At 35.5% G+C, this 288358-nt stretch overlaps 13 protein-coding genes and 1 long non-coding RNA gene across 28 annotated transcripts; 7 read left to right on the top strand and 7 right to left on the bottom strand.

The window, feature by feature from the left end:
- The first annotated feature begins 5919 nt into the window (after nucleotides 1-5919).
- LOC130050449 (uncharacterized) lies at nucleotides 5920-13953 on the top strand. 7 transcript variants are annotated; one of them, XM_056150564.1, is made up of 4 exons: nucleotides 5954-6247; nucleotides 7102-9413; nucleotides 12150-12229; nucleotides 13584-13953. In XM_056150564.1, exons 3-4 carry the CDS (start codon nucleotides 12160-12162, stop codon nucleotides 13811-13813), a joined length of 300 nt encoding a protein of 99 aa, XP_056006539.1. In that variant the 5' UTR covers nucleotides 5954-6247; nucleotides 7102-9413; nucleotides 12150-12159; the 3' UTR covers nucleotides 13814-13953. The 7 variants fall into 7 exon arrangements, with proteins under 7 accessions (XP_056006542.1, XP_056006539.1, XP_056006536.1 ...); XM_056150561.1 differs by lacking the exon at nucleotides 5954-6247 and adding an exon at nucleotides 9473-9751 and having other exon boundaries at nucleotides 9084-9180; XM_056150567.1 differs by lacking the exon at nucleotides 7102-9413 and having other exon boundaries at nucleotides 5920-6247.
- Nucleotides 13954-38302: 24349 nt separating this feature from the next.
- On the bottom strand, nucleotides 38303-71482 carry LOC125659570 (glycerophosphodiester phosphodiesterase domain-containing protein 5-like). 2 transcript variants are annotated; one of them, XM_048891282.2, is made up of 15 exons: nucleotides 71435-71479; nucleotides 64671-64822; nucleotides 64017-64120; nucleotides 60489-60582; nucleotides 59109-59267; nucleotides 57974-58067; nucleotides 56109-56254; nucleotides 55918-56000; nucleotides 54878-55028; nucleotides 52936-53157; nucleotides 50252-50400; nucleotides 48636-48783; nucleotides 47471-47553; nucleotides 47092-47141; nucleotides 42725-42831 (listed from the first exon to the last, which is right to left on the bottom strand). In XM_048891282.2, the coding sequence occupies exons 2-14, from the start codon at nucleotides 64785-64787 to the stop codon at nucleotides 47093-47095; spliced, it is 1599 nt and encodes a 532-aa protein (XP_048747239.1). In that variant the 5' UTR covers nucleotides 64788-64822; nucleotides 71435-71479; the 3' UTR covers nucleotides 42725-42831; nucleotide 47092. The 2 variants fall into 2 exon arrangements, with proteins under 2 accessions (XP_048747237.2, XP_048747239.1); XM_048891280.2 differs by lacking the exon at nucleotides 47092-47141 and having other exon boundaries at nucleotides 38303-42831; nucleotides 71435-71482.
- A 3798-nt stretch (nucleotides 71483-75280) lies between these two features.
- Nucleotides 75281-79468, top strand: LOC125659569 (zinc finger protein 271-like). Its single transcript, XM_048891279.2, has 2 exons — nucleotides 75281-75699; nucleotides 76842-79468. The coding sequence occupies exon 2, from the start codon at nucleotides 76853-76855 to the stop codon at nucleotides 79220-79222; it is 2370 nt and encodes a 789-aa protein (XP_048747236.2). The 5' UTR covers nucleotides 75281-75699; nucleotides 76842-76852; the 3' UTR covers nucleotides 79223-79468.
- Nucleotides 79469-83466: 3998 nt separating this feature from the next.
- On the top strand, nucleotides 83467-87262 carry LOC125659573 (uncharacterized). Its single transcript, XM_048891288.2, has 6 exons — nucleotides 83467-83710; nucleotides 84043-84227; nucleotides 84319-84427; nucleotides 85085-85149; nucleotides 85287-85361; nucleotides 86111-87262. Exons 2-6 carry the CDS (start codon nucleotides 84086-84088, stop codon nucleotides 86419-86421), a joined length of 702 nt encoding a protein of 233 aa, XP_048747245.2. The 5' UTR covers nucleotides 83467-83710; nucleotides 84043-84085; the 3' UTR covers nucleotides 86422-87262.
- On the bottom strand, nucleotides 86948-95258 carry LOC125659574 (uncharacterized). 2 transcript variants are annotated; one of them, XM_048891291.2, is made up of 7 exons: nucleotides 94812-95258; nucleotides 92522-92705; nucleotides 89470-89497; nucleotides 88736-88878; nucleotides 88257-88402; nucleotides 87393-87471; nucleotides 86948-87159 (listed from the first exon to the last, which is right to left on the bottom strand). In XM_048891291.2, exons 2-7 carry the CDS (start codon nucleotides 92703-92705, stop codon nucleotides 87053-87055), a joined length of 687 nt encoding a protein of 228 aa, XP_048747248.2. In that variant the 5' UTR covers nucleotides 94812-95258; the 3' UTR covers nucleotides 86948-87052. The 2 variants fall into 2 exon arrangements, with proteins under 2 accessions (XP_048747248.2, XP_048747246.2); XM_048891289.2 differs by having other exon boundaries at nucleotides 88736-88881; nucleotides 94812-94948.
- A 3167-nt stretch (nucleotides 95259-98425) lies between these two features.
- LOC125658524 (trichohyalin-like) lies at nucleotides 98426-152577 on the bottom strand. 2 transcript variants are annotated; one of them, XM_056150560.1, is made up of 32 exons: nucleotides 152450-152577; nucleotides 150012-150151; nucleotides 142176-142358; nucleotides 141871-142087; nucleotides 138019-138128; nucleotides 136800-136871; nucleotides 134082-134219; nucleotides 133871-133959; nucleotides 131998-132075; nucleotides 131466-131709; nucleotides 130406-130486; nucleotides 129951-130061; nucleotides 128822-129046; nucleotides 127777-127862; nucleotides 126732-126891; nucleotides 126536-126605; nucleotides 123734-123925; nucleotides 121208-121320; nucleotides 118588-118685; nucleotides 116298-116390; nucleotides 116052-116160; nucleotides 115126-115272; nucleotides 114640-114741; nucleotides 113806-113931; nucleotides 112505-112558; nucleotides 112244-112413; nucleotides 111894-111981; nucleotides 107182-107345; nucleotides 105467-105556; nucleotides 105063-105080; nucleotides 104259-104307; nucleotides 99377-99515 (listed from the first exon to the last, which is right to left on the bottom strand). In XM_056150560.1, the coding sequence occupies exons 2-31, from the start codon at nucleotides 150138-150140 to the stop codon at nucleotides 104268-104270; spliced, it is 3597 nt and encodes a 1198-aa protein (XP_056006535.1). In that variant the 5' UTR covers nucleotides 150141-150151; nucleotides 152450-152577; the 3' UTR covers nucleotides 99377-99515; nucleotides 104259-104267. The 2 variants fall into 2 exon arrangements, with proteins under 2 accessions (XP_056006534.1, XP_056006535.1); XM_056150559.1 differs by lacking the exon at nucleotides 104259-104307 and having other exon boundaries at nucleotides 98426-99515.
- Nucleotides 152578-152596: 19 nt separating this feature from the next.
- Nucleotides 152597-189350, top strand: LOC125657736 (trichohyalin-like). 4 transcript variants are annotated; one of them, XM_056150554.1, is made up of 23 exons: nucleotides 152597-152892; nucleotides 154861-155094; nucleotides 155583-155836; nucleotides 156564-156648; nucleotides 157913-158053; nucleotides 158586-158675; nucleotides 158901-158975; nucleotides 162206-162289; nucleotides 162416-162632; nucleotides 162822-162970; nucleotides 163963-164061; nucleotides 166292-166436; nucleotides 170548-170615; nucleotides 174797-174906; nucleotides 179654-179743; nucleotides 181020-181143; nucleotides 181595-181804; nucleotides 182503-182678; nucleotides 182925-182996; nucleotides 183700-183850; nucleotides 185001-185091; nucleotides 185235-185348; nucleotides 186367-189350. In XM_056150554.1, exons 2-23 carry the CDS (start codon nucleotides 154900-154902, stop codon nucleotides 186528-186530), a joined length of 2904 nt encoding a protein of 967 aa, XP_056006529.1. In that variant the 5' UTR covers nucleotides 152597-152892; nucleotides 154861-154899; the 3' UTR covers nucleotides 186531-189350. The 4 variants fall into 4 exon arrangements, with proteins under 4 accessions (XP_056006529.1, XP_056006530.1, XP_056006532.1 ...); XM_056150555.1 differs by having other exon boundaries at nucleotides 152620-152892; nucleotides 154864-155094; XM_056150557.1 differs by having other exon boundaries at nucleotides 152783-152892; nucleotides 154885-155094.
- LOC125661787 (uncharacterized) lies at nucleotides 177170-179518 on the bottom strand. Its single transcript, XR_008798882.1, has 3 exons — nucleotides 179157-179518; nucleotides 177632-177716; nucleotides 177170-177499 (listed from the first exon to the last, which is right to left on the bottom strand). It is a non-coding gene; the product is annotated as an uncharacterized LOC125661787 (long non-coding RNA).
- A 1428-nt stretch (nucleotides 189351-190778) lies between the features above and the next one.
- Nucleotides 190779-196692, bottom strand: LOC125657738 (V-type proton ATPase subunit e 2-like). 2 transcript variants are annotated; one of them, XM_048888483.2, is made up of 4 exons: nucleotides 196537-196692; nucleotides 194850-194897; nucleotides 192422-192533; nucleotides 190779-191426 (listed from the first exon to the last, which is right to left on the bottom strand). In XM_048888483.2, the coding sequence occupies exons 1-4, from the start codon at nucleotides 196647-196649 to the stop codon at nucleotides 191424-191426; spliced, it is 276 nt and encodes a 91-aa protein (XP_048744440.1). In that variant the 5' UTR covers nucleotides 196650-196692; the 3' UTR covers nucleotides 190779-191423. The 2 variants fall into 2 exon arrangements, with proteins under 2 accessions (XP_048744440.1, XP_048744443.1); XM_048888486.2 differs by lacking the exon at nucleotides 190779-191426 and adding an exon at nucleotides 191628-191747.
- Nucleotides 196693-196902: 210 nt separating this feature from the next.
- LOC125657737 (pyridine nucleotide-disulfide oxidoreductase domain-containing protein 2-like) lies at nucleotides 196903-224696 on the top strand. The gene is made up of 16 exons (XM_056150558.1): nucleotides 196903-197065; nucleotides 199170-199189; nucleotides 201453-201546; nucleotides 201880-201953; nucleotides 205597-205743; nucleotides 206339-206492; nucleotides 207151-207212; nucleotides 211583-211680; nucleotides 213703-213844; nucleotides 213925-214056; nucleotides 214892-214964; nucleotides 215170-215326; nucleotides 217682-217833; nucleotides 218427-218533; nucleotides 220719-220839; nucleotides 224518-224696. Exons 1-16 carry the CDS (start codon nucleotides 196951-196953, stop codon nucleotides 224586-224588), a joined length of 1719 nt encoding a protein of 572 aa, XP_056006533.1. The 5' UTR covers nucleotides 196903-196950; the 3' UTR covers nucleotides 224589-224696.
- A 1609-nt stretch (nucleotides 224697-226305) lies between these two features.
- LOC125659801 (uncharacterized) lies at nucleotides 226306-230133 on the top strand. The gene is made up of 4 exons (XM_048891579.2): nucleotides 226306-226700; nucleotides 227034-227135; nucleotides 227277-227336; nucleotides 229975-230133. The coding sequence occupies exons 1-4, from the start codon at nucleotides 226353-226355 to the stop codon at nucleotides 230044-230046; spliced, it is 582 nt and encodes a 193-aa protein (XP_048747536.1). The 5' UTR covers nucleotides 226306-226352; the 3' UTR covers nucleotides 230047-230133.
- A 1540-nt stretch (nucleotides 230134-231673) lies between these two features.
- LOC125659687 (ATP-dependent DNA helicase DDX11-like) lies at nucleotides 231674-246410 on the bottom strand. Its single transcript, XM_048891429.2, has 9 exons — nucleotides 246329-246410; nucleotides 245043-245230; nucleotides 241004-241071; nucleotides 239774-240495; nucleotides 239051-239303; nucleotides 236759-237716; nucleotides 236340-236418; nucleotides 235957-236081; nucleotides 231674-232147 (listed from the first exon to the last, which is right to left on the bottom strand). Exons 1-9 carry the CDS (start codon nucleotides 246399-246401, stop codon nucleotides 231848-231850), a joined length of 2766 nt encoding a protein of 921 aa, XP_048747386.2. The 5' UTR covers nucleotides 246402-246410; the 3' UTR covers nucleotides 231674-231847.
- A 5396-nt stretch (nucleotides 246411-251806) lies between these two features.
- LOC125659848 (probable splicing factor YJU2B) lies at nucleotides 251807-262903 on the bottom strand. The gene is made up of 7 exons (XM_048891636.2): nucleotides 262807-262903; nucleotides 259393-259526; nucleotides 258919-259093; nucleotides 257808-257892; nucleotides 257200-257372; nucleotides 254943-255081; nucleotides 251807-252344 (listed from the first exon to the last, which is right to left on the bottom strand). The coding sequence occupies exons 1-7, from the start codon at nucleotides 262807-262809 to the stop codon at nucleotides 251887-251889; spliced, it is 1167 nt and encodes a 388-aa protein (XP_048747593.2). The 5' UTR covers nucleotides 262810-262903; the 3' UTR covers nucleotides 251807-251886.
- Nucleotides 262904-265815: 2912 nt separating this feature from the next.
- LOC125658816 (uncharacterized) lies at nucleotides 265816-286899 on the top strand. Of its 2 annotated transcripts, XM_056150552.1 has the most exons (14): nucleotides 265817-265898; nucleotides 267424-267628; nucleotides 270794-270873; nucleotides 273248-273358; nucleotides 275262-275471; nucleotides 279334-279449; nucleotides 279585-279705; nucleotides 280131-280356; nucleotides 281274-281338; nucleotides 282660-282797; nucleotides 283310-283555; nucleotides 284154-284260; nucleotides 284380-284518; nucleotides 286356-286899. In XM_056150552.1, the coding sequence occupies exons 1-14, from the start codon at nucleotides 265856-265858 to the stop codon at nucleotides 286505-286507; spliced, it is 1959 nt and encodes a 652-aa protein (XP_056006527.1). In that variant the 5' UTR covers nucleotides 265817-265855; the 3' UTR covers nucleotides 286508-286899. The 2 variants fall into 2 exon arrangements, with proteins under 2 accessions (XP_056006528.1, XP_056006527.1); XM_056150553.1 differs by lacking the exons at nucleotides 284154-284260; nucleotides 284380-284518; nucleotides 286356-286899 and adding an exon at nucleotides 284031-284083 and having other exon boundaries at nucleotides 265816-265898.
- The last annotated feature ends 1459 nt before the right edge of the window (nucleotides 286900-288358 follow it).

The raw sequence follows: 288358 nt of genomic DNA, 5'->3' as shown, positions 1-288358 counted from the left end.
CGTGAGAAAAAACTTAATCATTGTAACAGAAACTCAATGGTTCAGGCAAGCCATGAGGCCCATGGGCCCATTTCTTGGTACAGCACGAAAGATCTCAATAAACTGTACAACTTTTGTTATATATGTCTAAACAAAATATTTACGAGTATAACGTTATGCGACATTTATCACTGTTAAGGCGAGTCATAAGGCCCGTGGGCCTTTTTCTTGATATCGTTTGAAAGATCTTGCAAAACTGAACAACTTTTGTTCTACATGTCTTATCAAAAGATTTTCGAGAAAAAAGTTAGTAATTGTGACACTGATGAAACTGTTCAGGCGAGCCATGAGGCCCGTTGGCCTTTTTCATGATGTTGTTCGAAAGATCTTGCAAAACTGAACAACTTTTGTTCAAGATGTCTTATTAAAAGTTTCTTGACAAAAATGTTATAGATTGCAACAATAACCCAACTGTTCAGGTGAGCCATGAGACCCGCAGGCCTATTTATTAACATCGTTAGTTAACGCTTGCGAAACTGAACAACTTTTGTTCAACATGTCTTGTCAAAAGTTTCTCGAGAAAAAAGTTATTAATGTTATTAATTGTGATACAAATTCGACTGTTCAGGCGAGCCATGACGCCCGCAGGCCTATTTTTTTATATCATTAGATAGATCTTGCAAACCTGAACAACTTTTATTCTACATGTCTTATCAAAAGTTTCGTGAGAAAAAAGTTAATCATTGTAACAGAAACTCAATGGTTCAGGCGAGCCATGAGGCCTATGGGGCCCATTTCTTGATATGACACGAAAGATCTCAATAAACTGTACAACTTTTGTTATATATGTGTAAGCAAAATATTTACGAGTAAAAAGTTATGATTTAAAACGTGGAGAAAAATGAGACACTTTTTTAAACTCCATTTTCGACCCCTACCGAGCTTCCATACTAGGCACTTCCGGAAATTTTTAAAACCCAGGTGCACAACTACAACATGTCGTCTAACATCACTGAAAATTTCAGCACTCTAGCTTTTATCGTTTTTGTCTGGACAAAATGGTCATCTGAAAATCGATAAAAGGGGGATAACTTCCAACCGGAAGTGATTTTTCAAAAATTGAAACGGCGGTACAAACTTCAAATGGCAACGCATCAATCCTGAAAATTTCAAGCAAATTGATCCATCCATCTCCGAGAAATCTTCTGCACAAAAATCGGTAAGGAGAAAAAAAAAGAATAATAATAATAAGAAAAGTGAAAAATCAACAATAGAATAATAGAAGGGTCTTCCGCTGAAGACGGAAGACCCTAATAATAAGAAAAGTGAAAAATCAACAATAGAATAATAGAAGGTTCTTCCGCTGAAGACGGAAGACCCTAATAAGAAACAGAGTAAAAACAATATGTTCCCAAACTTTGTTTGGGGAACATAATAATAATAATTTATTAAGTAAGAATGAGCAAAGTAGACGAACAAGACGTAATTCCAAAATAGGAAGAATGGAAGGAGAAGAGTAGCTAGCAAGGCCAGCTGTCTCGCTTCCCCGAATAGTAAGCTGCATGGCTTTTTATAGCAAATTAAACAATAGAAACTGTCATTAAAGTTATTGGCCAAAAGACAAAGTGGGTGTGATGAAATACAGCTCCCACTCTCTAGCAATCGAGCCCCATTGCTCAAACAGAGCTAAAGACATAGGTTTGGGACTTTAAACGAATAAAAAATTTAAACCGCTACATATATTTTAGCCACTTCCAATCTGATTAAAATCAGATCCTTTGATCCGCCCACCTTGTGTAGCGATCTACGTGAGCGGATCAAAGGATCTGATTTTGATCAGATTTACCTTAGCCGACCCCAGAGATCATGGTGTGAGCTAACTTGAATCTACGTTTCATCTAGACGCTCGCATACTATTTTCACATTCCTTTATATTTCTATGTAAAAATAAACTTTGTGCGACTCCGTCTTGCTCCCATGTCTCAAGCTTTAAACAAAATTGACCTACATTAGATAAAGATGTTTCACAAATTGTAACCTTGTTGATCTTAAAGAGGTTTACTCCTGATATTCGGAGTAATGTCAATTTTTGGGGGAAGTGTATTTTTGATTTCTACATTGAAGGAGAATTAGGAAATTAAAAAGAAACACTGGGGTCGCATCGCTTGTTATTGAGCTACAGTGTTCTAAACATGACCTCTTTGGGCTTAAAATTTATTCAATTAAACTTGATTTGTCTGTTGATGTCAACACAACATAAATAACACAAATCAATCATTGCATGAAATGGATACATTTATAATCATGTCTTCTAACACTACAGATTTTTTTTTTTTAAAGTTCATTGGAGAAAAAATGACCTTTTTGCACTAAATATACGGGAAAAAAATCTTGATATTAAATAAAGGACATATTACGAATAATGTCAGTTTCTAAAATTTCACATAATTTTCTAGGTCTTGTCTTAAAATCTAAAAAGGAACTTTAAAAAATGGGGGTTAGACACAAAATATTTAAATAATTCGCAAAAATACTGAATTTTAATACAAAATTTCGAGTGAATTAATTTAAACTTTTTTTTAAGAATTAGTGTTCTGTTTGGAAAAATATATCGACCAAATTGATAAATTACTAGATTTAAACTTGTTCCAAATCTCAACTACTTGTATCATAAATTATAAAACTGAAACAGAACCTGTAATATCACGAAGATTTAGAACTTTTTGATTAATCAATCCTTCCACCACAAAATATAGTCCCTGCAAAACCCTTTCAAAATTTGAATTGACACATTTTTTTCATTGGATTGGGTTTAGTAATATATGTGTACTATGTTTGCAGCAATGGGATCGGTATTGAACCAGTAAATTCTTAGTTGTAGCATCCTGTGCAGTTGTGCTCAAAAACTCAGGAGCTAACTTCAAAGAATATTCCTATGCATTCCAACATGAAGTTGTTATGTTTTTAATTAATATATAAATTAACACAGACATGTAGAGGAATAGTTAATCGATTAACACAGACACATAAAGGAATAGTTAATAGATTAACACAGACATGTAGAAAAATAGTTAATAGATTAACACAGACATGTGGAAAAATAGTTAATAAATTAACACAGACATGTAGAGGAATAGTTAATAGATTAACAAAGACATATAGAGGAATAGTTAATAGGTTAATACAGACATGTACAGGAATAGTTAATAGAGTAACACAGACATGTAGAGGAATAGTTAATAGATTAACAAAGACATATAGAGGAATAGTTAATAGATTAACACAGACATGTAGAGGAATAGTTAATAGATTAATACAGACATGTAGAGGAATAGTTAATAGATTAACACAGACATGTAGAGGAATAGTTAATAGATTGACACAGACATGTAGAGGAGTAGTTAATAGATTAACAGACATGTAGAGGAATAGTTAATAGATTAATACAGACATGTACAGGAATAGTTAATAGATTAATGCAGACATGTACAGGAATAGTTAATAGATTAACCCAGATATATAGAGGAATAGTTAATAGATTAACAGACATGTAGAGGAATAGTTAATAGATTAACACAGACATGTAGAGGAATAGTTAATAGATTAACAAAGACATATAGAGGAATAGTTAATAGATTAATACAGACATGTACAGGAATAGTTAATAGATTAATGCAGACATGTAGAGGAATAGTTAATATATTAATACAGACATGTAGAGGAATAGTTAATAGATTAACACAGACATGTAGAGGAATAGTTAATAGATTAACACAGACATGTTGAGGAATAGTTAATAGATTGACACAGACATGTAGAGGAATAGTTAATAGATTAACACAGACATGTAGAAAAATAGTTAATAAATTAACACAGACATGTACAGGAATAGTTAATAGATTAATACAGACATGTAGAGGAATAATTAATAAATTAACATAGACATCTAGAGGAATAGTTAATAGATTAACATAGACACGTAGAGGAATAATCAATAGATTGACACAGACATCAAGAGGAATAGTTAATAGATTAACACAGACATGTAGAGGAATAGTTAATATATTAATACAGACATGTAGAGGAATAGTTAATAGATTAACACAGACATGTAGAGGAATAGTTAATAGATTAACACAGACATGTAGAGGAATAGTTAATAGATTATGCAACAGACATGTAGAGGACTAGTTAATAGATTAATACAGACATGTAGAGGAATAGTTAATAGATTAATGCAGACATGTAGAGGAATAGTTAATAGATTAATACAGACATGTAGAGGAATAATTAATACATTAACACAGACATGTAGAGGAATAGTTAATAGATTAATACAGACATGTAGAGGAATTGTTAATAGATTGACACAGACATGTAGAGGAATAGTTAATAGATTAATAAAGACATGTAGAGGAATAGTTAATAGATTAACACAGACATGTAGAAAAATAGTTAATAAATTAACACAGACATGTAGAGGAATAGTTAATAGATTAACACAAACATGTAGAGGAATAGTTAATAGATTAACACAGACATGTAGGGGAATAGTTAATAGATTAACAGACATGTAGAGGAATAGTTAATAGATTAATACAGACATATAGAGAAATAGTTAATAGAGTAACACAGACATATAGAGGAATAGTTAATATATTAATACAGGCATGTAGAGGAATAGTTAATAGATTAATACAGACATGTAGAGGAATAGTTAATAGATTAACACAGACATGTAGAGGAATAGTTAATAGATTAACACAGACATGTAGAGGAATAGTTAATAGATTAACAAAGACATATAGAGGAATAGTTAATAGATTAATACAAACATGTAGAGGAATAGTTAATAGATTAACACAGACATGTAGAGGAATAGTTAATAGATTAACACAAACATGTACAGGAATAGTTAATAGATTAACAAAGACATGTAGAGGAATAGTTAATAGATTAACACAGATATGTAGAGGAATAGTTAATATATTAACACAGACATGTAGAGAAATAGTTAATAGATTAACAGACATGTAGAGGAATAGTTAATAGATTAACAACGACATGTAGAGGAATAGTTAATAGATTAACAGACATGTAGAGGAATAGTTAATAGATTAACACAAACATGTAGAGGAATAGTTAATAGATTAACACAGACATGTAGAGGAATAGTTAATAGATTAATACAGACATGTAGAGGAATAGTTAATAGATTAACACAGACATGTAGAGGAATAGTTAATAGATTAACACAGACATGTAGAGGAATAGTTAATAGATTAACACAGACATGTAAAGGAATAGTTAATAGATTAACACAGACATGTAGAGGAATAGTTAATAGATTAACACAGACATGTAGAGGAATAATTAATAGATTAACACAGACATGTAGAAGAATAGTTAATAGATTAACACAGACATGTAGAGGAATAGTTAATAGATTAACAACGACATGTAGAGGAATAGTTAATAGATTAACACAGACATGTAGAGGAATAGTTAATAGATTAACACAGACATGTAGAGGAATAGTTAATAGATTAACACAGACATGTAGAGGAATAGTTAATAGATTAACACAGACATGTAGAGGAATAGTTAATAGATTAACACAGACATGTAGAGGAATAGTTAATAGATTAACACAGACATGTAGAGGAATAGTTAATAGATTAACAGACATGTAGAAGAATAGTTAATAGATTAATACAGACATGTAGGGGAATAGTTGATAAACGAACACAGACAATAAAATGTATTTTATCGCTTGTTGATTGATTACTCAGACAAAAGGACAATGTCAGGATCCTCAAAGTCGAAGAGACATTGTTGTTTTTTAAGAGGAGTAAGAACTGTTAATGATATTATGTCACAGTGCCTGGAAGTCACGTGACAAATACATCGTGTACGCATAACACAAACGATAGAAATATCACATCTCATTTACAATCACACAATTGTATGCTTGTCAGTGACATGTATAAAAGTGATTGGTGAACGCAATCACTTCGTTGTCGTGTGCGTTTTCTTTTCCCCACTAAGTCGAGTTTAATCATGTTATCGTGAGCGCAGACAAATTGCCTATCGCTGGGGTTTGATAGCCATGATATGTAACTATCTAAGGCGCTCACACCCCCTACAGTTCTGTAATATATAAAGCACCTATTGGAAATGATACCACAGCAACTCCTTACCGCCCATTAATATTCCCTGAAATCACAGATGTCAGGAAAGCCATTCTAAACAGGATTTGAAATACTAGGTAAGCTCAATATTAAAGCACTTATTGTTACGAAAAGTAAAATACCATAATATATTTGAGCATAAAAAGTATGATGAAACTCTAATACAAATCCGATATGAGCATGGCGTTATAGTTGTTTTCCTGTCTTGTTCTCTTTGATTAGTAAGATAGAAATATGTTTTCATAATATAGTTTAATACCCATTCGTTCTCTAGGTGTGGTGTGAACGGTTCTGATTACTTTGTTCCTGTCTGTTAATTAAACAAATGATAATTAATAAATTGCTTGTTACTTTCACTAACGCTGTGCATCTATTATAAAACAACAGTTCACAATTTGATTTACAACTAGTTTCTTCTCGAAGGAATCTTCCAAATTAATATACGCAGTGACCCAGTTCTGGGGAAGGGGGGGGGGGGGACAAAATTTGTAAAAACATAATGTACACTATATATCAATAGTTTCTGTGAGGGATTCTTAGAAAACCTACATCTAAAAAAAATCTGCTAAAAAAATTATATGGGAAATTCACTGATTTCTTTAACAAAGGAATGAAATTAATCGTAGCAATTTGACTAACTTTAAAACAGATACTATAACTGAATCATCGGGAATATAATCATGAGGGTCACTTAATCTAAATAGCCGCTTGGGATACGCTTGTATTTCTGGGGAACTACAATGTTTGATACTTTTAAACACATTTTATTAGTTATTAAGGTCGGCGAATTTATGATGTTTTTGATAGAAATCCTCCCAGACTAAGCTAATTTTCAATAATAATCTAATATTTATTGTAGGAAATCTCCGTAATTCTCGCGAGCAGGGAGGTATCTTATCACAAAATCAGTAATTTCTGCTATTTCTTCTAGTTACAGAATCGATTCTATATCTTTTCTATTTGAAATCGTCCTGTACGAGTTGAGGAGATACATGCCGAGGCGTTGGGTTCCGTATCGTGGGGGACCTGCCACGTTCACTCGATAAGACATACGTAGCTATAGATACTCAATATGAGTCATTGTGATTGGACAACTGAATATCAGAGTGTTACGTAACGCGTAAACACAGAGACAAACAAGGATTTTCCAGTTCGTTATTTAACTGTATTCACAATCCAGGAGATCAGAAACTAACGTTCAGCTCTCACATTTTGGCGAACTGGGCGAGATTAAAATCCAGAGGAAGCGAGATCCCAACTTTGATGTGAATATCAAAACTTCACCAAAATGAAGACTGACTAATTATGTGTTTTAAGTCGTAAATATTTATTTTGAATGATAATAAAAACGAAAATATTGCTTCTACTGATAAGATAGAATTGTGGTTTAAGTTTCCCCGTGCCTGGTGTTAACTGAAGAATATCAAAACAAGCGAGAGAATCTAAAGAATAAACCAAAACATAGAAAATGATTTACAAACACTTTGCGAGGAATTTTTCCACCTCATTTCTCGTGGAGACGACCAAGTGGAATCTCCATTATCTGTAATGCACACTCATCAAAAGGGAACTTCCGTGTTCTCCCAGGGCAAATGGCGAAGAAAATATTGCTAAGAAACTTTAACAAAACAATCAAAACAGAATTTTCCCTAACAAAATCATTAGAACCTAAGAAATGACCCCGATATCTTGTCGGGTGGTCGAGGTTTTCATTTCATTTCCTCCAATGATTTCTATCTGGATGAAAAATTACAAATTCAAACGGCGATTTTGAACAATAGTGTGACGTTTTAGTACACGTGGTATAAAAAATCCAATCTATTGGAATCGCTGCACTGTCATCTAAACTCTTAGGATTCTACACTACTCGTATTTGATAGTAGCTGTAGGCAACTTGCCACAGGTCCCATTATTGTGTAGTTAGAGTTTCAAAACGAACGACACCGTTTAGTTTTCATGGATGTATGGTTGATATGTCTCTGCTCATACAAACCAAAAAATGGCTGCATGGATTGATTATATAGATATGTTTTGTTTTTGTTTGGTAATGAATGATATGTACAAATATAAAACCTGATATATCAGTAATACTTTCGCTTGCATTCTAATATTTGCCTTTTGTATATGTTCTAAATATGTTGAAATATTCACACAACCCCATCACACATTATCATCACCATTGTTTTATCATTATTTTGTATGTACATGTAAATGACGAATCGCATATGTATGTTATTGCCATAACCATAACACGATTCTGATTTATTAATGTAAAATAGGTGACGGATTTATATAAGTGCTAGCACTTGTTTCCGAATCCTGTTAATTTTGCATCTGTTTGTATGTTTCATGTAATGCTTCATTTAAAAAATATAGTTTAAACCAAATATAAAATTCCCAAAAGTTAAAACAAAAAATAAGGGACTTATAAATTTTCTATGATATTCAAAAGATAAGATAAATTATCCATCCCATTAAAACTCCATATAAATTTTCCACGCGTTTTGGGACTTTTTGAGAATTGAGAAATCATGGAAATAAATTACATTCCACCCGGTAAATGGTATTCATTTTATAGATAAAAACATCAATCTAGTTTTCATTTTTAATTATTTTTGAAAACACAGTTTGTTTGTAGCAAGTGTCGTGAACAGACAGTACGTGCGCGAAACATTACAGGAACATCAAGCATGCCTGCAGCCCCTGTTAGCTCTGTCTCATCCACGAACGCTAACTTTTGGCCGACATTCGCCCCTGCCAAGCCAAGTGTAAATGAGCAATTTGTTGTATTTTGCACATCATTTTGAGAACGCCAGTCTGATTTGATTTATGAGGTCTATTCCGGTAGCTATACGTTGGCACCAGATGTTCCAAGGCGTATATATACATTAACAGATTTTGCGTAATTAGATATTATGTAAGAAATTCAGTGTTTTGTATGCGATTTGTTGAAACAATAGATGTGATATGAAGAGAGTTGGTGGGGATCAAACATGAAATCGCTTTAAATGTACGCGTAGTTAGCTTAGATACCAGAATTTATATCAGACACCATTCAGTTAGAAATGTTTTATTTCAAGCAATCTTTTATTTAATGTCATTTATTCGATAGAAGGTTGGATAATGTGTATGATTATCATTCATACAGTTCTAAAACAACCCTGCCCATTTATCCACTGACTATACTTAATTTAAAAATCGTTATATTTCTTAACGTTAAGGGAAAACAAATGTATAATTCAGGTAAGTACTAAATAGAATTACATGAAACTAATTAGAATGCGTGACGTTCCATTTTTTAGGGAGTACCAACAGGATTATAAAACTTTGAAAACAAAAGAATACGGGTGCAGATGTAGCATTAATATACAAGATACAAATTAGAGGGTGCACGCACGTGCAACTTGTTGGTTTGGTCACTGTGGTGAGTTTTTACAAGTGTTGTTACCGCGCTAGCTGTTGTTGTTATTGATGTTGGCAGTTGTAGCGACCTTTGTGTAAGTTAGGATTCAGTAACACCTTCTCGGTTCAGAGGAGAAATCAGCCCACGAGAGGAGGCAGAGGAAAAGCGAGACTTAGTGGTAAGTAAATCTCTACCGGTGTAAGGCGAAATTCGTAACAAATTCGTAACAAAATTCTGCTGAAAATGAAAAAAAAAGAAAAAAGAAAAAAAGAATGGCAAAGTGGTTGGGTATTTTTTATGTTTTGGTTTTGGTTTTTTGTTTTTGTTTTGGGGTTGTTGTTTTTTTTTAATATTATTAAAAAGTATGTGGTTGCAATAAAATAAAGAATTTTTATGTATATGATAAATCAAATAATTTCAAAATATCCAACACATTCACGAACATCAACATTTAATAATGGGTTAGTGTATGTATTAGATTTCATAATAATGAATTCAAACATCAACATTTAATAATGGGTTAGTGTATGTATTAGATTTCATAATAATGAATTCAAACATCAATGATTCCAATGTTATTAGTTACAACTGTTTTGATTGGACAAAATTAAAGCTGAACGATAGTTTACACACCAATAAATCCGAAAACGCGATTTATTCATACACGCCTGAAAAAAATAACATAGTGAGGGGAAACTATTCAAATTTTTGCAATTGTTAACAAGTGAATGAATTGGAATTATAAGAATCAAACATTCTTTTTGACGAATTTATTATTCATTCAGTTTGTGAGTAAAATGTCCGGAGTTTACACATCGATAAATTCTTCAAAAAGAATGTTTAATCCTGTAGTATTCTATTAATTTCTAACTAGTATGAGTACAAGTAAGTAGAAAGAAGTTATACTTTTATTTGAAAGTCAGTTTGTGACGGCCTTGGGGTTATTTTTTAAGGGTGGATAGTTTAAGTGCGGGTAGCGTTCCACGGCTAATTTAAATGTTGTACCTCGGGTTTCCAAGGACATTGACTGGTACAAGTATGTACATGTACTTTGTCGGAAAATGCTGGTATCAGTACAAATCTTGAAGTATTGTGAACTGACGTAAAACGGGGAAGGGGGCTGCTTGATTCCTATCTCAAGAATAATACAAACATCAAATGTATCGGACCATATGGAAGAAAAAAACATTACCGGTACCTCCTAATTACGACTTCATATAAAGACACATATCGTCGTTTTTCAAAGGGGGGGGGGGGGTAATGTGCGTGATATAACATGTATATAATGTATAGGTTGCTATAATCGTAAACACAGCTAGAATGCCCATAGAATTTTTAATGCATCTACACTGAACCCTTGTCACTAATTACTTAACTACGGTTTTGTTCTAGTTTTTGTCTATACAGAATGTAGTTAATGGATTTGTAGTATTGTTACAGAGCGGCCCGACATTTCCTCTCTCAGATTAAGGTTACGCTGCTCCCAATCATCGCTGCGCGCTAACATCAGCAGTCTTTTATTTCTCTCGTTGCGTTCATGACAATGCTCTCTGTTGCCATCTCGCTATAATACTACTCAGTAACACTTATTATATACATCTGTTACGGTGTTTCTGATTGTCAAATTTCTCTGTTGTTAACCTAGCCATACCATCAGTAGGTTCAGATTTCAATTGATTTTCAGAGAATTTACGCTTCATAATTAATATATTCCTCTGAAACAAACGTTGTCTAAATATGCTACAATTTCGGGGGCGCTTATCGTGAGCAAACAAACACGGAATGGAACAAATGTCAGCAATATATTAATGTAGAAATATCAACGATAGGCGTACGAAATCGATTTCTGAATTTTAAAAGTTACACAATGATACTTGTATGGTAAGTAAAGGGGGGGCGTCATTACTACATGTATATACATGTACGGTAAGTAAAGGCGGGGGGTCATTACTAAATACATGTACGGTAAGTAAAGGCGGGGGGGGGGGGGTTTACTATATATATGTACGGTAAATAAGGGCGGGGGGGGGGCGTCATTACTATAGGGGTATGTACTGGTCTGCCTGAATGTTTCCAAAAGATAGTCATGGCGAATATTATAAACATGTCTGGGACGTTAACTACATGTACTACACACTTCTGTGCGCATATCGAACAGAAAACGAAATGGAATTTTTTTTTTTTTTTTTTTTTTTTGGACACAAAATAAGGAGGGCCTTTCTCGGCAAGCACCTGCAGACTGGATCTACTGAATGTTGCATCATACTTCAATGTGTTGGCATGTATACGTCAGAGATATGCAAAGATATAGATATAATTTGTTGTGAAATTAAATACACACAGCACGCGTTAGAAATAAACAGTATTGGCGGAGGTCCGTTGGTTACAGAGTCTGGGGTGAACCTGGCGAAATCTCCATTGATGAGAAGCTTCGCAGTTCTGCATGCCAAATATTGTATTTCTAATTTTGTTTCCGATTTCCGGAATTCAACAGAAAATGAATCCCAATCGCATCTCAGGAAACCATAATTTTAAGAAATCGTGGAAAATGAGGTTTTATTATATATATTTTTTAGATTAACAGTGATGGAATCTCTTATCGACAGTCTGAACCCAGAGAAATGGGGAGAGGTCTCGGCAGCTGACAGAGGAGATGGTAAGTATCGGGGTGGGGGGGGGGGGTGGGGGTGTTGGGGGGGTGTTACAATGTCGATATGTGCCAAATAACCTTGTGACATGGGGGGGGGGGGCGTAAATGTTGCTTTTCTGCCGAAGCAGAATGGAAGTGTAAATAGAGTGTGTAAAGTACTGAGGGAGAATGATAGTGTAATACAGACAGTTAGTGTAAAGTACTGGAGCGGAATGAGAGTGTAATACAGACAGTTAGTGTAAAGTACTGGAGCGGAATGATAGTGTAATACAGACAGTTAGTGTAAAGTACTGGAGCGGAATGAGAGTGTAATACAGACAGTTAGTGTAAAGTACTGGAGCGGAATGAGAGTGTAATACAGACAGTTAGTGTAAAGTACTGGAGCGGAATGAGAGTGTAATACAGACAGTTAGTGTAAAGTTCTGGAGCGGAATGAGAGTGTAATACAGACAGTTAGTGTAAAGTACTGGAGCGGAATGAGAGTGTAATACAGACAGTTAGTGTAAAGTACTGGAGCGGAATGAGGGTGTAATATAGACAGTTAGTGTAAAGTACTGGAGCGGAATGAGAGTGTAATACAGACAGTTAGTGTAAAGTACTGGAGCGGAATGAGAGTGTAATACAGACAGTTAGTGTAAAGTACTGGAGCGGAATGAGGGTGTAATACAGACAGTTAGTGTAAAGTACTGGAGCGGAATGAGAGTGTAATACAGACAGTTAGTGTAAAGTACTGGAGCGGAATGAGAGTGTAATACAGACAGTGTAAAGTACTGGAGCGGAATGAGAGTGTAATACAGACAGTGTAAAGTACTGGAGCGGAATGAGAGTGTAATACAGACAGTTAGTGTAAAGTACTGGAGCGGAATGAGAGTGTAATATAGACAGTTAGTGTAAAGTACTGGAGCGGAATGAGAGTGTAATACAGACAGTTAGTGTAAAGTACTGGAGCGGAATGAGAGTGTAATATAGACGGTTAGTGTAAAGTACTGGAGCGGAATGAGAGTGTAATATAGACGGTTAGTGTAAAGTACTGGAGCGGAATGAGAGTGTAATATGGACGGTTAGTGTAAAGTACTGGAGCGGAATGAGAGTGTAATATGGACGGTTGGGGCGGAATGAGAATGTAGGGCGATTACGCTTCGTACCCGAGATAGTGGGGTACATATTCAAATCTTTTTTATCACTCTCATATATGTTACTCTAACCAATCACACCCATCGTTTGAAAACTGACACATGCGCAGTATCATTACAATCTCTGAGAAGGGGAGAGGAGTGTTTGTTTGTTTGCTGTTACATATATATAAAGACAATTTGATTTTTGCTGCAAAGTAATTCTATTTCACTTTCCTTTCTGCCAGGTTTTGTGGAGTACTCCGTCAACAGAAATGCCAAACAGGTGGATGCCAACACCCTGGCTCTGATGATCGCAGATGACTCCGGCAATCCTAAAACCGTCACGCTTTGCTTCACACTACCCAACAAAAACCCGGTCAAAAGCGTCAGTCGTGCAGAAATAAAGCTGGATGCAGAAGGGACAAAGATCCTGGGAATTGACCTAGATGGCGATTGTGTAGTTCTGAAGAGTTAATCACGTGACTGTTGACACAAACTGCACTTCCTGTTTTGGCCGTATTTTCACCAGCCCTGTTGCTATCCTCTTTTTGTACATAAACATCATTGGATTGTACTAGTCTAGCAGACCTTGTGAATAAATTATTTTATCTATAATGAGATGAGTACTGCTAATATAAAGGATCATAACACATGAAACATAATGTTTCAATAACTTAAAATAAATGTTGAAAATGAATTTCATGCAGTGGCCAAATTTTTTTAAAGTGAGTCAACTGCCTGGAAAGTCAATTTTTATTTATTATGCATGTACTTTTCACCGACATAACGATCTCTGCCTGCCGCGACGCGGGACCTCGTTTTTCGAGGACCCGTGACTCTTCTAAATGCTGAGCGTTTGGTGAAAGTGCAGTCATTACCTATTTAATATTACGTCTTAGGTTTGGTGTAACCAAGACACAAGTGAGGCTCCTGATTATGAAACGAACGCGTTAGCACGTGTAAATGTATTATTATGAAAATGCATGTTTGTGTTATTTGTATCATGTGAGTAAACAATATGTGAATGGGGTAATCTGTATATTTGGAGAAGACAATTTTACAGATATTATTTCAAACTTCAATGTACCATTGGAAATAATTTCATATTACTCGTACCGCCGCGGTGGCCGAGAGGTTAGAGCGTTCGCCCCGCATGCGGAAAGGCCCGGGGTTCGAATCCCGGCCTAAGTCGTTAAAACAGGTAGTGACAGTTCCATCGCCAAACGCTCGGCATCAGGTGTGAATGTCACGGGTCCTCGGAGATGACCTTAAAAACGGATGACCGTGTCACAGTAGGTGTGGCACGCTGAAGAACCCTCTCTGTTCAATGGCCGTAAGCGCCGAGCATAGGCCTAAATTTGAAGCCCTTCACTGGTCTTGGTGACGTTCATATGTATGAAAAATTCTCGAGCAAGATACAATCAATCATATTCCTCGTATCATATGAAATAATCTAATATCACTCGTTCGTACCATTGGAAAGAATTTAACATCACTCGTACCATTGGAAAGAATCTCTCTCGTGCGCACCAGAATGTACCAAGAGTATCCTGAAAACAAAGAGCGAAACATGATAAAAGTTTTCATTAGTTGGCAACGTCCCTACAGAACGTCATCAGAGTGACCAAATAAAACGTCCCTAAAGCGGAGAGAACGTCATCAGTGACCGAATAAAACGTCCCTACAGCACGTCATCAGAATGACCGAATAAAACGTCCCTACAGCACGTCATCAGAATGACCAAATAAAACGTCACTACAGAACGTCATCAGAGTGACCGAATAAAACGTCCCTACAGAACGTCATCAGAGTGACCGAATAAAACGTCCCTACAGAACGTCATCAGAGTGACCGAATAAAACGTCCCTACAGCACGTCATCAGAGTGACCAAATAAAACGTCACTACAGAACGTCATCAGAATGACCGAATAAAACGTCACTACAGAATGTCATCAGAGTGACCGAATAAAACGTCCCTACAGCACGTCATCAGAATGACCAAATAAAATGTTACTACAGCACGTCATCAGATGTGACCGCATGAAACTGGCGATAGTTCGATCGAATCAATATTTTCAGATACTTGTGTTAATTACATGCAGTAATCATTTAATCATCGATATTAATGTCCTATGTCATTGGTTTTATAAAAGTATTTAACATGATCTTATAACGAATGATACTCTCTCTCTCTCTCTCTCTCTCTCTCTCTCTCTCTCTCTCTCTCTCTCTCTCTCTCTCACACACACACACACACACACACAGAGCTATGCATCGGCGGTATGTACATTGCGAAGGCGTATTTTTTTGTAGATATTGTTGCGACACGCTGACTAATTAAGAGAGAGAGAGTACTATTTACCGTTGTACTACAGACAGTGGTCAGTGAGATCTCCTGGCACGTATACATGTATTTCTGATCATATTAATATCGCTCAGCAGGCCGCTAAACGATCTAGAGTGAATTAAGTAATCAGGGAGTAATAAACAGGTCTGATTATTTTGGTCGTATCTTTAATAGATTTCATCTGCACGGTGGCAATGAGGTAACAGTAAACTGTGCAGTACCATTTGGGTATAATTGGACAATATGAATTCACTAGTATACATGTATATGATTATGTGTATGCGCTGTAAATTGGATAATAAATAAACTAAAAATTTAGGTATTCGCGGTAGATTTTGACACATATCTTAGGCATGAATGCACTATAAATTTGAGTATGAATATACTGTACATTTGGGTATGAATTTTCTATATATAATACCGAGCGAAGCTCGGACGGGCCTTCGCGAAGCAAGGCTCTAAAGGTAACACGTATGTAAAAGAAAAAAGTCAAAAGAAAAAGAGACAATCTCTATATACGTTCACTGAAATTTTCGTGATCCATATGGGCGTCTTCATTTATTTTTTCATTACCCGCTTCAACAGTTATTCGTGTTTTATTTTGAATGCCAATAATAGAAGACTCTGACGTGCAATTCTAATTTAAACACTCAGTTTGTTCAAAGTGAATAGTATAATTATCATTGTAACAGGTTTTAGTTTTAGTACATAAATACATATAAAACCGTAATACGACTAAATAGATGAACGAGTTCATGAGTTTCTTTGAATAAGAATATACGATAGAATTACGGTTACTTTTTTACCATTTTGAATTCATAGGTTAATTTTGTTTAGTTTTAACGGCCTTTTCCATTGCATACGGAATGTATTATTGTTGTTTATAATTGTTTGCTTTGAAAAAGAGAAAAAAATTGAGGCTAAATGTGACGTAACGATGCACAGTTTACGTCGCCTTGCGTTTTATTTCCCGCGTTCAATGAATAGGCGGATCCCGTAAAACTATTGTCCCCATATAAACCCCTTTAATACTTAGATGTTACTGGGTATTTAGCGTAAGGAAAATTTCATTCAAAATATATTTTTTTAAATGAATCATAATCTACCGTACTTAAAGGAATTATGATTACTACTTGGGACACTCCAATGACCATTACATGCTTCGCTCGGTCCAACGGTCACACCGTATACATATTATAAATGAATATCAATACACTAAACCTACAAAACTGGGTATGATTACACAATTTTTTAAGTTTAAATGCATCATAAATTTGAGTATGAATCCGAATAAAATCTGATCCTTTGATCCGCTCACGTAGATCTGAATGAACCCTATGGAGGGTTATGTCCGCATGACCTTTCGTTAAGTCAATAATGTTACTACGTGGATTTGTTTATCTCCAGTAGCTATCTCGTTCTATCTCGTCAAATTACGCACTTCCGCTTTCTCGCCCAATACACGCTGTCAGATTTTACACACGTTAAAGATGACTGTGTCCACGATAGGAGGCTATGCATCTGTCAAAACATGTGTATTCTCTGTGGTTTTTGTTTTATTCAACCTGTTAAAAATCCCGATAGAGAGAAACAATAAAAAAAATTCTTGGACAGAAAATCAAAATTGACCGACAAAAGAAAACAGTTGATTAGCAGCGCTCTAAACCTCGACATCGATACAGGTCACAGGTGTTTGTGGTCTGGATCATCCCACCGTTTGTGAGAGTCGGTGTATACACAAACGTCGGGATGATCCAGACTAAGGTGCTTGTGGACAGGACTTCCGGTACCCCCTTCTTCTATCTTTGAATGTTTCATTCTATGGAATTTCGGGTGTATTTTTTTTTATATAAAATATGTAACTTCAGAGTTTTTAATATTGCAATGAAAAACAGAAACGCATAGAAACCATTTGTTAAAATGTCATATCCCTGTCCATCAATTATGATCGATTTTATGTCCTGTCTGTCCCCGTATATCACCCTCAGTATCGCCAATATATCGACCTCCGTGTATCGCTAGTATAGTGTCCTATCTGTCCCCGTATATCACCCTCAGTATCGCCAATGTATCGACCTCCGTGTATCGCTAGTATAGTGTCCTGTCTGTCCCAGTATATCACCCTCAGTATCGCCAATATATCGACCTCAGTGTATCGCTAGTATAATGTCCTATCTGTCCCAGTATATCACCCTCAGTATCGCCAATATATCGACCTCCGTGTATCGCTAGTATAATGCCCTATCTGTCCCAGTATATCACCCTCAGTATCACCAATGTATCGACCTCCGTGTATCGCTAGTATAATGTCCTATCTGTCCCAGTATATCACCCTCAGTATCGCCAATATATCGACCTCCGTGTATCGCTAGTATAATGCCCTATATTTCCCGTATAACATCCCCAGTGTCCCCGGTATAATGCTATCAGTATTGCCAGTATATCGTCCTCAGTATCAACAGCATATTGCCCTCAATAACGACCTTTTTGCATCGTAAGTAAAAATGCAGGTATCTGTCCCAATATATCGCCCTCTACATCACCAGTACAACGACTTCAGAATTGACATCACATATATATCGCCCTCAGTATCGACAGTATATCGCCCCTGTGTACCGTCATAGCATAATGCACGATCTACCCCAGTATACCGTTCTCAGCATCGCTAGTATGTCGCCCTCTGTGTATAGCTAGTATAATGACCTATCTGTACTGGTATAACTTTCTGTGTGTCGCAAATTAAACGCTCAGTGTCGTCAGTATTTCGCCCTTTAGTATCGCAACTATATCGCCCTCGTTGTCGCTAGTATTTCGCCCTCTGCATCTCCAAAATAATACCCTATATGTGTCGCCAGTATAACACGCTTACTTTCGCCGGTATATCGCCCTCTATGTCGCCAGTATATCGCCCTCTATGTCGCCAGAATATCGTCCCCTATGTCGCCAGAATATCTCCCTCTTTCTCGCCAGTATATCGCCCTCTATGTCGCCAGTATATCGCCCTCTATGTCGTCAGTATATCGCCCTCTATGTCGCCAGAATATCGCCCTCTTTCTCGCCAGTATATCGCCCGCTGTGTCACTAGTTATAACGCAGCAGTATCATGTGACCTCTCTGGGTTTAAGGAGGTATGCTACACCAGAGAAATTTGATATGGATGAAAACTGGAGGATATATATATTTTGAAATTGAAAACTTTCAAATTTACTTTATTTAGTCAAAAATGCAGTTTTAGTAGAAAGGAATCTGAAAATATTGAAAATCCCTGCTGGACTCGAACACACGATCTACAGTTCAGAAATCGACGTGCTAACCTACTGAGCTACTCCGCTAGGCGATTTGGAAATTAATAGACAAATAATACTGATATTTATATTTTCATCTATGTTTGAAAAGGAAGTCAGTCATTATGACGATGTAGAGTACCTCCTTAAACTAATTATCTTATAAAAGGAGAAAACGACGTCTGGAGCAAGTGTTTTTGAACGGTTTTTCTATACTAATGGAAAAATCTGGATTGAATTACGCCTATCAGTGGATACCGATTAGGGTTCATTTGGACACTCCCCCCCCCCCCCCCCCCCCCCCCCCCCCCCCCCCCCCAACCCCTCTTCCCCAACTTGCTTTTATTCATTGTGAAGCGGCATAACTCTTGTTCTGGAATTGGAATAGCTGAAGATCTGTAAGTCTTTAGGAATTTATTGGTTTACACCAAAGTGTGGTACATCCCAATATTTACTCAGAGAGTTCCAGATCTGCAGCTATAGAACGGGGGGGGGGGGGGGTATAAAAATCACTACAGTGAAATACTGAAATTTCTCCATTGAATAAAAATTGATATAAGGGGGAGCATTTTTTTTTCACAGTGTAAAAATAACAACCGGGACTTGCCGCAATATTCATCCACTATAAATACCGGTAATATCATATTTGAACGTCAAAACAGGGATCGACTGCTAACAGTAAAAACCGAAGAAAATGCAATAACTAGAAAGTTCTATGTTTTTGTTGTTGGATATGTAGAATTTATTTCTCTCGTTATACAGGAGTTTTTAATTTTTCCACTCGTGCTTCATTCATTTACTCGTGCTTCATTCTTCCCGTCCCACTCGTAATATTAATTCTATATCCAACAACAAAAACATTGAATATCCTATATTTCATACTTTTAGCAAATATTTGATGGAAATTATAGATATATTTGTTTGCTTTGCCGCGTAATAAACAATAAACATATTCTATCCAACTGTACAATTTTATATCTTACAGCGGCATGCCAATATTGTACGTACGTAATGGTTTTGTTTTGTTTTGAACACATTTTATTGATGAAATCAAAATGATTGGGAACAAGTTCTAACAACTTACAAGTCCCTCTCCTAAAATATCACAATATGTCATGCAAGGTAATAATAAAGAGGTAAAATGTACAATGATTAAGCGAATCTACAAGTGCCCCCCAGAAGCTATCGACATTTTAACAACGTAAAAGGTGGGGTTTTTTTTTTTTACCGAGGCAGCTGCCTCGGTTGCCTCAATGGAAGCTACGCCACTGTTATCCAGTTTTCCGTTATTTCCATTAGATACGATCGCTAGATTTCTGATATACACGTGGCAGTCTATTTCGCCATATTCGCCTTATACTGAAATTGTTTTTGTTCTTCGTACCACTGGTATGCCGCTGTATCTTGCATTAGACACGTTGACCATTTCAAACACGTTCGTCACGTGACTGATGAAATACCTCTGGCCGTCTGATGATGTAAGACTTCACGTAATGATTTATTGGCGCTGACATTGATCCGCTGTTTTAAGCTACAGATATCTCCGTTTTTACCTTTCTCGTCTTTCGCCCAAATTGCTGACGATTTTCCCGCGATTCCTCAGAGTCGCATCCCATTCCTCCCCAGGGCTTTGTACAGCTAAGGTTGGATACGTTTTGCGCACAAGGTAAGGTTACTGACTTACAAACATTTAAAGTACACACCAATTCCCTTTATTACCAGTGCTGGGGAACGGTATAATTATACATTGATTTTGCCGTAAAATGAATTTCAATATTTAGAAATATATTAAAAACCCAGAGGCGTAGTTAGGCGTGCGCAAGTGTTTCCACATCATTTGCCCCCAAAATAAATACTGACGGAACATTATTTTAAAAACCGAATACATAAATGTGTGTTACATGTAGAGATAAAATTTAATATCATATTGTGTTTAAAAAACTGTCTATCTGAGATTTCTATTCGTTACGCACATGTGGAACTTGTTGAATAAAAATCAAAAAGGGGTAAATACTTTTTCTTTATCATTATATGATAAAATCAGTATCTCAAACATTAAAATTTTCACCATTTCACTGTAAAACTCTTTTTTCTGGAAACTCGCAATTACACTGTAGGTGTCAGCATTGCTGAAAATCCGCCAGCTTCCGAGGTCTCCCCCCCCCCCCCCCCTATAGAGTTGCCCTGGACCTACTGAGAACCTCAAGACGACCTCCAAAATCCCTACCTCTTTTGCTTCCACATTAAACAGTCCCTGACTACGCCCCTGAAATCGTAAATTAGCAAGATTACGATATATTTCCATGAAAGACGAGATCTGTGGCTCCAGTATAATTCCTATGACTTTATCCGACAAAAAACATCTGTAACGACTTATGCATTTTTGATAAGACGAATACTGCGAATGACTGTATCTGGGATTGAAGGCCTCACAAAGTAGCCACGACAAGGGACCTTCACTCGTACAATGTACGTCTTAACTGTCTTGTCTATTTAACTACTTGTAAGAACATTATATGTACAGAACAAGTGCTGTAGGAAAAAAGGTAAAACATTTGTTTTCAGTAACTGTTGTTATTCCGAAAACAGATCACTAATTGAAAACAATTCCTCATCCCAAGAACAAATATTTCAGTTCCTCGCATTCTCACAATCGTTTTTCAACAGCTTGGCACCAAGATAGCACGTGCATCCCATCACGTGGGGATATTTTTATTGACGCCTGATCTGTGATCTAGATTTATTGAACTTAATGTTGAAAAGTTAAACAATTAAAAGAAATTTATATGTTTGGCATTCAAAACAAGGAAAGAATCAATCTATTTCCTCACCAGGTATAATGTTGTACATATGTATCGTATAAACCGCCTGAACGGTTGTATTGTTTGAATGTTAACTTAGAAGCGGTGTCGCTTTTCTGAGTAAAGTGTTCAATAGTAGATAACGAATAAGTCATTTTGGTACTTTACATGTAACATATGATTTCGATTAACTGATGAACCCAGATTCCTTTAGAAATCTAAAATGTTTGTCAACACCGCAAAGAAAAGTTTTGGATGCGTGAACAATTTTAAGGGAAAAAAAACTTGACCCAATATCTAAGAGGGTAGCTGCAATAATGTAGCTCTCTCTAATTTTTTTTTTTTTTTTTTTTTTTTTTTTTTTTAGGGAGAGGGCTACAACTCCTTAGGATCTCCGTAATGGTGCAAATGCGGGAGTGATTCACTCCCGCAACATTTGCGCTCATTCTAAACATTTCCTGACTTTCTTTACTTAAATAAAATGATATTCTATGTTTCTTAGTCAATATATAAATTTACAACCTGCAACTTAAGATTTGTGAGGCTCTATTCTACCGTTTTCAACAATTTCGATAAATTCCAATTTCTCCATTCATATTTGTGCGCCATGTTTGATGTACTGAAGTTTCAACTTCCGATTGTCAAGTCATTTGCATATGCCATATAAGGTAGTATTTACATCAATGGACAAGTATGGAGGCGAAAGCTATTTCGTCGGTATTGAAAAGGTTTGAATTTAATATCAAGTTAAAAACCGAACAGCAGAGTGTAAATTATTTCTGCAACAATGTGATTTTCCTTTCTTTGTCGAAGTGGCTCGAGTAACTACATTTTCGCGCTGATTGTCAATGTTCAGGCTTTTCATTAGATCCACCTACGAGATCTCGCGATAACAAGCATGGCGGAACAGACGAAGAATTTTGCATGCTGTACATTATATTTAATGAAAAACACCTTTATTAGACATGCCCGAGCACAAAGTTGGTACTCCTTTTGGTGTAAACAACATTTGGGACTAATACACAGAGTTTATTATCGGTTATTCATAAAATTATTTTGCACCATTACGGAGATCCTATGGAATTGTAGCCCTATCCCGAAAACGTCAGAATTAAAAAAAAAATTGGATAGGGCTACATTATTGTAGCTACTAAGAGGGTAGAGCAACAAGAACGAAATTCTATTTGACAAAGCGATTGTTTAATAAACGCAAATCTTCCGTCGATAAAGAAAATCCTTTAGCAATGAGTAAAAATTACAAAAAGGTTACAAATGGATAACTTCATCAATAAACACAGAAAGGTTACAAATGTATGGATAACTGCATCAATAATTACAGAAAGGTTACAAATGTATGGATAACACTGCATCAATAAATACAGAAAGGTTACAAATGTATGGATAACTGCATCAATAATTACAGAAAGGTTACATATGTATGGATAACTGCATCAATAATTACAGAAAGGTTACAAATGTATGGATAACTGCATCAATAATTACAGAAAGGTTACAAATGTATGGATAACTGCATCAATAATTACAGAAAGGTTACATATGTATGGATAACTGCATCAATAATTACAGAAAGGTTACAAATGTATGGATAACTGCATCAATAATTACAGAAAGGTTACAAATGTATGGATAACACTGCATCAATAAATACAGAAAGGTTACAAATGTATGGATAACTGCATCAATAATTACAGAAAGGTTACAAATGTATGGATAATTACAGAGAGGTTACAAGTGCATGGATAACCGCATAAAAAAATATAGAAACGAAATATCCAGTAAACTCGGGTTTAAGCGCTTTACCAACCCTAAGGATTACTGGGAAATGTTTATGTAACGTATACAGACAGGCATAAAGCATATATACATAGAGCGGGCTAAAGAATATATTTGTTTCCTGTTACCCGACGTACTTAGACTCAAAGCTGTCGATCTTGATTTTTTAAAACCAAATTTCGAATATATCAGAATTTGTTTAAATTTAATTCCGACCCGGGTTAGCTTATATATTAAACAAAATATCAACTCCCAGTGGCATAGGAGCTAGCCTGAATACAATCCTCAACGGTAACATCATTCAGTAACTCGAGTACTTTCTTAGATATTCATGGTCAATAGCACGAAACTGGAACTGGAAGGCCATATCCGAAAGACCCGTGATTCTCTCTTCTAAATGCCGAGCTTTTGGAGAAGTTTTACAAGTCTTAGGTTTGGCACAGGGGACTTGAACTCACGACCTCCCCGTTACAAAGCGAACACTCTACCACTGCAAAGGATACTGCACTTTTGGTGCAGGGTCCGATTTCTTAACGTTTATGGTCAGACACTGACCTATACTTTATGCGTGATCAACTCTTGTTACTTAGTTCTTAGTTTAGATGCATTTCCTGCAGTGGTGTAAACCAAACTCCTAAAAAGGTGATTAGTGATAAAATGAAGAAAAAATTAATCTATCTACCTGATTTTTTTGTTTTTGCCATGGTGCATGTAACAGGAAATAAACAATATTTTTTGGCCTTACAGAGAAAGGGGGTGGGGATGGGGATATATAAGATTATCCTCAGTATCTATGCTGTCTATCAGTATGATATATTATGTTTTGTTACTATTTCATGTATAATTTGTTGTTGTATATACTTTATACCTATGAACTGTATGGTTCTTGGTCAATAAACAATACGATACAATATACCAGGTATGTGCTGATCGGATCTTAACTAGTATTCGAACTAATTTGTGTTGACATTGAAACACACGCGTAGAAAGATTTGATAAGTAGGCGGTCGACGACTTCAATACAGAATAGGGAACGCCTGCCCCAAATATTCTTCAAAGTGTGTCAATGTCCGCTCCGGGTGGGGGTGGGGGGGGGGGGGGTCTAGAGTTATCTTCACCTATCAAAGCCGTAAAACAGTAGTAGTACGACAGATTTATCAGATTAGTCAACCGAGAACTTTTTTTTTTTTTATCTGCAACCTCATCACCTCTACTTTATTTTACATCCTCCGCGCTAGTTATTGTGAAGTTAGTGTGATCAACACAGAAACAGCGCTGATGAAGCTGATCAGTGACATCGCTGGTGATCCTTTATCGCTACTTTCCTGATATAGTACTTGGGATTGATATCGAAGCTTGTTAATTAACTAATCCGCCAGTATGAAGGTGTATTAATGATGTAATACTGAAGCGTGCGGTAAGTAAACCTGGACGGGGTGCTAAAAACTCTCCTCGTGACAAGATTGATTAAGCACACATGCTGGTAAGAAGAACTATTTGTGTTGTAACTTAGCCAGAAACGCAGAAATAAAAAAATAAGTTCAAACTCTTGGTGTTTACATTGCATGTAACTAGCTTTCCAATAGAATTAATATTGGGTGGGCAATTAAGTTAAAATTACTATATATTCAAAGTCAGGGGCGGATCCAGGAATTGCGGTTACGGGGGTGCCACTTTATGAGGCAATGGGCCCAGGGCGAAGCCCCCTGAAGCTCCTGGATTTTACAGATTTTTTATAGGGCTTGAAATATGTCTCCTATTTAAGTCATTTGTACTATTTTCTATCATTTTAATAAGGTGAAATTAATCAAATGACCCAAATTTTAAGGGTTTTTGGAAAAAATTAAGTTCTCCCAATAAAGTAATTCAAGGAATAAAAAGATTTTGTCATTGATTTATCCGGAAGTGGAAGAAATTATTGCTTCTTTTATCGTTTAGTACATTTTCCGAAACAAGATACCGCGATTTACCTTAAATTTGAAAATTTTAAGGGGGGGGGGGGGGGGCGACGGCTGTGTCCCCTCTAAGTCCCCTATCATGTAGAAGTTATTGCCATTCACTCCGCAGTGTTGACATTTAAATAGTCATGGGTAAAATTAAACGTATTATCATCTAATCACAAAAAAGCAAACGTCTATACAAAGATAATCCGTTAGGATTCTTGACATTTTATTTCAATTATCATTTTTTAAAAAGACCAAACATAATATGCCTGAACAAACAGCTGAAGCGGATTCCGCTAAGTTTGACATGGAGACCAAACGGATTCTATCTGAAAGTGAGACGGAATCCAAACGGATCCTGGGAAGAAATGAGACGGAATCCAAACGGAGTTCATAAGGAACCAACAAATTCCAGGAACGGGGTTTTCTAAAATTAGTCTTCAGTCACCACTCCTATAGCATTTTCTGGGCGTCGTTCTAGCATGTTGAACTCTGTCCAGGTGGAGAATAGCTATAAGTCATAAATAGAACATATACCAGGGATTCTTACCGAAGAAAATGCCTGAGATTAGTCAGTATTAATCAAATCATAGGATTTCTTTCATTCAGGGGTCTCCATTTCGTCCGAGTTTTAAGAGAAATGATCATGGCCTGGACACAATCAAAAAGTGTATTCGTTTGGACTTTTAAAAAACATCGAGTACATGCAAACAAATGGCATGTCTTCCATAAATTATGTGTATAACTAATAAATCATGATAAATGTAGAAGTAACACACTCGATGTGTGTGTTATGAACGTGTGCACTATAAATGGAAGGAACTCTGAAAAATATAAGACTTTTAAAAGCATAGTATGTTAAGAATTGAGAGTAATAAACGTACGCTGTTTCATTGTATTTTATTCCTCGATAAAAACATTGACCTTTCAACTTAACATGAAACTTATATATAACAAATTGCATGTGTAGATTTCCAGGTCGTTTGTAGTACGTTGATATTACAACGGAGGAACGGAGTGTAAATGTCAGAGTAATCGCCCTTTTGCTTCCTTTTATTTCTCACCCCTAACCCCTCCCCATGATTTAAACAACCACCTCGACATTTATTTAGAAAGAAATTTCACTTTTGAGAATACAATTGTATATGAACTGCGACGCTTCACGGCAACAAACAGTGTACACCACGAAGCGCGTTATTTCTTATATATAATCTGAATCGGATTTGTTTGTCACCGGAAGTGACGAGAAACGAGACTTACAGCCCTTATTTCTGTCAGAATTCTCAGAATAGACGTACATTTTTGTACATATGTTCTATATTTATCAAGATTCATACGCACTTTGTTTACAAAAGCAGCTCATTCATGAGGAAATGACTATCATTACAATTTGCAAATATAACAAAGAAAAATATGTTTGAAATCTAAATATTTTTTCATAGCATGAGGTATTTCATAAATGAAGTTACAGTTACTAGATACTTAACCATCGAAAATTTATTTCTGTACAAGCTTGCGTTACAGGGTCAAAGAGTGTTGCACAATGCCTTGGACAATGGAATACATTTTTGTAGGCGATATTTTAGTCGTTTCTTGGCGTCATTTTTTTTTTCAGGCGTCATTTGCGTCTATAATTCCAACCCAATTTCGGAGCGTAAGGGAGGGTGCCAGTACTTTAAAAACCTTTCACTTTAGAACTCTAACATTAAAATCTTCTGAAGTGGAAAATAGGCTGAATTTCACTGTCCTCATTCACAGTGTGACTTCTTTCCCCCCCCCCCTTTTTTTTTGTTTCTTTTAGTTAGGTTTTTTTAATTGAAATTGTTGTTGTTATTTGGTTTTTTTCCGCTTGATAAACCTACAGTAAGTTTACATTGGAAATGTGAATATTAGTATACCTATTACTTATATAGAGAGAGTTCATATCAAAAGAACTTGTTTTCAATCTATTTTGTACTTTGATGTAATAAGTTATGTTCAAACGAAATAAACCCCTGTTTCAGGTTTTGAACGTAGCCGATACAGACGATAATGGATACCCTGATAGACCACCTGGACACAGAGAAGTGGACCGAGGTCAACTCTGATGACCGTGGAGAGGGTAGGACACGTGTGTTCATATTACAGAAGGCGTGATTACCATTCATTTCCTATGCTGTATCGTCATTCATTTTGTAGGATTCACCGAGTATGCCATACATCGGAAAGTCACACCAGTCGATGCGAACACCCTTAATATCATCGTGGCTGACGATGCCGGAAACTGCAAAACCGTGACCGTCAACAACACGAAAGAAAATAAAAATCCGGTTAAGAACGTAAGTCGCGCGGAGATGAAGCTGGACGAGGAAGGCAAGCGAGTGCTGGGTATTGATATCGACGGAGACTGTGTCATCTGTAAAAGTTAATCTTGATTATCATGTTGGATGTTAATTTATTTTCGCTCAACATATCCTTACAAGTTCCAACAAAATGCAGCCGGTGACTATATGTATATAAACTATCCTTTTATGAATTATATACCTTGTACAAATCACATCCGTGTTCGGCTTCTTTCTTTTGTTTGTTTTTGTGTTTTGGGGGTTGTTGTTTTGGTGTTTGTTTTTTTCTGTTTGTTTGTTGTTGTTTTGTTTTGTTTTTTTTAGTTTTTTTGTTGTTTTTTTTTGGTTGTTTTTTTTGGTTGTTTTTTGTTTTTTTAAATTCATTTGTTTTTTTTGTTTTTTTTTGGGGGGGGGGGGTTCTTTGGTTTTTTTGGGTTTTTTTTTCATTATTGACTTTCACATTAACACTAGAGGTTATAAGATGGAGTGCATCTTATCAGACTTTGAATGAGTTTCAACTTGAATAAATTCTTAACATCATTGGAAAAGCAAAAATAAGGAGGGAAATGTTCAAACCATAAAAACGGCACGCAATTTCCCAAATAGGAGTGAAACATCGTAAAGTATAGTTTTATTTTTTAAACAATATTTTACTAATTAACAACTTGTCTTATTAAAAATGAGTTTTATTTGTGAAATCATATTTGAGGAAGGAGGACACATTGTCATATAATGGCGGATTCTTTGTTTAAATTCTTTTTATAAAAGATGAACAGTTTTTGCACTCCAAAATGAAATCTTCAATTTGAATTACTTTGCTTAAAAGATGAATTTTGGCTATTTCATCCAAATCAGTCATATAAATTGCATTGTAGGTGCAACCATTAGGAAATTAAACTTTGCATGAAAGAACATTTTCTCCTTAAATAGCGTGTATAATCGCACCTTGACATTCAAGCGCAATCATTTAGTAAAATAATATTCAATGTCAAGTTCCATTTAATCCATGGTATCAGATGCCTTTCATATTTATGAACTGTTCACTTTTGCTCTCTGTGGGATTTCTAAAACACGCATGGGCCCCATCGTTCACCGGATCAGTCGTATCTCTAACACGTAGTACAATAGTATAAATGTTAAACTCTCAATACCATCTTAGCCCGGATAAACACATTTGAATTATTTCTTACACATTGACAAATTGTGTCCTGAAGAGAAAATTTCAGCGGCTATTTTGGTTCTACCCTGGTTCAGATCTTGCCCATCGAAACCTACAAACATATTCCAGAAACAACAGGGCGACGTTAGCACTCTTGGTGTGATAGTGTCCAGTGTGGTAAATACCCCACTTAATATAGATTGTGTCATCCTTATTAATGCAGAAGTTTGAAATCATACACTACCCCGTACAGTAATCTGTTTCTGCGAACGCATTCGTCTTGAAAATCACTAATAAATCTTCTGATGCTCAATCATTTATTTACAATCGACATTTGCAGAATTGGTGAAAGACACATTTTTAAAGTAGAGATGTTTCAAATCCAGACTTCTGTCATTCGGATACAATGTTGTGGTCTTAAACCGTTTATTTGTTGCATTACTACAGTAAAACATGGTTATTTTAAAAACTGGTTTCAAAACTAGTTTAAGATAAAGCATAAACCATTTTATATGCAACAAACTCGGGGTACCTGTAAAGTGCGAAACGAAATCGAAACGAAACGAAATCTACCGAAACGAAACGACATCTACCGAAACGAAACCCACCGAAACGAAACGAAACCTACCGAAACGAAACGAAACAGATTGTATACCCGAACTCTTTTAATTATAATAATTAAAAATGGTATCTTAGGCCCCTGTGAAAGTTACCACATATAAATAAAATTCGCCTCCCCTCTGATGTAGGCTTTCGGCTTGACTGTTACAAAGTTTTAAAAGTTGGAAAGGGGGGAGTAAGCACAAAGTACATATCCGTAGTTGATTAAATGCCATGTACAATTAGTTTCGGATCCATACATTTCAGAACCGAGGGTTACAGTCTCAGAGATCTGGGGAAACACACTATACGAGGGGTGGGGTCGCCGACGTTGGATCCGCCTTTGGGCATAGATACATTGTTTGAAGCTGGTGTCTGAGAAAATTGAAATCAGGAAGAGCTCTTAACCTCTTATTTTATCTCTATCTGCTGAGGTGCGAGTATACTTTCAATAATGGAAAAACTCTATACATTTGGGATGTTGCTAAGACGGGGAATTGAAAACGGGACGGAAAACGGATTTTTTTTTTAATGCAATAATATTAGGAGGAGGTCGGCATTTTGTAAACTGAAAAGGCTTATGAACAAGGGGATTTTAAGCAGAAATCACAAAGAGAACGGGAGGACATATTCAGAATCCACCGTTTGATATACTACATACAAATACACAATATCTACATGTATACATATATTTGTCTTTAGAGCAAAAAATACTGAAACATGTATTTATGCCCAAAATCGGATTCAACGCCGACGACCCCATCCCTCGTTTAGTGTGTTTCCCCAGACCTCTGACCTGTGAGACTGTAACCTTCCGTTCTGAAATTTATGGATCCGAAGCTAATTGCACATGGTATTTATGTACTTTGTGCTTACCCCCCCCCTTTCCAACTCTTAAAACTTTGTATCAGTCAAGCCGAAAGCCTACATCAAAGGGGAGGCGAATTTTATTTATATGTGTAAACTTTAACAGGGGCCTAAGATACCATTTTCAATTATTATAATTAAAAGAGTTCGATCATACAATCTGTTTCGTTTCGTTTCAGTAGGTTTCGTTTCGTTTCGGTGGGTTTCATTTCGTTTCGGTAGATTTCGTTTCGTTTCGGTAGATTTCGTTTCGTTTCGTTTCGATTTCGTTTCGCACTTTACAGGTACCCAACAAACTCGTCCTATTTTCTAGAGAGTTAAAACTATAATGAATGATTTGTTTTATGAATTCCACACGCCGCTAGTTAGCTGCAATAATGTAGCCCTATCCAATTTTTTTTTAAATTCTGACGTTTTCGGGATAGGGCTACAATTCCATAGGATCTCCGTAATGGTGCAAAATAATTTTATGAATAACCGATAATAAACTCTGTGTATTAGTCCCAAATGTTGTTTACACCAAAAGGAGTACCAACTTTGTGCTCGGGCATGTCTAATAAAGGTGTTTTTCATTAAATACAATGTACAGCATGCAAAATTCTTCGTCTGCTCCGCCATGCTTGTTATCGCGAGATCTCGTAGGTGGATCTAATGAAAAACCTAAGCATTGACAATCAGCGCGAAAATGTAATTACTCGAGCCACTTCGACAAAGAAAGGAAAATCATATTGTTGAAGAAAGAATTTACACTCTGCTGTTCGGTTTTTAACTTGATATTAAATTCAAACCTTTTCAATACCGACGAAATAGCTTTCGCCTCCATACTTTTCCATCGATGTAAATACTACCTTATATGGCATATGCAAATGACTTGACAATCGGAAGTTGAAACTTCAGTACATCAAACATGGCGCACAAATATGAATGGAGAAATTGGAATTTATCGAAATTGTTGAAAACGGTAGAATAGAGCCTCACAAATCTTAAGTTGCAGGTTGTAAATTTATATATTGACTAAGAAACATAGAATATCATTTTATTTACGTAAAGAAAGTCAGGAAATGTTTAGAATGAGCGCAAATGTTGCGGGAGTGAATCACTCCCGCATTTGCACCATTACGGAGATCCTAAGGAGTTGTAGCCCTCTCCTATAAAAAAAAATCAAAAAAAAAATCAGAGAGGGCTACATTATTGCAGCTAGCCGCTAGTGCTTTCAGGAACCCGTGTTTACCCTACTCCTGTATGGGATTTACGAGATTGGTCACTGTTCCTTATCTTCACATCTTAAACGCCTTTTCATCTATATAAATGGATGAAACAAAACTTTATAATGGCATGCAAAAGCATAAAATGGTAAGGCATTGTTCATATAAACTTTGGGCGAATTTGTTTAAACTTAGTTTAGCGTAGAGTTTCCAATCACGTGTTCAACCGTTGCTGCGACTAAGCCAGGTTTACGATAAATGAACGCTTTAAAAGTACAAAATTGAATGACAAAAACGAGTACAAATTAATTGAATGACAAAAAAAAGCAATAGTGTGTCCTTCATCAATTAACCATTCTTAGTCGTCAGCGAGGACGAGACTTTAAAAATTGTTCCTAATTCCAAGACATGTATAAAACACATGTATAGAAGAGGCACGCCGGTAATTGCAGCTGTTGTGGTAGCATTATGTCACGTGAAACAGTTACTATGACAATTTTATGGATATAAGCCATTAGATTTAACATTAGCGAACTTGAGCCATTAGATTTAACATTAGTGAACTTGAAACTCATCTTGATAATGGTTCTTCACAATTTGCACACTTCATTCTACAACAACCAGCGTACTCTCACCGTGACGTTGTCCGAGCGCGCATTATCACGACTACACCACACAGGAGCCCGCTTTGTATGGTTTGATGAACTATTCTGATTCAGGATAACAGGGCCGTAAATTAACCTTCAATTTGGAGGAGGCAGGAAATTAGGCGGGGGTCTGGGGCCCAGGCCCCCAGACGCTGAGCACATTTTGTGCACACTGAACACGTTTCGTGCAAAATCCTTGATTTTAGGGCCTTCTAAGATGTTACTTGACTAACTCATTCTAAAAGAAAGATTTGGAATGCTTTTTAAGGGAGGTATCATGTTCTTAGTTATTGGAAACAACATAAATTCTAATGAACTTTAAATTTATATTTTTTTTGGCTCAAAAGTAGCTGCCTCCTCCGCCTCCATGTAATTTACGGCCCTGGGATAAAATAACGAATGTTAGCTCAAATTTAAGTTAAAACAAGTTTGAAAAACAAATAAAAGTTTATGATGTACATTGTACCTATAGTAGGTATACAATTGTCCAAGATTGTCGGTTCTAATCAAAATCTCATGAATAACGAAATGACGTGTTAATTACGGTGCCCCCCCCCCCCCCCCCCCCCCCCACACACACACACACACTATATCACACACACTATATGGTAGGGTGGGGTCCACAGTCTGGGTGCAAAGTTTTACGTGAGAATACAACTCCATCCAGACACAACCTCACAGAGGGTAGACATTAAACAGAGTTAACACAACCTCACAGAGGGTAGACATTAAACAGAGTTAACACAACCTAACAGAGGGTAGACGCAGAACTGAGTTAGGAGTTTGTGTCTGGTGTCTGCTACTGCAGAAAACAAACAGCCGCCTCCTCCGTTGTGTCCAGGAGGTTGAGTTAGAATAGTCACTGTGGGCGGATACAGGAATTGTGGTTACGGAGGACGTCACTTTATGAGGCAGTGGGTCCAGAGCGAAGTCCTCGTGGGTATCCAGGGGGCGAAGCCCCGGAAGCTCATGGATTTTACAGATTTTATGGAGCTTGAAATATTTCTCCATTAAGTCATTTGTACTATTTTCTATCATTTTAATAAGGTGAAATTAATAAAATGACCCAAATTTTAAGGGGTTTTTGGGGAAAATTAAGTTCTCCCAATAAAGTAATTCAAGAAATCAAAGGATTTTGTCATTTATTTCTCCGGGAGTGGAAGCAATTATTGCTTCTTTATCGTTTAGCACATTTTCCGAAACAAGATACCTAGATTTACCTTAAGTTTAAAAAATTTAGGGGTGGGGGCGCCGGCTGCGCCCCCTCTAAATCCGCCACTGGTGGGCGGGGGTAAAACAATCAATTGGGGTTAATAGTGTATCACTCGATACCCCCCACAGACGCTCTTACATTAAGTAGCAACATTCCATTATCACCTGCATATGGTGTTTATCTCTCAACTGATTCGATACGCAAGGGCTTGTTCTGCTTATGGTCAGTTTTTGAATCGAGGCAAGCTACTGACAAACAAGTTGATGGTACAGGGGTTTCAACAGTCTCGATTGAAGTCAGCATTTCGCAAATTCTATGGTCGTTATAACGATCTAGTTCGTCAATACAACTTATCATTGGGTCAAATACTGTCTGACATGTTTCATATCGATTGTTAGGCCGTTCTTGGCACTGATTTTGACTACGGATAACTCCGTTTACCTGATCAGGATATAGGGCTCACGGCGGGTGTGACCGGTCGACAGGGGATGCTTACTCCTCCTAGGTACCTGATCCCACCTCTGGTGTATCCAGGGGTCTGTGTTTGCTACCAAGCTCTAAACGAAATTTTGCGAGCAATAATTCCATTACATTGATGCGAGCGTCAATTGAATTAATGTGTGCATCAAATAAATTAATATTATTATATACTTTCAATTTCATCACTTCTATTTTCTTTAAAAGTTTGCGGGCATATATCACACGATATATGCCCGGAAACATTCCGGCCCGCAAACATTACGTCACAATCAAATTTCTACGCCGTTAATTTTTAAATTTTTCGTGTTTTTCATCTTTTACTTAGTTAAACCGATAAAGTTATTGTTAAAAATAAAATTATTGTTAGTTTCTAAATGAAATTGAAAGTATATAATAAAAAGGTTATAGACTTTGTATGGGAAATATGACGACCTCGTTTTTTGTCGCGAACGGACCTCGCAAGCTCGGTCCGTCTACGCGCCAAAAAACTCGGTCGTCATATTTTCCCATACAAAGTCTATAACCTATAAATATTGCTCTCATCAATTGAATTAATGCGCGCATCTAATGAAATATTCCTAACAACTATTGAATTAATGCGCACATCAAATCACTTATTGCTCACATTTATTGAATTGGTGCGAGCATTCATTCAATTATTGCGCGCAATAATTGAATTTATGCGCACATCAGTTAAATTTAAGAGAGCATTAACTGGTTTGATGAGCGCATTAATTCAATAGTTGATAGCAATAATTGATTAAATCCGCGCATTAATTCAATTATTAGGGTCAATTAATCAGTTCAAGCTTACATTCTTATCTTCAATTCTATTATAAAAAACAGAGAGGGAACAATCAGTCAACTTATCTTACTTTGCATGTAAAAAATATTACGTAACATGAACGTTAAAAACTCAAAAATCAAATTCTTGATATCAGAAAATAAGGTTGATTTTTTTTATATAAAAAAATCGAATTCTTGATATCAAAAATTCAAATATCAAAAAAGATATCAATAAATAACTTGTTTTTCTGATATCAAGAATTTGATTTTTTGATATCATAAAATCATTTTTTGATATCAGGAATTCGAATTCTTGATATCAAAAAATGATTTGGATTTTTTGATATTAGAAAATAAGACTAATCGACTTATTATAATGAATGTTCCCTGTGATGCAATCTGAGAGCAAAATAGGAAACACAATATTCAATTAGGCTGGCCAGTATTCGATACCGCCCAAATTCCGGATGCAGAGAGTAACCCGAACTTGGATATGTCCAGAATTATCAAGAACCCTTATAAATTCTTTCTATCGTTAAAAAAATCTTCAAAGAATCTGAAACATCAACGAATTTTAGAAAGCAAATCGAGCACTGTAGACTGTACGGGTCAAGGGAGTATTCATTATTTATGTAAAGATTTTTCGCCATTTTCTTTTATTTTCTGATATCAGAAAATATATTTTGTGATATTAAGAAATCAGTTTGAATTCCTGATATCAAAAAATCATTTTTTGTTATATCAGAAAATCGATTTTTTGATATCAGAAAATGAGATATTTTGATATCAGGAATTCGAATTTTTAATATCAGAAAATGTCTTATATTTTTTATGACAAGAATGTGAATTTCTGATATCAAAAATTATATAAATGATATCAGAAAAATGATTTTTTGATATCAAATATTCGAATTTCTGATATCAAAAATCATTTTCTGATATCAAAATTATATTTTTTGATATAAAAAAAAAGATTTTTTGATATCAGCAAATATTTCAAAAATGATAAAACGGCGCCTCATAGTAAATTGACAAACCACATACCCACTTTGTAATATTTCCTCATAATTCCAATGTTATATGTTACAGTTGTTTTGATTGGACAAAAATAGAGCTAAATGAGAATTCACACATCAAGAAATCCCAAAACGCTATGAATACATACGCGATGTAAACAAATAACATATAGTGCGACGGAACTATTTTAATGATTTTACCTACATATTTGTATGTAAAACTTTCATCCCCTATTGTGGCCCCATCCTACTCCCGGAGGACACGATTTTAACAAACATATGAATCTGCACTATGTCAGGAAGCTTAAATATGAATTTCAGCTCTTCTGGCCCAGTGGTTCTCAAGAAGATCTTTAAATGACCCCATCGTATTTTTACATTTTTGTGATTATCTCCCCTTTGAAGGGAGATGGCCCTTCATTAAACAAAATTGAAAGCCCTTCACCCAAGGATGCATTTTGCCAAGTTTGATTGAAATTGGTCCAGTGATTCTGGAGAAGAAGTCGAAAATATATTTTTTTTTAAAAATTACAGACAGACGACGGACAACAGGCGATCAGAAAAGCTCACTTGTCAGAGCTTTCAGCTCAAATGAGCTAAAAATTAATATTATTTCGCATCGTCTTTGGAGTTTTAATTAACTTCCAAGTTTTTAATTCGTTTGACTTGTGTAGATTAGTGGTAATTATTTTATATAACAAAATGCTATTACATGTATATACACCTGTACACGATGAGCTAATAAACAATGAAAATTTTACAACCTAGACATGATTAGAAAACCATATTGTCTTACGCATGTTCACTCAAAGAAATAGTGAACTCTTTGTCGTAAAGATTTTTTCGAGTATTAGATTGCCCATACGCCATTAAAACCTTTCATTACAAGCTAGCAATTTCATGCAGTTTAGATTTGTTGACACCATGGCCCCCGGACACAAGGGGAGCTACAACACAAGTTGCAATCTTCCTAAAAGTGTCTTAAATCACGAGAACTCAAAAGTTCGATGTTTGACAAAAACCTAAATTCACAGTTTTCACCAAGACCCTCCCACCCGCCTTTAAAACTAAATATGATGAATGTTGAAACTAATCGATTAACAAGGAAAAACATACGATTATGAATAACATTCTTTATACCTTTTCTAATGGTTATTAACAAATGAAAGTGTACATATATGCATTAAAACTACACTGTATTTAAAAATGTTCATAAAAAAGTAACATTATGTGGTTTCCACTAAAGTGTAATCGATGTCGGATGACAGAAGATTTTATTCCCCCTCCCCCTGACTATTTGAATTTAGATCTTTATCCGACATCGACCTTATGATCTCGCTTCTTGCTTGCGTAACGCGTCCTCTGGTGAGTGAATGGTACATGTGACTAGGACATGAGCACGTCGATTCCGGTGTGTGGGTACAGTAAAGGTCCACGAGTAAGACTATCGCGAGTTACCTTTCTTTACCAATACCCCACCCTCTTATCATCTATTACAAGAGGATACTCACCAGTCTAAGGTCACAGGATACAAGGGTTCTGAACACATCACATAAAATGGGGTTTTGTTGTGTTTACGTGGGATTTTCTATTATTTGATCAAACAACATTGTAAATCGGTCATTAATATATGATATGCAACAATGTTTCTAAAGGATTTCAATTTTTGGGTAATATTCTCAAGATCTGTGAATGATGCAGAAATGAAGATGGTTTCACTGGAACATTTTGTGGTAAATATTGGCTTTTTAAAAGCAATATAAACAAGCTGTGTTTGTGAAACACAAATGCCCCCCCAATAATGGCCAATTCCAAAGATGGCCAAGGTCAGAAGGGCAAATATCTTGGTACCAGCAGAAAGATCTTGTCAAAAGAAATGCTCATGTATAATATAAAAGCTCTAATATTTACCATTTAGAAGTTATGACCAATGTAAAAAAAAAATAAAAGTTAAATGTCGAGGTCAAAAGGTTTAATACCAACGGAAAGATCTTGTCACAAGGAATACTCATGTGAAATATCAAAGCTCTATCACTTACTGTTCAAAAGTTATCAGCAAGGTTAAAGTTTTCAAAAAGTAGGTCAAACTCCAAGGTCAAGGTCACATGGTCAAAAATGTTGGTACCCAAGAAAAGGTCTTGTCACAAGGAATACTCATGTGAAATATCAAAGCTCTATCACTTACTGTTCAAAAGTTATTAGCAAGGTTAAAGTTTCAGACAGAATGACAGACAGGACAAAAACAATATGCCCCCCAATCTTCGATCTTGGGGGCATAAAAATTTACAAATAGTTTTCCAAAATTCTATAACATTTTATGGATATCATATGTCCTTAATGGGAGCCATACCCCGATTGTCTATACCTCACGCTCCTGACTGGCAATCTTTAGGCACTGTCGACAATTGTGTGTGATGAGCATTGACATACGTTCATGTCGGAGAAAATCTGCATAGTTAGCAATACACGATTCTCTTGTTATTGATCAAACAACAGTTGGTATTATTTTAAATAATTTATTTCTGTGGAAAATTGCAACAAATTCAACTTGGACAATGCAAAGTATGCGACTCTGTACAAAAATACAGCTATTAATAAAAAATACAGCCATTTCAAATAACTTAAAACAAAGTACAAAATATCAATTTTCAGGGCATTTTTAATACATTCCCATTAAAACAAGAGTCTACATCTAAAATAAATTATGCCAAGATAACAAAAAAGTTTCATAAAGACAAGGTCATATGAATCATTCTAAATGGCTCGCCCCACTCAACTCTCTTCTTGTTAATTTTTTCCTTTTTTATACATAGATTTATAACTCATGTGTTTGATCCAAGAAATCTCACTGTTGCAGTTTACTTTTAACTTGCATGACATTTTTTCTCTAAAAACACCCATTGTCTTTGAAATATAAAGAATTAAAATCAATAATTCCTCTTGTCACTGGAGTGTCTGTGCTTCTACATTATGAACAATATCACAACAAAAATGCTCTTCAATATCTCACATTTCTCAAGAAAGATATTAAGGGGGAAAAGTCTCTGTAATTTAGTGCGGATTTGGCGCTTCATACTGCAGCCCAAAGATATGTATCGATAATAATTTAGCCGTGTACTTAATGTAACAAAGTCCAATTTTGCCAAATGCGCTAAAAACAATGTACAACCAAATGCAATATATCATAGCAACTCCGGTTCCATATTCAAAGCTACTGCAACTATTAAAGTTAGAATAAAACAGCCTCAAACATTCCCACTCAGCACAGAAACCATATTCCTGGTTCCCACCATTTTTACACCGTCAAGGCTTTGCGCTTAGAGTACAAACCCCCAACAAACGTCACTACTTCCTAAATTGGACTTGAAATTTGATTGGTTCCGAGAGAGCAAGTAGAACCAATCAGCCATTGGGCGCTCTTATTTCGGGCATCCTGGCAATGACCCGTTTCACTCTATTACCTTTTTAAAACCTGGTTTGTTTTGCGAAACTGTGCAATTAAACAGATTTATGATCAAACCTCTGATTTTTTGTTGTTGACAGTTTGAGTTTTTAAGTAATGTTTCAGTCGTCACTTGATCTCCGTTGGTTTGCCAAACTAGTGACCTCTAAGTTAACAAGTTAAGACAATACACAACAACAGCTTGCAAGTTACGCTTCTGTCTATTGTGACATAGCCACTGCTTTATCCGCATTATGATCAGAACAAGCATTTCATTGGATGGTTTATTTTCATGAAATTACACAAGTCCAAGTCCGATTTTTTCAATAATAATGTTTGTGAAGGGTTTGTATGTGAAGAGCAGCCCATGACCGTGTGAAGTATGACGGTTCACACCCTACTCCAGGATCACACCCCAGGATCACACCCCTACTCCAGGATCACACCCCTACTCCAACCTTCAATAGCCAAGACAGCCATTTCTACTCCCATTAAAAATATTTTATCTCTGATTCAGAACAAATTGTTCATAAGTGAAATATGGCCCATAAAATCGGCACGGTCGACCATGTAGTCTTCAAACTCAATAAAATAAACAGTCCATATTTACTGCAACTCTTCAGTCATGTATGTATTCAATAATCAGTAACAGTAACTCTGCAAGAACTAAGTCTTCAATTTCTTGTGAAAGTGAAACATTTGAACAACCTGATTAAATACATATCTCTCACACAGCACACAAGCTATGTACTATTCGAGAAATCGGTATTTTAATCAGATTGACATTTGAATGACTGTTTTCTAAGAATGCAGAGATGTGTGTGGTTGCGCATTTCTATGGGTGTTTTACCTTTGTTTGGTACGTATAGATAAAGAAATGTGTTTGTGAATGATTCACAGCGTATGTGTGTGTGTTTCTGGGTATGATTCACCTTTTGTTTTGGTACTTTTATAGATCATGTACTAGATATTTCATTTGCATTTAAATAATTCTCTTACACAGTAAGAAAGTAACTCACGCAATGCATATTCTGCAGTAGATCAAATTATTTCCATTACTAACAGAAATAATACAAATATCAAAAAATAGTTTGGATAGAATAACCAGAAAAACACACCTGAAAATAACAAAAATATATATACTAATACAATGGATGTATAGCCAACAATAACCCCATACATTTCATACAGACGACAATAGGAAGTTTAGTTTCTAACTAGTGATATGAACCATAAGTGTATAACAAATTACTGCGATACAATAACTGATATCCGATTACTTCACTACAAAACAGAGAAAATTACATAAAGTATAACATACATGTCATATACAACCCGACAGGAAGTGTTCAACCCGACAGGAAGTGTTCAACCAGACAGGAAATGTACAACCCGACAGGAAATGTTCAAAGGAACATGATATATATGTCAATGGCTGCTAAGTTACAATGGAAGACACACACACCAAACGACTAAATTAAGTATTGCCTAGCTTTGCAGGGCAGCATAATGTATTCTGATAAACAGGGCTCTACATCAAGTTCTTTTTTCTACTTGTTCATTTGGACAAGTGGTCATAAAAGTTACTTGCATGTTCAAACTTTAAAACTTCTGCATTTAATTAAAGTATAAATAATATGTTTATTTGTGATTTTATTAACACATAATCACAGGAAACAAATCATGAAACAAAATTTTACCAAGCCGTCCTGGTTGATAAAAAATTAAAAATGATGGGGAAAAAAACCAACAAAATAAATAAGAAAAACTTTGAAAGATCCATGTTACAATATCAAAATTGAAAGTAGTACATTGTACAAATGTAGTGAACTTCATTCCCAGATGTGTTCGACAATCTCGCATTGACAATCAATAGCAGGATCGAGGGTATCTATTTACACACTGCTTCTGACTTCGAACTTTGATAAAAAGAATAACAATTGTTAATTTTTCTTTTCTGTTTTTTTTTAAGAAACTTTTTCATAGAATAATCCCTTGTCCAGTTGGACAGGTACCTAGCAATATTAACTTGTCCAGTAATCTTTTTCACGGGTACTGGACAAGCAGATCACAGATAACAGACAAGCGTTAATATCGAGCCCTGCTAAACAATGAAAATCAACTCAATATAAACTAAATAAGTGCATTGATTTGAAATAAATTTGATTCAAAAACTTATATTTGCAACCTTGTATGTTAATATGCCATTTTCAATGAAAAATAAGCCAACCTATATGTACTTATGGCAAAATAGCGACAATGCCGACTAACATATTCCTGAGTATATTATGACAAACACCATCACAGAAAAAAAGCTCTCCATTCAGCTCTCAGCTTCAAGAACAGCCACATAAAATAAATCAATACAACAGTCTGATACACCTTCCCCCCTACACACCAAATCACACAGAGAGTTTGATATCTCTACACACCAATTCACACAGAGAGTTTGATATCCCTACACACCGATTCACACTGAAGGTTTGATAACCCTACACACCGATTCACACTGAAAGTTTGATATCCCTACACACCGATTCACACTGAAAGTTTGATATCCCTACACCTTCCCCCCCTACAACACACTGCTCCATACTGAACACTTTCATTTTGTCTTCTCCTCTGGGTTGGGAGGTGTTTAACAACGTGATATGTGAGTAGAAACTGGAATTTTTATCAAACACCAAGGCATCACGCCTTGATGAGTGTGAAAATGTAGATATAAAAATACACAAAATTCTACACAGCAATAACAGGCTCTCTAAAACAAGAGCCACTTTAAAGTGCCAGGCACACAGAACAATAGTGTGACCTCATTTGTACTTGCGTCCTCTTATACTGCAATGCCCCTTGTGCCAAACAGAGCTTAAAAATAAAAGCACTTTTGTTTAACCACATTTCATTTTTGTTTTCTCTTCTGTAAAAAATCATTTTCATGAAACCAACTACTATTTTCTGGCATTAAGCAATATGCAAATCTTAATGAATTTACAATGAGCTCTACTCAAAGAAATGTGAAGCATTCAAACTAAACGTACTAAGTGACTGTCAAAGATCTCCCAAGAAAATGGACACAAATATGCAAAAAATGTATTGTGTCATATCTCTCTTAACATGAGCATGTGTAATTTGGTCAGATTAATTTCAATTATATTTTGCCTTTTTTGGTTTTGGAATAAAAAAGTTTTGATTTCACCACTGTCACTGGTTTAATTCATTAAAAAATAATTAATATGACAACAATTTTACTCTAAGATAAACAGTATCACCTGAATCGTCAGACAACTCGGTTTATCTCCACGTCAACATTTGTTTGATAGCCTGATGCCTTTTGGAATGATCGTACCATTTCTTGTCCGTCTGTCGACTGAACTGTGTAGTTACTCTCTATCCCATATTCCTTTGGGTTTTCCGAGTCCTCATCGAATAAGTCTGCTGCTACATCTCTCAGTATCAGTTTTTCTTTCATTTGTCGTCTGCTTTGTCGGTGTGAAGATCTAGAGGACTTGTGTGGGCCGTTACCATTCCCAGTCACTGAATTTATTGCAATTCGTTCAGGACTATATTCGGACCCAGACCATAGAATTCTGAGAAGAAAATAATCATCAATTAGTCAACAATTAACAAATCATGATCCTACGATTTTGTGCTATTTAATTTGACAATACAGACAACGTGCACACACAAATAAGCTATCCAGTAACTTTATATCTGTACCTTTACAATGAGATCAGTAAACATTAGGTCCACAGACCACAATGCTCATTAACATGTATTACTCCACTGGTATCAAATGTTAAACTTTCAAACCAGATGATATGACACTGCTGCAGCATCAGAATTAGTAGATCAATTCATATATGTTCATTACCGAGTAACAATATAGAAAATAGCTTTTTTGTTCCTGAGATTCTTCATATCTCATTATATGGCTCAATCCTGGGGGGGGGGGGCATATTTGAATTCCCTCAAAAAGAGATTTTTAATTAATTATATTTTACCCCTTCTTATCCATGAAGAAGGTGAGGAATTAAAGTATTCGACTTATGTAGAGATTCCATTATAATCCTCACCAGAGCAGCCACAGATGGTAGACTTTCAGGTACACCCCGGCATGGTTCAAATGCATCAACATAAGCCCAGGAGGAAACAACTAGATTTAAACTGAATCTAAATGAGGATGCTATCACTTTCATTTGACACACTGTATTCTTGCCGTTCCAGAGAAGCTTTAGATTTCCCTACTTATAACTGTGAAAGTTTCAGCCCCCACCCTATATTTGCCCTCATTCAACACCAAATGCCTACCATTTAAACAAAACTGAATCTACAATATAAGGTAATGTTTCTGCCAAAGTTTTGTAATTCTAGATCCAGTGGTTGAAGAGAAGAAGCCTTTTAACTAAGTCCATCTTATTTTCACTATACTGATCATCTTCCCTAAAGAGGCCCTTTATTTGAAAATAGTCTGTGCCAAGTTTGGTTGAAAATGGCCCATTGGTTTTGAAGAAGATTTTCCAATTATCTCTCCTTTGAAATGTGTATGGACTTTCATTTGAATAAACTTGAATGCCCTTCATAAACATTTTATGCCACATTTGGTTGAAATTGGCCCCTCAGTTTCTGAAAAGAAGGTAATTATGTTAAGAGTTAATGATGACAATGACAACAGACGATAAATTTTGATCAGAAAAACTTACCGGAGCTCAGGTGAGCTAAAAACCAGAGGGGCCCATCTAATCTCAGATATTTAGTGGTAACTGAATTAAACAAAGTGAACACCTTGGTGGACAATGCAATGCCCAAAGCCAGTGAACGTGAAAGTTAATGAGAGTCTAGTGAAATACAAAAGCATCTTGACAGTGTGAATTAAATCAGTAAAAAAGTTTTGATTGAATTGATAGAAAGTGGCTCAATGATCAAAAGAAAATCAAATCCTAGCATTGGCATATATTGGAATAAACCACATACTAGTACATGTAACATTGATATAAAATGGTATAAACAACATACTGGTATTTTTACTAACATTGGTGTATTTTAATATGACAACATACTAGTACTTATATACTATTGGTATATGATGGTATGCAAATTAATACAACACACACATGTACTAGTATTTGTATACTAGTATATGTTGAAATAAACCACATACCAGTATTGGAATATTTTCAAATAAACCACATAGTAGTATTGGCATAATGATGGTATAATCCTTGCTCCGGTATAATTATGTTAATACACACTATGTACTGCTATATGCAGGTATAAACCATGTACATATACATATTGGTACAAGACTCCACATTAATGCTTGCCCGGTACCATTCCTGGCCCTTAATTTTGATCGACAGGTAAACCTTGCTAGTTGACCGACAGGTAAACCTTGCTAGTTGACCGACAGGTAAACCTTGCTAGTACTTGTTAAACTGGACTAGTATTTTTTTTTTTCATAAGGCATAATGTGAGAAATGAAATTGGCCAATAAAATGATATAAAGTATTGGTCTGACGTTATCGCCTGCCCTTTACAAGCTTCAGCCCCTGCTTGCATCGTACCATCGTGTGGTAGCTGCAATGTACAGGGGTCAGTGCATTGAGAAGATTAGACGCATTCTACATTGTTAATGATTTTAACACCAATTCAACAAAAGCTTGCAGGGTGTAACGCAATAATGAGCTCTCAAAATAAAATAAACAAAGGTTAGATGAAATTTCAACAGCAAAAAATTTAAGTCAACAGCAAGTTAAAAAAAAAAAGACAAGAGGCTTATAAACCTTAATGGTTGCCCAGATATCAACGCAAAAACTTTAAAACAAGTAAATGTCAGGTGTTACAAGCAGACCTTAATGGTCGCCCAGATATCCATCCAAAAACCTTAAAACAAGTAAATGTACAGTTTTGCAAGCAGACCTTAATGGTCACCCAGATATACATCCAAAAACCTTAAAACAAGTAAATGTCAGGTGTTACAAGCTGATGGGACAAAGTCGAGTGCATCTTCAAGCCCGGAGAACAGAATAAGTACAAGATTTTGTGATCGATTATTACATGCATAGTTCGAATGTTTCTACAAGTTGTGCATTTTCTAAAGGCTATAGAAATTGTCTGGTTCCAGTTTCCTGACCTACCCTATTTTTTTGTCCTTGACACTATTTTTTTGTCCTTGACACTAATTTTTTTTAAACTTGAGATCAGGATCCAATTATCCTAATTTAATTATCTCCTCTTGATTACCCCAATATGTTGATGACGCTAGGAGATTTAAGACATCAAAAAATATGGACATGCAGTATCGTAGTTGTGAGTGACACTTACACAATATTTCAGCATCATACATGTAGGACCGTGCATGTTTTTATTAATCATGAAACACAAGTAATTCGGAAGGGGGTGGTGGGTGGGTGGGTGGGGGGGGGGTGGGGGTGTGTGACTCATATTCTTATGAAAAATCTTAAATTCTTTGTGGCCCCACCAAGACCCGAGGGTTTAACAAAATTGAATTTACACAACATGAGCATTCTTGCCTACTGACATATTGTACTACACTTATGGATATTTTGAAGAAATTTCCGAGTTATTCCAATGTCGGTCCTCTAGTTGGACTTCCTGACCCCTGGGTCATGTTTAAACAAACTACATTACAGAGGGATGCTCAGACAAACTACTATTGTTGTTCTTAAAATAAGAGTTCTGAAGAGATTTCTTAATATTTTAATGCCCTACCATGGCCTCACTCTGGCTCTGTGATCATAATTTAAACAAATTTGAATCTTTACCATATAAGCAAGTTTCTTACCCAGCTAATTAAGTAAGGTTTATCTATTTCAGTGGTCTTTAAGAACATTTGTTATAAAACCCCACCCTATTCAACTTTTCGGATTTTCCCTTGGATCCGGGGCAAAGATTTTACTTTTTTTTTGGCACCATTGTAATTTCAGATTTAGAATTTTCTATGCATATTAAGAAACAAGATGCAACAATCAATGGAATGATGGTGCCATGGCTGCTTTCTTGTATAGAATGCAATTTGAGTGACATTCTGATGACATCAGCTTTGTTTGGCATTGTTGTCATGACGATGTGATCGTAATTTCCAAAATTTGACATCAAATTGATGTTGATGTCCTTCAACAACATGATTCAGATTTTTATGTTCTGGTTGGAATTCAAATATTGTGATAATCATTCTATAGGCACTTTAGAGATTTTTACATCTGGGGATTGGACTGGACAGCGGATTTGTAACAATCTATATTCTCGTGTGTGAATTCAGATCGGTGGTAAAACAGCACCGCACAGATTTTGTGAACTTTGGTCACACTGACTGTAAGTTAGTAATTTTTTCATTGATGTATTTTACTGTAAATAAATTGTTAAATCTCTGAATTCTTTGTCATTCACAGGGTTATTCTTCAAAATCTATCAGAGAGAATTGGCTATATGGTCTGTTGTCAGAGCCCAGAAGCATGTTGAACTGTTCAAAATAGAATTTCTGTACTAATAGCCGTTCAGTGACAGAATGCTGTGCTTTGGGGTAGATAATCTATACTAAAGAGTTCCTCAGTAATTGTTCTTAGCTGCTGAGCAATAAAAGACTACAATAGACAAAATCTAGGTAACACTGTCTCCTAAATTTTGAATCCGGTAAGCATGGATAAGCATAAATGGTACAGTGAATTAATTCTACACAGCATTCCAAAAGTTGTTATTCATCTTTTAAAACAAAACTCCCAAGAATTCCAAGCCTCTACATTCACTGGGTACCCATTATCTAGCCGAGTGTAAGTCAGAAACAGTGCTATGTTAGGTGGTTAGTGACTTGGACAAGTCTGAAGGTCTACCTTAATACTTAATCATGTTTGGAGAGTAATTTGTCCCTCTTAGGCGCAGTCTACAAATCAAATGATTTTGGGTGATTGTTAATTGCACAACATGTATGATTTTAGTAAAAATATTAGTATGACGGACTTCAACAACAATCAACAGTTGCATGCTAAAAATATGACCTCCTTAAAGTCTGTATCATATTCAGACTATACTTTGTATGCATTTAACTTTTCAATATTTGCACAAAATTTCTTGCAGGTCAAGGTTTTATCACCAAGATTTCTGTTTTGTACCCAATTTCACCAAAGGCGGTGTATATTTCATTTGTACAAAAGAGTTCCAGCCAGTGTTTGTGCGGTCAGTTGTCTTTGAGTGGTCAGTAGTGAGACTTACCGTTGTACAATGAATGCAGTGATGACCAGAAGAGCTGACATGATGTCCACGGTCATCCACAGAATCAAATAATTTCTAGGTGACTGAAAACAAAATATCTGACATCTCAATTACACGCCACAATGTAAAATATCTGACATCTCAATTACACGCCACAATATAAAATATCTGACATCTCAATTACACGCCACGATGTAAATTATCTGACATCTCGATTACACGCCACGGTGTAAAATATCCCCATCAATCAAAAGTGAGGTGCATTCAGAGTGATAATTGCCCTTTGTTCCACCAAAGCCAGATATTTTAGAAAAAATATTGACAGTCAGCATGATAATTATAACAATGTTACATTTTTTGCTTACCATACCAAAATAGTTGTCAGGGTTTTAACAAATACATGTAGTGCATTCCAATTCGGTTTGCGCACTGCTTGTCAAAACCCCGCCTACTATTATTGTATGGCATACTCAAAATGTAACATTATCACATCATTCATTGGTTTTACATGCTGTTTGATATAAATGAAATCTTACATGCAACATAACTTTTATACATTAATTTATTGTAGGTAGACATTATACCCAGTAAAACTTAATCAATCAAAAGTCTTACAAAGTACTCAACTTAGTTAAATATAATCTTCAAAATTTTCAGTTTAAAATACTGTGGCAGTGGATTCCTATACACATGCAAGGTATTGATTATCATGTCATTTCGTGGGAGTTATCACTTGCAAAATAAAATTACTCGCTTCATATTTTTCTATTGCTAAAATACATGCAAGAACTATGGACTAACAGACCACACGCGAATTCATGTTCACGCGAATTGACATATACATATTAAAATAAGGACTCCACAGTCCTATATTTAGAACATATGTAATGATTGCCTTTTGATACCTCTGTAAAGCTGTTCTCATTGTTGCATACATAAGATAAAAGACATAAAACAGGATACAAGACAATCACATCTTTTATTTTTATTTTTTGTTCCCTTTCTCTACTTTGTGCCCAATAAACAGACTGTACTAAATCACAACAAATACAAATTTTCCTTATCAAAAACATACGATGAAATTTAAAAAATTTGAAGACTCGAATTTTCTTTTTCCAATGCCCGCAATACATATTTACATATTTAATGAGTAACTCCCACTTACCAGATGAAATATGGGTGTCTGTAGAGTGGACAATGATTGACAGTTGTTCGTGGATACGGACGACACTCCCATGCACCAGTACAGCGAGAACAACCAGTCCTCGTTCACAGTGTGAATGTTCACGCTGATGTTGTTGGCTTTGTACTCTCTGAGAAATCAAAAGCCATGTCAATTCTTCCACAAGTTCATTTCATCAGTAAGAATAAAACAAAACTTGGAACAGCAACAAACGTCAACATTATACATGTACAACAGCAGTAATTAGAATATTTTAGCAAATGAGTATTTTATTGGAAACAGTTTTTTTCCCCTATACTTCCCAATGTGATAGTAAATCTAGGTTCACATAACACAGTGTGGTATAAAGGTTTCTTTACGATAAATGGAAGGGTAATGTTAAGATTGATTGATTGTATATTGTTTAACGTCCCTCTTGAAAATCATATGGAGACTTCACCATTGCCGGCGAAGGGCTGCAAAATTTAGGCCTATGCTTGGCGCTTATGGACATTTAACAGGGAGGGATCTTTATTATGCCACATCTGCTGGGGCAGTTTTTGCAGTCTCATTCGAAGGACTGCCCCATTTAGTCGCCTCTTACGACAAGCCAGGGGTACTGAGGACCTATTCTAACCCGGATCTCCAAGGGAAGGGTAGTGTTCAGAAATCAGATAAGAAATAAATGTTTAGGATATTCGTATTTAATGGAAGCATGCGGTAAAACACAAACAACCTCGATATTTATCTCCTATAATGTAGGTCTTAATGTCAAGCTGGAAAGCTCAGTGCATTCATTGGGAAATAAAGGTATTGAAATAGGATATCATTTTTATTACTAACAAAACATTGGTTTTGCAAGTATTACTGAAAACATAAACTGTCGTACTTTTTTTTACTGTATTTTCATAATATGCATTAAAACTCTACTAAATTTTAACACATGACTCAAATATTTTAACAAGCCTTTCTGAAAATAATTTTCAGTCTTAAAAGTACAGTTCAATTCTCAGTCTGAAAAGAATCGCTGCGGTGGTCTAGAGGTTAGAGCGTTTGCTCCGCATGCGGAAGGCCGGGGTTCAAATCCCGGCCACGACAGACATAAGTCGTTAAAACAGGTAGTGACAGTTCCATCGCCAAATGCTCGGCATCAGGTGTGAATGTTGCGTGTCCTACGAGATGACCTCAAAAACAGATGTTCCATGTCACAGTAGGTGTGGCACACTAAAGAACCCTCACTGCTCAATGGCTGTAAACATCGAGCAAAGGCCTCAATTTGAAGCCCTTCACCAGTCTTGGTGACATCTCCATATGAGTGAAAATTTCTTGAGTGAGATGTTAAACAAGATACAACCAATCAATCAGTCTGACAAGTATTATTAATTCTGTCTTGTTGATTCTCAGTTTGAAAATTATTATTAGATTCTCCGTCTTACTGATTTACAGGTACTATCAGACTCGGTCTTGTTGACTTTCAGTCGTACAAGCATAATGGAATTCTCAGTCTTAAAAGCATTGTTATTTATCAGACATGAAATTCTCAGTCTTACAAATGCTGTTAAATTCCAATGCATTCACTTCATTACTGCTTGAAATAATTCACAGAGTGCAAGACTTACTGTATGTTATCAGATGACAAAACATTGAACATAACATTGACCATAGATATGTTGTTTCTATGCAGGTGACTGGAGGGGTAGTATCGGTTAGCAGCCACTGGGTGAAAGCCTTCAGGTGCCCCTTTTTCACTATCTGTCAACCACAGGACCTGTAATGTATAAAACTCAGTCAAGAAGCTGCCAATCAATGTGCATAAACTTGCAGAATATCAAAGTGCATCAGTCAACCACACAATCTCTCTATATCTCAATATAAAATACTATATCAAAATCCATCAGTCAACCACAGAATCTGTCAAAAAATCCATCAGTGAACCACAGAATCCATCAAAAAATCCATCAGCCCACTTTGTGACTTTTATTCTCACTATCTATAATCTACACTGTGTGACTGTTATTTTCACTATCTATAATCTACACTGTGTGACTGTTATTTTCTGTGTCTATAATCTACACTGTGTGACTGTTATTCTCACTATCTATAATCTACACTGTGTGACTGTTATTTTCACTGTCTATAATCTACACTGTGTGACTGTTATTTTCACTGTCTATAATCTACACTGTGTGACTGTTATTTTCTGTGTCTATAATCTACACTGTGTGACTGTTATTCTCACTATCTATAATCTACACTGTGTGACTGTTATTTTCTGTGTCTATAATCTACACTGTGTGACTGTTATTTTCACTATCTATAACCTACACTTTGTGACTGTTATTTTCACTATCTATAATCTACACTGTGTGACTGTTATTTTCTGTGTCTATAATCTACACTGTGTGACTGTTATTCTCACTATCTATAATCTACACTGTGTGACTGTTATTTTCTGTGTCTATAACCTACACTGTGTGACTGTTATTTTCACTATCTATAATCTACACTTTGTGACTGTTATTTTCACTATCTATAATCTACACTGTGTGACTGTTATTTTCTGTGTCTATAATCTACACTGTGTGACTGTTATTTTCTGTGTCTATAATCTACACTGTGTGACTGTTATTCTCACTATCTATAATCTTCACTGTGTGACTGTTATTTTCTGTGTCTATAATCTACACTGTGTGACTGTTATTTTCTGTGTCTATAATCTACACGGTGTGACTGTTATTTTCACTATCTATAATCTACACTGTGTGACTGTTATTCTCACTATCTATAATCTACACTGTGTGACTGTTATTTTCTGTGTCTATAATCTACACTGTGTGACTGTTATTCTCACTATCTATAATCTACACTGTGTGACTGTTATTTTCTGTGTCTATAATCTACACTGTGTGGCTGTTATTCTCACTATCTATAATCTACACTGTATGATTGTTATTTTCTGTGTCTATAATCTACACTGTGTGGCTGTTATTCTCACTATCTATAATCTACACTGTATGATTGTTATTTTCTGTGTCTATAATCTACACTGTGTGACTGTTATTTTCACTATCTATAATCTACACTGTGTGACTGTTATTTTCACTGTCTATAATCTACACTGTGTGACTGTTATTTTCTGTGTCTATAATCTACACTGTGTGACTGTTATTTTCACTATCTATAATCTACACTGTGTGACTGTTATTTTCTGTGTCTATAATCTACACTGTGTGACTGTTATTTTCTGTGTCTATAATCTACACTGTGTGACTGTTATTCTCACTGTCTATAATCTACACTGTGTGACTGTTATTTTCTGTGTCTATAATCTACACTGTGTGGCTGTTATTTTCACTGTCTATAATCTACACTGTGTGACTGTTATTCTCACTATCTATAATCTACACTGTGTGACTGTTATTTTCACTGTCTATAATCTACACTGTGTGACTGTTATTCTCACTATCTATAATCTACACTGTGTGACTGTTATTTTCTGTGTCTATAATCTACACTGTGTGACTGTTATTTTCTGTGTCTATAATCTACACTGTGTGACTGTTATTTTCACTGTCTATAATCTACACTGTGTGACTGTTATTTTCTGTGTCTATAATCTACACTGTGTGACTGTTATTTTCACTATCTATAATCTACACTGTGTGACTGTTATTTTCACTGTCTATAATCTACACTGTGTGACTGTTATTTTCACTGTCTATAATCTACACTGTGTGACTGTTATTTTCACTATCTATAATCTACACTGTGTGACTGTTATTTTCACTATCTATAATCTACACTGTGTGACTGTTATTTTCACTGTCTATAATCTACACTTTGTGACTGTTATTTTCTGTGTCTATAATCTACACTGTGTGACTGTTATTTTCACTGTCTATAATCTACACTGTGTGACTGTTATTTTCACTGTCTATAATCTACACTGTGTGACTGTTATTTTCACTGTCTATAATCTACACTGTGTGACTGTTATTTTCTGTATCTATAATCTACACTGTGTGACTGTTATTTTCACTGTCTATAATCTACACTGTGTGACTGTTATTTTCACTGTCTATAATCTACACTGTGTGACTGTTATTTTCACTGTCTATAATCTACACTGTGTGACTGTTATTTTCTGTGTCTATAATCTACACTGTGTGACTGTTATTTTCTGTGTCTATAATCTACACTGTGTGACTGTTATTCTCACTATCTATAATCTACACTGTGTGACTGTTATTTTCTGTGTCTATAACCTACTCTAGGACTTATTTGGAGTGGTGCTATAACTTACAGAGTCCGGCCTTAGTCCTCCCTGTAGTATGACCTCGATGGTGTTGTTTTCAGTCAGGGCCCTGTATGGGTGACCAGTAGGAGGATTCCGTATATCCAACATGAGTGTTTTATTTGTAGAACTAGTATACTCCACTAACTCCTGTAATGTTGGCACACTCTGGTTCCTATACAACCACTTCCTCTCCTCCGAAACTTGACCAACAGTATACATTGGATCGTGCTGTGAAGAATAATAAGCAATTAATAAAAAAAAAAAAACATCTGTAGATACCACTGTTACAACTTCAGTATTCATGGGCAAACCTGCCCCAAGACTATTAAAGATTTTCGGCTTGAATTAGTTTATGTATACCATGCTAAAATCATATAGTAATCAAACCGTCCAACACGAAATGTTCTGTAAAATTATATCAGTGTGTTGTCTTAAAATTACAATTTACAAGTATTTTGCCACAAGTCTAAGTCTGTTTTGTGATTGCAGGGCTAGATGTTATACATGAAACGCCCTTGGGCTACAATGCTCATAAGTTGCCTTTTATCCTAAAAGACAAAAATGAGACCCTTAATGTGGTTCATCCTACTGGTCAGTAAATCATGAGGATTCTTGCATACTACAGTGGAACCCCGTTATAACGTTCCCCCTTTATTATGTAAGTCCGTAAATTACGTTGGAATTTCAAAACACAAAATCATTTCTTAACAAACCTATATAAAATACACCTTGTTATTACGTTGTCCCAAGATGCCGGGACTCGGTATTACGTTGTAGAAATACCGAGCTAGTGGTCAGTATATCCTGAGGATTCTTGCATAGTATCAGCCTGACATATTGTAGCCTGAGCTAGTGGTCAGTTAATCCTGAGGATTCTTGCATACTATCGGCCTGACATATTGTAGCCTGTTGCTGTTTAGGTGTCCTTAATATACAATGTAAAATTCTGGACTCCTATAGTGGCTAAATTCTTTCCCCAATGGTCATGATTTCAATAAACATCAAACTATTAACCCTGTGGATGTTTGCTTTTAAATTTCAAAGAGATTCAGAGAAGATTTTGTCAAAATTTATCATAATACATGAACATTTTTACACAAAATGTTGGACCCCCTTATCAGTCAGGGGCAAACACCTTATCTGAGAGATAACCCATGTAAGTTATATTTTTGTCACAATGAGTTACCTCTCTTTGCTCCTGTTTTTCATCGAATATGTTATTCTTTTCTTCATAAAAACTCAAACAGGTTATATTTCGTTAACTTGTTTACATTATTTTATGTGACTCCCTCTCACTTCACGTCACATGTGCCACAGATTTCCATTGGTGCACCAAAACAAAAATGCATGTCTCTTTTATTTAAAACCTTGCCTAATTCAGGAAAAGTATTCAAAGTCTTTGGAAAAGTGGGGAAAATTGTTAATTTGTCAATAAAAATTTCACCCAAAAATTTAAATAACACCTCATGATAACAGTAAAATTCTACTGAGCTCCATCTGCTACATGCCGCCATTAACAATTGTCGATTGGAGTCTGCGCACATCTTTTTTAACATCCTTGAATCCCAGAATACAATTTGGCGGGAAATACAAAAAAATGAAGATTTCAGACGAAATCAATGACCACATAAGATAAAAATAATAATGATAAAGCGTTAATTCTAAAAATGTAAACGTTTGTGTAAAATAACTGTTTTACATGATTTTTCAAATTATGTATTTGCATTATGCCCCTGACGGCCTTATAGAACATGATTTAAACTATATAAAATATATATGTATATACGCACGACACAAGATCCACTGGTTAGACCACGCATGTATATCTAGTAATACATGTACACTACTCGATCCAACTAACAGACAGGAAAAAATCCACTTTAAAAAATTTACATTTCAATTGTCCTTAAACCTGCAAGCCGACAGGATCGATTTCTGCATCACTCACCTCCAAAAACCACAGCCCAGCATTAAGCTGTTTTATTTGTGACATGTTGAAAAAAGATGCATCTTGATTCACCAGACTTGGAAAGACTTGTTCAATATTTGTAGTTCTTTGAAATGTGGAATCATATAAAAGAAATGGAACACCATCCAAACTGTCAAAATAAAAGAGACCTATTACATCCAGGAACAGACACTAATTAATGGAAATTAACGAGCAGACACTAATTAATGGAAATTAATGAAGTGCCCAAGGACCAAAGTCCTCACCTGAGTTACAGAATTGAACCCATTATTGTGGTCATGCTCCGAGTAACTAACAGCCATGATATTTCATCACTTAGAATCCATACATGTACATTTATTGAAGGATGATTGCGTACTACTTTGAATCAAAAACATGTATAAACAAATGTCAAATGGAATCAAAGTATGTGACTGATTACTCAGTCAATATTCTGATCAAGCTCATGGGTACTCATGCCCTGCCATCCTCCCCCCCCCCCCCCCCCTTCTGGTTCTGTATCTGTTTTTCCAGAGTTAACAAATACGGAGAATCTTTGAAAGAAAAATGCGGGTGAAAATATCTCCTGTACTAGAATACACACAGTACAATACTGCTGAATATCAGAGTGGAGAAAATATCTCCTGTAACAGAATACATACACACAGTACATTATAGCTAGGTTATATTGACTGTAGCAACATTATAGCTAGGTTATATTGACTGCAGTATATCAACATTATAGCTAGGTTATACTGACTGCAGTATATCAACATTATAGCTAGGTTATATTGACTGCAGCAACATTATAGCTAGGTTATATTGACTGCAGTTTTGCATTATAACTAGGTTATATTGACTGCAGTTTTACTTTCGAAATTTAATCTGCAGCAAAAAGTAGACTGTATTCAGCATATCAACCAAAACTCGGATCTTGGAGGTCAATAATATAAAATGTATACTACATAGTGGTGACTTCAATAACAAAATACAACCTTGACATACTGAATTCTGATTGGCTGATCCCATAAAAAACATACCTAATTCGAACATCAGCTTCAAATCCCTCTACATTATACTGATTGGCTACATGGAATGATGCTAACGTGTTTTCTGGAGCAATCTGAAATGTTCACGTACATCGTTTAAAACTTATTTACAATTCCTCTGTACAATATAAAGGTCAGCTCTTCAGTACAACAAACAGTTATCTATAAATAGCAATGCTTACTGCTGAGGCGCCACGATGCGCGAGAAGTCGGGGTCGCGGTGGCAGCTCGGAGATCAGCACAACACACGGAGAATTGATGAATAACGGGGCTACATACAGACCAGTCATAACAGCCAGGTAAACCATCAGACACAACAACTGTCCATCTGTAAAATAACTCTCTACATATAGACCAGTCATAACAGTCAGGTACACCATCAGACACAACAACTGTCCATCTGTAAAATAACTCTCTACAGACAGACCTGTCATAACAGTCAGGTACACCATCAGACACAACAACTGTCCATCTGTAAAATAACTCTCTACAGACAGAACAGTCATAACAGTCAGGTAAACCATCAGACACAACAACTGTCCATCTGTAAAATAACTCTCTACATACAGACCAGTCATAACAGCCAGGTAAACCATCAGACACAACAACTGTCCATCTGTAAAATAACTCTCTACATACAGACCAGTCATAACAGCCAGGTAAACCATCAGACACAACAACTGTCCATCTGTAAAATAACTCTCTACAGACAGACCAGTCATAACAGTCAGGTACACCATCAGACACAACAACTGTCCATCTGTAAAATAACTCTCTACATACAGAACAGTCATAACAGTCAGGTAAACCATCAGACACAACAACTGTCCATCTGTAAAATAACTCTCTACATATAGACCAGTCATAACAGTCAGGTACACCATCAGACACAACAACTGTCCATCTGTAAAATAACTCTCTACAGACAGACCAGTCATAACAGTCAGGTAAACCATCAGACACAACAACTGTCCATCTGTAAAATAACTCTCTACATACAGAACAGTCATAACAGTCAGGTAAACCATCAGACACAACAACTGTCCATCTGTAAAATAACTCTCTACAGACAGACCAGTCATAACAGCCAGGTAAACCATCAGACACAACAACTGTCCATCTGTAAAATAACTCTCTACATACAGACCAGTCATAACAGCCAGGTAAACCATCAGACACAACAACTGTCCATCTGTAAAATAACTCTCTACATACAGACCAGTCATAACAGCCAGGTAAACCATCAGACACAACAACTGTCCATCTGTAAAATAACTCTCTACAGACAGACCAGTCATAACAGGTAAACCATCAGACACAACAACTGTCCATCTGAAAAACAAGTCTCTACATATAGACCAGTCATAACAGTCAGGTAAACCATCAGACACAACAACTGTTCTCAATCAATGGCTCCGGGGATATTCTTCACATCATATCAGGAACTTTATCATTTTTTAAAAAAGACTTTACATATTCTGTACTGATGTATCTATTTCCAGGGAGTCATAATTTCGCAGATTATAATTTTTTTATTTGGTTCGCGGGTATGAAATTCCGCTGAGTTTGCTTGTGGCTTAAATGAAATTAGATTACATACTTTAGTCCGCTGGTATGAAATTACCCAGATTTTATTAGACTGTGGACTTTAGCAGAAATAAATTCCGAGCTTAAAAATGTACGTTTACAGAAATCTAAATAGAAATTTGATACATATTCTATTCCTAACTGACTTCTATTCCAGATTATACAATACAAAACTAGAACTGTCCTTTCGAGACATGCTGATTACAACATCCCCCCCACCCAATCTTTGTTTACGGAGGGTATAATTAGTTATACCAGAGTCCATGGAACACCTATCTTACATGGCACACAAACGTCTTAAACTGGTAAAAATGCTAAGTGTTTCAATGATCAAAATATTGTACATAATGGAGAGGAACATTTTACCCTCATCGACTGAGGGACAGCCTTAAAAATTCCACATCCTCAACAATGTTCTCGCACATCTCATCCTAACACACACACTGCGATGGAAACTTACATGTAGATGACAACGTGAACCATTGCCTAGCAATCAACCAGGACATGAGAGTCATCACAGCTACAGCTCCTACCTGAAGGTACGGACCAAATATCTGAAAACAGAAACAACAAGACTTAGGAACTCGTACATTACGGTTTACTTCGGGTGTATATCATTAGGATTACCAGACAACTGCCCGATCCTCTTTTGACACGGTCCCTGGAATGGTAACTAGCCTGTGGAACATTTCCTTCCAAAACAATTACCCACACCTTGTGTGACAACCACACTGTCATACATTCCTCTCTACACTGACCCATACTAAATCTATTGATAACAAAACTGTGACCATTTCCAGTCTCTCCCGGACCCTTACCTAGAGTGACCCATTCCACAGTCTATGCAAAAGACATCGGACCGTCAGACCTGACTGATGTGCAGAGCCTCAGGTCCGATGCGTCATTTTTTACACTGGACCAGAATGTCCGATGTCTCAGTGTCCGGTTTTGAGCTTTATTATTTTGACGCGGAGTCATTGAAATGTTTGTTATGAGTAAAAAATATCACACAAATCCAAATACGTAAATGAATGTGATTAAACTGCATGGACCGTCTAAAGTATTATGCGGGAGGGATCCCTGGTATAGTAATACTAGTATAATAAATTAAGATTTCCTTGGTTTTACATTTTCACGTGTTTCACTTTTTTACATTAGGTTTTTCGGTCTGACAAAATTTGGTTCGGTCCGGTGTGTTCATTGATTACACAAGACCAAATGTCCTATGTGGTCCAAAACACTTTTGCATAGACTGCATTCCAGTCTCTCACTTCTCCTCACTGACCCTTACCTAGAGTGACCCATTCTTTTCTCCTCACTGACCCTTACCTGGACTGACCCATTCCTATCTCCTTGCTGACCCTTACCTGGACTGACCCATTCCTATCTCCTCACTGACCCTTACCTGGACTGACCCATTCCTATCTCCTTGCTGACCCTTACCTGGACTGACCCATTCCTATTTCCTCACTGAACCTTACCTGGACTGACCCATTCCTATCTCCTCACTGACCCTTACCTGGACTGACCCATTCCTATCTCCTCACTGACCCTTACCTAGAGTGACCCATTCCTTTCTCCTCACTGACCCTTACCTGGAGTGACAGCCAAACTATGGCCCATTCCTCCCTCCACATTTCATCAATGGTTACTACCAAAGAAATGAAAAATCCCAAGAAGAGTAGAATGAACACTGCATGCACCTTGTGAGTGTAGAGCTGGTGTCCTTGTAGTAAATGGCACAGGGATAAACACTGCAAATACGTAGCCAATGTTATCATCCAAAACATCAACATATTAATGGAAATTACCAAAACATCAACATATTAATGGAAATTATCAACAACTTCTATTCTTTAATAATTTCATTGTTTTCCTACTTTTTTAATGTGCTTCATCCCATCCCACTGGTTTTTTTTTTGGTTTTTTTTTTTTTTTTTGGTTGGTTTTTTTCCCCCTGTACTTTTTGCGTGTGTTTGGGAGGTGTGTGTGTGATTTGTTAAAATGGGGAGGGGAGGTCATTTCAGAAAAGAAAATTGCTTTAAAACTCAGTACAATACTCTAGAAAACCAAATTAATTCTTATAAATCTATTAACCTTATTCTTAATCTTCACACATAGTCATTTCTTATAAATCCATTAACCTTATTCTTAATTTTCACACATAGTCATTTCATACTAAAATATCCACCCATCTTTAAGTAACTCTTTTCATTGAATAGAACAACGGCCTATATTTGTCAAAATTCAATGAAAGAGATTTTCCCTTGAATATGGTGGGGTGGGGGGCACATAGTACATATACAGTAGTCCTCAATTCAAGATGATATTTGAAATAAATAGCATATTTACTATAATATTTGGCTGTAATTAAGTATCAGTTAAGGAAATTTTCTATTAAATTAGTTAAGTGTAAAAGACTGAAAAATAATATGATTGTGCAGTTATTTTAGTGACTGCATGATTTACTGTAAAAAAAAATTATTCGCAATGACTTTATTTCACAATTTATCAGTGATGAACTGGTTTGCAGTGACGTAATTTTCACGACCAAGATAATCTTAAATATACAAGAAATGTTAAAGGTCTGGTTTGCTGCGAGAAATATTCGCAATGAAGACGTTCTCACGAACCGTCCCCAAACTTCCACTGTAAGGGGAGTAAGGACTGCCACGATAAGCCCGCCCCCAAACTTCAAAAGGGGAGTAAGGACTGCCACGATAAGCCCGCCCCCAAACTTCCACTGTAAGGGGAATAAGGACTGTCACAATAAGCTCGTCCCAAACTTCCACTGTAAGGGGAGTAAGGACTGCCACGATAAGCCCGCCCCCAAACTTCCAATGTAAAGGGAGTAAAGACTGTCACAATAAGCCCGCCCCCAAACTTCCACTGTAACGGGAAGTAACTATGAAAATGTAGGCCATTACAGTTCAACTTTTATTTTAACAATCAAGACCCTCTCTACATTTACTTACCATTAAAATGAATAAATAGGAAAACACAACACAAACAACAATCAGGAAGATGGAGTAGACTGGAAGCCATTTTTTGGTTTGAGAATAAAAATACCTACAAAAAAAAAACCACATTGCATGAATCAGACAAATCCGAATGAAAGATTTCAAATACTTTTCAAAGTCTAAAGTCATTTATCAGTTGACTTTATTTCAGTAATTCATTGTCTAAAGTTTCTTTGGCTGTCTATAAATTTGTAATATACGGAGTAATAAGGAAAACATTCTAAACAAAACATTAGTTTACATGGATTAGGTGTTGTGTATAACAGACAGCATTAGCAGTTTCTTTGGAAATTGTGACAGAAATAGGCTAAACACATTGCCGAAATAGCCTAAACACATTGCCGAAATAGGCTAAACACATGGCAGAAATAGGCTAAACACATGGCAGAAATAGGCTAAACACATGGCAGAAAGGCAATGACAAATCTGTGTGTGTTGTCCTTCAGAGCAAGAATGTGAAAATAAATCAGCTCTTAAAAGCGAGTATAATTTCTACTACTTCTCACTATATACATCACAACAGGATATGATAGTCTTAGCCATCTTCTCAAGCCAAGAGTCTAAACCACTTACTATCAATTTAACCATTGGCAGATTTAATTCTATTTTCATCCTTTCCCTCTACTGCCTTCTAGTGGACATCAAGAGTTATTGCTCTTTACAAGTACCAGAGTAAAAGTTTGTCAATGTCAGTTAACACTAGGGGTGCAACGATACGCTTACCTCACGATACGATACGTATCATGATACAGACCTCACGATACGATACGTATCGCGATACACAGAAGATACTAAGAATAACCAATTACATTGATTTTTGGTATCATTTAATGTCTCTTTAAAGCTGCATATTTTTCTTCAAAAAAATTAGGACATCAACATGATCGGCACTTAACACAGATATTTGTGCAGTAACAATGTCACCTGCAGTTGAGAATACACGCTCACTGGGTACTGAAGTACCCTGAATGCACAAAAATGTTTTTGCCAGCCTAGCTAGGAGAGGAAATTTCTCTTCATGCTGAAGCCACCACAGCAGAGGAGCAATTTTTACAACGTAAATTTAGAACGAAAGCGGACGATTCATATAAATAAGGACCGAGAATACCGAACCGCGGTACAGTATGGCGTATCGAGAATCGAACCATAGCATAATATTACCGCGATATACCGTCTCACGATTCATCGTTGCACCCTTAGTTAACACATGTATCACAAAAATGGATGAACTTAAAGTAAAGGAAATAATAAATCATTTTAATGTTGATATTTACAAGATAGTCTGATAAAAAAGATTTCAATAATAAATCATATTAATGTTGATATTAACGAGATAATCTAATAAAAAGATTACAATAATAAATCGTTTTACTGTTGATATTTAAGAGATAAAAAGATTACAAGTAGTGCACTGTCTCCTGATCCCCTGTCATTGATTCTGCTGTGGTGAACACTTCACTGTATCTCCACTATATCAGATAAAATGGCTGTTTCACTTTACAAGGGGAGGGGGCAATGAGTTACGACACATTTAATTGATTTTGATGTAACAAATGTATTATATGCACCAGCTGTCTGACTCTAGATTTTCCCCTTAAAATATCATTATCAGCCTGTGTCTCTGTTTTCAATTATTCCTGCTTTGTTTTGATGTCGTTTTCAATTTTTCAGAGTCTGTTCTGTTTGTTCTAACACAGTCAAACACTGCATGCATATATACTTCCCTAGATCATAACAGCCACAACAATCACCTGAGTCACCCTGCTGTTGTTCAACTGCTGTGATTTTTAAAAGATTTTTTTTTCAATCTCTATTTCCATGAAAAAGTTTGACCCCATATTGTGGCCCCAACTAGTCCCAAAGGGCCAAGACATACCCAAACTTATTTCAACATGACCTTGCTGTTGTGGAACAGATCAAGGTCACAAGATCAAAGATCGCGGTATGAAATACAAGGACTTACCGTTAAGAAATCTATGTACAAAATACACAAGCTTTACCTAAAGTAATTCAGGAGACATTGAATAGGTTAGGCCTTCATAAAAGTAGGTCCAGGGATAGACATTAAGTTTTTATCTCACTTAAACTCCAACTTTTACTTGTCTGCCTCTCTCTCTCTCTCTCGTTCTCTCGCTTGGTGAATAGCTAAGTTTTTTCTTCTTTAGAATAGTTTTCCCTGTTCCAAGTTTTCCCTTTTCCCCCAGTGTAAGAGGTTAATGTGAGGTTAATGTGAATTATTCTATACGTCAAGTTGAACTATTGTAGGTGAATGAAATTGATGAAAAATGTCATTGACAGTTATAAATAAGAAAATTTCAATGGTCATTGTGGGGAAAATAGATCTTTTCACCGCAAAAGAACGAACAAGGGATGTAACATGAGGCAAAGTTTTGATGCATGTTGCATAATTTGAATCAAATGTTTAATGTATTATTTCAATTAAAAAAGGTTTCAGAAGTGTAACAAATCAGTTTTTATTCAATAACTCAATAAATTATACATGGATGCCAGGAATTCTGTAAATTATATTACCGGTAAGAAATACAAAGTACCAGCGTGATAGCGGGTGTAGCGCTGCATGAATATTTGACACGAGGTACATATCATAGTGCTGTCAATTAAATCTGAAAATTAGGATTGTCACGCTGCCTAAATTTCACGTTTTCTTTTTGATTCAGATTTATTTTTGACATTGCCTCTAATTTTATCGTCTTCTTTCTGAGCGTTTACCGTGCTAAAATACTCTAGAGAAACAGTTGTGAAGTTGCCATTTTCTCACAAACATGAAAAAGATAAGTCGTACGTCAAATAGTTTATGTTGTTCAGAACGACTTATTGATAGGATAAGATACAGTACGATCTTCGCTAGTAGTAGTAGTATTAAAAATAAACTGATGATTTAGTAATACGGAGTTGGACTTTAAGCTTAACACAATTATTATAATAATCACATTTTATACTGAAATAATCACTTGCCCCATCGCGTAAGTGTGTATTGAGTTTCACTAGTTCGAACTGGGTTTTCAATTGCCTTGGGCAATCGGACAACCGTTAGTGTCGATCCCTGCAGGTTAAACTCCAAGGTTAATATGAAAACCCTACCTAAAATAGTTCAGAAGATATTTTGATAGGTTAGATTTTCTTAAAAGTAGGTAAAACTCCAAGATCACAAGGTTAGAAACTTTGGTACCGAAAAACAAGAGGCCCACAGGCCTTATCGGTCACCTGAGTATTAAAAGTATCACTAGTCCCAAGGGCTACAAAATCTAAATAGGACTAAATCTGCCAATGGGCAGATGAGTGTATGTGAATCAGACACTTGGCTTGCAAAGATGAGTCTAGATTGACTTAAAAACATGGATCACCACCACCGATTCTGTAACCACTACACGGATAGTGTGGTGTCTCATCTATTCTGATCACTAAAGTCATCCTCATCACAAGTAAGCAAGAAAGATATACTGAAAAGATAGTGTTTCTCACCAGTTCAGATCACTGAAGTCGTTTCTCATCACAAATATACAATACAACAGGAATATACAAAACAGAAATGTCGCCGACAGCAGAGAGAAGATGACCAGGTCCCTCTGAAATCAGAACACATCAAATTATCTACACATGTATGGCTAGGAAAATAAAAACCAATGTACACATGCATGTTTAATGTTCATAAATTAAAGGGAAAAAAGACACTGGATCTTACACTTAAAAAATTTGTAAATGTAGCAGTTTATGAGAATGGTAAGGCCAAAATAAAAAAAATAGTGTGTTTCTGGTTTCCCAACCTTTCCTACCTTTTTGCTGTTGACCCTAAATATTTTATTGATGATATACAATGTATATAGATAAAATAAAAATCCGGAATTTTTATACCAGGATTTTCTTTTCCTTTTGCTTTTTGCATTCCATTTTCTCCGATTTACATTGGAACTACTACTGATCTTCAAATTTGTTTGACCCGAGAACGGATCTGTTACCCGAAGTCGCAATGTGTGAAAAATATTTGCAACGTACATTGTATACAGACCTGTATTGAAAGCATATCAAAAACTTCATAGATTTCAAATGAAATGTTTTGATAAACACATATATATTTTATTTTGGCCTAAATTGGGTGTTGAATCTCCTGTCCCTCACCTTTCTGCTGTCCCGGGTGGACTGCTTGTAGCGATGCCATCGACACCCCAAGCTACCTGTCATACACACCAAACAGTAGCGGTGCTGGTAGTACTGTAGTCTCACATGAGATACCATGTCTCCTTAACAAGTATGTCTTCATAACCAGGGGCCTGTAAAAGCGGGTTCAACTGTTATATCATGTGATATGTCTCAGCGTTTACACGCTATAGTAAAATGCTGAAGACTTGTATCACAGTGATTAGAGATGTTTACAAACCTGTATATAACAAGGATTAAAGGGCGAGATCAAAAGATCGATGTCGGATAAAAATCTAAATTCAAATAGTTAGGGGGAGGGGGGATTAAAACTCTCGTAAGTTTCTGTCATCCGACATATCGATTACACCACAGTGGAAAAAGAAAAAAGACAAGTGACTGTTAAAAACTATACATATATATTATATTTTAATGAACAATAGTTTTAATGTACACTTTCATTTGTGAATAAACAGTAGAAAAGGTATACAGTGTTATTTATATACTATATATATTCGTATGTTTTTACTTGTTACTCAATTAGCTTCAACATTCATCATAATTATTTAGTTTTAAGATGTGTACTCTGTAATTTCATGAACACGTGTATTGTATTCGTATATTTTGAAAATCACCATGATCACTGATATAAAACACTGTTATAACAGGAAGTTTTTTTTCTACTGTAATATTTGTAATTTATAATTAATGTCGACTGAAAATATATTGGTGGTAATAATATTTTTAGTGAAGAGCCATCCTAAATTTCTTTAAAATACATGTCAGATAAAAGTTAAAAATATCATCAATATTTTGCTTTAGATATATATGTATCAAATACTGAATTCTTTTTAAAAGCTATAGATATATACGCTCCTCCCCCTCCCATGTCAAAATGTTGGAATGGGTTATCTTTGAATCTAGAATATATTATTCATTTCTATGTAATAGTAGGAACACCATCAGTTTTCTTGTGTGTGTTATTTTTTAAAACTGTAAAAAGATTCACTTACATAAACATCTGAATTTCCTTTAAAACTCGAAATATGAAGCATAAGTATTCATGCATTATTGAACAGATTTTCTATTGTTTGTCATGATCAGTTATAGTGGGATATTTATAATATGTATAGATATACATGTGTGTTTTTCAAGGTATATTACATATGTTTATTCTTTGATTACATGATGTTTACCATGTGAAATTATCAGTAATTGAACACTACCTGACTTTAATATTTACATAATTTTATATTCCTATTAGATATATTGATCTATATATTAGGCACATGCTAGGCAATTGGTTGTATAGAGCATGTTGTAATAGTTTCTATTTGTTATTTCGCAGTTTTCTACCTTTCCCGGAGGTATTGTTTATCTGCCATGTAGAGAAATCAAGATACAATAGCCTTTCTTGTGCCAGAGCAACCTATAGGTTCAGATTCAAATGAATTTAAAATCTCGAAATCAGGGTTAACCTCAACCTCACATACTGGTTTCTTGGTATATACTACATTCTTAACAATGCCAAATGATGATGAACAAAATATTTATTACCATAAAAGCTCATATCACATGAGCTTTCAACACAAGTGAGCTAAAATTGAGTAATTTGAAAGAATCACCACAAGTTTTCAGAGTCAGCTAACAAATCTGCTTTTGCCTGAATCAACAGATCTGAAATAAGTTATTCTTCATGTTTTAAAACAATTAAGGTCAAAAGTACTTCAGAGTTTAAAATCGCAGTCGTATTTAGTTCTATCTCAAAACACAATTTATTATACTTTTAATAAACATCTGAAAGAGGTTGTATACCTGTATTTTAAAACTGAGTTGATGGTGAATTTATCGATCTGTGAAATGATGAGTGATTTTTATAGGTCAATTTCACAGGTCACCACAATTAATTGAAATAAAAATTTACCAACTACAGATTAAAAGGTCAATTGCTTCAATACTTTTCTACACAGTTTATTGAATGATTCTGGGAATACCTTTTCTTGTACTTTTCTACACAGTTTATCTAATGAATCAGGTAAATAAATACTCTTCATTGTTTCCCTTCATCAGCTTTCCTTTAAATTCTTGGAAACTAGCTATCTCCATCTCCAACTTTCACTTTCATATTCTCAACCTTTCAGCAATTCAAATGTGATAACATGCTTGGCTTTTATCAAAATTATAGATAATATGGTCACTAAACATGTGAACTGTACAATTTTGAGAAGTACAATTACGTGTTTAAGTTTTTAGGAATTTTAAGAAAATCAAGTTGTGACAGATGGACGGACAGACTGAGTGGAAACTATATAGCTAAGTCTCCTTCAACTCTGTCAGTAGGGGACTAACAAAGGTCCAAAGTACTCATGCACTGGTCACACTTGATTGCTCCATTGTGTTCTCCGTAAAACTCTTGCCCAGACTTGATACTCAGCCCGGTTTGTTCTCCGCATGCAGGCTCAGTACTTTATTTACTAAATATGATTCAGTGATTCATTTTGCCTTGCGTCCCGCGTATTTCATGCAATAAATTTGTCCAGAACACATTGACATGGGTCCACAGGACGCATTCATCACTCAGACATAAAATTCCAAATAAAAAGAGTGACCTAATTTCTTTCATATATTTCCACCATTTTCAGTTTGGGATTGGTATTCTAACAACAATAAATACTTGCATGTTACATCCGTTTAATGACAACGTGCATGTTACAATCTGATTAAAACCAGATCCTGAGATCCGCTCACTTAGATCGCTACACTAGGATCTGACGTAACCCCATATAGGGTCACGTCCGCATGACCTTTCGCTTGGAATATTCATGAGAACTATCAGCCAGTCAGATTGCGCCATACAGACAATGATGGCTATTTAGGCGGTTCCTGGCAATTCGTAAACAAATTGCTGTAATCTCTCTCCCACGAAGTTTATTCCACACTGTAAAGTTGTAAATTCTCGCATAACAAATTTTAAACTTTCGCAATAATCAGGGCTTTCAACAAATTTAAAAGTAGGACGCTGAAATGAAAAAGTAGAAGGCGATCCAATGCTCGGTGCCCTTACGGCTATGGGGTAAATGACGAAAAATCCTGCATTCTGGCGGTTTCCTGGCACTTAAATGCAGCTTTGAAATTGTCATTTTTTTGCCTGAAATTTTTACTTTTGCCATGAATTTATTGTTTCATATGTGAAATTTTCTGTTCATGCAAAGACTTAAAAAATTCAACATTGCAAAGTACTAATTTTCATGCAAAATGAAAAATAATGTGCATCAAGATAACTACATGTAATTATTTTTTGCAATGCTGTATCAATTAATTTTTAAGTGTCTTTGCTTGAACAGAAACTTTCACTTTTATTTCTACATTTGTACTGAAAGTTTATAAGACTGAATTGTTTTGTAAGAAAGTTTCTACATGCAGAAAGTATTGTTGAAATGAACTAAACTGCATGTTTTGCTCACCCCAATATTTTTTTAAATAAAACCCAAACAATCTTTATTACAAATTAATAAGTAACATTTAAATGACCTATAATTTTATTTTTCCATAAATTCAAGTTAACAGCTACAGATTTGTTGGTAACATAGCAAATTTGTGCTGAAAAATTCTACTTTCGTTTTTATTTAATACCACGTACATGGGTATTTGCAAATTAAAAAGAATAGCAAGTCTGAAATCTTTCCTGATTAAATTCTGTTTTCGCTTTAAAATTGTTGATTGATATTATACTCGTATCACTTTCACTTCTGGCCTTTTTAAAGCCGAAACTGAACAGGGTATTTGTTCTCTTCATTCCGTCAACATCATTGATTTTTACGTTTTATCTTTCGGAACTTCTCGTCTGTGTTGTCACGAATTGGGTCAATCCGGTGACGGGTGGTTTCGTCCCAATTACATATTCGCACCTAGTGGATTCGCACCTTTCCGACTATTGCAATTGACGTATTATTTTCTACACCAACAGACGACCAATCAGGTGCCAGTATTTACCTGAACTAAATTTAGCGCAAGTAAACACGTTTTTACATCCTAGTTGATACGGCCGCGATTTCTGAGTCTACTAAAGTTTGGAAGATGTTTAAAGTTTTATAAAAGTTTTTTTCATTGGACATACATTTTTGTCACTAAAGTAGCCGGCACCTAATGTTACTATCAGCGGCGGAAATCCGCCGGCTACCGGCTACTTTTGAAAGCCCTGAATAATGCCTAATCTATTCCGTTCATTCAAACAACAAAACGTACGATATGAAATATACCCAAATTAGATTAATTGTGAATTCAGATTTATGTATGAATAGGAACGGGTACGAATTGAATAGTTTTCAAGATGGTTTACTTAAATAACGCGAGGAATATAATGCCAGTCGACGTAAACGGTGCATTGTGACGTCGCATCTAGCTGCGATATGTTTTCTTTCAAACCAAACAATCGCAGCCATTTTCCTTGAATTGTGAACTCCATCGGGATTTTTTAGCGTTTGAATGAAAGAAAACCCGCAGAGAATACAGACGTTGTTTAAATCGCATGTTTTGACAGGTGTGCAGTCGTCTGTCAAACGTGCAGCCATTTTTTTATTTTTTTTATTTTGCATCTCTAACGTAAATAATGACGCAAAGGTTCATGGGAGAAAAATTATCATTGGTATAAATCGACAGGGTCAATTTGATTGGCTTAACGAAAGGTCATGCGGACGTGACCCATTATGGGGTTACGTCAGATCCTAGTGTAGCGATCCAAGTGAGCGGATCTCTGGATCTGGTTTTAATCAGATTGGATGTATCTAGACCTTAAGTAGAGTAAATTAATTAATTTTCTAAACCAAAAAGTTCATCGAAACAATAACAAGGACACCATTATTGTTCAACGGAAGATTCATCACACAACGAGGAACTATCCGAAGCTCAATAATTCCACGGTATCAAATGTCAATCTTGATGAGAGTAAAAATGTGCCACTCGAAAAGAAAAGTATTTGTAGAAAAAGGACTTGTGATTGGAAACAAGCAAAGAATAGGAGAGTTTATGCTTTGTCTAAGAACAGTTAGATCTCACAACAGTTGACGAGTCTGATCAATTCTAGTAATATTACAAATCGCATTTTCCTCTATAAACCAACCAATTTCAGCACTCGACACAATCCGTTCATATTGACTATGAATGGATTATGAACTAGTTTAGAGTACGCGATTGAGAGAGCGTAATGATTTGAAAAAATACAACATGTGTTACAAAGATCTTGCAAAGTCACACCTCGGATTAAGATTGTGAACTTACGTGGATTATCATCTCAATCTTGTGATCTCCTAGCTCTAAAATACAGTGCACCGTGTAATTAATGTCGATAAAAGGCAGGGTAAGACAAAGTGTGTGATTTCATGTCGATGTGTTGACGTACGTCACAATACGACTGTGACAGAGGTGGTTTTTAGGAGTTCGTTTTATGCAACAAAATATTTCATGATTTATAGAAGCAATGTAAACAAACGGTGATTTAGTAAATGAATATACTAACGCGATTCACAAAATTTGCCCCAAATCCAAATCCGTTCATATTGACCATTAACAGATCCAGTCTATGCGAAAGTTTTTTTGACAACACAGGACATTCAGTCCTGTGTAATCAATGAACACACCGGACCGAACCAAATTTTGTCAGACCGAAAAACCTAATGTATAAAAGTGAAACACGTGAAAATGCAAAACCAAGGTAATCTTATTTATTATACCAGTAATACTATATCAGGGATCCTTCCCGCATAATACTTTAGACGGTCCATGCGGTTTTAATCAAATTCATTTACGTATTTGGATTTGTGTGATAGTTTTTACTTATAACAAACATTTAAATGACTCCGCGTCAAAATAGTAAAGCTCAAAACCGGACAGTGAGCCATCGGACATATCGGTCCGGTATAAAAAATGACGCATTGGACCTTAGGCACTGCACATCGGTCAGGTCCGATGTCTTTCGCATAGAATGCAGCTCAAAAGTGCTGTTCAATTTTTAAATGTATTGTTCATCAATTAATGAACAGAATTCTTTGTTTTTCCTATTTGGGTCCCATTGTTTTTCTGAAGTTGGGTCCATAGGACCCATTAGAACAGCTTTAAAAATGAATCATTGATGATTATCACTAGGGACACTCCAATGTCAGAGTCCATGCAATGACCATTTCTTGTTTCGCTCAGTCAAACGGCAACACGGTTATATACATGTCATTGTTAATTAACTTAGCCTACATTACAAAAACTTTAACTTTTGTAAAATGTTCTTTTTACCATAAACTTGAGAAGAACTTTTTTCAAGATTCACCATGGGAGATCACTACGATGGTCTGCTGTTCAAACCCATCTTCTCAAATATAAATGTTTGGAAAATACGGCCTATTGATTAAATAATTTACTAAACCCTGTTCTATACTAGCAGTGCTACAATTGAATAGATAGCCTCGGTAACATATATTGTGTGTTATATAGCATACAGGGTATAGCATTGATTCAATAGTTTGAGGTAGAAGAGCTATGTTAATTTCACTTGACATTTAGGCGGAGCAATTACTGAATATAGAGATGACAAAGCCTTTCGAAAAATATTGTTGCTGTCGCCTATTTTTCTGTATTTTGTAATTCGTCGAGATGTAAATTTAATTCATATATACATCAAACATGTACTTATGTTCGTAGCAATTGATTAAGAAACAAATTTAGCGAATATCGTAAGAAAATTTTACATTTGTCCTCACCTTCAAATGACAGGTCTTCTACAATGGCCGCCATATTCGTTTCTCAATGCGTACGCGTTCGCATAATAAGAAACACAGCGCGCAGCGGCGCACCCTTACAGCGGATGGACTATCCCATGCACACTCACGAATATAAACTATTATAAAGAGAAATTGCTATCGTCAACATGGGGATAGAACAAAACCACTTAGGCTCCTTCTCAATTCAATGAATATACAGTTAACAAATGAATTCCATTGTCAAAAATGCATTAATAAACGACGCTTTACGCCAGCATGCTTTATGAAGCACGTTTAAGCGTTTCCGGCGTAAAGCGTTGCAGTTTATTCCCGCGTATATTTTCAAAAATTAAATTTATTTTTTTATATTTACATTCTGCTTGCTAATGTAATCTATAACCATTGAACAACTGTAACGAATTACTAAGCATGTAACCTATAACCTCTGAACAACTGTAACGAATTACTAAGAATGTAATCTAACCACTGAACAACTGTAACGAATTACTAAGCATGTAATCTATAACCACTGAACAACTGTAACGAATTACTAAGCATGTAATCTATAACCTCTGAACAACTGTAACGAATTACTGAGAATGTAATCTATAACCACTGAACAACTGTAACGAATTACTAAGCATGTAATCTATAACCACTGAACAACTGTAACGAATTACTAAGAATGTAATCTATAACCACTGAACAACTGTAACGAATTACTAAGCATGTAATCTAACCACTGAACAACTGTAACGAATTACTAAGAATGTAATCTATAACCACTGAACAACTGTAACGAATTACTAAGAATGTAATCTAACCACTGAACAACTGTAACGAATTACTAAGCATGTAATCTATCACCACTGAACAACTGTAACGAATTACTAAGCATGTAATCTATCACCACTGAACAACTGTAACGAATTACTGAGAATGTAATCTATAACCTCTGAACAACTGTAACGAATTACTAAGAATGTAATCTAACCACTGAACAACTGTAACGAATTACTAAGCATGTAATCTAACCACTGAACAACTGTAACGAATTACTAAGAATGTAATCTATAACCACTGAACAACTGTAACGAATTACTAAGAATGTAATCTATAACCTCTGAACAACTGTAACGAATTACTGAGAATGTAATCTATAACCTCTGAACAACTGTAACGAATTACTGAGAATGTAATCTATAACCACTGAACAACTGTAACGAATTACTAAGAATGTAATCTAACCACTGAACAACTGTAACGAATTACTAAGCATGTAATCTAACCACTGAACAACTGTAACGAATTACTAAGCATGTAATCTATAACCACTGAACAACTGTAACGAATTACTAAGCATGTAATCTATAACCTCTGAACAACTGTAACGAATTACTAAGCATGTAATCTATCACCACTGAACAACTGTAACGAATTACTAAAAATGTAATCTAACCACTGAACAACTGTAACGAATTACTTAGAATGTAATCTATAACCTCTGAACAACTGTACCGAACTACTAAGCATGTAATCTATAACCACTGAACAACTGTAACGAATTACTAAGCATGTAATCTATAACCACTGAACAACTGTAACGAATTACTAAAAATGTAATCTAACCACTGAACAACTGTAACGAATTACTTAGAATGTAATCTATAACCACTGAACATCTGTAACGAATTACTAAGCATGTAATCTATAACCTCTGAACAACTGTAACGAATTACTAAGAATGTAATTTAACCACTGAACAACTGTAACGAATTACTAAGAATGTAATCTATAACCACTGAACAACTGTAACGAATTACTAAGCATGTAATCTATAACCTCTGAACAACTGTAACGAATTACTGAGAATGTAATCTATAACCTCTGAACAACTGTAACGAATTACTAAGCATGTAATCTATAACCACTGAACAACTGTAACGAATTACTAAGCATGTAATCTATAACCTCTGAACAACTGTAACGAATTACTAAGAATGTAATCTATAACCTCTGAACAACTGTAACCGATTACTTAGAATGTAATCTATAACCACTGAACATCTGTAACGAATTACTAAGCATGTAATCTAACCACTGAACAACTGTAACGAATTACTAAGAATGTAATCTATAACCTCTGAACAACTGTAACGAATTACTAAGAATGTAATCTAACCACTGAACAACTGTAACGAATTACTAAGAATGTAATCTATAACCACTGAACAACTGTAACGAATTACTAAGCATGTAATCTATAACCTCTGAACAACTGTAACGAATTACTAAGCATGTAATCTATAACCACTGAACAACTGTAACGAATTACTAAGAATGTAATCTATCACCACTGAACAACTGTAACGAATTACTAAGAATGTAATCTATCACCAATGAACAACTGTAACGAACTACTAAGCATGTAATCTATAACCACTGAACAACTGTAACGAATTACTAAGAATGTAATCTATAACCACTGAATACCTGTAAGCGATTACTAAGAATGTAATCTATAACCACTGAACAACTGTAACGAATTACTAAGAATGTAATCTATAACCACTGAACAACTGTAACGAATTACTAAGAATGTAATCTATAACCTCTGAACAACTGTAACGAATTACTAAGCATGTAATCTATAACCACTGAACAACTGTAACGAATTACTAAGAATGTAATCTAACCACTGAACAACTGTAACGAATTACTAAGCATGTAATCTATAACCACTGAATACCTGTAAGCGATTACTAAGAATGTAATCTATAACCACTGAACAACTGTAACGAATTACTGAGCATGTAATCTATAACCTCTGAACAACTGTAACGAATTACTGAGAATGTAATCTATAACCTCTGAACAACTGTAACGAATTACTGAGAATGTAATCTATAACCTCTGAACAACTGTAACGAATTACTAAGCATGTAATCTATAACCACTGAACAACTGTAACGAATTACTAAGCATGTAATCTATAACCTCTGAACAACTGTAACGAATTACTAAGCATGTAATCTATAACCTCTGAACAACTGTAACCGATTACTAAGCATCGATACTAGTAAATGAGTTGCATGTTCTCTGTGCCTTCAAATTGTTTCGAATGAATCGAAAGTTTATCATCGGAATATTATTTGAGATAGTTTCATATTTGTATTGTTCAAACGTTTGGTGCATTCCCACTGAATATTTGGCGTCGAAAGAAACAAATACTCAGGGGTGGATCCAGACATTTTCAAAGGGGGGTTGGAAAGCAAAATGGTACCTTTTCTATCCATCAAAGGTAGACTTCCGACTACAAAATGGCCATGTGTATATATTTTGCTGAAAATGTCACTTTTGGTGGGGGTTACCCCCCCCCCCTCCCACTCAGATCCGCCACCGAGTCGTATATAGCTAGCATGTCCGGCTATGCTAAATCATAGTACATGACAAATACAACATTAAAACCCAACATTTTATTTATAATATTATAGATATAGAATATCCTGTCGTCCTGGAGAAGGGGTGGATCGTCCCGAAAATTTGACAATTTCATAATGTTCGTGCCGTTGGTCATTTTTAGTGCTTTACATGTCCTTATTTCTATATTCAGACTCGACACATTGGAAATTGAGTGGTGTTGTTTTTCAATTATATATATATATATATGTATGTGTGTGTGTGTGTGTATGTATGTATGTGTATATATATATATATAAAGCACTATATATATATATATATATAATGTTAGATATACGTTTTACTCCAGTGTCTGCCAATGTTTGCCTAAGTATGTAGTAATCCAGGAAGTTAAACTTTTGTTCGAACAAAGTTAAGTATAGACGGAAGCCAAACCTCCACAACACCGGCTAAATTTCCGTTTGACCAAAGATCAATCCTTGTAACGCGTCGCTGAAACCTAGCTTAAAGCTAACGTTCTCCATGTCCGCCTATTGTTCAGATTTCTGTGTTTGTCTCCTCTCTGGTGTGACTAAGACGGTTTTAAGGTAAGCCCTGATCAATTGGGCTGTAAGGTGATTAGCCACTATATCCACGCTGAGAAAAGGGACAGGTAGACTTCTCAAACCAACAGACGATAAGAAACCGCGTGCCACGTCGAGCCAATCAACAGCTGACAAAGAAGCAACACGATTTGATTGTCTGCCAAGCCTAAACTTGTACACTGGAGGTGGTTAACAGAGCAACGTTTGACGAGACGACAGCACAGGCCAAACTTCACAAACAGCTCCATCATCGGACACCAGGTTAGTTGTTGGGAAATTATTTCCAGTGAAGCTCTGTTTTAAGAAACTAAATTTAATCATTTGGTCTATATTTTGATGACTGTATACTCTAAGCAAGGTAAAGAGTTTAAACGCGTATACCTGTAGACTCTCAATACATGTAAACAGAAAACCACGTCAGGCGGAACGCTTGACAAGAATATGTACTTGGTCTACGAGCCATAAATCATCCGCGCAGGCTTCTAGGTCTGTCGTACAAACTACAGCAATTAGTTAGAAATCACGCCGTGTAAAAGTATGGCCCATTATGAAATTGTATAGTTTGGCCAAGTTTTGAATATTTAAGCGCGTGTAAACGTGCTTTTTACATATACTATAACATTGCTTTCTAGTGGAGGAGTGGTAGAATTCTTATGTGCATGAGGAATGTCGACCTGTGTACTGTGTATGATTATGAGCAGACGTTTAGAGTGCTTTAGTGCGCTGTGACCTCCGATAAGTGTATAAGCTGCTTATAAACGATTTCTGCTTCGTTGGAGTCGCTGGTAAATAAAAATGTGTCATCTGGTCTTTGGGCTAGATAAGCCCTCAGGTGGGATTATTAGACTTGTTCACCTGTCACTAGCAACCGACTTCCAGAAAAAATGAGAAAACACAAAAAATATGAAGGACAACTGTCAATGTATGTTTATATAGAGATCTGTCACAGATGTGCTGTAATCTGCGTAATTTAGCTGTTCACAGCTCTGCAGCGTCGCTGTCTGCATGAAATTACGTTTACACGTTTAAAATGACCTTGCTTTATCTGATATTAATTTAAATTTGAGTCTGTTAGGTCCTATAATTTTATATTTCAATAGAGTGCATATACAGAGAAAAAGTCGCTATCTCGTCGTCCGCGTCTTATCTGGCTGAACCCATCCGCGGGTCGGTGGCAACAAAAGCGATTTTGAGTTGTCAATTGAAAGCAATGAACTTAAATCATGGAACTATGATACGTATGTACATATACTAAAACCCACTGTCACTTTCCGACGGATGCAAGTGTACTCGTGACAACAAATTTATAAAATATCAAGGGACGGGGGTCAATAATGTACATGTATTGTCAAGAAAAAATGTATTCTAGTCTTGTATTTAAACTTTAAATACTATCTTTACAGAAATATCGCTGATGGACACGGAGTCACAGATAAAAGTTGAGCCATTAAGTCCGGAAGCGTTCCAATCAAACGGAGAAAAATGTTTATCTGTGTCGCCAGAGGGCGACACCAGACCTCACGGCTTCACAGACAGCACAAACTCTCTAACGTATCAAAATGTGTCCATGCCGGTATTTCCCAGCATGCCGTATGCTTCGTCATACTCGTATATGAGCAAAGCCCCGGAACAGCCCAAACGGGACAACCAGTATGAAAACCATGGCGCCATTGAAATGAATTCCAACGCCGCTTTTCCGCACAAACCAGCAATAGTGGGGAAGAAATCGCACCTCCCTAAGCGCTATAAGTGTGCTATGTGTGCCTACCGGACCCGCTACAAATCAGACCTAAACAGACACGTACGCAAACATGCAATTGCTACATTTAGTTGCGATATTTGTAATATGCCATTCAAAACGATTGGAAATGTAGAATTTCACAAACGAAAAGAGCATGTGCTATTAGTGGAAGAGCAGCCACCCAAAGAAATATTAAAACATGCTTGTAAAATGTGCACGTATGCAACCATGTATAGCTCGGATCTAACACGCCACGTCCGCAAACATTACATTGCTAAATTTCACTGCACATTGTGCAACAAGCCCTTCATGACGTCGGGGAGTTTAGTGCATCACAAAAGATCCGCACACGGTGTCCAAGACGTGGAAGTGGTGATGGGGCTGGAAGGAGTCGAGTCTGTGAAACAGACAGGTGGAGAAATCCACAGCGATCCCGAAATGAATGATGAAAAACAATCGGACATAAACGGAAACATGAACAGCTCGGAGCGTGAAGATTCCTTGGGAGAACAACAACGTATTGGATCCGGAGAGAAGAGTTTTCATATCGAGAATAATAAATGTGAAGAAGATGGCGATTCTGAGCCACAAGGAGGCTACAATTACGAAGACCCCGACCTAGAGACGACCGAAATGATGGCAATGGATAGCGACAGCGTTATGAGCAAATCAGACGAACAGACTAAACTGAACATCGAAGAAAACAAACATATATGTCCATACTGCGAAAAATCTTTTGGAAGGAAACTTGTTCTAGACCACCATCTGAAAAATGTTCACAAGATATACGGACGAAATGAGGAGGTAGGGGATTATGTTGAGTACCCAGACGATTACGATTTGGCCCTCGATATGTCCATTCAAGAGCTGGAGAACTCAACATCTGCCGATCAGACCTCGAAAACCATCAACGCCAGTAACGGTAACTTCCGCCACAAATGCCCATTCTGTGCGTATGCGACAAATTACAAAAGCACGTACGACCGTCACGTGAGGAAGCACGAGCTCGCTTGTCACATCTGCAATGTGTGTAGGATGCCATTTATCACGTTCGGTCATTTACAGCGCCACATTCGAGATAACCACCCAGACCATAACCAACAGATATCAGAAAAAGAAATAACGGTCGAAAAGCATAAATGTGCCTACTGCAGTTTTGAGGCAGAGAATCTGAATCAACTGCGAAAGCACAGCGACACGATTCACAATAGACAGATAATGCAGGAGATTCAAAGACCAAATAACGGCGGGTTCAAGGTCACGTCTCTCGTGAAGGCTGTAGACGAAAAAGACGATAAAAGTATGGGCGTACCCGAGCATCTGTCTGCTTGTTCCCATCATGACAAACACCCAACTCCCATGGAAGATGGCGTGTTGACGCAAGCTCCAAATACGGGAAGGTTTGCCAAACTGGTATCGGACTTCGATGATTTCGCTCAGAGACCATATGCTTGCTCTCTGTGCTTTTACAGGACAGCCGACATATCAGAACTAGTAAAACATGCAGAGAACCACTTGACCGGATGTAATGTAACACCTGTACCCGAGACCGCGCGGTTTACCATGGAAACTCTAAACAAATCATGTGCTGCATTAGGCATGACGGCAGGTATTTCCACATCAACTCACAACAGTAAAAACCTCGATACATCACAAGAGCAAATGTTCGAATCTGTAAGGATAAAAAGCGAGCCTTTTGGAGTTCAGATCAAAAAACGACCTCAGGGAACAGTTGGACAAACTATGTCACGTGCACAGCAAAGAAAACAGTTCTCGTTCTTGAAGCACAAAGAGTCCGGGTCTGTCGATCGCCTCATTCCGACATTTTCTGTCCACTATCGAAAAGACAAAACCAACATTACTCGCCCTTACCTGTGTTTACTGTGCAGAAAACGCTTCAGGCACCTGACGATCCTAAAGCAACATTTCATGCAAATGCACAACGAGGCAGTACCCACCAACAAGACATTTGAATGCAAACAATGTTCGCGACAATTTAATACTCCTATGGCGCTGCAGGAGCATTACGAGCAGAAGCACTGATCGCCTTTATAATTATCCTCTGGTCTGTTTGATTAGTCTTGGTGCTATACAGAATACGGTTGATTACATTCCATTTCATATGATAATTTTATCCATTGTTTTATTCTATATATATTTTTTTTTTTATCACAGAACAATTTATATCTACTTACAGTGATTGCTTTACATTCATGAAAATTCGATTGGATGTATGGTTTTTTTTTATATATATACTGAAGAAATAAATTCTCCTATTATTTCAATGTTCCCCCCTCTGTAGTTGTTTTAAAGGTAGTCGGCACAGCTCCATCAATCTGACTAGCGTGATTCCCGAGGCATGCGTTTGGAAGGCCTCGGAAACCAGGTTACTCCATCAAATGCGGATTTTTTTTGACAAGATTGGTTTAAGGACGTACTCTACATCGTCATAATGGCAGACTTCCTTTTAAAACATGGATGAAAATATAGATATCAGCAATATTTCTCATTCATTTCTAATTTTATTGCCTAAATGAGTAGGTTGGCGCGTCGACTGTTGAACTGTAGATCGGGGGTTCAAGTCGAGCATGGGTTTTTCAATTTTTTTTCTTCAGTTTACTTTCTACTAAAACAGCATTTTTTGACTAAAGAAAGTAAATAAAGTTCTCAATTTCAAAATATTGTTGGACATATCCTCCTCTTTTCATCCATATTAAATTTCTCTGGTATAGCATACATCCTTAATAGTTGAGTGCGATATTTCGGCATAAACTTCATCAGTGAAGGTATGAACCGTATTTGCAGTGTCTATCACAATGAGCGTAATTCGTAGAGACTATTCTTTCAAGGCGTTGTAATACACGCTGTTTTATGACGTAAACCCCACAAATTACCCATGATTCCTAAGGCTTACCCATGATTCCTAAGGCTTACTCGAGTCGTTTTACCATTGAACAGATATGAGACAACCGATAAGCCAATTGTGGGTCTCATTCGTACTCCACCAGGGCTGGTTGTGTTTAATTTTGCACCATTACATTGAATTTCAGAGTGCGGGAATGTTGCATGATATTTTAACAAATTGTATCTATTAAATGTAAGTGGAGTGTAGAAGATTCGAAAAGATCTTCAGGTATCCGCCTCTGAAATCTTTGGATTTTAACTGTACTTTAGCCTAGCGGGTCATACGTTGCATTAGACAAAATGTATACTACGTGCGCTCTTCCGAATAATCTACCGTTAAAATAAGAAATTCCCCACCATGGACTTAATTAGCAGACTTAAGTTACTTTGAACCCCGGGAGCTAAAACTAGAATTGAGCGCCTCCACAAGGCGGGACATATCCCCTTGTATTGAGTGTCTACAAGCTTCTTGCTATGAAGTACCGTATCGACGTTTAACGTCTTGACCCCCACAATCAACAGGCCTCTTCCTATCTAGATAACAAAGCTACAGGTGAAGTATCAAATCAATCAAGCAACACATGGTCTGTAGTGTCTGCAAGTGCAGTGTTTTACCCACACATAGGCGGTCCCGTCACCAGGGTTACGACTATATCTCCTCTCATAATGCATTGCGAGGGGATAATAAGCATACTGGTATTTTCTGTCAGAAGAACAAACTCTACTGAATCATTTTAGAAAAACTACATCTTGTGTATGAAATTGGACAAACAACACGAGGTTTTGTTTTCTTCATCTGTACTCTTACAATACGGATATGATGCAATGCCAAAGTTCTTGGGGGGGGGGGGGGGGGGGGGGGGGGCTTGTCAACATGACCCCCCACGATAGAAAGCACGCTAAACTGGACGATGTCAATCTTTTTAAAAGTCCATTCCCAACTAACAAAGGAGTATACATTATCCAAACGTGTACAGATATGCTGCACGTGACCCTGACCAATAACAACGGCCTATACCTTACCCATGCTTGTACAGATATGCTGCACGTGACCCTGATAAATGAACAGGTTTATTATAAATTGATTGAGTCGTATACTGGTCATCTAAGGATTATACATCATATGTATTTTCCGAATTAAAAACTCTTGTACTGAAGCGAAATATATGTGACAAGTGATCTCAATCTAGGGATACATGACCGGTGTACAACGGCATTTTAACAGGTTTCCATGCAGTAAAGCAAGTTTTTGAATAATCTGGTACAAGACTTTTCATTCTGTGGAAGTACTCTTGTCGAGAGTAGCCATATTTTAATCTTTGATTGTGTACTAATATTAGCTTTACGTTCTATGATGCTGCTCGGCTTGAAGAAAAATCGGAGGACCTTGTAGATGCCTCTTAGTCCCGGTATCTTACTAATGGTTTGACATAGTTTGATCACGCTGAATGGGAATCTTACATTGTGACCCAAACTTTTATACAAGGTTCAATTGAGGTTATATTTCATAGGTGAAGGCCATTCGGGAAATGTTACAAGATTCATATATTTTGATTGTTAATTATAGCTGATTTTGATTAGATACTGTATACCAATGTTTTCTCTTATATAGTGTTGCAAAAGTTCTTATATTTTCATTATAACCTCTGACGGAAAATTCATGTTCGATTTCACGATTCAAATACTAATACTCCATGTGACCTTCACAACTTACTCCGCGATCAAACAAAAGATCAGGGGCGCGTTTTACAATTAAAGGAACTTACGACTTACGACAAACTTTTCATACTGGAATTTTCCGGTTTATTGTAAGGTCATTCACTCCAAATGCAAAATATTTCTTTAAGTTGTTGAAAATTCAGCCTCAGAAAAGTTTTTGCTTCATTCACTTAAAGTAATAACTGTGTAATACAATTTAAGACTTACGACTTTGCCGTAAGTTGTTTTTTAAAACGGGCCCCAGCTTACTATTTTACACATTACAGAAATACTGATATCTCAGACTGTTATTACAGATCCCCTTACAATAATACTGATATCTTAGACTGTTATTACAGATCCCCTAAGCTTACTATTCTATACATTACAGAAATACTGATATCTCAGACTGTTATTACAGATCCCCTTACAATAATACTGATATCTTAGACTGTTATTACAGATCTCCTACGCTTACTATTTTACACATTACAGAAATACTGCTATCTCAGACTGTTATAACAGATCCCCACAGTACTGCAGGATTAAACAATCGACACTGCTAAATCTACACAGGTAGACTAAATGATTTCTTTATTCATTTCTGTTTTATTTCTGGAATAACTGTTTATCTAGGCGGAGTGGGCACGTATGCTGCTACGGTCAGCTGGCTTTGGTCGCAGGTGACCAGATAGATCTGTTGGTAAAGCACCTGACCAGACATCCAAAGAGTCCGAGCTCGAATCCTAGTCTAATCTGATGAGTTAGTTAGAGGACTGTAATGGACAGAGATTCTGGGTTGCACGTTAACGGGGGGGGGGGGGGGGGGGGGGGACATTGAGGAAGTCAGCCATATTTGACATTTCCAGTACATGCGCAGAAAGCTAAAGTACCTAACCAGAGATAGGGACACAAACATTTGACTGTCCGTTAAATTTTCCCAATTTCTTTTTATACATGCGTATACATTCAGGCGCGGTTCAGGCGCGGATCCAGAAATTTTTTCCGGGGTGGGGGTGGGGGGGGGGGAGTCGAACCTTTTATAATAACAGTCAATTCATTTTTCTTATAAATCGTTATATAATTATTGTAATTTTTTATCTTTGCAAATTCCAGGGGGGGGGGGGGGGGGTCCGGACCCCCCGACCCCCCCCCCCCTTAGATCCGCGCATGACATTGGCAATTGACGATTCTTGTATAAAAGGCGATGACTATGAATGCAGTGTTGAAGAACTGGTATTATCTTTTCAGTAATTCAAATATGAGAAAATAAACTACATTGACCGTAAAGAAAATTTTAAAATTCTCATGATAAACTAAGATTCCTACATGTGAATCCTGTATACAATAACAGGCGCGTAGCCAGAAAGAAAATGAATTGTACGCAAAGTACGTCAATAGGTATGACGACCGTCTTGAGGTCCTGGAAGCTCCTGAATGAAATCAATGTTTGTTTGTTTTTTTGTTTGTTTTTGTTTTTTTTTTTTGTTTTTTTTTCCCTTTTTGTTTTAGTACATAGCTGATAATTTGAAATTGAAAAAGGACGAAATTTGATTGAATGGGCATTATAATGTTGATTAAATTATAAATCAGAACTATATAACGCAAAGTTATTAAAAGGCACAAATATTTTAACGACAGATCTCTCTCTGCGTGTGTGTGTGTGTGTGTGTGTGTGTGTGTGTGTGTGTGTGTGTCTAAAAATGATGTGTACGCAATTGCGTACTTGCGTATAGGCAGCTACGCGCCTGAATGAAAACATCTATCATATATAAGAAAAATATATACGGTGTCTCTTACAAGGTACCGTATTTTCAAGCATTTCCTTGACCCAGACTAATCATGGATACAATGTAAACAATATGGCGAATTCAGGGAGATGTTCGTATGTAGACGATTAATTTCTTTCACATAAAAGAGAAAGTAAAGGTCAGTACACTTGAAATATTCTCCCTCATGAAATATGAAGTAGAGAGTCATAATACGACATTTAAGGACGGTAAAGATTACCACTTTAAATACCCCGAACAATGAAAGCATTGTGTTTCTGGCCAACAAACATGAATACACGAGATATGTTTCATAGGAGATTTAACAGTAAGACAATAAAGCATTAACTTGTAGAGTCAGTGTAACAAATCTTTAAGATGGAATCTTTTGTGTAGCAGCAACTATTACAATTAGGTGATTGTAAAGCAGTAGATACTGGTAAGCAGGCAAAGTGTTGGTGTATGTTGACAAGCACCGTACCTGTGTTACAGTGTCCAGGATCAGGCTTCTGTTCACGTAGGGCGTGGCTCAACAATGGTGCTCTATCAAAACATCAACGTGGGACAGCGAGTGGAGGTCAAGCTGGGTAACCTGGTATTCCGAGGAGTGGTCAAATACAAGGGGTCAGTCATCAATAGGCAGGGAGACTGGGTGGGCGTGGCACTGGAGCGAGCAAGTACGTTACATATCGCCATGCCAAACTTTGTTGTCTTCGGTAACCTAAGACTATCCACTTGATTTGTGTGTTGTTTTTTCCTGATTTGTAGTGGGAGAGAATGATGGCATGATACTAGGTAGAAGATACTTCCAATGTCTTCCAAACCACGGGATATTTGTCAGAGCGAACAGCATCAGATTTATTCCCCTGATTAGATGGTAAGTACAAGTATGGTTTACACAGTGATCAGCACACGGATGTACACGGGGGCGGATCCAGAACAATGTGAGAGGTGGGACTATTGTTCCAAACTGAAGCGGTATGATCAGTGTTGGTCAGTAGGGAGAATAGTTGCCAATTCAGAAAATCTCCCTTTGGAGAGTGCCCGTCCTAATGTTTTGTCAATTTCTAGTTAATTTTCCTTACCCCCTCCCCCCATCACCCGAAGGATTTCTATACATAAACATTTCCATCACAAACTTTCACGCTAATTATAGCTGTACTTACTTTCAGATTGCTAGACGTTGGGAACTGTGATGGGGGCGGGGGGGGGGGGGGTGCATTAATCACATCAAACTTGACAGACAAATAAAATGTCTAAAGATAAATCAAAGTATGATAAAACAAGTCTACAACAAGCCAGGTCCTCTGATAAGTTGTAAATATTACTATGTGTGTTGATGCCTCAGTGGTTATTTTATAAATAACCAGGGCACCGGAAACAAAAGAATTTTCGGATTTACATCTATGAGCAATATCTATACGAGACATCATTAACCGCTATACTTATATGTGTACTGTAGACAAAATTGTGTGTTCCAAACCATGCAGTTCTTAGTTATTATATAATCTTAATGATCCAGTTTTACTTTCAGCTTATACAATAGATACCACAAAGTGTCAGACAGATCGTATGTTGAAGAGCCACTTTTCAGCTCAAGTAAGTAAAAAAAAAAAACCTTTTAGAAATGAATTTTAATTCTCAAGATCAATATAAGTGCCTAATTTTCGAAATAGAAATCTTTTATCTGCAGAGAATAATTGTATAACAATCTTTAACCATTTTAATGGTGACAGCTGTCCCTAAGACGGATCCAGCACTCATCTCTAGTCAGTATCAGGACAGGGTCAGAGACAGCTTCGCCTTTGACGGTAAGTAGCTCCGGGGTGAGGCCAGGGGTGGATCCAGATAATGCGACTTTATATAATTAAACTTTTCCCATCCAGAAATAGGGTTGCAGTAGTCCCAAAGACAAAGTAACTTATATATATATATATATACATGCGCTGGATTATTTACAATGACTGTTTTACCATGCTTACCAAAATAGTGTGTTATATATAGGGCCAAGATGTACCTGTATATGGGAGAGAGCGTTCTAAGTTTTAAGAAATTGTGCCCAATCCCTTTGTAAAATCAGTTGCAATAAAATATGTTCAAACCAACTTTTTTTTTTACAAAAATAAAAAATTCCAATCGACAAGTAGAGGAGGGGGATGTAACACCCACTGAACTATCAGTTCAACTTAAATTAAACAATCTAAGTTAACTATCAGTTCAACTTAAATTAAACAATCTAAGTTAACTATCAGTTCAACTTAAATTAAACAATCTAAGTTAACTATCAGTTCAACTTAAATTAAACAATCTAAGTTAACTATCAGTTCAACTTAAATTAAACAATCTAAGTTAACTATCAGTTCAACTTAAATTAAACAATCTAAGTTAACTATCAGTTCAACTTAAATTAAACAATCTAAGTTAACTATCAGTTCAACTTAAATTACATGTAAACAATCTACGTTAGCTATCAGTTCAACATAAATTAAACAATCTAAGTTTAGTCATTCAGACTATATTTTTTAGGATGGGATATTATATGAATTCATTTTCTATTCAGATTCTCTGTTCAGTGCTAAGCGATTTCCATTACGTCATTCGGTCGGCAACCACATCCCCGCTGCAACGATGAAGCGCGCCAAAACTGCAATGGCGTCGTTTCGTTACTTAACCAGTCCGATCCACAGTGAATACGACATTGAGGAGGAATTCATCAGTACCCCCACTATCCCCAAGACTCATATGCCGTACTCAGCTCTCAGCCGACAAGTGAGACGGGGCTGGGAGGGCACACACTACGTCCGCGAGATGAGCGTGGGAACGGGACGAGACTCCATCAAGTACTCCACGTGGAACGATATCTCACCGTGATCACGTGACCATATAGCAAATGGGCTCTCTAGAGTAGAGACGTATGGCACAGGACGTCGTGTACATGTCAACATATAACGACATGTCATGGTAACAAAAATACACCATATATCTAAAAATAGGAAATGTTTCTTGTGTAGTTACTGTAAATATACCTCATATGTTGGGAAGTACACGGCGCCCTGTACCTATGTAGAGTTAGATAATTCTGTTAGTTCTTCGCAGACTGCTATGATGTATATATACAGATTAAGGATGTTATTTTATACTTATGAGACTATTTATTTGTAGTTACTAATAGTCTAGTCGTTTAACAATGCACATCTGTGATAGTACTGTGTACGTAAGCATCAGGTGGGATGACCTTTTATAAGGAATTTCAGTATTCACATCATCATTGTTTAGTGAAAATGTAACTTCAGTCAGTTTATTTCTAGTTATGAGTGATTTATAGGAGGTGTGATTTTAAATTTAAGAGGTGAAGAAAATTAAACAAAGGGAGATGAATTTAGAAGAAAACAAATGATCACATGCTGTATGTTTTATTCTGTTTCTCACGTGTGATTCTACATAATTCCTAAATAGAAATAATTAATTCCAGAAATTTTGATGTATAGTAGTGTACTAGTGTTTAGTGCGACATAGCGTCTTTCATCTCCTCGCGTGCAAAAAGGACGGCGGATCCAAGATTTTTCAAGCCAGAGCTGAGGGCCTGGACAATTCTCTGGTTAAGTAGCTCTGTAATCAGTAAAAAGCGTGTTAATTTCATTGTTAGGCATATTAAAAAATGTGTTGTATTTTCACATATCTGTCTGAAGAGCCATTAAAGGCAGTAAATGATTCTTGGATTTTTCTTCTTCATTGAAATATATATACATGTATATATATCTGTGTGTGTGTGTTTGATATATTTTTATATTATATGTTTGATGTTTGATATATATATATATATATATATATTTAATATATACCTTCATGCACCGGGGAGTGTACCATATTTCGTAAGCTGTCATTGATATCGTTGACAGCACTTCCAAGTGACGTCACTATCTGTATGGAGAAACGATACTAATTTAGAATTTTTTATTAATCAAATAAATCACATAAGTACATATAATACATAGTGGGTGTGTTCAGAGTAAACCCAATGGTACCATCACCGATTTGCCAATGGTAAATATTTAAGTCATTGGTACCATTAGATCCTTGTGTACTCTGAACGAGTTTGGGTTACAGATGGTGAGAAATCCAACAATGGTACCATTGATATACCACTAGCTGATCAATTAGTACGAAATGTCAAAGATGTACGCTCATGTCACCTTTTTGAATAATTTTGCACCAAGAAGATGCGTTTAGAAATATATTTTTAAGTCATATTAATTACTTTCTCCTGCAGATTATTTTCTCCATCTTCGATAGCCAAGAGTTTTCGGTCAATAAATGCGAAGCGGGGTGGACCAAAAACCCTTTGGCTAACGAAGATGTATTTTCTCTTGTAAAACATCATGAGTATCTAGGTTGTCTGCAGAAATGTTTACCATTGGTAAATTTTATTGGCAAACATTGGTATACCATTAGTGGCGGGTCTAGACGGGGGTTGCAAACACACTCGCCCTTTGGTTGAACAACGTCTCCATATAAGTGAAAAATTTCCGAGTGGATATACAGTCAATCAATTAGTTGAACATTTTTTTAAAAAGAGGGTTTTTTGTTGCCTTTTTAGAGTTTTCAGCGGAAGTGGGGGTACAAATTTGCCGCCCCCGCCTTTAAATTGTTCTGGATCCGCCGTTGATATAAATGATCTAAAGTTCTGTAAGTTGACGTCTACAAACCTGTTTAATGGCGTTCGTTTTGTGCTGGATGTAAGAGGCTACCTTCTCGTCTGCTTTACTGACCTCCAGATGGTGGACTGTAAGGAACTGGCCAATATCCCGTCTGACCTTCTCAACGTGAAAGTCCTGTTTGGCATGGTGATCCACTTGAATAATAAAAAGAAGAATTATCGACAAGCACGCATTTTTGACAAAATATATTGGTTGAGAATATCTCGATTTCGTACATCGCTTTGCATATTAATTAAACCTTCGATAAATGTTGGAATATCAGCTACGAACTGCAAACCGGATGAACGCGAATTAATTTCTATTCAAAACTGGTGAACAAGTTCTTTGTGAAATTGGAAATCGCAATACAATATGCATTCGCGTGAATTGGGTTTTACCGAGCATCTAAATTACATGTACATACCCCATTGTCAGTATAAAAAGGTACAGCCATTACTGTAACATTATAATAAAATTTCGCAACATGCCTATAAGTTTGAGTATATTTTCTGGAAACTTCAGATCATCTGAGAACACTCGCAATTCGTTGAAGAATTTCTCGGACTCGGACTTGATCTGTGAAATGATGCTGTTAGTAGACTCGAACATCGAATTTGCAGCTTTTGTGATACTGCTGTAAAAAGATAAATATACACGTAAAAGCACATGTTTTCGTTCTGGGGCGGTTTGAGGAGAAAAGGACAATTAAAATTAATTGTGGACATCAGGAAAATCAATACTAGACATTACAATAGAGAAAATACCAGCACGAGTAATTGCCCTTGACAACATTTTTTAAATAAATTTAATTATTTATACAATATACAAACTTTTCAGTATGAAATAGTTTACTAGATTTTTGTTTTGGTACCCAGTGAATGAAATACATATGTAGTTACAAAAGATATATTTCTATCACCCACAAAGGTTAAAAAATTAAAGATTTTGCCAGACCTATGACGTCACGGGAGGATAGAGTTACCTTAATGGTTGATTTGAATTCATGTGTATGTCATTAAGATGAAAACTAGACTCCCGTTGAAATGCGTGATTTTACAGAAGTAACTGACACATCATATTGAAACTATACTCGATCAATTGAAATATCTTGTTAAATGAATTTCATGCATTAAACTTGTACGAAATCAAACGAAGCTTATATACGTACATGTTTATATATAATCAACATACCAAGAAAGAAACAAGAGAAAAATGATAATACCTCTGCCTCCTCTCAATTTTTTTCAAATCTGTAAAAAAAACCAACATGGTTTCTTGTAGTTCTCAATAAAAAGAACAGACAAGTAATTTTAAAAGGTGATTGAATTAGCACGGGTGATGATGAGACGGAAGTGATGATTTACGATTAAATTAGCACGGTTGATGGTGAGACGGAAGTGATGATTTACCATTAAATTAGCACGGGTGATGGTGAGACGGAAGTGATGATTTACCATTAAATTAGCACGGGTGATGGTGAGACGGAAGTGATGATTTACGACTAAATTAGCACGGGTGGTGGTGAGACGGAAGTGATGATTTACGATTAAATTAGCACGAGTGATGGTGAGACGGAAGTGATGATTTACGATTAAATTAGCACGGGTGATGGTGAGACGGAAGTGATGATTTACGATTAAATTAGCACGGGTGATGGTGAGACGGAAGTGATGATTTACAATTAAATTAGCACGGGTGATGGTGAGACGGAAGTGATGGTTTACGATTAAATTTGTACGGGTGATGGTGAGACGGAAGTGATGATTTACCATTAAATTAGCACGGGTGATGGTGAGACAGAAGTGATGATTTAAGATTAAATTAGCACGGGTGATGGTGAGACGGAAGTGATGATTTACCATTAAATTAGCACGGGTGATGGTGAGACGGAATTGGTGATTTACGATTAAATTAGCACGAGTGATGGTGAGACGGAAGTGATGATTTACCATTAAATTAGCACGGGTGATGGTGAGACGGAAGTGATGATTTACGATTAAATTAGCACGGGTGATGGTGAGACGGAAGTGATGATTTACGATTATTTTAGCACGGGTAATGGTGAGACGGAAGTGATGAACTACGATTAAATTAGCACGGATGATGGTGAGACGGAAGTGATGCGGTAAATCAGTAAGGGTAGGATTTGGATGGAAGTAAGCGATCAATCATTGGCGATGAAGTTAAATCAGTATCTATAGACGGAAGTAATACATTAATGAGCAAGGAATTGTGGGATCTAGACGGAAGTTAGCGATCCATGAGAAAGACTTTGAGGGCATCGTCGGAAACCCACGGTTGGGCGCACAAAGTGACAGACCGTGGGTTTCTGACGATGCTTTGAGGGATTTAGACGGGAATTTAAAGTGGCCTAGACGGATGTGGTGTGAAATCTGTGAAGTAGGTGGGATCAGCATCCACAAGGGCCAGTGGTAAACTTCCGCCAGAGTTCGTTTGCACACAGAGAACTAAGGGTACATATATAAGTGGGATCTAGACGGAAGTAAGGGGATTAAATGGGCATGTTGAGGGTCTAAACGGAAGTGAGGCGATATAATCGAAGTGAGACATGCAAATCCGAAGTAAACATGAGCAGTAAAAGTGGACAGATTTCAGATGGAAATAATGATATAAAGTTAGTAATAAGAGGTTAATAGTGGATGGGATTTAGTAGGGTGTAAGTGGATGGGATTTAGTAGGGTGTAAGTGGATGAGATTTAGTAGTGTATAAGTGTATGAGATTAGTAGGGTGTAAGTGGATGGAATTTAGTAGGATGTAAGTGGATGAGATTAGTAGGGTGTAAGTGGATGAGATTTAGTAAGGTGTAATTGGATGAGATTTAGTTGAGTGTATGTGGATGAGATTTAGTAGGGTGTAAGTGAATGGGATTTAGTAGGGTGTAAGTGGATGGAAATTAGTAGGGTGTAAGTGGATGAGATTTAGTAGGGTGTAAGTGGATGAGATTTAGTAGGGTGTAAGTGGATGCAATTTAGTAGGGTGTAAGTGGATGAGATTTAGTAGTGTATAAGTGGATGAGATTTAGTAGGGTGTAAGTGGATGAGATTTAGTAGTGTATAAGTGGATGAGATTAGTAGGGTGTAAGTGGATGAGATTTAGTAGGGTGTAATTGGATGAGATTTAGTTGAGTGTATGTGGATGAGATTTAGTTGAATGTATGTGGATGAGATTTAGTGGGGTGTAAGTGGATGTGATTTAGTTGAGTGTATGTAAATGAGATCTAGTTGAGTGTATGTGGATGAGATTTAGTTGAATGTATGTGGATGAAATTTAGTGGGGTGTAAGTGGATGGGATTTAGTAGTGTATAAGTGGATGAGATTAGTAGGGTGTAAGTGGATGAGATCTAGTAGGGTGTAAGTGGATGAGATTTAGTTGAGTGTAAGTGGATGGGATTTAGTAGGGTGTAAGTGGATGAGATTTAGTTGAATGTATGTGGGTGAGATTTAGTGTGGTGTAAGTGGACGGGATTTAGTTGAGTGTATGTGAATGAGATTTAGTTGAGTGTATGTGGATGAGATTTAGTTGAATGTATGTGGATGAAATTTAGTGGGGTGTAAGTGGATGGGATTTAGTAGGGTGTAATTGGATGAGATTTAGTTGACTGTATGTGTATGAGATTTAGTGGGGTGTAAGTGGATGAGATTAGTATGGTGTAAGTGGATGATATTAGTATGGTGTAAGTGGATGAGATTAGTATGGTGTAACTGGATGAGATTTGGTACGGTGTAAGTGAGTAGTATTCAGTACATGATGTTATATAATTGGTGCTATGAAATCCCTTTACATAGATGAGATCTATATGTAAGTGATTATCAGATCATTATGATGGATGGGACCAAGACAGTGTAACTGACTATTAAAGCATTAGGAAGATGCGATCTAGACGAAAATGAGACGATACATCATTTAGATTCAGCGGGGTCTAGACGGAAATGAGACGACCAAATCATTCAGAATATATTCAGTGGGCGGAGTCTGGACGGAAATTAGACGACCAAATCATTTAGAATATATTCAATGGGCGGAGTCTGGACGGAAATGAGACAACCAAATAATCCAGAACAGATTCAGTGGGCGGAGTCTAGACGAAAATGTTTAAAACAGATTCATCATGATGACTGGGCGGTATTGAGACGGACGTGAGGTGAATCAATCAGTAAGTGGGAAATGAGATTATCAGGAGAAATCAACATTGTTCAAAGTGAAGCGATCAAAAGAACGGATAGATTATATGTGCGATACAGAGGGACTCACAATCGAAGGCTTGGTTAATGGCAGCTGGGAGGTGGTCCCCTGTATTTTGTATCAGTTGATTGACACTATCCAAGCCCGACTCCAAGGCATCATTAAATTCGTCCACCAAGCCGCTGAGATCCGCCGTCGGAGACAGACATTGACACTGCAGGATGGCCAAACTCAACACGGTTACCAACAGCATCTACGGTAGACCATCATCTGTTATTTCATCACCGTCGCAATTAAGATTCTTCTCATTCAACTGAACGAAATTGTTGTTAATTTCCACATACATATTTAGATTGTACCAGATAATATTCAATTATAAGAAATAAATTTCATTTTTGAAACATACATGAAGGTATGAAATGCACGTTACATAGATGTAGTGCGTCATGGAAAGTATGCCGGCGGGAAGCGTTGCTGTTCAAACTCTCGTGTATTTTCAAATTCTTATATTTACATTCTATTTTCATTTCTGTCTGAGAATTCCCGTCCGTTAAAGTAGTCGTACTATATCTATCAGGATTCCTACCCACATCATTCACAGGGAAGTAATGGTAAAGATATCGAAGACAAAAACATTAGAAATGTAAATATCACAATTTATAATTGTCAATACATGTAATCCATGCCTGAAAACAAAACATTTCTGCACCTCTAGCTACATTGGCCTATCATATCCTTGAATATCTATTACTTTCATCAACTGGTCACGGATCTAACGGTGTCGGACAGTTTTAGGCGTGAGAAAAAAGCGGGAGAAGATTGATTGATTGATGTTTTCCGCCACACTCAACAATTTTTCAGTTTTTATTGGTGGAAGAGAACCCAGATACAATGTACCTGAGAAGAGACCACCGATCTTTCGCAAGTAAACTGGGAAACTTTCTCACTTACCGGCGCGATCGGGATTCGAACCCGCGCCGACAGAGGTTTGAGAGCGATGCTCTAACCACTCGGCCACGGAGGCCCGCGGAAGAAGAAGAACCGAGCAAAAATTATAAGTCTCCAAACTTCGTTTGGAATACTTTAAAATTAATTATATATAATGGAAAAAAGAAACGCAAGTCTATTTTCGATAGTCATTATTTTCATGATTCATTTGTTTGGGTTTCTCAGTTATTCCATCATTACTGAACACATTTTGAAGATATTTGTTGTCCTATCACAGACAGCGTTTGCGTGGATAGCGTTATTTAAAACAAGGGCACCCTACGCCGTTTCTCGATCCAAATCCAAATCCGTGGCCGAGTGGTTAGAGCATCACGCTCAAAATCACACGTCCTCTCACCTCTGTCGGCGCGGGTTCGAATCTTGCTCGCGCCGGTAAGTGAGAAAGTTTCCCAGTTTATTTTCGGAAGGTCGGTGGTCTCTTCCCAGGTACATTGTATCTGGGTTTTCTATTCCATCCAATATGAACTGGGCGCCACCAGATAACTGAAAAATTGTTGAGTGTGGGGGGAAAACATCAAATCAACCAATCGATCCAAATCAGTAGCCTGTATGCCCACCCCTGGCTTCAGTCGCTGCTCTTACTCTCCATAACATCGACCCCATCAAGGTGTGTATTGTCCTTTGAGGGATATTTTCCCACTCCTCAATAAGGGCCTATGTGAGTTGAGCGATGTTATATGGGACGTTGACGCGCTTCCTAACCCTCCTGTCCAGCTCGTCCCACAAATGCTCGATTAATGACAATCTGGACTGTATGGTGGCCATTGAAGAACTGGGACGTTGTTTTGAGCTAGAGAGTCACGACAAACCCTGGCAACATGGGGCCTTGTATTGTCCTACTGCAGTGTAATATTACGGTGATGGGTAAGAGTAAGGGCTGGTGGTCTCACGATCTAATCCCGAGATGTTACTGCTGTAAGACTACCATGGATAACCACGAGAGGTGTTTTCACGCCTTGAGATATTCCTGCCCATACCATATCAGACCCTCCCCGAATCAGTAGCTTTCCGTTACGCAAGCGTCAGAATATCGTTCACCATGACGTATGTCACCAGTGAAGACATACACTGTTATGACGTGTCTGTAACATACCCGTATCTAGGTTAGTAGACTGATGTCATAGAGCTAGTGAGGACATGCACTATTATGACGTGTCTGTAACATACCCGTATCTAGGTTAGTAGACTGATGTCATAGAGCTAGTGAGGACATACACTGTTATGACGTGTCTGTAACATAATATATTTTAATCACGTGATCAAGGTCATGCTTATCCTTAATAAATAGAATATCTGTGTTCTAGAATCACTTAATCTATACATTATCCGAGACAGTTTTCTTCATACTCACATTTAGTGACACGGTGGGAATTATTCCGTGTAGTACACCACTCTTATCTCGTTGTACTTGCACTGCGCGTTATCAGATCGTCTACGTGCGTCTTCTTGGCGAACTGGTCACCATTGTTCACGGCAACAGGAGGCTATGGAACGCGAAATCAAAAGACCGCCAAAAAGTTGTAGCACTTTCTCTCGAATTTCATTTGCAAATGATTATCCTTTTCCAGAGACAATGTTTCAACTCTCGATTAAAAAAAAAAGAGCGCTACATTTATTTGGAGTTCTTTCATTTCGCCTTCCTAAGTCCCCCCTCTCTCTGTCTATAAATATCAGTCTTTTTTTCGAAGTAAAACTCTAAACACTTTGTAGAAATATTTCGACCATGTTACCGGTCTCTTCAGTCGTGTTTATCTCCATCATGACCGAAGTAGACCGGTAACACGGTCGTAATATTTCAAGGAAGTGTTTAGAGTTTACACACACACACACACACACACACACACACACACACACACACACACACATATATATATATATAGGTAAAAAATAAAAAAGATACACGAAGACGTTTAGTAAAGCTTTACCGATCATTGCGAAAAGTAACTAGTATCTATCTATATATATATCTTTATATACTACTCAAAATTTGATAAGGATCATAGATATTTTTATGTTTAAAAAATTAATAACTGCATAACTGGCAATATTGTGTCCAAGTGAAATAAAAAACGTCCTCAACAAACTTGCAAGTGCATTTCCTGCCATGGGAAATGCGTTGCTCATCACAGTTTATGCTTTTGCTACCATTGTACGATTTTCACTCAGGCATCGGTGTCTGATTCTTTCTAAAATTTCAAACTCACTTGAGTGTTTACACTACGTTTATCAACACAATGCCTCCTCAACATGTAAGGTGTCGCCTGACGACAGAACAACTGGGCAGCTGTATTGGAATGCTTGACGCTGGCTATTCACAACGTGACGTTGCAAATGCACTAAACGTCAGCCAGAGCGTTGTAAACAGGGCCAGGAACCGACAGCAAACTTTTGGTATAGCAGCACACCGACATGGGGGTGGTCGTCAGAGGTCGACAACCCAACGCCAAGACCATTTTGTGGTTCTTCAGGCACGACGCCATCCCTTCTGGACAGCAACCAGCCTACGTAACGACCTCCTGAACGCCTCGGGGGTGAATGTGTCCACTCAGACGATACGGAATCGGCTTCACAATGCAGGTCTCAACTCAAGAAGGGCATGTGTTCGAGTCCCTCTGACTGTTCGACACCGGCGGGAGCGATTGGACTGGGCTGAAGATCATGTCACTTGGACACAGAACGATTGGGTTCAAGTTCTGTTCACCGATGAGTCCAGGTACTGTTTGGACTTTACAGACAGGAGGCACCGAGTGTGGCGACGACAACATGAACGTTTCCATGATGCCAACATCAGTGAACATGACCGTTATGGTGGTGGTTCCATCATGGTCTGGGGTGGAATGAGCAGGGATGGAAGAACAGATCTTCATGTCCTGGAGAGAGGAACAATGACGGGGGTGCGGTACCGGGATGAGATCCTCGATGTTTACGTCAGACCTTACGCTGGTGCTGTTGGCCCTGAGTTCATCCTGATGGATGATAACGCCCGTCCTCATCGCGCCAGAGTGGTGGAGCAGTACCTTCAGCAGGAGACAATTGTCCGTATGGACTGGCCAGCGCGCTCGTCGGACTTGAACCCGATTGAGCATGTATGGAACATGCTGCAGGTTGCCCTTTCACGCCGTAGAGCACAACCCACGACTTTGGCAGAGCTCGGAAACGCCCTTGTGGAAGAGTGGAACAACCTTACCATTGGAAACATCCGGGTGCTTATTGACAGCATGGCTCGACGTTGTCAAGCCGTCATTGATGCAAGGGGAGGCCATACCCGGTATTGACACTTCATCGACTAAGTGTAATGATGGACTATCCCCAAAAACTGTGTAATTCTTTCTCTGGTTTGCTGTTAACTTTTTGTAATGAAATGCCTTTTGGTGTTGTTATCAGATTTCAAGCATTCCGTATTGATAAAAGTTCATGCCGTTCATGAATTTTCATTCATAACCTGAGTAAACATGTTTCTGAGTCAAATTTATGTCTTTTGTTATGTTAATGGTAAATCACACACATATAACCTAGTGATCCTTATCAAATTTTGAGTAGTATATATATATCTATATATATCCAAATTGTGTTTTTAAAAAATCACAGTGTCCGGTATAAAATATTAAAAGAAATAGAATAAACAGTACACAAAGTTAAAAATTTTAACACAAGCGCTTTAACTTTATAATCCTCAGGCGTTACATTTTAAAATAGTTTTGACGTCAGGCCATTTCAAAACTATTTTAAAATGTAACGCCTGAGGATTATAAAATGAAAGCGCTTGCGTTAAAATTTAAACTTTGGGTACTGTTTATTCTATTTCTTTTAATATATATATATAATTATAACAACAACATCGACTGTAATAAGATTTTTCAGGGAAATGTGATGAATCTTCCAAAGAGTAAAGTGACGAATTATCGGAGTAGGTTTTTTTGCAAACCAGTAAACCTGCAAGCTATGTTAATGAGTGAGGAGTGAGTCTTTCATATAATGAGTCTATGACTCAAACTTTATTGAGTCTATCACTCAGATTTTATGAGTCTATGACTCACACTTTAATGTGTCTATGACTCAGACTTTTTAAATGTGTCTATGACTCAGACTTAATGAGTCTATTACTCAGACTTAATGAGTCTATTACTCAGACTTCATGAGCCTATGATTCAGTCTTTAATGAGTCTGTGAATCAGTCTTAATGAGTCTATGACTCAGAATAATGACTCTACAACTCATCTACGAGTTCAAAAGCACTTCTCAAATTCCACAGACATTACAAGTGTTCCAGCATTACAGATCAGGAATCGATGGAATTCCATATCAGCCAGAAACTCTGAAGAAAAATGTTCATAAATCCAAACTTCTAGATAACCCGAGTACATGTAGTATCTAACAGTTTTATTTTAAAGAAACGTATACAATACGAAAAATGTGTAAATGAATCTCTTAAAATCACAAGAGCAATATAGAAATACATGTATAGGCACAAAAGGTTTGGACATTACGATGAATTAAAAAAAAAATTGTAAAATATCACAGTTTTAAATCAAACAATATATAAAATATATCCCATATTGCCCTCAACCAGGTTATCAGAGAGAATGTGATAAATACAGTCCCACAGAGCTGTGAGACGTGCAAAGGCCGATCCTTGTAGTACCCTGTTAACTCGGATGATTAAGACACAGAAATATGGCTACATTACTCTGCTGTTGCAGAGCAACTTCATGTGTATTCATCATAATGGTTCATATTAGAGTTCTTGATTTGTTCCTAGTGTTTTTGTCAAGTTCATATCACTTTATTAAAATTTTTGTTCCTATCAGTGTTTTTGTAAAGTTCAAATATATCTTATTTTGGTTCTGTTAGTGTTTTTGTATATTTCATATTATTTTTTTTAAATTTTGTTGCCATTAGTTTTTTGTTAAGTTTATTTTTTTTTTTACAAAATTTGTACCTATTAGTGTTTTTGTAAAGCTCATATCATTTTTTAAAATTTTGTTGCTATTAGTGTTTTTGTAAAGCTCATCTCATTTTTTTTTATTTTGTTGCTATTAGTGTTTTTGTAAAGCTCATATCATTTTTTTTATTTTGTTGCTATTAGTGTTTTGTCAAGTTCATATTAGTATTTTGGTATTGTTCCTATTCATATTCTTGTAAAATTCATATTACTAGTGTTTTTGTATTGTACCAATAAGTGATTCTGTAATTATAAAGTTCATATTCCAGTTTTTCTGTTCGGTTCCTATCAGTGTTTCTTGTATTGTTCATTGATTTTTTCTCTCGTTTTTTTCTTCTTCCTATATTTGTTTATAATACCGATATTACTGTAAACCCTTGTCTTTGTAAAAATGAAACATCCTCGCATAAAGGAGAAATATTGCTGCCACATTAATTAAAAGACTGTAGTTAAATCAAAGTATATTGGTCATAATTATATGAATAATACCCGGTGAATATAAAATCAAATGTGTAAATTGACTTACTCAGATAAACGTGCGCAAGACATAAATCAAGTAAAAAGTAAAAACCATCTCACTAAATTCGTATCCACCAATCAAAATAGAGAATACAACATGAATTAATACATCAATAATGTGTACGATGTAACTCTAAACGAAAACTACATTGACCATTCTGATAAAACATCAAAAAGAATAGCGGGTATTAACTAGGTGACAGGGATCGATGGAAGAGAATATCTCGTTAAAACACTTGTTAAGTATATTATAACTCGCCATCACTCTCGTTGTGGACTAGTTTCTGCAGAACCTTCTTCTTCTTCTTTCTTCCACCCTTCTTTTGTACTTTGGACTCTAGTGGAGGTAGTTTAGATGGTACGATGGTGTTATGCAGGGAACCAAAATCTTCCACTCGCCGTGCCTCTACCACTTCTCCTATAGGTTCAGGCCGTTTATCCAAATACGAGTATTCATCAGAGTCTGACTCTCTGTTCTCTTCCAGCTTCCTTAAGGATCTTCTTTGAGGGATATTGGGTAGAGGTCTAGAAAATGAGTCTGTGTCCTGGTCACTGAAACGTCGAGATTTCTTGGAGGAGTGCTTTCTCTGTGATCTGTAAGCAGCAAAACATAACCAATCATCAATTCTAACCACTGACATACAGCACTGAATTCAACCACTGACATAGAGCACTAAATTCAACCACTGAAATACAGCACTAAATTCAACCACTGACATACGGTACTGAATTCAACCACTGACATACAGCACAGAATTCAACCAGACATACAGCACTGAATTCAACCACTGACATACAGCACAGAATTCAACCACTGACATACAGCACTGAATTCAACCACTGACATACGGTACTGAATTCAACCACTGACATACAGCACTGAATTCAACCACTGATATACAACACTGAATTCAACCACTGACATACAGCACAGAATTCAACCACTGACATACAGTTCTCAATTCAACCATTGACATAAAGCACTGAATTCAACCACTGATATACAGCACTGAATTCAACCATAAACATACAGCCCATAATTCAACCACTGACATACAGCACTGAATTCAACCATTGACATACAGCACTGAATTCAACCACTGACATACAGCACTGAATTCAACCATAAACATACAGCCCATAATTCAACCACTGACATACGGTACTGAATTCAACCACTGACATACAGCACTGAATTCAACCATTGACATAAAGCACTGAATTCAACCACTGACATACAGCACAGAATTCAACCACTGACATACAGCACAGAATTCAACCACTGACATACAGCACTGAATTCAACCACTGACATACAGCACTGAATTCAACCATAAACATACAGCCCATAATTCAACCACTGACATACAGCACTGATCTCAACCACTGACATACAGTTCTCAATTCAACCATTGACATAAAGCACTAAATTCAACCACTGATATACAGCACCGAATTCAACCAATGACATACAGCACAGAATTCAACCACTGACATACAGCACAGAATTCAACCACTGATATACAGCACAGAATTCAACCACTGACATACAGCACTGATCTCAACCACTGACATACAGTTCTCAATTCAACCATTGACATAAAGCACTAAATTCAACCACTGACATACAGCACTGAATTCAACCAATGACATACAGCACAGAATTCAACCATTGACATACAGTTATCAATTCAACCATTGACATAAAGCACTAAATTCAACCACTGACATACAGCACTGAATTCAACCAATGATATACAGCACTGAATTCAACCATTGACATACAGTTCTCAATTCAACCATTGACATAAAGCACTAAATTCAACCACTGATATATAGCACTGAATTCAACCATTGACATACAGCACTAAATTCAACCACTGGCAACAGCACTGAATTCAACCATTGACATACAGCACTAAATTCAACCACTGGCATGCAGCACTGAATTCAACTACTGACATAGAGCACTGAATTCAACTACTGACATACAGCACTGAATTCAACTACTGACATAGATCACTGAATTCAACTACTGACATAGAGCACTGAATTCAACCATTGACATACAGCACTGAATTCAACTACTGACATACAGCACTAAATTCAACCACTGGCATACAGCACTGAATTCAACTACTGATATACAGCACTGAATTCAACTACTGACATACAGAACTTAATTCAACTACTAACATACAGCACTTAATTCAACCAATGACATACAGCACTGAAGTCAACTACTGATATATAGTACTCTGCAGTCTAACAAACTGAGCTTTAGTGTAATGTATATACAACATTTTGATTTCAACTTACTATTTTATCAGTTACATCAAAATTGTCTTACTGAAGCAAGCAATATGCAATCAGACTTTTAAAAAAAATTGTAAGCATACTTAAACAGCTGAATAAATGACAGGGAAATGAAAAATTACAGAGTTATAGAATATAACGACAATTTAAAAAGTAGGTGTAATTAATACAATTACACATAGTATATGAAGAAAAATGTGCATTGCGTTAATTCAGTGAATTTAAAAAAAATGATATGACACCCACCAGCCACTGTAGAACTAGTAGGTATAGGGGATATATTCTACATTTTCAGGTGTCACGTAATTATTAATTTTAATTCATGCATTGTACCGATACTAACGTACGTATTCACTCATACTGCGATGTACTTACATATTACACAATTATTGACATTTTTAGGTCTAAACGATGATTGAGCTACCTGAGAAGCAAATACAATATTCACCGAGCCTGAAGTGCGAGGTCAATATAATTGTACATCAAGTGTAGCTAAGCATCGTATTGACCAAGAAAATGTCAATACACATGTAATTGTTTTATCATTTGATTAAAATGAACATCCAAACTGGCTATTAGAGCCTATGAAATGATATCTGGCTATCAGAGCCTATGAAATGATATCTGGCTATTAGAGCCTATGAAATGATATCTGGCTATTAGAGCCTATGAAATGATATCTGGCTATTAGAGCCTATGAAATGATATCTGGTCAGAATTTGTTGTGTACAACTAGAGTGCAAGACCTAGTCAAATGTGATTATAATATAGAGATGTTTTTGTTTGTGTGATTAGAGATGCATGTTTTTGTTTTTCATATGACTGAATAAATTTAAAACATCAAAACTGACTTCGAGCTAGCCAGATGATACCTGATCAGCCATCTTTATCTACAGCTAGAGGAGAGCAATAACTGAAAGTGATTCGCGACACATGTTTTCATTGGATGACCAAACAAAAATAATTACCAATCATATCAATTTGAAAAATCCTAATTTATTTTCACCTCAAAGGCATATGAAGGTGAACATAATTAATATTCTATTGTTTCTAGTTTGTTGAATCTCAACCAATCGGAAGGCTTGGAATTATTCAATCATATATATTATATATTAAACATTGAAATACTTGTATATTTTATTCCAAAGTGTACTTTATTGATCACCTTATACATATACTATATTTATTATAAAGATAGTTCTCTTAAATATACATAATTTACAATAAATGTCAAAAAGTATCGCAATCCTAACAGACAAGGAGAAAAATTTACATCGATATTATATGGCCTAGTTCCATGATTTGCAGACTAGTGAACACTATTCTGAACAATGTTAATAACTTCCTTTGTGTGTAATTAATATCTATTGCTTTCATTTAAGTTTAGAACTCGCTAAACATGTTTCCATTCACATCAAAAACCGGTGGTCACATTAAAGACAGCTGTGTGATTGGTTATCAGGTTACAACTTTCACAACTCAAGAGTTAAAATGGCACGTTCAATGGTTACATGTATATACCTACATGTACGCCAAAAGATCCCCTAGATTTGAAAAAGAATGGTTTAACATGCAGCTTTGGAGATTTATTAGTTTTTCAAGTTTCAAATCAGCATTATCAAGGATGCTGCAAATCTAAGACACACACATACTTATGACAGAACATCAAAAATTTATAACTGGCTATAAATTTCTTAAGCAAGTCTAGAATTGATTGAATTATTTCATGGTGAATCTAAACACCCCAGTGTTCACCAATTTCCAGGGCATGATGAACCATCAAGAGCAAACTACATCAGGAAATAATAATTGAAGGAGAGGATTATATATGGGACTAATAATTCAAGAGTGGTACCTCCTGATCCCTTGTCATTTGAATTAGATTTCTGAGTTGGGAAAGAATTTCAACAAAAGCTCAATTAAAAACAGATCAAACCCCAAGCATGCAAAAAGTATTAGTATAAATAAGATGTGTTTAAGAAACACTATAATGCCCAAGAGTGTGAAACTTGGTAAATGACCTTGACCTCACACAGCTCTAACCTTGTGAAGTTTATATCTTGTTTGTTTGAAACTTATGATCAAGGTTAATAAAGCTGCAGACAGACAGAAAGAGATGAACCAAAAACAATACCATATAGCGCTTTTTTTCTGCAGGTGTAAACTAAGACAAGTTTTTTTTAGCTCATATGTATAAATATCATTTTAACAGAATATATTTTGGCAGAAATGGAGATCCAAAGCATGAAAATTGATATATAAGCAGTGTTGAGTTAAATCCTAATCTGTAAAAATTTCATTGTCGTCAGAAACGACCCACATAAAAAACCAGATACTTCACATTTACCCAAGCTAACGAGTCTTTTATATATTGACCTTTGACATGAAAACAAAGTATTTGCAATGCAGACAAATTCGGGAGCAAATTTAGAAACTGTAGATTCCTTATTGTACACGAATACTTAATAATATCGCGAAATGACTTGTATTTATCAAGTTGCGAGAACATAAATTCCCGCGAGTGATTCTTCTCGTGAAATTAACTGATAATAAATTCCTCGTGCATGTTTAGGAATTTACAGTATTGAAAATTTGGCAGCATGACACAAAACTGCTAAAATAAGCCAAAATGATCACCCTACAGGAAAACCCGCTATACGGTACCTTAAGACACGAAGCAATATGCCTCCATTTTTTGGACACATAAAAATAAAGTCAGGGAAGCAGGCAGTCTACCACCATGGTGTAGACATTGATTAACACATATTTCAGATAAAATGAGACCATTCTGTGCCATATTACACCCAACCCTCATTCTAAAACACAATTGCTTGTTAATCAGTTAATATTCAAGTACCCTAATTATACTGTAAAATGTTTTAAATGTCTACCGTGAAAGATGGATACATATAGCTGTCTGTGTGTCTACTTAAGACAGTATCACGACTCTTTCTGTAACGATTTTGTAGTGGACTTGTAAAATGGTCCCATTTTTCCTGATGGTAGTAAACAATAACATACTCTTTGGCTCTAGTCTTGTGACAAAGTATCTATAGCCCCAGACTGTAAACTAGAAAATTAATTCATCTACACAGATTGTGATTTATACTATCTAGTCACAAGCTATATACACACACTGCCTCTTTATAAAGTAAGATGCATAATTGGAGGTGTACTGATGGTCAAGCTTAAAGCAGACTGTCGACCACTTGCAGTTAATATGTAATATATTCGTAACATTAACATTTCCTCTAGTTAGCATGAAATGATTCAGCAGACTAGCTTGAGCTCTATTAATTATCAATCAAACAATACATGTATCTAGTTTTAGCCTGTGTTACGTGTGCACACTTCCACCTATAAGTGACGTAGCTATTCTGAATTTCATCCTCATAACTTGACTGTGCCAAACGTCCACATTTCTATAACATGGGTATAACTCAGTAGATCTAGAAGGGAACAGGGCTGTGGGGGTTGAAACCCCACCCACCCCCTTTCATTAGCGAATCTTCACAAATGTGTTATGTGTTTGGAGACTTTACAAATAACCCCACCCCCCTCTTTTTGTTTTCTTTCACATAAACAGCTACCATCTAGGGTTACAGCTTGATCCCCTTTTTTAAGATTTTAAGGGACCATCCCTGTAACTTTTATATCCATTGTAAATTTATCATTACAACACAGGTAAGCATGGGCTCTGATATAGCCATTCACTCAAGTTATCATGTAAATGCAATAAAGCAAAGACTAAATATATATCATGCTAGCATAGAAATATGATTACTACAGAACCAAAAACCAAGCTCCACTAAACTAATAATATACCTAGTGTTTTCTTCAACTCTGAAAGAAAAAAATAAAGCTCAATGTCATTTGATTTACACAATGATTGCCCTGTGATGAGGTGTTGTTGTGGTTTACACAATGATTGCCCTGTGATGAGGTGTTGTTCTGTGTGAGTGATTTACACAATGATTGCCCTGTGATGAGGTGTTGTTCTGTGTGTGTGGTTTACACAATGATTGCCCTGTGATGAGGTGTTGTTCTGTGTGTGTGGTTTACACAATGATTGCCCTGTGATGAGGTGTTGTTCTGTGTGTGTGTGGTTTACACAATGATTGTCCTGTGATGAGGTGTTGTTGTGGTTTACACAATGATTGCCCTGTGATGAGGTGTTATTCTGTGTGTAGATTACAAGTGAGATGATATTTTATTCCCTGACATTTTACCTGGAGGATAGGGAGGCCCTTCTGGAGATCTCCAGATTTTGACTGCTGCGGACTCTCTCCGTCAGGGTACTGTTCTTACGGGACAAAGGACTGCAAAAAAAAAAAAGTCACAATGTCATGTACTAAGCATAAAAACTTTATGATTCATCTATCATTATAGCTGAATTAGGAGGACTTGCACAAAGAAAATTGAAATTACTTTAAACTTTTTTACTTTCTCATCTTTAAAATTCCGAACTTAAATTAAAGAGGTTTGGAATTATTCCATGGTATTAATTCGCCAGTTTATTATGCACCATTATGTGCATATTCAATTTTACATCTATATACAAGTATTATTCAGTTTTTCTCTGCAACAAGAAATGTTTTGAAAACATATATGCCTCCTGTGTGGCAATATTAAAAATTAAAGGACAAACTTCAAATTTGGAATGTCTGTAATGATAGTAAAAAATATGGGTTATCTAATAGTCGGGGACAACCATAGTAAGTTTGATCTCTCAAGATACTGAACAGACATATCTAAATAACCTGTCAATTGATCATGACCTTTGACCTTCTGAGTTGAAAACCAACGAGGGTGATCTACTCTTTAAGGGGTACCAGTGTACCAAGTTTGATGTCTGTCATCAACGGGTTCACAAGATACTGAACAGACAATAATGCATTGTGTACATTTTCAAAAGTCCATATTAGTTTGACCCTTGAACTTTGACTTCCTGACCTAAAAATCAGTAGGGATTATCAATATTCCTATAACAAAAGTAATATTCCTTAGAATGTACCAGTATACCAAGACTGATCGATGTCTGTCAAGCAAACGGTTCTCAAGGTATTGAGTGGACAATATCTCTGCTTCAAAATGTGCAATTTTGTTGGTCAATATAAATGTCAGCAAATCTATGGTTGGTCAAGAGGAAAATCCCAAAATGTAAAGCTCCTAAAGTTGATATTGAGGTGAACTCACTCGGAGGTACACACCACAAAAGATCATTTGGACCAATCAGAGGGCTTCAAAATTACCGATTATTTAAAACATACATTACAGACATGGCAATGGCAACTGGATGTATGTAATTTGTAAGACATCTCAAAGATGATTTGAAAACATCACTAAAGCATCATATGTAAACAAGTCTTTTGAAGGAGAAATAGACTGTTTTCAGAATTACATCCTGTGGAGAATAAGACATCACTAGCTGTAAACGAAGTGCCATCAATTTAGACTAAATATATAAGGCACTCGTGGCCATAGCAGTACAGATTCTTTCATCTGCCAATGCCTGCAGTGACACATGACCTCGGTTATTAAGGTCTCATCCAGAAGACCTACAACTCTCGCTTCTAAATGCCTGCAGTGACACATGACCTCGGTTATTAAGGTCTCATCCAGAAGACCTACAACTCTCGCTTCTAAATGCTTGTGGCCACTACCAATGTTTTACTTCGTAGGTTTGATGCAAGAGAAGCATTCGAACCTATGACCTCCCAGCTGCAAAGCCAAATTTTGAATTACTGAGCCATTGCAACCATGACTGATACACTGAACTACTCTTATAAATATATTTTCACTGAATATTGGTGTCACTAAAATCAGAATGCATGATAATGCATTCAATACAAAAAATATCTGTGTAGAAGGTCTCGACATCAAAACTTCATGAAATCTAAAATGAAATGCATGTATATTTCTTGGACGATTTTATGAGACTTACGGTACATCTTGTTGAGCGGGTTTGAATGTAGGATCGAAAATTTCCTTCATGACTGTGTTGATTTCTGTGTCAGTTTTTTGTGGATAAAGAAGATGCAGGACGTCCACCAGCTCCCCCTGGTCAAAGGAACCGACACGAACCAGACCAGCAATAAATTTTAACTCCTAAAAAACCCAGAAATACACACTACAGTGCTGTCACAAAATACACGCTACAGTGCTGTCACAAAATACACGCTACAGTGCTGTCACAAAATACACGCTACAGTGCTGTCACAAAATACACACTACAGTGCTGTCACAAAATAGGTGATAAACCCATTATCAGGTGATCTTCACAGATCTTCACAGTGCTGTCACAAAATACACACTACAGTGCTGTCACAAAATACACGCTACAGTGCTGTCACAAAATACACGCTACAGTGCTGTCACAAAATACACGCTACAGTGCTGTCACAAAATACACGCTACAGTGCTGTCACAAAATACACACTACAGTGCTGTCACAAAATACACACTACAGTGCTGTCACAAAATAGGTGATAAACCCATTATCAGGTGATCTTCACAGAAATCTGAGTAGTACAATTCTACTTAGTAATTTTGATTATCAGCTATACACAGCAGGGTTAAGGTGTCCCGAGTAAAGTTAAAACAAACATCATAAAATGTACCTCGGTGCACTTCATACCATATGACGTCACAATATAGAAGTACGTCACGACGTACAGGTCTATAGTTGTATCGCGGGGAAAATGTCATAATAGTTTCTCGTTATTTATTGCCGTTATCTAGTGTTCAAGCTGTATGTGTTTAAATCTGTTTGTCAGATGATTTTTTCCCCAGTTTTCTTCGATAATATATAAGTCTCATATTTTTATATATAGTATGTGTACGAAAGATTGTGAAGTAATCTTTACATCACTTTGTGAGCTTGATATTGCCCCCGATGTTGTATAGTCATTTGGAATAAAGAAAACCAATGCATGTACATATCGACTCGGTACAGGTGAAAGATGACGATATTTTATTTCGATCAAGGCATATTCAGAAAGGTAACTAGTTGCAGATTTAGGATTTTGATACGAAAGGTACAATATTTTGCCTCGTTTAGATACGATTTGGATGTGAATGTGGAAAATGCCCAACATTTGAATTGAGATTATGGAAATTGCTATATTTAAGAGGATATTGTACCGATCTGTATCACTCTTAAAATTTACCATATCAATGTCGACATATCAAGCCCAAACTGCAAATGATTTGAGTGCATCTTTCACCTGTACCGAGGTGATAAACAGCTAAAAGTCTAGCGGATAAAAATAGCTCTACGTCACTTGTATGACGACGTAATAGTTAAGCAAAGGATTTCCCCACGTGATACGATGTTTGTTTATGTATTGACAAACGATTTTTACTAAAAATATGCGACGCTTTAAATAATTTTACTTTTACATGAATATGCTGTTATTACTTGTTGTTTTACTCAGGACACCTTAACCCTGCTGTGTAGTGACTATGGATGTACAGTAGTAAATATAAGAACTGGGTCCGGTTACACTACACTAACAGTACCACTGGGTGATGGTAAAGTTATATTGAAGCTCAGGTACAAAAAGGGTTGACATTGTGTGTTGCCAAGTGCCTTGTCAGATAACACTCTTCATAACTTGAGTATGTACATGCCACTGACTGCCATCTGCTCGTTAACATACTTTAATTGGCTTAATGATCTGACAAGTCGACATGATTATCTGACAAGTCGATATCATTTTCTGACAAGTAATTATGTCAGATGATTATGTTGTCTTGAGTGATAAGTATGTTGACTTTGTCAGATGTTTATAATGACTTGTTAGAAAATTATGATGAAATATGGATGGCACGCATTGTACATTTTCACTTAACACACAAACTAATCGGATGTCACTTTATCAGCCCACACATATGTCACTTCATCAGCCCACACTGATGTCAGTTTACCAGCCCACACTGATGTCAGTTTATATGACCACACTTATGTCAGTTTACCAGCCCATACTGATGTCAGTTTACCAGCCCATACTGATGTCAGTTTACCAACCCACACTGATGTCAGTTTATCAGCCCATACTGATGTCAGTTTATCAGCCCACACAAATATCAGTTTATCTGCCCATACTGATGTCAGTTTATCTGCCAACAATGATGTCAGTTTACCAGCCCACACTGATGTCAGTTTATATGACCACACTTATGTCAGTTTACCAGCCCACACTGATGTCAGTTTACCAGCCCATACTGATGTCAGTTTACCAACTCACACTGATGTCAGTTTATCAGCCCATACTGATGTCAGTTTATCAGCCCACACAAATATCAGTTTATCTGCCCATACTGATGTCAGTTTATCTGCCAACACTGATGTCAGTTTACCAGCCCACACTGATGTCAGTTTATATGACCACACTTATGTCAGTTTACCTGCCCATACTGATGTCAGTTTATCAGCCCACACAAATGTCAGTTTACCAGCCCATACTAATGTCAGTTTACCAGCCCATACTAATGTCAGTTTACCAGCCCATACTAATGTCAGTTTACCAGCCCATACTGATGTCAGTTGACCAGCCCACACTGATGTCAGTCTACCAGCCCACACTGATGTCAGTTGACCAGCCCACACTAATGTCAGTTTACCAGCCCATACTGATGTCAGTTTACCAGCCCATACTGATGTCAGTTTACCAGCCCATACTGATGTCAGTTTACCAGCCCATACTAATGTCAGTTGACCAGCCCACACTGATGTCAGTCTACCAGCCCACACTGATTTCAGTTTACCAGCCCACACTAATGTCAGTTTACCAGCCCATACGGATGTCAGTTTACTAGCCCATATGGATGTCAGTTTACCTGCACATACTTATGTCAGTTGACCCGCCCATACTGATGTCAATTTACCAGCCCATACTGATGTCAGTTTATCAGCCTATACTGATGTCAGTTTATCAGCCCATACTGATGTCAGTTTACCAGCTCACACTGATTGAATGTCAGTTTACCAGCCCATACGGATGTCAGTTTACCAGCCCATATGGATGTCAGTTTACCAGCCTATACTGATGTCAGTTTACCAGCCCACACTGATGTCAGGTTACCAGCCCATAATGATGTCAGTTTATCAGCCCACACAGATGTCATTTTATCAGCCCACACTGATGTCAGTTTGCCAGCCCACACTGATGTCAGTTTACCAGCCCATACTAATGTCAGTTTACCAGCCCACACAGATGTCAGTTTATCAGCCCATACTGATGTCAGTTTATCAGCCCATACTGATGTCATTTTATCAGCCCACACTGATTGAATGTCAGTTTACCAGCCCATACTGATGTCAGTTTACCAGCCTATACTGATGTCAGTTTATCAGCCTATACTGATTGGATATCACCTTGACATTCACACCGATCTGTTACCTCCATTTTATCCCACACTGAACTAAAATTACCTTAATACCCCACATCCCTCTGATATCACCTCATATTGATCTTATATTACTCTACCACCTTAGATGGATGTGACATCACCTCATCTTCCCCACATTGATCAATACATGTATTGCTTTATTCCCCCGCAGTGATCTAATATTAACCTACCACCTCATATCGATATTACCCCATCACCTAAGCACATTGACCTGATATTACCCTAGTTGCAGTTCTGGGACTCCCTGATGTTGGACTGGTCTAACATCCCAATACTGAGATGTCGGACTAGTCTAACATCCTAATATTGAGATGTCGGACTGGTCTGACATCCTAATATTGAGATGTCGGACTGGTCTGACATCCTAATATTGAGATGACGGACTGGTCTGACATCCTAATATTGAGATGTCGGACTGGTCTGACATCCTAATATTGAGATGTCGGACTGGTCTGACATCCTAATATTGAGATGTTGGACTGGTCTAAGATCCTAATATTGAGATGTCGGATGGTCTAACATCCTAATATTAAGACTGGAGAGCTACAGAACTACATCTAATATTACTTTACCATCCCACATCGATGTGATACTGTTATTTCTCACATCATCACCAGTGTCAGATCGAGACTGCCATGTGAGATTTTTCTGTCTCACATTATCACCAGTGTCAGAGCGACTTTGCCCATGTGAGACAGCCATGTGAGATTTTTCTGTTGTACACCACTGTGATGTCATTGATTGTGACATCATATATTTTCTATGATTTATGTTACACAATAAAGAAAAATATTTAATTGTATTGTTTTCCTTAGATTTTAATTTGATATAGCTTTCTGGTGAACAACTTTGGTTCTTTTTTTAGTTTACACTTAGAGTGTAAACCATTTTCGGGTATGCTCTTTCTGCCTGTCTAGTAATTAGTTTTTGCATTGAAGTTCAAACGAAGATTTTGATAATTTTGAATTTCCTCAAAGCTCCTCCATTTATGCACTAAACTGTGGGTAAAATGTGAGAAAAATAATCCTTCATTATTTACTCATGTGGGATAGGAAAATTCCACCTCTGGGACAAGATTCGCTATCTAGGACTCGGCAAAGCCACATCCTAGACTGTGAATCTTGTACCCTCAGTGGAATTTCCCTATCTCCCAGTCTACTGATGAAGGATTTTGTTAATCTCTCCCCACACTGACCTGATAACAGCCTACCCCCTCATAATGACAAGACATCCGACACTAACCTCTTGTTGGGTCTCCTTGGCTTTTCTGATCTCAAACTGCTGCTTCACATCCTCCAGGGTTTGAGCAATCTGTCTGTCCAAATTATTCCTACATATAAAAAAAGCAAGAATTATAGTTAAGAAAATCAAAGAATATATCTGAATTCATTGGTGTCTGCAGCTAAATATACAGCAGGTCTCTTACACACTGACAATGAAGCATTCTTCAACCTATATGAACAGTAAAAATTACTCGTATAGGAGACCCAGTGTGTTTGTATATGTGTCATTCGCAGGAATTGTTATCCAAATACAAATTCTTTTTTCATCAATCAGAAGTCAAGATTTGATAAATAACACAAACACTGCACCTGAATTTTTCCATCTCTATCAGATGTTTGTGAGCCAGCAATGCCTGTTTAATCTTCAGTGCTGTTTTGTTCTTGGACTTTGACAAAAGTTCCTCAATCTCCCTCTTGTGAGCTCGGTTCATTATTTCCTCTTTCTGCTCAATTTTTTCTTTCAGTCTCTTCCGTAATTCCTGTGGAAATCGTTTTCATTTTTGAGCAAGTCTCTCATATTGCATTGAACTGTTAAGTTTGTGGTCCTGATAATCCACGTGTCATGCTTACCTTCTCTTGCTTGCTTCTCTGACTCTCCAGTTTTTTATTGAGTTGCTCTTGATCCTACAGAATTAAATTTCTGACATTAATATAAAGTGCTGAAAAAACATCATTACTGTTCATGATTTGTACAAACAACTATTAACTGGATTAACGAAAGATATAACAACTTCATAAATAGAGAAAAATCACGAGCAACTTTGCTGATAAATACCGTATATTAAGTGCAGTTTTTAACACAACATAAATTTAGCAATTTTTCCATAAGAATTGATATATCATAGTTATATATTTAGTGAGAGCTAATTTTAGCAACTTTACAATTCCAGGAAAGATAACTATTACCTCTGATATAGAATAAATTGTTAGCGATATTCAATTTTAGCAATCTCATCACTTTCGCTAATAATACCGAAATTAAATCCCGCTAAAAATTCGACTCATACGGTATATGATTTACATCCCATCACAAATTTCCTAAGGGAATCTTAATTAGTAATCATTAGGAATACCAAACTAATCAATTATTCAAATGAATCAGCATACTCGTTGTTTGTTTCAATGACTGGTACCTCATATTGACTGAGGAGTATAGAAAACTTTAAATGACTGGTACCTCATATTGACTGAGGAGTATAGAAAACTTTAAATGACTGGTACCTCATATTGACTGAGGAGTATAGAAAACTTTAAATGACTGGTACCTCATATTGACTGAGGAGTATAGAAAACTTTAAAATATGAAGTTTTCAAGGACACTTCCATAACATCATATGTAAAACAGAATAAACAGGGCACTGACAGATTATTCATTTTATATTTCACATTGTATGAATTGATTCTGCATCATGTAATCCACTGACAATAAAATGTAATTTCTAACACATCTATTCATTTATATTTCCAATGTTTTTGCCTTTGATATCTTTATCAGTTGTAATGATAGCCATTATTTCCTCATGTCAGTTGTGAACAATGTGTATAGGAATCTTAATCAATATAGTATGTTTATTTCAACATCTGAGAATTCCAAAAGAAATGAAAGTAGAATGCACATACAAGAATTTTGAAAATACGTGAAGATATGCAAGATATGATACTGAACTGCAACACGTCACGGAAGCATGCTTTTCACGACGCACTAACGCGCTTCCTGATGAATGCTGGCGTGAAGAGTCACAGTTCATAGTCTCATGTATCTTCAAAAATAAAATTTATTTCTTAAATCTACTCACTATATATGGCATTCATGCCAGTGAGGATTTTGAAAATAATAACTTGATATATACTTAGATATTCTTTTTTCTAACCTGTTTGTGCCGGTCCAGAACCTTCTGACACTCTGGATCAGACAAAATACCCCGCTCACTTAGTTCATCTATCAGATTGGACTTTAAGTTATTGATGGCAGCCTGTTGTTCTTCTATAAGGGCCAGCTGAAAGGTAAACTTGCATGAATAAATTGTGATCTCAAGTTTCATTCTGAAACAAGTAACCTGTATATCTAAACCTACCCTGCTTTGCTAATCCATATTCTAAGTTATATTGCTTCATACAGACATATCTTCTGGTCTATATTACCCTAATAATATTACCTTATCTCCCAAGTTGATCGTCTCTATATATCTATCTCCCAAGTTTATTGACTCTATTGACCAATCTCCCAAGTTTATTGTCTCTATTGACCAATCTTCCAAGTTTATTGCCCTAATAAACATACCTCTTTGGCTTTGGCGACTTGTAGTGCTGCCAACATTGCCCTAATAAACATACCTCTTTGGCTTTGGCAACTTGTAGTGCTGCCAACATTACCCTAATAAACATACCTCTTTGGCTTTGGCGACTTGTAGTGCTGCCAACATTGCCCTAATAAACATACCTCTTTGGCTTTGACGACTTGTAGTGCTGCCAACATTGCCCTAATAAACATACCTCTTTGGCTTTGGCAACTTGTAGTGCTGCCAACATTGCCCTAATAAACATACCTCTTTGGCTTTGGCGACTTGTAGTGCTGCCAACATTGCCCTAATAAACATACCTCTTTGGCTTTGACGACTTGTAGTGCTGCCAACATTGCCCTAATAAACGTACCTCTTTGGCTTTGACGACTTGTAGTGCTGCCAACATTGCCCTAATAAACATACCTCTTTGGCTTTGGCGACCTGTAGTGCTGCTACCATTGCCCCTAGCTGTTCCTCTTGATCTTTCAGAGCTAGTGCTCTTTCTTTCAACATTTCTATTTTCACCTTTGAATTAGAAATATTATATGCTAAAGGTTGTCATCTACATGGAGAAAAATTTTTAGAATTCAGCAACCTGTATAATAATTCATTACTTTAAATTTAGTAAGAAATAAGTTTTGATGAATTTAAGGTATCCATTGTATAATAGTGGAGAAAATGTTACGGAGGCAAACACTACACTTGTATGTAGCATATTCTTTCTGAAACTTACTTGTTTAAATGAATTTAACTCTTGAAATACATCAGGTACCTTGTATGATTTTCAAATACCAAATGACAAGCATGGGATATACATTCAAAAAATTAATTTATCAAAATTACATAAAAGTTTTTATTGGACATATAGACAGATGTTCAGAAGAGATAGATTTTAAAACAAGGTCTTACATTCTCCAGTTCATCATCAATGTTGAGTTTTTGACCCTGGAGAACAGCCATTTTCTGGTTAAACTGGTTCCTCATTAACTCCAGTTTTTCTCTCTGGTTCTCAGGATCTGATTCTTCACCATTGTGTTCAATTTGTCTCATCTTTTTCTACATGATAATTAAATTTTCTACATAATAATATAATTTTCTACATGATAATTAAATTTTCTACATAATGATATCTTTTTCTACATGATAATTAAATTTTCTACATTATGATATAATTTTCTACGTGATAATTAAATTTTCTACATAATGATATAATTTTCTACATGATAATTAAATTTTCTACATGATAATATAATTTTCTACATGATAATAAAATTTAGAAGCGTTTGTAAAATCCTGACACTCACTACTATATACATGTACAACATTGAAGTGTGAGCAGGCCATAATTCATTGATTTAATACAACACTGCAGTGTGGGCAGGTCATACTTCACTGATCAAATATTACACTGGAATGTGGGCAGGTAATACTTCACTGATTTAATATTACATTGGAATGTGGGTGGGTCACACTTTAATGATTTAATATTACACGGGAGTGTGGGGAGGTCATACTTCACTGATTTAATATAACACGGGAGTGTGGGCAGGTCATACTTCACTGATTTAATATTACACTGAAATGTGGGCAGGTCATACTTCACTGATTTAAAATAACACTGGAGTGTGGGCAGGATATAACACGGGATTGTGGGCAGGCCATACTTCACTGATTTAATATTACACTGGGGTGTGGGCAGGTCATGCTTCACTGATTTAATATTACACTGGAGTGTGGGCAGGTCATATTTCACTGATTTGATATTACACAGGAATGTGGGCAGGTCATACTTCACTGATTTAATATAACACGGGAGCATGGTTTGTACAGTGTACCTCGTATTCTTGGGACTGTTTCTTCTCTAACTTCTCCATCTGAAGAGCTCGCTTTGCTGCCAGTTTATCCTCCAACATCCGCTTCTGCCTTAACTTGTTCAGCGTTAAACTGTTAACAGTTTTATAACAGAATTATTTTCATGCGAGCACATTAATATTCAGACATTCACTAATAACAAGGTCACATTTACTGAGGTACATGTTCTGTGTTTAGTCACATTTACTGAGGTACGCGTTCTGCCTGACCTGTTCTCTACTTTGACCATCTGTTTCTCGTGCTCCTTCAGGATTCTGTCCCGCTCCTCCTCGGACATGGACATTTGACCACTCAACAGCTTCCTGTTCCACAATGAAATTAAAATATCTTAGCATTTCTCCACTTAATCAAATATTACAGATTATCACAGTTCTTCATAAGTAGAAATGAATAAATGATGAGTATCGGAGCATAACTGTTATGGTAAGCGTGTCAAAAGATTGTACAATAAAGAGGTACACATTTTTTACAAACTCTGCTCAGCTGGACCTGCTAGGCCTGGGTTCCTCAAAATTTGGACTTAAACCTGAGATTTTACTCAAATTTTTACAGCTCAAATAGAAGAAAATTCAAACTTTGGTTTGAGGTTGTTTTTTTTAAGAGAAATCCAAGTCAGATCATACTCGTATATGTTTATCAGATGATGTCAAAAGGAAGACCTCAAACATCACGACAAATTGCGGAGCTGATCATATGATGTCAAAAGGAAGACCTCAAACATCACGACAAATCACAGAGCTAATCATATGATGTCAAAAGGAAGACCTCAATCATCACGACAAATCACAGAGCTAATCATATGATGTCAAAAGGAAGACCTCAAACATCACGACAAATCGCGGAGCTAATCATATGATGTCAAAAGGAAGACCTCAAACAGTGACATCACGACAAATCGTGGAGCTAATCATATGATGTCAAAAGGAAGACCTCAAACAGTGACATCACGACAAATCGCGGAGCTAATCATATGATGTCAAAAGGAAGACCTCAAACAGTAACATCACGACAAATCGCAGAGCTAATCATATGATGTCAAAAGGAAGACCTCAAACAGTGACATCACGACAAATCGCGGAGCTAATCATATGATGTCAAAAGGAAGACCTCAAACAGTGACATCACGAAAAATCGAGGAGCTAATTAAATTGTAGATTGATAAAGTAAGGACACAATACACGGTTCAACAGGGCAACACCTATTTCTGGCTATACTTAATGGCAGCTTTGGAATCATTTCATGTGTCTTCATTAAATTTTCCTTCATCAATGTGTGGCTCAGTACTCAGATTGTGGCTCTTCTATAGCAATGTCATCAGGGTTATGAATTGAAATTCATGTACTTTATCATGTACACAAAATCATCACAAAATTGATGGGTACATGCATGGCAGACAAAACCTAAATGAGAAACAGTATGGTAACCAGACTAATTAAGGGGACCAGCAAAGCTGAGCATCCCTAAAAAACCTGGCATATCTATATCATCTATATAAACATACAACATATTGTGTCAGCTTTGAGTACTTGTACCCACTAACTCACTTCCCTACCCACATTCACTCACTCATACCCCCACCCACTCACTCACATCCCCACCCACTCACACCCCCACCCACTCACTCACATCCCCACCCACTCACTCACATCCCCACCCACTCACATCCCCACCCACTCACATCCCCACCCACTCACATCCCCACCCACTCACATCCCCACCCACTCACTCACATCCCCACCCACTCACATCCCCACCCACTCACATCCCCACCCACTCACTCACATCCCCACCCACTCACTCACATCCCCACCCACTCACTCACATCCCCACCCACTCACATCCCCACCCACTCACTCACATCCCCACCCACTCACATCCCCACCCACTCACTCACATCCCCACCCACTCACATCCCCACCCACTCACTCACATCCCCACCCACTCACATCCCCACCCACTCACTCACATCCCCACCCACTCACTCACATCCCCACCCACTCACATCCCCACTCACTCACATCCCCACCCACTCACTCACATCCCCACCCACTCACATCCCCACCCACTCACTCACATCCCCACCCACTCACATCCCCACTCACTCACATCCCCACCCACTCACTCACATCCCCACCCACTCACTCACATCCCCACCCACTCACATCCCCACCCACTCACTCACATCCCCACCCACTCACATCCCCACCCACTCACTCACATCCCCAACAACTCACATCCCCACCCACCCACTCACATCCCCAACAACTCACATCCCCACCCACTCACTCACATCCCCAACAACTCACACACCTGGGACAGGTATCTATACACACCCCACCACTCACTCTCACATCTACAAACTACATCCCCACCCAGTCACACACCTGCCCCCCCCCCCCCCACTTCCCCCATACACACACCCCATCATTTACTCAAACAATTCCAATGATGAACTGATTCCTTTTTAAGTTAGTCATTGACCTCAGTAGATTTACGTACTTGACGACCTCATCCTCACGTTTCCGTATTTCCTCCTGTTCTACACGCTCCTGTTCTTTCCTCTGATTCCACTCCTCCTTGGACCGGGCAAGCTTTTCCTAAACAAAAAGCACAAGTCAAATTCTCACTTTTCATAAATAAAAAGCACAAAATTCTCACTCTTCCTAAACAAAAAGCACAAAAATTCCCACTTTTCCTAAACAAAAAGCACAGGACAAATTCTTCATAATCAACATTTTTTTTCACAAGAATCTTAAGTTTTGTGAAGTTGCTTTTCCCTATATTTTATAGAATTACACTGATTAGGAGCAGGTGGTTCTTACAATTGTGATTGATACACAAACTGACAAGATCCATACTATGCACAACATTTTAAAATTGAATTAAATAAAAACATAACTTATAAAGGATGTGTAGAGATTTTATAGATTAAAGCACCCTTCCAGTGTACACAGCATTTGACACAGCACAACATTCTGATTAAGTCAGTTTTGTCATACTTTTATTATGAAATAGACACACAAAGAGTTTGTACTAGTACTGTTAAACAATGTGTTATTATGTAGGACAGTGTGTTGATCTGTAGAACAATGTGTTAATCTATAAAACAATGGGTTATTCTGTAGAACAATGTGTTAATTTGTAGAACAATGTATTAATCTGTAAAACAATGTGTTAATCTGTAGAATAATGTGTTAATCTGTAGAACAATGTGTTAATTTGTAGAACAATGTGTTAATCTGTAGAATAGTGTGTTTATCTGTAGAACAATGTGTTAATCTGTAGAACAATGTGTTAATCTGTAGAACAATGGGTTATTCTGTAGAACAATGTGTTAATTTGTAGAACAATGTATTAATCTGTAGAACAATTTGTTAATCTGTAGAACAATGTGTTAATCTGTAGGACAAAGTGTTAATCCGTAGAATAGTGTGTTAATCTGTAGAATAATGTGTTAATCTGTAGAACAATGTGTTAATCTGTAGAACAATGGGTTAATCTGTAGAATAGTGTGTTAATCTGTAGAATAGTGTGTTAATCTGTAGAACAGTGTGTTAATCTGTAGAACAATGTGTTAATCTGTAGAACAATGTGTTAATCTATAAAACAATGTGTTAATTTGTAGAATAATGTGTTAATCTGTAGAATAGTGTGTTAATCTGTAGAACAATGTGTTAATCTGTAGAACAATGTGTTAATCTATAAAACAATGTGTTAATCTGTAGAACAATGTGTTAATCTGTAGAACAATGTGTTAATCTGTAGAACAATGCGTTAATCTGTAGAACAATGTGTTAATCTGTATGTAGAACAATATGTTAATCTGTAGAACAATGTGTTAATCTGTAGAACAATGTGTTAATCTATAAAACAATGTGTTAATCTGTAGAACAATGTGTTAATCTGTAGAACAATGCGTTAATCTGTAGAACAATGCGTTAATCTGTAGAACAATGTGTTAATCTGTATGTAGAACAATGCGTTAATCTGTAGAACAATGTGTTAATCTGTAGAATAGTGTGTTTATCTGTAGAACAATGTGTTAATCTGTAGAACAGTGTGTTAATCTGTAGAACAATGTGTTAATCTGTAGAACAATGTGTTAATCTATAAAACAATGTGTTAATTTGTAGAATAATGTGTTAATCTGTAGAATAGTGTGTTAATCTGTAGAACAATGTGTTAATCTGTAGAACAATGTGTTAATCTATAAAACAATGTGTTAATCTGTAGAACAATGTGTTAATCTGTAGAACAATGTGTTAATCTGTAGAACAATGCGTTAATCTGTAGAACAATGTGTTAATCTGTATGTAGAACAATATGTTAATCTGTAGAACAATGTGTTAATCTGTAGAACAATGTGTTAATCTATAAAACAATGTGTTAATCTGTAGAACAATGTGTTAATCTGTAGAACAATGCGTTAATCTGTAGAACAATGCATTAATCTGTAGAACAATGTGTTAATCTGTATGTAGAACAATGCGTTAATCTGTAGAACAATGTGTTAATCTGTAGAATAGTGTGTTTATCTGTAGAACAATGTGTTAATCTGTAGAACAATGTGTTAATCTGTAGAACAATGTGTTATTCTGTAGAATAGTGTGTTAATCTGTAGAACAATGTGTTATTCTGTAGAATAGTGTGTTAATCTGTAGAACAATGTGTTAATCTGTAGAACAGTGTGTTAATCTGTAGAACAATGTGTTAATCTGTAGAACAATTTGTTAATCTGTAGAACAGTGTGTTAATCTGTAGAACAATGTGTTAATCTGTAGAATAGTGTGTTAATCTGTAGAACAATGTGTTAATCTGTAGAACAATGTGTTAATCTGTAGAACAGTGTGATAATCTGTAGAACAATGCGTTAATCTGTAGAACAATGTGTTAATCTGTAGAACAATGCGTTAATCTGTAGAACAATGCGTTAATCTGTAGAACAATGCGTTAATCTGTAGAACAATGTGTTATTCTGTAGAACGATGCGTTATTCTGTAGAACAATGCGTTATTCTGTAGAACGATGCGTTATTCTGTAGAACGATGTGTTAATCTATAGAACAATGGGTTAATCTGTAGAACAATGCGTTATTCTGTGGAGAGGATGGAATTCTAACCTGTAAGTGAGCTATTTGTTTCTCCTGCGCCCGTTTCTGTTGAGCCTGTAAACGGGTCACCTCCTCTTCATGCTGACTCATCAGTTTATCATACTGGTCCATGGAGACATTATCTGTATCATGTTACAGTGTCAATCATTTCATCAGAAGACATTATCATGTTACAGAGTCAATCATTTCATCAGAAGACATTATCATGTTACAGTGCCAATCATTTCATCAGAAGACATTATCATGTTACAGTGTCAATCATTTCATCAGAAGACATTATCTGTATCATGTTACAGTGTCAATCATTTCATCAGAAGACATTATCATATTACAGTGTCAATCATTTCATCAGAAGATATTATCATGTTACAGTGCCAATCATTTCATCAGAAGACATTATCATGTTACAGTGTCAATCATTTCATCAGAAGACATTATCATGTTACAGAGTCAATCATTTCATCAGAAGACATTATCATGTTACAGTGTCAATCATTTCATCAGAAGACATTATCATGTTACAAGCGTCAATCATTTCATCAGAAGACATTATCATGTTACAGCGTCAATCATTTCATCAGAAGACATTATCATGTTACAGAGTCAATCATTTCATCAGAAGACATTATCATGTTACAGAGTCAATCATTTCATCAGAAGACATTATCATGTTACAGTGCCAATCATTTCATCAGAAGACATTATCATGTTACAGTGTCAATCATTTCATCAGAAGACATTATCATGTTACAGAGTCAATCATTTCATCAGAAGACATTATCATGTTACAGTGTCAATCATTTCATCAGAAGACATTATCATGTTACAGAGTCAATCATTTCATCAGAAGACATTATCATGTTACAGTGTCAATCATTTCATCAGAAGACATTATCATGTTACAGAGTCAATCATTTCATCAGAAGACATTATCATGTTACAGTGTCAATCATTTCATCAGAAGACATTATCATGTTACAGTGTCAATCATTTCATCAGAAGACATTATCATGTTACAGAGTCAATCATTTCATCACAAGACATTATCATGTTTCAGTGTCAATCATTTCATCAGAAGACATTATCATATTACAGTGTCAATCATTTCATCAGAAGATATTATCATGTTACAGTGCCAATCATTTCATCAGAAGACATTATCATGTTACAGAGTCAATCATTTCATCAGAAGACATTATCTGTATCATGTTACAGTGTCAATCATTTCATCAGAAGACATTATCTGTATCATGTTACAGTGTCAATCATTTCATCAGAAGACATTATCATATTACAGTGTCAATCATTTCATCAGAAGATATTATCATGTTACAGAGTCAATCATTTCATCAGAAGACATTATCTGTATCATGTTACAGTGTCAATCATTTCATCAGAAGACAGTATCTGTATCATGTTACAGTGTCAATCATTTCATCAGAAGACATTATCATGTTACAGAGTCAATCATTTCATCAGAAGACATTATCATGTTACAGAGTCAATCATTTCATCACAAGACATTATCATGTTACAGAGTCAATCATTTCATCAGAAGACATTATCTGTATCATGTTACAGTGCCAATCATTTCATCAGAAGACATTATCTGTATCATGTTACAGTGTCAATCATTTCATCAGAAGACATTATCATGTTACAGTGTCAATCATTTCATCAGAAGACATTATCTGTATCATGTTACAGTGCCAATCATTTCATCAGAAGACATTATCATGTTACAATGTCAATTATTTCATCAGAAGACATTATCTGTATCATGTTACAGTGTCAATCATTTCATCAGAAGACATTATCATGTTACAGTGCCAATCATTTCATCAGAAGACATTATCATCTTACAGAGTCAATCATTTCATCAGAAGACATTATCATGTTACAGAGTCAATCATTTCATCAGAAGACATTATCATCTTACAGTGTCAATCATTTCATCAGAAGACATTATCTGTATCATGTTACAGTGTCAATCATTTCATCAGAAGACATTATCATGTTACAGCGTCAATCATTTCATCAGAAGACATTATCATGTTACAGCGTCAATCATTTCATCAGAAGACATTATCATGTTACAGAGTCAATCATTTCATCAGAAGACATTATCATGTTACAGAGTCAATCATTTCATCAGAAGACATTATCATGTTACAGTGCCAATCATTTCATCAGAAGACATTATCATGTTACAGTGTCAATCATTTCATCAGAAGACATTATCATGTTTCAGTGTCAATCATTTCATCAGAAGACATTATCATGTTACAGTGTCAATCTTTTCATCAGAAGACATTATCATGTTTCAGCGTCAATCATTTCATCAGAGGACATTATCATATTACAGTGTCAATAATTTCATCAATAGATATTATAAAATTCTCAGCTTCAACGCTTTATGCAGATATTTATAGCTGTTTCACACAAAATTTTTCATTTACTTCTAAAGATTTTTTCCCCCTGTGTAAAAACTACATTTTTAGAAGAGAATTTAGCACAAGTTTGCTCACTACTTACTAATTTCTCCTATCTTTTTGACCACGTTCTTTTCAGCTTGAACCATCCCGTCCTTAGCATGATCTGTCAGTTGATCGTTGAGCTCACGGAGTTGTTCTGCATGATTTTCATCAATCTGACTCTCTTCTTGATTTCGCTCCTCTCGGTGCTTTGATTCCAGTCTGAGTTTTGTCTCAATGCACATCAGAGGATCTTTAAGACAATAAAGTTAACAGTTCAATATTTTCTCATGAGAAGTTGTACCTGACCATGTAATGATGACAACAATGTTATACCTATCTGTAATGATGTTATACCTATCTGTAATGATGTTATACCTATCTGTAATGATGTTATACCTATCTGTGATGATGTTATACCTATCTGTAATGATGTTATACCTATCTGTGATGATGTTATACCTATCTGTAATGATGACAACAATGTTATACCTATCTGTAATGATGTTATACCTATCTGTGATGATGTTATACCTATCTGTAATGATGTTATACCTATCTGTAATGATGACAACAATGTTATAACTATCTGTAATGATGACAACAATGTTACACCTATCTGTAATGATGATATACCTATCTGTAATGATGACAACAATGTTATAACTATCTGTAATGATGACAACAATGTTATACCTATCTGTGATGATGACAACAATGTTATACCTATCTGTAATGATGTTATACCTATCTGTGATGATGACAACAATGTTATAACTATCTGTAATGATGTTATACCTATCTGTAATGATGACAACAATGTTATACCTATCTGTAATGATGTTATACCTATCTGTGATGATGACAACAATGTTATACCTATCTGTAATGATGTTATACCTATCTGTAATGATGACAACAATGTTATACCTATCTGTAATGATGACAACAATGTTATATCTATCTGTAATGATGACAACAATGTTATATCTATCTGTAATGATGACAACAATGTTATACCTATCTGTAATGATGTTATACCTATCTGTGATGATGTTATACCTATCTGTAATGATGTTATACCTATCTGTAATGATGTTATACCTATCTGTGATGATGACAACAATGTTATACCTATCTGTAATGATGTTATACCTATCTGTAATGATGTTATACCTATCTGTAATGATGTTATACCTATCTGTGATGATGACAACAATGTTATAACTATCTGTAATGATGTTATACCTATCTGTAATGATGACAACAATGTTATACCTATCTGTAATGATGTTATAACTATCTGTAATGATGACAACAATGTTATACCTATCTGTAATGATGTTATACCTATCTGTAATGATGTTATACCTATCTGTAATGATGTTATACCTATCTGTGATGATGACAACAATGTTATACCTATCTGTAATGATGTTATACCTATCTGTAATGATGTTATACCTATCTGTAATGATGTTATACCTATCTGTGATGATGAAAACAATGTTATACCTATCTGTGATGATGACAACAATGTTATACCTATCTGTGATGATGACAACAATGTTATACCTATCTGTGATGATGTTATACCTATCTGTAATGATGACAACAATGTTATACCTATCTGTAATGATGTTATACCTATCTGTAATGATGACAACAATGTTATACCTATCTGTGATGATGACAACAATGTTATACCTATCTGTAATGATGACAACAATGTTATACCTATCTGTAATGATGTTATACCTATCTGTGATGATGACAACAATGTTATACCTATCTGTAATGATGATATACCTATCTGTAATGATGTTATACCTATCTGTAATGATGATATACCTATCTGTAATGATGACAACAATGTTATAACTATCTGTAATGATGACAATGTTATACCTATCTGTAATGATGATATACCTATCTGTAATGATGTTATACCTATCTGTAATGATGACAACAATGTTATAACTATCTGTAATGATGATATACCTATCTGTAATGATGACAACAATGTTATACCTATCTGTAATGATGATATACCTATCTGTAATGATGATATACCTATCTGTAATGATGTTATACCTATCTGTAATGATGACAACAATGTTACACCTATCTGTAATGATGTTATACCTATCTGTAATGATGACAACAATGTTATAACTATCTGTAATGATGACAACAATGTTATATCTATCTGTAATGATGACAACAATGTTATACCTATCTGTAATGATGTTATACCTATCTGTAATGATGTTATACCTATCTGTAATGATGACAACAATGTTATAACTATCTGTAATGATGACAACAATGTTATACCTATCTGTAATGATGATATACCTATCTGTAATGATGACAACAATGTTATAACTATCTGTAATGATTACAACAATGTTACACCTATCTGTAATGATGATATACCTATCTGTAATGATGACAACAATGTTATAACTATCTGTAATGATGACAACAATGTTATACCTATCTGTGATGATGACAACAATGTTATACCTATCTGTAATGATGTTATAACTATCTGTAATGATGACAACAATGTTATACCTATCTGTAATGATGTTATACCTATCTGTAATGATGACAACAATGTTATACCTATCTGTAATGATGACAACAATGTTACACCTATCTGTAATGATGACAACAATGTTATACCTATCTGTAATGATGTTATACCTATCTGTAATGATGACAACAATGTTATAACTATCTGTAATGATGACAATGTTATAACTATCTGTGATGATGACAACAATGCTAAACCTATCTGTAATGATGACAACAATGTTGTACCTATACCGGGTTAGGGTTAGGGTTAGGGTTATACCTATAGGTCCCTCTGTCTGGGTCTCAATGCTCTTCAGTACATTGTCCATCTCAGCCTTTTGTTCAGATTTCTAAAACAGAATGACATAGAACACCATTACAGATCACTATACCACAAATACAAAGAAAGAATTAGAGAATGTGAACACTAAACATTTGATGTATTTCCCTAAGGCAATCACATCAACAATCCTCACCAGCTGGTTCATCCTTTTACGCTTCATATCCCTGAGTTTTTTGGAAAGGGCAGCTTCCTGTTTCTGTCGATCTTTGTCCAGTCGTTCCTTCAGGGCTACCATGTCTGACTTTGCGGCTGAAATCAGCTCCGCGGCTTCATCTGAGGTCAACCCCCCTATTCTGTCATGAAAGAAACTTATCCATTTCATAAACTATAACTTACTTTGGGTATGGAAACTTCAAACATTCCATTCCTCTTAATTGACTGACATGAAAGATGTCACCGATATCATCCAGTATATTTTGTTCTAGAACAGACAACACTGAGCTGTTATATGGACAGTGTATTTTGTTATAGAACAGACAACACTGAGCTGTTATATGGACAGTGCAGTATATTTTGTTATAGAACAGACAACACTGAGCTGTTATATGGACAGTGTAGTATATTTTGTTATAGAACAGACAACACTGAGCTGTTATATGGACAGTGTAGTATATTTTGTTATAGAACAGACAACACCGAGCTGTTATATGGACAGTATATTTTGTTATAGAACAGACAACACTGAGCTGTTATATGGACAGTATATTTTGTTATAGAACAGACAACACCGAGCTGTTATATGGACAGTATATTTTGTTATAGAACAGACAACACTGAGCTGTTATATGGACAGTGTAGTATATTTTGTTATAGAACAGACAACACTGAGCTGTTATATGGACAGTATATTTTGTTATAGAACAGACAACACTGAGCTGTTATATGGACAGTATATTTTGTTATAGAACAGACAACACTGAGCTGTTATATGGACAGTATATTTTGTTATAGAACAGACAACACTGAGCTGTTATATGGACAGTGCACAAAATAATAGCATTTCAAATGACAAGTGAAAATTTGAAATCAACTACAAATTACTTAAATGCTCACGACAACATTATGGTATGCAGACCTTCATAAATATGTGCATAAAAACGAAATGGCAGCTGAATCCTATGAACCTTTCACATGTAAGCATGGAATATCATTTCATATAGAAGTGCTTTGAGACTCACTTTTTAGATTTTGCTTTGTTGATCAATTCTATCTGGTGACTGGCCATGGTGTTCAATATGTCGCTGGTATCATCCTCTTGTTGTTCCTTAATGAATACAGACAAAATCAATATACATGTACAAAGTGACCAATCACAGACAAAATCAATATACAAAGTGACCAATCACAAACAAAATCAATATACAAAGTGACCAATCACAAACAAAATCAATATACATGAACAAAGTGTCCAATCACAGACAAAATCAATATACAAAGTGACCAATCACAGACAAAATCAATATACAAAGTGACCAATCACAAACAAAATCAATATACAAAGTGACCAATCACAGACAAAATCAATATACATGTACAAATTGACCAATCACAAACAAAATCAATATACAAAGTGACCAATCACAGACAAAATCAATATACAAAGTGACCAATCACAAACAAAATCAATATACAAAGTGACCAATCACAGACAAAATCAATATATAAAGTGACCAATCACAGACAAAATCAATAAACAAAGTGACCAATCACAGACAAAATCAATATACAGAGTGACCAATCACAGACAGATGTAAAATAGTACACTTTTAGATTCACACCTTCAATTTGATATCTGCAACACAGACTACATCAAAAACATATCCTACAACTACCATCTTTAGCGATCCTATAAAGATGACACAGTGGTATCTGATCAATGCTTTAGTGTATCCTCGCGTGTTACGTTTTACTGTGATGTGCTGATGTTGTGGTTTAGAGATTACATTGTGATGTTGGAGATGCGACTACTGATTCTATATTACTTTACATAATTACGTAAAATGAGCAATCTTTGGTCACAAAAATCTTTTTTGTCTTGGCATTGTGTTGTATGATCAACAAAATACATAGAAATTTCTTGAAATATGGACTCTGGTTGAAAGCATGAAGAGGAAAACTTCACCTATCCCGTTTCCTTGCCCTCACCCATAAACCACATATATCTCAAGACAGTTTATACTATAGCACATTATAATGTGATAAAAACTCCAACAGTGAACTAACCTCAATTTTGACCAGGGCCTTTCTTTTCTCCAACTTCTCCTCTAAAATGAACCTCTGCCTCGCCACCTCTTCATCATACATCTTCTCCATCTGGCTCTGAACCTTGCGGTGTTCCTCCAGCAGCCACTCAGCTTTCTCACCCACTAGGTGGCCCTGCTGTATAACGTCCCCCAGCAAGTCCTGTTCTATCTCCTTCATCCCCATCCTTCTCCTCACAGCAAACTCCTGTCAAGACAAAATAACTTTTACACTAACCGACCAGGAAAACAAGCTCTGTGGAAGTTCCTAACAACTACTGTGGATTCTTAAATATATTCCAGGAATTTGTTATCACATAATTTCGTGAGAGGCATCACTCAAAAAATAAAATTACTCGTTCTAAATTTCCTGTTGCTAAAAATACATATAAGAACTCTTGATTAACAGACGACATGCTAATTAATGTTCACGCGATTTGACGTATATGAATCGTTTCACCAAATTAAGTACTCGAGTAAAATAAGGAATCTACAGTATGATGTGGCGTATGTACCTCTTCCTTGATTGATGTATTCTGAAATACTCGGATCTTTTTACTCTATATTGTATTTGCCCTTTTTGTCCTCATCACTATGGGTGAATTTTTGACTGGGTAACACCCGTTTTCTTACTTATCTCTTCTTAAACACAATTGTGTTGAGGAAAATTTAAAATGGAGTAGAATCATCTTATTGTTGAAGGGCAAAAATAACACAGGGCAAAAACAACCCTGTATGCAGTATATTTTATTATTATTGTAAACTAATTCTTTTACCTTGTCTGCTGTAATTTAAGTGAATGAATTAAAATTTTATAGACTTTGGTGAAATTCAAGATTTGATTGAGCCCACCGAGATTTGTGGCCACTGAGACTGAATTCCGTGCCTCTGACCTTGAGATTGAATTCCATGCCTCTGACCTTGAGATAGAATTCCGTGCCTCTGACCTTGAGATTGAATTCTGTGCCTCTGACCTTGAGATTGAATTCCGTGCTTCTGACCTTGAGATTGACTTCCGTGCCTCTGACCTTGAGATAGAATTCCGTGTTTCTGACCTTGAGATTGAATTCCGTGCCTCTGACCTTGAGATTGAGAACTGATTTGGGACTGACCTTTCTGAGGTTCTCTGTCTCCTCATCTTGTTCCAGTTTGAGGAGAAATTCCTGTTCATCAAGCTGTGTTTGGTGTTCCTGGTCCATCATGTTCAATAACTGTTGTCTCTCCTGTAAAGACACGGAACATTTCATCATATGTACAAAAACTAACATGGATCAACGAACATTTCATCACATTATGTACTAAAACTAATACAGATCAACTGACCATTTCATCATATCATGTACAAAAACTGACATGGATGAACGGATCATTTCATTATACATCATACAAAAACTATCTTGGATCAACAGATCGTTTTATTATATCACACACTGTCAAAAAATACATGGATCCATGCATCATTTCATCAAATGGCATGAAAACTGACACGGATCAGTGGATAATTTCAACACATCAACCAAAAGAATTCATTGAAGCATAGTATAACTATATATTATAAATAAGTTACATCATCCTCTAGGTCCGCTATATTGCTGACAAGCTTCTTCTTCTCGTCTCTCTGCTTCTGCAAGGTTCTTGACAGTTTGGCCTAAAATACAACAGGCAAAGTCATCATAATTGCTACTTTACGCTGGAAAAACTAATAAAAAACAGTTTTAATTAATATATCATATGAACTGGTCAAAAATCAGCTTGAAATTTTTTTTAATTCCCAATACGCCAGTTTTGAGATACGACCTCTTCTGTGTAGGAGGTGCATTTAGTAGAACTTTAAATGCCTAAGTGGGACAGAGTGGACCTACAGTCAACGAGGAAGATGATGAAATGTATTAAAAGCGGCTTCTCTTTAAATATGTAAGTGTAGGAAATACAAAATACTATCGAAAGAAATGTTTTACTAAAGTGGAAACATAAAAACAATGTCATATTTGCAAGTAATATCTTAGATATGGTACTTATGAGCAACGAAATAACGTGATATGATAAGAATTCTATGTATCTAATTACTCCCTAAATACTTATCACTTACTTGGTTTGTGTATATAAAGTCGAATTCAGGTGATCAAACAGCGAATGAGAAACTTACTGAGTACATTCACTTACACAGTGATGAATATTTGTCCCACTCCGACCCGCGTGTATGATCGGAATCGAGAAGATCGCAGTAAGTTATAGAATTACATTGTATATATTTATATAATCGGGATCAAGAAGATCGCAGTAAGTTATAGAATTACATTGTATATATTTATATAATCGGGATCAAGAAGATCGCAGTAAGTTATAGAATTACATTGTATATATTTATATAATCGGGATCAAGAAGATCGTAGTAAGTTATAGAATTACATTGTATATATTTATATAATCGGGATCAAGAAGATTGCAGTAAACTATAGAATTATATTGTATTTCATAGGGAAGAAAACAACAAATATTGAATAAAGACAAGATGAGAACATGAGTGATATCTGATGAATCTTATAAATTTGTACTTTCGCATTGTGGTAAAAAAAAAAAGAACCGTTTATAATTTGCTTTTTACCCCATTCAATCCACTGATATACCTTATTTTTAGCAGCCAGCTTCTTTCGGAGTTTTTTATTCTGCTTCTGAAATTCATCGTTGAGGTTGGAATCCAGCAGAAGTGTGCGCTGCTTCATGTTTTTGTCGGCTGTGTCGTAGACTTGGGGGTTAATGTCCCTGTTGTAGATTAATCCTCTGATGAGCATGGCCGTGGCCTGCAGTGAAGCACCAGTCCGCTGAGTCTCGATGTCAGTGTCTGTCTTTACTGTACACACTATGTCAAGGCTACAACCAGAACAAGCAATCTCTTACACGTCCTAAACATGCTCTTAACATTCACTTATTTTATTAAAATATTATTTTTCACAAAATGTTGCCATTAATTTTTTTACTCAAAATATTGTCATTTGTTACACAAAGTCCAAGAACATTTATGAAACTAAGTTGATGCTGGTGTCACAATCTGTTGCTATGAGACAGGACTAATCCTGAACTACAGGGCAGGGTCGAGTGAGTATTTTGTACAGAAGAGTGTGTTGTGTGTGAGTGACCTGAATCAGCGACTATTCTTACTTGTCCAGCTCCCTGAAGCGTTTTAGTTTGTCTTTCACCACCAGAACCTCCACAATAGAGTCCTCCTCGTTGACATTACTAAGGGAAAGAAAATAGACACACAATCAATATCAACTTTATAGACACTGCTTTTGTACAGTTAAAAACGCTTACAGCCAAGGATGAACAATTTTGATGCATAATATATGTAATTCATTATATCTAATTACTTCATGATTCATGTATGTTTTAAAACTACTGGGATTGAAAATCACTTTGCTGTGAGCATGAATTCATTTTAAGTGTGTTTTCTGTAACCATGTTTTACTTTAAACATGAATTCATTATAAGTGTGTTCAACATTAACTGTGTTTTACTGTAAGCATGAATTCATTTTAAGTGTGTTCACTGTAACTGTGTTTTACTGTAAGCATGGATTCATTATAAGTGTGTTCACTGTAACCGTGTTTTACTGCAAACATGAATTCATTATAAGTGTGTTCACTGTAACCATGTTTTACTGTAAAGCATGAATTCATTATAAGTGTGTTCACTGTAACTGTGTTCTACTGTAAGTGTGAATTCATTATAAGTGTGTTCACTGTAACCATGTTTTACTGTAAACATGAATTCATTATGCGTGTTCACTGTAACCATGTTTTACTGTAAAGCATGGATTCATTATAAGTGTGTTCACTGTAACCGTGTTTTACTGTAAACATGAATTCATTATAAGTGTGTTCACTGTAACCATGTTTTACTGTAAAGCATGGATTCATTATAAGTGTGTTCACTGTAACCGTGTTTTACTGTAAACATTAATTCTTTATAAGTGTGTTCACTGTAACCATGTTTTACTGTAAATATGAATTCATTATAAGTATGTTCAACATAACTGTGTTTTACTGTAAGTGTGAATTCATTATAAGTGTGTTCACTGTAACTGTGTTTTACTGTAAACATGAATTCATTATAAGTGTGTTCACTGTAACCATGTTTTACTATACCTGTGTTTTACAGAATCTGATATTTATAAATTGATTCCTTTGGCACACCAATTTGTGTGTTAACTAGAGATTTTTTTTTAGGGAAAAATAAATGTCTCCCCAGCTCCCCAACTGGAAGTGCTCCAAAAGAGACCTCCTTCCCTTAGTGTACTGCATGGTATGGAGGAGAAAGCATGAGCAGGAACATAGACATTATGAACACATAGGAGAAGAGTTCACAAACTAGTTTACACCCTCCACCCCTCAGATCTACTATAACTTTAAAGAAAACAATTGGATCCTTCTGTCCCGACAATATGCACATCTGTAAATGGCATTTAAGTATTGGAAAAAGTTTCAAGTCTATCGGATAAGCCATATAGGAGGAGAAGAGTTCATAAGCTATTTTAACATCCTCCATCCTTCTTAGATCCATTATAGCTTTAAGGAAAATAATTGGATCCCCCTGTCCCAAAAATATGCACATTTACAAATGGCAATGAAGCATTGTACAAAGTTTCAAGTCTATCAGATAAGTCATAATAGGAGAAGTGTTCACAAACTATTTTACATCCTCCACCCCTCTTAAATCCAATATAACTTTTAGGAAAGTAATTGGATCTTCCCATCCCGACAATATACACATCTACATATGGCAATGAAGTATTGTACAAAGTCTCAAGTCTAACCACCAAGCCATATAGAAGGAGAAGCATTCACAAGATTTTGTGACAGACAGACGGATGGATGGACAGAAAGTACAAAAACAATGTCTCCCCCTGGAAGAGGGGAGACATAATTCATAATTATATAAATTTTGAAATATGACTATCATAGTACATGTATTAAGACAATAAAACACTAATTCATGATTGCATCAAACAGTCCATAGCTGCACATTTTGTCACCTGAAGTCAGTGATGGTGTGCCCCGTCTTGTCAATATCTTTGTCTTCCATTAGCAATGTCTTCCGTCGTGTTGATATCCTCAGGTTCGCCTTCAAAAGATCATCGTAAATGATCATGGCACAATTTTCTGATTTCTAGCACTCCTAACAACTGATAGTCCTCTTATTCCATGACCGCTTATTTTACCGTGAAATTCGCGACCCATCATTACCTTAGTGAAGCTCTGATTTTCTACAGATCGCTTTCGTTTGATCATCAAAAATAAACAAACAGCTCCAATCACCAATCCAATGCCGAGAAAAAAAGCCACAAAAAACATCAGCGCTGTAAAGCCATGCTGGTAGATTATCTGTTTGGAAAATCAAATAGAAGTAGAATTGCATAAATTGACAATATGATCATTAAGGTTATCTATCCATAAAGCACGTAATTTCAACTTTGGATGATGAATCAATGATCAAAATATTAAAATGAACTTCTTGTGTACCATATTCAGTTGATTGTTGGGGTTAATCAAAGTACTGCAACCTCTTTTTGCAGTTTAAATTCGGGGGGCTTCATACAGTTATCTAGCTGCAGAACTGTAGCTCTCTGAAAAAAATATTGAGACATATCATATCACTGATCTGACCTAATATTTTTTCAGAGAGCTACAGTTCTGCAGCAAACAGTTGTCTTGCATCATATGTAAACAACAAGTGCTTATAGGTCATAATGGACTCTCTCTCAAGTTGATCATAATCCGATTTGCCCTAATTTTCTCACAATCAAATTGTTTTCCTGTCGTCATTCCTTATAATTGCCATACTCTACAAGTAAGAACCTCTGCTGCAAATGTACAAAGGTGAAAATAACACTGGGCGAAAATAAGCCTGTGTACAGTGTTACATGATAACACAGAATCCAGTAACTGTAGATTATTTATTTTACGTAAATACAGTGGAACCCCGTTATTACGTTCCCCCTTTATTACGTTAGTCCGCATATTACGTTGGAATTTCAAAGCACAAAACCATTTCTTAACAAACCTATATGAAATAGACCTCGTTATTACGTTGTCCTAAAATGCCGGGACTCGGTATTACGTTGTAAATATTCCGACAAAAACGTAATAAACCCCTAATTATTCAATAGTGATTCTCAAAATAATAAGCCATTCACACTTTGACTGCCTGAGGCAGTCACCACATAAATTTCCTGGTCTGTTTGGGGATTAGAGACGCTTGACTGATCACGCTTCGATAGATCTAGCGACATCAATACAGGTGAATACCCCGTATAGAAGCCAGTGATAAACAATTAAATAATGTTTATTTAGAAATTGTACTCTATGAAATTTACTTCATTTTTCATATTTTGATAATCAAAGAAATAATTTCTCAACCACCTGCGTGTTCAGCATAGTGTGATTACCTTCGCTATTAAAACTTTATTCACGGACAGCTTTGGTACCAAACAAGAAAGACAAAATTTATCGTAGCAATGTAACAACCGCTTGGGTAACTGCTTGGACATAGGTGACTAAAGGTGTTCAATTAAAAAAATTGTTCGTTGTTTGGACATGCAGCTTGGGTGTTCGTAAATCTCGTCCATACATACACCAATCTATCGGGCGATTTGTGCACGGCATTTACCTCAGTGAATATTTTAAAATCCCTTGATGCACACGTGATTTTAGTGCCATCATTTAGCGTTATAAATGAAATCTTCGTGCATCATTATATATTTTTTTTATGTGGATTGCGATTAAATTGTTCTTTGTGCATATTTATCGTTGGTGAGAAGTGTGCAAGTGTTGGGTATCGTGTGCGTTTTGTGTCTATAGTTTTGTTGTTTTTTGGGTGGGATTTTTTTTATTGTGTTGTGTATTGTGTAATTAGAGAACTTAATAAAAACGATGTTTTGTTATTTTTTAATACGAATGTTGAATACGAACCGGAACGAGTTATTGAGAGAAATTTACATGAACGCATTGTTTTAAAGTTGAACAAAATGGCGGTCCAAACGAATGCAGAAAAAGCAACGTTTATCAAAACATCCTTATGTATCCTACACCGAAATAAAGAAAGGGGATAAGAACATGAAGAATTACGGACATTAAAGATAAGATGTAAATAAAACAAAGTATCATAGTCTTTTAAACAAAGAAACAGTAAAGATATATTCACACACCCCTTCACGGAGTACCAACGGACGATATACAATTTCCAAATGATATTTTTAACGGATTTCACTGGGAACGTTTATTACGTTGCCCCAGGTATTACGTTATTTTATCGTGACAAAATGGAAAACGTAATAACGGGGTTCCACTGTACTTCATATGTCGAAATGACTCGTATTTGTTAAATCGCGTGAACATGAAATCACATATTGTCTGTTAATCAAGAGTACTAACATGCATTTTGTAAAAAGAAAATTTTAAAGTGACTAATTTTATTTCATGAGTGATGCCTCCCGCAAAATTATGAATATATAAATTCCTCTCGTATATTTAGGAATCTACAGTAAGTGTCGTGAACCTACAGCTGTCTGGAGTAACATTTGCCCATAAATTCCTTATCAAGTTAAATACACTGTGCTGGCCCCCCAATTCTAGTCCACTGGACAACTGTGTAAATAATATAAACTTGAATCAAATTCGGAAATTAAAATACAATCTCTGTCATTTCTTATCCATTCAGGTTTTATCAGATCACAATATGTTTTTACTGTTTCTTGTTTATCCTTCCCTTTGGATATTAAGGCAATGACCCGTCACATGAGCAAACCTGAAACCTCTTTGAGGAGAAATCGATATTGATTAAATGCGGACGGTTAACACCAACAATAACACAGACCAGACATTTACTGGTATCAGAGTTGATTACTCGGACTTGTGGATCACTTGAGTGTGCATTTTCATTCAGAGCTAAAAATCTTAGCTTACACTTTCTGCTACATTTCTGTTTCCATAGATACACATACTAAGACTGACAGGCCCTGCTGTAGAAGTCAAAACCTACAATTAAAGAAAAATTAGATATAAAGACAGACCACTCATAATTCTAAGATGAAATATTTTCAATAAAATGGTGTATGGGGTCATTACATTTCACTTTCATTTGACCCTCGATTTGTCAAGCACACATTTTAATTGCCCAAGCTGTGGGGTCACTGGAATTTTTCATCAAATTAAATAATTTCACAACTGAATTAAGTTCAACATATACAGCACTTCTAATGAATAAATTGTGAAATAAAATACAGTAAAGCATGCTTATAATGAACATACTTATCATGAATTTATGCATATTGCAAAGTAATATTTATTCCTCTATGAGGAGAAAATGCTGAAATTTTTATTGGGTATAATGAAGTTTGGTTATAACAAACTGTTTTTGCTGGTACTGGAGGGTTGCTATAACCATGTTTTACTGTATAATGATCTGTATAATGATGTTTGGTTATAACAAACTGTTTTTGCTGACACTGGAGGTCCGTTATAACTGTGTTTTACTGTATAATGAAGTTTGGTTATAATGAACTGTTTTTGCTGACCCTATAACCGTGTTTTACTGTATAATGAAGTTTGGTTATAATGAACTGTTTTTGCTGACCCTATAACCGTGTTTTACTGTATAATGAAGTTTGGTTATAATGAACTGTTTTTGCTGACCCTATAACCGTGTTTTACTGTAAAATGAAGTTTGGTTATAATGAACTGTTTTTGCTGACCCTATAACCATGTTTTACTGTATAATGAAGTTTGGATATAATGAACTGTTTTTGCTGACCCTATAACTGTGTTTTACTGTATAATGAAGTTTGGTTATAATGAACTGTTTTTGCTGACCCTATAACCGTGTTTTACTGTATAATGAAGTTTGGTTATAATGAACTGTTTTTGCTGACCCTATAACCGTGTTTTACTGTAAAATGAAGTTTGGTTATAATGAACTGTTTTTGCTGACCCTATAACCATGTTTTACTGTATAATGAAGTTTGGTTATAATGAACTGTTTTTGCTGACCCTATAACTGTGTTTTACTGTATAATGAAGTTTGGTTATAATGAACTGTTTTTGTTGATATTGGAGGTTTGCTATAACCGTGTTTTACTGTAGATGCAGAATTTCTTGTTAATGATGAGATTAAAACATTACTTACAGTGGACTGAAAATACAGCTGACTTGTATATACATTGTATCCTGAAAACAAATCTCCACCATTAGTTCCTGAGGGGTATGCAACGAATCGAAAGTATCTTTCCTCAGATGCTGTAAAATAAAGTAAGGAATGGAGTTGTTATAAATTGTCTATAACATTCAGCATACCGGTATTTTCACAACTATAATTTATATATTTCAAACATTAAGCAAATTCAACATAATGAATTTTGGGTGACATCCCATTTGAAAACTTTTCACTGATGTAAAGATGTCACCAGGGCTGTAGTAGTGAGGGTTCTTTATCATTCAAATGCCTGCCGTGGCACTGGACATCTGTTGTTAGGTGATTTTCTTTCATTAGAAGTTTTCAAGAGGTCCTGTGTCATGCTAGGAGTTCACATGATAACGAACCTTCACTGCTACAGTCTAGAACTCAAAATTTGTGTGCATTAACTTACCAAGTATAAGTCTGCATTCTCCATTTATCTGACCTGATAGTGACCTTGACCTTAGACATACTAACCTGCCAGTCCAGAACTGGCCTGATTGTGACCTTGACCTTGGACATACATGTACTAACCTGCCAGTCCAGACCTGGCCTGATAGTAACCTTGACCTTAGACATATCAACCTGCCAGTCCAGATCAGACCTGGTAGTGACCTTGACCTTAGATAGACCTGTTGACCAACAGAAATCATCTGCAAATGGATATATATCAGCCTACCAAGTTTTAAGTCTCTGAAGTAAAGTGTTCTCCAGTTATCGTATATCAGCCTACCAAGTTTAAGTAAAACGTTCTCCAGTTATCTCTTGTACAATGTGTGAGAGATCCACAGACATGTGTATACAATGTGTGAGAGATCCACTGACATGTGTGTACAATGTGTGTGAGACCCACTGACATGTGTGAGAGATCCACTGACATGTGTGAGAGATCCACTGACATGTGTGTACAATGTGTGAGAGATCCACTGACATGTGTGAGAGATCCACTGACATGTGTGTACAATGTGTGAGAGATCCACTGACATGTATACAATGTGTGAGAGATCCACTGACATGTGTGTACAATGTGTGAGAGATCCACTGACATGTGTGAGAGATCCACTGACATGTGTGTACAATGTGTGAGAGATCCACTGACATGTGTGTACAATGTGTGAGAGATCCACTGACATGTGTGAGAGATCCACTGACATGTGTGTACAATGTGTGAAAGATCCACTGACATGTGAGTACAATGTCTGAGAGATCCACTGACATGTGTGTATAATGTGTGAGAGATCCACTGACATGTATACAATGTGTGAGAGATCCACTGACATGTGTGTACAATGTGTGAGAGATCCACTGACATGTGTGAGAGATCCACTAACATGTGTGTACAATGTGTGAGAGATCCACTGACATGTGTGTACAATGTGTGAGAGATCCACTGACATGTGTGAGAGATCCACTGACATGTGAGTACAATGTGTGAAAGATCCACTGACATGTGAGTACAATGTCTGAGAGATCCACTGACATGTGTGTATAATGTGTGAGAGATCCACTGACATGTGAGTACAATGTCTGAGAGATCCACTGACAAGTGTATACAATGTGTGAGAGATCCACTGACGTGTGTGTACAATGTGTGAGAGATCCACTGACATGTGTGAGAGATCCACTGACATGTGAGTACAATGTCTGAGAGATCCACTGACATGTGTGTACAATGTGTGAGAGATCCACTGACATGTGTGTACAATGTGTGAGAGATCCACTGACATGTGTGAGATCCACTGACATGTGTGTACAATGTGTGAGAGATCCACTGACATGTGTGAAGCAATATGTCTCTTCTTAGAAGGGCAGTATAGTGATTATACTCATGGTTCCATATCCCTAGCTGAGACATTTCATCTAAATATTCCTGATCATCAAAGATCTATAACTTAATCCTACACTCGTTCCCTCCCTGAGACGTTTAACTTATAATTAACAATAGATACTTAAATTATCAAAGATTTATAACTTATAAACTGGCTCCCTCTCTTAAATGTTTAACTTAAACAATGATATTCCTACCAAAGATTTATAACTTATAAACTAGTTCCCTCCCTGAAATGTTTAACTCAAACAATGTTATCCCCACCAAAGATTTATAATATATACACTGGTTCCTCCCTGAGATGCTTGAAGGACACATCTCGTGTTTTCAAAGTATACAGAATTATATGCATTTTGTCTTCCTTATGCTTATAGAAATTAATTGTAATAGTTCGTTCACTGAAGTATTGAGATAATTTGCCACAATACGGACTTCAATCTAAGCCCCGATTTCAAAAAGCCTAGTTAATTAGATAGGTAGTCACGTGGTACAGTGACGTCATATGCGACCTTCGTCGATCAACTTGTTGTAATAGTAGTGTTAGATATTTTTAAAAACTCGGGTTTTAGGGGCCTAATTTATTTACCATGGATAACATTTATTTCGATGTTGACAAATTTCCCGAGTCTTATATCTTTTAGCCACCAGTGCATACAAATAGCGACCCAAATGTAGCGAGGAAAGCGAATATGAAATCTGCCTAAATTTGCGAGTAAATAATGCTTACATGGGATCACTGTCTAAACACTATTTGGTAATGCCATTTCTGTAAACAACTGTAATTAGCGTTGTTGCTTTTCTAAAACAAACAGTGCAATTATTTTAAAATTTATTTTTGGAGAAGTTAGATAGGCCTAAATTATAATACAATTATACAGCATTGACAACTAGGCCTACTGTCACGGGTGCATTTCGGGGGAAAAAATATAATAAAAATGTTCAAACTTATTGTGAAAATCACAATACCTTTAAATTATTTTATTCAAGCAATTTTATTAATCATTATATTTTGTTATCTACACGTTGTTACTTTGGAAGTGGGAGCGCGGCGTGCTGTTGTTGTAAACACGTACGCGTTCCTTAAAAAAAAATGAAAGCATTATAATTCAATTCAAAGTTGGGAAATATCATATTTTATTATTTATAATTGAAAGTTCTATTATCTTTTATCTTTAAATTTCGTTTTTAAAACTACCAGTTGGTAGACACTGCTAGCAAAGTTCTGTCTATATGTTGTTACAAGGTGAAGGTCAGTTGGTGCGAGTGTGTATTGAATTTGAGAGCAGAACGGAATGCATATGCGGTAGGCCTATATGTAACAGTGCGAAGCTTCGATAGAACCATTTTCTCGCAGTTTATATACGTCTTTGTCCAAGAGCTTGTTTGAAAAAGTACAGGGACAAATTCTACTGGGTTTTTTTTATGGCAAAGTCGTTGTGTCGACAAAAAATATTCACGTCTTGTCCCTCATACCTTCCTTCGAAAATTGAAAAAAACACAGTCCAAATCATCTCTACTGACAGCAAGTACACCCTTAAACGGCACAAAACAACCCAATGCAGTGTTATTTACAAGCCGTTAATGTGATAATTGTTTGTTTGTCAATTAAATCTAATCTGTTTATGAAATGGCTAACAACTATTTTCAAATCTTCTCGCTCGAGGTCGCATATTACGTCACAGATAATGGCGCGTAAAATATCGAAGAAAATATGCATATCGCAAGATTTGAATTTCATCGCTATCAAACTCGAAAACTACGCAAACTGTTTCTTTTAAAACACATGTAAAGTAGTTTTAGGCATGAAATTAATTAATTTTGCTGAAAAAATTAAAAAGTTTAAAAACATGCGATGTGTCCTTTAACTTAAATAATGTATCTTTATAACTTATAAACTGGTTCCCTCCCTGAGGTTAACTTCAGTGACAGTTCCCATCAGAGATAATCTAACTTTAGTATCCGTTCCTTTTCCATACCTAGGATGTTTCCGGGGTTCCACTTAAATAGTTTCGACGCAGAAAGTGAAGTGATCTCGGACGAAAATGTTGTGTTTACTTCCATCGTGGAGTAGTCTGCCAACATTCCGCTGCTGAAATCAAAGTCCACAGTCACATTGTAAGCAGTGACTGTGCTTGGGTTACTGATCACCATGGAAACGAGGACAGTGTCTGGGGATTTTGCCACATTGTATACCTGTCAACGAAGAAAGAAAAATAAGTACTCTGTAATGTGGTGATAAAGATTATCCCTTTTTTATATCAAGCTTTTCTTCATAAATTACCTCCCACGTCTGTGTGACCTTGAGTTGGGGAAGTGTGGATGTAGGAGAGGGGGTTCCTGTTGAGTTGTCCTGCCAAGTCGTGAATTCAGTCACAGATCCACCTTGTTCCATTGGAATAGTTACAAAGGCTGACGAGTTCACATAGCTATAGGTCAACGATGTGTCTTTTGCGTATGTGTGTACCTGCAAAATTATCATTCAACATCACTGTTTATTACTAGAAATGTGTGATTTTACCCGTATATCAGTATATCATGATAATTTGTCCTACAATACATATTGCGATATGGCAGAGAAATTTTAAACGGTATTTTTTTGACATATGTAAATTCTGGAAAAATTATGTTTATGTGTAATAGGTTTTAAAGGAATTTGATCTTGTAAAATTTTTGGAAAGCCGAGGTCACAGGTTGTGAGTCATTTGATTATTATTTGATCTGATTTTTAAGCTATTTGTTTTATTATAGTTACCTTTACAAAATAAATGTTTATAATAAACCGGATTTGGCTTTTTTTTTTTTTTGCACCTTAACACCAAAGCAGTAATAAAAATAACAAGAGAATTAAGGGAAAACAGAATATCCTAAAATATTGCGATATTATCATGATATTGTGAAAAGATTTCATGATAAATCATGATGCTAAATTTTTGGCAATACCCATCCCTATTTACTACCGTAGTAAATCTGCAGTGGCTGGTGTATGCAAAACCTAAGTTAACACAGAAATGGGCAATCTAATCACTATTAAATGATTAATGATGACCATGCAGTGCTCCCACTGGACCAAAATTCCCTTTCGCCACTTATTCGGGGTGCGGCGCGGCGCAAATAATCTCATGTTTTACAATTATTTCCATCATATTATTTTATTCATTACACTGATTTTAGCATTTTGAATCAGTTATAGTACTTAATCATATCCACCTACCATACCTAAACACTTCTTTCTGAATTATTAAGAAGCTGATTTGTTTTTTGATAAATTCTATTATGGAAATAAAAAATCAGATAATAAATCATATAAATATAAACTTCATGATGCTACACCCTTCAGTGAAAACATTGTGTACTTTGCTCGAAATACAGATGTTACAAAACATCAAGCCCAATTTAGAGTCGTATCTCAACCATTCCCTATTAAATTTTCGTTTTGGTATGGAAGATTTTGCAATTTGGACAGAATAAGATGACTGAGCAGGTGGGGTTGACTGTAAAGCCAAACAATGATATTTTTTTAATTCTAGACTGACTTGGGTCAGAAGCTACGAGTTTAGTGTCAAAATAGAATGGGGTGCATAGTCTTATGAGATTAACATTTTTATACTGTTGTGCACCGAACTTCAAAGAATTTTTTTTATTAAAATTGCTATGTCCATATCAATGGTGACCGACCGCATTGTTTATGAAATATCGAACTAAAATCAAACCCATCAAAATTAAAATTTTGTAATCAACAAGTTTGGCCGCAAAAAACAAACAATACATTATACACAATGATACAGCCAATTTAATTAACGGTCGGTTCTGTGGTTAAGAATTGACATTAATGTGAAGATGATAACACAATAATGAATAAGACTTCAAATGTTAAACAATTGACCACAGTAGGGTACACAGCTGTCCGATGTACTTTATATGGTACTGACTAAAACCCGGTCTCGGTCCCGGTCTTCGGTCTCGGTCCCGTGACTAAAACCCGGTCTTCGGTCCCGGTCCCAGATACTTTTATTCGATAAAAACAGAATATATCAGGATATCTGAGCCCCATTTCTCAATAACTTAGATATGACATCTCATGCCTGCATTCTGATAGTAAATTGATCATATTATTTTCTTCTTTCGTAAAATAATATGTGAAAACTCCGGGACCGGTGGGACCGAGATATAAAAACAATGCTAAAAGCCGGTCCCGGTCTTGACATTTTCCCTCAATAGCCGCTTTAATCTACCTTTTCATAAAAAGATAAGGTCGTGATACTCAATGGCATCACTTTGTATACATATATTTCTGATTTATTGTGTGTGTAGGATTTTTATTCCAATATTCTTTATATTTATGTCAGAATCGAACTCAATTACATGTACGTGACATTTTGTCTCAAATGATTGCGTTACACTACCATTTGATAAGAAGATAAGGATGTAGAAGGGAAATAATATATATGTACTTATCCTGGTGTATTTGTTTGTAAGTTACAGATAGTTTATTTTTTCATTTATTTTATTTCTTCTATTCCTGTCAAAATCAGTTTTCAAAGATTCATGTTTTGTAATTTCCGAACCCGATCTCTTTATATGGGTATATATTTTACATATATTTGTATATAACCAATTAGTAATAACTATAAAATATTTCTTCCTTTCTTATTTGATACTTGGTAGTCCTTTTTTCGGTTGTGGTTCTTTTAGATACAATGCTTTAAAACAATTTCACCTAATATATTTATAGTATCTATAAAAGTGTGTCATATATCTAGAGCACCTGCTCACCAAAAATGTCAGATTCTGTATACTTATACAGAAGATACCCTCTGACTTTAGATGCTCTTCAAATAATGTATGGTATGTTTTTACTGTAATGTTATGTGGTAACTATATTTATTGTGAATAGTTATATACGTATATGTACAAACATACATGTATTAATTATGCTGCACAAAAATCTTATATTTCAAAGTGCATAAATTTGACATAAACTGACAAATTTACAAACAATGAAATCTACATTTATAAATATGCAAGACATACATATAAATTTATTTAAGAAATACATTTCAGTTTTGAAAATACCAATAGGAGTACTGTTAGCGCTTCATGAAAAGTATGCCTGCGTGAAGCATTTCATACCCTCATGTATTTTTACTAACCATTCAAAAGTTATGGCTATAAGGTTAAAGATTTTCAAAAGTAGGTCAAATATGAAAGGCGAAGAATTGCATGTAATGAAAGGTCTTGTCACAAGGAGTACACATGTGAAATATGAAATCTCTATCAACATGCATTCAAAATTAAAATTATGCCCAAGGTTCAAGTTTTTGTTGACAAACAAACGGACGGACCAAAAACTATGTAAATGCACCCCGAATATCCGATTACGGGGGTATAACATTTGCTTTTCAAAAGCATCATTCTTGTATTCAGAATCTTTCTGGAAAGGGGCGGGGGAGGGGGTTGTTGACAATAGTGCACATTAATTTTGTTTCGCTTATCATCAACAATTATTCATCATGTTTCAATAATTATAATAAAATTTAAGGACAATATTTGGGGTTTTTTTTCCATTTCACTTATGAACATAATTTTTAAAGTACTTCATACATCGTACATTCTGGACTCATATTTCGTTGCATGTGCACTCTACTTTGTATTATTCTAATATTTACATATAGGCTTTTCTTCCCTGATTAAAACAACTAATATAAGTGACATCATAATTTAACAAATTAATGCAATTCTCACGATACACACGTAAATGAGAGAGAGAGAGAGAGAGAGAGAGAGAGAGAGAGAGAGAGAGAGAGAGAGAGAGAGAGAGCAGTAAACCGCTATACATGTACATATACATGTACATATACATGTACAGAGACCCGGTTCGTAATACACCAACATTGAATTTAAAATTTTTATCAATCGTGTGGTCAGGTGTTTGGCCTAAATGAAAAAAAAAAAGAATTAATTTTGTAAAAACTACATCCAACAGTAAATTACAAACAAATACACCAGGATAAGTACATAAATATTATTTCTCTTCTACACTCTTATCTTTTTATGAAAATGTAATGTAACGCGTTCATTTGGGAGGAAAAATAATCACGTAGTTGAGCTCGATTTTGACATACAAAGGAAAATTGGAATAAAACACAAACATACAATAAACCAGAAACATACATGTGCATACAAAGGAATGTCATTGAATAAGTAGATAAAAGCGGCTAATTAGGAAAAATAAAAAATAAAAATATCGAGACCGGGACCGGCTTTTAGCACTGTTTTTACTTCTCGGTCCCACCGGTCCCGGAGTTTTCACATTCTATTTTACGAAAGACGACAATAATATTATCAATCAACTATCAGAATGCAGGCATGATATGTCATATCTAAATTAACGAGAAATTGGGGCTAAAATATTCTGATGTATTCTGTTTTTATTGAATAAAAAAATATGGGACCGGGACCGAAGACCGGGTTTTAGTCACGGGACCGAGACCGAAGACCGGGACCGAGACCGGGTTTTAGTCAGTACCACTTTATACATAATCACCGACTTTTTTGCAGCCATACATTACCTGAGGCTATTATCTGGCCATCGTGACCAGTTCTGTGTGCACTGGAGCGACGCGAGATTTCCGGTCACATGCGTTGACTAAATAAACAAATTTTGACTGCAGAAACAAACAGGCGATAATGTGTCACTGACAAAGGAAAACAAAAGACAGATTTTAAAATACAATTTACAACAAAATGGGATTTTCGCCACTTTAATTTTTTTTTCGCCATTTTTTTCAAAAATTCGCCATTGGCGAAAATGGCGAAGCCCAGCTTGAGCACTGATGATGACAGGCAATTATGTGAGAAATTCTCAGAATGCATCCTGGACCACATACCAACAAGAGTACTGCAAACGGTACAATATATGCCCGCCAGACAGTGAAATTCAACAACTGGTACAATATACGCCCGCCATACAGTGAAATTCAACAACCGGTACAATATCCACCCGCCAGACAGTGAAATTCAACAACTGGTACAATATACCCCTGCCAGACAGTGAAATTCAACATCCAGTACAATATCCGCCCACCAGACAGTGAAATTCAACATCCAGTACAATATCCGCCCGCCAGACAGTGAAATTCAACAACCGGTACAATATACGCCCGCCAGACAGTGAAATTCAACCTGGAAGCATATTGTTCACTCTGAATTGATACAACACACATTCTGAATAGGAAAGCCTTATAGTGGGTCATGGTGCACCAATCCATCTGACATGTGAACTGATTATGTATTTCTCTGAAAGTAAGGTTGTGACAAAATATCGGTGCAATATCTACATGTATCTATGGTGATAAAAAGTCCAGGAAACCATTTGATCTATTTTTAGCCCTAAAGTAGGTCATGTTCCCCCAATTAAGTTGAAATGTGAACTGATTATGTATTTTTCTGAAAGAGAGGTTGTGACTAAATTTCAGAGCAATACCTGTGACCATACCAAAAACATCTGGGAAACTGACCTACTTCTACCCCTAAAATACTGTAGGTTGTAGTGCACCAATCCAGCTGAAATGTTAACTGCACTAGTCTTCCTCCAAGAGGAAGCCTCTGACTAAATATCAGGGCAATATCTGTATCCGTAATGAAAAAAAGCCCGGAAAACTGTCTGGCCTATTCATAGTCAAAAAGTAAGTCAAGGAGGAACCAATCCAGCTGAAATGCAAACTGAACTTGTATCAATTCCTCTGAGAGGAAGCCTTTGATTAAATATCAGGGCAATATCTGTATTCATAATGAAAAAAACCCCTAATGCAAAAAAGCCCGAAAAAAAAACCCGCAAACAGTTAGACCTATTTTTTCCAAAAAGTATGTCAAGGATGGACCAATCCAGCTGAAATGCAGACTGAACTTGTATTCCTCTGGGAGAAAGCCTTTGACTAAATATCAGGACAATATCTGTATCTGTAATGAAAAAAAGTCCGGAAAACTGTTTGACCTATTTTAGCTCAAAAGTAATTAGTTAAGAATGGACCCATCCAGCTGAAATGCACGCTGAACCAGTATTTCTCCATGTGGAAGCCTTTGACTAAATTTCAGGGCAATATCTGTATCCATAATGAAAAAAAGCCCCGAAAACTGTTTGACCTACTTTAAGTCCTAATGTAGGTCACAGATGGACGGACCAATCCAGCTGAAATGCAAATTGAACTTGTATTCCTCTAAAAGGAAGCTATGTGTAAATTTCAGGGCAATATCTGTATCTGTAACCAAAAAAAGTCCGGAAAACTGTTTGGCCTACTTATAGCCCTAAAGTAGGTCAAGGATGGCTCAATCCAGCTGAAATGCAAACTCACTCTTACAATTCTTGAGGGAGATATTGTGACCAAATTTCAAAGCTGTATATATATGCATCCGTTATGGAAAAAAGTCCGGAAAACATGAACCCGGACTAACGGACAGCCAGCCAACCAGCCATAACACAATATGTCCCATCTTATGACGGGTGTATAAAAATGAGTAACAAATTTAGAATCAAACTGTGATGTTTACAAATTTGAAAACACATGATATGGCATGTTCCTGCAATGCTTCACACAGCATATATTTCATAAAGCATGCTAATTTAGCATTTTTTATATCTATATACATTTGACTTTCAGCCAATTCTGACAATATTCATAGCCATTAAAGTAGATGTACTATATTCATCAAGATTCATATGCGCATTGTTCACAAATGATTGATTGATTGAATATTGTTTAACATCCCTCTCGTGAATCTTCCATTCATATGGAGATGTCACCACTGCCAGTGAATTAGGACTGCAAAATTTAAGCCTATGCTTGGTGCTTATGGCCCTTGAGCAGGGAGGGATCTTTATCGTGCCACACCTGCTGTGACACGGGACCTCGGTTTTTGTGGTCTCATCTGAAGGACTGCCCCATTTAGTCGCCTCTTAAGACAAGCAAGGGGTACTGAGGACCTATTCTAATCCGGATCCCCACGGGGCGTTCACAAATGCATCACATTCATGAGGAAATGGCTATTATTACAATTTGTGAAGATATAAAAGGCAGACATTGGAAATGTAAATATTATTCAGCGATACTCGATATAAATTAAGAGTCAGTTTAAGATAATAAACTATGATATCACACTATACTGAGGATATAAAGGATTTACATGTAGTTTTTGAAAAATTTACCAATTTTTGGGGTTTCCAACATAAATATTTTTGTACTTTTGCATTTAATTAACTGCATATATACAGTAAAACTCTGATATAGCGAATTTCTACGGACATTCTATAAAAATTCGTTATAAGCGTAATTCGCTATACGTTTATAGCGAATTCATAATTCAAATATAACGAATTCATTATAAAACTGATTTGTTCTACATGTATATCAGTTGTACAAAAAAGCGGCAATCGATATTCTTGTGTTTGTATTGTCTCTAAGAGAACTTAAGCCTATATAATTTCGAGAAGAAATATTTTTATACAAAAATACACACATTATTTATATATAATAATTTATCTTGATTGCTTATTAAGTCACGCAAGAACATGTCGAGAGAGAAATGTTAACAAAAGTATGCGCAATACATACATGTACAGTCTATTGCAGTTGTCATTTACTTGTTCCTTTAAACAAATAAAGGAGCTAGTGTACGATAAAATAAATGCAATCAAATTTCAAATTTGCTTAACGAGAATAGTAAACAATACCGACAATATATTTGCTACACGTATGTGTAAGTATTGTTTTGCGTTAGCAACCTTTTTTGAAAAAATACAAACAGAAATTTCGTAATAAGTGTGGATCCTTTATGGCAATGGAAACCCATTTTTAAAAATCGCAAGTTTAAAATGAAAAAAAGATATTCGTTATAAAAGATGATTTTTACGTTCATTTTTAATTCAAGGGGAATAGGAATTTACTTCATTATATCCGTAAATTTGCTATATCCGTGTTCGTTATAAACGCAGATTTTTACATAGAATATATAAAGAATTTACCGGGGAAACCGTTTTCACTTCGCTATATCCGTAATTTCGCTATATCCGTGTTCGCTATATTCGAGTTTTACAGTATGAATTTCAAAACAAACCACATACATCGTAGAGATAGATGAAATTGTCCACGGTGTCACTCTTACTCTCTCGATACACATCACTCAAACCAGACAGTGAAAAACTCCAAATCGAAACAAACAGGGAGAAATAGACAGCACAGCACAGCCACATCCTGTTCCCACCTGAAAATATCAATACAAAAAATACAAATTTTCTTCTTTATATTATTAATTTAATTTAAACAATATTTTATTATGTATGAAACATAAATGGATTAGGCAGCAGGCTTGCAGCCTATATAAGCCTTCTTTATATTATTAAGGAAAAACAAATCATTCCTCAAGGAGTATACAAAATTTATGTTACACTCAACAAGCAGTTTTGAGAAACGGAAAAACAGTTTTTAGTTTTAGTGAATTATAACTTTACAGAAGCGATCGAGTTCATGTAAATATACAAGTGATGATTTTTCATAAAATTCTTAAATATTCATACATAACTACATATATTGTATATAATTTTAATGAAAATGATATTCATGATAAAAAAAAAACCTATTCCTTTTCAGTTTTGTTGATTTAAAATTGAATTTTAAGGTTAGTCTGAAATTCATGTGTCGGCCATGTCTTACTTGCCCTGATTAATATTGTATTACTCTACATTATAAACACAACAAATTTTTTTGACTTTACTATTGTAAATAAAGATCTAATTAAAACAAGATGTTAGATTCTCTCACATAATTACTAGTATATGTTAAAAGATATACATCTAATTATGTAGATTTGATTGATTATAAACTTTCCATAAAATTCTTGCATTTCTTATAAAATATTCATCTCTGAGTGAGTTATTAGAATGCAAAAGCTTTGAAAAACACAGAAAATGAATCTACAAATCTAATTCACAAGGGATATTATACATACTGTAAAGAGGGAATATCTGCTTGGGTTTTATTTTTCCTATATTCGTAATTATATTAATAATAATTAAATTTTTTCCATACAAATTAAGCTATGTGACAGTCATCAATTAAATCAAGTGGCATTGCCAGATAAAATAAGTGGTGGGCATCAGGTAATAAATGTCATATTCTGCTGATTAAGTACCACTATCATCATCAGCCAGAATGAAAACTCAAAGACTACGGACAGAAAAGAGACAGGGACTCCAAGATACCCCTAAGCTAAAATTGACAATGTACGGAAAATATACTTTGATATTTTTCCCCCACTGCAGCAAAGCTCAAACTGAAATCGTCATTTGACTTTCTTAGCCCCAGATACATTCACACATTTTCTCTCATTAACGTTATGTACACAATCGATGATTTTTTAAAATTTGAACATTTGTTGTAGTTTTTTTTTTGTCTTTTAAAGAACTTCAGTTTCATGAGGTTGAAATTTTTCAATATGAAATTGGAGGTTAGTATTTCCTAAACAAAAGAAAGTTTTGAAATGTATCAAATTGTTGGGAAGACTATATTCAGTGATTTATTTCATGACAAGTAACCTTGAACTTTGACTTTTGCACTCCTTGCAAATGTAGATTACTATTGCTAAATGGCCCAGTTCGCCATTTTCCCTGAATCGAAAAAGGTCCATATACTTTTGACCTGATTCCCCAAGGGTATGGAAAGTTGGAAACAAATCTGCATTGTCTTCCCCAGCCATTATTAGCAAATTAGAGTTACATCCCTTGATAATACTAAAACTTCTACAGATTCCGTTAACTAAATTATTACTGGAATAATCAGCGACAATCGATGACAAAAATTCATAATCGATTGTCACTGTGTGTAGCCTTCAGCGACGATTTTCCGATAGTCAGCGACTATCGTAACAACACTTCTGGTGACCTACATTTTTCTTTTTCTAGTTTGTAAACATATTGTATTCTAAATGTCACACTTCAATTTGGATTAAAAGGCTATTGTAGAATTTTTTGCTTTTAATTTCTACTTTTATAGTATACACAATTATACTATGGATTTGCATAGTCTACTTTTAAAACACTCCCCGCGGAAAATCAAAGTTGATGATCATTTGTTTCATTTTTGTGGGGTTTTTTCCCATTGATTTTAACTCATTAATGCATACTTTACCTTATATCAAAATTTAATAAATCGATCTCTATTGTAGAAAACATTCCCCGCGGAAAATCAAAGTTGATGATCATATGTTTTGTTTTTGTGGGTTTTTTTCCCCATTGATTTTAACTCATTAATGCATACTTTACCTTATATCAAAATTTAAATAAATCTCTATCTTAGAAACGAATTAGGTTGGTCGTCCTTTTAATTGATATTCTTTCACTACCCTGGCAGTGGCACCTATCGGCTTCCATATTAGGTACAGTGTAATCACATACAAGTATATATATACGAATGTACCAGCCTTAAAATACTGTCTAGCCAAACTAACATGGATTAGAATATGTTTTAAAAAACAAATAATCATATTACTGCCTCAGGAATATACCTGTTATCAATAAATCGGTTGTTTATGATGAATTGTAATCGTTCATGACGAGCGCATTCATGTTTGGAATAGCAACGGAAGTAAATATACGAACTATAATCAAGAAATGGAGACGGGCTTTATACAATCCGAACATTTTCGAAACTTAACTTCCGTTCAGTTCACCTCTGTCTGTCGGTTTATCGAATAAAACTTATGAAACGTCTTTGTGAATTAACCATGTAAAAAATACATCCATATATATGCACATTTGCCAAATATAGAATGTAACCGGATATTTAAGATTTATCGACTGTATTCTTATTTTATTTTTTCTAACATCGCAACAAGTTATTTACAAATGGCGTCTAATTTTAAATGCAAAATATTGCTTTGGAAGTAAGAACCGAAGTTAGATTATATTGGATGTCAAAGCGATAAGTTGTGTGCTTCCAGGAAAATAGGTAATCTTCTACTTTTACTGCTGGGAAATTAAGAGATTAAAAGAAATGTTCGAGCACCTGCTAGCTGCTTGAAGTGATCCGGGGGTTCCGGTTTGAATCCCTCCCAGTTACATTCCCTGCTTAAAAGCTTGTATCTTGGGCTATCTTTAAATAATTTGATATGATATATAAATCTTTATTTCATTGAAAGATATATATTCTTTAAGAATTTCTGTGGAATTTATTGTCATCAGTTTGTTAACTGATCACTATCTCAAATGCTAGTCCGAAATATCTGACGTTTTCCTGGCACGGTAAATATCAAAATCATAAATAAGGAATAAATCAGAAAAACGTCAGAACCGGCGCCATTACATAAACTGGAAATTCACCGCCTCCAGCTGGAGGCGGCATTCTCGGACCGATTTTAAATACTTACAAGCCGAATTTAATGTTAAGCTCATAATTAATCAATAAAATGATGCTTCTTGTACTTACTAATATCGATTTTATTGGTTCTTTAATCACATTAGCAGCCTGATCATGAAAACATTTTAACAAACAGTCGAGCTGTTTTGAGTCATGCATGCGACTCGTTCGCTCAAATGACAGCGAAAATTCGGTTGACTACAATTGTGTGCTTATGTTATCGAATTTCGGAGTGATGTTTTCTTTTAATCGATATTAGTAAGTACAAGAAGCATCGTTTTATTGATTAATTATGAGTTTAACATTAAATTCGGCTTGCAAGTATTTAAAATCGGCCCGAGAATGCCGCCTCCAGATGGAGGCAGCGAATTTCCAGTTTACGTAATGGCACCGGTTCTGACGTTTTCCTGGCACAGTAAATATCAAAATCATAAAAAAGCCAGGAAAACGTTAGATATTTCAGACTATCTCGAATGCATGCAATGATGCACATTATTAAAAAGTATATCGCCATTTACAAACTGAACTACTTTTCTCTCCTCGTCCAGGGGTGTGCTTTTTCCTCTTTTCAGAGGAAATCCTCTGATTTGCTCAATTTTCAAAAAAAATGAAACACTGTGGATTTGATTTAAAGTGCATGGCACTGAAATGATATTTTTCCAGGAAGGGTGAGGTGTTTTCCTCCCTTTTTGACCAGTTTTCCTTTGATTTCTGAGGAATTCAGTCACATCCCTGCTCATCTCAGGCATTAGGATCGGTACACACAATATTATGAATTGAATTGTAATTTGTTATGTGAATGAATTGACTATGAATGAGTATGTACATGTATGTATATATGGTACATATGCTCCAATTTTTATGTTAGATTTTAATAAAGATGTAAATACTTTGGTATTCTATAGATAAAATGAAACAAAAATAAAATGCATTTAAAAAAAAAAATACACTTGTAGAGATATAAATTCAAAATACAGCCTGTCTTTTTGCACTTTCTTTCCAAAACGAGCTGAGTGCTGGCCATATGTGACTATAAAAATCTTATTGGCGTATCATATACTATTTTCCCAGCAATTCTCGGATCTGTGCATGTTTAACTTTAAACTTTAGTGCTTTACATAATGAATTTAATCTGAACATATCTTAAATTAGCTTAATTATTCGATGAAGTTTAATTATGTCAAAACTTACTGATGCCATTGTTTTCTGTCCAACCACGTTAAATTCAGAAGGCATGTCCATGCAATGTATATTATTTACTAGGCCAACAGAAGATGTTTGAGAGTTAAATTAATTAAGAATGAACTAAAAAGTTTGACCTATTTCTTTCATCTTGTATGAAATCAAATAGTTTACATAATTTACACAAGTTATTGCCATGATTATAGATACAGTAACCATCATGACCATGGTATTTTGGAAACAAACAAAAAATCAATTAGTACATATTTACCTTCAACAGAGCAATCATTTGATAAAGAGATCATGTAATATATGGGATCTTCATTTTATTGTTATGAAATGATCCAGTAAGTAAGCACATTATTATCTATGTAACAGCAGATGACAATAATTTGAAGGAAGAGTGAACAACCAACCATGGCATCCTCGGGGAATTACTACAACTTCTATCCCAGTGAAATGTGTGTGCCAGTCACTGTTGATTTAGTACAGGAGGATTTCTCAGTCGATTCGGCATGGATGGCAGGTGCTTTTTTTCTTGGATTATTTCTTGGTGCGCTTTTCACAGCAATATGTGTTCCTTTCTGTTTGAAAGATCTGGAGAAGAAAAAGGTAAGTTTTTTTTGTTTTTCATCCTTTTTATCTCTCAAATTCAACAAAACTATTCAAACATTTGAAGATATGTATATATTCTACAAATATCCATTATATATCATAGATTCTAAAAATTTATTTTATATATAATATTCATATTCAATAATCAGCATGATGAACAAAAGACATGTGGTATACTAATATTGTTCCAGAATTCGTATGATATCAGATTATCCAGATTTCAGGCCCAGGCCTACGCTATACAAAACTATTGATTCAGAGTCACTGGTATATCCAGATTCAATAATCAGCATGAACTAAAAACTTCAATCTATTGAATCTCTTAAATACAGATCACAAAACAATTTCATAGAAAAATGATTTAGAAAGATGTGAGAAGAATGAAAACAAGTCAGTTTTTGTGCCTTATAACTGATTAAAATCATTGGCCTGAACAGCAAAAAGAATTTTTTTATTACTTTCAAATCATTTATTAATTATTGCAGAGACAAGAAGATGAAGAAGCCATGTTAAAGGAAGCAGAAACTACCCAAACAACAGCATATCTGGTCAAGAAAAAATCTCCTGGAGACAAGACAGACCGCAGTCAGACTGGGAAGTCTGGCAGAGGTGGAAAGAAAGTCACAAAGAGGGAGATTGAGGGAGAATCTGGTGAGGAGGATGAGAGTCGACCTTTACTGGTCACACCAGCACTCTCAGGGACTGATGGACTGGGGAAAATCATGACAAACTTCCACAGGTAAGTGTCAGACTGGAACACGTCGTGACAAACTTCACAGGTAAGTGTCTGGGGCGCGTTTTACAAAAGAACTTATGACAATATGATCATTTTTACATTCTGGAATTTTCCAGTTTATTGTAAGATCATTCACTCCAAATGCAAAATACTTTGTTTTTAAAATGCTGAGAATTAAACCCCAAAAAAGTTTTACTTCATTCACTCAAAGTAATAACAGTGTAATACAATTTAAGATTTGCGACTTTGTCCTAAGTTGTTTTTTTAAACGGGCCCCGGATTCTCAACACCATGACAAACTTCACAGGTAAGTGTCAGATTCTCAACATTATGACAAACTTCCACAGGTAAATATTACATTTCTCAATGTCATGGCAAACTTTCACAGGTAAATATTACATTTCTCAATGTCATGACAAACTTCACAGGTAAATATTACATTTCTCAATGTCATGGCAAACTTTCACAGGTAAATACATGTATTACATTTCTCAATGTCATGACAAACTTCCACAGGTAAATATTGCGTTTCTCAATGTCATGACAAACTTCACAGGTAAGTGTCAGATACTCAACATTATGGCAAACTTTCACAGGTAAGTTTCAGACTGAACCAAGTCATGGCAATAAACTAATAAATACACATGACTGTACAGGATACACATAACTGCTGGTGTTGTGGGGGATCCATTGTTTTATCATTACAATGTTGTTTTTATTTTATCTCTAGTGAGGATGCTGAAAATGAGATGATGAAACAAGACCTCAAGAGAGTTGAAAGTTTAGCCTTAGCTCTACAGCTGGCAAAAGATCAGGCAAGTAGAAAATGATGAATAATGGATTGTTTTAGTTCAGTCATCGGTCATTGTAACATTGAACATGATGATATATTTGTTGTAACATTGAACATGATGATATATTTGTTGTAACATTGAACATGATGACATATTTGTTGCCCTTAGTTACATTTTGTGATCTTGTCAATTTTCATACCTTCTCTAAAATTGGGATAAACAGCAGTGATAAAAATGTTAGGAAAATTCTAATATTGGTTTTTATATGCCTGTCTTTAGACAGAACATATTATGGTACAACGATTTCAGTAAATCCGTCTGTCTGTCCGTCCATTCAGGGTTTTCTGTTTCAAATTTCATTTCTCCTTCACATATGAAGCTGAAACTTGCTATGTAACTTCTTTGTGAATCACTCTAGATCATGTTGAAATTTTGATGCATTTCAACCTCTCTTGCAGGAGTTTTGCTCTTTTATTTGAAAATTATTGTTATTTGGTGGGCACATAATTTGCCCGGTTAACTCCTACAATTTTTAAGTGAGGGCCTTCTTTTTTTTTTTACAGAGTGTTTATATGGGTATTGGAGATCTGTATGTGGCAAGGATTTTGATTTTCTTCAATTTTTGAGAAAATTACAGGTTGTTGAACTTAATCTGTTTTGGAGGAAATATTGCATAGAGAGTACATGATTTGTCTTTTATTTTCCCTTCCACAGTTTTCAAGTGAGAACCTTCTTATTTTACAGAGTATTTGTATGGGTGTGGAAGATGTGCATGTGGCAAGGATTTTGATTTTCTTCAAATTTTGAGAAAATTAAAGGTTGTTGAACTTAGTCCATTTTGAGGAAATATCATATTAAATAAAGGGCATGGTTTGTCCTTTTAACTCCTCTCACAGTTTAGAAGCTATGGTCTTTGTAAATAACTTGAAGATGTGCATAGTGCAAGGATTTTGATTCTTAACAATGTTTAATGTTCTTTGATGTTTTAAATATTTACAGGGTGTCAAATATGGGGAAATATTTTACAGACAAAAATCTTGGTTTGTCTATCTACCTCTCGTCACAGTTTTAAGCTAAGACCCTTTATTCATACAATGCAAAGAAAGTATGTCACAGTCTTTATGATGGCTCATACTACCTGAAGCAAAGTTCTACAAATTATGGCTGAAGAAAAACATCCCATGTAAGAATTTTCACAGGTGTATTATGTATCGTTTGCGGTACTCTTGTTTATCAGATGACTGCAGAATGTAGAATAAGGTTGTAAAATAAAATTTCTTTGTAGGTTCTGTATAACATGGTTAAAAAACAGCTGAAGAAACTGAAAGTCGGAGAACAGGCACGATCAATTATTGAGAGGAATTTGAAGGAGGATCTTTCAAACAGGAGGAAAATTCTGGAGGATGAGAGGAAGGAGGAGGAACAGGTAGGAGGAAATTTCTCTGTCAGCTGTCCCAAGGAGGCGACTCATATACAGCTGTCTCAAGACATCAGGACAAAATAATCACTAAATTAATCAGCTGTTCCTAGGAGGCAGCTCATATAAATCTGTCTCAAGGCATCAGGACAAATAATCGCTAAAATAATCAGCTGTTCCTAGGAGGCGGCTCATATACAGCTGTCTCAAGACATCGGGACAAAATAATCACTAAATTAATCAATTTTCAATGAAACGTATAACTTGGAAAGATCTTAGGATCAAAGGGATCTTATGTAGAATAACCTCAAATGTTTTTCATAAGAGATCATGGGTTAGTGAGATCATTTAATGGGTCTCTAGAACAAACCCAGGTGTGGAACTATTTGCTGGTTCTCTAATGTGCTGGTTCTCTAACACGCAACATGAAATTCAATCTAGAACAAAAACAATATCACAGAAGCTTAAAGAATGTCAGCGTTTTTACAGGATATGAACATATCATTCGGTTGTTTAAGGATTTTATTTGTTCATTTTATAGATTATCAGACAGTGTCATGTCAAAGACAAGGATACCTCTGTTATGGAGGATGAGCTGGAACGACTAGATGCAAAAACCAACCAGAAATTGGTACGTTATAAATACTTGGAAAAACTGTTCATAGACATTTGATGATATACTGTATTACATAAATGGGTCATGCCCAGTGTAATTATTTTTTAAAAATGCAGATGATGATAAAAGGTTTGAGTACTTTCCAGTGTATATTTATATGCATAATTAACAAGGCTTATATCTCATCCTCATCTTATTATTATTTTCGTTAATATTACATTTGTTACCTTTTTTGCACAGGCTCGCATTCATGAGGAGGAAGGTGACTTCATCAAAAAGGAGATCAGCAAGCAATCAGAACTCACAGATAAAGAGGTAGTACATCAGAAAACTATAAACTTCACACTAGTCATAGTACTACACACTAGTCATAGTACTACACACTAGTCATAGTACTACACACTATTCATAGTACTACACACTAGTCATAGTACTGCACTCTTATCATGCTGGATTATTCGCTGAAAGTAGTGCAGTGTATTCCGACACAGACTTATTTCATCTCTGTCTGTTAATTACAGTACATCTCTGTCTGTTAGTTACTGTACATCTCTGTCTGTTAGTTACTGTACATCTCTGTCTGTTAGTTACTGTACATCTCTGTCTGTTAGTTACTGTACATCTCTGTCTGTTAATTACTGTACATCTCTGTCTGTTAGTTACTGTACATCTCTGTCTGTTAATTACTGTACATCTCTGTCTGTTAGTTACTGTACATCTCTGTCTGTTAGTTACAGTACATCTCTGTCTGTTAGTGACTGTACATCTCTGTCTGTTAGTGACTGTACATCTCTGTCTGTTAGTTACTGTTAGTTACTGTACATCTCTGTCTGTTAGTCACTGTACATCTCTGTCTGTTAGTTACTGTACATCTCTGTCTGTTAATTACTGTTAGTTACTGTACATCTCTGTCTGTTAGTTACTGTTAGTGACTGTACATCTCTGTCTGTTAGTTACTGTACATCTCTGTTAGTGACTGTACATCTCTGTCTGTTAGTTACTGTTAGTTACTGTACATCTCTGTCTGTTAGTTACTGTACATCTCTGTCTGTTAGTTACTGTACATCTCTGTCTGTTAGTTACTGTACATCTCTGTCTGTTAGTTACTGTTAGTGACTGTACATCTCTGTCTGTTAGTGACTGTACATCTCTGTCTGTTAGTTACTGTTAGTTACTGTACATCTCTGTCTGTTAGTTACTGTACATCTCTGTCTGTTAGTTACTGTTAGTTACTGTACATCTCTGTCTGTTAGTTACTGTACACCTCTGTCTGTTAGTTACTGTTAGTTACTGTACATCTCTGTCTGTTAGTTACTGTTAGTTACTGTACGTCTCTGTCTGTTAGTTACTGTTAGTGACTGTACATCTCTGTCTGTTAGTTACTGTTAGTTACTGTACGTCTCTGTCTGTTAGTTACTGTACATCTCTGTCTGTTAGTTACTGTACATCTCTGTCTGTTAGTTACTGTACATCTCTGTCTGTTAGTTACTGTACATCTCTGTCTGTTAGTTACTGTACATCTCTGTCTGTTAGTTACTGTACATCTCTGTCTGTTAGTTACTGTACATCTCTGTCTGTTAGTTACTGTACGTCTCTGTCTGTTAGTTACTGTACATCTCTGTCTGTTAGTTACTGTACGTCTCTGTCTGTTAGTTACTGTACATATCTGTCTGTTAGTTACTGTACATCTCTGTCTGTTAGTTACTGTACATCTCTGTCTGTTAGTTACTGTACATCTCTGTCTGTTAGTTACTGTTAGTTACTGTACATCTCTGTCTGTTAGTTACTGTTAGTTACTGTACATCTCTGTCTGTTAGTTACTGTACATCTCCGTTAGTTACTGTACATCTCTGTCTGTTAGTTACTGTACAACCATTGAGTCATACATGTTAAAGATAGGCCCCAGAATCAGTCTGTGATGCCAAGCTATACATCACCAAACTATCATATATAAGGGATAGAGTTGGTAAAAAATCATTTTCATACCTTGTTAAAAAGATTTATAAACTTCTAATTCAAATTATAGCATTAATACTACCCGTTGCTTTTGTCGTACCGAGAACTCCCATCAATTTCTCCTCACTGAGATCTCCCATCAGTTTCTCCTCACTGAGGACTGCCATCAGTTTCTCCTCACTGAGGACTCCCATCAGTTTCTCCTCACTGAGATCTCCCCATCAGTTTCTCCTCACTGAGAACTCCCATCAGTTTCTCCTCACTGAGATCTCCCATCAGTTTCTCCTCATTGAGATCTCCCATCAGTTTCCTTCACTGAGATCTCCCATCAGTTTCTCCTCACTGAGATCTCCCATCAGTTTCTCCTCACTGAGATCTCCCATCAGTTTCTCCTCACTGAGAACTCCCCATCAGTTTCTCCTCACTGAGAACTCCCCATCAGTTTCTCCTCACTGAGAACTCCCATTAGTTTCTCCTCACTGAGAACTCCCATCAGTTTCTCCTCACTGAGAACTCCGATCAGTTTCTCCTCACTGACCATCAGTTTCTCCTCACTGAGAACTCCCATTAGTTTCTCCTCACTGAGAACTCCCATCAGTTTCTCCTCACTGAGAACTCCCATCAGTTTCTCCTCACTGAGATCTCCCATCAGTTTCTCCTCACTGAGAACTCCCATCAGTTTCTTCTCACTGAGATCTCCCATCAGTTTCTTCTTACTGAGAACTCCCATCAGTTTCTCCTCACTGAGATCTCCCATCAGTTTCTCCTCACTGAGAACTCCCATTAGTTTCTCCTCACTGAGAACTCCCATCAGTTTCTCCTCACTGAGAACTCCCCATCAGTTTCTCCTCACTGAGAACTCCCCATCAGTTTCTCCTCACTGAGAACTCCCCATCAGTTTCTCCTCACTGAGAACTCCCATCAGTTTCTCCTCACTGAGAACTCGCATCAGTTTCTTCTTACTGAGAACTCCCATTAGTTTCTCCTCACTGAGAACTCCCATCAGTTTCTCCTCACTGAGATCTCCCATCAGGTTCTCCTCACTGAGAACTCCCATCAGTTTCTCCTCACTGAGAACTCCCCATCAGTTTCTCCTCACTGAGATCTCCCCATCAGTTTCTCCTCACTGAGATCTCCAATCAGTTTCTCCTCACTGAGAACTCCCATCAGTTTCTCCTCACTGAGAACTCCCATCAATTTCTCCTCACTGAGATCCCCCATCAGTTTCTCCTCACTGAGATCTCCCATCAGTTTCTCCTCACTGAGAACTCCCATTAGTTTCTCCTCACTGAGAACTCCCATCAGTTTCTTCTTACTGAGGACTGCCATAAAGTATGTCCACAGCTGGACTCCTCATTTCAATTTGTCCATGGAGATCTACAAATAATTCAGCTGTACAAAGACTTTCCATCATTGTCTCCCTGAGCGCTCCCTTCAATTTTCCCCAGCAATGACTGCCAAAAAATTTGCCCCACTGAGAGCTTCCATTAACGCCGCCTTATTATGAGGGCTGTCATCAATTTAGCCCCACTGAGACCTCTCATCAATTTAACATCTCTGTGACTTCCCTTCTCTGATTCTCTTTACAGATCGATGCCTTGATGGAAAAGTTGTTATCAGAAATGTCAGAGGTTGACAGAAAACAAGCACTACAGTTGTTACGGCAACAAAGGGTATGAATGCATGGAAATCATTTATATATACTAATACAGATAATGCTTAGATATGTAGGAGCTAAATGACTTATGTCATGATATATAGAGTACATGCGTTATAAACATTAATGTTTTTATACCAAGGCACTTGAGGAGAGGTTGGCGAAGCGCAGACAGATTATAGCCATGAGAAAGCTTCAGGACCAACAGGAGACTGATGTTGTCATTCAGAATGTGGAGAGTCACGAAGATGCTCTCAAACAGCTGGTGCAGGACGGGAAACTCCAGGAGAAGAAAAAGAACCAGATTCTTAATGAGTACATGCAGGACCTCAACCGACTGACCAAAGCCAGAGATCTGGGTAAAGAAATTAGTATCATGTTAGGCTAGCTTTTCAAATATAAACTTTTAATTTTTATTTTCCTGTAAAATTCTGAAAGCATTTATCTATATTAGAAGGAGTGGGGGGGGGGGGGGGGGGGGGAGGGGGGTGTATATACCTTATGTCACCCGTTCTATAAACTTATACTCTGAGGATTTTTGTTTTCAGAATGTCAGAGACAACAGCTGGCTCTGGAGGAAAAACTTGCTAAGCGCCGGAGAAGGGAACTGCAGAAACTCTCGCAGGAACAGGAAAAGGAAGAGCAGTTCTTCTTACAGAACACGGAGAAATCCACAGACACAAAAGGCCTGGCAGATGTAAGGGTTTACTATAATGATAATCTTTATCTCTAAAGTCAGACATATAAACAACAATGAACATTAGCTATATACTAGCTATTTACTGACTTGCATGGTTGTTGGTGCTAGGGGGTTATTTTGTGGGAGAAAACCCACGTGTCCGAGCGGGCGACCACCATACCCTCTCACATACAACCACGGCTGATTACTAGGATAGAACTACTGTTTAGTCACACGTTTTCGTAGAGCAGATTTTTCCTGGTTTGAAATAAAATATTCATGATTGTGGGGGCTTGGTTTTGTGGTGAGGAATTCTTATTCTTTATTGTAGTTCAGTTTTATTTGTTCATGAAGGATTTAAATTTGTATGTGTGCCCTTTCTACAAAAACAGTAAAAGTTAAACCTGCTATGAATATCAATGTTAGTACGGTTTGATGAGCTACTGTAAATCTGGTTATTTTTGCTGTCAATTAATTTTTAGCGTTTTTGCGAGTCAGTTGGATTCTCAAAAATAAAACTACCGTAAAAAATCATAGATCCACCAATTCGATAGTCAGTTGTATTAAACTTTTGAAATAGAATAAATTGATTTTATTAAACATACACGTTCACGTTTTATCAACTATATCCTATACCGTAGATAGTTTGGGTATATTGTCATTACTTTTAAAAGATAGAAGAAGACATAACTAAATTTCGTAATTTAGTTTTCAGTGCATTCATGCCTAGCGAGGGTCTTTATCAACATATAAACAAATGTCTGCTGGGTTGACAGAACTGAATTAATGACATAAATTCGTACAATGGAATTTATATGTCGATTTATTTTTAGCTCCAGAAAAAATTCGCAAAAATAAGAAACACACAAATAAATGTACAGGGTTTTTTCTCAAATTCGCAAAAATAAATCGACGCCAAAATATCCAGATTTACGGTACTTCATTTTTTCAGCAGTATGACTTTTGTCTGCCTCATTATACTGATACTAATATCCATTCTTCTTCTACAGAACTATCTGGAATTAAAGGAGAAACACCAACTGGAAATGGATCAAAAAGAACTCCAACTGGACCAAGACGAATTACAGGCACTGGACAAAATCCGCATGGTGAGTGACAGTAGATAACAGCTGTAAGCTGCGATATTACGGGAGATTTCATTGGTCAAGGATAAGAACATATATAATGTTGACTTGTCAGTTAATATAAGTCAATACATCAATGAAGACAAAAATGAAAACAACATTGTTGTAAGTCACTGTAGGTGTGTATGGGAATGTGTGGATTTCTGTAGGAGTGGAGAGTTATTAGGTGTATATATAGGAGTGTGTGGATTTCTGTAGGAGTGGGGAGTTATTAGGTATATATGGGAGTGTGTGGATTTCTGTAGGAGTGGGGAGTCATTAGGTATATATAGGAGTATGTGGATTTCTGTAGGAGTGTGTGGATTTCTGTAGGAGTGGAGAGTTATTAGGTATATATGTGAGTGTGTGGATTTCTGTAGGAGTGGAGAGTTATTAGGTATATATGGGAGTGTGTGGATTTCTGTAGGAGTGGGGAGTTATTAGGTACATGTATATATGGGAGTGCGTGGATTTCTGTAGGAGTGGAGAGTCATTAGGTATATATGGGAGTGTGTGGATTTCTGTAGGAGTGGGGAGTTATTAGGTATAGATGTGAGTGTGTGGATTTCTGTAGGAGTGGAGAGTTATTAGGTATATATGGGAGTGTGTGGATTTCTGTAGGTGTGTGGAGTTATTAGGTATATATGGGAGTGTGGATTTCTGTAGGAGTGTGTGGATTTCTATAGGAGTGGGGAGTTATTAGGTATATATATGTAAGACTCCAAAGTGCAATGGGACTCCAAAGTGCGATGATCACGCCAAACCCTGATAGTCTTCGCCAAACCCCGATGGTGTGACACGCCAAAGTGCGATGGTCCACACTCATGCGCCAAAGTGCGATGATCTGACATGCCAAAGTGCGATGGTGTGACATGCCGAAATCCATTGGTTTTTGTAAACGACACAGTGTTGTGGTACAGACTGTAACCAACCATGTGTTGTTTCACTAAAATATCAGTGCAAAATCCATGCATAAAAAATAAGAAGTTCAACTTATTTCGTTACCATCTAGTTGTCGTGGTAATAAACACAAAATTTTCCAGCGCGAAATCGTGAAGAATGTTTTGCATTATCGCATATCCCCATGATTTTATTATGTGTACGTCACAAGTAATAAATGATCATGAATTAAAGAATGTTTTGGCGAAGTAGATAGTTCGACAACAAATGTATTTTGCCGTTCTCACTATCCTCAACAGTGTAAACCTTGCCGTTGCTGTCGTCCGTGTTGCATTTATTCGGTTTCATTTTGAAAGACGTTAAGAATGACGTCACAATGACATAACGTCACAAACGTTACTAAACTCCGCACCATCGGACTTTGACGTGACCATCGCACTTTGGCGTCCGTAACGTTAACAAACCATCGCACTTTGGCGCAGACCATCGCACTTTGGCATGACCATCGCACTTTGGAGTGACCATCGCACTTTAGAGTCTTACATATATGAGTGTGTGGATTTCTGTAGGAGTGGGGTGTTATTAGGTATATATGAGAACATATGGATTTCTGTAGGAGTGGGGAGTTATTAGGTATATATGGGAGTGTGTGGATTTCTGTAGGAGTGGAGAGTTATTAGGTATATATAGGAGTGTGTGGATTTCTGTAGGAGTGGGGAGTTATTAGGTATATATGGGAGTGTGTGGATTTCTGTAAGAGTGGAGAGTTATTAGGTATATATAGGAGTGTGTGGATTTCTGTAGGAGGGGAGAGTTATTAGGTATATATAGGAGTGTGTGGATTTCTGTAGGAGTGGAGAGTTATTAGGTATATATAGGAGTGTGTGGATTTCTGTAGGAGTGGAGAGTTATTAGGTATATATAGGAGTGTGTGGATTTCTGTAGGAGTGGGTGGATTTCTGTAGGAGTGGGGAGTCATTAGGTATATACAGAAGCGTCTTACTACAGCTGTCTGGATGCTTGCTCTAGTTGTAACGTTTCTGACTTTGATTGAATGTTTATAAGACTACATTCCTCACTTGTTTAGGCTACTTTGATTGGACGTTTATAAGACTACATTTCCCACTTGTTAAGGCTGCTTTGATTGGACGTTTATAAGACCACATTCCTCACTTGTTAAGGCTGCTTTGATTGGACGTTTATAAGACCACATTCCTCACTTGTTAAGGCTGCTTGGATTGGACGTTTATAAGACTAATTTCCCCTCTTGTTAAGGTGGCATTGATTGGACAGTCATAAGATTTTTGCATTACAGGAAGCAATGGAGGTGAAGGAAAAGGAGATTGAGAATCATAATGAAAAAGTGGTTACCACAATCACAGAAGTCGTAGGAGTGGATCACAAGTTTGATGTGGACAGACTGATCAAGGCACACAAGAAGAGGATGCAACAGTACGAAGGTAACTATTGTACATAATAATAATAATAAAAGTACACTTATATAGCACCTTATCTAAAAATACTCTAAAGCGCTGTACAACATACTAAAATTTACAATTGATAATTAAAAGAAAAACCATAGAATACACAACGAATAATCCTTACACATATAAGCATGAATGCAACATTATGTCATAATGGATAAAAAGTACAAATCAAGACAATTTAAAGTATAAAATATGATGCAAGCATACAACGTCCTAAATATATGAAAAACAAACAAGTCAAACCACGCAAAGGAATCTAAAACACAAATGTGCCCAAAGTTCATTAAATTCAACAGCACATAGCTATTTAAAGGTTATAGGATTGACAGAAAAGATGAGTTTTTAACAGACATTTAAAACATTCAAGATTTTTGGCGTTTCTGAGCTGGCTAGACATCCCCCACACCCCATACACATACACACATATACACACACACATGTTGTATAATCTCACCCCCACATGTCGTATAATCCCCCCCACAATTTGAACTAAAGACCTTCCAGTTTCTAAGCAAAGCTGAACCCTCTAACTATTGAGCTATCATGACGAGTTTATTAAAAATGTGAAATCACAGATAATTATAGACGAAGTTAAATAAATGATCATTACTAACTGTGATATCCCTTAATTGTTACAAAGGGGCCAACATATACTTTATCAATAGAATCGTACTGTACAGTACAACAATAGTGATAAGTCTATCATTACTTGTATCTTAACACTGTTACTGTACAATAGTGATAAGTCTATCATTACTTGTATCTTAACACTGTTACTGTACAGTACAATAGTGATAAGTCTATCATTACTTGTATCTTAACACTGTTACTGTACAGTACAACAATAGTGATAAGTCTATCATTACTTGTATCTTAACACTGTTACTGTACAGTACAACGATAGTGATAAGTCTATCATTACTTGTATCTTAACACTGTTACTGTACAATAGTGATAAGTCTATCATTACTTGTATCTTAACACTGTTACTGTACAGTACAATAGTGATAAGTCTATCATTACTTGTATCTTAACACTGTTACTGTACAGTACAATACAATAGTGATAAGTCTATCATTACTTGTATCTTAACACTGTTACTGTACAGTACAATAGTGATAAGTCTATCATTACTTGTATCTTAACACTGTTACTGTACAGTACAATAGTGATAAGTCTACCATTACTTGTATCTTAACACTGTTACTGTACAGTACAATAGAGATAAGTCTATCATTACTTGTATCTTAACACTGTTACTGTACAATACAATAGTGATAAGTCTATCATTACTTGTATCTTAACACTGTTACTGTACAGTACAACGATAGTGATAAGTCTATCATTACTTGTATCTTAACACTGTTACTGTACAGTACAATAGAGATAAGTCTATCATTACTTGTATCTTAACACTGTTACTGTACTGTACAATAGTGATAAGTCTATCATTACTTGTATCTTAACACTGTTACTGTACAATAGTGATAAGTCTATCATTACTTGTATCTTAACACTGTTACTGTACAATAGTGATAAGTCTATCATTACTTGTATCTTAACACTGTTACTGTACAGTACAATAGAGATAAGTCTATCATTACTTGTATCTTAACACTGTTACTGTACAATACAATAGTGATAAGTCTATCATTACTTGTATCTTAACACTGTTACTGTACAGTACAACGATAGTGATAAGTCTATCATTACTTGTATCTTAACACTGTTACTGTACTGTACAATAGTGATAAGTCTATCATTACTTGTATCTTAACACTGTTACTGTACAGTACAATAGTGATAAGTCTATCATTACTTGTATCTTAACACTGTTACTGTACAATAGAGATAAGTCTATCATTACTTGTATCTTAACACTGTTACTGTACTGTACAATAGTGATAAGTCTATCATTACTTGTATCTTAACACTGTTACTGTACAATAGAGATAAGTCTATCATTACTTGTATCTTAACACTGTTACTGTACTGTACAATAGTGATAAATCTATCATTACTTGTATCTTAACACTGTTACTGTACAATAGTGATAAGTCTATCATTACTTGTATCTTAACACTGTTACTGTACAGTACAACAATAGTGATAAGTCTATCATTACTTGTATCTTAACACTGTTACTGTACAGTACAATAGTGATAAGTCTATCATTACTTGTATCTTAACACTGTTACTGTACAATACAATAGTGATAAGTCTATCATTACTTGTATCTTAACACTGTTACTGTACAATAGTGATAAGTCTATCATTACTTGTATCTTAACACTATTACTGTACAGTACAATAGTGATAAGTCTACCATTACTTGTATCTTAACACTGTTACTGTACAGTACAATAGTGATAAGTCTACCATTACTTGTATCTTAACACTGTTACTGTACAGTACAATAGTGATAAGTCTACCATTACTTGTATCTTAACACTGTTACTGTACAGTATAACAATAGTGATAAGTCTATCATTACTTGTATCTTAACACTGTTACTGTACAGTACAATAGTGATAAGTCTACCATTACTTGTATCTTAACACTGTTACTGTACAGTACAATAGTGATAAGTCTACCATTACTTGTATCTTAACACTGTTACTGTACAGTACAATAGTGATAAGTCTACCATTACTTGTATCTTAACACTGTTACTGTACAGTATAACAATAGTGATAAGTCTATCATTACTTGTATCTTAACACTGTTACTGTACAGTACAATAGTGAAAAGTCTACCATTACTTGTATCTTAACACTGTTACTGTACAGTACAATAGTGATAAGTCTACCATTACTTGTATCTTAACACTGTTACTGTACAGTACAATAGTGATAAGTCTACCATTACTTGTATCTTAACACTGTTACTGTACAGTATAACAATAGTGATAAGTCTATCATTACTTGTATCTTAACACTGTTACTGTACAGTACAATAGTGATAAGTCTATCATTACTTGTATCTTAACACTGTTACTGTACAATAGTGATAAGTCTATCATTACTTGTATCTTAACACTGTTACTGTACAGTACAATAGTGATAAGTCTATCATTACTTGTATCTTAACACTGTTACTGTACAGTACAATAGTGATAAGTCTATCATTACTTGTATCTTAACACTGTTACTGTACAATACAATAGTGATAAGTCTACCATTACTTGTATCTTAACACTGTTACTGTACAGTACAATAGTGATAAGTCTACCATTACTTGTATCTTAACACTGTTACTGTACAGTACAATAGTGATAAGTCTACCATTACTTGTATCTTAACACTGTTACTGTACAGTATAACAATAGTGATAAGTCTATCATTACTTGTATCTTAACACTGTTACTGTACAGTACAATAGTGATAAGTCTACCATTACTTGTATCTTAACACTGTTACTGTACAGTACAATAGTGATAAGTCTACCATTACTTGTATCTTAACACTGTTACTGTACAGTACAATAGTGATAAGTCTACCATTACTTGTATCTTAACACTGTTACTGTACAGTATAACAATAGTGATAAGTCTATCATTACTTGTATCTTAACACTGTTACTGTACAGTACAATAGTGAAAAGTCTACCATTACTTGTATCTTAACACTGTTACTGTACAGTACAATAGTGATAAGTCTACCATTACTTGTATCTTAACACTGTTACTGTACAGTACAATAGTGATAAGTCTACCATTACTTGTATCTTAACACTGTTACTGTACAGTATAACAATAGTGATAAGTCTATCATTACTTGTATCTTAACACTGTTACTGTACAGTACAATAGTGATAAGTCTATCATTACTTGTATCTTAACACTGTTACTGTACAATAGTGATAAGTCTATCATTACTTGTATCTTAACACTGTTACTGTACAGTACAATAGTGATAAGTCTATCATTACTTGTATCTTAACACTGTTACTGTACAGTACAATAGTGATAAGTCTATCATTACTTGTATCTTAACACTGTTACTGTACAATACAACAATAGAGATAAGTCTATCATTACTTGTATCTTAACATTGTTATTGTATTATGGATTTTGTAAATACAGAGGACAGATTGGAAGAAAGGAACAAGTTTGCAGCGAGACTGAAAGAAAGACTAAATGACAGAATGGCAGTAAGTAATTAAAATGCTGCAAAATATTCTCTGATGAAAGGACAAGTGGTGAATGTACACTCTGAGGATTATCTGTATAACACTGGATGTTTCATCAGTCATTTTGTTATCTATAAACTTAAGTTATGTGTCCAACTTTTACCATCATTCTCTTTAATTCGTTGTCGATGCAAAATGTTCCCTATCACATACATAGGGAGAGGGCTAAAATAGACTGTGCCTGCTGCCCCACCCCATTTACTTATTTGTGAATGAAATATTGTTTGAATTTGATACCTTAGTGACCATTATTATACTCACCCGACGCTATATCTATGCAGTAGTAGTGTTAGTTTGTACATACTATCAGATAATTTATAAGTGTTAGTTTGTACATACTATCAGATGATTTATAAGTGTAAGTTTATGCATACTATCAGATAATTTATGAGTGTAAGTTTGTACATACTATCAGATAATTTATAAGTGTAAGTTTGTACATACTATCAGATAATTTATAAGTGTAAGTTTGTACATACTATCAGATAATTTATAAGTGTAAGTTTGTACATACTATCAGATAATTTATGAGTGTAAGTTTGTACATACTATCAGATAATTTATAAGTGTAAGTTTGTACATACTATCAGATAATTTATGAGTGTAAGTTTGTACATACTATCAGATAATTTATAAGTGTAAGTTTGTACATACTATCAGATAATTTATAAGTGTAAGTTTGTACATGTACATGCTATCAGATAATTTATAAGTGTAAGTTTATGCATACTATCAGATAATTTATAAGTGTAAGTTTGTACATACTATCAGATAATTTATGAGTGTAAGTTTGTACATACTATCAGATAATTTATAAGTGTAAGTTTGTACATGTACATGCTATCAGATAATTTATAAGTGTAAGTTTATGCATACTATCAGATAATTTATAAGTGTAAGTTTGTACATACTATCAGATAATTTATAAGTGTAAGTTTGTACATACTATCAGATAATTTATAAGTGTAAGTTTGTACATACTATCAGATAATTTATAAGTGTTAGTTTGTACATACTATCAGATAATTTATAAGTGTTAGTTTGTACATACTATCAGATAATTTATAAGTGTTAGTTTGTACATACTATCAGATAATTTATGAGTGTAAGTTTGTACATACTATCAGATAATTTATAAGTGTAAGTTTGTACATACTATCAGATAATTTATGAGTGTAAGTTTGTACATACTATCAGATAATTTATAAGTGTAAGTTTGTACATACTATCAGATAATTTATAAGTGTAAGTTTGTACATGTACATGCTATCAGATAATTTATAAGTGTAAGTTTATGCATACTATCAGATAATTTATAAGTGTAAGTTTGTACATACTATCAGATAATTTATGAGTGTAAGTTTGTACATACTATCAGATAATTTATAAGTGTAAGTTTGTACATGTACATGCTATCAGATAATTTATAAGTGTAAGTTTATGCATACTATCAGATAATTTATAAGTGTAAGTTTGTACATACTATCAGATAATTTATGAGTGTAAGTTTGTACATACTATCAGATAATTTATAAGTGTAAGTTTGTACATGTACATGCTATCAGATAATTTATAAGTGTAAGTTTATGCATACTATCAGATAATTTATAAGTGTAAGTTTGTACATACTATCAGATAATTTATAAGTGTAAGTTTGTACATACTATCAGATAATTTATAAGTGTAAGTTTGTACATGTACATACTATCAGATAATTTATAAGTGTAAGTTTATGCATACTATCAGATGATTTATAAGTGTAAGTTTGTAGATACTATCAGATAATTTATAAGTGTAAGTTTGTACATACTATCAGATAATTTATAAGTGTAAGTTTATGCATACTATCAGATAATTTATAAGTGTAAGTTTATGCATACTATCAGATGATTTATAAGTGTAATTTTATACATACTATCAGATAATTTATAAGTGTAAGTTTGTAGATACTATCAGATAATTTATAAGTGTAAGTTTATGCATACTATCAGATAATTTAAAAGTGTAAGTTTATGCATACTATCAGATAATTCATAAGTGTAAGTTTATGCATACTATCAGATAATTTATAAGTGTAAGTTTATGCATACTATCAGATAATTCATAAGTGAAAGTTTATGCATACTATCAGATAATTCACAAGTGTAAGTTTATGCATACTATCAGATAATTTATAAGTGTAACATAATAGCATTTATATCAGTAAATTTATATATACTATCAATATGTTTAAGTGAGTCAAACATACTATCTATAACTGCATTAAGCTTGCAAACATGGTCAGTACAATCTACTAATACATACTAGCTATAAGTGTATCTGTGTGTGTGTAATGTACTAGTAGACGCCGTCTTAGTACATACTATATATAAGTTTAACTGAGTACATACTATATATAAGTTTTACTGAGTACATACTATATAAGATAAGATAAGATAAGATCTTATCTTATATAGTATGTACTCAGTAAAACTTATATATAGTATGTACTCAGTTAAACTTATATATAGTATGTCCTCAGTTAAACTTATATATAGTATGTACTCAGTTAAACTTATATATAGTATGTACTCAGTAAAACTTATATATAGTATGTACTCAGTTAAACTTATATATAGTATGTACTCAGTTAAACTTATATATAGCATGTACTCAGTTAAACTTATATATAGAATGTACATACTATATATAAGTTTTACTGAGTACAACATACTATATATAAGTTTAACTGAGTACATACTATATATAAGTTTAACTGAGTACAACATACTATATATAAGTTTAACTGAGTACATACTATATATAAGTTTATCTGAGTACATACTATATATAAGTTAAATTGAGTACATACTATATATAAGTTTTACTGAGTACATACTATATATAAGTTTAACTGAGTACATACTATCTATATATAAGTTTAACTGAGTACATACTATATATAAGTTTAACTGAGTACATACTATCTATATATAAGTTTAACTGAGTACATACTATATATAAGTTTTACTGAGTACATACTATATATAAGTTTTACTGAGTACATACTATATATAAGTGTAACTGAGTACATACTATCTATAAGTTTAACTGAGTACAACATACTATATATAAGTTTAACTGAGTACATGCTATATATAAGTTTTACTGAGTACATACTATATATAAGTTTTACTGAGTACATACAATATATAAGTGCAACTGAGTACATACTATATGTAAGTTTTACTGAGTACAACATACTATATATAAGTGTATCTGAGTACATGCTATATATAAGTTTAACTGAGTACATGCTATATATAAGTTTAACTGAGTACATACTATATATAAGTTTTACTGAGTACATACTATATATAAGTTTTACTGAGGACATACTATATATAAGTTTAACTGAGTACATGCTATATATAAGTTTAACTGAGTACATACTATCTATAAGTTTAACTGAGTACATACTATATGTAAGTTTTACTGAGTACATACTATATATAAGTTTAACTGAGTATATGCTATCTATATATAAGTAGATTGATACTATATATAAGTCTTACTGAGTACATACTATATATAAGTCTTACTGAGTACATACTATATATAAGTTTTACTGAGTACATACTATATATAAGTTTTACTGAGAACATACTATATATAAGTTTTACTGAGTACATACTATATATAAGTTTTACTGAGTACATACTATATGTAAGTTTTACTGAGTACATACTATATATAAGTTTAACTGAGTATATGCTATCTATATATAAGTAGATTGATACTATATATAAGTCTTACTGAGTACATACTATCTATAAGTCTTACTGAGTACATACTATATATAAGTTTTACTGAGAACATACTATATATAAGTTTTACTGAGTACATACTATATATAAGTCTTGCTGAGTACATACTATCTATAAGTTTAACTGAGTACATACTATCTATATATAAATAGATTGATACTATATATAAGTTTAACTGAGTATATGCTATCTATATATAAGTAGATTGATACTATATATAAGTCTTGCTGAGTACATACTATCTATAAGTCTTACTGAGTACATACTATCTATAAGTCTTACTGAGTACATACTATCTATAAGTCTTACTGAGTACATACTATCTATTAACTACAGAAACTTGAGGAGGAGGAGGAAGCTCAACAGCAGGAACAGGATGCTCTCGTCGTCCAGCAGACGGCAACCGTCAACAAAGTCCTCACATCCAGTATGGAGCTCGCAGAAGAGTAAGCTGTAGTTATCTCATACCAAGCCATGCTAATATGTCTCAAAATATGTTGTATTTCAACAATATCTTCCTTTCATTTCGTTCATTTGGGCTTCTTTTTATGTGTATTGTGCTAATAACACTATTGTACGAATAACACAAGAAAAGAATTTCTTGTGAAATGAAAACAAAGCTTGATATCTACTTCATTATTGAGAAAAATATGATTGAATTTAAGTGGTAGTCTTTTGCCAACCATGCAATGCTCATGTGTCTCAAAATATGATGTATATCAACAATATATTCCTATCATTCATTTGGGCTTTGATTGATTTGTTGTTGTTTTTTTTTTACATATTATTAAGGTAGAGATTGATAGGTTGATGCTAAAAAAATTAACCATTGAATTTTTTAAATTTCGATATATGTTTATGATGAAGCTTTGATATAAAACATATTAAAAAATCAATGTTGGTAATCGACCTTGTTTTTGAGAAATATGGCAATTTTAATAGCACCTTCTTTAGTCTTTGCAAAGCGTAAAAAGTGAAGAAAAATAAGTAGAGAGCAATATACAAATAGAGCTATAACATTTTTATTGTAAAAAGGATCATAACTTGTCATATATGGTTTCAAACAACCTTTCACATAATTGTATATTACACATCAAGTTCAAGTTCAGCAATCATTGTTAACATGCAACAACATTACTTCAACAAAGCTACATTGGCCTATTACCTTCAAATAGTGCACAATATTTGCACACAGGGTCATACTTTTGCTTTAGCTGCAAAAAAATTACCCATCAAATTTCTTATTTTATTTCATTAAGTGGTTAGTCTACTAGTAAGTTAAATATAAGAAAAAAATTATACACCATAATGGGGTTCAATATGGAACTAGCAAAAAATTCCTAACCCCACCCCCCTTTTTACAAACTACACATTTTCGTAAGAAAAAGAATTATTAAAAGATGTTGTAAATAATCCATCAAAAAAAGCTTGCTAAAATTCGAAGATTCTTTGTAATACCTTTTTTAAATTAATAAATATAATACAGAAAGTATGTATTTCAAATTTTAGCTTATACTTTGTTGTAGTTCTCGTTGTTGACCTTTGTGCACTTACACTCAGAATATAAATTTATCATATGTCATCACATTTGATGATTAATATTAGAGTTTTCCCACATAAAAACCCCCACAAAAAATAGAAATACAATTTATATTTGTTAAAACAAATGTCTCCATTACATCCCAACCCCTTTAATATACTGCATGGTATGGAGGAGAAAGAATGAGCAGGAACATAGACATCATGAATTGCACTCGGCGCATTGAGAAGAAGGATTTAGCCAGCAGAGATAAACTACTGACTTTTTAATAACTTAAAATGTTTAAGCATTCGATCCCAAATTACCTCTGAGAATTGAAACACGACAATAAGAAGGTTTCTATAAGCTATTTCAGGAGCGGAGCGGAAACTGTAATCGGGGGGGGGGGGGGGGGGGGGGGGGGACTGTATGAGGCAGGGGTCTAAGAGTAATTCAATAAATCAAAATGTTTTGTCAGACATTTATTTCTCCGAGAGTGGAGGAAATTATTGCTTCTTTTATCGTATACATTTTTCTAAACAACATACCACGATTTACCTTAAACTTGAAAATTTTAGGGGGGCTCGCGCCGGTTGTATCTTGTTTAACGTCTATCTCTCTCTCTCGAGCATTTTCCCCTCATATGGAGACGTCACCAAGACTGGTAAAGGGCTTCAAATTTAGGCCTTTGCTCAGCGCTTACGGCCATTGAGCAGTGGGGGTTCTTTAGCGTGCCACACCTACTGTGACACTGGGAATCCGTTTCTAAGATCATATCCGAGGACCCGTGACATTCACATCTGATGCCGAGTGTTTGGCAATGGAACTTTCATTACCTGTTTTAACGGCTTAGGTCTGTCGCGGCCGGGATTCGAACCCCGGCCTTCTGCATGCGGGGCGAATGCTCTAACCTCTAGACCACCACCGAGGCTCGACCCATGGATCTCGAGGCCCATATCACCTATCTTGCTCTCACAAATATATATGTATCTTCATAAGTTTATGAGTCCTACTTGTAGTCTCACACTGAAACAAAAACTCGCTATTGGATAACTCAGAATGCATGCATACTGCATTATCTATTTGTAATTTCTCCAAGTTCACGGTATATATGCACTGAATGTGTTGGGGGGGGGGGGGGGGGGGGGGGGGGGGGGGGTGTTAGAAAATGAGAAATTCAAACACATTGATTAAAAGTTATAAAATTGGTATTTTATTTTCATTTAGAAATGTTTACTGATTTTGATATATCAAAAACTTAGAATAATCAACAATGACACTTCATCTACATTTATGCAATATTATTGTCTTTAAGAAAGACATATAATAGTATACATGAGTACATGTACTTGTTTTCAACTAAATTCACACTTTAGTATGTTGCACAATATATCTGGGCTCACAAATACATTATTGATTCTATCCGAGTCCCACATTGTGCAGAAGTTCTTGAATTTTCTCTGTAACCTGTAAAGTTGTGGGGTTCAGGGGATATGACATCATCAATGTAAATGAAGTACCTGTTAAAATATATTCTGTATATTCAAATATTGAAAAAAAAAAAGATGAATATGATTATTTAATATACTAAGAATAGCCTTTACAAATGTCTGGTGTTAAAATAAAAAATTATATCTTAGAAAATACTGTACCTTTCTTGCTGATTTTCAAGGCAAATTGCTGTTGAAGTTGTTGACTCGAAATCCATTTCAACTTGCACTTGTCCTTAGGATGATACTTAGGGAAAAAATCATCATAATTAATATTTGCACAGTCAGTAGTGATGAAACGATTATCGCCGATGATCGATTGTCGGTCATTCAGATACCTACGATGCTACTAATCGATTACAAAATATAAGTCGCCGACATCGCGTCGTTGACCAAACAAAATCCGGAAATCACTTCAACTTTGTTCAAATTTTATTTTCTGTATGTCAAACCCGATCAAAAATAAGCAAACAAAATGGCGGGAGATATGAAGGACAGTAACAACGACATTCAACAGTCAAATAAAGGAGCCTATCTCTGATGTCTTTGATACATTGAGATTATAGATAAATTCTGATTTATTTACCAGTGAACAAATGAAACAAAGAAGAATTCAAATGTTTCCATACATTTAATGGTTCTGTTACATCTCATTTGAGGGGGAAACACTTAAATGCCAATTCCGATTATAATCGATTATTAATCGAGTACATGTGTCCGATTATTGTCGATAATCGATTGTGGTTTTTGGTCCGATTGCCCATCACTAACAGTCAGTATTAATCATTAATTATACTGTGTCAGACAATGTCAATTTTAAAATTGTGTGTCTCAATGCATCTTCAGTGAACTTTAAAATACTGATATATTGAAAATTACATTTATTATGTTAATTTTTAAAATCTTGTCTGAAATCAGTATTACATATGTAACACTATGTTAAATGTGTGCAGTGCAGCAATGTGAACTCTTGCAGTAGTAGTACATCTGAATGATTGTTATTTACTTTATATTGTTATAGCTAACTTCTATTTAAACTGTACATACCCCATACCCCCCCCCCCCCCTTTAATGAGGTGAATAAACATCATGATTATCATATTGCAATATGAGATGACAAATATGTTTTCATACGATAAACTGTCAGTTCATTCTAATAATATCAAAACAAGTCAACTCTAGATTTATCAGACATGTCTCCTTTACCAAGTGTGGGTCAAGAGAAGGACATATATATCTTATGTTCATACAATACATACATTTGCCTATGAGGGGACTTGTGATTTTACAAAATATTAATATTTTAAATTGTAGACTTTCATGCTTGTGTGAAACATGAAACCCCAGATTTGAAATATATCTTAGGTCAATGAAATTTCAAGATACTATAAGTACTATCATGTATACCAAATAGAAATTTAGTGCAACACCCCCCCCCCCTCCAAAAAAAAACTTGTGGGAGGCTGAGAGCCCTATTTTTTTAAATGTGGCATATACATGATATTCATTTACAATTACATGAGCTTGTAGGAGTTATATTTTGGGCACATATGGAATATATAAATGCAAAGAAAATGAAACATCTCCAAGTTGTGTGTTTATAGATGTTATTATAAAATCACGTTGTGAAATAGCAGAGGAAAAGTGGGTTGAATACAAATTTAATTTGCCATATTTTTTCACTTACCAAACGAAATTATAATCTCGTTATCCACGTTGAATGCATCCATCGAATTTCTCTTCTCAGAAGAAACTTTGTTTAAACTCTCAATGACTACATAAACAGTATTGAAACTCGCAGCACTCGTACTCGGAGTCGGACATCACGATCACGCTACATCAACAACTTTGTAAAATTGTTTACGTAGCGCAGCTATGCATGGTCGTGAGGTAAAAAGTGCCATTCTGCACGAACGAAACATTTGGTCCACTATTATTACATTGACGTATTCCTAATCTAAACTATAGCCAACTGTCTCTATCTTTCGTCGAGACGACCCCCTCAATCATCGAGTCAGTCACAGCAACAACTTGTACTTTCGGAACCCCTTTATGTTTTTCAACTACTCTATGACGGCGTACGGAATTCCGGAAAATAAATTCACGTGAATATACACGATTTTTACTGATCACGTGGTTGCTATCCGTCTCTACCTTAATTGAATTAAATCTTTATATTTTTAGGGCAAAGGAGAAGATTTTAAGAGAACATGAACACAACCTGCAAGTCATCAACAACCAACTGCAAGTCAGTCGACTCAAGCAGCAGAAAAGGTGAGTACAACTGCGAGTCAGTCGACTTAAGCAGCAGAAAAGGTGAGTACAACTGCGAGTCAGTCGACTCAAGCAGCAGAAAAGGTCAGTCCAACTGCAAGTCAGTCGACTCAAGCAGCAGAAAAGGTCAGTCCAACTGCAAGTCAGTCGTCTCAAGCAGCAGAAAAGGTCAGTCCAACTGCAAGTCAGTCGACTCAAGCAGCAGAAAAGGTAAGTCCAACTATAAGTCAGTCAACTCAAGCAGCAGAAAAAGGGAGTCTAAATGCAAGTCAGTCGTCTCAAGCAGCAGAAGAGGTATGGGATCTCTTTTCATGTGTAGACAGCTTGTACTTATTGTTTATTTTGAAATATCTTTCATGGTAATTCGATCATCATGCATGGATCCAGGAATTTTTCATAGAGGGGCCCATCCTTATCATGCATGGTCGATCTAGGAATTTTTCTCAGAGGGGTCCATCCTGAATTTTCCAAAGGGGGGGTCAACTATAAAAGCTGTAAGATTTAAGGACAAGCTGGACACTGATCACTATATTGTAATATGTTACATCAGAAACTCCGAAATGTCATAAATAATGACGGTCATTGCTTTACTAGCCTACTTAACGACATTACATCTTGTAGTAGGCTATGACGTTACTGTTGTTTGTACATTGTGATGTCAAAACGATAAGGCTCTCAAACCCGAGCGAGAAAATCACTGAGGGCATGTTATTTGGAAAAAAAAATTTCTTCACGAATTTCTCCACCAATTCTCCTTACAACTTGAAAATAATTCAGAATGAATTTGATTTGTATAGTTCTTTAATATTTTTAGATATTGATAAGCATTCAAAGTACTGTTTAAGTATATACGTGTATGATGATAAAACACAGTTATATCTATAGTGCGAGAGCACAAGGTTAAATATTGCCGTAGTGTTGAGATGACATTAGCTTGTGTTATTCATATTCCCATGACATATTAAGTGCATGTAGTATTATAGTTTATCTAATGTGTCTTAAAAAAAATTCATTGCGACATTTTAATTCTCATCACATCAGATAAGTGTGTCTGTAACAATAGCGAAAACAGGATTTTATATAGGTAGTAACAGACAGCACGTGAATTATGATGTTCACACAATTTGACGTATACCAGTCATTTTGCGTAAAATAAGGAATTTACAGTATAATATCTTGTCATTACTTTGTCTTCTTTTTGTAATATGTTTGTAATGGTTTATGATTCTGTTACTCGATAAAAGTCATGTGACTTCCTTTCTATTTACTGTAACAGCCTGGAGAACAAGTTGGCAGAAAAGCGAGCACGAATGGCAGAGATCAGACGCAAAAAAGAGGAAACTCTGATGAACAAAGCGAAGGCAAATCTGGTGGAGCGGGGAAAATACCAACAGGAACTGGTGAGAAAAAAACTTTCGGCTCTGTTTTCTATCTGGAACTTGTAGATTATATTTGGATATGTATTAAAGACAACAAAATATTAAACTACTAAGCAAATATTTTGTGCTATGATTGATATATTTGTTGGATCTATCAGAAAAATATCATATTTGTGAACATCTGATCAGTACATGTATATACAAAAGTATTTATTTTCACCTTATTTTTACGTCAAGATCACAATCACACAAATTTACGCATAATGAATTTCTCACAAATAGAATGTAATTCACTGTATTGTGACAGGATGTAATTCGCTGTATTGTAACAGGATGTAATTCACTGTATCATGACAGGATGTAATTCGCTGTATCGTAAAAGGATGTAATTCGCTGTATCGTGATTTGCTTTGTCGTAACGGGATGTAATTTGCTGTATCGTAACGGGATGTAATTTGCTGTATCATAACAGGATGCAGAGCTCCAGCTGGAGGAGAAACGTCTTGAGGATGAGCGGCGGGCAGCGCTGGCTGCACTGAGGCGCAGAATGGCCGCTGAGACTCAGGAGGCCCTGAAAGAGCAGGAGAAACGACTAGGATTGTTGATTGGTCGACTGGAGGTCGGAACAGCACGAAGACAGGCTATACTCAGCAAGCAGGATGCAACATTACAAAATCTACAGGTATGTAATGAAAAAACACAACATTACAAAATCTACAGGTATGTCATCAGAATTCGAGGAAATTCTAACTGTGAAGGTAACCTGCACTTGGATGTACTGAGATTTCATGTAAATGAGCATACTTGAAGATTGACACAGAAAGCAAATGTAGATATTCTGTGAAATATTTTATAAAAAATATGAACAAAATAATAAGGAAACAACCAACAAGCCACCATCACTGGCATCAGGATGAGATAATAATAATAATAATAATAAGACCTTTATTTAACCAGGATTACATATTTAGCGATAACGCTAGTTTTCAATATGGTCCTGCATATAACATACATACAGACAGATATTAGTAAAATAAACACAGATTAAAAGAAGTAGAATACATATAAACTTAAGAAATAATTATGAATGTAAGATAAATAGAATACAAAATGAAGCTTAAAAAGTATGGTGATAATCTCTAAGATAATTTCTCTTAAAACACGCAACACTCAAGATCAAGAGTTTAAAGGTTGAAACCATCTGTTTAACTGTCTCTGTATTATAAACTCAGTGTGTGAGCTGAAGACTTTAAATCGGAAGACAGAGGTGAGTTATACTTACCAAGTTAATGCATGCATCAGTTTAAAAACCAGCACAGAGTTTTATCATATTCAGTTTGAATAACATATAACTAAGAGAACTTATAAAACTTTTGACAGGAGCAGCTCGAGAACAAACTGACCAGAGAAGGAAGTCGCCTGACAGGGGTAGATGTTATAATACAACAACATTCGTCTCAAGTGGATCAATTAAACGACCAACTACAGCGGGCTCGAGAACACCAGGAAAATCTTATCAAGGAGAAAATCATGGCTAAGAAACATCAAAAAGAAATGTCAGTTTAGTGTACTACTCTCAGTTAATTATCTGTTGACATAATCATCTACTCCTCTCTCTAAGAATAAAGAGGTCTCTGGATTATAGTTATAAGTCACCTGAAGTTAACATAAAGTTTCTCTGAGTAAATCTAATGCATATTTTGGCAAGTGTGGTTTTCTTTTTCTGTCCAGTGAAATCTTCAGGTATTCACTTGTTGAGATTATTAATGTGAGAATGATATTTTAAGTTTTGTTGTTTTCAGGGAACTAAGAGAGCAAATTCAGGACGATCGGGAAATTAACAAAAATTCTTCTATTCGAAGACGAGGAGCAGGGTAGGTTAATTTTATTGCAGAAATGATGCCATGTTTTTGCCTGAGACTGTAGAAACAAGTATACTGGTTATATATGTTAATTATCATATGCCCCCAGAATCAAAGAATTGGGGGCATATAGTTTTTGGTCTATCCATCTGTCTGTCTGTCATATCTTTCACACCATAAGAGGTCAAGCTTTCATACCGGGTATGTGTATTGTTTGTGGCAAGACCTTTTCTTTGACACCAAAACCTTTGACCTTGTGACCTTAACATTGACCTTTGACCTACTTTCACTTTTGTTGTAATCCGGGGGCATCAGTGTTTCACAAACACATCTTGTTTCCCTGTGTCTTGACACTGTTGAATTCATATAGTGTTATCTGAGGATTTTTTTATGACCACACTGGTTTTTAAATCTGTACTGACATTGATGATGTCGCAGTACACAAGTTCATGTCCTGTTGTTTGATCTGATGATCCGCACTAATCAATGAGACAGATGATCCGATTCTTCGAGTTACATACTAGTAGTATTTATATCATGTATTTACTTCATTGATAAATTAAGCCATATAAATTTGGGGGGGGGGGGATTTGTAATGGGAATAATGGAAAAGATCAATCCACAAAACTGAATATAAACTTCCCATCTTTCAACAATGGATTTACGTTCACACATACATGTAAGATATAACTTTGTGATTTTTTTTTTTTAACAGTAAAGCCAGTAATATCCTGAATACTGCATTCATGGAGCAGCGTCACAAGAAACAAAGAGAAGAGCTGGAGAGTGAGATGAAATTAGAGTTAGAGAAAAGCAAGGAGGAACTCAATCAACAGCTGGAGAATGAGCTACAAACAGAACTGGAGGTAAAGTTACGTCACTAAAGCTCACCAACAGCATTAAAATGAGCTTCAAACAGAACTGGAGGTAAAGTTACTCAAGTCACTAAAGCTCACCAACAGCATTAACATGAGCTACAAACAGAACCGGAGGTAAAGTTACTCAAGTCACTAAAGCTCACCAACAACAATAAAATGAGCTACAAACAGAACCGGAGGTAAAGTTACTCAAGTCACTAAAGCTCACCAACAGCATTAACATGAGCTACAAACAGAACCAAAGGTAAAGTTATGTCACTAAAGCTCACCAACAGCATTAAAATGAGCTACAAACAGAACTGGAGGTAAAGTTACTCAATGTCACTAAAGCTCACCAACAACAATAAAATGTGTTACTTCAGAACTTGGGTGGGAGATATTGAAAGTCATTAAAAACACTCAATGGAACTCAACTATATCAATTCAGTGAATTTCAGTTCAGTTTAATTAATGGCATACTGGTAAACCTGGGGGAAGTATTGAGAATCAAATAATTATAGTTATTTTAAGTGGACTGAAACTCAACTAGTCTTCTACTTACCTTACAAATTACCAACAACTCAAGAATCAGGTACTGTAGGAATAGAACTGGGAGTAAATTCAATGATCAACCAACTAAAATTCAGCTGTTACAGAATGGGAGAAAATGCAATGGACCAGACCAGGATTCAAAAAGCTAACTGGCCACTGGCAATTGAACCTGGCTGACTGCTACATTCCTCCCTCCTTGAATGTCTTCACATTTGAAGTCATCAACCCAGGATCTTAATCCCCTGGCAGACATTTTCACCTGTCAGTTCCAGGGCCTGGTCTATGGCACCAAATGTGAAAGGAAGGGAGAAAATGCAACGGACCAGACCGAAATCTGAACCCAGGCCCCCCGAATCTCTGGTCAAGTGCTCTATAAACTGAGCTTTATGGCCAACGACGATCAAATCCAGCTGTCCACTGCACAGCTAACAAACACTCTGAGCATTACTCTTGTAACTCAGATAGAAATGGACCAACAATTCACTGAATAAATACTAGAAATTGACAATCAATTTTAAAAAAGGAGGTGCTCAACCAACACTTGACCAGAGAATTAAACAAAAGAGACAATAATTAATAAATAAATGTCAATTACACTTCATTTCAGAACCAGAGACGAGAATTACTGACCCAGTTAACTGCAGCAAGCGGCATGTCTCGATCTGAAGTAGAAAGTACCATTAAATCGGCCGTTCAAGGTAATCTATGCTCAGTGCAGTCAAGGACAAGACCTCTGTCATTTACATAATTTTCCATATTCATTTAATCTTTTTATATGCTTAACTTGCTGGTAATACCTTTGTACATACAAATTTCTGAAATATGTCCTGTCATTAAACAGACACTGGTGGGAATGATAAGGCAGCCAAGAAGCTGGCGAAAGAGCTGAGGCATGGAATGGAGAGAGCGAAAACTGACATGAACTACGGCATGGATGAGGATTACCTAGCATCGCGTGAGTCACACATCTCTAGAGTGTGTCACATTTTTATCCCCGTATGACAAACTTGTGATTTGGGATATAGCGACTTGTCTGTACATTTGTGTTTTTGCTGTGTAATGGGAAAGGAATTAATGCATACGTCATTTCTTTTAAAGAGAGCAACAATTCAATTAAAGAGATCATTAATTTAATTGTCTCCTTTTAAGCATTAATTAAGAAATAGTTAAATGGGATGGAGTTTTTAAACAAAAATAACCTTTGCTCAAGAACTCAGAAAAGACATGTATGACAACTGCCTTACATAATGAAGATTTAAGTTTGTTCATTAAACTATGAGACCCGTAGACAGGGTGGGGCCACATCAGAAATTCAAAATAATATTCATGGAAGTCCTTTGAAATCTCCTTTAGATCAACAAGGGTATCCTTTGTCAAATTGATATGCAATCATCCTCATGTAGTATAGATTCCAGATTGTTCATGACCACTGGAGCCATAGTGGGGCCAGAATAGGGAGTGAAAGTTTTTTGTAGAAAGTGTACAATGTATTTGGAGATTCTTATAAAAAAATTCTTATAAGGAACACAACAGCACAATTTGTCAACCTGATATACATGTGCCAAGTACATAATTATATAGCTGTTCATTACTAAGAAAAGTTTATTTATCATGAACTTGTCAATTTTATTTTTCATCTATATTTTGGATAATCACTCTTTTATCATTTATGTATATATGAACTTTGTATTCTTTGTATGCCCTCTGGGCCCAAAATTGGAAATAAATTACTTACTTACTTACTTACTTATTTGTAAGTACCCCTATGGATTGTAGATTGATGTTTGTTCACAAAAAGGGTGCAATTTGTCCAGTCAAGTAAATATGCAAGCATATTTATGCTGTGTGTCGATAAGCATCAGTCAAATTAATTGACAACCAAGTGAAATCTCACTGAGACGAAGTGGGTCCATGTCGACTGACCTACATGAGCATGTAAAAGTCATTGACAATATATTGACAATTTGTTACAGGAGATGTTTACGGAATCGATGACCTTCAGCCCGTCCAAGGTCGTCCTGCTTCATCAGGGGGAAAGGTCAAAAAGGGAAAGAAGAAAAAACAGGGGCGTTCAGCTGTTGTTCCTGAACCAACCGAGGGGTGGACACACTATGATGACGACGATGATTTATTGTGAGGGGACTCGTGGAAGGCCTAGGTTCAGGAGGGTGATGATGATGATGGTGATGACGATGATGATAATGATGATGATGATGATGATGATGAGTTGTAAGGGGACGGTGACCTATTTAGAGGCTGTTAAGTTTAGACTCCTGACTATTTATAGTCTTCTGTATATTAACTCTGCTCATACAATTTATATGGATATACATTTGTTTGTATAATTAAGACACATTTTATATTGTTTACCATAATTAAGGCCAGAACTAATTAGACATACCATTTTATTTTGTGGATATGTGGGTATTGTAATGCTTTATTTTTTGGTCTAAATTAATTTTTATGTCCCCCCCCCCTACCCTTTGAAAAGAGGGGGGGGGGGGCATATTGTTTTGCACCTGTCAGTCGGTCTGTATACCAAGTCTTCTCCACTCAATATCTTAGTACATTTTATTGAGACTGCTCTTTTTATAAGGAATGGTCACTAAAGGGAAATGACCAATATTTTTAACCAACAAAATCAGTGTGTTTACTGTGAAAATATTCTACAAGATCTGGAGAATTTATGATTTATATAATTTCTTGGAAGTTGTAAAAATGACAGCTTTAGTAATCTGTCAGTCTGAGATTGGTCAGGCTATCAGCTGGAAGAGAACATTGTATTAGTTAAAACACAATTTTATTTTGTTATTTTTGTCATTACTTTAATTATATTAACACGAATGATAGAAGCACACTGTATATACTATATAACCTTGGTGTATTGATTTGAAATACTGCTTCATGAATTCACCAAGATCAACACTTTATGCTTTTTTTCTCGCTCATCTAAAAGACGGGCTCAGAATGTATCTAAATTATTAATTTTGCACAGGGTCTATCGTGAAGAAGCAGTGAGAAAGCGATAGGTTTTATGATAATTATTTATCTCCCAATTCATTACAATTAAGCTGATTAATAGATGGTCCTTGTTGTCCAGTTTAATGCATGGACTTCTTGCTTCCTAACATAATATCCCAATAGATACATTACTTGATATTTACGCTGTATAATTCACATTAGTTCCCTAATTATCAGCAAATCTTATCGTATTTTTGGATCATTGAGATTATTGTATTGTGATATTACATTGTGATTTGCATTTTTCATCATATCAATCACTGTTTGCAATCGATCATGACGTGATTAGAAATTCTTTGTCATCTAATATTGTATGATGAGGTCACTGGATTAATGTATCTATAGAACTGCTTGTGATTATTGAATGCGACATTGATATTGTCTCTGTGATTCTGTCTCTCTGTGATTGCATGTGTTATATTTCGGGATATTTGTGAATATTTTAATTTACTCGGCTGTTATGTTTCGGGATATTTGTGATTTTAACATGGGGCTGTCATATTTTGTGAATATTTTAACTGGGGCTGTCATATTTCGGGATATTTGTGAATATTTTAATTTACTCGGCTGTTATGTTTCGGGATATTTGTGATTTTAACATGGGGCTGTTATATTTTGGGATATTTGTGAATATTTTAACTGGGGATGTAAATTTTTGAGATATTTGTGAATATTTTAACTGGGGCTGTAATATTTTGGGATATTTGTGAATATTTTGACTGGGGGTGTAATATTTTGGGATATTTGTGAATATTTCAACTAGGGCTTTTATATTTTGGGGTATATTTGTGAATATTTTGCCTGGGTTTTTTATATTTTGGGGTATATTTGTGAATATTCTAACTGGGACTGTTATATTGTAAATATTATAACTATAGGGTTGTTATATTTTGGGGTATATTTGTGAAGATTATTTCTGGGGCTGTTTACACCCCTGTCCAGAACAGCAGCTTCAATGTCCTTCACTACACACAATTTCGTCTCCATTTCATAGTGAAGATTATTCCTGTTGTTGTAATGATTGGCATATCTGTTTTTGTTTTAATTTTTAGCGTTTTAGAACTGGAAACAATACAACTGACCTTCCTAGCTCTTCAATTTCTGGGTCAACAGAGTCATTCTGGCGTCCTGTTATAATCAGGGTCAGTCAGTTGTCTTCCACCATCAGTTAGAGACAGCAATGTGTCTTTTCAAAAACCTTTAATTTTGTCAATTCTTATTCAAACTCAGGTTAACATATGAGAATTACATTTTTTAAGGATGGACCCAATTCCCCTAATCATCGGGTCTTAAGAGCAGGGCTAGCTTGCTATGATCTAAATACACTATATATCGATCATCATACTTTTCTGTAAGTGATCCTTAGTAGCCATGGAACTTAAATCTCTTACCCCCAGGTCATTAATTTCACAATCCTTGGAGGGGGTCATACATGTATGCCTAATATGACTGACAGAATGTACATATGTATTTATATTACCGGTAATGATCAAAGAGGTTCATGACCTGAGGTTAAGGGACTTGTGTTATAGTCATTCTGAGGCGAGATAGGGACAACTCATATACAATTATACATGTATTTATTTTCAATATGCTCATTCATATAACATGATGTGCAAAAAAAGACGGCATCCACCTCATTTATGTATTTTTTATGTTTAATTATTGCTAATATTGATTTGAAATCCAAGATTACTACTAGGGGGATTAACTAACGTACAACATACTTCCCTGTGTCATTCAGTGGAACATCCACTTTCTGTGGTACCAGTCGACCATCAAGCCCGTCTATATGTAGCTCTCAATGCACCCAGATAATATTTAGCTGACTTGAACACATTATAATGCATTGCAACACTTTTTTATTTGGAAGGATTTTACAACTTTATTCATTTTGCATTATGTGATCTTTTTCAATAAACTATTCAAATAGTCATGTAGAGTTTGTGTTTCAATTTATATGATTTGTTATACAGCTATTTAATAAGATTTTACACAAGTATGGCTGATGAGAGAAATGTAGTTTTACATTTGATAAACTACTAGGTCCATCAGTTGATAACTATGATTCTATATTTCACATTTTAAACCACAGACTAAGTTCATTTCTTCAACTTATAATGTTCCACAATTCTTAACTACATGTATACTTAATGAATAAAACTTTGATTTACAAATATCAAATAAAGTTTACCTGATGAATAATTAAAAGTTTCATAATTTGTTACAACAATAATTTTAATGGATATAGTTTCTGACCATAAACTATAGTTTACACCTCTTCATAATTATTTGCCAATTAAAATTATTGTTCACTAATAACTCAGGTACATCTGAATTAATAACTATAGTTAACAGATGATTATTAATTAAACACATTTTACCTGATAATTAGTTATTAATTACAGTGTACGAGACTATATCATTTCACGACTGTATAATTAAAGTTAACGATTCAAAACTACTGTAGACTTTTTATTTCACGAGATGCAGAGTACTTAATTAAAATGGTGAAATGACTCGTGTATATATATCAAATCACAAGAACACAAATTGCTTGTCATCTGTTAATCAAAAGTTTTTAGTACATGCATTTTACAGGGATGTGACTGATTTCCTCAGAAACCAGAGTAAAACTGGTAAAAAAGGAGGAAAACACCCCACCCTACTTGAGAAAATATCATTTTCTGCCACTTTAAATCAATTCCAGAGAGTTAAATTTTTTCGAAAATCGAGCAAATCAGAGGATTTCCTGTAGATATTGTCAATAAGGAACTCCAGCATCTTTATAATATCAACTTCTGAACTTGTGTGTAAAATCAGAATGGTTTTTAACAAAGTAATTTTTTTTAATTACTGATCACAGGATATGAATACTTCCATGCTCCATTTTTATTGAAGAAACAGCTGTCTATGATGTCAAAAAGCCTGGTCTTCACTTGTTGGGGAGCAGTGGTCATGAAAAATATTGAAAAAGGCTTATGGTTTGATGCTGTTGATTTTGAAAAAGTTTTGCAATTTCAAATGTATACCACAAGTTCCTTGGAATTTTTGAAAATCCACATCATTGGATTCGCACTACGCCTCACATATGTTGTGACACATTAATACGCCTCACATACGCTGTGACACATTAATACGCCTCACATACGCTGCGACTCATTTTAAAATATGCCTCACATATGTTGTGACACATTAATATGTCTGAAGCTTCTCCTTCACAGTAATTAATATTTTTGTGAGAAATATAGAAGGTAAACTGAATTGAAGTGGGAGATCTATATCTAAATGGAAATTTGTATGGAAATTAATTTTATTTTAGTTAGCCATCGCAACAATATACAAATTCCAGAAAGATGGCATATTATAGTTCTAAAGAATTTATTCTTCAACAAAATTTTGCAAAAATTACATAAAACCCATACAATTAAAACAAATATTCTGAATATACATTTAATTTGTATACAAGTATTCAATGTCAATATTTACAACTCCACACGATTCTGTGTGATGAACATATTCATGTCACATGATGTTCTGAGAAAAAAATTTCCACAGAACCACACACATCAATTACAATCAATGACATGTTTCTTCATACATAATGAAATAATTGCAGTGAAGTGAAATTTTCAATGAATATCCAACATGAAAAATATGCATTATACATACATCACTTAATTTATCGCTGTTTGACTTAGAAAATATCAAATAACCTCGAAAACAGAAAGTCCTCAGTTTGTAAATATATGTATAAAATGATTTTTAAAGTTTTGTTCAACAAACAAATTTCCTGTTAACAGGAAACAATGAAAAAGAAAAACCCCATAAATAAAATCAAAATTAAAGTCCTTCATTTGGAAAGATTTTTATATATTATAAACACATGATTATACTACAAATCAGCTCTGCACACCTCTAGGAATGTGACTAGATACGACTAATTGATGCACAGTCTGTGTACAGTTGTCTGGGGTACTTCACTACTCTAACACTGTCATTTCAATGCTTACTGAAATAGATATATATATAGAATTCAGTGTCATTTCAATGCTTACTGAAATAGAAATAGAAATATACATAGGATTCAGTGTCATTTCAATGCTTACTGAAATAGATATATACATTTAATTCAGCGTCATTTCAATGCTTACTGAAATAGATATATACATAGGATTCAGTGTCATTTCAATGCTTACTGAAATAGAGATATACATAGGATTCAGTGTCATTTCAATGCTTACTGAAATAGATATATACATAGGATTCAGTGTCATTTCAATGCTTACTGAAATAGAGATATACATGGAATTCAGTGTCATTTCAATGCTTACTGAAATGAAAATGTACATTTAATTCAGTATGCATGAGATCTTCATATACAATTTAAATACCCATTTGTAATTCAAATTTCTGCTATGAATATACAGCAGTGTTAAATAGGTATGTGAACTTTATACTGTTATAATATAAATATGTGAACTTTATACTGTAATAATGTAAATAAGTGAACTTTATACTGTAATAATGTAAGTATGTGAACTTTATACTGTTATAATATAAATATGTGAACTTTATACTGTAATAATGTAAGTATGTGAACTTTATACTGTTATAATATAAATATGTGAACTTTATACTGTAATAATGTAAGTATGTGAACTTTATACTGTAATAAAGTAAATATGTGAACTTTATACTGTTATAATATAAATATGTGAACTTAATACTGTAATAATGTAAGTATGTGAACTTTATACTGTAATAAAGTAAATATGTGAACTTTATACTGTTATAATATAAATATGTGAACTTAATACTGTAATAATGTAAGTATGTGAACTTTATACTGTTATAATATAAATATGTGAACTTTATACTGTAATAATGTAAGTATGTGAACTTTATACTGTTATATTGTAAATATGTGAACTTTATAGTGAAATAATGTAAATATGTGAACTTTATACTGTAATAATGTAAGTATGTGAACTTTTTTGCTCTTACGTTTGGAGAGACTGGATTATTTTCCCACTCTGCCTGGATAAAAGCGATGAGACTGGAGTCTAACTGAGGCCCGAGCAAAGGATTCAGTTGAAAAAGGAAAGCGACTAACCAGCTTAAAAAAATAAAATGTATATGTAATAAATATCCACATAATAAACAAGAGGCCCAGGGGCCTTATAGGTCACCTGAGTATCATGTAACAACCTTCCAATGTTTGAATTAGGTTTGTGTTTAAATATAAGAATTTTACTTTCGGATGGAAGAAACATTGAATAGCTATGTGGTCAGCCCCGCCTTTGCACCAGAACCCCTGACCCAGGGGCCATAAATTTCAGTTTTGAAAGAAGCATCCTTGATCATCATTATCATACTATTAGTTTGTCTACTTAATACCCAGCAGCAGAGAAAATTTTCAAAGAAATAAAATGCATTTTCACTATATGATCAATAGGGCCCCACCCTAATACCAGAACCCCTGACCCAGGGGCCATGAATTTCACAATTTTGAAAGAGGCATCCTTGCTCATCATAACCATGCTATTGGTTTGTCTACTTAATACCCAAGGACAGAGAAGAAGATTTTCAAAGAAATAATGCATTTTCACTATATGACTTATAGAGCCCCACCCTAGCACCAGAACCCCTGATCCAGGGGCCATGAATTTCACAATTTTTAACAAGAGGTACTGTGAGCAATGCTCACTAAGAATACCCCCCGCTTACCCCAATCTCCCAAAGGGTGTTGGTAATAGGTATAAACTACCTCTTTTCTGAGTGTTGCTACTTCGATGTCCAGTGCGCATGACCTTTGACCTTTTGACCCCAAAATCTATAGGGAACATCTTCATCCCATGAGTAGTCCATATGTATGATATGGTGACTGTAGGTGGAAAGGATAACGCTTTAGAGCCCGGAAACCATATTGCTACTTCAATGTCCAGTGTGTGTGACCTTTGACCTTTTGACCCCAAAATCAATAGGGAACATCTTCATCCCATGGATAGTCCATATGTTTGATATGGTGACTGTAGGTGGAAAGGATAACGCTTTAGAGCCCAGAAACAATATTGTTACTTCAATGTCCAGTGCGCTTGACCTTTGACCTTTTGACCCCAAAATCGATAGGGAACATCTTCATCCCATGGGTAGTCCATATGTATGATATGGTGACTGTAGGTGGAAAGGATAACACTTTAGAGCCCGGAAACCATATTGCTACTTCGATGTCCAGTGTGCTTGACCTTTGACCTTTTGACCCCAAAATCGATAGGGAACATCTTCATCCCATGGGTAGTCCATATATATGATATGGTGACGGTAGGTGGAAAGGATAATGCTTTAGAGCCCGGAAACCATTGCGTCTACAGACGGACGGACAGACGGACAACCCGATTCCAATATAACCCCCCCCCCCCCCACAACTTGTTGCGGGGGGTATAAAGAGGCATCCTTGCTCATCATTACCATGCTATTAGTTTGTCTACTTAATACCCAGAGACAGAGAAGGTTTTCAAAGAATTTCTACATTTTCACTATATGACCAATAGAGTCCCACCCTAACACAAGAACCCCTGCCCCAGGGGCCATGAATTTCACAATTTTGGTAGAGGGCTCAATGCTCATTATAATTATGCCCACAGTTTGGCTTCTTGATGTCCAGGAGTAAAGAAGAAGATTTTTTAAAATTACACTCATTTTGATGGTTTTTGCCCCACCCCTCAGGCCCCAGGGGGGCAGGGACCACGAATTTCACAATTTTTGTTCCCCTCCACCCACAGATGCTATATGCCAAAATTGGTTGAAATTGGTTCAGGGGTTTCAGAGAAGAAGCTGAAAATGTTCAAATGTTAACGCACGACGACGGACAAAAACAGATAGCAATAGGTCACCTGAATGAATTCAGGTGACCTAAAAATAAAATGTATATGTAATAAATATCCACATAATAAAAAATAAAATGTATATGTAATAAATATCCACAAAATAAAAAATAAAATGTATATGTAATAAATATCCACATAATAAAAAATAAAATGTATATGTAATAAATATCCACATAATAAAAAATAAAATGTATATGTAATAAATATCAACATAATAAATAATAAAATGTATATGTAATAAATACATATTAACACAATTAATTCTGCAGAAATTACTCCATGCTTCTGCTGTTTTCAAAATCTTCCTTCAAACAAATAAACTAGTCTAAGATATGTATTCCTTATATACAGTCTACATCAGCAAAATCGAAATTTATGCCATCAGCTGTCAGATTTTTTTTGGTGTATTAAAGTTATGTAAGCCCAAACCAAACAACTAGTTCGTCACAAATTTACTATTTTTATAATTGACTGCATTAGTATGTACTAATATTTTAACTAAAGAACATGTGAAAGCAGTAAAACTTTATAACAGAGATACTTACAAGAGGTAGCAACAAGCCGCGGTCATCATTAGCATCAACTGGACAATCCTGAAAATATTTCAAATCAATCAGTCATTGTGAAAAGAAAATGATTCAACAAAGATTTTAGTTTTACATCATTAAAATCATTCAGTCATTTTAGTACTGTGAGGAAAGAAAACGACTTAAAGAAGGGGACATCATTTTACACCATCATTCCGATATTTCATCATTTGAAAAAAGAATACTATTTTCATGTAATGGGAAATTTCACATCACATTATTTAAGAAATAAATTCCATACTTAGTGCTTCATGAAAATATTCAGCATTGTAGTTCATACTCTCATGTATTTTCAAAAAATGAAATTTATTTTTTAAAATTTACATTCTTCTTTTGACATCCTGTTGGAAAACAGCATTAAAAAATTAATATTAATAGTAAAGTGCATACATGCAGTGTCATCAGCATTTGTACTTAAAAATCAATTTGGATCAACAATCATCATATTTAGTTTTAAGGTGGTGGTGGTGGGGGTGTCTTGATAAAAATTATGTGAATTTAGATTTTTGTCAAACATTGAATTTTTGATCTCTCTCCTTGGATGATATGTATTGACCAAATGACTGTAAATATCAGAGACAAAAATAAAAACTCAGAACTGCCAATAAAACTTTCAATGTTTCCATGAGAAATATCATTCAGCTATAATAATAGATGTTAACAGAAGCATAACTTTTCTGTTAGGCCTAAGACTCAAACATTCTGAGAAAAATATACATCAGAAATGGAAACCAGAATATTGGCTCTGGTGGAAAGCTCAGGGAAGAGATCTATACAATTCAAACTCTGACATCATAGGGTTATCATATCAATAGCCACCCGGGCCCCTCGTATTCTAAAATCTAGTAGCCCAAGTTAATATTATGAGGGGGCGGCCAAGTTTCAAATAAAAATATCAGATTTAATCTATAAGCAGGAGTTATTCTTTAAAACAAAATGTCATCATTCATTATATCCGAAGTAAGAAAGAAGAAAAAAAACATATCTGAAGTGTAGAATTTACACAAAGAAAATCATTTCATTGGCCTAATGTACACATTATGGATGCATAAACATTAAATTTTCCACCTCTTGTTAAACATAAATTAGGCAATTGATTTTATTCAAATGAAGTGTAGATGAGTAAATACATATTGAGTTATGTTTTGTTATTTTGATGAGTAGGATGGTCTGTTGAACAGGAATAATGATTTTGATATTGCTTTCTTAATAGTAACTGTAAATATTAGACTTGCACAACAGAAAAGATCTTTTTGGAATATTGTAGTCCTCACCGAGACATGTCAGTTTGTTTAAAATTGGAAAGGTCTGATGCTTATTTTGCATTTATTGTCACCATTAGAGAGTTGTGTCCCAGGTAGACTGCGCCTACAGATTTGAAAAATCCACCACACTGAGACATGCAAAATCTATACATGTCAAATGTTAACATCGACCAAACCAAACTGAAACAGACAGACCCAAACAGAAGAATACTCCCAGATATGCTTTGTCCTGTAGAAATTTCGTCTCAAATTGGTTCATTCCCTATAATACATGATTTATAGGCTTAACAGATAGAAGAGCTAGGCCTGGACTGCCGGGTTAGAGATTTGTAGATTGCTCCTCTATTTCAGGGGATGTAGGAGTTGCGATTTCGTCTTACCCTTTGTTTGGAGATCCTCGCATCAGAAAATGTACAATTATTGGCAGAACGATTCCTACAACTCCCCAGAACCCCGTCATAATCACGAGAGGTAATGCCTTACGTTCCACCATCTTGACGACTTGAGAATGTTGATTGTCAATCACATGATTCGGAGATTTGGATAAAACCAGGTCATAATTATGCCTAAATTAAAAAAAAATTAAAACAACAGAACAATGTCCTTTTATTATACGCATCAATTTATTACCGTCTCTTCGAAGAATTCATAAATTATCGAAATGTATTTCTAAAGTGAAGATAAATTTAGCATTGAAATATAGTTACATAAAAATCCTAGATTTATAGACACCCTCAACCAGAAGCAAAGTCACATGACCTAGAAATGGCAGCCTCTAGGAATTAACATCAACAATGTATTTTAGACGTATACTCGGTATTTTAAGAAACCGTAAACAAATTCCCGTTGCCTTAACAAGCTACAGATCGATAAATTCCTCGGCTTACGATGTAATCGTAGTGGGTGCAGGTATGAATCGGTGATCTATATCTCTATATTTAATACGCTTGCCACTACTTGCTGTTATTTATATACATTCAAAACATTGAAAGGGAATTGCAGTATAAAAGTAAAAAATAGGTGTCATACCTCTTAATTTTCATCTTTAGGCCCAGTGTGTTAAATTTGACCTTTTTGCATTTATAATTTACTTTTTGATTTATTTGCATTTAACCATGTAGAGATCGACTTACAGACTGTGGACAAAAGTATCGGAACGATTTATGACGTTGTCCAGTTTGCAAAAATACTCGCGTTTGATTCGATGCTAAAAATAACCATATTTCATAAAGAATACTAAAAATAAATTGCCACTATTTTAAAGAGAAGACAATTTTGTATCTCCCTGTCCAAAAAATACCTTATTCATCAAAACTTACTTTAATATTCCGTGATATAGCCTTTGGCTCTCCGTACTGCAGTGATTCTCTTGGGGAGGGATTGGTACAAATGTTTAATAGTTTCACAATCGAAACGGGTCCAAATTGAATAAATTTTATCATATAATTGTTCCACAGAGGTAATCTCATCCATTGATTGCTCTATCTTTTTTTTAATCTTTAACCATAAATTTTCTATAATGTTTATATCTGGGCTCTGTGCCGGCCACTCCATCGTGTTGATATGGTTATATTCCATGAATGTTTTAGTAGCCCTAGAACGATGAACTGGTGCATTATCATCTTGAAATATATAATTATTGTCAGGAAAGTGTCTTGCTATTACTGGCCATAGATTGTTGTCTATGATTTGAATATATTTATCTGAATTGATGTTCCCCTCCACACGTGTTAATGTGCCGACGCCATGATAGGTTATGCAACCCCAAACCATCACGGCAAGTTTCTTGGTTTTTACAGGTGAAATACATTCTGGTCTAAAGGCCTCGTCACTTTTTCTCCAGATATACACTTTGTTATCACTACCAATAACAATTTGACTCTCGTCTGAAAAAATAATTTTTTTCCAGTCATCGTTTGTCCACGTTGATTTGGCTCGACACCATGCCACTCTTCTCTGTCTGTTTACAGGGGAAATCCTGATTTTTTTCTTGCAGACACATCGACTATACCTCTGATTCTTAAGAAAACGCCACACTGTCTTTTTGGATACATTTCTGTTTTCATTATTGTTAAAATTATTCGTCACATCGGCCAATGGAGTTTTCCTGTTAGCCTTCACTTGTCGTAAAATTTTCCTTCCGTCACGATCGCTGAGACTTTTCTTGCGACCTGTTTTAGGGGCTGTTTTTACAGTTCCTCGTTCACAGAAATTTCTGTAAATTCGATGCACAGATGTTTTAGCCATATCTAACATATCTGCAACTTTCTGAAAAGAATTTCCATTCTGAACTAATGTAGCAACTGACTGTTTGACACCATCCGATGCATATTTATGTTTCGAGGCCATGTTGTTTGGAGAGGTCTTTACTTACTTTATGATTGCAGACGACAAAAATAACGTAGTTAGTGTAAACAGGAAGTCATCATCATTATGAAAATACCTAAGGTGTAGTGTCAAATCGTATCTACACTGAAAATGCCTGCCGTAAATAACACGAACAGTTTCATTCTTGTGTAACGCCATGTAAACCGTTCCGATACTTTTGTCCACAGTCTGTAGATCTACCTAGATAGACAAGTTAGATAGATAATATGTCTTAATTACTGTGTGACCGTGTTTGAGGGCGAAGCAAAAAGTATTGGTATCAGTATTTATATCCATAACAGGATAAAAAAAATTCTAAAGTTATCCGGACGTGTATAGACAGCTGTCGAAGCATCTTGGCTTTAGACATTTGATATGCATGTTCATCGAACACACACTCCTTAATACATCACAGACATATAAATGCAGTTGATGTAAAAAGTGCATTGTGACATCATGTTTAGCAAATTTACAGACATAGTAGACCTGGTACAATCAAGAAGTGATTAAGTATGATTGAGAAAATATGGTTTACTTGCTTTTACGGATATTATGTGACGACGTGAACTTGGGTAGATGAGATTCAAAATGATGAAATACATGTCTTTGAGCTTGCATTCATAGATACCATGCTTTCTAATTTTAGGACATAATGGATTGGTGTCCGTAAGTACATTGTGCTACTATTTTTATTGAGTACTATTATTATCATGAATTATTATTCATCATCATTTATTTGAATACTATGGTTTATTTTACAGAACTTGTAACACAAATTACATATCTGATTCACTTTGATTTTTTCAGATATGTAAATTTTTCACATGCACAATTTTGAATGTGATACACATAGGGATTTCCAGCTTGGATTAATCCAGTATTAAAGTGAATTCATATCATCATCTACATTTCTATCATTTTGTCATTGATATTCATATAGAAAATCAAATACATTTCTGCTATTATTGTTCAAGATGATATGATCAATGTAGAATATCATGCCATTTTTAATGTCCAATATGAAAAACAACCCTATAACAGACATGCATTGTTCATCCAACAACCTCTGTAAGAATGGGGTGGTCTTTGAGGCAAGGATAATTATAATAGTAAGATATCTTCAGGTTGTATATACCGTGGGGATCTGGGTTAGAATAGGTCCGCAGTACCCCTTGCTTGTTGTAAGAAGCAACTAAATGGGGCGGTCCTTCGGATGAGATCGCAAAAACCGAGGCTGAAATTTTGCAGTCCTTCACCGACATATGAGTGAAATATTCTCAAGAGGGATGTCAAACAATATACAATAAATCATCAAGTTGCATATATCATGTTACTACTAGCATCTTTCTGATATGATATTCACTACATGTATATTGCATGACTAAATACCAATTTTGAATTGTATGATTGGGTAAAATATTGGAACTAATCATTGCTTGGGGTGTCTTAGGCTCCCTCAATCAGTTACCAAAGTAAGGAAGAAATCAAACAGGCCAAAGAAATAAAAGTTTTCATGTAATATAAACTATATAAGGTACCGTCATAATGATATTAGACTCAACTCATGAGATATTGTTATAATATTAGTTTTATATTTCTCTCCAATGCTTGATGTATAATAATTTACAACAGTGGATGATTGAATTTATTCTCTGTGTGTGGGGATGTCATGAATCGTTAAGTAAACAGCAATGTAATTCCTCGTGCATTGACGTTAGAGTTTAGCGATTTATTTTAGGACGTCATAAAAGAATTGAAATTGTAGCTCAAGTTTTATCCAGATTTATAGAATTTCATGTTAGCATTGAAATAAAAACAGTGAACTGAGCAGATAATGTTGTACTATTGAACTTTGACTTTATGGTCCATGACACCCTGACAATCTTAGAGGAGGTGAAAATAACAAACAGTGATCAATATCATAGCTCCTATAAAGGTGAAGATAGCAAACAGTGATCAATCTCATAACTCCTATAAAGGTGAAGATAACGAACAGTGTTCAATCTCATAACTCCTATAAAGGTGAAGATAACGAACAATGATCAATCTTGTAACTCCTATAAGCAATACAAAATAAAGAGTAGGGCAAACCGGGACCCCTGGATATACCAGAGGCGGGAACAGGTGCCTAGGAGGAGTAAGCATCGCACCATGAGGCTAACTTAAGGAGGATTAACACTCCAATGAAACTAGAGGATATGTACAGCAATATTCTGAAATTGAAAACTTTAAAATGTACTTTAATTAGTAAAAAAAAATATGCAGTTTTAGTAGAAGGTAATCTGCATTAAAACCTCTGCTGGACTTGAACTCGCATAGTCTTCAGATCAGCAGTCCATGCATTTTAACTGACTGAGCTACTCAGTAAGGCAATCAAATCTAAAAAGAATAAACAAATATTGCTGACATTTATATATTCATTCAATGTTCTAAAAGAAAGTCGGCCAATATGATGATGTGATATACCCTTTTATATGTTCACGACACAGCACCCCTAATCAGCAGTACCTGAAGACAGATTTCTTTTGGAATAGATTGCATGATTATTTACATGTGGTATACAAATACAAATATTAATTGACACAAACACAATAATTGGCAAAGGCCCATTGAACATCATTAAATAATGTTTAGTACATAATTCTTATGTAGTCCTAAGTAATTGACTTCTGTATTCAAAACAGTCTCTAATAAATTTCACAGTAATTTTTGAGACTTTATGTATTTTTATTTGGAAATTAGTATAATGTATCATTTATTCGTATACTTGTATAACACTTTTCAAATAAGAAAAAGTGCTCCTCGAGTTATAGGTACGAATGACATATGCCTTCGGCTTTGATGAGAATATTGTTCAGAATTACAGTACATGTATGGTGTAGTATCAATGACTTTGTATGAATATTTAACAAAGATTTGTAATTTGTAGGCAGCGTATTTAGCTAAAAGTGGTTTGCGAGTGTGTGTGTTGGAGAGACGTCACGTCATCGGTGGAGCTGCTGTCACGGAGGAAATTGTGCCAGGTTTTTCGATCCGTCCAACATCCTTGAATTTAATTCAATTTATATCCATTGTTCATCACATTTTCATTAAATATTAGGGCTATTTGGACTGTGGATATCGGCCTGGGTAGCTCAGTGGTTAGCGTACCTTACTAGTAATGCAGGTGTCCTGGGTTCGATTCCTGGTTCAGCCGTAAATGTTTTCCTTCCTATTCAATTCAATTCTTATTCAATTCATGGTTCAGTCGAAAATTTCTACTTTCTTTATTCCTACACATGTGTGTGTCTGTGTGTGTGTGTGTGTGTGTTTATAATGATATTACAAATGAATGGTGTGATTTTTCTTCTTTTCAGGATTCAAATTTTCCAGGGCTTCCTACGTATTAAGTTTATTAAGACCACAGATTGTTAAGGATTTGGAATTAAAGGTAATTATAAGTTTAACAAAAGTATAACTTTCACTAAACTAACCATACATATTTACAGAAAACACATGACAAAATGTAAATATGTTCAATAAAACTTTAAACAACTGAAATATAACTGAGCTCTATATGTAATGAAGGAGTTATTGAACTTATATTGGTAAATATTGGCATTCATGGGTGTGAAAATTCGCTCACAAATTCATGAATTTTCCAAACCCAACCTACATGTAGCCATTATATACACCAATATAATAACTCTAAGACTTACTCCAGGTCTTTCTATGACAGCCACCGTTGTTCTAACACAGTTTATATTACGATTATGAGTGGGCTACATTACTGCGGCTAATTTTATATATATGTTTAAGCTAATGCTCGTTTGTTTGTTATTTGCGACATCTGTTGATGCTGATTTAAGTGCCGTAAACTGAATTTTACAATGTCGCCATTAAAATAGATGTTTGCGATCATTAGGTAAATCAGCATTAATGGTTGTAAATAACATATGAGAAGATCGTTTATATTCCTGTTTCAATGCACTTTATGCATTTTGCTTGTTGTTTGTGTCTTATTTCATTGAACTATATAATGCGTCACAAATTAAATATTTATGCTTGACGTTATGATCTTGCGTCATTCTATTATGATGTCACAATGGAAAGCTTTCTGGATCTTGACTTATCCAGTCATCATTTCAGTCAGCTCTCTGTCTTGCTGATGCTCGTTTAACTACCTGAAACCTCAGTGCATTAGCCAATCAAAATGCAGAATACAAAAGAGTTGGATTATGTAGTCAATTTTGATGTATTATTGACTTAGATGGTGATTTTTATTAAACCACAAAATCTGAAAATAGTCTGAGAAAAGGTATTGAAAGGGTATCCATTCCCTATAGTTTGTGTGAATATCAGATGGAAGTTAATGTCAGGAGAGTTTGATAGGATCATGATATACTGTTAATCGGGTTTGACTGATTTTCAAGGGAGGTAACTCTTACATGCCCAAAATAATCAAAATTAGATCCTATGATCGCTACAATCATCAAGGGTGAGCAAATCAAAGGATATAATTTTGATTAGATTGAAAATTTCCTGCAGTGACAAGAACCACCACATGATTTTGACAGATTTGTATTGAGAGTCCTCTATACTAAAATTTCACCAAGTAGGAGAAAAATTCATTGACAAATAAATTTCTCATGCCCTGACTGTCTGTCCTACCTAATTTATAAAAAGAATGTGTGCATACATGGACTGTTTATTCTACGTGATAGCTAGCCATCTTCAGAGGACACAGATCTTGCTATTGTCATCTTAGTAAATGGGTACAGTGGTATTTCAACTTACATACTTATACTGGTAGTCTGCGGAATTATTTTGATTTCCTATGAGCTCCAATCAGTAATACTCCTACACAAACTACAGGCCCTGATACCTAGAATATACTATAATTTTTATACGCCCGTCGAAAACGGGACGTATTATGGTATGGCGTCGTCCGTCTGTCTGTCCGGACCTTGTGGGCAGGATACAGACTGAACCATAAGCCCTAGGACTTTACAACTTGGTACATTTGATCACCATGATGAGAGGAAGATGCCTATTGTTTTTCAAGGTCAGAGGTCAAAGGTCAAGGTCGTAGTATCACTTATTAGGAAAACCATGTGGGCAGGATACAAACCGAACCGTAAGCTCCAGGATATTATAACTTGGTATATTTGATCACCATGATGAGAGGAAGATGCCTATTTTTTTCAAGGTCAAAGGTAACGGTCATAGGTTTACTTAGTAGGAAAACCTTGTAGGTATACAGACCGAACCGTTGGGGCTAGGAGTGTCAAATTTAATACGCATATACATATACCTTATTCCAAGTGGAGGAAGCCTATTGTTTCTCAAGGTCAAAGGTCAAGGTGGTTGTAGAAGGATACAAACAAAACTGTTGTGGCTAGGAATGCCAATACTTTTCTTTTTCAAGTTTAAAAGGTCAAGACTGTTAGATGGCATGCTTCACTTGATAATTTGGTGCCACGTATAGCTTGTGAACTTCCACGTTATACTTTATTGAAGAGATATTTCTATATAATTTGAGATTCTCCTGCAAAAAAAATGGTGATCTGCCTCTACAAAAATAGTTATGTTCAATATTTTTGACCATTTTAAACTGAAACTAATTACTGAAATAAACACGTGTCATTGAAATCAAATTGTATGGAGTATCATTCTGCATGATCTGTCTTCATTATACATTTTATGGCTACAAGTGTGTAATGAGGATCCTCTCCGTGGTGGCACTAGAAACAGCCATTGCTATTGTAGCTGTAGTGAACTGTCTGAATATAGCTTTTCCTTTCCTAAGTCATCAGCTTAATAGATGTTGCTTTGTAACATACACTTTCATATATGTAATCACATCATTAATACCAGTCATTTGTAAGAATTATTACCATTCATATACTTCCTATGCATATTCATTGTGTGGTAGCAACGAGTCTGGCTAAAAGATCATGCTTGCTTTAGTCTTAAGGATGCAAGACTCTTCTGGATAATAACTGTATTCATAAGAACTGTGCAAAAGTAGTGTTTAAATTTTTTAAACTTAGTGCATTTTTAGACCATATATTTTTAAAGAAAATCCAGTTTGCACCCTGAAGATTTTTTGCAGTACTATAAAATGTTTGTATATTCATTCAGCTTGTCATTTTGTAGTAAATGTATTTGTCTTTTTCTTCCCATTTCAACAGGATAATAGTCAATAAAACATAAGCCTCATTAAAGAGGATGGTAAACCATACAGTAAGTTAAGGCTTTATATAAAAAATGTATATTTTGTTACATTGATATATCAGATAAGTGCTGTGAGTTATTTCTGACAAAAAAGAAACCCCTTCCCACATCTCATAATTTTTTGTGTACTCTCGAAAATTAAAAAGTATGCTGCATTAGATGCAGCAAAGGTGTGTGGTATATTAGCATATTTATGAAGTAGCGCATTCTAAGGCTATCCCTCTTTATATCTTGATATCCATTTCTACAAGCATAATAATGAATTAGCTCACAGAGGACAGTGCTAACTTCACTAAAATATGAATCCCACTAAAATATGTTTTCCTTGAGCAAAATCTACGGGCGTATTATGCCACGTTGGCGTTGCTCTTGTTTATTATGGCTTGCTTTTTTTCTTCTGTTTTTGTGGAATTTGTATTTATTCCATGTTTATGGCTTTCGTGGTAACCAACAACAATGCATTGGCATTATATACTGAACTTATGAATCGCAATTTATGTCCCACAGAACAGGAGTAAACTTTAAACACAGACACCCTGTAGGTGAAATGATTGCAGAGAAATGGGAAATCAACTTTTGACTGCATCTCTACCCTTTAACTATCAGCCCTATCGTGTACAGTCGGATATTCACGGTTGAACTATCAGCCCTACCATGTACATAGTGGGATATTCACGGTTGATTAGTCTTTGTTCCTCTCTCCACCATGAAGCGTTATCATCAGCGGGTATCTGACGATGCCTAGCTACCTCATGTTTCTGCTTAATTTGACCATCGAAACTGAGGTTATAAATTTTGGTGGTATGACATTGGAAACCTATTTTGAATTTTGTATTCTTTTTTTATAACTTTTGTAGAAATATGGGCTGAAAGTTTACCTGAGAAATCCCAGTTCCTACACCCCATTGCTGGGTCGAACTGGTAAAGGTTCATCACTGACTCTTGGGCCAGACCACAGTGAAACATACAAGCAGATTGCACAGTTTTCAGAAAGAGATGCAAAAGTAAGAATCGCTTCTCTCTGAGTTTGGGTATTTAGCATGTTAAGTACAGCTCATCCTTATATTTATGTAATTTATCTGGAGGATGGAATGGTTACTGAATGATGTAGCTCAGAATAGAAATCGCTAAAAGTCAATTATTGTTAGTAGGTTTAATAATTTAATGAGTTTATTGTCTTTTCGCATTTATTGACACCTATCAGTATATTGACGGAATTAGAGGAGAGGGGGTGACAAGAGAGGAAACAAAATGAGGGAGCACTTCTCATAGACTGCAGTGGTTTTATTATTGATTAAAATCCAGTTCTCATTGTTTTCATTGAAGGCATCTGACCACTGGACCAAATTACCCCCACCCCCCACTAGTCAACAACATTATTGTTTGTGATTTAAAAATTTGATTTTAAAATTTAAAATTAGTTTTTTCTCTCTTTATACTGTAACTTATATTTCAGTATGTATCATTAGTTTACATTCTTCAGTATTTGAAGAAGTCAATTACTATCCCACTATAACAATTTAATTTTCTGATGAGATCAATGCATCCTGGTAAAAAGGCTGTCATAATTTATTTCTGTCTGTTTTTTTTTTTTTACAGAGATTTTTTGAATATGAGAAGCAGCTTGATGACATTGTAACAGCCATTGACCCGCTATTGGATTCTCCACCCCCGTATCTCCCTGGATTGACCAGCTCAAGAGTTCGAGAGACACTGAAGACACTGCCGGCTGTCAAAACTCTGCTCAAATCTTGTCAGTTTAACTTTCAGTTAGATAGGGGGGGGGGGGGGGTTAAATCTCAGTTATAATTCTTATAACTTATGGTCAGTAGGAAAGCGTAAAATTACAGATATGAATATTCACATGTACTCAGTAGTCAGATGTTAGAGATTTTTTTGGCTGTCTGTAAAGATTTGAAATATGTGTACTAAGGTACATATACTTCATTTCTTCAACAATTTAGAATTTGGTACATTATGATTTGATTTGTGTTTGTAGTGAGTGCCTTGATAAATTATGATTTGATTTTGTGTTTGTAGTGAGTGCCTTGGTACATTATGATTTGATTTTGTGTTTGTAGTGAGTACCTTGGTACACTATTATTTGATTTTGTGTTTGTAGTGAGTGCCTTGATAAATTATGATTTGATTTTGTGTTTGTAGTGAGTGCCTTGGTACATTATGATTTGATTTTATAGTTTGTAGTGAGTGCCTTGGTACATTATGATTTGATTTTATAGTTTGTAGTGAGTGCCTTGGTACAATATGATTTGATTTTGTGTTTGTAGTGTGTGCCTTAATAAATTATGATTTGATTTTGTGTTTGTAGTGAGTGCCTTGGTACATTTTGATTTGATTTTGTGTTTGTAGTGAGTGTCTTGGTACATTATGATTTGATTTTGTGTTTGTAGTGAGCAGCCTGGGAAGAGATGCAGATGCATTTTATGAATTAATGACAGCTCCTACAACAAAGGTACTGTACCCCTGCCATTTGTAGAGAAATTGTAATGCACTATTAAACAGCCCACTGTTATTTCATTCTATAGAATCAGTCAGGATATTGATTGTGTATAGTGCAGGACTATAAATTTGTTATAATCAGTCAGGATATTGATTGTGTATAGTGCAGGACTATAAATTTGTTATAATCAGTCAGGATATTGATTGTGTATAGTGCAGGACTATAAATTTGTTATAATCAGTCAGGATATTGATTGTGTATAGTGCAGGACTATAAATTTGTTATAATCAGTCAGGATATTGATTGTGTATAGTGCAGGACTATAAATTTGTTATAATCAGTCAGGATATTGATTGTGTATAGTGCAGGACTATAAATTTGTTATAATCAGTCAGGATATTGATTGTGTATAGTGCAGGACTATAAATTTGTTATAATCAGTCAGGATATTGATTGTGTATAGTGCAGGACTATAAATTTGTTATAATCAATCAAAATATTGATTGTGTATAGTGCAGGACTATAAATTTGTTATAATCAATCAGAATATTGATTGTGTATAGTGCAGGACTATAAATTTGTTATAATCAATCAGGATATTGATTGTGTATAGTGCAGGACTATAAATTTGTTATAATCAATCAGGATATTGATTGTGTATAGTGCAGGACTATAAATTTGTTATAATCAGTCAGGATATTGATTGTGTATAGTGCAGGACTATAAATTTGTTATAATCAATCAGGATATTGATTGTGTATAGTGCAGGACTATAAATTTGTTATAATCAATCAGGATATTGATTGTGTATAGTGCAGGACTATAAATTTGTTATAATCAGTCAGGATATTGATTGTGTATAGTGCAGGACTATAAATTTGTTATAATCAATCAGGATATTGATTGTGTATAGTGCAGGACTATAAATTTGTTATAATCAATCAGGATATTGATTGTGTATAGTGCAGGACTATAAATTTGTTATAATCAGTCAGGATATTGATTGTGTATAGTGCAGGACTATAAATTTGTTACAATCAGTCAGGATATTGATTGTGTATAGTGCAGGACTATAAATTTGTTACAATCAGTCAGGATATTGATTGTGTATAGTGCAGGACTATAAATTTGTTATAATCAGTCAGGATATTGATTGTGTATAGTGCAGGACTATAAATTTGTTATAATCAGTCAGGATATTGATTGTGTATAGTGCAGGACTATAAATTTGTTATAATCAGTCAGGATATTGATTGTGTATAGTGCAGGACTATAAATTTGTTATAATCAGTCAGGATATTGATTGTGTATAGTGCAGGACTATAAATTTGTTATAATCAATCAGGATATTGATTGTGTATAGTGCAGGACTATAAATTTGTTATAATCAGTCAGGATATTGAATGTGTATAGTGCAGGACTATAAATTTGTTATAATCAGTCAGGATATTGATTGTGTATAGTGCAGGACTATAAATTTGTTATAATCAATCAGGATATTGATTGTGTATAGTGCAGGACTATAAATTTGTTATAATCAGTCAGGATATTGATTGTGTATAGTGCAGGACTATAAATTTGTTATAATCAGTCAGGATATTGATTGTGTATAGTGCAGGACTATAAATTTGTTATAATCAATCAGGATATTGATTGTGTATAGTGCAGGACTATAAATTTGTTATAATCAGTCAGGATATTGATTGTGTATAGTGCAGGACTATAAATTTGTTATAATCAGTCAGGATATTGATTGTGTATAGTGCAGGACTATAAATTTGTTATAATCAATCAGGATATTGATTGTGTATAGTGCAGGACTATAAATTTGTTATAATCAGTCAGGATATTGATTGTGTATAGTGCAGGACTATAAATTTGTTATAATCAATCAGGATATTGATTGTGTATAGTGCAGGACTATAAATTTGTTATAATCAGTCAGGATATTGAATGTGTATAGTGCAGGACTATAAATTTGTTATAATCAGTCAGGATATTCAATGTGCATAGTGCAGGACTATAAATTTGTTATAATCAATCAGAATATTGAATATGTAAAGTGCAGGATAAATTTGTTATAGTCAATCAGGATATTGAATATGTAAAGTGCAGGACTATAAATTTGTTATAATCAGTCAGGATATTGATTGTGTATAGTGCAGGACTATAAATTTGTTATAATCAGTCAGGATATTGAATGTGTATAGTGCAGGACTATAAATTTGTTATAATCAATCAGGATATTGAATGTGTATAGTGCAGGAATATAAATTTGTTATAATCAATCAGGATATTGAATGTGTATAGTGCAGGACTAAATTTGTTATAATCAATCAGGATATTCAATGTGCATAGTGCAGGACTATAAATTTGTTATAATCAATCAGAATATTGAATATGTAAAGTGCAGGATAAATTTGTTATAGTCAATCAGGATATTGAATATGTAAAGTGCAGGACTATAAATTTGTTATAGTCAATCAGGATATTGAATGTATAGTGCAGGACTATAAATTTGTTATAATCAGTCAGGATATTGAATGTGTATAGTGCAGGACTATAAATTTGTTATAATCAATCAGGATATTGAATATGTAAAGTGCAGGACTATAAATTTGTTATAGTCAATCAGGATATTGAATATGCATAGTGCAGGACTATAAAGTCACTATTGTTTTGATTTAGTACAGGACTATAAAGTTGCTATTTTGTAAAGTGTAGGACTATTAAGTTGCTATTTTGTATAGTGTAGGACTATTGAGTTGCTATTTTGTAAAGTGTAGGACTATTGAGTTGCTATTTTGTATAGTATAGACTATTAAGTTGCTATTTTGTATAGTGTAGGACTATTAAGTTGCTATTTTATATAGTGTAGGACTATTGAGTTGCTATTTTGTATAGTGTAGGACTATTGAGTTGCTATTTTGTATAGTATAGACTATTAAGTTGCTATTTTGTATAGTGTAGGACTATTAAGTTGCTATTTTATATAGTGTAGGACTATTAAGTTGCTATTTTGTAAAGTGTAGGACTATTGAGTTGCTATTTTGTAAAGTGTAGGACTATAAAGTTGCTTTTTTGTATAGTATAGACTATTAAGTTGCTATTTTGTATAGTGTAGGACTATTGAGTTGCTATTTAGTATAGTGTAGGACTATTGAGTTGCTATTTTGTATAGTATAGACTATTAAGTTGCTATTTTGTATAGTATAGACTATTAAGTTGCTATTTTGTAAAGTGTAGGACTATTAAGTTGCTATTTTGTATAGTGTAGGATTATTAAGTTGCTATTTTGTATAGTGTAGACTATTAAGTTGCTATTTTGTATAGTGTAGGACTATTAAGTTGCTATTTTGTAAAGTGTAGGACTATTGAGTTGCTATTTTGTATAGTGTAGGACTATTGAGTTGCTATTTTGTAAAGTGTAGGACTATTAAGTTGCTATTTTGTATAGTATAGACTATTAAGTTGCTATTTTGTATAGTGTAGGATTATTAAGTTGCTATTTTGTAAAGTGTAGACTATTAAGTTGCTATTTAGTATAGTGTAGGATTATTAAGTCACTATTAACAGACATAAGGGATTCACTCCTTTTCTTTCTTTCTTCCTCTCTCTCTCTCTCTCTCTCTCTCTCTCTCTCTCTCTCTCTCTCTCTCTCTCTCTCTCTTTATTTCTTCTTCTGGAGGATTACTTTAGAACACTATCACTTTCTGATTTTAAGATTTGAAGCATACTGTAAGTAATTTGACACTGACAGAGAGGCTTGCAGGGCTCCAAACTTTGATCCTTTGTTTTCATTGGATTCAAGGTCATATAGTTCAAATTAAACTCTCTAACATCCAACCCTACTTAACCCATGAGAAAGAGATGTTTAGATAAAAATGGTTTGTTTTTTTTAATTCAGTACCAAAGAGACATTTCCACTCATTCTTTGTTTCTTTCAGATTCTGAGTCGATGGTTCTAATGTTTTAGATTCTAAATCGATGGTTCTATAGTTTCAGATTCTGAATCGATGGTTCTAACGTTTTAGATTCTAAATCGATGGTTCTATAGTTTCAGATTCTGAATCGATGATTCTAATGTTTCAGATTCTAAATTGATGTTTCTAATGTTTCAGATTCTGAATCGATGTTTCTAATGTTTTAGATTCTAAATCGATGTTTCTAATGTTTAAAATTCAGAATTGATGGTTCTAATGTTTTAGATTCTAAATCGATGGTTCTAATGTTTAAAATTCAGAATCGATGGTTCTAATGTTTTAGATTCTGAATCGATGGTTCTAATGTTTTAGATTCTAAATGGATGGTTCTAATGTTTTAGATTCTAAATCGGTGATTCTAATGTTTTAGATTCTGAATCGATGGTTCTAATGTTTCAGATTCTGAATCGATGGTTCGAGTCGGAGCCTCTGAAGGCCACTCTAGCCACGGATTCTGTGATAGGAGCAATGATGTCTCCGGAATCGCAGGGCAGTGGGTAAGGATTCTTATCGCCTGTTGTGACACGTCCATCTCATAGATATCTCGATTTGAAATTTTATAAAACGTCTCTCCAAATCTATCTACACAAGACAGCTTTGTTATTTTATAGAATAGGTAACAAATGGGGTGTGCAGTGCGAGTTGTAACAGGTAATGAACTTGGGGTTAGATTTGTTTGTGTGTGTGAGTATATGTAACATTGCATTTGAAATAAAACAGGAAATCTTTTGTTTCCTCTTACCTCATACATGCATGTTCTTGGGATTGCTTTAAAAGAGTGATTGCATGTTTGTTAATTTCATGTTTTACCTACTTATATGCGTAGTATGAGCTTGTATGTTTGTGATAAACATTAATGGGTATAATGTATATATAAATTTCATTCATTATGTAGTACGAGCTTGTATGTTTGTGATAAACATTAATGGGTATATTGTAAGTACATTTCATTCATTCATTATGGACAGGTGCATCAAACATATTTGCTTTTGTGAATGTTATGCAACAAAGAAAGCATAATTTTCTCTATAATGATTACTCTTTAGTGTGAAATTGAAACTGTGTTTTCAAACTAACAATTCATCCAAAAAATTTAAGTGGGACACAAATTGTTTAAAATTTGAAACCACTGTTGTAGCCCCACCCTTGTTCTGGGGATCATGGTTTGAACAAACTTTAATCCACCCTACAAGATGATGTTTGCATATTAATTGAAAAGATTTTTTTTTTTTTGCATATTACAGATCAATTTTCATGACAAGTGACCTATTTTCACCCCTTAGACTTTGAAAATTTCTAATTATTCCATGTTTTCTTGACATCAAGAAAACAGCAGAGCATTTGTGTCATGCTGATTTAGTTATTATAAATCTTGTTTACTTAAGGATGCGAATTGACAAGTTTTAACATGTTATCAGGTTAAAGGATTGTGTAGGAGAATTACAAGACAATACAAATTTTCAATTGAATATATGTTAGCATCATGTAGTGTAGATTCATATTCAAATCTCCAGGACCACTTCAACAGTTCTTTATGATCCTTAAAAATCATCTTAAAGTATCAACAGGATATAATTTGTCAAATTAATATGAAAGCATCTTCCAAAAAAGTCTTTAGAAAGTTCTTTTTTTTTAAGAAGCTAGTGTTTAGTCATTTTTATTTTTGATCTTGAAGTTCCTCTCATTAACCGCAAAATTTTGTTATGTACATTGAGGATCATTTCTTGGCTCCTAGGATTACCCTAATCCGACACACTAAAAAATCCAATAGGTGGAGCCACAATAGGAGTGAAATTTTTTTTACATGGGAATGCATAGAAAAAATATTACAAATCAATTTCTCAAGAAATACAATGGTCACATTTTGTCAAATTATAATACAAACATTTCATATATTCAGTGATGTTAAAACCATTACCAACAAGACCAGAGCAAAATCACAATAAGAATATTAATGAAATTCAATTTAAAACAAAAAATCTTCTCAAGACCTGCTGGGGGACAGTTTGTCAAACTGATATGCAAGTATCAGCAAAGTGTAGAGATTAAAGTTTTTTACATCAGCAGATTCAAATTTTGAATGATACTAGTGTCCAAACTTTATAAAATTTAACGCATGAGCAAGGTGACTCAGGTGAGTGTAGTGGCCCCTTGACCTTTTGTGTAATTCTTTTCTTTGAGTATTTGAATGTATGCAAGACTTTGGTACATGTATGAGTAAATCACACACCCTTTAAGTCACAGGGTCTAAGCCCATTTGGGCCCGAACTCTGTGATATTACCATCCGAACTCTGTGATACATGTACCATATTAAGGTATCACAGAGTGTGGGCCTAAACAGTCTAAGCCCCTGTGCTTTTAGCCAGGTATGTAAACGTTTTCACTTGTCACGGACAATTCCCATTAACAGCTGTCCCTGCTCTGTCGTTAATATGTTAAGAACATCTGTGTAACCATGGCTGCCTGATGATGCCCTTTTTTACATCACTAGATTTTGAATGTCTGCTTTGTGTTAAAGATATGTCCTCCTGCATCATGTGATGGGCAGCTTAGAGGGAAAGAAGGGAGCTTGGGGATATGTGGAAGGCGGCATGGGGGCTGTTTCACAAGCCATCTGTAATTGTGCGATGGACCATGGAGCCGATGTCTTTACCAGTAAAGTAAGGGAGATAATAAAGGCACAGCACTATAGACGTTTACTTTCAATCAACTGGGATAAAAATAGCTTTCATTCTTCCAGCCAGTAAAAGAGATTCTTACAAAGAACGATGCAGTGGAAGGAGTAGTGCTAGCAGACGGGACGGAACTTCGTTCCAAGGCAGTCATATCCAACGCCAACCCAAAGATTACGTTTCTGGATCTCATACAGGAAGTAAGGTTTAATGTTCAGCTTTAATGCTACAAGATCTCATACAGGAAGTAAGGTTTAATATTCAGCATGACTGCTACAAGATCTCATACAGGAAGTAAGATTTAATGTTCAGCATGACTGCTACAAGATCTCATACAGGAAGTAAGGTTTAATATTCAGCATGACTGCTACAAGATCTCATACAGGAAGTAAGATTTAATGTTCAGCATGACTGCTACAAGATCTCATACAGGAAGTAAGGTTTAATGTTCAGCATGACTGCTACAAGATCTCATACAGGAAGTAAGGTTTAATATTCAGCATTACTGCTACAAGATCTCATACAGGAAGTAAGGTTTAATGTTCAGCATTACTGCTACAATATCTCATACAGGAGGTAAGGTTTAATGTTCAGCTTTACTGCTACAAGATCTCATACAGGAAGTAAGGTTTAATGTTCAGCATGTCTGCTACAAGATCTCATACAGGAGGTAAGGTTTAATGTTCAGCATGACTGCTACAAGATCTCATACAGGAGGTAAGGTTTAATGTTCAGCATTACTGCTACAAGATCTCATACAGGAAGTAAGGTTTAATGTTCAGCATTACTGCTACAAGATCTCATACAGGAAGTAAGATTTAATGTTCAGCTTTACTGCTACAAGATCTCATACAGGAGGTAAGGTTTAATGTTCAGCATTACTGCTACAAGATCTCATACAGGAAGTAAGGTTTAATGTTCAGCATTACCACTACAAACAGGGGGGGGGGGAGATCTTTATAAATGCATCTGCAATGTACACTTGTAATATCAGGTAATTATTAATCATAGAACTGTATATAAATCATATTTTAGGACAAACTACCAAAAGACTTTGTAGACAGTATGAGAGCCTTTGATTTTACATCCCCAGTAACCAAAATCAATGGTGAGTTCTTCAATTAATATATTGTATCTGAAGTGCAAATTCCTAAAATTGATAAAAATAATCATTAATGTTGGTTGTTTTTAATTAAAATAATTCCTATTGTGTCATCCATGGAGCTCACGTTTTTGGACAGGTTTCAGAATTTGTTACTTTTGACATCCATTGTGGTAGATGTGGTTTATAGATGACTCCGGTATTTGAACAGTTGCTGTGAGCAGACTGCCGAATTTTACTGCTGATCCCAATGTGAAGCAGAACGAGTGTATGCCCCATCACCAGTGCACTATTCATCTTAACTGCGAGGACACACAACTTATACATGAAGCCTTCCTCGATGCGCAGCTAGGGATGTACTCCAAAAAGTAGGCTCCCATTCTGCTCAAGCTGCAATAATGTAGCCCTATCCATTTTTTTATTCTGATGTTTTTGGGATAGGATCCCTCCTCCCCCCCCCCCCCCCCCCCAAAAGTTGGAGAGGGCTACATTATTGCAGCTAATTCTGCTCTAGCCAAGCCATGAATACATTTATCAAAACATTGTGACTGATCCGAGTGTACAATAAACAGTTATCTAACCAGGAAATATACATTAATTGTTAATTATGTCGCCCCTCTTGTGAATGCTTCTCCTCCCGCACGGGTTATCGGATAGACCTAAAACTTTGTACAATGCTTCATTGCCATTTGTAGACGTGCATATTGTCGGGACAGGGGGATCCAATTGTAATCCTAAAAGTTATAGTTGATCTAAGAAGGGTGGAGGATATAAAATAGCTTGTGAACACTTATTTCTCTTCCAATATGGCTTATCGGATAGCCTTGCAATTTTGTTCAATACTTCATTATCATTTCACATTGTTCTAGTCCAGGGATCTGATATTTTTCTACAATTTACAGTGGATCAAAGAGGAGTGTTTTATAGCTTTTGTTCATGTACATGGGTATATTCACTTTCTTACTGCTAATTCAGTATAACAGTCAATATTTATACCCCCCGCAAACGAAGTTTGGGGGGGGGGTATACTGGAATTACTTTGTCCGTCTGTCCGTCCGTCCATCCGTCCGTCCGTTTGTCCGTAGACGCAATTTGTCCGAAGTTTATTTCTAATACCGCTGGACATATTTCATTTAAACTTTATGCACATCTTCTATATATTATGTAGTTGTGCATCTCCTATTTTCATTGAAATATTTTAACAGTTATAGAAGTTACGCACATCTCAACTATCCCTGGCAATGGGATTCATAGTAAACTGCCTTTATTGCAGCTACTTAGAGTTGTTATACCAGTGGAAAAGATTACAATAATACCAATACTTGAGCTAATGTCATTTATTTACTGACAAAATCAATGACAAAGTAAAGTTGGCATAACATAATGATCTTTAACAAAGTGAATATAAACTAAAGACTAGAAGAGTTGACCAGGGATTTGCAATCATACAGCCTAAAATGTGCCAAATAGTATTCATTGTTTATATTAAGCATATTTTTAATATTTCATGTACTGCTGTACTGTAGAATATACACTTCTGCATTCACATTGATTGCCCTGTAGATAATGTGAAAATATCCAATGTGCTTGCATTAAATATTTCCCATCATCTTATATGCCCCGCGGGGGGTATTAGTCCCATTAAGACAGTTCTAGTTTTGGCCGGGTTGCACAACGTGCAAACGGCTTACAGAATGCTGAATGGTGGGTGGGTGTCTCTGTAATAAAGTACCTATTTTGTGTAATCAACTTCTCTCACACCTCCAACTTGATGTTCCTCAAACTTTGTACAGTTGTTATGGATACCTTGAAGATGTGCATGTGCCTTTTTGAAAGTGATCAGACATTTTTCAAAAAATTTACATGTAGTTCAACTTTGACATTTTTTAAGCAAGTCTAGAATAGACGGTACCTATTTCTGTAATCAACTCCTCTTACAGCATTTATTTGACATCCTTCAGACCTTGTACAGCTGTGATGGAAGCAGTGAAGATATGCATGTGTCTTTTCAGAAGTGATCAGACATTCTTTGAGAAATTTACATGTACATGATATAGTTGAACTTTGTCATTTTTAAGCATGGTATACCTACATTGTGTAACCAACTCCTCTCAAAGTTTATACTTAACATTTTTCAGACCTTGTACATTATAGATGTTATAAAAACATGTGACATTTTAGAAGTGCTTCCATTTTTAAAAAAAATTCTACATTTGACACATCATTTTTCCAGTATGTTTTGTACTGCTGTCTCTATGATAGATAACATATTTCAAAGTAGCTGCAATAATGTAGCCCTCTCTGATTTTTTTTTTTTTTTTTTTTTTTTTTTTATAGGAGAGGTAAAAAAATTGGATAGGGCTACATTATTACAGCTAATTTCAAAGCAACAAAGCCATTTCTGTTATTGAATTGATTTTTTGTATACAACAATGACATTGGTCACATCAATGTTGAATCTTTTCTCCATCTTTTTCCTCAATGCACAAAGTACCGTCCATAATGTCTATATTCCTGCTCATGCTCTCTCCTCCATACCATGCAGTACATTAAGAAGTGGGGGGGGGGGGGGGGGGGGGAAGAAGGGGTAATATTGAGCACTATCAATTTGGGGAGCTGTGAAAACCTTTTTTTAAAAACAAAAACAAATTATATTCTTTACGATGCTTTTGTTGTAATATTCAATGTCAGTGACATGCTTGGCTTTGGGACACATTTTTCAGGCCCATGATTGAGATGGTGATTCCCTCCAGTAAGGACCCCACCCTGGCTCCCCCCGGGGCACATGTGTGTCTGATGTTTACCCAGTACACTCCTTACCAACTCGCAGACGGAGAATGGACGGAGCAGACGAAGAGTGCCTATGCTGATAATGGCAAGTGTAGCAACTCAATCTTCAGTTAATTTCCGTGCTATTAAAGAGATAGTATAGCTCATGTTGGTGAATTTCTCTCGCACCCCAACTCATCTTATTCCATTCTGATATTATAAAAAAAGATTTATGAATGATATTTATCATCTTTGAAAGGATTGTATATTCATAAAAGTTACACTAGGAGCCATCTTACATAGCTGGTTACACTAGGAGCCATCTTACATAGCTGGTTACACTAGGAGCCATCTTACATACATTGTAGCTGGTTGAATTTTTGTCCAGGAAGCAAATATTCAGGGGACGTAATTTGAAAATTTTAAATTTTTTCAAACTTGGAAATAAATGGCAGTTAAACACATAGAATTATTATCCTTTACAGTAAATCACCTGTACGAGTCATTTGGACTCATTATATCTTTTTTTTTTAATTAACAAAATGACCTTTGTTATCTCAATAAAGTTGTGTCATGTTACAAGTTGTGAAATGTGTATTTATGAGATTTCTTGTATATACCCAGGGACTGAGTCTCCACGTTACTCACAAGAAGAGTATTGCTTTTATTTGATTGATATGTAGAATCTTTGTTTTGAAGTGTTTGACATTGTGGAACAGTATGCCCCGGGATTCAAGGAGAGCATTGTGGGAAGGGACATCCTTACACCACCAGATCTGGAGAGTGTGTTTGGATTGACAGGCGGGGTAAGAGTGAGGGTGTGTTGTGTTTCGATTGACAGGCGGGGTAGAAGTGAGGGTGTGTTGTGTTTGGATTGAGAGGCGGGGTAAGAGTGAGTGTATGTTATTTATTAGATTGACAGGCGGGGTAAGAGTGAGGGTGTGTTGTGTTTGGATTGAGAGGTGGGGTAAGAGTGAGTGTATGTTATTTATTAGATTGACAGGCAGGTTAAGAGTGAGGGTGTGTTGTGTTTGGATTGACAGGCGGGGTAAGAGTGAGGGTGTGTTGTGTTTGGATTGACAGGTGGGGTAAGAGTGAGGGTGTGTTTTGTTTGGATTGAGAGGCGGGGTAAGAGTGAGTGTGTGTTATTTATTAGATTGACAGGCAGGTTAAGAGTGAGGGTGTGTTGTGTTTGGATTGACAGGTGAGGTAAGAGTGAGGGTGTGTTTTGTTTGGATTGAGAGGCGGGGTAAGAGTGAGGGTGTGTTATTTATTGGATTGAGAGGCGGGTTAAGAGTGAGGGTGTGTTGTGTTTGGATTGACAGGTGAGGTAAGAGTGAGGGTGTGTTATTTATTGGATTGAGAGGCGGGGTAAGAGTGAGGGTGTGTTGTGTTTGGATTGACAGGCGGGGTAAGAGTGAGGGTGTGTTTTGTTTGGATTGACAAGTGGGGTAGAAGTGAGGGTGTGTTTTGTTTGGATTGACAGGTGGGGTAAGAGTGAGGGTGTGTTGTGTTTGGATTGACAGGTGGGGTAAGAGTGAGGGTGTGTTGTGTTTGGATTGACAGGTGAGGTAAGAGTGAGGGTGTGTTATTTATTGGATTGAGAGACGGGGTAAGAGTGAGGGTGTGTTGTGTTTGGATTGACAGGTGGGGTAAGAGTGAGGGTGTGTTATTTATTAGATTGACAGGCGGGGTAAGAGTGAGGGTGTGTTATTTATTAGATTGACAGGCGGGGTAAGAGTGAGGGTGTGTTGTGTTTGGATTGACAGGTGGGGTAAGAGTGAGGGTGTGTTATTTATTAGATTGACAGGCGGGGTAAGAGTGAGGGTGTGTTGTGTTTGGATTGACAGGTGGGGTAAGAGTGAGGGTGTGTTGTTTATTAGATTGACAGGTGAGGTAAGAGTGAGGGTGTGTTGTGTTTGGATTGACAGGTGAGGTAAGAGTGAGGGTGTGTTATTTATTGGAGTGAGGTGTAAGGTATTCATGATATTGTGTGAAGTGGATCAGAGACACAAATATTGAAATATAGAGAAGTGCCTAATGCTGTGAAAGTTATTTATCTTATTCAACCCAGTCTCAAATGAACATCAAATATTTACTACCTGATTCAAAATCATAGTAACACTATTTATGGGTAATTGCTCCAAGTCTTGCGGATTTATTCATAAAAAGTACATAATATCATGTATCCTGCCTCACTGCCTTGAGAAATAAAATCTTCAAAATTTACAATGATATACATGTGTATTCACCATATGTGTAATACATATCTGTATTATATGCATTATACACATGTATGATAATCGTACATTACGACACAATACCAATGTTCATGTAGAGGAAGGGTGGGTGGGTCGGTGTATAGCGTGCGAACAGCGCAAAAGTCTTGAGCTCGAATGACTGAAAAACAGAACCTGCTAGTCATGCTCTACATAACCGGTCTTACTGGTATGACTACGCCTGAATTCCTTCTCAAACTATAATAGCAACCATGTGTTGGTTGTAACAGGTTAGATTTATCAACCTGCAATAAATATGTATACAGTTAACTACGGTAATAACGAACCTTCAGGACCAGCAAAAAACAGATCACTATAAGCCTATAACCAAACTTAATTATCTCCAATAAAGTTTTTGTTATGCATCTCTCACAGGGGAATGACTGTCACTTTGCTATAAGCATGAATTCGTTGTAAGCAAGCTCATTATAAGTGTGTCTTGCTGTATATGGAAAATAGCATCATCTCAAGCCATGGACCGGGGTCTGCATATAACGCTCTCCTGAATGAGAGAGAATGGGACATTTTGGCCATGGCTTATGATGATCAGAAAATGGTGGCTCAGCGTACAACAGCTTCTTTTTATGACGAGATGAAGATACATTCACTACATCTCCTATTTCTGAGTTGTCACGAGAGTCAGATTAAGAACTCGTGTTTTGCAGTAGCCTGTGTTACCTTTTCAGTAGATGTTCTTTTTAATTGTTTACAGAATATTTTCCATGGCTCCATGTCCCTGGATCAGTTGTTTATGTGTCGGCCTACAAGTCAAATGAGTAATTACAGAGCCCCAATCCGGGGATTATATCTGGGAGGGAGTGGAGCACATCCAGGTGAAAAAAATCTTGGAGAGGGCAATCTCTCTCTCTCTCTCTCTCTCTCTCTCTCTCTCTCTCTCTCTCTCTCTCTCTCTCTCAAAGGAAGAAATGTCTAGTTTGTGTAATGACAGATAATATCCCATGCACCTATTGTTTTAAAAAAACCTAACAATTCAACCAAAATAAACATTTATGCCTTGTATATAGATTTTGTAATTCAACATTTTCATACGCCTATCAAAGACAGAACATGGTATGGCATCATCCGACTGTCTGTCCAGACCTTGTAGGCAAAAGGCATTTTATCACCATGATGAGAGGAAGATGCCTATTGTTTTTCAAAGTCAAAGATCAAGGTCATATTATCAATTAATAGGAAAATCTCGTAGGCAGAATACAGACCGAGATATTGGGACAAGGACCATGAAACTGAGTACACATAATCCTCATGCCAAGTGGAAGATGCCTTTTGTTCTTCAAGGTCAAAGGTCAAGGTTGTAGTATCACTTAGAAGAAAAACCTTGTAGGCAGGATACAGACCAAACCATTAGGGCTAGAACCATCTAACTTGGTATACATACACTTTATGCCAAACAGAGGATGCCTATTGTTTCTCAAGGTCAAAGGTCAAGGTTGTAGTATCACTTAGTAGAAAAACCTTGTTTTTGTTATGGATACATATATTGCCCTAAAATTTAGTCACAAGCTTCCTCTTTGAGGAATATAAGTTCAGTTTGCATTTCAGCTTTAGGGGTAAAAGTATGTCAAACAGTTTTCAAGATTTTTTTTCGTTATGAATACAAGTATTGCTCTGAAATTTTGTTACAACCTCCCTCTCAGAGAGGTACATAATCAGTTCACATTTCAACTTGATTGGTGCTCTGTGACCTACTTTAGGGCTAAAAGTAGGTCTTTTTCTCATCAAGGATACAGATATTGCACTGAAGGTCTAACAGGTGTATGCTGTGCCGTTTGCGGTACTCTTGTTGAATATAAGTTATATAACTGACCAAAAACTTGGTAAATAAATGTATCAGTGCATGTTTAGAACACTCTGTGGTGGTTCTATTGACATTGTGTGGTGGTTCTATTGACATTGTGTGGTGGTTCTATTGACATTGTGTGGTGGTTCTATTTGACAGTGTGGTGGTTCTATTTGACATTGTGTTGTGTGTTCTATTTCATACTTTATGATGGTTCTATTTGACATTGTGTGGTGGTTTTATTGACATTGTGTAGTGATTCTATTTGACACTGTGTGGTGGTTCTATTGACATTGTGTGGTGGTTCTATTTGACATTGTGTGGTGGTTCTATTTGACATTGTGTGGTGGTTCTATTGACATTGTGTGGTGGTTCTATTTGACATTGTGTGGTGGTACCATTTGACATTCTGTGGTGGTTTTATTTGACAATGTATGGTGGTTCTATTTGACACTGTGTTGTAGTTCTATTTGACATTGTGTGGTGGTTCTATTTGACATAGTGTAATGGTTCTATTTGACATTGTGTTGTGTGGTTCTATTTGACACTGTGTGATGGTTCTATTTGACATTGTGTGGTGCTTTTATTGACATTGTGTGATGGTTCTATTTGACATTGTGTGGTGTTTCTATTGACATTGTGTGGTGGTTCTATTTGACATTGTGTAGTGATTCTATTTGACATTGTGTGGTGGTTCTATCGACATTGTGTGGTGGTACTATTTGACATTGCTTGGTGGTTTTATTTGATAATGTATGGTGGTTCTATTTGACACTTTGTTGTAGTTCTATTTGACATTGTGTGGTGGTTCTATTTGACATTGTATTGTGGTTCTATTTGACATTGTGTGATGGTACTATTTGACATTGTGTGGTGGTTCTATTTGACACTGTGTTGGTTCTATTTGACACTGTGTAGTGGTTTTATTTGACACTGTGTTGATTTTATTTGACATTGTGTGGTGGTTCTATTTGACATTGTGTGGTGGTTCTATTGACATTGTGTAGTGGTTCTATTTGACACTGTGTGGTGGTTCTATTTGACATTGTGTAGTGGTTCTATTTGACACTGTGTTGATTTTATTTGACATTGTGTGATGGTACTATTTGACATTGTGTGATGGTACTATTTGACATTGTGTGGTGGTTCTATTTGACATTGTGTGGTGGTACTATTTGACATTGTGTGGTGGTTCTATTTGACATTGTGTGGTGGTTCTATTTGACATTGTGTGGTGGATCTATTTGACATTGTGTGGTGGTTTTATTGACATTCTGTGATGGTACTATTTGAGATTGTGTGATGGTTCTATTTGACACTGTTTGTGGTTCTATTTGACACTGTGTGGTGGTTCTATTTGACACTGCGTGGTGGTTCTATTTGACATTGTGTGATGGTACTATATGACATTGTGTGGTTGTTCTATTTGACACTGTTAGTGGTTCTATTTGACATTGTGTGGTGGTTCTATTTGACATTGTGTGGTGGTTCTATTTGACACTGTGTGGTGGTTCTATTTGACACTGTGTAATGGTTCTATTTGACATTGTGTGGTGGTTCTATTTGACATTGTGTAGCGGTTCTATTTGACACTGTGTGGTGGTTCTATTTGACATTGTGTGGTGGTTCTATTTGACACTATGTAGTGGTTCTATTTGACATTGTGTGGTGGTCATTTGACACTGTGTGGTGGTTCTATTTGACACTGTGTAGTGGTTCTATTTGACACTGTGTAGTGGTTCTATTTGACACTGTGTAGTGGTTCTATTTGACATTGTGTGGTGGTTCTATTTGATACTGTGTAGTGGTTCTATTTGACACTGTGTGGTGGTTCTATTTGACATTGCGTTGTGGTTCTATTATACACTGTGTGGTGGTTCTATTTGACATTGTGTGGTGGTTCTATTTGACACTGTGTTGTTGTTCTATTTGACACTGTGTGGTGGTTCTATTTGACATTGTGTGGTGGTTCTATTTGACACTGTGTGGTGGTTCTATTTGACACTGTTAGTGGTTCTATTTGACACTGTGTGGTGGTTCTATTTGACACTGTGTGGTGGTTCTATTTGACATTGTGTGGTGGTTCTATTTGACACTGCGTGGTGGTTCTATTATACACTGTGTGGTGGTTCTATTTGACATAATGTGGTGGTTCTATTTGACATTGCGTGGTGGTTCTATTTGACACTGTGTGGTTGTTCTATTTGACATTGCTTGGTGGTTCTATTTAACATTGCGTTGTGGTTCTATTTGACATTGTGTGGTGGTTCTATTTGACACTGTGTTGTGGTTCTATTTGACATTGCGTGGTGGTTCTATTTGACACTGTGTTGTGGTTCTATTTGAAACTGTGTGGTGGTTCTATTTGACATTGTGTGGTGGTTCTATTTGACACTGTTAGTGGTTCTATTTGACACTGTGTGGTGGTTCTATTTGACATTGTGTGGTGGTTCTATTTGACACTGCGTGGTGGTTCTATTTGACATTGTGTTGATTTTATTTGACATTGTGTGGTGGTTCTATTTGACACTGTTAGTGGTTCTATTTGACACTGTTTTGATTTTATTTGACATTGTGTGGTGGTTCTATTTGACACTGTGTAGTGGTTCTATTTGATATTGTGTGGTGGTTCTATTTGACACTGTGTAGTGGTTCTATTTGACACTGTGTGGTGGTTCTATTTTACACTGTATGGTGGTTCTATTTGCAGGTGGTGGCGTGATGGGATCTCCTGGACGACTAGCAGCCCAAACTCTGTTATCAGATTACAAACGACTTTAACAGATCACAGAGTCGAAAGCAGACTTCTGAACTAATGCATTTAGTATATAGTTGTGATGTATATAGCATGTAATAATGATGAAATATTAAGAATAAAAAAAAATCACATTTTAGTGTTCAATGTTAATATGAACTTCAGCCACAAATTTTGTAATACACTACACTACTAATTAAGCTATTTAAAACAGTGGAATACAGACTGATGCCACTCGGGGGACTATGTATACTAGGTACAGTTTTAAGGAGCTAAGGTGTGGAATAGTCCACCATTTGAAAGAATATGAAAGCATCCCGAGTAGGGCACCTAGTGCTATGTGTAGGACTTGTCAAATTCATTTGACCCCAGAGCACTTTTTAATCCTCATAATGGGGTCTGACCCTTAAAAGGGTATGTATAGGAAGTATTTTTTGGGAAGTGGGATCCTGAATAGGCACCAATTCCATCAGGATCCTGAATTCCTGAATAGACACCAATTCCATAATATAAAAGAATATGATTTGGTCATACATACTAGTAATTAGAGCCTAAAGAAGGAATTTTGTAACTTGCGTGACTTTAAAACACATTTGGACTTCCATTCTCTTGATAGGATGTGGCCTAAAATAGGAGGAACATAGACACCATTTTAAGGCATCAGTCACCAAGTAGACGCGATTCCATTATAAGAAGTACAAAATGTAATACGAAATTGTTTTGTGACTCTTTTGGACTTCCTTTATATTAATGGGACCCAGTCCAGAAGGGTAGATACAAGCACAGTTCTAGGCATGTGGACGCTCAGTAGACACTAATCCTACAATGTGAATCTAGCTCCAAAATGAGGACGTGTGTCACTTGGGTGCATAAAGCTAAGGTTCTTTAGGACTTGCTGCCTAAAAGAGTAGATGTAGACCTTGTTTAAGGGCACCTGCATGGTGCTGAATACACAGTAATTCCAGAGCTGTGTCGAACAATACAAAATGGTCTAGCTTGGGGATTTACTATGTTATAATGGCTGGGTAACTCGGTCATTTAACATGGCAACTGTTGTTCTGTAGATGAAAGGTGAAGATAACGAACAGTGACCATTCTCATAACTCCTATAAAGAATACAAAATAAAGAGTTGGGCAAACTTGGACACATAGGAAGTCCGGACTTTTACAATTGTTTGTATCGGCTAGTTCCGCACAGTTTAAAACGCCCAATTAAACTACACTATACAAGCTAGTTCATTTCATTAAATTCAGTGCATTTTGATTTACCCGTGCCTTTTGAAAACTGTTTACAGGATATCTTTATTTCTAGTGGGGAACCTGTGGTTTTGGTATGGTGTGATTAGAGAAGCAGTGGCGGATCCAGAAAATTGGGGGGGGGGGGGGTGCAACAAAAGTTTTCTGTCCCAAAAGAGGGTGCATGGTTGAAGACCCTAAAATGACTGTGTTGAAAATATTCAACAAAAGGAATTGTTTTTCTTTTCCTTTGTCATTTGTTTCTGTGATTCCATTGGACTCATAATATATTTTATTCTAATCTCTGGAGAGGACGCTTTCCATTCAATCTTATTTGTACTGAATAGTGAAATAATAAATTTAATAAACTATTGGTTAAAATGAAAAATCAAAGGTAGATTATTATCATTATTTATCATCATTTGCTTATATCAATAAAATGAAAGAAATGAGGATTGTTCGTGTTGTTAGTCTTTCCGAATATTCGGATTATATTTTCTTGTACGAGAAGTTTTTCTCTTTCATGTTGAACACATAACATCCTGTGGAACAAAATGGCAAGGTTATCGGAGCCGAGGTTTGCCTCCTCGGGAGGAAAGTTTGTTCCTATAAAATTCCGACTAGATACATTACCTCTTTCGGATTCAGAAAAATTGTTCAAAAAAGCTGGCAGCCAATTTCCTGCATTCTCTATCGAGCCGCTTCCTTTTGAGCGTGACAGGGTGGGTGAACCAATGTCACCGGAGGACCGGGCTCGGCGAAAGCAATGGATGAAAGATCAAGAACTCCCAAAGGGTGAACCGAGGATGGACATCGTTGAAAAAATTAGGCCCAAAAATGCTATAAGAAAATTCTACCAGTATCCCGGGGATATGCTTGAGGGAATGCTCTCTAAGTCTATGGTAACCAGACAGTTCGTAGTACAAGATTCTGTTACTCAGGACTTACCCACTCGTTAAAAATGCTCTTTATCCAGTTCCATTCATATAATTTGCATGAAAATAAAATGCATTCAAGCAGGTTGCTACATAGGCCTTATCTAATGCAGGTTTATTTTATTTCGGCAATATGTGTTGAGGGGAAAACGCCAGGATAGATGAACTAAAATTTATAAATGCAACTACTGTTGCCTTCTTAAATATCATAACATATAATATCATATCATGTAATTAGATGTTAACTTAATATCGTATTTAAGATATATTGTGTATTTTGATGGTAACTTCTTGTTTCAGAGCCCATATCTTGCAAAGAATCTGAGACTGTTAACTACCCGGGCGGTGCGAGCGTACGTTATTGGGTTAGGGATTGTGTACTGGGTAAAATATAATGGCAAGGTAGGACTGGTGAAAAAGAACTTTTAATGTAATTTGCAAGTGTAATCTATGACCAATTTCAAGTGGTAATGTAAAAGCATTTTTGGAAACATCAGAGAATTTGTTGCGAGGCTTATAACAAGAGAGCACGTTTTGTTACAGACATGGGAGAAAAAGAAAGGACCCATTATCTATACTAGATGCGCAGACACTTTCTGGAAGGTGAGTGAATTATGCATGGGATTTTAACCACTGTAGTGAATATAGCTAACCCAGACTTCAAGAAAAGTTTTTATACCCATGCAAAAGAAGTTTGGTGGGTATATTGAAATCACCATATCTGCCTATCCATGGCTCATTCTCTTACCAGAGGGTGCATTACAAAAAGCTGACTTGCACCTCTGTTAGTGCTTGAAAAATAGCTCCTGCATCATGTGACAATTTAATCACATGATATAAACAACAAGACTAATGAATGGGCAAGCTCACCATTGAAAACAATTGAATTGACTGTTTTGAGTGGAGAGATTAGTTGTAAAGTAAACAATGGGAAACTGAATATGATGAAAGATGGAAGGTTTTTAGTCAATCCCTGTGAATTGATATTGACTGGTCTGGCTGGATTACGTCACTGAAGACATTACAGATAGCATCATGATGAAGACATAACATATAGCATCATGATGACAGGAGTTGCGTTTGTCCAAATCTTCTGTTATCCCACACGGAAAGTTTCCCTAGCGGTGTAAAATACAATTTGAAATGTTCAACTTTTGTTCTTCTCAACTTTTTGGACATGTGGGATTGTTTACCCATATATGGAATTTGATATTACGTATAATGTATTGATTCACAATATGGTCCAACGTTTAAGGAAATGTTAAGAGGAATTCTATAAGCTAATATCCATTGGATATTTTATTTTCATATTGAAAAACAAAATTTGAATTTGTTGAATTCGATATGAAAAGTTGTCTTGTATAAGGGCATTGACAGAGGTGTAGGTGAAGGTTATGGTGAGTGAATGCCATAGACTTTTTGTTCAGAGATTTGTCTAATACTGTTGATAGAACCAACCAAATCCCCCATAATATTGTGGGCATGCTATACACACTATGTAAACCCATGCACATCTGGACAATGTGAAAGTTGCTGGTGAAAATCATGATTGTTATGCAATTACATGTATTTACAGATTGTATATTTAGAGTGGAAAAGTTCAAGACTGTCACCCTTGAAATAATGTTGTTTATCCCATGTGGATATGTTCTGATCTCATCTCAAGGTCATTTGGTCAATGTCAAGGAAGCTTGGGAAAAAAATAGTTTTTGCAATGTAGAATGATAAGATGGTCATACTTGACACAGAGATTGCTCAAGACTTGAAGATGTTTGAATCCATATTCTCACCCACGATCTATTGGACAATGCCAAGATTCCGAGAGGAAAGACATAAAATTATTGTCAAGGCCATGTCTTTGTGTAGCAAAGCATCAGGCATTCAAGTTCGACTCAAAGTGTGCCTTGATTATCTGTGGTGTTTTTTTTAATCCTATTCAATGTTATTTGGCAATGTTCTGGGTCACGTGAAAGAAAATATTTCATTCGTGTTAAAGCTGTATATCTGAAGTATTGAAATATTGTTTGAGCTCCAAGATTTAGTGTAGTTTTATGGTTTGGAGTGAAACTCCTCAAGGTCATTCAATGTCAAGGTCATAGGAATAAATATTTTGTCCGATACATTACTTTGTAGTGCACGGTTTATAGGAGTTTGTTCATACAAACAAGATAAGCAGTATTTACATATTACCAATTTGAATGTGCTTGAGAAGGGGAGGGGGTATTTTTTTATTGACAGAAACAAGTTGGGGAATATCCATCTTCTCATTTGTTATCTGCAGCTATTATATAATGCTGATTTAATGATTGCAATCTAAGTTTTACCAGTGATGCATTAGCGAAGCTGGTAAAACACATGACCTCAACATCAATAGGGGCCATCCACCTCTTGGGGTACGATTCTCAAAATATATAGGATGGGGTATGATTCTCAAAATATATAGGAGACAACACATTTGTATGTCCAGTTTGACCCTTGACCCATGTGAATCAATAGGGTTCATTTACTCCTTCCGATGTTTACTAAGCTTGATGTCTGTTAAGGAAAGGTTCTCAAGGTATTGAACGTATATCTTCCCATGTCCAGAGTGGATTGACCTTTGACAGTGTGACCTCAAAATCAATAGGGGTCATCTCTTTAAGATGCACCAAGTTTGATGTCTGTCAATCAAAGGGTTCTTAAGATATTGAGTGGACAAGATTTGGTCTACAGGCTGACTAACAGGTTCAAAACAATGTCCCCTCTTTCTTTTTCAAATAACACCTTGATTTGCACGTAATACAATTCTTACCAGTGGATTCAAGTATCAGGATACTTTGATATCATTTGAAGGATTGTTAACAATTCAAATTTTTCATAAGGCCAACTAAAATTAATAGTTAGATTATCATCCACGCCCGCCCCTCAATAAAGGACCCACCCCAATTTTTTTTCATTTTCGGAAAAAAATACGATTTCAAACGAACTTGCTTCCCAGTGACATGAGTGAATGATTAAAGTCACAGAATGTTGGTTTTATATCTTCTACCAAGGATTCTTTGAATGTTAACTTAATTAACACTATGTGTGATGCCTTTTGTTATTAATTTTTTTTTCTTGCATTGGAAATAAAAATTAAAAAAAATAAAATCCTACCCCAGATTTTTTTGTGACCCTGGATGATATAAATCTACTAATTAATTTGAATTGGCCCAATATTTAAGCCTATCAGCGTTTGATTTTATTATTTTTTCTTCTACAGGACATAAGGAACCAGGAATCAAAAGAGTTTGCAGACTTTGGATTTAATGAGAGGAAAGTGTTAAGACAGTGATTTAAATTATGACATTAAATCATTTGAAATGTTGTATATATGGATTCTCTGAAGAGTTTACAAAAAATAAAAATATCTTATACTTGTCTTCTTTTTCTCTGGCATTTTTGGCCAGGTTGCACAACCTGCAAACGGCTTATAGAATGATGAATGACGGGTGTCCCTGAGATACGGTACCTACTTTGTGTAATCAACTCTCACACCTCTAACTCGACGTTCCGTAAACTTTTTATAGACACATGTGAATGTCTTTTTGAAAGTGAGCAGACATTTTTAAAAATAATTTACGTGAAGTCGAACTTCTATCATTTTTATACGCCCGTCATTAGAACGGGACATATTATGTTATGGTGCGTCTGGCTGGCTGTCCAGGGTCATGTTTTCTGGACTTTTCCGTAATGGATGCATATACAACTTTGAAATTTGGTCACAATTTCTCCCTCAAGAGTTTGCATTTCAGCTGGATTGGTCCATCATTTACCTACTTTAGGGCTACAAGTAGGTCAAATAGTTTTCTGGACTTTTTTTCCTTACAGATATCATATTGCCCTGAAATTTACACATAAACTTCCTTTCAGAGGAATACAAGTTCAGTTTGCATTTCAGTTGGATTGGTCCATCCGTCTGTGACCTACATTAGGACTAAAAGTAGGTCAAACAGTTTTCCGAGCTTTTTTTCATTATGGATACAGATATTGCACGGAAATTAAGTCACAGATTTCCTCTTGGAGGAATGCAAGTTCAGTATGCATTTCAGCTGGATTGGTCCATCATTGACCTGCTTTTTGGAAAAAATAAGTCAAAAAGTTTTCCAGGCTTTTTTTCATTACATGATATACAGATATTGCACTGAAATTCGTCACAGGCTTCCTCTTGGAGAAATACAAGTTCAATTTGCTCATCAGCTGGATTGGTCTATCCTTGACCTACTTTTGGCCTAAAAATAGGTCAAACAGTTTTCTGGATTTTTCTTTCATTACAGATACTGATATTTAGTCAAAGGCTTCCTCTCTGAGGAAGACAAGTGCAGTTAGCATTTCAGCTGGATTAGCACACTATGACCTACAGTACTTAGGGGTAGAAGTAGGTCAAACAGTTTTCCAAAATTTTTATGATATGGTCACAGGTAGCTGCAATAATGTAGCCCTCTCTGATTTTTTTTTTAATCCTGAATACGTCAGAATTAAAAAAAAATTGGATAGGGCTACATTATTGCAGCTAGGTCACAGGTATTGCTCTGAAATATAGTCACAACCTCCCTCTCAGAGAAATATGTAATCAGTTCACATTTCAACATAATTGGTGCACTATGACCGAGCTGCCCTTTACATTTGAGACCGAGCTGTCCTTTACATTTAAGACTGAGCTGTCCTTTACATTTAAGACCGAGCTGCCGAGTGAGCTGTCCTTTACATTTGAAACCGAGCTGCCGACTGAGCTGTCCTTCACATTTGAGACCGAGCTGCCGACTGAACTGTCCTTCACATTTGAGACTGAACTGTCCTTTGCGTTTGTGACCTAACCGCGCACTGAGCTGTCCTATAAATCTCAGATCGAGTTGTCAATACATTGTTGGACACTCTGATAATAAACTAACACCGTCAACTGATAACAAACACCCACAATAAATAAAATTCTTTTTAAAAATGTAATTTACACTGTCTTTTAACAAATTTTGACTTTCATAAATAAAATAAGTGTTTTTTGTTTATTCAGCACAATTAACGAAACAGAAATGCAAATTAAAATTTGTGTACATTCATTTAAATGTAATTTACACGGTTTTAACAACTTTTGACTTTCAAGTTGTAGCATCTGTTTTCTTTTTTCGGAAGAACTGGGAAATGGCAGCTATGGCTGGACCATACTTCTCCATTTTCTGCAGATCTTTCCCAATCCAGGAGGGAAGTCTGCTCCTTACGCTCTCTTTACCGTAGCGTTTATCAAGCAAAAGAATGGTAGCATAATCTCCACGGTGACGAATGGCTCGACCAATAGACTGATTGACAGCTTTCATACACAAGTTTTCGTAGTGTATTTGACCGGGAAGGTGTCCATCTTTGTCTTTTGGGAAATTTGAATTTAAATACTGCATTTTTTCCTACAAGCAGAAATCAGTGTCATGTAAAGGTTACCAATGGTTCATAAAACATTCACATTTCAAATTTCAGTTGCAATACAGGAGTTCATGTGTGGAATTTTCAATTGTGAAGAATTTAAAAGCAAGCACATGACTGGGTTGTTGTTGTCTATGCTAGCAACATTTTTTCCAGACCACTGCTGAAGCCAGCAACATTTTAGCCAAAGCACTGCTGGCCAGTATAGACAGGGTTTACTGTATTTTCAGGGAAGGAGTTGATTGTGTGTAAATGTTCATGCATGATGATGGACAAGCATCAATCACAACTGTTCTCCATGAGAGACTTGGGTGACCTAAATATCAAGCAAGGCTGAAATGCTCTTGCTACGATTTACCTTTATTACAAAATGAAATGAAAATAAAAATCAATATATGCACCCAGGGGTGCATGAGCGGAGTTGCACGGGATACATTGTAAAGTCAGGAATGATGTGGCATATTTATAATTGTGAAGAACTAATTTCAGTTTTAAACTTTTCAAGTTACTGTCCAGAAACCATATTTGTCTGAAGTTTTCAATCTATTTTCGGTCACTGTGACCTTGACCTTTGTCCTCCAAAATCAATAGGGGCCTTGCTTTGTGGGTTTCCAACAACATATCCAAGTTTCGTTTGATTCAAATTAAAAAAATTTCGAGTTATCCTCCGGAAACCAATTTTTAGCTCTTCTGAGCCGAAGGCTCAAAGAGCTAATGATATGGCCATTTGTGCGGTGTGCGTAAACTTTTTAGAAAAAGGGCTATAACTCAAGAACCCCTTGGCCAATTTTTTTCAAATTTGTTACAGGGTATCATTGGCCCAAGGGCTTTCATACATACTAAATAGAGGGATGTGACCCTTTAACAAGGGGAGATAATCAGGAAAATACAAACAAAAGTAGTGGTTGCTAAAAAATCTTCTTCTCAAGAACCACTGGGCAGATTATCACCAAACTTACACATAAGGATGAGGATATGTTGTAGATTAAAAATTGTTCAAGGCATTACCCTGGGGCAAAGGGCGTGGTCTCAAGGTCACTTCAAAGTTGACCTAAATTTATATTTCCTTAAATCTTTGATATTTTAGTCATTATAAGGACTAGGATCATCAAATTTTGACAGTTGATGCATCTTAGGACCTTGTGTCAAGTTGTCTCAAAAGTAGGTCACGATGACCTACTTTTTGAATTTTGCAGGTATTTATTTTAAAATTAATTTTGATGCATATCTTGGACACTTTGAAGCCTATGATCATCAAAACTTGTCAGTTGGTGGATCATGGGACCTTGAAATGCGTCAACTGAAAAATAGGTCACCGTGACCTACTTTCTGAATTTTATGGCTTATCATTTATAGATATATTTTAAGTTGTTATTTCAAATACCGAGAGGTTTAGAATCATCAAATCTTGTAAGTTGATGCATCTTGAAGCCTTGAAACATATTTATAAAAAAAGTAGGTCACAGTGACCTACTTTTTGAATTTTGCAGATATTCAAATTTCACATTTTCAATTTTAGATGCATATTTTGAGCACTGTAAAACCTAGGATCATCAAACTTTCTCAGTTGATGCGTCTTCAGTCTTCGGTTTGTGTCGACCAAAAAGTAGGTCACCGTGACCTACTTTTGGTATTTGACAGCTAAATTACTATATTTCAGACACTATTTGACCTACAATCATCAAACTTTGTCAGTTGATGCATCTTGAGTCTTCTGAGTGTATCGACCAAAAAGTAGGTCACTGTGACCTACTTTTGGCATTTGACAGTTATATTTATATATTTCAGTCACTAATTGACCTACAATCATTAAACTTTGACAGTTGATGCATCTTGAGTTTACGGAGTGTGTCGACCAAAAAGTAGGTCACCTTGACCTACTTTTGGAATTTGACCGCTATATATATATATATTTCAGATACTATTTGACCTACAGTCATCAAACTTTGTCAGTTGATGGGTCTTGCATGTTCGGAGTTCGCTGACCAAAAAGTAGGTCACCATGACCTACGATTGGAATTTGACAGCTAAATTTCAATATTCAGATACTAATTGGCTTAAAATCATCAAACTTTGTCAGTTGATATTTCTTGGGTTCTCAAAATGTGTAAACCAAAAAGTAGGTCACATTGACCTACTTTTTTTGAATTCTTAGGATTTAACTAAAGATTTAGAATACTAAGAGGCTAAGAATAGAAATGGTGGGGTTGTACAATTTATCAGAAGAGCGATTCTAGGCCCTTGGGCCTCTTGTTTTTTATTTTAAATCTATTTTCGTTCACTGTGACCTTGACCTTAGACCTATTTTCTCCAAAATCAATAGGGGTCTTCCTTACCTGGTACATAACAATATCTTTTGATTCGGATTTAAACTTTCTGAGTTATCATCCGGAAACCAAATATTTCTGAAATTTTCATTCTATATTCGGTCACTGTGACCTTGACCTTTGACCTGTTTTCTCCAAAATCAATAGGGGTCATCCTTACCTGGTACCAAACAATTTACCAAAGTTTCATTTGATTCGAATTTAAACTTTCTGAGTAATCATCCGAAAACCAAATTTTTCTGAAATTTTCATTCTATCTTCAGTCACTGTGACCTTGACCTTAACCTTTTTTTCTCCAAAATCAATAGGAGTCTTCCGTACCTGGTACGCAACAATATATCAAAGTTTCATTTGATTCGGATTTAAACTTTCTGAGTTTTCATCCGGAAACCATATTTTTCTGAAATTTTCACTCTATCTTCGGTCACCTTGACCTTTGACCTTTTTCTCCAAAATCAATAGGGGTCTTCCTTACCTGGTACCCAACAATATATCAACGTTTTATTTCATTTGGATCTAAACTTTCTGAGTTTTCATCCGGAAACCAAATTTTTCTGAAATTTTCATTGTATTTTCGGTCACTGTGACCTAGACCTTTGTCGTCCAAAATCAATAGGGGCTTTGATTTGCTGGTATCCAACAATATATCCAAGTTTCATTTGATTCAAATTAAAAATTTTCGAGTTATCCTCCGGAAACCAAATTTTTTTGGAATTTTAAATCTATTTTTGGCCCTTGACCTATGACCTTTTCCCCAAAATCAATAGGGGTCTTCCTTACCTGGTATCAAACAATATATCAAAGTTTCATTTAATTCAGATTTAAACTTTCTGAGTTTTCATCCGGAAATCAAATTTTTTTTTAAATTTTCATTTTATATTCGGTCACTGTGACCTTGACCTTTAACCTTTTTTCTCCAAAATCAATAAGGGTCTTCCATACCTGGTACCCAACAATATATCAAAGTTTCATTTGATTTGGATCTAAACTTTCTGAGTTATCATCCGGAAACCAAATTTTTCTGAAATTTTCATTCTATTTTTGGTCACTGTGACCTTGACCTTTGGCCAACAATATATCAAAGAGAGAGGGGAAAGAACTAGGTTTTGGGTCATGGACAGAGGCAGCAAGATCAGCCCAGGACAGAAGTAAATGGAGAGGACTTGTTCATGGCCCTATTCTCCACAAGGAGAGAAGGAATTAAGTCAAGTAAGTCATATCAAAGTTTCAAGTGATTAGATAGTAAACTTTTCGAGTTATCATCAGGAAACAATTGTTGATGCCCAACCGCCCGCCCGCATCACCAAACCAATAGCCGAGTTCAAAATTACCAATACTCCATGGACTGGTCATATTCATGGTGAGGCATTAAGATAAGGGACAGAGTCTTCTGAGATGAGTAACTGCAATACAACTCTGGTAATTGTTATGAGCCTCTTGTTTAAATATTATCCATGCAGATTTACCTGCAGTTCTGGGCTCTTAATGTTGGGGTATGGCATGCCCACCATGATGACACCTCGACCGAGATCGTCGGAGAAGTTGATGCCTTCACTCATTTTTCCTCCAACCACACAAAACAAAATCGCTCCTAAAAGCAGAAATATTCCCAATATATACATACACAAAACAAAATTTCTCCTAAAAGCAGAAATATTGCCAATATGCACATACACAGACCAAAATCGTTCCTAAAAACGAAATATTTTGAATATCCAGGTATTGCTTTAAGACACACACTACAACATTTACTGTAAGCACACACACACACACAGTATGTATGTATCTAATTTTATTTTCGAAGATTTGTAAACTAAATGTACACTCTGTAACGATATTTGGATTGTACCTGTTCCACAACTGGAGTTCTGAATGGATTTGGAATATTCTCCTAGAACTTGCTCCACTTGACTGGACAATTTAGGCTCCTAATCCAAAGAAACATTTAATACATAAAATTAACTTTGTACAGATAATAGATTGTAGTGTGCAGTAGTAGCTCAATAGTAGAGAATGTTAAAATTTCAGGGCAAATATTGCATCCTTCATTGTATTCAGCTTAGCATTGCATGATCAGCTCATGACAGATTTGATTCGACCATTTCTGTAAGTTTGTAAAAAAAAAAAAAAAAAAAAAAAAAAAACATGGTGAGTGTTCTGATTAAGGATTTACCTGGGAAGTAATGGAAGAAAGTACACGTCACACTCTGGAGATGTGTCAAAATAGAGAATTTTGTGTGGCAATGATTCAATGTGGAGGAAACAAACCTGAAAGATCCTCTTTTTCTTCTCCAGTTTGGCTAGGATGCCTGTCTTCTGCCACTGCTGATAAACAAGATGCTGGTAATCATATGACGAAAAGAAACAGACCACACCTCCAGGAATCACATTGCAAACATTGCTCACTATTAGTCCTAGTTCATTCAGAAGAGCAGGTTTCTCTCGAGAACCATAGGTGAAGTCAAGATCTACTCCTAATGGCCCCGCCTTCATAGCCAAAGCCAATAGATGATCAGATGGTATCACATGACCACATGAATATTCATGAATTTTCTCAGGACCAATTCCAGCAGCAAAGAACAGCTGTTGTTTGAATTCTTCCATCGGCTGCATGGTTCCACCGGCCACGATCACTGACCTGGCTTCGGAGAGTAAATCTTTGAAATGAACAGCCGGGTTCATCAGCAAAAATTTCAGCGTGCAGTTACTGAGCAATGGTTGTTTGGTTAGCACAATTCTTCCGTCTTTGTCAGCATTTGTTAGGGAGGATATAAATCCCTCAATATGCATCAGTGGTGACCTCATTACAATGGCCTCCTCGTTCCCCTTGCTGGTGTTTGTCTTCTGTGTTTCTGCAGTTAAATTAGAAGTCTCCACATTCTGTGTAATTTCTTTCAAGAAACCTGTGATTCCCAGGTGTCTTTCTTCTGTCTTTTCTGTTGCTATAGCAACCTCATTGTTTGGATACTTTTCCACAAAACCGTTTAACTTTTTCGAGATTTGGCTTTTTCGACAATACTGTAAAATCTTGAACAAATTGATGTTGTCAAATCCGCTATCCGACAGGAACTGGTTTACAGTCATCACTTTCGACTCTGATTTCCCGATCGATTGTTTAATTACGTTAGCGTCGGTCCGTCCACCTAGTAGTCTCACCAAACAGCTCAGTATATACAAGATCTGCTTGACGTACAGTAAATTTTTGGCTTTCAATCGAGATCGGAATCTACAACACATAAACAATCGTATGAAATAACCAATGTTAAGCATCAAACATGCTTGCAGGCAAGTTAACTTTTAAAATGTGCCTTTCTGTGAGATATCTGTAATATTTGCTGTAATTCATTTTCAAAACCTTGATATGAAAACATAAAGTGTCTGTTACAAAACACCGTATAACTGTGATTTTCTGCGGTGGAAAATTTTTGCCATTTAATCCATAAATGGAAGCAAATTATATTCTATGCTTCCAATTTCCGTGGTTGCATTATACCTATACACATGACTTATGTATATATTTTGCAAGTGTAATTTTTGCATATTTTTCCTATCAGCAAAAAAAGTGGAAAACTGCAGAAAATACCTGTAATACGTTATTATTTATGATATCTAGCTATAATAAGTCTCGAGAATTTTCAAATTAGTAAAGCTTGAACACAACATGTATCAAATAAAAGGCTCCTTTCTAGTGGTCCAGCTGTGATGACAACAGTCGTATCGTATTTAACGTCAGTAGATGTCGCCATGTTGTTTGATTTTGATGTACTTCCTGCCAAACTCATGTCAGACACGTGTATAAAAACTGAAAAATTTCAATTGCGTATAAAATTTAAAAATTTCTATTGTGTATAAATATTGAAAAATGTCTCTGGTGTATAAAAATTGAAAAATGTCTATAGTGTATTAAAATTGAAAAATGTCTATCATGTATAAAAATTGAAAAATGTCTATCATGTATAAAAATTGAAAAATTTCTATAGATTATTTAGGATAAGAAATATTTAAATTACAGTGCTAGTACCTACTGCTACTATGTTGATATTAACAGCTTTATTGTCTGTTAATTTGATAAATTCAACATTAGTTTTCAATATACACCGATATTCTTCTTACATCCACAAACTATAATATTTTCTCATAAATCTGACAGTCTTAAAACTGGAAAATACATGTAAATGAATGTGCCATGTAAACCAATCCGCTGATTACCCATTACAACTAGTCCCACAACAATATGCCATGTAAACCAATCAGCTGATTACCCATTACGACTAGTCCCACAACAATATGATCTGTGAACCCGACTCTATTTTGTCATCAGAATTACACTAAATGACGATCAGATTGGAATAAAACAGTGAATATGACTCTATCATGTCAGAATTACACTAAATGATGCTCAATTTTGGAATAAAACGGTCAATATGACTCTATCATGTCATCAGAATACCACTAAATCACGATCAGATTGGAATAAAGCGGTGAATATGACTCTATCATGTCATCAGAATTACACTAAATGACGATCAGATTGGAATAAAGCGGTCAATACAAGCTAACCTTTGTTCATACTGGCTGAGCTGACTGTGTGCCTTAGTAAGCTGGGCCCCCGTTACCACGACACTGTACACAGAATTAATGGTCTCCAGCAGATTATGAGCTTCGTCTATTAGCACCACATTTCCCTCCAAACGAATCCCACTGGCCTCCCTTGTTGACTTGTGTAGGATAATATTGTACGGCAGCACCACCACCTCAGCTAGGTGGACGGACAAACGATTCGTGTAGTACGGACAAGCCTTCATCTGGCGACCTGAGAACAAAGCAGCAAATTATCTATTTACTAATAGCTTGTACAGTCATGATAATTATCTTCTGACTAAATTAAAAAAAAAACCTTATGTTTATTTCATGTATAACAATGTAACCAGTCTTTGCTGGATCTTCCAGAGCAATGAAGAGAATTTTGAGAAGTGAACCATTTCTTAATGTTTTAGCTCCATTCCTAAGCTATCAAAGAGACAGAAACTAAGAAACTATCCCCATATCCCAAAACATGTTTCTCAACAGTTGTGTTGACAAAGAGATGATAAAAATCAATTGTTAATGCAAAACAAATGAAACACGATGTAATTTGGGTGACCTTAAAAAAGTAACTAATGTTGGTTGTTGAGAAAATAAAATGATTGGAAACTATCATCAATATTAATTTGTTTGTAAACTAATTATGTTTACACTGTACAAGTATTTCATTACTACTTTTCCTACTGTACAGAGCCTGACCTAATTTGACGATCTGCTCCACATCTGTTATTTCTGTCAGTATCTGTCCCCCCAGTTCCTCCATCTTCTCCTGCTTGTAGTACTGACACCCACTGCCTCCCTTATCTCGCCTCTTTCTGACTGCCTCTCCACTCTCCTCTCGATCAATAACCTTGCGTTTATTTTTCTGTAAATCCAGACACGCGTCATTCATCAATGAGAGAGATTTTAATTTTCTAACAGTCTCATTCACACACAGATTTTGTCTCGAACCCAATGACAACACTCTTGTGTTTGATCCATATGGGCTTTTGATGATTTCCCGAACAAACTGAGCAAGCTGCGAGTGTGTGCGACTGCAGTAGTAAATTTTGGTCACATGATCTAATTCTTCGTCAGAGTTCTCGTCATCTGACGCCTTTCCAGCACCGACTTCCTCGTCACTATGATAATCCTCTGGAACCAGGTCATCGTCACCTTGATTGACCTCTTGACCTTCAACCTTGTCAATTTCCTCTCGGTAGGCAGCTTGAACTTCGGAGGTCGCTGTCTTCATCAATTCCTCAAACTCGTCCTCCAGCCTGTCTCTTTTTCGCCTTCCCTGCTTTTTACGCTTTCCGATCTCTAGCAATCTAGACTCCTGTTTTGCCAATTTTTGGTGCTTTTGTTTGGCACTTTCCAGTTTTTCTTGTTTTTCCTTCTTTACAGCAAACTCTGCAACCCAGTCTAATTCACCAGACGCTCTAAACACATCAAATACAGCATCATTAGGATGTATCTGAAATCTCCACAAATTCGTTATGATCTTGAAGATTTTTCCTTACATGGAGATATAGTTATCAATTCAATTGTACAATGTTCTAACGACAAATAATTACATGTACAATTCTATTGTACAATGTTCTAACGACAAATAATTACATGTACAATTCTATTGTACAATGTTCTAACGACAAATAATTACATGTACAATTCTATTGTACAATGTTCTAACGACAAATAATTACATGTACAATTCTATTGGTCTTTAGACAAAGCTCTATACAAGCTTTTATATATATAGTCAACATATTCCTCTAAACAAAGGTTCCTGCTTGATAGAGAAATCATTAGTTGTTCTGCTTATAATACCAAACAATGTGATGGCTCAATACAATCTGAACTACAATATTTTTTGTTGGATAATGCATGCATCATGATGATTCATTAACTTGTCAATGATTACGTCTAGTCGTAGGCATGGCAACCTACCTATCACCACTGCCAGTGGCTTTCTCTTCTTCAGCTATCAAGGCTTCCAGGTCCTTCTTCTGCTTCTCCTAAAAAAAAAACATGTATAACATGTTAGGAAGTGATTTCTGCTTCTACAATACCATGTATAACGTAACAGTAATTTCTGCTTCTACAAAACCATGTATAACATGTTAGTGTGTGGTCTCTGATTCTACAATACCATCTATAGCATGTTAGAGTGATTTCTGCTCCTACAAAACCATGTATAACATGTTAGTGTAATTTCTGCTTCTACAAAACATGTTAGGAAGTGATTTCTGCAGATTACCAATATACGAACACTTATCTAAGGAATCACTGTCTAAATTCTATTTTTAGGTATATGGGGTGAACAATCAATTGAAGCATGCAGTGATCTGAATAAATAATAGAGCACATACATGAGAATTACCAATAGACCACCCCTAGTACTCATAACACAAGAATCACCAATAGACCACCCCTAGTACTCATAACACGAGAATTACCAATAGACCACCCCTAGTACTCATAACACGAGAATTACCAATAGACCACCCCTAGTACTCATAACACGAGAATTACCAATAGACCACCCCTAGTACTCATAACACGAGAATTACCAATAGACCACCCCTAGTACTCATAACACGAGAATTACCAATAGACCACCCCTAGTACTCATAACACGAGAATTACCAATAGACCACCCCTAGTACTCATAACACGAGAATTACCAATAGACCACCCCTAGTACTCATAACACGAGAATTACCAATAGACCACCCCTAGTACTCATAACACGAGAATTACCAATAGACCACCCCTAGTACTCATAACACGAGAATTACCAATAGACCACCCCTAGTACTCATAACACGAGAATCACCAATAGACCACCCCTAGTACTCATAACACGAGAATCACCAATAGACCACCCCTAGTACTCATAACACGAGAATCACCAATAGACCACCCCTAGTACTCATAACACGAGAATTACCAATAGACCACCCCTAGTACTCATAACACGAGAATTACCAATAGACCACCCCTAGTACTCATAACACGAGAATTACCAATAGACCACCCCTAGTACTCATAACACGAGAATTACCAATAGACCACCCCTAGTACTCATAACACGAGAATTACCAATAGACCACCCCTAGTACTCATAACACGAGAATCACCAATAGACCACCCCTAGTACTCATAACACGAGAATCACCAATAGACCACCCCTAGTACTCATAACACGAGAATCACCAATAGACCACCCCTAGTACTCATAACACGAGAATTACCAATAGACCACCCCTAGTACTCATAACACGAGAATTACCAATAGACCACCCCTAGTACTCATAACACGAGAATTACCAATAGACCACCCCTAGTACTCATAACACGAGAATTACCAATAGACCACCCCTAGTACTCATAACACGAGAATCACCAATAGACCACCCCTAGTACTCATAACACGAGAATCACCAATAGACCACCCCTAGTACTCATAACACGAGAATCACCAATAGACCACCCCTAGTACTCATAACACGAGAATCACCAATAGACCACCCCTAGTACTCATAACACGAGAATCACCAATAGACCACCCCTAGTACTCATAACACGAGAATTACCAATAGACCACCCCTAGTACTTATAACACGAGAATTACCAATAGACCACCCCTAGTACTCATAACACGAGAATCACCAATAGACCACCCCTAGTACTCATAACACGAGAATTACCAATAGACCACCCCTTGTACTCATAACACAAGAATTACCAATTACTCCAATCAACAGATCATCCCTTCTACTCATAATACGAGAATTACCATTTACTCCAATCGATAGACCATCCCTTCTACTCATAATACGAGAATTACCATTTACTCCAATCGATAGACCATCCCTTCTACTCATAATACGAGAATTACCATTTACTCCAATCGATAGACCATCCCTTCTACTCATAATACGAGAATTACCATTTACTCCAATCGATAGACCATCCCTTCTACTCATAATACGAGAATTACCATTTACTCCAATCGATAGACCATCCCTTCTACTCATAATATGAGAATTACCATTTACTCCAATCGATAGACCATCCCTTCTACTCATAATACAAGAATTACCATTTACTCCAATCGATAGACCATCCCTTCTACTCATAACAGCGATTTTTTTCTACCCACTGGTACTGGTACCGGTACCCATTCGATTGGGAAAAATAGCGTCAAAATCGAACAAATTGGGAATGTTTCAGCAAATTATTTTAACTAAAAGAAAAGAAAAAAAAAGAGAACAAAACAAGAAGTATTCATCTCTTTACAAACTTTTCACGGTAATATTTGCTGTTGTGAGACATAAGGAATTGCTGTAGGCTTGTTTTAAAATCGTCGTAGCTCTATAAAACACGCGCACTGCCATGATATGTACTTTCAATTTAATACCGGAAGTGAACATTTTAGTTAACTTGTACAACGTTTCAGACTAAGTAAATAACGATGTCAGCGGTCTATTTTTCGTCTCAAAATTGGGAAAAATCTACGGTTTTTGGCATTGGGAATGGTACCGTTTATCGGTACCAGTCATATAAGGAAAAAAATCGCTGCATAATACAAGAATTACCATTTACTCCAATCGACAGACCACCCCTTCTACTCATAATATGAGAATTACCATTTACTCCAATCGACAGACCACCCCTTCTACTCATAATACAAGAATTACTGATTACTCTAATATAGATCACCCCTAGTACTCATAATATGAGAATTACTGATTACTCTAATATAGATTACCCCTAGTACTCATAATACGAGAATTACTGATTACTCTAATATAGATCACCCCTAGTACTCATAATACGAGAATTACCATTTACTCCAATCGACAGACCACTCCTTCTACTCATAATACGAGAATTACCATTTACTCCAATCGATAGATCATCCCTTCTACTCATAATACGAGAATTACCATTTACTCCAATCAACAGATCACCCCTTGTACTTATAATACGAGAATTACTATTTACTCCAATCAATAGATCACTCACTCTACTCATAATACGAGGCAGCTATTGAATCTACATTTTCAGTTTCAATTTGAATACACAATAATTAAAATCATCTCTTTTTAATTATTCCCTCAAAGATCTATGACTACTAGTAGTACTAGTCTCTTACATCAGTTTCTACTACGTCATGCCAATAATCTGGGGTCAGGCCTACGCCATGCTCTGTACCAAGACCTTTTATGGGCAGCACGTGATTGACTATTCATATTTCATCTATGAACAGGCATTAAGTGCTGTATGTATTAATATTTCATGACCAATGCACTTTTTATCCTGTAGGGTTATAATGTTGAAGAATCTATTATGTTCACAACTTTTAATAACTTTTCTATGGCTAACTTCACTCAAGATTACCATTTCAAACACTGATTCATTTAAAATTGCTTTTATCAAAAATCACAGTTATTGAAGAAATTTTAGAGTCATAGTTTCATCAAAATTGATATCCAAAGTTGACATGGTGAAGTTTAAGTTCATTTATTTCGCTCACACCATCAATCAGTGATATATGAGGTACAATAATTTCAATATTAAATGATAATTTGTCTTAATGAATCGAGAATAAAAAAAATTTAAATAAAAAAGAAAATACAAGAGATGTACATACTATAGTTACAAACAAAAGGAAAAGAAAAAGTAAGAGATATTTAAGTTTTGGAGGACAGACTGCATCATAAACTTTAGTTATGAAGAAACAGAGATTTTTCAACAATATAAAACTTATGTTTGACATTATCTCACTAAACTTAAGTATATTCGGCTTATTACAAAATCTGGGATGTAATATGGTCAACATTTGTGTTCCCACCAATTCATTTTTTTTTAGCCAGACAGGGTCAAAGATCACTTTTGTCACCATTGGATCTTTGATTGCCATTGTATTTCACAAATAGTTATCTTCTTATCAAATTAACAATGGACAAGGCAAACTGACTTGAAATTCCTTAAGCCACTTCAGAGCTCCACAAATAAGACTCAGGGACTTCCCTGTTCCCGTGGGACTCTCAAATATCCCCACATGTCCCCTCTCAAGGTTGATGTACAGATTCTTCATGAACTCCTTCTGAATATCATATGGTTCAAAAGGAAATGGAAATTCCAATGGAACGTTAACTTGGATACCTGAAAACAGCAAATTATTTGTAATTAAATTTAACATTTTTTAAAAAACTAAACATTACTGAATTAAAACACCACAAACCGATTTACCAAACAGAACATAACAATTGTAACAGGAAAGAAAAAAATGAAATGGACCAGATCATGATTCACAGTAATGTTTCCCTACTAAAAGTACGAAGGTATATATTGCAGAGTTGGCAAAAAAGTGGTCAATATGAGTATTGACCGTGCCGGTGGTCAATACTGGTTACAACCGGTCAATACTGGTCGATTGAAGATTATTTGGTCATAATAGTCTGTGTTATTTATTTTAAATGTTTAAGTGACCATTATGGTAAATACTGTAATTCATAACATGCACTATCAGTTTATAATATACATATAAGTCATAATATTAAATAAATAATGTACAAATGACTCTGTTGAATTGGGGAAGATGTGAAAGTTTCTGTTCAAATTCCTTAGTTTAACAAGAACCACCTATAAGTATTGTTTCATCAATCTTCATTTTAACTGTTGAATAAACATTTAAGGGGGTGTGTTGGTGATGTTTTCATAACAATAACAGGCACATTGGTCATCTCTGGTCCCAGCCTATGCTTATTAACACCTGTCCACTCTGCTTCCTGTGCTCAGCTTATGTCCAGCTACCTTTTATTCTTAATCTGTCCAGGTACATGTATTAAGAGGTCTGTCTCCAATCGTCAAGCTATGCTATAGAAATGTGACCCCCTGATAGGTACTGAAGATATTTCGGTCAGTTTCAACAAACCAAATATATTATTAACTTTTGAAATTACATTTGATTATCTAATGAAAAATATTAATCAACAATTGATCCATATAATGAAAAGACTTAATTTATCTTTGCAAGAAATGTACAACAATAGGAAAATGGAGTTTAAATCACAAATGACCAGTATTGACCACTTGGGGAGTATTGACCACTGGTTAAAACCGAGGGCGGTTTTAACCGCCCAACCCTGATACATTGTAGTAAACGATTTAAATCTCGCATTTAAAGCCACGTAAATATAATGATCCTTTTATTGACTATAAGGATTCTTATAAGCTTAGCTAAGAAAATGAAATAGGAACCCTCTCTGTCCTCGATGAACGACGCTAATATATCGTCGCCTTCGTCGTCAAACTCGTCCATACTTCCCGCCATTGTTGTTTGCATTATGCGAAGTCCGATCCCGATTCTTCAATGATAATTTTGTCGAACGATCGACTCATATTATCTCCATCTTTGACAGCCAAGGGTGACGCTCCACGGTGTTAGAACTCTTTTCAAGAGGAAAAAAAAGAAACACCGTGGAACGTCACCCTTGGCTAGCGAAAATGCATCATCACAGGCTCTCGATATTTTATCTTACAAGTTCAAGATGATTTCATTTGTTCTCTTTATAAGTGATTAATATTTTACTTCCTCTAGATCTCAACCTTTTATCTTTAAAACAATTTCCCCAGTTTACTGATTCCGGATTTCCCCCAAAATTCTGTTGTTCACTTTTAATGATCAAAATCTATTGTATACGATAATGCATACCTCTTTTATTATATAGTCTTGAGCTCATGTAAACCATAATATACCTACTTCTGTTTCAAAGTGGAATTTAGATCTGGTAGCTTATGGAATAGAGATATGTGTTAAGGATGATTTTACTGTATGTTTTAAGACTACCAAGGACTCTACTATTCAATGGTTACAATATAGATTACTTCATAGAATTCTGCCTGTCAATTATTATCTTAAAAAAAATCAATGTTGTGTCTTTTGATTGTTGTACCTTTTGTAATGATGAAGTTGAGACAATTCAACACATTTTCATTGGCTGTGAAAAAGTATCTATATTATGGAGAAATTAATCTGAGCATATACATTTATAAAACAACTTCCAAAAGAATAGGTTTTAATGTACTTAATATTTTATTAGGTGAACTCCCATTGTCGAAAGTCAACAGAATCGTAAACTTTCTTATCCTATATACAAAACAATATATATTTTTTCATTTTGAAAAAAACCAAATTGCCAAGATTCTTGGAATTATTGTTCTATCTATACAACAAATACAAGGTTGAAAAATGTATTGCGTACCAGAATTTAGAAATACAAAGATTTGAAAATACCTGGCATGTATGGAAAACACTTTTTGACAACATAAAAAAATCATAATTTTGCTATTTCAAGCAATATTTTTTTTCTACTTTTGAAGCCACATGTACTTTTATCTATTTACTCGAGCTCTGTATTGTTATCATTTTTCTCTTACAATTATATTAAAAAATGCAAGCACTTACCAACAAAAGTATGAGTGTGAGTATGAAAGTGTGTGAAAGTGGTTAGAAAAAAATGACGAATTTTCTTCTGTCTTATGTCAATATTTGTGAAATAAAAAATTTATAAAAAAAAATTTAAAAAATCTATTGTATGCGAATAATGCATACCTCTTTTATTATAGTCTTGAGCTCATTTTCGTAGCTAAAAAATAGTCTGCGTTATCGCGAAACTTTTACGAATAAAAGCGTACCCTCTTTCGTGTTATATAACGCGAAATTATATATTTAAAAAAAAATTCGAAAATGGATGTTAACGGCAAACTAACAACTCAGTTTTATGACAAACGAATTGATTTCAGCTTCTCCATCGCCAACTTCCCATATTTATTTAGCAATATTCCATTATCACCTGCATATGGTGTTTATATTTCTCAACTGATTCGATACGCAAGAGCTTGTTCTGCGTATTATCAGTTTTTAAATCGAGGCAGGCTGCTGCCAAACAAGTTGATGTTACAGAGGTTTCAACAGTCTCACTGAAGGTCAGCATTTCGCAAACTCTATCACGTGGTCGTTAAAACAATCTAGTTTGCCCATATAACCTATCATCGAGTCAAATGCTGTTTTTGACGTGTTTCGTGCCACGATTGTTCGGCCGTTCTTGGCACACTGATTTTGACAACGGATTATTCCGTTTACCTGAACAAGACATAGGGCTCACAGCGGGTGTGACCGGTCGACATGGGACCCTTACTCCTCCTAGGTACCTGATCCCACATCTGATATGTCCAGGGGTCCGTGTTTGTTTGCCCAACTTCTTATTTTGTATTCCCTGTGGGAGTTATGGGATTGATCACTGTTTGTTATCTTCGTCTTTCATTATGAAATAAATATAGTTTTATTCAATATAAATGTAGCTGGGTGGGGTGGGGGTGGGGGGGAAGAGAGAGAGAAAGCAGGAACCTGTGACTCTATCAATGAACAAAGGTTGTGACTATTATGCAGTTTAAAGTGATGATTCCTCGGAAGAAATAGAAGAGCAAATTATGCGAGATAAGATTTTTTCCCCTTCTCGTTATAGGTGCAATCTTTTCAGCCTTCTTTTCATCGACCTACAAATATTTATTCCATGCAAGCTTGCAAAAACAAAAACAAAAAAATTGAGCGAGAAAAGCCATATTTTTCTTTCTCATTAACCGTAATGTTTCAGCGTTCTTTTCAACGTCAAATTACTATGAATTCACGTAATGCGTGATATTGAGAGAAAGCTAAAATTTCAACTTGTGAAAGTCCAAGTTCAAAGTACAGCTGGCGAAGTCTTTTGTTTTTCTTCTTCATTGAAATTAGCAAATTATTTAATGCTACTTCTATAATACTGAGCGTATTTAATCGATACAGTGTAGCTTATGGCAACGTTTCGCGTTTATCATCAAAATTAGTGCAAAAGTTTCGCGCAATTCAAGGCCGTGTAATTTTCGCGTTATAACGCGAAAGTAGCAAGTAACACTATATTCGCTGAAGTTTCACGTTAGTAGAACAACTGAGATTTTTAGATATCAAATGAGTCGAAGTGACAAGATGTATTCGACGAACTCAAGTTTTAGGGTTCAGCCCCTTAAAGAAGGGACCGAGAGGTGTCAAAGGTATTTTCTAGATATTTCAGAAACTATAAAAAAAAAAAAAAAGAAGTTAATTATCATTGAAGCAAATTTGTTTGTTTTAAATAACGTTAGTCTACAGCTGATATCAGCAAAAATGATCATTGATAATTATTGCTCAGAATGTTGTTCTAAACAATCTGCCACCATAGCTGTTTTCTTGTGACTCCTTTGAAGGAATTCCAAGGCGGGACCCAAAAAATGAATATCCATATTATCTCAAAACCTATAAAAGAAATATCAAACGTTGTAGAATGAACGCTATATTTGCTCTCTCTCTCTCTCCCCCCCCCCCTCTCTCTCTAGAGAGAGAGGGAGAGAGAGAGAATGCCGCGGAAACTATTCTTTGCGAATTCACAGTAGGTCAGTCATATCTTTGTAACTATTGTAAATGACAAACCCCTAGCATGAATGCTCGAACTATAAACATTTCAATAGGTGTTTGTGAAATATGTACATCTGAGTACCATTGCATGAGGGATGCTTGCTCCTTGTGCATATGTTGATTTATAGGTTTTAAAACTTGGTTTCAATGTCGTTGATTTTTTTTTTCTATATACGTTGTCAGTTTTATTATACCACTTATATATAATTTTGTCTTAAGGACAAAGGACAACACCCCCCCCCCCCCCAACAAAATCGTGAATTTTATAAACCTATCTGTAAATGTTCTAATATTGCTAAAAACGTACCATATTCATTAGATACTTTTCCGTTGAAACCACTTTAGCAATATTGACTAATTCATTGGGAAAACTACCTAAAATATTAACATTCTTCAAAAATGTTTTTTTTTTAATTGATGCATTCTTGTATTGATGACCGATTTATATTGTTGTTTGATCAAATAATAGAAAATACCATGTAACCACAGCAAAATTCTACTTCATGTGATGCGTCCAAAATATTGAGTATCCTATGACCATAACCGTATACTACAAGAAAGAAGTATTATCTTTGACTGAATCGCAATGTCCCCCCCCCCCCCTTTTTTTTTATATTTGAATTCTCTACATTGATTCTATTTTCAACTGTAGAAAGTAGAGTGGTAGTGCCCAATAAAGGGGCAGGTGATATTGAAAACAAGGACAAAATGCAGACCGGTTCCAAAATGCAGTGGTGAAGAACTGGACATAAAATCGGGGGATATTTCAGAATACATTGTGGGTATTGTTCAGAAGGCAAGAGAAATAGTTAGCCAAGCGTCAACAGTCCCCAAAATCTAGATGCGGTTGACAAGAGCGTTGTGGTAAGAGATACTTTGAATAATTCAGATCTAGGCCTTCAGCATGAAAAGAAATATGAATGGAAGAAGAAACATATACTATTCTAATGAACCTTATTCTAGAAGAGCTTAAGGAAAGGACCATGGGTATCAGAAGTAGATTAGACAATACTGGATTTCTGTCTGCATTTAAACCAGCTGTTAAAATACATTCCAGGACATTGTTCTTATCTAGTGTAGAAACATTTAACCCCGAGATCAAGGATCACCCAAGACCACACAAAACGAGACCAAACCAGTGAAAGCTAGTCTTGTACAGTACAGGTGCCTCTGCACCACAGGGCTGTCTCCTGCTGAGGAACCCCGTGTGGTGGCGAGACAGAAGACCACATGGAGGGAATGTATCCTGAGGGTCTTAGGATGTTTATAACGGTAACGACACTTCTGTGTGTAGAGATGGAAACATGATTATATAGAATTGTGACACTTTGTGTATGTAACTTACTGTTTCTGATGTTTTAAGTGGATTAAAACTTTTGATTATATTTTACATCGCCCAATTGTTGTTCTTCACTCTCCTTGTACACAGAAGCACCAAAGCAATGGCAGCTTGGAGAAGTACATGTATAATGATGTGCAAACCTTGAACATGTAAAGTGCACAAAATGAATCTGTATAGCACAGCTTATATAAGTGATGTATTGTTGTCACCGCTGGGACCCGAGTTCGATCGATCACATCCCCGTGATCGGCAGTGGTTGTATGTGAGGGGGTAATGAAAGTAGAAATTCTGCTACATGACCTCACAAGGATAGTATTTTTCCAGCGCAGTGTCGCAGAAAGATCCAAAAGTAAATGGTTTGTTTTACCATGACTTTACGGAAACTGCAGAGATAAGTAATTTTCCCACGCATCATCATGGAAAAGAAGTTATTGTTAGGCTAATGCACGTGCATTGTGTGCTGTTCTAAGTCTAGCTGCATTAATTATTGCTAAACATTAAAAGTATAAGCTATCATGATGCCATCATGTAAAACAAAGTTATTTTTAGGCTACCTGTGACAATGTCAACACCGGGTACCCTTGTACTATATTAATAATTAGCCCGCAAAATAAAAATCAGATATAACTCCCTGTCAATTCTTGTTTTTAACACATTTTTATTACTCGTGTAAAAAGTTTTTATCATCAGGGATTTAAATGTAAAATAAAATTCGAGACTGCTGTTCTATATAACTCCCAGAATGCTGAACTATGGCACCCAAGCATGCGCATTAGCTGCAAAAACACTAACATATCTGCTATCGCCCGAAGGCACTAGCAATCACATTCACTACAGAGCATGTTACCCTCTTCACACATAGGTATGCCTCGGTACAGATCTTACATCACTCAATATCACAGAAATCTTTTTTTGGCATTTCATGGTGCTTTAATCACTGCTGTAATCATTAATCTAATAAACATAACAATGAACGACCTCACACTTTTAAGTCACATTCGTATCAGATTCTGAGTCACTGTCTTCGTAAATGTTGACCAGATTGAGACCAGACATGCCGCCTGACGTCGAGGTCTGTGCACCTACATTGTCCATGCCCCGTTCACAGCCTGAATCTTCAGGGTTTGTCTTAATACTCTCACTATCGACCAGCCTCTCCCCACAATCATACCCGTTACACGTCTCCTCCGCCCTACGTGACATGGCTGTTTTCTCCCTGTTGGCATTGTTCTTTTTATTTCTCTGTCGTATTCCCAGCAGTTTCTGACTCTCTCTCAGTGTTCTGTAAGTTATGGCCTCGTTGCTGAAGGCCGAATGCTTGTTATTGACAGACGCCAGCTTTATAGCTTCGCTTCCTGTTTTGGACGACACCGGCGACTTAGATGTCTTGAAAATTGGCTGCGATTCAATCTCCTTCCTCCGTTGTGCTTGTTTCTCATCATATGCTGTAAAATATTTCAACATTTATTCAGAAAGAGATAAAAAAAAGTTCTTAATTAGGCCATGCCAATTTGTAATCTAGTTCGTAGGATTCGCCGCTTCTATTTGTAACAAATCCAAATTATAATATTATCAAAAAATATATCCGCCCGTGTGTTAAAAAATATCCATAAATATTTTTTTTAGTTTTTACAACAAGCGCACAAATAACCTTGATGTATATGCTGAGAAATGACAGAAGCGAGGACTCTCGAGAAATTTCCTAACAGTGTAATACGGTTAAGTTATTCATGATGTCTATCTTAATATGTACGATACTTCATAACACTGGATTGGAAGTTGTTCCTTATGCTGGAATCGAACTGGAAGCCGATGAAACTTTTGAAGCGCTATTCGATGCCACTATTTAGAGAACATTGACAGCGTATGATTGATTGTTTGATTAGCCTATATATTGACTGAAGTCTCTCTTGAGAATATTTCACTCACATGAAAGACGTTACCATTGCCGGTGACGGGCTGCAAAATTTAGGCCTATGCTCAGCGCTTATGGCACTGAGGGATCTTTATCATGCCACACCTGCTGTGACAAGGATCTCAGTTTTTGCAGTCCTATCTGAAGGACCGCCCCATTTATTCGCCTCTTACAACAAGCAAGGGGTACTGATCGATGACTATTTTAAACCGGACCGACAGTTAACGACAAATTCACAAAAGGTTTGGTGATGTCCTATCAAAATTCAAGAAAATGCTCAAAGCGATGCAATGGATATTGCATTTGCAATGAATGTCAAAACTGGATGTGTCCCTAGCAATATGCATATCTCTGAATCGAAAGTTTGTAGAAATGAAACTTAAATAAAATTCTTGAAAAAGACCTTATCAGTTAATGTTGCAAAGTACATGTATTAGGTATAAAGAAAATAAGTCTGAGAAACCTGAAATACTTCTTATTTATTGTAAACTATATCAACAAAGTTGAAAAATATTAAGTTTATGTGGTAAACAAATGATATCTGATGATTTTAGATCTTTATTTTTAGGCGCCCGCTTTTTAAAATCACACTTAATTCAATTAAAAATATTTATATTTCTTGTATTCGCTCGCCTCATAATTTTTATCTCCAAAATTAAAAATAATATTTGTAAAATAATTTTGCCCTCTCGCCTCACTTTTTTTGTTTGAAAATCCGAAGAACTATTTTACAAATTGGTGTGGCCTTAGGCTAAAATAAAATATATGTGCGTTTCCTATTTCACTTCCAAACAATTTATAGGGTAGGTAAAACATTTTATTTTATAAGAACACTTTTATTATTTGAAATCTTTAGACTAGTTTTTTATATGCTTTGAATACATGCCTGTATATATTACAAAAACTTTTTAAACATTTTTAAGATCAATAGTAGTCAAAATGTAAATCAGAGAAACTCAAATGTGAAAAGAAAATAATTCCAGTGTGAAAATTCTGGATTTTTATTTTCTTTATACATGTATATATTATAAATAAGATATTTAGGGTCAGCAGTAAAAACATTGGTAGGGTCGGGAAATTGGAAACGCACATATATTTTATTTTGTCCTCATCAAACAAAAATATTTTTGGGGATGAAAACCTCACTAAAAGTTCTTGAATGGAGAGAGAGAATAAAACCTGAGTTAAAACAAACCAGATTCCAATAATTTGTGCACTTTTTCTAATGTTCAGTGTTTGATTGGTCAATAATTCGTGCACTTTTTCTAATGTTCAGAGTGTTTGATCTGTCAATAATTTGTGCACTTCTTCTAATGTTCAGAGTGTTTGATCGGTCAATAATTCGTGCATTTTTTCTAATGTTCAGAGTGTTTGATCGGTCAATAATTCGTGCATTTTTTCTAATGTTCAGAGTGTTTGATCTGTCAATAATTCGTGCACTTTTTCTAATGTTCAGAGTGTTTGATCTGTCAATAATTCGTGCATTTTTTCTAATGTTCAGAGTGTTTGATCTGTGCTGAAATATCTTTTTAATTTCTCATAAAGTTATTGATATCCCATTACTACATGTATTTGGAAATTACATGTAACAGAAAATACATGTAAGTGTTCAACAATTTTTCATCCTCTCATTTACATGTATGAGACAAAATTTAGCTATCAAACATCAGATCATATATCACACACATCCTATAGTTCTCATTCATGACAACTGTGTTACAGTTTGACACACAGATTTACTGATTATTAGAAACCTTGTCATTTCTCAGTAATTAGATAGTTTGACATATTGATTGATTAATTCATGTCTCTCTCTCTCTCTCTCTCTCTCTCTCTCTCTCTCTCTCGAGTTTTTCACTCAAATAGAGACGTCACCATTGTCAGTGAAGGGCTGCAAAATTTAGACCTATGTTCTGCGCTTGCAGCTTTTGAGCAGGGAGGGATCTTTATCGTGCCACACCTGCTGTGACACGGGGCCTCAGTTTTTGTTGTCTCATTGGAAGGACCGCCCCATTTAGTCACCTCTTACAAAAGCAAGGGGTACTGTGGACCTACTCTAACCCGAATCCTCACGGGACAGATAGATCTACTAATTAATTCATGCCTTACTTTATCACTAAGTACATACTTTCTGTTGACTTGTATTTAAGGAGGGATGCAAGTCTGGCGTCCTCCTCCGCTTCGGGAAGAAGAGTTATATCGAGAGACGCTCTCTGCAGTAGATCTTTATCTTCACTCTCGGTTTTCTTAAGAGCTTTCTTTTCTTCCTGTAAGAGTTTTGTGAAATAAAAGATCAACAAAAATATCCATAATCATTCTTACAGCACTCGGAAATATTCTCACTATTGTACGTTGCATCCATTCAATTTAAATGTTTCCAGTGCTAAAATGTACAGCCGGGTACATGTATATCATAAGCTTTGGAAATCAGGAGGCAAAACATTTACATTGCATGGATTCAAAATACTTTTGAGATAAAATATGGTTTCAATGAGATCATTTATTATGTGAAAATACTGCAAATATATTTATTTCCACAGGGTTAAAATTCTGTGCATTGGCGATTTCTATTTTGTCCACAGGATTTTTATGGAGGCATGAAACTGGACAATTCGATTTTAGAAAGAAAAAAATTCTGGCATTCCCTGATGCTTGAGTTAATACTGAATTTTTAAAAGCAATGTAAATGTTTTAATCATTCATCTATTATTGTGTATAGTCATCATTGAATCGATGCAAAAATAAATTGTTTGTAAGGTATTTCCTTTCACTTTGTATTGAAAATGACAAGAAAGTAACAGGTGTTTATTGACAGGTAGAAATTGATACCCAAAGTGAATTGTTTTTAATGTACTGTGTATTCTGTCCAAAGAAATAAGTAGTACACAAGTTTACGACAAGTTAGGGGGTCATTAATCACCAGATGGCGCTTCACATTTGAATGGCCAAATGACCAAGAAAACACAAGTAGTTAATAAAAGTATGCCGATGTGAAGTGTATTTTCATAAATGTATCACTGAATGAAGAAATGAATTTGTAAGAGAATTCACGCAAATTCCAATGGTTCAAATTGTACAGATGTATACCTATATTATATTGTGTACTGGTTCACACGGTATTACAATATTGTGTACTGGTTCACATGGTATTATAATATTGTGTACCGGTTCACATGGTATCATGATATTGTGTACTGGTTCTCATGGTATTATAATATTGTGTACTGGTTCTCATGGTATTATAATATTGTGCACTGGTTCACACGGTATCATAATATTGTGTACCGGTTCACATGGTATTATAATATTGTGTACTGGTTCTCATGGTATTATAATATTGTGTACTGGTTCTCATGGTATTATAATATTGTGTACTGGTTCACATGGTATTATAATATTGTGTACTGGTTCTCATGGTATTATAATATTGTGTACTGGTTCTCATGGTATTATAATATTGTGTACCGGTTCACATTGTATTATAATATTGTGTACTGGTTCACATGGTATCATGATATTGTGTACCGGTTCACACAGTGTTATAATATTGTGTACTGATTCACACAGTGTTATAATATTGTGTACTGGTTCACATGGTATTATAATATTGTGTAATGGTTCACATGGTATTATTTAAGAAATGAACATCACTTTTGAGCTGTTCATGGTCAGTATGAACGGAATTGGATTTGAGGTAAATTCTGTGAATCGCGCTAGCGATTCACAGAGAATTTGCATCAAATCCAAATCCGTTCATATTGACCATGAACAGCTCAAAAGTGATGTTCATTTCTTATATTCATATTCATTTACTAAAACACCGTTTGTTTACATTGCTTCTATTTTGTTGCATAAAACGAACTCCTAGCCTCTGTCACAGTAGTTATTGTGACGTACGTCAACACATGAACATGACGTCACATTTCGTCTCGCCCTGCCTTTTATCAACATTGCAAGGTGCACTGTATTTTGGAGGTAGGAGACCGCAAGATTGGGATGATAATCCACGTAAGTTTACAATCTTAATCCAAAGGTGTGACTTGCGAGATCTTTGTAACAGATGTTCTATTTTTTTTCAAACCATTACGCTCTCTCGGTCGCGTGCTTTAAGCTAGTTCATAATCCGTTCATAGTCAATGTGAACGGATTGTGTCGCGCGCTGAAATTAGATGGTTCATAGAGGAAAATGCGATTTGCAATATAAATATAATATTGTGTACTGGTTCACACGATATCATAATATTGTGTACCGGTTCACATGGTATTATAATATTGTGTACCGGTTCTTGTGGTATTATGATATTGTGTACCGGTTCTCGTGGTATTACAATATTGTGTACCAGTTCTCATAGTACAGATGGCTATGGACAGAGCGGTTTCCCTACCCTGAATTTACTTCTGGCTAGCTTGTTCAGAATGTAATCATCCCGGTGTTCACTCCGCCTGTTCTCTAGCTGACCAACGCTCATCTGAACGCTGGCAGCTTTCTTCACATCATCGCTTGTGTGCTCCAATTTAAACATGGCATCGCTTGCCATCTTCTTTATGACTGCTTTATCTAAAAAGTTCATGTACTATATTTGATATCATTGCTGGTGACAAGAAACATTAATACAAAATCTTGATGTTACAGGGAACAAAGAAAAAAATCCTGATATGTGTTTGAAGTTACTTACAAAATTATACAATTTGGCAATAACTTCTAATTAGTTGAATGATATTGAATTCAAAATGTCAAAAACACATACCAACACAGCCTATAACATCCGTAAAGCTATCCACCAAAGCGACCATTTCATCATCTATTACATCTCAAACCTACGCTCTGTAGCAATCCCTTCATTATGTAGCACATCTTAAACCTACCCTCTGTAGTGATCTAATCAATATGCAGCACATCACAAACCTACCCTCTGTAGCAATCTCTTCATTATGTAGCACATCACAAACCTACCTTCTGTAGCGATCTGTTCATTATGTAGCACAAACCTACCCTCTGTAGCAATCTGTTCATTATCTTTGGGGTCCCACCTTTGTTCCTTCCTTCTAGCTCCACTAGTAATCACATAGTCATGGTGCTGAAACAGAATAAACTAATGTACTTATTTGATACTGGTAGGTTCATTTTCAAAAGTAAAATATCAACACACCCTGATGAACTGAAAGATAAATTCTAAATTCAAGATTTATATATAAATATAATAACTGCTTAAGCAAAGTAAACTATTTGATTTCATCCACAATGAAAGGAATAGGCTGAGATTTTGAGTTCATTCTTGACTAACTTAACTCAAAGACTTGGATAGCTTCAGTTGACTTTATTTGTATAGTGTATGCATTGCACAAGCCTTCTTCACACATAGTGGGAAAAAACCAATGGCGTTGGTAAAATTTGACAATGAGTCTATCTTCTGAAGACTTTAGAGTAGGGACCTATCATACTAAATTCATTATGCTACATCGTGAGTAAAACAATAAAGCGTATTTAAATATACACAGATACAAGAATTGCCGGGAAAATAGTCATGTGATCAGCACTCGATTCAAGAGAATGCATTTAAAAAGACAGGCTGCATTTTGAAACCATTTTCATTAAAATCTCTGCAGCTGCATTTTTTTGTGTACATATTTAATAGTCTTTTGTTTCATTTTATTCGTAAAATACATTAATATTGATATCATCATTAAATCTAACAAAAGAATCAGAGCATAAGTACCCTTAATGTTTACATAAGAATGCTTCCATGTAGAAGCTAGCTAATGAATAAATACTATTATGTTCAGTTTTATAGCTTTTTATTTAGAATTGAAGCACTATATATTTCATATGAAATGTTCTTTCTATGCATTAAATTCAATATTTTGTGAAAGTGTGAGAATGGGTTGTATTTTAAGTTCTCTACCAGGTGTCTGACTGATGTGTTTATTGGGGGTGGGGGTGTGTGTGCTGCTATCTGATATTATAGCAGTGCATGATCACATTAACGTGATGAGTAAAGGAAACAACATTCCCCCAACCGAGTCTTTATGATGGACAGTGTAACCCCCCCCCTCCGCCTGAGTTTTTATCACAGACACAGAATGACGTTACAAGCTACACAAACCTGCGGATCTGTTTGGATTTCAAAATAATTATCACATAAATGACACTTCATCCTGAACTGCCAAATCGGAGTGGTGTAGTACTTCCCCACTTTTTTCTTCTCTGCATTGTATCGAACTCCCATTCCAATATGGCTGTTGCAACCACCGCACCAGATATTGTAGGGCATTTCAAATCTGTCCAGAGAGAAAATTTACTCTTCAAGTCAATAATATCATCCACTCACAGAAATCTTATTTTTAAATCACTAATTTGCTTCACAGAAATTGATAATGAAACAGATCATTGGCAAAATCAATATAATTGTATACCTGGAAATTTTCTCTCCCATACTTGATTCTGATAAAATCTGGCCAAATCGAACTAAGCCGGTTATACCCGGCGACATGCTTAGAGTCAAGTGCCCCGACTACAGTACAGTAATACAGCACACCTTCCATATCGTACTCCCAACATTTGAGATTAATATACAAACCTAATGACAAGAATACCCTGAGCGATTTTCTTGGCTCGGTCCCGTAGAGGATGTTGACCGACATGCTTGTTGACCGAGCCTTTACTGGGGTCCCAGTCTGGAGGATAATACTTGTTCTGTGACTTTCTCTCAGCCTAAAATCAAAAAACAGAACCATAGCATCAACACTGTTATTTCAAGTTCTATGACTTTCTCTCCACCTTAAACAAAATCATAGGTAGCATCAACAGTTATTTCAAGTTCAAAATAAATTTTTCTTGGGGAGAAGGGGTGTGTGTGTATGTGTGACAATTTTACTTGGAAAGGAAGATGGAAACAGGATTGTCAAACAGACTTGATTTTAGAGACTAGTTACTAAATCATCATTTTGTCTTTTGACTCAACTGATATCAGGATATCAATTGTAGTTATATCAAAGAGTTTAAAATTAATTGTAGTCAAATACCCTACCCTGTTTATATATGACAAAAATATACATGTATATTCATGACTATTTTGATGTGATCTAAGTGTAAAATTAAACTACAATTACACTAAAAATTGCACCATTTCAATAGGAACCCTCTATATAGAAATATTTTGGGTGCTTCGTAGAAATATAAATTCTAGATCTGTACATTTGTTTGTATGTAGTTTTCCGTCCCACTTGAGAATTTTTCGTCCATGTAGGGACTTCACCAGTGTTACTAGAAGAGCCACTGACCTGTGCATGGTGCTCCGGGCCGAAGCAGTGAAGGTTCTTTTATTGTGTCAACACCTGCCATGACAGGGGACTTCTGTTTTTAAGGTCATATAGACTCATGACTTTCACTACTAATGCCGAACATTTGGTGAAAGGCTATAGTCCCTAAGTCCCTACCTGTGTTTAATATCTGACACGATGCCAGGATCAGGGCTCCCAGACTGAATCCCAACACCGCATTAAACCCCAGACATTTAACATAATTATTAGGATGTACACTCAATATCATACTGGTATATCACTGCAGTACAAGGACAGAAATTTTACTCTACAAGGCTATCTTTTTCTTTACTGTCAAAGGATAAGGTGAAATAACTATGGATTCGGCCCCTTTTTCAGTGGTCAACAAATTAATCATAAAGGTACAAATGTTAATGATTTGAATCATGTAAATTTTAACTTGAAACAAGGAAAATTAATTTCAAATATATTGGGGGCCATTAACTTATATTTACGTCCTTTGATATCATTCGGTGTATCCCTCTTTTAAAAATAAAATTTGAAGTTCTCATGGAAAATCAAAGAGATTCTAGTAGTATGATTTCATAGATCGTCATTGAGTTTCCCCATCAGGAACCTCACTTGTTTCAGCTATATGTTTTTCTTGATTAATTGTAGTGGATGCCATTGTAATATTGTAGATGTCATTTGTAATAATATAGATGTCCCGTGTAATTCTACTGTTATATCAAGTACAATATTATAGATGTCGTGTGTAACAGGATTGATTGATTTTATATTGTTTAATATCCTGCCTGAGAATTTTTCACTCATGTGGAGACATCAACATTGCCTGTGATTTAGGTCTATGCTTGGCACTTACAGCCTTTGAGCAGGGAGTGATCTTTAATGTGCCAAACCTGCTGTGACATAGGGCCTTGGATTTTGCTGTCTCATCCGAAAGACCGCCCCCATTTAGTTGTCTCTTATGACAAGCAAGGGGTACGGAGGACCTATTCTAACTCGGATACCCGGGGGTGGGGTACTGAGGACCTATTCTAACTTGGATCCCCGGAGGTGGGATACTGAGGACCTATTCTAACTTGGATTCCCGGGGATGGGGTACGGAGGAACTATTCTAACCCGGATCCCTGGGGTGGGGTACTGAGGACATATTCTAACTCAGATCCCCGGGGATGGGGTACTGAGGAACTATTCTAACCCGGATCCCCGCAGGAAGTCTGTAACAGGAAGGGAGAGATTGCAACAGATCGGGATTCGAACCCAGGCCCCTTGAAGTTGAATCTCTATTCAGGTGCTCTACCAAATGACAAATGAGCTTTCTGGTCACCAGCGATTGAACCTGTTTGACCACTACATTCCTCCTGCCTTAGATGTCTTCACACTTGACATCAACCCAAGATCTTTATCCCTGGCAAGCATTTCACCTGTCAGTTCCAGGGGCTGGTCTATGGCACCATATGTAGCAGGAAGGGAGAAAATGCAATGGACCAGACCGGGTATGGCACGCCAAATTCACAAAAATGAGCTAAACATAGTTTCACAGTTGATAAACTAGGTTTATCGACTGTAAACTATAGTTTACGGACCATAAACTATAGTTAACGACGTTAATCTATATTTCACATCTGTAAACCATAGTTAACAGATAATCTAAGTTTCACAAGCGTAAACTATAATTAACAATGAAAACAATCATTAGCGATTGCAAAACATAGTTTATCTGATAAATACGGTTTCACGATTGTAAACTACGGTTTACAAGTTTGATAAATATAGTATCACAATTTGTGAAACTAGGATTAACAATTATGAACAATAGTTAACGAATGTAAATTATAGTTTACAAATGTGAATCTGTATTTATCAGCAAAATCTATTGTTAACGTTTATTTAAAGACAGATAAACTTGGATTAGCATTTGTAAACTATAGTTTACAACCGTTAAATATAGTTTTACGGATGAAAACTATAGTTAACGAATCGTTAACTATAGTTTACAGTTCGTAAATTATAGTTTACAGTCGATAAACCTAGTTTATCAACTGTGAAACTATGTTTAGCTCTTTTTTGTGAATTTGGCGTGCCATAACCGGGATTTGAACCCAGGTCCCCTGAATCTCCAGTCAAGTGCTACACACGTGAAGCTCAGTGGTAGTATTTATGCCCATTTCTCATATATTTCTACTTTATTGATAACATTGCCCACTCCTGTGGTTGTTACCCCAGTCAGTGAGATAAATATCGTTAGGTTGTTACCCCAGTCAGTGAGATAAATATCGTTAGGTTGTTACCCTAGTCAATGAGATAAATATCGTTAGGTTGTTACCCCAGTCAGTGAGATAAATATCATTAGGTTGTTACCCCAGTCAATGAGATAAATATCGTTAGGTTGTTACCCCAGTCAGTGAGATAAATATCGTTAGGTTGTTACCCCAGTCAATGAGATAAATATCGTTAGGTTGTTACCCCAGTCAATGAGATAAATATCGTTAGGTTGTTACCCCAGTCAATGAGATAAATATCGTTAGGTTGTTACCCAGTCAATGAGATAAATATCGTTAGGTTGTTACCCTAGTCAATGAGATAAATATCTTTAGGTCAGTTGTTACCCCAGTCAATGAGATAAATATCGTTAGGTTGTTACCCCAGTCAATGAGATAAATATCGTGAGGTTAGTGAGATTCCTGACTTTTGTATGTAGTACGTACCATCTTTTCTTTCTTGTAAACTGGTTCCCAAAATAATCGAGGTTCGTTCGTTCCGCCTTGGACTAATTTGGCCTGGGTCCGTTCGTTCCAACAGTTTACATTTGCAGTTTTGTACTGCGGATTAATATTGTTGGCCGCACGAGCGATTGATCTACATAATAGTCGAATAAAAGATTTTCAGAAATATCTTAATTAAAGTCTTGACTGCTACGTTTCATTGTTACTCGTTATCAAAAACTATACAATCAACAAGTCAACACAGCTAGGCTCTGTAGAGCTTTTTAACCGACTAGCACATACATCAAAGACACATAGCATGCATGTACAGTGTACATATATACACAGACCATATCACAGGTTAACTAAAGAATAAAAAATAAACATTCCATGCAAGAATATACAGATACGAAGGCATAATATTTAGAGGAAGAAATAAAAACACCACAGACAAATCAACAGTAAAATTCAAAGGAATTCGAAATTTTTGTTGCAAATAATGCAAAAAGCACAAACTATTTTTAAATAGAAAGCTGGATGAATAGTAATAAGAATTTATTGAATATAAATTATAATTTGAATATCATTAAAATAAAAAATGATAGTGAATTAATATTTAAAAATTTACTGCAGGCAGAATTCACAAAGAAAATAGATCAGAAAAGAAAGATTTACTGAACCATGCAAACACACCACAGAGCTTTTGGTTCAAACCGAGACATACAAATACATGTAGCAAACTGGCATTAAGAAATAAGGGTTTTAAAACGATTCCTGAGAGTGGAGAAAACAATTATCGTCTTGGCGACGAGTCGTTATCCCTGGGTGGCCAGCGTATTCCGTCTAAGGCGGGATATGGTTGACTGTACAGTTCGTGAAAACGTTCTTCAACGGTTTGATCGTGCAAAAGTGATGCTGAACTTGCGTCACCCCTCAGGCCCTAAGACCATAAACTGAGAATAGACCAAGTCAAAGTGCAAAATTTTGATTTCTTATATCTTAAGATTTATCCAGCATAGATGTTTTAAAAACTGCAGGTTTATAAAGAATTAAAATGCAAACATATTCTGAAAATTTCACTTGTTTAAGAAAATTATTTCAAAAGTTAGCTAGATTTGCAATTTACACTTGAGAATATTCTCAGTTTATGGTCTTGAGGCCTGATGTTCATTTTAGCGTGGTATTGTTACAAGTTGATGTAAAAAATAAATAAAAATTGACGGAACTGTGTCTTCCAAAATTTCGTGCTCCATTCGAGCACGTTTTTGTCATGGTTGAATGATTTTCTCAGTATTCATGAACAGTAAAGAAAGCAAAATATTTTGTAAAGGTCAGATCCTTTATAAATTTCTATATATAAATAGTACCAAGAAGTACATTATGCATTTCTTTTCCCTTTCAGTATATTTGATGCATGTATATTTGACACATTTATAACGAATTTCTGAGGTCATAGGATACCCCAAAGTCGCTAAGAGAGAACAAGACGGCCGACCGTGGGTTATCGACGATGCATGTTCAGATTATGGACACATCAAAAGAAGGGTTTTGTGTGTTTACATGGGAATTTCTATAATTACATGAAATGCACCAATAATAAGACATTGGGGCTAGGATTGAAATTTTTGGGTAGATCTGATGTTTTTTAAAAATTAAATTTTCAAGTAATGATTTGTGAATATATACAAAAACAAATGTAGTTTCATGGGAAAATTTTGTCATACACAAATACTTTTACAAAATTCTATAAGAGAATGCTTTTGGGTATCCTAAGTCCTTAAATGCGATTTGTCATATAAGAACCCCCAAATAGACATGGAAGTTGCATGATTAAAAACCTATGAAAACTGAAAAACACAAAATAATTCTTGATGGTGCATTTTTTATTTAAAATCATGGTCAAAAGAATTCTCTCTCTCTCTCTCTCTCTCTCTCTCTCTCTCTCTCTCTCTCTCTCTCTCTCCATCTCTCTCTCTCTCGCAGCCGGTGCCCCCCCCTAAAATTTTCAAATTTAAGGCAAATCGTGGTATCTTGTTTAGAAAAATGTATTAAACGATATAAGAAGCAATGATTTCTTCCACTCTCAGAGAAATAAATGACAAAATCTTTTGATTTCTTGAATTACTTTGATGGGATAACTTAATTTTTTCCAAAAAACCCTTAATATTTGCGTCATTTTATTAATTTCACTTTATAAAAAAAATGATTGAAAATAGCACAGATGACTATAAATAGGAGACATATTTCAAACTCTATAAAACCTGTAAAATCCAGGAGCTTGCGGGGGCTTCGCCCCCCCCCCCCCCAGGGCTTCGCCTTGGACAAACTGGGGGCCTTAAGGCGGCACCCAGACCCCCTGCCTCATGAAGGGGCGCCCCCGTAACAGCAATTCCTGGATCCACCCCTGCTCTCTCTCTCTCTCTCTCTCTCTCTCTCTCTCTCTCTCTCTCTCTCTCTCTCTCTCTCTCTCTCTCCTTTTTAGTTTTCATTCGATGGACAATTGAATGATTTTTTTTTAAATCTGCATTTATAAGTGTCATTTTGATAAATGATTTTTTTTTTTTTTTACGAACAAATTCTTTGTTGATACAAAGATGGGCGAATAAACATGATACCGTTTTCAAATAGTTTCTGGCGGTTGGGGTAAAATGGTATGCCAGGTGCCAAAAAAATAAATAAATAAATAATTAAATAAATAAAAAATAAAAAAATAAATAAAAATAAAATACATATCTATATAAGTATAGCTAATGTATGAAGACCTACGTTTCACTATATCACCATTGATTTGGAATTTAGCTTACTAAACTGGAAACTTATGAGATTATATAATATTCTCATTTAGCTAAAGTATACTTATATCTATTATTTAACTTACGCAATCAAATATGGAGTAAACCCACGGTATCTAAATTAATTAACGACAAATCACATTTAGCAATAATGCAATATCATTTCGCAAAGATCATTGACATCCCTTTTGTAAAATCTTAACTTAGTTGAATAAAACCGAACTAGTTTTACCCTAACCATTTCTGCCATACCTGAGAAAATGGCGGCGTTGCGACTGTTGTTGTTGCTTCTACCTGTGTCAGGTAAGTTTTTTTTAGACTTGTCAATCTTGTTTCATACTAGTCATACGTATATAAATTTTGTGAATATCTCAAATATGAAAAATATACTTTTTAATTACTTCGAAATTTCGAATAATTGAATAATATTGTCAGTGAGTCACCCCGGAAATGAAATTTTAAAACAGGTACATACCCAGGTGTATATAGGTATGATTTCAATAATTATTGATTATGATACCAAATTGGAATAAAAACTACGGTGTTATAATCTTTAAACTTGTGTTGTTATATGTATTTCCTTATATTCTTTTTCGATGGAACAAAGCTTGTCGGGGTTGTGGTGTCAGAATTTTTCAAGACTCGTGTTTTATGATCAACTTGATTCCCATGAAATTTTGACGAGTACCATGCATATTTGAGTCCCTTTTGTATCAGGTCTTCAAGAAACATAAAACTTGGGAGCAAATTTTTTCTGCACTCCTGTTTTGTTTTTCCAAAAGGATCACAAGCTCATATACTTTCATTTGCAATTTATTCTCATCCATATTGCAAACATTGGCATGACAAGCACTCTATAATTACCCACCTAATGCATAATTGTTATCACTGAGTAGGCCCTCATATAAAATGTAACGTAAAATAATTCGCAATATGGTCTGGGATTAATAATATTTATAATAATTGCATTCCATGCAGTATACTTCCCCAACTCTTGTACCATCACGTTAACAACCTGACATCAATATGACAACATTTTAATCAACATTAATGAAACATGCTGGAATGGGTAATGTGATGAAATAGATTTGTTGCATTGTTTGCCGATGATTTGTAAATAATAACCAATGACTTCTTTTGATTCTGATAAGAATGGGTACCGGAAGACGAACATTTATTAACACATTGATACCAGTTTGTAGAAAAAAATAAATGCCAACGAGAGTACTATAAGTTTATATTTGGATTCAATTTAATCATCTCTACCAGCTAGTGAATGGAGCTGTGGATTTACAATATACACACCTAAATGTCTGACGCTAAACAATCAATGTGTTAGGCCAGTAACAGGAAGTGAGAAAATGCAACGAACCAGACCGGGATTCGAACCCCGGGCCCTCTGAATCTCTAGTCAGGTGCACTATCAGCTGAGCTAAATGGCCACCGGCGATCGAACCCGGCTGACCGCTTCACACACCTAAATGTCTGACGCTAAACAATCAATATGTTAGGCCAGTGCATAGTGAACTTGGCGGTATTAATTATCTTGGTTCATTAATAGAGCATAATGTGTCTCCTGAATTTTTCCATCTTTGAGATGTAATTAATACACAAATAACGAAGCTTTGGAAGGAAATGGATTTAGATTTAAACTGAAGTCCGGGATTCATTCGATGGACTCGTGATATTAGGCATCCTTGCGTCCCAGATAAACATTCTGCATCAAGGATGATAACTCTGTGCGGCAGGGTTAAACATTCAATTTCAGCTCATGTTTATTAAATGTAACATGTGTGGCAACTCTAAATGAAATTTACTTATTTTCTAGTTTGGGGTAGATGCAACATCCCAGATTATTTCCATGGTGACTGGTACAGCCGAGAAGCTGGTAGAGACATTAAAACATTGGTGAACGCCGATAAATGGGACAGTAATGAAGATGATACCGAGTTAAACTGTGACGATATGTTCATTCATCCCAACACCGGTCTCCAGCAGGACGGCAACAATGTCACAATGCTAATGATCAAAAGGTAATTAGTGGTGAGACGGTACTCTGTTCCATGTTAGCAGGCTGTAATCGGGATTGTGTGAACGATTAAAATGTACACAAACGATTTACCCATGTGCCAGTTTAACTTGTAATCTGCAGAAAAGAATCAGAATTTGCCAGCGCTTTAGTCTGTATAATTTACCCCTTGTTGGATTGAGAAATGTATGTATTAATTTGGAATAACAGTTTGATTTTTGAGGCCACTAATTGATTTCAATGATATGAATAATGCACAAATGAAAAAAACCCAGAGACAACTTTATTTGTTTCAAATTTGCTGAGCATAATTTACAGCAAAATATACGTCAAGTTCATATCAAATCAATGCAAAAATCATTGCCCTACAAATGAATGTGTCACACAGGATATGCAAATTACTACAGGTCATTTTAGATTTCTTTGTGTTAAATATTGCCCAGAGGACATAAAACAAACATAGTCATGCTTATTGTGCAATTATGTTGACCAGGGCTTGAATACTTGGGACACCGTTTAATTATGTTGACCAGGGCTTGAATACTTAGGGCACCGTTTAATTATGTTGACCAGGGCTTGAATACTTGGGGCACCGTTTAATTATGTTGACCAAGGCTTGAATACTTGGGGCACCGTTTAATTATGTTGACCAGGGCTTGAATACTTGGGACACCGTTTAATTATGTTGACCAGGGCTTGAATACTTGGGGCACCGTTTAATTATGTTGACCAGGGCTTGAATACTTGGGGCACCGTTTTGCTATTTCCCCAAATCTCTACAACCATATTGTTTTTATTATGCTGCTTTTATTAGCTCTTCTGAGCCAAAGGCTCAAAGAGCTAATGCTATGGCCATTTGTGCGGTGTGCGGTGTGCGTAAACTTTTTAGAAAAAGGGCTATAACTCAAGAACCCCTTGGCCAATTTTTTTCAAATTTGTTACAGGGTATCATTGGCCCAAGGGCTTTCATACATACTAAATAAAGGGATGTGACCCTTTAACAAGGGGAGATAATCAGGAAAATACAAACAAAAGTAGTGGTTGCTAAAAAATCTTCTTCTCAAGAACCACAGGGCAGATTATCACCAAACTTACACATAAGGATGAGGATATGTTGTAGATTAAAAATTGTTCAAGGCATTACCCTGGGGCAAAGGGCATGGTCTCAAGGTCACTTCAAAGTTGACCAAAATTTAAATTTTTTTTAAATTCCTTAAATCTTAGATATTTTAGTCATTATAAGGACTAGGATCATCAAATTTTGACAGTTGATGCATCTTAGGACCTTGTGTCAAGTTGTCTCAAAAGTAGGTCACGTTGACCTACTTTTTGAATTTTGCAGGTATTTATTTTAAAATTAATTTTGATGCATATCTTGGACACTTTGAAGCCTATGATCATCAAAACTTGTCAGTTGGTGGATCATGGGACCTTGAAATGCGTCAACTGAAAAATAGGTCACCGTGACCTACTTTCTGAATTTTATGGCTTATCATTTATAGATATATTTTAAGTTGTTATTTCAAATACCGAGAGGTTTAGAATCATCAAATCTTGTAAGTTGATGCATCTTGAGGCCTTGAAACATATTTATAAAAAAAGTAGGTCACAGTGACCTACTTTTTGAATTTTGCAGATATTCAAATTTCACATTTTCAATTTTAGATGCATATTTTGGGCACTGTAAAACCTAGGATCATCAAACTTTGTCAGTTGATGCGTCTTCAGTCTTTGGTTTGTGTCGACCAAAAAGTAGGTCACCGTGACCTACTTTTGGTATTTGACAGCTAAATTACTATATTTCAGACACTATTTGACCTACAATCATCAAACTTTGTCAGTTGATGCATCTTGAGTCTTCGGAGTGTATCAACCAAAAAGTAGGTCACTGTGACCTACTTTTGGCATTTGACAGTTATATTTATATATTTCAGTCACTAATTGACCTACAATCATCAAACTTTGACAGTTGATGCATCTTGAGTCAATGGAGTGTGTCGACCAAAAAGTAGGTCACCTTGACCTACTTTTGGAATTTGACGGCTATTTTTATATATTTCAAATACTATTTGACATACAGTCATCAAACTTTGTCAGTTGATGGGTCTTGCATGTTCGAAGGGTTTCGACCAAAAAGTAGGTCAACTTGACCTACTTTTGGAATTGGACACCTATATTTATATATTTCAGATACTATTTGACCTACAGTCATCAAACTTTGTCAGTTGATGCGTCTTGCATGTTCAAAGGGTGTTGACGAAAAAGTAGGTCACCTTGACCTACTTTTGGAATTGGACGGCTATATTTATATATTTCAGATACTATTTGACCTACAGTCATCAAACTTTGTCAGTTGATGGGTCTTGCATGTTCGGAGTTCGCTGACCAGAAAGTAGGTCACCATGACCTACGATTGGAATTTGACAGCTATATTTCAATATTCAGATACTAATTGGCTTAAAATCATCAAACTTTGTCAGTTGATATTTCTTGGGTTCTCAAAATGTGTAAACCAAAAAGTAGGTCACATTGACCTACTTTTTTGAATTCTTAGGATTTAACTAAAGATTTAGAATACTAAGAGGCTAAGAATAGAACTGGTGGGGTTGTACAATTTATCAGAAGAGCGATTCTAGGCCCTTGGGCCTCTTGTTTTCCACAGCATTCTGCAATGACAATATACAATATGGTCACTATACACAGATATTTTAAAAAATTGCTCATCAAGTCAGTGGATTAAAATATTAACTTTGATGTAAAAATTTTTTAAATGATATGCTGCACTAGTTGTCAGAATTCCTAATATAAATTTTATTATGTACATAGATCTGAGTTTAATAAATACAGGAATTACAACCACCTTTGGGTGTTTGTTTTTTTTTATCTCCAAATAGGTATTTGTTTTTAAATCAATGGAAAAACTAGTACTTGCTTCTTTTGCTGTAATTTCGATCCCAGTATCTTTTTAAAACTACTGCCTGGTGATAATCATCTAACTGTACGTACTGTCTAACACATAAACATGCTGAGGACAATATTTATTATATGACATGTTGGACGGAGACAATGCGGACGAAGGATGTGTATAGTGACTGCATCATCTGCTGGTGCTGCTGGCATGGAGTTCACACAGAAAATTATATTATTGTGTTTTTCTCTTTTCTTGCAGTGGTGGAAGTGCTTCAAACAAGTGTTACATGTGTGTTGATGTTCTATGGAGAACGGATAACATTTTGCAATACAGGAAAGGTATGTGTTTAATTCAGGTTCATATTCTTATAATCATTAATCAAAAAGTTTGTACACTTATTGCTGGTTTGAGAAATCACTAAAGAAAAGAAAAGAATCTTTGAAAATTTAATCTTTCGGTGATGTCACCACTTGGATATAGGGTTGTACTTTTACGTATGTGGCACTGCATCTTATCAAATGAAGCCTTATAATTGTTACGTACACCACAAAGGGACCAACCTGAGTGTGATATATGATGTCAATGCCACATACATTCATAACAAATTACCCTTTTCTCTATAAGGCCACTGATAAAATGTGTTGTGTTTCCGCTAACCCGACCGACCCTAAATTATAGCCCCGACCCTAGAATTTTTTTTCGATATTTAAAAAAATAAAATCGTCATTTTCCCGGAAAAAATATATTTCCGGTCCTTGGTTTTCCTTTTTAGTTAGACATTGAGATGAAGTCATTCAAACACTTGAATTGCATGGTATGTCAAGCGTCTAAACAACATTGATAATGTTTGTAACTCAACAGCATGGCATGATGGTTGACATAGTGGCTAGTACCTCCATGCGTGCCTCAAGCAACGGTGATTTAACAATTGAAGTTAACAGACTGTCGAGAGACTTTACCAAGTGTCATGTTTCCATGGAAGACTTTATTTTGTTAAAATTGCCAACTCCTATGGTGTTTTTAGACGGTGTCTATTTATAGCCATGCACTGTCTTATGCTATCGCTTCAGCGGGTATTACTGTATATACACGGGGACCCTAGTTTGATGTGGAGGTCATGATGCAGACTGACAGACATTAATGTCCAGTCTGTCAAATTTGTATTCACATCCATAGTTTCTGCTGCAGTTCTAACTGAAAACAGTATGAAAAAGGCCGCAAATAAAGCAGTGAACTGAACAGCTGGTGAACGCATCCGAGTTGATGGCTGGTTAAGGCCGAGAGGGAAAAAAAAAGATGTGCAGACTTTTTTTAAAATAAAAATTTATGTCCGGTAAAGTTTTAGCTGGAAGAGAGTTGGATCCCATTAGGATAAGTGGGATCTGCCCAGACTGTCTTCCTACCCTTGTTCCATTTAGATTGTGAAAATACATTCATAAATGTATTAATAAACTTAAAATATGTTAATGATGTTGATATTTTGGTGATGATTTAATATATTTTTCAAAACCATCACATTATTTTCCTGTCAAACATATCCAATAGTAGTATTCCTATGACAACCAATCTAAATGTAGAAACAATATATCTGGTACTTGTATAGCATAGTGGCATAAAGGAGTTAACTTTTGTGTTTAATGCTAGATATGTTTTATTGAAAAATATTGTTTCTTATAATTAAAACATCTGGAAATAATCCTCAGCCAATAACAGGTGAAATGTTATGATTGAAAGTTTACTTGCAATACAATTTGAGCAAAATTTTAATTTGAAAGTATAAAATTCAATCGAACATTTAACTTGTTAAGAGTTTACAATGTTTTTGCATACTTTGAAAAAATAAAATTTAAAAAAAAAATAAAATTTATTTCCTACCTACCTACCCTATTTTTTTTTAGAACGTTAGCGGAAACTCAGCAATTTTTGTCGTTGGCCTAATGAATAAATTTGAAATCACATTCTCATGATGTTTTGGTGATATGTTTTTTATCTTTAAGTTTTCCTTATTTTGTTTGTGCTGTTCATGGGAACCATCTATAGCAAAGGTCAATGAAATTGCTCTAACCATGTGTCCAGAACTTATTGATTTCGGACTCGAAAAATAAAAAAAACACCTCAATTAGTCTAATGAAATAGCTTGGAAGTGAATGATAAATGTATATTATTACTACAGTAACTTGATCTGAAGAGTCGGATCACGTTGAGTTGACAATAGGGCTGAAACGATACACCCCCTTCACGATACAATACATATTGCAATGCTTATACCACAATTCAATATTTTCAATGATATAAATTTTACAAAAGAAACCAATATTAACTTTGAAGAAAAATTAATTACGAAGATTCACAGTCACAATTTCAAAAGTAAACCGTTTCCAAACCGCCGAACGGTAAGATGCCTCTGTTTGCTCTGTCGTTTAAACTAATTAAGTTCATTATTGTTTTTGTCAGATTGAGGCAAACAACAGTATGATCATTATCAGATGCCATTTTGTCCCTCATGCATGTAAAAATGATAAGTACAGGCCAAGCCCAATGTATTTTACCAGACCCGATTTTAAAAAAAAAAACGTATCGCACCAAAGATCGAGGCTATAAATCGAACATCGAGCGTTTATATTGAAGAGTATGGATATTTCGGTGAATTGTTTCAGCTCTAGTTGACAGGCGTTGATCAGCGTACTGATTAATACTAATTTTGTTTTCTAGAGGACTGTATTACTGCTCAGTCAGGGAACCAGATCTCACTGAACGCTTCCTGTAAATCTATGAATCCTTGGTATGGTTTACCGAGCACAGACGTCACATTCACCATGTTCAGTAAGTCTGCATTCCTTTAATTCTACGCTATATGATATTTATTTGTCACGAATTCCAGTGAAAGGACAACGGCAAGCAATAGTCATTTGCTGCCCTCGAATATTAATGTTCTTCAATTTATATGACATTCAGTAAATAATGCCTAGGATCACTTTGTCTGTCGTCTGCTGTCTGCCACACTCTACAACTTTGTAACAGTGCAAAGTGAAATTTTTGGGTCACCTAAATTACAGAGATGACCTCTTCCATAATGTTTTGTGTCTGTTAATAACTATAACTTCTTTTTGATAACTATCATTCCAATTCTTTTTCAATTTGGTATGAAGCATCTTAGGGATAAACGTGACATAAATTGTAAATTTCAAGACTCCTGCACCCTTGGGGACTTATGGGCAGGGTAAAAACTGCCAAAATTGACAATTAAATGTTCAAAATTCTTATTCTTTACAACTGCTTGTACATCTGAAAGAAATCTTATAATGTATAGTGACGTACAGCAGGAAGGTCTCTTCCAAAATTGTAAATTTTATAATCCAATGGGTAGAGGTTTTGGCTCCAGGGTGGGGCCAAACTAGGCATGTAATGTTTCTGTGTTGTGCAAACATTCAAATATTAAGATTTTCTTTTTTTTGCTGTTGATACTATTAAATTAAAACTAAATGGATATTTAGAAGGAACAGGTATCCTTTTGCCAAAATTGTAAATTTCATAATCCAAGGGGTAGAGATTTGGTACCAGGGTAGGGCCAAAATTGTCATAGTGATTAAATTGTCTTTGTCATTTGAAAGATTTCTTCTTTAAGTTCGCTGAGATGTACTGCATTAAAAAGTAAATGTATAGTCTGGAATAGCAGATTAGGATGTACAGAAATTGTGAATTTCGCAACCCCAGGGTTCTGACACTCAGGTAGAGTCCAAAATAGTCATATGGTGTATTATATTTTGTAAAGTTTTTCATTTGTGTGGACATTTGCACCATATGCACACAACGCTTCTGACTTATGTATATCAACATCACATAATGAATTTCTGCCAAGAAATCATGGATTCCAACCAAAACTGTACTCTCATATTTGAAACATTAAAGTTTAACATATTTCAATTTGATTGTTATTCATGAATCTAAACCCAAAAAGTGTATAAATACCACTGTTATTTTGCCTTTCAAAGAAAATGGCAGGAATTTCCATTATCTTTGTGATATTGTACAAAGTAAATGAAAAAAATTAAAGCTTTTCCAAAATCAGAAGTAGTTTTATATTCTGAATCTATTTTTATACCCCCAAGATCGAAGATCGGGGGGCATATTGTTTTTGTCCTGTCTGTCATTTTGTAATTCTGTCATTCTGTCTGAAACTAACCTTGCTAATAACTTTTGAACAGTAAGAGATAGAGCTTTGATATTTCACATGAGTATTCCTTGTTACAAGATCTTTCCATTGGTATTGAACCTTTTGACCTTGACATTTGACCTACTTTAAAAATTTTTTTTTTACATTGGTCCTAACTTCTAAATGGTAAATAATAGAGCTTTCATATTGTACATGAGCATTTCTTTTGACAAGATCTTTCTACTGGTACCAAGATATTTGCCCTTGTGACCTTGGCCATCTTCGGAATTGGCCACTATCGGGGGCATTTGTGTTTCACAAACACATCTTGTTAAAAAATGAATTTATATACAAGAACTTCTTTCGGTGAAATAGGTTTAAATCATTGTCAAAATTAAGGTCAAATTATGCTGTTGATGAACTTGGTCCTTTACATTTTAAAGTTTTTAATGAGGTTTTACTAGAATGAAGTGATGGGCTTCTATTGTGAAAAAAATTCTGCTGACTTTTTATTCTATTTTTATTTTGAATGTGCCTTGTAAAATTCAAACTACATTATATTGACATTATCAGGACAAGCTCCCAGGAAGATAAACTGTGTGACAACATTTGAGGGTGTGTACCAGTTCTCATATGAAGTGGATCAAGGGGGCGGAGGTATTTGTAATCACCAAGACAGTCAAATCAAGGCCTGTCAAGAACCCGGATCCTCCTATGTAGACAATGAGGTCTTCCTCATGACGTATCGCAAGTGTCACGATGTGTCAACGTCAAAAAATGAACGTAAGTTTAAACCAAATATGGCTGGTGTTTTCCACTGGCATGTCAACTGACCTCATTTGCAACAGAAATATTGAGAAATATCCCTTTAAACATAATGAATTACAGGTTATATAGTTATTTGTGATTGGGTATGGGATTATTCCTGTTATATATAGTTATTTAAGGATTGGGTATGGGATTATTCCTGTTATATATAGTTATTTGTGATTGAGTATGGGATTATTCCTGTTATATATAGTTATTTGTGATTGAGTATGGGATTATTCCTGTTATATATAGTTATTTGTGATTGAGTATGGGATTATTCCTGTTATATATAGTTATTTGTGATTGAGTATGGGATTATTCCTGTTATATATAGTTATTTGTGATTGAGTATGGGATTATTCCTGTTATATATAGTTATTTGTGATTGAGTATGGGATTATTCAGTTTCTTCAAGATTACTTAGTCTACAAAACATTTTATATTTGTATATCTTCAAAGCAATGAAGGAAATAAAGTTATTAAGCAGGCGTGTGCTTTGATTACATTCAAAATAAAAACCAATAACAATACTTTTCCATTGAATATTGACTTTGCACGCCAAAGACACCATATTCCAAACCAATGAAACATTTTTACACTCATATATAAGATGTCTCATATCTTCTGTTTCTAGACACAGAGAACATTTGTCAGAAGATTCTTTTTTCCATTTAAACATGTATTTTTTACAGGAAAGCAAATTATGCATCAGTTTATAATTAAATTCAGCAATATTTCTATCTAAAGCTAACTTGATTTTTTGTTGATAAATGTGTTTCCACATTTCTTTACTGACATTATATTCTTTGTGATATAAATTATGGTGCTTAGGTGATATAAACAATTTACTCAAAAGTATTTCATAGAAAAATTTACATTTTTGTTTTTCAACCGTACAATATTTATTAGTAAAATTGAAATATCTTTTATCTTTTATGTTTATAAATTTTGATTCGTATCCATGAATTTTCTCTCTTATGTATTTAAAAGCTGATTTGACTATTTTATATTCACAAAGTACATTTGCTTTTTTGCAAATTTCTTTGCTTATTTCATCAATGGTCTTAAAACCGCTATCATTGAACAAATCTTTTACATATTTAATATTTTTTATCCAATTTTTAAAATATATAGTCTTGCCATTAAACAAAAAATGCTTATTGTTCCAAATTGGTTCTTGTAATATTTCGTTATTGTTCATATTTTGCACATTAGGAATTTTTTTACATTGATTAAAGTAAATAAACACCTCTTTATAAAATTGTGGAAGTTTGGTAAATATATCAAAGTTCTTTAAATCAGTACAATTCATTTTCAATATATATTCTAGATTTACATTATAAGCTCTTAATAGTTTATCAAGGTGTGAACGTATAAAGTTATGACCGTCATTTTTTATAAGTCGCGGTATCCAGGCAGCTTTCAATGCGTGGAATTTAATTAGTAAGTATATCTATTACTCCAATACCACCATCTTCTATTTTACCAATCAGTGTTTTTCTTTTTATTCTATCTTTTGACCCCCATAGAAAATTAAAAATAATTCTACATAGCTGTTTAATAAAAATTTCACTAGGGAGAGGTAGTATAGATGCAACATAAATGAATTTGCTTATGCCTAAAGTATTAATTATTTCAGTTTTACCAAAAATTGTAAGTTTTCTCTTCTTCCATGACTCAAACAGTTTTTGCATTTTTTCACTTTTATCAATCCAGTTTCTTTTGTAACATTCTTCTTTATCTACGCCAATATATTCCTGTTATATATAGTTGTGTATAGTTATTTGTGATTGAGTGTGGGATTATTCCTGTTATATATAGTTATTTGTGATTGAGTATGGGATTATTCCTGTTATATATAGTTATTTGTGATTGAGTGTGGGATTATTCCTGTTATATAGTTATTTGTGATTGAGTATGGGATTATTCCTGTTATATATAGTTATTTGTGATTGAGTATGGGATTATTCCTGTTATATAGTTATTTGTGATTGGGTATGGGATTATTCCTGTTATATATAGTTATTTGTGATTGAGTATGGGATTATTCCTGTTATTTATAGTTATTTGTGATTGGGTATGGGATTATTCCTGTTATATATAGTTATTTAAGGATTGGGTATGGGATTATTCCTGTTATATATAGTTATTTGTGATTGAGTATGGGATTATTCCTGTTATATATAGTTATTTGTGATTGAGTATGGGTTTATTCCTGTTATTTATAGTTATTTGTGATTGAGTATGGGATTATTCCTGTTATATATAGTTGTGTATAGTTATTTGTGATTGAGTGTGGGATTATTCCTGTTATATAGTTATTTGTGATTGGGTATGGGATTATTCCTGTTATATATAGTTATTTGTGATTGAGTATGGGATCATTCCTGTTGTATATAGTTATTTGTGAGTATGGGATTATTCCTGTTATATATAGTTATTTGTGATTGAGTATGGGATTATTCCTGTTATTTATAGTTATTTGTGATTGAGTATGGGATTATTCCTGTTATATATAGTTGTGTATAGTTATTTGTGATTGAGTATGGGATTATTCCTGTTGTATAGTTATTTGTGATTGGGTATGGGATCATTCCTGTTGTATATAGTTATTTGGTCACTGGATATCAGCAATTGACCATGTGGTCAATTCGTTAGTTGTTATAATATGGTTCTGTTCGCTGCCAGATGGTCAGTGGTAAAGTAGAACTTTGATGTTATTGCTACTATACAAATGGTCAGTGATCACGTAAATCTGATGATGTAATATTTACACCTCTAAAAATAGTTATCTTTGTATTTATCCGTTAATCTACATCGTTACATGTATTGCAAAACTTTTTATTGTGAAACATATTTTACAAAATTCATAGGATAGAACGAGAGGTTCTTAAGATAAAACCAAAGAGATTTTGAATGGACACACAAGGATTATTATGTCTTGTTCACATTTAGCAATTTAAGAAATGATTACTATATGGTAAGAATGGTAGTTATATATCTATATAATGCTGATGTCATGAATATGGTAATTATATATCTATATAATGCTGATGTCATGAATATGGTAATTATATGTCTATATAATGCTGATGTCATGAATTCGGTAATTATATGTCTATATAATGCTGATGTCATGAATATGGTAATTATATATCTATATAATGCTGATGTCATGAATACGGTAATTATATGTCTATATAATGCTGATGTCATGAATATGGTAATTATATATCTATATAATGCTGATGTCATGAATACGATAATAATATATCTATATAATGCTGATGTCATGAATATGGTAATTATATATCTATATAATGCTGATGTCATGAATATGGTAATTATATGTCTATATAATGCTGATGTCATGAATATGGTAATTATATATCTATATAATGCTGATGTCATGAATATGGTAATTATATATCCATATAATGCTGATGTCATGAATACGGTAATGTCAGTTGTGTTACACATGGTCTGTAACTGGTTTGTAACTTTATTTTGTGTTGTGGAGGTGAGGTACAGTGTATGGGTTCCTGGTTTGTTACTTTATTTTGTGTTGTAGAGGTGAGGTACCAGTGTATGGGTTCCTGGTTTGTAACTTTATTTTGTGTTGTAGAGGTGAGGTACCAGTGTATGGGTTCCTGGTTTGTAACTTTATTTTGTGTTGTAGAGGTGAGGTACCAGTGTATGGGTTCCTGGTTTGTAACTTTATTTTGTGTTGTAGAGGTGAGGTACCAGTGTATGGGTTCCTGGTTTGTATTTTGTGTTGTAGAGGTGAGGTACCAGTGTATGGGTTCCTGGTTTGTAACTTTATTTTATGTTGTAGAGGTGAGGTACCAGTGTATGGGTTCCTGGTTTGCTGTCAGAAGTGGGATCGGCTACACGTACGCTGCTATTGCAGACACTGTAGAGCAGGACACCAGAGAAAAATTCAAGTGCTTGGTAATTAAGCCTGGTTTCTTCTCTCTCTCTCTCTCTCTCTCTCTCTCTCTCTCTCTCTCTCTGTTTCTTTCCTTGCAGAAAATGAATTTAAAAGTTGATTTTTTTGTATTAAACATGAATTGCCTGTGTTTGTAGATGACCTTGAAAAATCAGAAAGATGCCAAGAACCAGATAAGATGGGTGATGTCTCGTTTTCCGGACTGCACGAGTTTGAGCGGTGTATACAGAGGGCCTCTGAAACTAGTCCTGACAAGAAGTCAGTGCTTTCAGTTTTCATTATATAACTTTCAATTTTCATCATATAACTTTCAGTTTTCATCATATAACTTTCAGTTTTCAAATTAAGAAATTCAGAAAAATTCCGTATAAGTGGATTTTTAGCGAGACACAAATTTAGCAGTTTTTCCACGTAAATGGGTAGTACATATATATAGTGAGAACTAATTAATGCCAGGAAAGATGACTATTACCTCTGAAATGGAACACATTGTTAATTTTAGTGATCTCATCGCTCTTGCCAATAATGTCAAAATTAAATCCTCGTTAAAACTTCTTCATATACGTTAGTATTTTTCACACCCAACTGTAGTAGCCTGGAATATAAAGTAAATTTATTTAGAAAGGAAATTTGGTCTTTGTTGAGCATGAAAGGCTTTATTTTGATTTGAATGACTTTTGCAGTTGCTCCGCCCACCCAGTACATGGTTCCTCGTTGTAACTTGCCGAGAGACATTGCAGGAAAATGGTTCACGCAGGGGCCAGAATTTAAATCCGATGTAGCAGTTAATGAGACTCACATCCACTTCCACACAGGACTCAACGAGTTCGAGTTTCAGGATGCCTTCTATTCATGTCAACAAACATTGGGAACACGATACTTAATGACCAAAGTGTTAGTAGGCAAATGGTGAGTATGTTACTGCTTCATTAAACTCGGGAATCTCATGTTTCTCCCATTACTACCCATGTGAAACTAATGGAATCCTTCATTAGTACGATCGTGGGATAGGGAAATTCCACCGAGGGGACAAGATTCGCAGTCTAGGACAATGCTTTGCCGAGTCCTAGACAGCTAATCTTGTTCCAGAGGTGGAATTTCCCTACTCTACATGAGTAAATAATAAAGAATATGAAGAATTATTTTTCTCACATTTAACCCACAGTTTAGTGCATAAATTCAAGAGCTTCCAGAGAATTCGAAATTATCAAAATCTTCATTTGAATTTCAATGCAAAAACTGATTAGATATGCAGAAAGAGCATAACCGAAAATGGTTTACACTTGAAAGTGTGAACTAAATAAAAGCAAGGTAGAAGAGTAGTTGACATTGTGAAATGTTTATCATGTCTTACAGTAGAAGAGTGGTCGACATTGTGAAATGTTTATCATGTCTTACAGTAGAAGAGTGGTCGACATTGTGAAATGTTTATCATGTCTTACAGTAGAAGAGTGGTCGACATTGTGAAATGTTTATCATGTCTTACAGTAGAAGAGTGGTCGACATTGTGAAATGTTTATCATGTCTTACAGTAGAAGAGTGGTCGACATTGTGAAATGTTTATCATGTCTTACAGTAGAAGAGTGGTCGACATTGTGAAATGTTTATCATGTCTTACAGTAGAAGAGTGGTCGACATTGTGAAATGTGTATCATGTCTTACAGTAGAAGAGTGGTCGACATTGTGAAATGTTTATCATGTCTTACAGTAGAAGAGTGGTCGACACAGTGAAATGTTTATCGTGTTTAACAGTTGAAGTGAAATGGTGTAGAGGAATAAGAAGAGAATGTACAGTGAATATAATTCATGTTTTCTTCCTTTTTTAGTGAAGTCGACTTTGTGTGTATGGATATTGTACCTCGACATCATAGCATTGTCCGATATAGAGTGGGTAAGTAATGGCGAGAGAGAGTGTTTACAGTATTGTCTGATATAGAGTAGGTCAGTAATGGTAGGAGAAATATTTACAGCATTGTCTGATATAGAGTAAGAGAAAAATGTTTACAGCATTGTCAGATAGTTCAGTACTTGTAAGAGATATGTTTACAGCATTGTCAGATATAGAGTGGGTCAGTAATGGTAAGAGATCAATATTACAGCATTATCTTCCCTTGTGCTTTGTGACTTTATGATTGGTTTACATCGATCACATGAAGATCGCTTATATTCCATACACTTTCAGCGGTAGCCATAAGTCTTTATACACGGTTAATAGAAGAGTTATTTCCCTTCTTGCGTTCATACTTTAGTTTCAAAATGGCAGACTGTTCACTAACACAGCTGAAAATTCCAGTCAAATAAATTTCCATCTCTTGAATGCGGACAATACATTGAATGCAAATACGTAAGGCACGCAGTTTCTGGTGTTGTCTGTGATGTCATGGTTGTTTCAGGTCATAGTAAGGCACACAGTTTCTGGTGTTGACTGTGATGTCATGGTTGTTTCAGGTCATAGTAAGGCACGCAGTTTCTGGTGTTGTCTGTGATGTCATGGTTGTTTCAGGTCATAGTAAGGCACGCAGTTTCTGGTGTTGTCTGTGATGTCATGGTTGTTTCAGGTCATAGTAAGGCACGCAGTTTCTGGTGTTGTCTGTGATGTCATGGTTGTTTCAGGTCATAGTAAGGCACGCAGTTTCTGGTGTTGTCTGTGATGTCATGGTTGTTTCAGGTCATAGTAAGGCACACAGTTTCTGGTGTTGTCTGTGATGTCATGGTTGTTTCAGGTCATAGTGTATCCTACGTAATGGCTCAAAATCGTGCAACTTTTATTTCTCATACGTTTATGCTATTCAAAAAAGACAAAAAGACAATAAGATATAGTCCTCATTAAAAGACAATATGATATAGTCCTCATTAAAAGACAATAAGATATAGTCCTCATTACAAGTCGTGGTTTGTTGTTGACCTGATATTATTTATACATGCTCAGTAAATTCTCTCACCCAAACGGAATTCATTGACTTCGTATAAACCATGTTACAAATCCTGTAACTAATATTGTCAGATATAGTCTGTGAATTCATGAGGAGGTAGTATGTATAGGAATGTGTTTGGCACTGTTTGCATAATCAGAGGACGATATAATTAACTTACATGTACATACCTTAGTGTTTCATTCAACCAATGGCCAAAACATAATTTTTTCTGAATAAAAGGTCCATCTGAGAATGCATTAAGAGATGTGTGCATTGATTGTATATTGTGACTGCTAGGTAAGCCTGCTCGCCGTCTGACAGATGAAGAACTGAAGGATTCCAACTATCTGGAGATTGTGTTCCGTGACGCCTGCAGTTGGATGTCCTTTACCTTCAATCGGGAAATCATAGATTGGAAATATGAAGTGCTTATCCGTAAGTTTAAAATCCAATCAATAACATGTGCTGGCAGAAGTGTATTGGGAAAACTTAGGAATAAGGGCCCTTATTCACAAAACATCTTGCGACTAAGCTGAAAAAAAATAATTCTGCCTATAATCAAATACTGATCACAAGGTCATAAGTATGTATTCAAGTTTTATAAACTATGAATGTACTTTACATATAAATTAAGAAAATTTAAAAGAAATGAAAAATAAGAAAATTACAGTGTTCGTAAATTTTGATCTTAGTCATAAGATATTTTGTGAATAAGGGCCCTTTGTTAATGTACTATCAAGAGGCTGTTGATGGATTGCCATTGGAAATTAATTATACAATGTGATAGAGTATTTTTAATTACAGTTGAAGGTAATGAAAAAATAAATTTGTGTGAAATTGGAAAGTATGGGGCAGTGATAGTAATATTTTCAATGTGTAAGCTGGATATTTGTCTGTAAGCTTGAAATAGTCTGTAATTGTACCTGGGTGTGTTTAATGCTTTCCAGAGAACCCGCCCACTGCATACCCCTGTCCCGTTGGAGGCCGCTACAATTTTGTCCAGAATGCCGATAAAGAGAACGAGAAATATCAGACGAGGATTCGGGGGGTGACTCAGAAACCTCGCGTACAGGTGGACTGTCGAATCGTAGTGTCCGAGATCAAGTCCTGCAGCAATGACTTGACCAAGATTTTTGTTGATGCTGAGTACTGTGAAACTGTGGACTACAGAGGGCGACCCATTGGAGAATACGGTAAGAAATGGAGGAAAGAAACTACTACATGTAGTTTTACAGGAACTTTGTTCAAAATATTGACTTCTGTATGTCATTTACATATGCAGGATATATTATAGAGTACGTCTGTCGAAATGCTGTGTTGTTTTATAAGGCCTCATATTTCAAAATGGATAAGTTTTTACCTTGGAATCAAAAGCTACAATTAACTGTTCAGTTAGTCAGAGATTATAATGTAGCGGAGGAGAAGAGAAATAAAAGAAACAGTGATTATTGATAGACATGAAATAGATGACTTTACTGACCGATGTGTCTGACTACGAGCTGACCAGTGTTTGGTTCTGATAAATAGGTGACTTTATTTGACAGATCTTCCTGACCACGAGCTGACCAGTGTTTGGGTTCTGATAAATAGGTGACTTTATTTACCGATGTTTCTGACCACGAGCTGACCAGTGTTTGGTTCTGATAAATAGGTGACTTTATTTGACAGATGTTTCTGACCTCGAGCTGACCAGTGTTGGGTTCTGATAAATAGGTGACTTTATTTACCGATGTTTCTGACCGTGATCTGACCAGTGTTTGGGTTCTGATAAATAGGTGACTTTATTTACAGATGTTTCTGACCACGAGCTGACCTGTGTTGGGTTCTGGATGGAAGATTACAAGTCGTACATGGTGACTTGGGACGAAGAAGACGCCATCTCCAACTTCAGATGCTGGGTAAGCTGATCACTGCCTGTAGCAGCTGTTTAGACTTAATTAGACTTAATTGGATAACATTAACGATTTTATTCGGTGAGGAGTTCGTCTAGATTCTGTGATGACTTCTGTATTTACAGGTATATGAGCGAGCTAGCTGGACCACGCTACACATGTCTCGAGCCCAGAATGCCCGCTGCAACAAAAAGCAAGAAGCCCTGGATTATCAAATGGCTGGCACAGGGTTAATGCTGGAAATGACAGAAAATGAACGACTCTGTAAGTTGAAATATGAAAAAGTAAATGAGTTTTTAGCATATATTACAGTATGTATTTTAGCTATTATTGTCGTACTTGTGTTTAACATAGAAAATCGGGGTAGACCAGTGAGGTACAGATCCTGCGACTATAAAAAGTTTTACTGTGAAACTTTCTTTGCAAGATTCTTTAGTTATATCTGTGTATGAATACCCCCCCCCCCTCCAGAACAAAGTTTCACAGCGGGGTTAAGATGTCCCGAGTAAAATAACAAGTAATAACAGCATATTCATATAAAAGTAAAATTCTTTCAAGCGTCGCATATTTTTAGTAAAATTCGTTTGTCAATACATTAACAAACATCGTATCATGTGGGGAAATCCTTTGCTTACCTATTACGTCGTCATACAAGTGACGTAGTGCTATTTTTATCCGCTAGACTTTTAGTTGTTTATCACCTCGGTATAGGTGAAAGATGCACTCAAATCATTTGCAGCTTGGGCTTGATATGTCGACATTGATGTGGTAAATTTAAAGAGTGATACGGATCGGTACAATATCCTCTCAAATATAGCAATTTCCATAATCTCAACTCAAATGTTGGGCATTTTCCACATTCACATCCAAATCATAACTAAACGAGGCAAAATATTGTACCTTCCGTATCAAAATCCTAAATCTGCAACTAGTTACCTTTCTGAATATGCCTAGGTCGAAATAAAATATCGTCATCTTTCACCTGTACCGAGTCGATATGTACATGCATTGGTTTTCTTTATTCCAAATGACTATACACATCGGGGGCGATATCAAGGTCACAAAGTGATGTAAAGATTACTTTACAGTCTTTCGTGCTCATATTATATATAAATATATGAGACTTATATATTATCAAAGAAATTTGGGGGGTGGGGGATCATCTGACAAACAGATTAAAACACATACAGCTTGAACACTAGATAACGGCAATAAATAACGAGAAAATATTATGACATTTTCCCCGCGTACAACTATAGACCTGTACGTCGTGACGTACTTCTATATTGTGACGTCATATAGTATGAAGTGCACCGAGGTACATTTTATGATGTTTGTTTTAACTTTACTCGGGACACCTTAACCCTGCTGCGTTGGGGAAGGGGGTATGCTGGAATTGGGGTGTCCATCTGTCCACTTACACCTGCAGCATTTTTTGAGATTCCTACAGAGATTTGTTAACAAATTCTACAGTTTTACAGGACGTTTAATCCAATGAATGGAACTACAAAAATTTTATTCCTCTTTCTTATGTTAGATTCCATTTACGTTAAAATACAGGGAACCCTGGAAATAACTCGTTACTCATGTCATTAATTGTTGTATCCGTAACGACCTACGACTCGCAGAGCAGTGATTCCTCCTGATTGTACTGTAGTTCGCTTTTATTTTGCGAGACCTAATTTGGAGGTTATAAAACTTGTACCATACTCAAACTCAAACTCAGCCATGTTTGTTTTGAGTACTACTCTGAGCAAGATCCAAAGCATACTCGAAAAATCTTAAGCATGTACTCCATTTGAGTATGAGAATGATTTTATAAAGATCTTATAACCCTAACTTTTAAGTATGCATGAGTACGATTTAGAGCACAGAGTTTGAGTTTGAAATCATGCTCAAAAAAGTTTTATAACCTCCAGATATCTGTTGTAGAGCTGTACCTTGCAGTAGTCAAATGTACAAAATATTTTTAGGAAGAGTAAGGAGATAAGTCCCTGTATTCCTCATTGGACAATTAAATACAGTAACACGTACGTAGTCGTAGTACACACTGTGAAGTACTGTACAGGTTTCTGTTCATGTGTAACGTTCTGTATTACAGTTGACAATTGTCCACAGCGTTTCGACTCAGGTGTGAACCCATACAAATTACCCAACACCATTTGGGTGCTGAATACTGCAGCCAGTGTTAAGCCATTCCATTGGATCCTCTCCCTGACTCTCTCTTGGATCTGTGTACTGATGTTTCGATAATTGTCATATATGTATCTTGTGTATTGAATGTCAGTGAACTTTTATTCTGTTTGTAATCAGATGCATAAATGACAGTGTACATGGTAATGAAAATCTGTAAGTGGCAGATATTATGTGTGCAATTGTACTCAGCAAATTATTAACAACAATTCTTATCGTTTTCCAAATATTTGAATCACTGCAGCATTCCACTACATGCTTGTACATATATTGTCTGTATTCTGTTTTTTATTCAAATCTTTTCAGAACAGCATTTGTGTTTTCCGTATCACAAATACATGTACTATGTGTAGATATCTAGAAACATATCGGGTATTGATTTTTTTTTATGTATACAAACAAACTCCTAAAAAAAAAGGTTTAGCACCACATGAATATATAAATGAAGGAAATTGTACATGATAGAGATGTATGGGACTAAACCTTTACGGGGTGTATATGTGATCTTTTGTAAGAAGACATTCCATTTAAATTGCACTGTGTTTTAGATTATTTTTCTACAAAACTTAATTATTTCACACTGAACATATCTATAAACACATATCATGATATCATTTCACAGTATGTCTTTTTCATACTGGTGAACATGCAGATATACAGACATATTTGTGTTTAAACCTGTATGATGAATGTGCCATTTCATTGTTGTGTAAAATTTAGCTCACACAGATTAAATGGGTTGTGTGTTTTTTAATTTCGGTAGTTTTTCCATCATTGTTATATACATAGAGTGATATACATATGTTTTTAATGTGTTTATAAATCTATCGTATTTTTAAAACTTTTGTATATACATGTATTGTAAATATATTTCTATCATAATGTTACACTGTAATAAGAAAGTCTTCATATCATTCTATACTAAATGGACATCTATTGTCACATTGTTAACTAAGAATCATATGTCAGGATCCTTTAAATATGCAGTTTACAATAAAATGAAAAAAAATAGTTTGGGTGTCCTTGCATATATATCCCAGTGTCAAGCAAGTAAACAAAAGTTTGTATCTAAAAATAAAATAGATCTGAGAGTGAAATTTAATAGATCTACAGTAATGTTGAGGCATGTGGCTTGAGAATAGTGATATTGTTACATAGCATAGCTGGAGTATGATGTCATGTATAGTGATAAAGCATAGCCAGAGTGTGATGTCATCATGTACAGTGATAAAGCATAGCCAGAGTGTGATGTCATTATGTACAGTGATAAAGCATAGCCAGAGTGTGATGTCATCATGTACAGTGATAAAGCATAGCCAGAGTGTGATGTCATTATGTACAGTGATAAAGCATAGCCGAAGTGTGATGTCATCATGTACAGTGATAAAGCATAGCCAGAGTGTGATGTCATTATGTACAGTGATAAATCATAGCCAGAGTGTGATGTCATGTACAGTGATAAAGATAGCCAGAGTGTGATGTCATGTACAGTGATAAAGCATAGCCAGAGTGTGATGTCATCATGTACAGTGATAAAGCATAGCCAGAGTATGATGTCATCATGTACAGTGATAAAGCATAGCCAGAGTGTGATGTCATCATGTATAGTGATAAAGCATAGCCAGAGTGTGATGTCATCATGTACAGTGATAAAGCATAGCTGGCGTGTGATGAAATTACACACAATGGTACCTAAATATATTTGGAATATTGTGAACTTACATGCAGAGATAATATCAGTATAGCTGGAAGATGATGATACGATATACAGTGGTATGAAAGCACAACAGTAGGAGTATAGTGAATATGTATAAAGTGGTATCAAAGCATAGCTGGAGTATGATTGATTATGTACAATAGTAACAATTTGAAGTTTGGTCAAATTATATGCAGTTGTTTCAAAACATGCCT

The sequence above is a fragment of the Ostrea edulis genome, chromosome 9, assembly GCF_947568905.1.
Source record: "Ostrea edulis chromosome 9, xbOstEdul1.1, whole genome shotgun sequence".
NCBI classification, from domain to species: domain Eukaryota; kingdom Metazoa; phylum Mollusca; class Bivalvia; order Ostreida; family Ostreidae; genus Ostrea; species Ostrea edulis.
The sequence above is the reverse complement of the archived record's forward strand: the minus strand, read 5'-3'. Positions and strand labels throughout refer to the sequence as shown.

What these genes read in the sequence shown, in the direction of transcription:
- LOC125659569 (XM_048891279.2), top strand. Translation starts at nt 76,853, where the DNA reads ATGGACACGGAGTCACAGATAAAAGTTGAGCCATTAAGTCCGGAAGCG.
- LOC125659801 (XM_048891579.2), top strand. Translation starts at nt 226,353, where the DNA reads ATGGCAAGGTTATCGGAGCCGAGGTTTGCCTCCTCGGGAGGAAAGTTT. An exon ending in GGGTAAAATATAATGGCAAG is followed by an intron (nt 227,136 to 227,276) that starts GTAGGACTGGTG and finishes GTTTTGTTACAG; the next exon opens with ACATGGGAGAAAAAGAAAGG. An exon ending in GCGCAGACACTTTCTGGAAG is followed by an intron (nt 227,337 to 229,974) that starts GTGAGTGAATTA and finishes TTTCTTCTACAG; the next exon opens with GACATAAGGAACCAGGAATC.
- LOC125657738 (XM_048888483.2), bottom strand. Translation starts at nt 196,649, where the DNA reads ATGGTGGAACGTAAGGCATTACCTCTCGTGATTATGACGGGGTTCTGG. An exon ending in CGAGGATCTCCAAACAAAGG is followed by an intron (nt 194,898 to 196,536) that starts GTAAGACGAAAT and finishes AAATATTTTCAG; the next exon opens with GATTGTCCAGTTGATGCTAA. An exon ending in GCGGCTTGTTGCTACCTCTT is followed by an intron (nt 192,534 to 194,849) that starts GTAAGTATCTCT and finishes TATTTTTTTAAG; the next exon opens with CTGGTTAGTCGCTTTCCTTT.
- LOC125659574 (XM_048891289.2), bottom strand. Translation starts at nt 92,705, where the DNA reads ATGCTGTTGGTAACCGTGTTGAGTTTGGCCATCCTGCAGTGTCAATGT. An exon ending in AAATATACTCAAACTTATAG is followed by an intron (nt 88,403 to 88,735) that starts GCATGTTGCGAA and finishes TTATTATTCAAG; the next exon opens with TGGATCACCATGCCAAACAG. An exon ending in ACACTCCCCGGTGCATGAAG is followed by an intron (nt 87,160 to 87,392) that starts GTATATATTAAA and finishes TACTGATTACAG; the next exon opens with AGCTACTTAACCAGAGAATT.
- LOC125658816 (XM_056150552.1), top strand. Translation starts at nt 265,856, where the DNA reads ATGGCGGCGTTGCGACTGTTGTTGTTGCTTCTACCTGTGTCAG. An exon ending in CATTGTCCGATATAGAGTGG is followed by an intron (nt 281,339 to 282,659) that starts GTAAGTAATGGC and finishes TGTGACTGCTAG; the next exon opens with GTAAGCCTGCTCGCCGTCTG. An exon ending in GCGACCCATTGGAGAATACG is followed by an intron (nt 283,556 to 284,153) that starts GTAAGAAATGGA and finishes CTTTATTTACAG; the next exon opens with ATGTTTCTGACCACGAGCTG.
- LOC125658524 (XM_056150559.1), bottom strand. Translation starts at nt 150,140, where the DNA reads ATGTGGCTGTGCTGTGCTGTCTATTTCTCCCTGTTTGTTTCGATTTGG. An exon ending in CGCTTCAGGGAGCTGGACAA is followed by an intron (nt 131,710 to 131,997) that starts GTAAGAATAGTC and finishes TTCTGGTTGTAG; the next exon opens with CCTTGACATAGTGTGTACAG. An exon ending in GTAAAAGGATGAACCAGCTG is followed by an intron (nt 126,606 to 126,731) that starts GTGAGGATTGTT and finishes ATTCTGTTTTAG; the next exon opens with AAATCTGAACAAAAGGCTGA.
- LOC130050449 (XM_056150567.1), top strand. Translation starts at nt 12,160, where the DNA reads ATGGAATCTCTTATCGACAGTCTGAACCCAGAGAAATGGGGAGAGGTC. An exon ending in GGCAGCTGACAGAGGAGATG is followed by an intron (nt 12,230 to 13,583) that starts GTAAGTATCGGG and finishes CCTTTCTGCCAG; the next exon opens with GTTTTGTGGAGTACTCCGTC.
- LOC125657737 (XM_056150558.1), top strand. Translation starts at nt 196,951, where the DNA reads ATGTATTTTAGACGTATACTCGGTATTTTAAGAAACCGTAAACAAATT. An exon ending in TTTCAGAAAGAGATGCAAAA is followed by an intron (nt 205,744 to 206,338) that starts GTAAGAATCGCT and finishes TTTTTTTTACAG; the next exon opens with AGATTTTTTGAATATGAGAA. An exon ending in CCGATGTCTTTACCAGTAAA is followed by an intron (nt 213,845 to 213,924) that starts GTAAGGGAGATA and finishes TCATTCTTCCAG; the next exon opens with CCAGTAAAAGAGATTCTTAC.
- LOC125659687 (XM_048891429.2), bottom strand. Translation starts at nt 246,401, where the DNA reads ATGGCGGGAAGTATGGACGAGTTTGACGACGAAGGCGACGATATATTA. An exon ending in GTTCATCGAGGACAGAGAGG is followed by an intron (nt 245,231 to 246,328) that starts GTTCCTATTTCA and finishes TGCTGTTTTCAG; the next exon opens with GTATCCAAGTTAACGTTCCA. An exon ending in GCCACTGGCAGTGGTGATAG is followed by an intron (nt 240,496 to 241,003) that starts GTAGGTTGCCAT and finishes TGATGTGTTTAG; the next exon opens with AGCGTCTGGTGAATTAGACT.
- LOC125659573 (XM_048891288.2), top strand. Translation starts at nt 84,086, where the DNA reads ATGGTGCTCTATCAAAACATCAACGTGGGACAGCGAGTGGAGGTCAAG. An exon ending in CGTGGCACTGGAGCGAGCAA is followed by an intron (nt 84,228 to 84,318) that starts GTACGTTACATA and finishes CCTGATTTGTAG; the next exon opens with TGGGAGAGAATGATGGCATG. An exon ending in AGACAGCTTCGCCTTTGACG is followed by an intron (nt 85,362 to 86,110) that starts GTAAGTAGCTCC and finishes TTTTCTATTCAG; the next exon opens with ATTCTCTGTTCAGTGCTAAG.
- LOC125659848 (XM_048891636.2), bottom strand. An exon ending in AAATCCAAACAGATCCGCAG is followed by an intron (nt 257,893 to 258,918) that starts GTTTGTGTAGCT and finishes ATTCTGTTTCAG; the next exon opens with CACCATGACTATGTGATTAC. An exon ending in TAGCCAGAAGTAAATTCAGG is followed by an intron (nt 255,082 to 257,199) that starts GTAGGGAAACCG and finishes AAACTCTTACAG; the next exon opens with GAAGAAAAGAAAGCTCTTAA.
- LOC125657736 (XM_056150554.1), top strand. Translation starts at nt 154,900, where the DNA reads ATGGCATCCTCGGGGAATTACTACAACTTCTATCCCAGTGAAATGTGT. An exon ending in CAGAACTCACAGATAAAGAG is followed by an intron (nt 158,976 to 162,205) that starts GTAGTACATCAG and finishes TTCTCTTTACAG; the next exon opens with ATCGATGCCTTGATGGAAAA. An exon ending in CGACTCAAGCAGCAGAAAAG is followed by an intron (nt 179,744 to 181,019) that starts GTGAGTACAACT and finishes TTACTGTAACAG; the next exon opens with CCTGGAGAACAAGTTGGCAG.
- LOC125659570 (XM_048891280.2), bottom strand. Translation starts at nt 64,787, where the DNA reads ATGGTATCTCATGTGAGACTACAGTACTACCAGCACCGCTACTGTTTG. An exon ending in CCTATTTATTCATTTTAATG is followed by an intron (nt 59,268 to 60,488) that starts GTAAGTAAATGT and finishes ACGTATTTGCAG; the next exon opens with TGTTTATCCCTGTGCCATTT. An exon ending in GAAGCTGATGTTCGAATTAG is followed by an intron (nt 55,029 to 55,917) that starts GTATGTTTTTTA and finishes TTATTTTGACAG; the next exon opens with TTTGGATGGTGTTCCATTTC.